Raw genomic sequence first — 288358 nt, 5'->3', positions numbered from 1 at the left:
TCTGGGTTTTGGTGACATTATATGCTGGCTTGAAAAATGGGTGTCTGATTATTTCTGGCTTGGTACTCTGCTGACATAATCTAATGTTTTGCTTTCGTTGTAAAGCCTTTTTGAAATTGGACAGTGTGGTTAGATTAACGAGAGTCTTGTCTTTAAATAGCTGTAAAATAGGATTTTTAAGGTTTTGATAAATCGCGCCACAGGCTTAACCTGATTCTCGCCACGCCACCTGGTAGGAGCGACCTGTCAGGTAGGACGCAATCCAAGCGTGGGCCGCGCCGGAGATGCCCAACTCGGAGAGGGTGAAGAGGAGGATCTGATGGTTCACAGTATCAAAGGCAGCAGATAGGTCTAGAAGGATGAGAGCAGAGGAGAGAGAGTTAGCTTTAGCAGTGCGGAGAGCCTCCGTGACACAGAGAAGAGCAGTCTCAGTTGAATGCCCAGTCTTGAAACCTGACTGATTAGGATCAAGAAGGTAATTCTGAGAGAGATAGCAGGAGAGCTGGCCAAGGACGGCACGTTCAAGAGTTTTGGAGAGAAAAGAAAGAAGGGATACTGGTCTGTAGTTGTTGACATCGGAGGGATCGAGTGTATGTCTTCAGTTTAATGGTACCCCAAAGACACGACAGGGGATACCTGCATACTGTGCAAGTACATGTTGGTGACCGTAGATGCAGAACGGTTAAAGTATAACTTAGTCAATACAAATCCAAAAACGTCCCGAGGCTGGAGTCCTGGGGAGGACTTGACCCTAAGTCGCTTGGAGCACCTGGCTGTTATGCACACACCTTACTTTGTACTGTTCTTTTTGGACCTTGTGCGCAACAAACGCTACCTGTTCCATGACACCGCTATTGCTAGACACAGTATCGCTACCTATGTGTTCAATCACCTCAAAGAAGAAACGAGTACCATGGTCTTCGAACAAGATGCCGATTCATTCAGGTTTTTGAAGCTATGGTGGAGATTTCAAGACAGACGAAGTACCAGGAAACGTAATATGTCTATCCCTTCGTATCTGGAGTTGCACACAGGGATGTCTACATGGAACCCAAAGATAGACCCTGTTCTAAACAGAAAACCTGAACCTCTATACACATTCCTGGCAAAGCACTGTCTATGCCACGAGATCTTGGAGAGATACACGGTCGCTTCATCCAACACTTTAGATCTGTCACCCAGAACAAATACACTGACTGAGGGACAGGTGTCTACGCACTGTTTGAGTCTTCCAATCCCCAGGTTGCACATTGAAGACATTCTAAGTTCGGCTGTAAGGGTGTGCATCGCAAAGCAGTCTGTGCTTAATAACTTCTTAAATCTAGATGTTCCGCTAGCGGAACACCTGCTCCAATATCCAATGATAGGCGTGGCACGAATTACAAATTCCTCAAAAATACAAAAACTTCCATTTTTCAAACATATGACTATTTCACAGCATTTTAAAGACAAAACTCTCCTTTATCTAACCACACTGTCCGATTTCAAAAAGGCTTTACAGCGAAAGCAAAACATTAGATTATGTCAGCAGAGTACCAAGCCAGAAATAATCAGACACCCATTTTTCAAGCTAGCATATAATGTCACAAAACCCCAGAAGACAGCTAAATGCAGCACTAACCTTTGATGATCTTCATCAGATGACAACCCTAGGACATTATGTAAGAATAAGCGTTCTAACAGCAGGGTTATATCTGGCCTTGCACAAAAGATGCCTCATATTGATGACTCAGATAGTGGTGTAAAACACATACCACTGCTAAGCAGAGAGGTTATCCGGGAACCTGCTGGCTCCTCAAGGTCCTCCGCTCTTCCAGCATCTGCCAAAGAGACAAAAGCCATGTACCTCGACGCCTACAATGTGAGACAGTCCGATTGTGATATAGAGAAGGATTCTCTGCCAGAAATCTCGACAGACCTACACTTGACCGCAGACACTAGAAGCGAGAATGTGTACTACGAGCAACTGATCCAAGGAGAAGCGTCTACACCACTGTGGACAAGTGATGACATCGGGGCATTCCTTGTGGAACACCCTCACAGCTTTGCTTCTGAGAGGTTCATCAGTTCAAGGGTACAGTCTGACACGGGCTCCCGTTATAGCAACAGGAACCACTTCTATAACAGCACCAAGCCTGATTACAGGTCCAGTGATTCAGAAAATTCTACCTTGCTGTTTGATTGTTTCAGAGGACAGTATAGTTCTAATCCTCAGACACTCAAGATGACTATACATAACGGATTACGGGCTGCGACCATAGACAATGCTAGTGAACTGACTCTGTCACAGTATCAGCAGCAAACCCCACAGATTCCGTGTGATGAGAAAGTAGCCCTTGTGTCTGAAACACCTGCTCCAGCAGGTATGGTACGTGTATACCAAGAACCTGCGGTGCCCCAGATGAATCAGCAGATGACCCATCAGGGGGGACAGTATATATACTCTGCCAAACCTGGCCCGTCTCGGCTAAAGAAACCTATGGTGGTGGGAGATAATCTGCAAATGAATGTTGACAGAGGGCTAACCGATAAAGATAATGTGCCTCCAGACATGGACACAGGTTTTGAATCGGTAGGTGGCCAACTAGATGACTTCATGAAATTTAACTTGCGGTGGAAATCGATTGGGTTTAACAAAGCCACCCTGGTGAATATCGGAATTCAACAATATCAGCAGATGGTCTATGTCACATGTGTCGGTATGGCCGAAGCAAGGTTGAAAGATAGAATGATTAACCAGGCCCCGAAGCATGTCAGCCCCATAACTAATCCTTGTTTAGATCTGACACATCCACCACTGCGCTGTTGTTGGTTGACACCGAAAGATCTGCCCCCGGTGGTAGGACTGTTACGCAGTGATCCCATGTGTCATAAAGTAAACTGGAAGCTTGGTGTTGAATCCATTAAACCACGCTATAGTAACCTGAGCTATCCTGTCAACATGAGTTACAGGAGCAGGATTCCCCGTAGTACACTGAGCTGTGAGACTCACATTCAAACGTACCACGCGGTGAATGTAGCGACCCCTCCGAATAAGGGATTTAAACATGTCGAGCTGATTATCAGCGACTACCCAACTCTGACTAGGAGTGATTACGCCAAACTACTGGTGGTTAGAAGTTCAGACACCTTGTACCTGGGACCAGTCTGTACCATCCAAAACGTAACCGGCCTGTTGGTACACAGGGTGTTTTCCGAGGGGAAACTTCTACAAGATATCTTGGATATGCACACCTCTCTCCAGGTGCACCCCTTTGTGAGCAGGACCTTCGCCCTGCATATGATGACAGTCCCCTTTAGCGATCACTCAGGGGTAGGGGTGTTTGTTGGCCAGGCAGTCGGAGAGTGGAACCTAGGGTGTGTGAATGGAATGGCCATTATGACCGAGACGGAAAAGTTAATCCTTGCTTACTATGTACTACAATGCCTCCTACGAGTACAGATCCTAACTCTCCGGGTTCTGGGCTTCACTATGAAGTCTATACAACCTGCGAGGATATGGCGAGTGAGTACTGGATTCAGAGTGGACTTCATTGGGTGCATAGTCGACACTATATACATGTGGCAAAATCGGGATCCAATGGGGGGAGATACCGAAGGGTTAGCTACCATTCACAGGACAATGGACCAGCTGGGATTGCTTCACTTTCTACCAGGTAATGTGAAGATGATTTTGGTTGAAAGCTACACAAGTCTCTTTAATACAGAAGGCAGGCAAAAGGGGAAAAGACGGGACATGCCTATTCCGGTCCAGAGGCAGTTTAACTCTGATACTGACAACCTACTGTATACTGTCTACAACCTGTGTGCATTCACACCCGAACTGATATCCGTAGCTAGTACTTGGGATACTATACTAGGCTCTGGCGAGTACGAAGATGTGACCCTGCACACCGTGGGCTCAAACGTTCAACCCTACGGGCCGTTCTACATACAGATTCACAACCAGTGTTTCAAATGGAACAAGGTTACCATAGTGGAGCCCGTTCTCGAAAGGCTTCCAGCACTGGCTGAGGTATCACATGTGTTTAAGGGTAACACTCACGTGCCAGAAGGGCGCATAGCTAAAGCTCTGCAGACCAAGAAAATGTTAACCGAGGCTTGCCTACGTGGCCCGAACCAAGCTTCTGCAGTCTCTCAAGGAACACTGCCTGGAGTCCCACAAGGACCACTGCCTGGAGTCTCACAAGGACCACTGCCTGGAGTCTCACAAGGACCACTGCCTGGAGTCTCACAAGGACCACTGCCTGCAGTCCCACAAGGACCACTGCCTGGAGTCCCACAAGGACCACTGCCTGGAGTCTCACAAGGACCACTGCCTGTTGCTGTGAGTGTACCTCATAAGGACAACCATGTTGAAAAGGGAAGCAGTCCTAGACTAGTGTTAGAAGACCACAGCTTGTATTATAATGTATACTGAGATGTATATAGAGTAGCTTATGGTTTCAATATGTGTTCCTGGTGTTTATTTCAAACTGTCTGTGCGTTATGATACTTCAATTGTAGTCCCGTGTTTATGATATGTACATTAACCTCTCTGGGGTCGGTGGGACGAAATCGTCCCACCTACGTAACAGCCAGTGGAATCCTGTGGCGCGTTATTCAAATACCTTAGAAATGTTATTACTTCAATTTCTCAAACATATGACTATTTTACACCATTTTAAAGACAAGACTCTCGTTAATCTAACCACACTGTCCGATTTCAAAAAGGCTTTACAACGAAAACAAAACATTCGATTATGTCAGCAGAGTACCCAGCCAGAAATAATTAGACACCCATTTTTCAAGCTAGCATATAATGTTACATAAACCCAAACCACAGCTAAATGCAGCACTAACCTTTGATGATCTTCATCAGATGACACTTCTAGGACATTATGTTATACAATACATGCATGTTTTGTTCAATCAAGTTCATATTTATATCAAAAACCAGCTTTTTACATTAGCATGTGATGTTCAGAACTAGCATACCCCCCGCAAACCCCCGGTGAATTTACTAAATTACTCACGATAAACGTTCACAAAAAACATAACAATTATTTTAAGAATTATAGATACAGAACTCCTTTATGCACTCGCTATGTCCGATAGCCCGGCATCACAGGGCTAGCTATTTACACACCCACCAAGTTTAGCCCTCACCAAGTTTAGCCCTCACCAAAGTCAGATTTACTATAAGAAAAATGTTATTACCTTTGCTGTTCTTCATCAGAATGCACTCCCAGGACTTCTACTTCAATAACAAATGTTGGTTTGGTCCCAAATAATCCATAGTTATATCCAAATAGCGGCATTTTGTTAGTGCGTTCAAGACACTATCCGAAAGGGTAAATAAGGGTTACGCGCCCGACGCGTTTCGTGACAAAAAATTCTAAATATTCCATTACCGTACTTCGAAGCATGTCAACCGCTGTTTAAAATCAATTTTTATGCAATTTTTCTCGTAAAAAAGCGATAATATTCCGACCGGGAATCTGTGTTTTAGTACAAAGAGAGAGAAAATAAAAACATGGTGTCGACTCGTGCACGCGCCTCAGCTCATTGTCCTCTGATAGACCACTTAACCAAAGGCGCTAAAGTTTTTCAGCCAGCGGCTGGAATTACATCATTCAGCTTTTTCCCGGGTTCTGAGAGCCTATGGGAGCCGTAGGAAGTGTCACGTTACAGCAAAGATCCTAAATGTTCAATAAACAGAGCCAAGAAGCCCAAGGAATGGTCAGAGAGGGTACTTCCTGTACAGAATCTTCTCAGTTTTTTGCCTGCCATATGAGTTCTGTTATACTCACAGACACCATTCAAACAGTTTTAGAAACTTTAGGGTGTTTTCTATCCAAAGCCAATAATTATATGCATATTCTAGTTTCTGGGCAGTAGTAATAACCAGATTAAATCGGGTACGTTTTTTATCCGGCCGTGTAAATACTGCCCCCTAGCCCTAACAGGTTAAAGATGGAATACCATAGTAGAGTGTGTCTCAATGGTTGTTTATTTTACATTGATCTCATATCATTCAAACACAATAGGTAGCAAGACATCATTATATATAACCTCTAGCATCTAATATAGATGTGAGGCTTAAACATGCACCACAGGTTCATAATGATAGCCTTTGATAAGGAAATGAGAACATCCTAGCTCATAGATAGGGTAGGAGTGCTCTGTAATCACGACTGGGATCCTTTCGTGTGCCATGAGCATGAAGGTAACTTCATCGATGCTCAACCACCTATCCTGCTTCATGAGAAGATCAGTCAGATCCTGGTGGCAAAGGACATCGCCTCGGCCCTGAAGACATTGTCGTATTTTGAGAAGATATCTTTAACCACTCTGGTCAACGTGTCTCTCAAGGGGAGAGAATGATCAAAGGTGTCAGCCCTCTTCCAGAGCGAAAGGGTTTCCTTCACGCTGGCCATTGCATTGATACAAGCGTGCCCGGTAGTGCTGTATACGACTCTATCCTTGCGATGAGGCCAAAAAAGTGTAGTGCGAGACCTCTTGTTCGTATGTGTGATAAGTACATCTTCTACATCTACACCTGTCTCAAATGGCGAAAGATCCGGCTCACGGAAGATGAACTCTCGTGCTTTTCGGCTCCCACAGTGATGTATTCGCCCAGTTAGATCCTAAATGGATATCTAGGTTCATGATGAGGTGCATGTTCTTGTACGAAGGGGAACTCAAGAGGTCTCTTGATATGTCACCCCTCAGTATATGCAATAACGTGTACAGGGTGCGGACCGGCCCGGGTACGTTCACAACCGCTGACAGCAGAGGACATATCGTCCAAATCGAGAATTACACAGACCTCAGTCTCCCCAGGAAACTGTCGTTTGGTGAGACTGCATTTGCTGTCTTTGAGGAGACCCTATCCGTGTTCTCAGACGTGGCGTTTAGGATACAAGGTGGCGGAGCGCCAGCCCTTCCTTCCCTGGTGATCTGTCGACGCTCAGACTCACAAGGTACCGCGGCAGGCTTGTGTTCAAACTGGCAGATGCGTTACACGGTCAAGGAGCGTGACATTCGAGGCCTGAAGGTGCTATCGGGCTACATCTACACGACAGACGGTGTATCTCTGTACAGCTTGGTCTCCTCGTTGAAGACTGATATATGTCTGATCTTTGACGAAGGCTGCCGAGAGGAGATAGTCCGCACACTGTGCGCTCTGGCTATAGGGGACAGCATGTTGGGCATCCAGTTCAGACTTAACCTGTTAGGGCTAGGGGGCAGTATTGACACGGCTGGATAAAAAACATACCCGATTTAATCTGGTTACCACTCCTACCCAGTAACTAGAATATGCATATACTTATTACATATGGATAGAAAACGCCCTAAAGTTTCTAAAACTGTTTGAATGGTGTCTGTGAGTATAACAGAAGTCAAATGGCAGGTCAAAACCTGAGAGATTCCTTTACAGGAAGTGGCCTGTCTGACCATTTCTTGAACTTCTTTTCCATCTCTATCTTTTACTAAGGATCTCTGCTCTAACGTGACACTTCCCACGTCTTCCATAGGCTCTCAGAGCCCGGGAAAAAACAGAATGTCGTCATTCCAGCCCCAGGCTGAAACACAATATCGCCTTTCTCAAGTGGCCGATCAAGGGACTCTGGGCTTATGCGCGTGACCCGACCGCCCCCGCCTTTGTGATTTTTTTCCTCTGTTTGCCGAAAAGGAGATTCCCTGTCGGAATATTATCGCTTTTCTACGAGAAAAATGGCGTAAAAATTGATTTTAAACAGCGGTTGACATGCGAAGTACGGTAATGGAATATTTAGAATTTTATTGTCACGAATTGCGCCATGCGCGCGACACTTCTTTACCATTTCGGATAGTGTCTGGAACGCACGAACAAAACGCCGCTATTCGGATATAACGATGGATTATTTTGGACCAAACCAACATTTGTTATTGAAGTAGCAGTCCTGGGAGTGCATTCTGACGAAGACAACAAAAGGTAATCAAACTTTTATAATAGTAAATATGATTATGGTGAGTGCTAAACTTGCCGGGTGTCTAAATAGCGAGCCCGTGATGCCTGGGCTATGTACTTAGAATATTGCAAAATGTGCTTTCACCAAAAAGCTATTTTAAAATCGGACATATCGAGTGCATACAGGAGGTCTGTATCTATAATTCTTAAAATAATTGTTATGCTTTTTGTGAACGTTTATCGTGAGTAATTTAGTAAAATGTTAGCGAATTCCCCGGAAGTTTGCGGGGGGTATGCTAGTTCTGAACGTCACATGCTAATGTAAAAAGCTGGTTTTTGATATAAATATGAACTTGATTGAACAAAACATGCATGTATTGTATAACATAATGTCCTAGGGTTGTCATCTGATGAAGATCATCAAAGGTGAGTGCTGCATTTAGCTGTCTTCTGGGTTTTTGTGACATTATATGCTGGCTTGAAAAATGGGTGTCTGATTATTTCTGGCTTGGTACTCTGCTGACATAATCTAATGTTTTGCTTTTGTTGTAAAGCCTTTTTGAAATCGGACAGTGTGGTTAGATTAACGAGAGTCTTGTCTTTAAATAGCTGTAAAATAGTCATATGTTTGAGAAATTGAAGTAATAGGATTTTTAAGGTTTTGAAAATCGCGCCACAGGCTTAAAGTGGCTGTTGAGTAGGTGGGACGCAAGCGTCCCACCTAGCCCATAGAGGTTAAATGTGTTCTGCCTGATCAAGGCAAATGCTTTGATATGAGAGACCTGGACCCTCTAGAGTCAGGCTCGGCTCTACCAGATATATGCATCCCCCGGGAGATTAAACCCGAGGCTCTCACAGATCGATACTCGAGCCCCCTTAGCCACTATAATCACGAGGGCTTAGCGTCTTTGAGAGACATGACCAGACTCCCCTCGGGGTTCTCTATTCTTGCAGAGAACCAGGACGTTGTGGTGTTGAGACACCTATTGAGAGACGCTGTGGTGATCGTACCCAAGACTATGGCTAGCATGACAAAGGGAGACCGAGGGACGGTTCAGTTAAGGACAAGTAAGATGTCGGCTCCGAGCGGCTATATAACGGAATGGTTCCCGTGTGATCGCTGTCTGTTTAGAGTTGAGAGGGGTATCCCGGGCATGCCTCCTGTCGTGATCCACTGCAACCTTTGCCGGGGTGAGGAAGACGGTCACCTGGGGAAAGAAGGTTTGAAAAGCGAGGTGCCGACGCTACACGTCACAAGACACTCGGCGTATGAAAGGGTCCTACCGAGAGGGTTTAGGTCAAGCAGTCACATCTTCAATCAATCGGTATGCCTGTTGCCTGAAACAATGGACATAGTTGCACCGAGGGTGTTACGTTTCGCGGGCTGTGTCGCCATCATGTACGCGTTCAATGTCTTCAGGCAACTAAGTGTCTCCCCATCAGAGCTCGCTAGCAGCCCTGTTCAGCTTTCGTTCATGGCCACCCTGAGTTTGAGAGAGGCTCAGACTCTGCTTTTGTCCTACCTGTGTCTGAAGGAATCATTCGTCGCCTCGGATAAGAGCTGTTTCAGGTTGACGGTGAAATCCCTTTCGATCTTGTCAGAACTCAGAAAGATCGTGTCTGCGAACCCAAGAGTCCACTCCGATCTTGTGGACTTGGAACTTTCGGGTGCTGAGGAGGTAATGTGCGAGGAGCTGGAAGGTGAGATATTGCAAATTCGAAACGGGTTAGCTAGCAAAGATAGCAAGGATGACAGCAACTGGGATAGCAACGGGGAGGAAAGTGAGCAAAGACAGGACAGCGATGACTCCAGCCAGGGAGACACCGAAGATTACAATTGGGAGGACAGTCAGGGAGATGAGGATGAGGAAAGCAAAGACACAGGTGAGGAGGAAAGTAACTACACCCGTGAGGAAGACAGCGAGTGCTGTAGCTCTGATGGTGAAGCCGAGGATGACACGGACGATGAAGATCGAGTCATAGCAAACATATCCACAGTCATCGGCACCGTTCCCAGGACCGGACAGAGAACGGGACATTTGGTCCTGTTTGGGCGCGGGCAAGGTTGCAAAGCAAGTTTCAAGTGGATCACGATCGGTATACGGACTCTGGGGCTGGTTAACCTGAGAATATTGAGGGCTTGCGGGGTCTTCAACTCCAAGCACGGACACAGCAGAGCCATGTTGAAGATCCCGAAAAACGAACGGAGTTGTACCCCAATCCAGCTGGGCAGGGGAACCTACATTGCTTACCGATGACTTCTGTGTCATTGTACCAGAGAAAAGACCCAGTTCCCTGCAAACGCGGTTACTCGATAACGACTGCTTCTTTCAACTCAATTACTCTCCCAAGACCGGCAGGGCCAAAGTCGACTCGGGTTCCTTTGCCGATGGGGGTATAGTCGTGGAGATGTCAAGGATCGAGCAGGCCGTATGTAGTGAGGACGCGAGAGGCTACGAGGAACATAAACTCTTTAGTCTCTTCAAGACCTGTCGCAGGAAGGTACAACAGTGCCTGTTCGACGTGGCCGTCGACGACCCCGATATTGCAGACCCTGGCTGTAAACGGCCTCTGTACAAAAGATCTTGGCTTAGGTTGCAAAGGCAGAAGCTCGGCTCCTCGGTGGCCCTGTCCACCATAGGAGATGGAGAGTTCTTCCCTTCTATCGAGATAGCGAAAGAAACCGATTTGGACGAGAGTGACGAAGACATGCTCTCCTACCCCGTCGGAATACAATCTCAACCTCACAGTCAAGTGTTACCCGAATCACTACTACATGGTTAGGGCAGACAGGGCTCCAGGCGAATGCGGCTCCGTTTACGAGGCGTGCTTAGACGAGGCAGTGCTACTGGGACACTGCGCCAGGGTCTCTGTCACACGGGGCGCCAAGAGGAACTTTGATGTGAGCGCCTGTCTGACCTGGTTCTACAGATCAGTTCACCCGTGCGTGCCGGACATGGCCGTAGGAGACGTGATGCTTGACTACGAGTTCACCGTGCACGGCAGGGGCGAGCTGTCTCCAGTCTACGCTCTCCTGAGCCATTTGGCGGAAAGCTGCAGGGTAAACTGCTTCCCCATGTTCAAGTTGATCACGCTCACTAGACACAGAGGATCATCGGTGTGGACGAGGGACGCGGACGAGTCTTCCACTCACAGAGGCAGAGGTAGAGTTCTTCCTGAGTAAGGCCAGGAGCAGTCTGGGTGATTGGTCGTTCATGCGGTTAGCGAGCAGGTCCTACGGTGTCAACCGATACACTGGCACCACGGTGGTAGACGGTTACACTGTAGCGTTCGCGTCCGAGGTCCCACTGTTTTACCTGTGGGACGAGGGGCCATTGGTGCAGAAGCTCGAGTCCGTGGCAATAGTCGTAGAGAGCAGCTCTCTGTACAGAACGGAAGTGTTGAAGAAAGAGGACCCAGAGTGGCCAGGTCCCGATACGATAGACTCCAGAGAACGCATCAAGTGTAAAAATAAGAGCTCCGTGATCAACGACATGTTCATGCACAGCGGAGGCCAGGACCCCTTAGAGGGGTACGAGGCGAACCAGAGGTCTTGGAAAAGACTGATAGCTACTCAGTGGACGTTCAACAAGGCCCCCGGTGAGGCGTCGCAGGATCAGGACTGGGAGCAGGAATACCCTCTTTCCAAGAACCTGAACACGATAGGGAGCCTGGGTTCTCACGTAGCTACTGTAAAGTGGCTGTGTGATGCTCCTCCTGCCAGTGTTCCTTTGCGGCTGACTAGTTCTCAAGGCAAACGGGTGATAGGAATGCTCCCGGTGCTCGGGCGTGTGGAGCTCGACTCTAGGACGGCTCGAATCCGAGACCCCGCTGCATGGAAAGGATTCGACGACCTGTGCTCCCGGGTGCTGACGTGCCCTAGCAAAAAGGTCTGGACGAGAAGTACTTCTAAGGTGGTGAACAAAGGACTCGCTAAGTTCAGACGTGATGCTCTGGTGCCCATCTCCAACCTAATCCTGATAGTCGAGCCCGGAGAGTGGTACGCGTCCCCATGTCACGGTTGCAATGGCCACGGCGATGGCACCAAGCGGGACAGTCCTGTTGACGTGAGTCTGATTTACCACAAAGAGGTATGCTCAGCTTCAGAGTTTGTAGAGGCCCTAGCGTGTAGAATGCTCTCGCGAGAGGTTCACGAAGAGCTCGAGATACAATGCCTAAGACGCGGGGTCTACAAGTACCTGCAGCGGGCACTGGCCTGGTTTGCGGGTGCAACGGGACCATTCAGATCTTGAACTGTGACTGTCTTCACGCCCGAAGCTGACTCCGGTACACAACGGTGGACTCACACGTTACCCCCAGGTTTAGACGTTCTGAAAACAAGTAGCACCGGATATCTCATCTCCTGTAAAAAGCCTTGCTGCAGTAGGGAGGACGTGACCGCTCTGCTCGCAAAGTCTAAAGGGGTTATTCGTGTCAACTCATCCGGGAACCTGGTGTTACATTCGAACCCAGGGACATTGAAAGTGTCAGCGATGCAAGGGGAAGCAGGCGTGCACGCTGTCATCAAGACACCCCTGGACAGCGTGAAATGTGGGGAGATTGACTGTTCGGAGGTACACGTTCGTTGCAACCATTCACTTAGTGAGTTCTGTAAGCTGCGCTGTCTACCAAAGGGAATTAGAGGCCCTGAAACCTGGAAGAAACCCTTACCGTGGTCAAAGAGGGACCCAGGTTTTTTGCACCAAGGTGTCCGAGTTAAAGTACAGATGGGAGTCTGGGCACACGGACTTCACGGAGGCACCCGCTCGAGACTGCGGGTCGCTTTTGGTATGGCAAGCAGCTGCGAGAATGGAAGAGGTGTTCTGATGGGAAACTGATACCTAGGCGAGAGAGGTTTTGGTACCTGATCGACTACAAGGAGTCCTTTGCTAGACGTAAGGAAGGTGAAGTCGTGAGCTACGATGAAAGCGAACCAGGGGTCTCCGACAGCAGCGGAGAGTCCTCGGATGGGGACTCTGAGAAGGAAAGCAGATCCGAGGGGGTTGATGATCACGAGGAGAGCGGGTCGGAAGAAAGTGTAGAAGATGAAGACGACAAAGACAATGCCCAAGCAGACGAGGAAAACGGATCCCGAGTGGTTGATGATCACGACGAGAGCGGATCTGAAGAAAGTGTAGAAGACGAAGACGTCAAAGGTCGTGACAACAAAAAAGACCAAGACGACGTAGCAGACGATGGGACCCCGGGGCGCATTATGGTGAACTGTGAGTGACGTGAGAGGGGAGTTTCATGTTTCATGATCCTCAATTCATGTCTGGAAATTGAGTTCATCCCCAGGCTCCCTGGTGACGGAGGACATGTGTTCTTCGAACCCGTCCACAACGAGGACTACAGGACCAGGGCGAAATTGGACAACAAGGGCAGGCTAGTGAAGTATTACAAACCTCACAAGTTCTTCTCCGTGATGTACGATGTTTACACCGTACTTGTTTACGGGTGTGGACTGAGACCCGTGTTTGTACACGGCCAGTCAGACGCCACTGGGTCTAATGTTCTTAACACGGTAATGGTAACACTTTGCCTAGCCGACAGAGTATCCCCGGCTGTATATCCTATAAAGCCAAGGATTGCCATCGTGGTACACGAGGGGTGAGAGGAAATTCTTAAACTAGCTCGGGAGGTCAGTCGCTGCATCGTCGTTACCACGGGCTGTAGGAAGAGAGCGGGCGCACTATCCTACGCGTTCAGGGAGTTACGGCCCAACCTAGAAAGAGAGGCCAGCTTGCGTTGGGCGGGACACGACAGGCCTACCTCTCACTACCCGTTGCCAGAGAAGTTAATTAAGAAATGTAAATGTAAATGTAATGTAAATGTAATGTAAATGTATGTTTATCTGTTACGCTGGAGTATCGGCATTTGCCCAACTAACGACACTTTGGCCCTGTGTTTCCAAGAGAAGCGACGTGAATCACCCAGCGTGCTCACGAGACCCCAGATGGATAGGACTCATGTTGTGTCTAGCGGAGTGGGAGGGGCAGAGACAGATCGTAGACACTGTAGCCCCGGGAGCGCTAGAGGCTCTGATCTCGAGCATCAGGAAGGGCAGAGAATGACAACGACAGTGATCGACCTGTACGACTTGGCGTGCAGAGCGAGGTTACTGGGAGAGATTGACTCACAACTGGAGCAATTCCTAGACTCATTTGAGGAGCCCAAGCGGTCATCATCGACACCGGAAGAACCTTGTGACAAACAGGTGAACGAGTACACAGTGTGGCTCACGTGCCGAGGCGTAGAGAAGGGAGAAACCATAGTCGGTACCCCAAATCAACCGCTTACACTGTCAGAGGCAGTCAGTGTGTACGCGAAGCTGGGCAGAGATGTCATGACGTGCTCTCACGAAGAGTCCCTCAACACCTTGGATTCGCTACAGGACTTCCTTTCGCTATTGCTCCGGTACCCCATGGTGCCGCAGCTGGCTATGGACACCAAGGAGTGTCCCGAGTGTTTATTTGAAACGGACATCACGGTCGATACCTGGGAAGAAGTGAGGAGGAAGATTATGTGCTACCACTTCACGCTCAGGCACGAGCAGTTCATGTTCGGACAGAAAGACATCCCCGTTGAAGCCGCGGACTCGTGTTAACCTGTTAGGGCTAGGGGGCAGTATTTGCACGGCTGGATAAAAAAAATGTACCCGATTTAATCTGGTTACTAATCCTACCCAGTAACTAGAATATGCATATACTTATTATATATGGATAGAAAACACTCTAAAGTTTCTAAAACTGTTTGAATGGTGTCTGTGAGTATAACAGAACTCATTTGGCAGGCAAAACCCTGAGACATTTTCTGACAGGAAGTGGATACCTGATGTGTTGTATTACCTTTAAACCTATGCCATTGAAAAACACAGGGGCTGAGGAATATTTTGGCACTTCCTATTGCTTCCACTAGATGTCACCAGCCTTTACAAAGTGTTTTGAGTCTTCTGGAGGGAGATCTGACCGAACAAGAGCCATGGAACGATGATGGCCCATTAGACACCTGGCGCGCGAGTTCATGTTGGGTACCCTCGTTCCAATACGTTATAAAAGAGTATGCATTCGTCCACCTTGAATATTATTCATGTTCTGGTTAAAAAAGGCCCTAATGATTTATGCTATACAACGTTTGACATGTTTGAACGAACGTAAATATATTTTTTCCCCTCGTTCATGAAGTGAAGTCCGGCGGGCTTAGATCATGTGCTAACAAGACGGAGATTTTTGGACATAAATGATGAGCTTTTTTGAACAAAACTACATTCGTTATGGACCTGTGATACCTGGAAGTGACATCTGATGAAGAGAATCAAAGGTAATGGATTATTTACATAGTATTTTCGATTTTAGATCTCCCCAACATGACGACTAGTCTGTATCGCAACGCGTATTTTTCTGGGCGCAGTGCTCAGATTATTGCAAAGTGTGATTTCCCAGTAAGGTTATTTTTAAATCTGGCAAGTTGATTGCGTTCAAGAGATGTAAATCTATAATTCTTTAAATGACAATATAATATTTTACCAATGTTTTCTAATTTTAATTATTTAATTTGTGATGCTGACTTGACTGCCGGTTATTGGAGGGAAACGATTTCCTCAACATCAATGCCATAGTAAAACGCTGTTTTTGGATATAAATATGAACTTGATAGAACTAAAAATGCATGCATTGTCTAACATAATGTCCTAGGAGTGTCATCTGATGGAGATTGTAAAAGGTTAGTGCATCATTTTAGCTGGTTTTATGGTTTTGGTGACCCTGTCTTTGAATTGACAAAACATTACACACAACTCTTGTAAATCTACTGTCCTAACATACTCTAAATTTATGCTTTCGCCGTAAAACCTTTTTGAAATCGTAAAACGTGGTTAGATTAAGGAGATGTTTATCTTTCAAAGGGTGTAAAATAGTTGTATGTTTGAAAAATTTGAATTTTGACATTTATTTGGTTTCAAATTTGCCGCTCTTGAAATGCACCTGCTGTTGATGGAGTGCACCACGGGGGGGACGCTAGCGTCCCACCTAGCCCATAGAGGTTAATTCCGGATCGATGACAGCGATGAAATGGTGCGAGCCGGACCTTGTGGCAGCGTTTTCCTAACCGATGCCACCAACGATGATCGATGCGCGGGTGAAAGTCTGAAACTCATCAAGTTCCTAGAGCAGTTGGAGTCCCTGAAGAGACGTGATGAGATAACCAAGCAGAAGACGTTGGGTAAAGACATATTCCACCAACTCTAATCGCATAGCCACACACTGGAGGAGCTAGAGACACCTAGATATCTGAGCTCCTATCCCCTGCGTTGCCTCTACCAATTTTACGGATCTCTGAATAGGAGTCGGGAGAGAGCCCAGTTCCTGTCTGGGCAGTACCCCGAAGCGGAGCTGGACAGCCTCAGGGCTCTGTTGAAAGTGGAAGATCTGAGAATGAACCTAATGTCAACAGCTTCCACAGGCACCAACGATAAGCTGCTCTCTTCCATGTGCATGGCGATGATAGGCCCAGTCCGTAGATACAACTTGAGATATAACTGCACGGCTGAGAGAGTGGTGTTATTCAAGCACTTGATAGCATCGGGCTTCCCTATACAGACTGCCTCAGGTCTGGTGAAGAACATAGCCGTGTCCAAGAGAGTCTCTACGATCGCTTTACCCTTGGACAAGGGGGTAGAGCTACAGTTGCACAAAACCGTACAACCTACCACTTATAACAGAAAGATAGCTTCTCTCATATGGTTATTCTCCCACATAACTGCCTACTGTACGCTTCGACAGCTGGATCATGTCTACGTACGAATGGGAGACTCCCCAAAGGACATGGCCTGTGAAGGCATCTACGTCTTTGACCAAGATCACGTTGGCTTCAGATTGTCCCGAGAGCCTGAGCTCACAGGTGCAACACATTCCGTGTGTCCAGGAGCGGCAGCCTTGGCATACATGCCCTTCTCACGAGTTTTGGAACTGCTTGCACTGCGGGATAGCGTTCAGGAGAGACTTCGCTGATAGAGTCATCAGATCCGGCCCTGAGCACTCGTACGACGCACTGGTGCAGTTCGGTGACGCTCCCATAACCAAAATTGTCAACTTACAGTGGAAACGCGAGGCACTGGAAAAGTACAACTCGGAGCGCTCAAGATGCTCTGCTGACAAATACGAAACATTACTCTGTGATTACACGGCAACGAGACAGAGTCGGCAGAGTCAGCAGGCTGTGCGCCCTAAGCAACAACCTAAGAGTAATGCTACAATTACTTGGAAAAGACCCGTCTGCATGCAAAAGAAGAAGAAGAAGAAAAGGTTTGCTAAATCACCAGGTGAAAGACAACCCGATGAATCACCTGTACCACTTTGACACTATGGACACCAGACTCACGTGAACCTGTGGTGTTTATATCTATGCAGCAATATCTGAATAAAGTACAATGACTGTACATGAATCAATGGCTTCCATTCATTTCCTTTACTAAGTACCCTCATATGAATTAAACAACCAAGGAGACGACATAGTGTAATGGGTTGTGAATACACTTTTATTATTGTATATGACATAGAATAACACATGCCTTGTGCACTAATGTGAACACAACAGCATTGACAACATATACACAGAGCAAAAGTGGCCTCGATTGCCACTGCTATTGCCACTTTAAACGCATCACCTTCCCATCCACTCTGCCCTCGTGTGTTTCGTAATATCCAGCCGAGCAAGGTGTCCTCCTTTTCCCCATGATTCGCTTAGGCTTGATTTCGTGTAGCGAGGAGACCTTTCCCGTCTCAGGCTCATTTGTAACCTCGCATTGTTCGAGTCGATCCCTGCGATCCCCGGGAGTCTGGATGTGAGCCATAGCACTGTCTCTGTCAGAGTAGCTAGCTTCCGCAATGTACTTGGTCAAGGTTACAGTAACCACGATCGGCAGCCCCCGGTCGAGACGGCTGGTGGACAGCACCCTGTTTACAAACTCAGGCTGGTTGACGTGCAGGTGGACGTGAGTCGAGAGTGTAGACCACTGGTTGTGTCTGGTACGAGTCTTGTGGAAGCACATAATCACCAAGGTCCTGTTGTTAAATAGGTCACACAGTACACGATGCTTTAAATATGGGAAGAAACATAACGCCAACATTACCACCATGGTATAAAAGTCCACTCTCTTTGCGTGTTTGTCGTTGTACCTGCACGTTACTCTCTTCATGAACCGCTTGATCATGTCTCTACGCGAGTTGAACAGGGTAGATATGGACACGGCGGTCTTCAACGCGGCCTCCTTTACAACCAAAGATATCTCTAGTGAGCAAGGCAGCTCGGGCTTGGTCTTAAGCTATATCACCTCAGCCAGCTCGAATATCTTTGCCATCCTTGGCAAGGACGGGGTACCTGTCGAAGTGTTCACACCCTGACTCTGGTCGATTATATCATATTGAGTACGGAATCCTTCGGACAGCGCTGTTGAGAACAATGCCACTATGACAGACAGGCTGGCTTTGATTATTATATGGTCACCGTCCCCATCCGAGCAGCACACCCCCTTCGCTGGTTGATATTCTTTCGCACCATAACCCATTTCGACAGGATCCCCTTTGTCGGGTATGTAGTACGGACCTCTGAACTCCAACTCAGGTTTGTGAAACACGAGCAGAGCCGCAACGGGACAGGAAGAGCCAAAGGACCCAGTCTGATACCGGGTTCGAGTTACCATGGTTTGTATCAAGGAGCAACTGGAACCTGAGCACACGTGTCTGCTGCAGTGTGTTCTGCACACATGCCCCTGAATGTGATCTCTGAAAGAGCATTCATTCTCAACACAGTAGGAAACCCATTGGGGATCCTCTATTAACTCTATGTGTGAATGGTTCATCCCGGGTCCGCTAACTATCGGGCTCCGCTGCTTTCCTTTTCTTCTTGCTATTCTTCTCCTTCTTCTGTCTATTCACTTCCTCCAATAGCACCTTCCTCTCCACTCTCTTTCTTGACAATATGAACCGTACCGTACAATCACCGGTGTTATTATCTTGAATGAATGGCATGACAACAGTATTGCGTAACCACTCACATCTCTCCATGTGTTGTCTCTTCCCAGGCTAGCAGAGGACAGAGCGCCGATCTCATTCTGGTGGACGAAGTGAGCTTTGTTAATTCTAAGGTGCTACTGGCTGTGCTGCCGAACATTGCATTCAGAGGGCGAAAGCAAGTGCACATCACAAGTCATGTCAACAACACTCCGTGGCTGAACAAAGTGGCGGATATCCGCGGGGACGACGGGGAGCCCACGTACCACGTTGTGTCGCAGAGCTTCAAGTGTAGGTATCACGAAAGGGAACCGGGACCGACCTGCTTCTGCCTCGGAGTGTACTGTCCACAACATATATCCGTAGACAACCATCTGAAGGAGCTAATGAACATGGTCACGCCGAAAGGATTCGAGAGCGAAGTCACGGGTAGCAGCAGCACGTCATCCACGGATACCAAGACGGACAACAGCACTCCCTTCGAGGCCTCGGTCATAAACAAGTTCCTGTCGAATAACAGTGTCACCCTGGAATACATGAGTCGGAAGTCTGTGGTCAGAGCGTACCTGTGTCTCGACCCAACATTCGGAGGAGGCTCTAAATCCTGTGCCGGCGTGTGCTGTGCTGTGGAGTTGACAAGCGGAAAGCTAGTGGTGAGTTGTCACGTCATCAGCCGAATCAAAGACCGATACCAGAAGGTCTCTAAACATGTATCCGTAATCTAAGTTCTTGTGTTCCCGGCCACGAGACGATGAGTTTGGAGGCGGACTCAGGTCTAACAGGGTGCTCTTATACGAGTAAGCTCTTATACGAGCCTCGTCCTGGATCGTCAGCGTTGTCTCGGTGTCTGGTACGAAGCACGAGATCAGTTCCACGGCCTGACCCCAGGTGCCGCATGTGCATTTGGAGTCTGAGAGTTTCACCATCCACCCGGTAACCGCTAGAGATATGATGGTGTGAAGAGATCCTCTTTCCCTTAGGCTCTCTTTGATAACGACCAAGTACTTAACCTGTTAGGGCTAGGGGGCAGTATTGACACAGCCAGATAAAAAACGTACCCGATTTAATCTGGTTACTACTCCTGCCCAGTAACTAGAATATGCATATAATTATTGGCTTTGGATAAAAATCACCCTAAAGTTTCTAAAACTGTTTAAATGGTGTCTGTGAGTATAACAGAACTCCTATGGCAGGCCAAAACCTGAGAAGATTTCAAGCAGGAAGTGGCCTGTCTGAGAAGTAGTGTTTCATCTTGGCTCTTTTTATTGAAGACTCAGGATCTGTGCAATAACGTGACACTTCCTACGGCTTCCATAGGGTCTCAGAGCCCGGGAAAAAGTTGAACGATATCGAGGCAGGCTCTGGCTGAAACACTTTATCGCTTTTGGCAAGTGGCCACTCAGAGTACTATGGGCTTAGGCGCGTGCCCGCTTCGACCGAATGCTTTATTTTCCTTTGTCTGTTTATCTAAACGCAGATTCCCGGTCGGAATATTATCGCTTTTTTATGAGAAAAATTGCATAAAAATTGATTTTAAACAGCGGTTGACATGCTTCGAAGTACGGTAATGGAATATTTAGAATTCTTTTGTCACGAATTGCGCCATGCTCGCCACCCTTATTTACCCTTTAGGATAGTGTCTAGAACGCACGAACAAAACGTCGCTGTTTGGATATAACGATGGATTATTTTGGACCAAACCAACATTTCTTATTGAAGTAGAAGTCCTGGGAGTGCATTCTGACGAAGACAACAAAGGTAATAACAATTTTCTTATATTAAATCTGACTTTGATGAGTGCTAAACTTGCTGGGTGTCTAAATAGCTAGCCCTGTGATGCCGGGCTATCTACTGAGAATATTGAAAAATGTGCTTTCACCGAAAAGCTATTTTAAAATCGGACATATCGAGTGCATAGAGGAGTTCTGTATCTATAATTCTTAAAATAATTGTTATGCTTTTTGTGAACGTTTATCGTGAGTAATTTAGTAAATTCACCGGCAGTGTTCGGTGGGAATGCTAGTCACATGCTAGTCACATGCTAATGTAAAAAGCTGGTTTTTGATATAAATATGAACTTGATTGAACAAAACATGCATGTATTGTATAACATAATGTCCTAGGGTTGTCATCTGATGAAGATCATCAAAGGTTAGTGCTACATTTAGCTGTGGTTTGGGTTTATGTGACATTATATGCTAGCTTGAAAAATGGGTGTCTGATTATTTCTGGCTGGGTACTCTGCTGACATAATCTAATGTTTTGCTTTCGTTGTAAAGCCTTTTTGAAATCGGACAGTGTGGTTAGATTAACCTCTCTAGGCTAGGCGGGACGAATTCGTCCCACCTACGTAACAGCCACTGCTATCCTGTGGCGCGATTTTCAAAACCTTAAAAATCCTATTACTTCAATTTCTCAAACATATGACTATTTTACAGCCATTTAAAGACAAGACTCTCGTTAATCTAACCACACTGTCCGATTTCAAAAAGGCTTTACAACGAAAGCAAAACATTAGATTATGTCAGCAGAGTACCACGCCAGAAATAATCAGACACCCATTTTTCAAGCCAGCATATAATGTCACCAAAACCCAGAAGACAGCTAAATGCAGCACTCACCTTTGATGATCTTCATCAGATGACAACCCTAGGACATTATGTTATACAATACATGCATGTTTTGTTCAATCAAGTTCATATTTATATCAAAAACCAGCTTTTTACATTAGCATGTGACGTTCAGAACTAGCATACCCCCCGCAAACTTCCGGGGAATTCGCTAACATTTTACTAAATTACTCACGATAAACGTTCACAAAAAGCATAACAATTATTTTAAGAATTATAGATACAGACCTCCTCTATGCACTCGATATGTCCGATTTTAAAATAGCTTTTTGGTGAAAGCACATTTTGCAATATTCTAAGTACATAGCCCAGGCATCACAGGCTCGCTATTTAGACACCCGGCAAGTTTAGCACTCACCATAATCATATTTACTATTATAAAAGTTTCATTACCTTTTGTTGTCTTCGTCAGAATACACACCCAGGACTGCTACTTCAATAACAAATGTTGGTTTGGTCCAAAATAATCCATCGTTATATCCGAATAGCGGCGTTTTGTTCGTGCGTTCCAGACACTATCCGAAATAGTAAAGAAGTGTCACGCGCATGGCGCAATTCGTGACAATAAAATTCTAAGTATTCCATTACCGTACTTCGAAGCATGTCAACCGCTGTTTAAAATCTATTTTTACGACATTTTTCTCGTAGAAAAGCGATAATATTCCGACAGGGAATCTCCTTTTCGGCAAACAGAGGAAAAAATCCCAAAGGCGGGGGCGGTCGGGGTCACGCGCATAAGCTAGTGTCTCTTGATCGGCCACTTGAGAAAGGCGATAATGTGTTTCAGCCTGGGGCTGGAATGACGACATTCTGTTTTTTCCCGGGCTCTGAGCGCCTATGGACGACGTGGGAAGTGTCACGTTAGAGCAGAGATCCTTAGTAAATGATAGAGATGGAAAAGAAGTTCAACAAATGGTCAGACAGGCCACTTCCTGTAAAGGAATCTCTCAGGTTTTGACCTGCCATTTGAGTTCTGTTATACTCACAGACACCATTCAAACAGTTTTAGAAAATTTAGGGTGTTTTCTATCCATATGTAATAAGTATATGCATATTCTAGTTACTGGGTAGAAGTGGTAACCAGATTAAATCGGGTATGTTTTTTATCCAGCCGTGTCAATGCTGCCCCCTAGCCCTAACAGGTTAACGAGAGTCTTATCTTTAAAATGGTGTAAAATAGTCATATTTTTGAAAAATTGAAGTAATATCATATCTAAGGTATTTGAATAACGCGCCACAGGATTCAACTGGCTGTTGAGTAGGTGGGACGCAAGCGTCCCACCTAGCCCATAGAGGTTAAGGGGTCTGCTGCGAATCGATTCAGCTGAAGCGAACGCCGCAAGCACCATATCGCCGTACCCCTTCCAGTGACAGCTTGAGATGCACTCGTGTATGAACTGCTCCGGGACCTGGTTGCCTATGGCAAGTGTTATCGTCCTCGCCAACTCACAGGGCACATCAAACGAATCACAGTGTAGGTGATTACCGAGTCGGCCTTTGGTGTAAACTGAGATTAAGGCGTCGACCATGAGTATCCTAGCAGGTGAGAAAGATATGATCTGCCTATATAAGGTTTTCAGCTGGCCGTGATCCATGTTAGAGTAGAAGATAATGTTGCGCTGGAAGGAGGCGAACACTATTATGAACTCGTACTGTGAAAGGAGGTACTCCCATGGAGCCGTCATCAATGCTGCCACGGACTCACGAGCAGCTGTGCAAGCTGGACACAACATAGTGGCTAGAGTCGTTCTTGTGCTCTCTTCAGCAATAGCTCTATCAATAGCAATGTGTTTATAACTGATATGTCTAATGTACTATCTCTATCCTTTTCTCTCAGGTTATGGCCCTGGAGGAACTGGAGATACGCGATTTGGATCAGGTTACTCGTGTGAACGCCGCTCTTCTAAGTGCTCACATCAGACTACTGAAAGTTGTGATGCCCAGAGTAATGTGGAAGGAAGTGCCTGTTATCGTGGTATTTGAACAAAACACCTACGTCAACGCACTGGTCGATGTCAAACATCTAATCGAGAACACCGTAGTGCGCTCGGGGTTCAAGGTCCTGTTCTACAGCAAGTGGTCACATATCAACAACAAGTACATGCTAGGAAAGCACGTTGGTGCCAAGACAAACTCGCAATGGTTCTCAGTACGGTGTTTGCGATCAATAGAGAAACCCTTTATTACTGTGACACAGTAATGTCCCTGGGATGGGCAGTGTTATCCGAGGCCACTAAAAACACTAGGATGCTCGAGTCGACCATGGGAACCTCCAAGGGTGCTGGCTCCAGCAACAAGATGGGCTCCAACATGGACGTGTTCATGTATAGGCGCTCACAAAAAGGAGTTAACCTGTTAGGGCTAGGGGGCAGTATTGACACGGCTGGATAAAAAACGTACCCGATTTAATCTGGTTACTACTCCTGCCCAGTAACTAGAATATGCATATAATTATTGGCTTTGGATAGAAAACACCCTAAAGTTTCTAAAACTGTTTGAATGGTGTCTGTGAGTATAACAGAACTCATATGGCAGGCCAAAACCTGAGAAGATTCCATGCAGGAAGTGGCCTGTCTGACAATTTCTTGCCCTTCTTGATTATCTCTATCCATTACAGAGGATCTCTGCTGTTACGTGACACTTCCTACGGCTCCCATGGGCTCTCAGAAGGTGGCAAAAAGCTGAATCATGGCTTTGCAGGCTCTGGCTGAAAAAAAGTAGCGCGTTTGGGTAGTGGCTGGTTACAGTACTGTGAGACTCAGGCGCGTGCCCGCGTCGACCCCATGCCTTGTTTTCTTTCGTCTGTTTACCTAAACGCAGATTCCCTGTCGGAATATTATCGCTTTTTTTACGAGAAAAATGGCATAAAAATTGATTTTAAACAGTGGTTGACATGCTTCGAAGTACGGTAATGGAATATTTGGATTTTTTTTGTCACGAATTGCGCCATGCTCGTGACCCTTATTTACACTTCGGATAGTGTCTTGAACGCACGAACAAAACGCCGCTATTTGGATATAACGATGGATTATTTTGGACCAAACCAACATTTGTTATTGAAGTAGCAGTCCTGGGAGTGCATTCTGACGAAGAACATCAAAGGTAATCAAACTTTTGTAATAGTAAATCGGAGTTTGGTCAGGGCTAAACTTGGTGGGTGTCTAAATAGCTAGCCGTGATTGCTGGGCTATGGACTCAGAATATTGCTTTCACCGAAAAGCTATTTTAAAATCGGACACCTCGATTGCACAAAGGAGTTCTGTATCTATAATTCTTAAAATAATTGTTATGTTTTTTGTGAATGTTTATCGTGAGTAATTTAGTAAATTCACCGGAGGTTTGCGGGGGATATGCTAGTTCTGAACGTCACATGCTAATGTAAAAAGCTGTTTTTTGATATAAATATGAACTTGATTGAACAAAACATGCATGTATTGTATAACATAATGTCCTAGGTGTGTCATCTGATGAAGATCATCAAAGGTTAGTGCTGCATTTAGCTGTCTTCTGGGTTTTTGTGACATTATATGCTAGCTTGAAAAATGGGTGTCTGATTATTTCTGGCTGGGTACTCTGCTGACATAATCTAATGTTTTGCTTTCGTTGTAAAGCCTTTTTGAAATCGGACAGTGTGGTTAGATTAACGAGAGTCTTGTCTATAAAATGGTGTAAAATAGTCATATGTTTGAGAAATTGAAGTAATAGCATTTCTAAGGTATTTGAAAATCGCGCCACGGGATTACACTGGCTGTTGCCTAGCCCAGAGAGGTTAATGTCGCCACAGATATAATGGCTGGTGTGTTGGAGACACGTGACATCATAGCCCTACCTGTGGATCGGCTCACTGACAAGGCTCACGCCGAGCAGGGGAAAATGCTACTGGGGAAATTGAGAGAAGAAATGTCAATGGTAACCATCTCATAGTCAGCGAAGGGTAGCATCGTGACAACCGGTGGCAAGAAGTCTGTACAGGGAGAGTACACCAGAGACGATATGCTTTCAGCGTTCTTACTTCTATGCCACACCAGAGACGAGATATACAGCCGTGAGACGTCTATCAGCCTAGGTGGTGAGGTTTAATACAAGTAGCAAATATCAATAACAATCAACAGGCACAGTGATTCAATAAACAATTCCCAATGTGTACAAATTATATGGAGAGTGTCTTTATTATTAGCAATCTGAGGGCACAGTGATTCAATAAACAATTCCCAATGTGTACAAATGATATGGAGAGTGACTTTATTATTAGCAATCTGAGGGCACAGAGATTCAATAAACAATTCCCAATGTGTACAAATCATATGGAGAGTGTCTTTATTATTAGCAATCTGAGGGCACAGTGATTCAATAAACAATTCCCAATGTGTACAAATCATATGGAGAGTGTCTTTATTATTAGCAATCTGAGGTTATAATATATAAGCACAAGGGTTTGCAAACAATGGTGCTATTCATCTTCAAACACAACTCCTGTCGCTCTTCCTTCAATCTTGATGTATCCATCAGGGTTATACCAAACCCCACCGTCACCTTGGTCGTAGAAGTCTAGGCCATTACTACGTCGGTACGCAACCTCATCCTCGTGAAAGCTTCTGAGAGCGGGATCAATGTCTGGGTCTGACCAATAACACTCTTCCTCTTCTTCCATGAAGGGACCCTCATCCCTAGTGTCAGTTTCGTGCTCGTACGACTCCTCGGAATCAGTGTCATCCTCGTCAGTATCCCGGTCACCTTTGGTGTAGATTCGAAGCTGTTCATCCTCATACTCGATGTCGATGATGTACTTTAGGAACGGGTTGCAATGGCCTGGGTTCTCACACAACTGTAAAGGGTGGTGTCTAGTCGTGGTCGTGCTGTGACTTGGTATAGTGAGAGGGGTATACCTCTTTTCAGTTCGTGACAAGGTAAGGGTAGTAGTGCTCCCAGTGGTGGAGCAGCTGGTCGGGGTGTGGGTTAGAGCTGAGACTGGGGCTGTGGTATAATTCATTACAGCTGCAGCTAGCGGAGTCCTGTATCAGGCACGGCTGGTGTGAGCAACCCAGATGCAGCACCTGTTGAGTGGCTTTCACTCTGCACAGATAAACGGGTTGACTGAAGGGTGCGCCTTAACCAAATGATTAGGATGTTGTGTGTTATGAGTTGAGTCTGCTCTTAACCTCTTACATCTAGACGTTCTGCTAGCGGAACACCTGCTCCAATATCCAATGATAGGCGTGGCGCGAATTACAAATTCCTCAAATACAAAAACTTCAATTTTTCAAACATATGACTATTTCACAGCATTTTAAAGACAAGACTCTCCTTTATCTAACCACACTGTCCGATTTCAAAAAGGTTTTACAGCGAAAGCAAAACATTAGATTATGTCAGCAGAGTACCAAGCCAGAAATAATCAGACACCCATTTTTCAAGCTAGCATATAATGTCACAAAAACCCAGAAGACAGCTAAATGCAGCACTAACCTTTGATGATCTTCATCAGATGACACACCTAGGACATTATGTTATACAATACATGCATGTTTTGTTCAATCAAGTTCATATTTATATCAAAAAACAGCTTTTTACATTAGCATGTGACGTTCAGAACTAGCATACCCCCCGCAAACTTCCGGGGAATTTGCTAACAATTTACTAAATTACTCACGATAAACGTTCACAAAAAGCATAACAATTATTTTAAGAATTATAGATACAGAACTCCTCTATGCACTCGATATGTCCGATTTTAAAATAGCTTTTTGGTGAAAGCACATTTTGCAATATTCTAAGTACATAGCCCAGCCATCACGGGCTAGCTATTTAGACACCCGGCAAGTTTAGCCTTCACCAAAATCAGATTTACTATTATAAAAGTTTGATTACCTTTTGTTGTCTTCGTCAGAATGCACTCCCAGGATTACTACTTCAATAACAAATGTTGGTTTGGTCCAAAATAATCCATCGTTATATCCGAATAGCGGAGTTTTGTTCGTGCGTCCCAGACACTATCCAAAATGGTAAATCAGGGTCGTGCGCATGGCGCAATTCGTGACAAACAATTTATAAATACAGTGTGGTTAGATAAACGAGAGTCTTGTCTTTAAAATGGTGTAAAATAGTCATATGTTTGAGAAATTGAAGTAATAGCATTTCTAAGGTATTTGAATAACGCGCCACAGGATTCCACTGGCTGTTACGTAGGTGGGACGATTTCGTCCCGCCGACCCAAGAGAGGTTAAATATGATATAGACCAAAGGAGACTGTTCAGTACAGGTCTGCTTCCCAACCCAACTGCCTTTTATCTAAACCTTTTCGGTGAGACATCCATCCTTTTCTCAAATGCTACCCATGGTTGGAGGAATGAGCACTCTGTTCAGAGTAAGCCTGTCTCTTCTCATATGCATGATTGCGATGATGTTGGTTCAATATTTTCACCTGGTGCTACTCTAACCCCCAATGATCCGCATCGGACCTCATCTGGCCCATGCCCTTTCTGACAGCAGACCTGGGCTGGTTCATGTCCTTTGTAACATCAGACCTCAGCCGCATATCCCTTCTACATTCTGAGCTCAGCTGCTGTTTGCTTTGAGATGGTTCAGCGCAACTCGCTTCGGGACAATGATCCCGTACATGGTTAGCTCCCACAGAGTGTCCGCAGCAATTGTCCCCGAGCTTTTGCTGATAAGTGGCACATACCGTATCAGCTGGCACAGCTGGAGTGCGATAAGCAAAATCAGGGCTGGTGGAGCATGCGGTGGCACGATTGTGCTCCTGCATCCATGGTCTAGCTTTCCGCTCTCCTCTTTGTTGCTGCTGTACTTGCTCTACCTGCTCATCTTGCTGCATCTGCACATGTGGGCCCAGCCACTTCTGGGTGACATTTTGTACAAGTTGTTTATGGTCACATATGAACTTCTCAGTGACACCCATGGCACGTAGAGCGTTCACCGGCAAAGCTGTAAACACTAGAAGCTTCATCCCCAGGAACTTGGAACTGTCATTCGTGTGACCGTGCCTATCTAGGAACGCTTTTACACGGGTGTCAATCTTCTCCATATCGAGTCCTTCCCTTGTGTGATCTATAACAGAGAGTTTTACTGGTCCTTATAGGTTTGCTTGTAGTTGAACCCCAGCACCAAGGTCGCCAGGCTACTAGAAGCTAAGCTCACTGGTGTGTTCTGCTATGACTAGCATGGCCTCCTTTCAACCCCTCTTGAAGCCTTATCTCAGTGATGTAGTCTGTGAGATCATCGTCCACGTCAAACTCCTCTGCGTACAATCTATCCTGGTCATCATAGTCATACCCAGTAGCACCGTGTTGGTCCACGTCGCTGTTGTATCGGTCGTGTCCGAGTGGACTGTGGAGTCTAGTCTCCCCGACTCCGTACCCGAGTCGACTGGTGTGTCTAGTGTCCCTGACTCCAGACAAGGCGTGTATGATATTGACAGAGCCAGTATAGCTAATGAGAATCCTCCTGATCATTTCGCTGTGCTTTGTAGCGAACTCAACACCAAAGGCATTAGTTTCCCGTGATGACATGAGCAGAAACTCTTCAAATGACATGTCCAGGTTAGCAGGAGTGTGCCCTATCCAAGCTTGAAACAGTCGTTTCACGTTGACATCCCTTATTGACCCAGCATGTTGCCCGGTGCCTTGTTCACCTACACTGTTAACCCTGCTCGCCATTACTGTTCCCAACTACTCTTTTTGTCTAGACCTTAGAGGTACATTTGGGAGCATATATTAGTTAATACCTGAGTCCTACTGAGAGTCACCGAACCCGTTAGAATCTTTCGAACCGTGTGAATCAATGTCTTCCATCTAACAATGGCAGGGAAGAGCTGCCTACTTTTTAGTTTTTGCAGAATGACAGACCGACCGTAGTTGGTAGAGGAAAGCTAAGGGAAGAGTCACATAACACATAACAGAGGACCAGAGCTGGCTGGCTGGATGAAATGAGTAAGTATTCTTGGGATAAACTAGTAGTGTTAGGATAAACAGGCTGATGTAGAGAACAGCGCTGGGCACGTCCTCACCTTCAACATTCACTAACAGACCTACCTTTGTATCGGTTGTCCGATTCGGAGCTATGGTGACATTACAATAACTGTTATTAAACAAATGCACAGGTCGGACTTGTGATGCTACAGTTACCATGACCAGACTATTGATATTCATTGCTGTGGTTGTACAGGCTACCTTGGTATCAATGTACCCTTTGACAGTGTGCCCTGACGATACAAGGGTCAAGGTGTTTGTTGATGACGCTCTATTAGAAGATATAGATCGTAACCTGAAAGATATTCTCAAGACTATGGAGACCATCCTAGAAGAACCCCATGCGAACATGAATCCCAAGGACAAGGCAGACATGTACGATTATATATTACAGCAAGATGATAACAGGCTGATGATCCTAGCTGAAGAGGCCGTTAAAGCCTTGGACTCTCTGAGTGAAGAGGCTCTAGCCTCATACAATGATAATGATGTCCATCATGCTGAGAAGGACCACCACACTACTGCGAACATGCAACCCAAGGACAAGGCAGAAGTACGATTATATATTACAGCAAGATGATAACAAGCTGATGCTCCTAGCTGAAGAGGCCGTTAACCTCTCTGGGCTAGGCGGGACGAAATCGTCCCACCTACGCAACAGCCAGTGTAATCCCGTGGCGCGATTTTCAAATACCTTAGAAATGCTATTACTTCAATTTCTCAAACATATGACTATTTTACAGCATTTTAAAGACAAGACTCTCGTTAATCTAACCACACTGTCCGATTTCAAAAAGGCTTTACAACGAAAGCAAAACATTAGATTATGTCAGCAGAGTACCCAGCCAGAAATAATCAGACACCCATTTTTCAAGCTAGCATATAATGTCACAAAAACCCAGAAGACAGCTAAATGCAGCACTAACCTTTGATGATCTTCATCAGATGACACACCTAGGACATTATGTTATACAATACATGCATGTTTTGTTCAATCAAGTTCATATTTATATCAAAAACCAGCTTTTTACATTAGCATGTGACGTTCAGAACTAGCAAACTTCCGGGGAATTTACTAACAATTTACTAAATTACTCACGATAAACGTTCACAAAAAGCATAACAATTATTTTAAGAATTATAGATACAGAACTCCTCTATGCACTCGATATGTCCGATTTTAAAATAGCTTTTTGGTGAAAGCACATTTTGCAATATTCTAAGTACATAGCCCAGCCATCACGGGCTAGCTATTTAGACACCCGGCAAGTTTAGCCTTCACCAAAATCAGATTTACTATTATAAAAGTTTGATTACCTTTTGTTGTCTTCATCAGAATGCACTCACAGGACTGCTACTTCAATAACAAATGTTGGTTTGGTCCAAAATAATCCATCATTATATCCGAATAGCGGCGTTTTGTTCGTGCGTCCCAGACACTATCCAAAATGGTAAATCAGGGTCGTGCGCATGGTGCAATTCGTGACAAAAAAATTCTAAATATTCCATTACCGTACTTCGAAGCATGTCAACCGCTGTTTAAAATCAATTTTTATGCAATTTATCTCGTAAAAAAGCGATAATATTCCGACCAGGAATCTCCTTTTCGGCAAACAGAGGAAAAATCACAAAGACGGGGGCGGCCAGGGCACGCGCCTAAGCCCACAGTCCCTTGCTCGGCCACTTGAGAAAGGCGATAATGTGTTTCAGCCTGGGGCTGGGATGACGACATTCAGGTTTTTCCCGGGCTCTGAGCGCTCATGGAAGACGTAGGAAGTGTCACGTTAGAGCAGAGATCCTTTGTAAAAGTTCGAGATGGCAAAGAAGTTCAAGAAATGGTCAGACAGGCCACTTCCTGTAAAGGAATCTCTCAGGTTTTGACCTGCCATTTGAGTTCTGTTATACTCACAGACACCATTCAAACAGTTTTAGAAACTTTGGAGTGTTTTCTATCCAAAGCCAATAATTATATGCATATTCTAGTTACTGGGCAGGAGTAGTAACCAGATTAAATCGGGTACGTTTTTTATCCAGCCGTGAAAATACTGCCCCCTAGCCATAACAGGTTAAAACGCACTTCATACAGCAAGGGCTCACCTTTCCCACCGAGGACCATACATCCAAACAGGGCTCATGTATCCAACCAAATGTATCCAACCAAGGGTACTTCTACGAGAGAACATTCATACAACCATGGGTGATGTATCATGCCACGATTCAGACTTTACCATATATATATATTTATATATATAGAGACATGCAGCTCAACACAGTTCCATTATTAACAACCTCTGGTCTGTAAAATGAATTGCCAGTTATTGAACAGTTACAAGGAGGACATAGCCGAGAGGCATCGGGGCTTCAGAAGTATCTCCGATCAGGTCCTGACAAAAGACCCCGAGGGTGAGAATCTACTCGGGTCTTTTCACAGTAAGAGCAATACAGTTACGATGATGCATAAGGTCATTGAACACTGCCTCAAGACCGAGGAAAGAGCCGAGAGATTCCTCAAGGTGTTATGTGAAACACATCCCTGCTTATACTATGACCTGCAAAACCACGGGCCACAGGGAAGTTTCGGTGGGTATAAACACATGTACAGTGAGCGTAAGGGTTGTAATGGTAAGGGCTGTAATGGATCGACACTTGCTCTTACACTAAATCACGTTCTGTGTATTTGTTTCAGTGAGGAAAGATCCTCCCGTCGTGACATTGACAGACAAGGTGCGCATGGCACTCGGTGATAAGGTCCACGATCTATGGTTGATGACTATGATACCCTTCTACAACCAGAGGATCACGTCTATCATGCCAACGCTAGACGTAATGTACGTTTATGACCAACTGCTTCCCAAAGAATATGCAGAGTTCCGGGTAAACAGCAACGATTGCAAAGCTATGATTGTGCAACTGGAAGAGATGTGCTGGGACACTACCATCCCCGAGCCGTCCCGCAACTTCATCTCCTTGGTAGTGTCTTCATTTAACATGCATGTGTTTGACATTCCGAACATTATGTCAATGGAAGATGTCGTTCTGTTTGCATAGTACAACTGGGCCCTGTAACAACCCATGATGTGTATCCTTGTATTACAAACGAAATAAACAAGTTGAAGTGACACCACATGTTGCTATTGTTCCGTTATTTATGAATATGTTATTTATTATAAAGTGGGAGCACCAATGTTCCACTATTCACTAGATATAAATTCACTAGATACAACCTCCACTTTCTGTATAATGAATTGCCAGTTGTTGAAGAGTTACAAGGATGACATAGCCGAGAGGCATTGTTACATCAGACCTATCGTGGATGAGGTCCTGACAAACAACCCTGATGATGCGAATCTACTCAGTTATTTTCACAGTAAGGGTAATCAGGTTAAGATGATGCATGAGCTCATTGACCACTGCCTCCAGACCGAGGAACTAGCGGCGAAATTCCTCAAGATGTTAAATAAAACGGATCGTTTTTTATATGATGACCTGCAAAAAAACAAACCACTGGGAAAGTTCGGTGAGTACAACCACATATAGTGAAAAGAGGGCCTGGATGAATGGATCATCACCATCTCTATAACTAAACTACGCTCCTGTGTCTGTGTTTCAGTCAGGAAAGATCCTCCCGTTGTGAAATTGACAGACAAGGTGTGCACTGCACTCGGTGACAAGGTCCACGATATATGGTCCATGATTATGATACCCGCTTGCAGCCGGAGGATCACGGTTATCATGTCCGTGCTAGACGTACTAGTGCCTCACGACCAACTGCTTCCAGAAGAACGTGCAGACTTCTGGTTAAACCGCAACAATGACAATGCTATGATTAAGCAACTGGAAGACATGATCAGGGACACTACCATCCCTGAACCGAACCGAAAGTTCATCGCCTTGGTAGTGTCTTCCTTTAACATGCATGTGTTTGATATTCCGAACATTTTAACCATGCAAATGAACGATGTCTTTGTGTATGTATAGTACAGTGAGTGAGTCCTGTACCAACCCATGTTGTTCATCTGTGTATTACAAAGGAAATAAACACTGGTGAAAATAAATGTTTTGATGTTTCCCTTTATTGCCATAGGAGTCCTTTACTTATTTGTATAAAGGTCCATAGGATGATAGGCACCCTAAAATGTCCTGACCTTTACAAAAAATAAGGTGTGCATTACACATATGTCCCTGGTTGATTATCCTATTGTCTAGTGGAGTCAATGAGCATGATGGATATACCACAAACAATCACACATACACTATGTTATTTTATTCCAAGTATAATAAGTTGTTCAAAAGATAAACATTGGTACAGGGCCCTAGTTGAGCACTGACGACATGGAACAAGGACCCTTGTGAGGTCCTAAGACGGGATGAAAACATAACCCTTATAACTCAGCCTATAACTCATAGAGTTGAAATGAATATTGGTGGAACACATGTCACAAAGAGTATGGCATAGAAAACACTCTCACAGACAGTCCAGGTGATATAGTTTATAATTGTACACAACACAGACTTGTATTACAGATCACATTCTTCTCCTTAGTGCCCGTGCATTCTGCCTTCTTTATCATTAAGATCCCACATCAAGATCCCATTTTGTCACCGCGAGGTACATTTCACAATGCTTCGTCTACTGTGAGTGAGTCGTTGTCGCAGTCGAATCGGACTACACCGTCGCACAAAGAGAAGCCGTACTCGGATCCGGGTCTCGGTTTCTTCAGGGTCCACAGTTCGCAGACGTATTTCATTGTCTTAGCCATTAATTGGTAATTCACCACGGTCCAGTACTTAGCCCGAATCGTTGCTGGGACCTTTGTGAACCCGGCCAGCTTCATACCCATTTTGTAATAGTCGCAGTCCTGAGAAGAAGCGCCCCCGAAGCTCCAGAGTAGACTCTTCAGCTCTCGGCACCAAGAGGAAAAGGCCTTGTAGTTGGTCACCACTCCGGTCATCAATCTCTTAATTCCCAGTCCCATCGGAACTATGTTGTAGTCGGTCCCACACAGCGCCATGAAAAAGAGCTTTTCCCTTCGCTCTGTCTAGTCTCGGATTACATCTCCTTTGATACATAGGAAAAAGTGCCTGCCTGCTCGGTTCACCCTCAAGAAACGGCCGTAACTGCCCCTCGGTACCATCCCATTCACGTAGGCATTACTCAACAGCTTGAGGCCGTTCATGACATGTTTCTGGTCTTTGCTCATGACCATCCTATATTGCGAGCTGTCGTCTAGGTATGGCCCCGGGACCTCGTCCTCCTGCTGACACAAGATCATCCTTTTCTCACCGGTACACGGTGGGGTATCCGATTCTGAGCCGGATAGCGGACTCTGGTCAGATGCCGGGCATAGCGTTTCGAAGATGTAACACACCGTATTTGTACTGACACAGCCCTTGTCTACAATGAGCCCCAACTGATCCAATCTGTCCCGGGCGTTCGACTCGAAAAACCTAGACAGGAAGGTGCGGTAGAGAGATCCCCTGATTCCGACTAGGTACAGGTACATAGTGTCGTGTCTTTGGCTATGCCGGATTAAGTTATATGACATGCTAACCTATAAAATCCATTCTCTGTAATTAATATTACCTGATTAAGCTAATCATGTAAATGTAATTAACTAGAAAGTCGGGGCACCACGGAAGAACGTTTATAGAGCCGTTATCTTCCGAATAAACTTGGATACGTGGTGGTATCTTCGTCTGTCTGTTAGACTGGATCCGTCGTCCGTCCTTTCCTAGCCCCCGTCTACAGCGGCCGCTGCTAACTCAACGGCTAGGAAGTATCACTTCTGTAGTGAATAAGCTCAAAGTTCATACCATTCGCCACCAAAGCTCACGCCAAGGTTGGCTTAGTTCTGTACTTGACGTGTGTCCTTCTAACGTAGAGGTTGCAGACCTCACGTACTGGAACAATGGTTACCTTTTCGTCAAAGGCTTATATAGTGGAGAGGGGGAAGGATGTGTTTCATCGTTTATAACCCCTGTCTCTTCACAGGCTGGGCCACTGATCAAGCAGGGCACTTTCCTTATGAAAACCCAATTCTCTCATTTGGAAGCTAAAATTACATTTAATCTCCTAACAAACAATTTCAATATCAAACATTTCAATTGCATAACAATTCCATGTTACTCTGATAACTAGAGGGTGTATACTTTCTCAGGTACAGTTTATGTCGTCCTGTCATCAGTCATAATGTCTCAGATGACAACCGAACTGACATACATACTCATTACGTTCCCAAGCATATTTCCAACTGGTTTTATTACCAAAATATGGTTCCTTTTCACCATTTGTTTGATGTTCCCAGACTCTCTATATTTAACACAAGCTATTCACGTCCTTCAGTAGATTCAGAGAGGGGAAGAGAGAAAGGTATTTATGGGGGGGTCATAAACCTTACCCACAGGCCAACGTCATGACAATAGCTACTGTTGTCTTAAAGTTGATGTTACAGTGCTTGTCCAGAATGACCTCGAATGAGTCGTGTTCCCTTCGAAGCAGGTATTCGTCCTCAGCGCCGATGTCGCAGAGCACTCGGAACCTATCGTCACTTGAAGCCAAGTCCCTAAACTGAAGCTTGGGTGTGCGGTTGTCAGGAATGTCAAAAAGCAGCTCCCCGAAGATCGACATGTGCATGTCACGCTCCTCCCGGTAGCTCTTGTTGTCTAGCCTCATAGTAATGCCCTCGCGGCCACAAGCCGTCAGCACGGCCACCAGGTCCGAGTCTCCTGTGCACACGGTCACACTACCTTTCAGAACGTTTGCCAACTCCACGAGCAGCGTGTTGGCCTCTGTGCTCGTACACGCGAGACAGGCGTCTCTCAGTGTAGACAATTGTATAGTCTCAGGGTCCGCGAAGGTTGCCACAAAGACACCCTCGTGTCCCTCAGGCCTGTCTATCGAGCCGTCGGCATAACTGGCATCTAGGTCTGACAGTTCACCCTCAGGGGAGTTCAGATCTTCGAGCGTGTTGCCGAATAGACAGTCGTCCTGGTACTCCTGGTAGTCCAGGTACTTCTGGTGGAAAGACACCAGGTTATCGACCGAGGTTCCCTCTAGGAGCTGATCGCCAGAGGAGTCTCCCTTGGCGCCGGTCACTAGAAACAACTTGTTTTTCATACCCATGTCGGCCAAAAGCTTCATCATGGTGTATTCCATGGCGCACAGATTGCGCTTACAGAAGTCAATGTGAGGTACGGGGGGACGGTTTAGTCTCATCTCCCTCACTGCCGGCTTCGGAGCTTTCGCTCTGTCCTTTACAAGGACTACACACTGACTGCCTGTCCTTTCCCAGATGTAATAACTCGCCAGGGTTCTGGCCATGCTAACTATGGACGTCTGAGGATCATTCCAGATATAGTCAGTGTCCTTCACTTTGTGGATTACCATGAGATGGTCTATCAGAGTCCAATCCTGTTTTTGCCACGGTCTGTCGATCAATTCAAACGGCGCCAAATGAGGGTTTGCGAACATCGCGTGAATGGCCTTGTGTTTCAACCCCATGTCGGTCAATGCGTTATTCAGTTGAGCGGGAGCGGGACTGAGTAGGTGTGAAGTCTGTCTAGAGGGACAGTGTAGCCGGGCAATATGTAGCCCTGGGTCACCCTTGGTTGGAGTTTTCGTGCACCTTGGTGGGTAAATGCTGTACGGTTGGAGCCCTCGGTGGCCAATGAGCCCTGCTACAACGAAGTGCTCTAGTGCTGGTGACGCGAGCCCTGTTTGGATGGGTTGCAATGGTGCTATTGTGTTGCTAGCATGGACGCAACATGTACGATTATTCCTCTTCACCCTGGTCGATTCCAAACAGGCAAGACTGCGTCGGCGTCTCAGGTGATTATCACCGGTACACTGTTCCTGGTGTTCACTTTCGCTTGGTTGAAAAGTATGTTCCTGTAACACAGATCGGTAGGCTCTAATCGAGAGGACTCTCCCCTTGCATTTGACGCTCTGCTGGTCTCGATTCTCTCGACTCTCATGTTCACACACGTAGGAGCCAGAGAGTTGAGCACCTGGGAGCAGAAACAGGTCAGCCACGGGAACTTGCGTCGCATAGTCTTAGAGATCGTTGGCCTTAAACAACTCCGTATGGTAACCTGGTTGGTGCCTGGCCTGACTATCACCAGATACGCGGCAGACCTCTCTGCCATGCTGGGGTACGTGAGTGAGAACATCAGCCACATAAGCCACAGTTGCGTGTTGTATCGCCACAACGTGGCCTGGTCAAGAATGTCTTTGTTCCTGGTCTTAAGCTCCAGCAGTGCTACGTTTCCGGTTACGGTGTCGTGTGCCACTAGGTCCACCTCGGTGTAGAAGCCCCATGTGCAGCGGATGGACTTGCAGCCTGGCGTACAGCCGTTGTGGTACGTGTAGGATCCGGATTTAAGGAGCCTGTCGGGCGTTGGCACCCCGGCAACCTTGAGGCCTGCGCAAATGGGAGCGAGACGCAGAGCCTTGAGCTGTGTGAGAATGAGGCGGGACACGGGTCCTACGTCACACAGTCTCTTTTTTCCGTTAAACACGCCCTTGCACTGCGAGTCTACCGCAACGCCTATGCCTGTGGACATACGGCTCCTGTCCCACAGATGTCTGCAGGCGTCTGGAGTCAGGGCTCTACACCTGAACAGTTGCAGCAGCGCTTCCTTGAATGCAGACCCCTTGGAATCGGGAGCGTTAAGGCTTCTTAGGTACTCAGGCAGCCACTCGAGCGAGCTCTCGGGGTTGGCGTTCAGGTCCTTCACAACCCTGGTGAACAGATCCATGCTTATCATATTGTGCCCGTCTGAGCGCTTCCTGCAGCACATGATAGAAGTTAGGGTTCTGGTGATACCCTTGACCTTGTACCAACGGTGGTCAGCTGTCGACTTTGCACACAGCTCACCACCGGAGCCCTGGAACTCGATCACGGGGTCCTGGAGCTTCATTGTATTAAATGTTATATGAGCGGTAGGTTGCTGTGATAACCGTATCCCTTTGTGAGAAACAGAAAGTGGCACGGCTAAAGTTACCCGTAGTATTGCACCGTCAGTAAGTAAAGAAGTACAAAGCAGAAGCTGGGAACAAGGATCGAGAGATCCCCCGTTAGAGATTAGAGATATGAATCGCAAGAAACCAATCATGGGAGGCGTCGAGTCTCTGATATCCGCGAGCAAGGAGCTGTTTAACAGCAGAAAGTTAGGGATTCCAAACGGCAACATACTGAGCGCTGCCCGTTTCAGGGGCAAGCTGGGAGCCTCCATCGCTGTCATCACATCTCTCACCATGGGGTTTCTTACCATCCCCAACAACATTCTCTACTTCATCAACAACAAGCATGGTACAAGGACCACATGCAGGCAGGACTCAGACTCGAGTACGACTCCCTCTTCCCAAGGCAGACCTGACTACGAGTACGCGTACATCCACTCGGGGATTGCCCTCATCACGCTTGGCTGTCTTGCCATGGTGGTGAGCATAGTACTCAGCTACTTCGCCTCCAAGAGCAAGCGCAAAATGGACGACTCCGAAGGCCCCTACAAGAATCCAGAGGCCGTCAGGAGCACCAGGACCGTGATTGCGTGCCTCGTCATGATGAACATTGAGCTGTTCATGGCTGTGATCGCGGGTTGCATGGAGCTGCTTTACCAACCTATGATCAGCGACGCACAAAGGTTGCATAACATGCAGTGCGCCATCGCAGTGTTCAACATCATAATCTACATCATGTATGTGGTGACCATGGTGCTGACGTCAACCGTGCTAAAGGGGAAGCACGAAGTGGCCACGGTTGATGATCCGCGAGACATCCCCGAGGCCGTGCCCATCCCCTCCACAGCTCGTGACTACTTCAGCAGAAGCATCAACTCTTACAATTCACAGTCGAGTTTCATTTAAGGACCTCCAGCCTCTCCCCCCAAAAGTCTCAGCCCATGCAGCCGAGGGGCAAAGGGGAGCTCGGGGCTGTACCGCAGTTCGACCACGCAGGCAGTCACCAACCCCTCAGGGCTCCCCTGAGATCATTGGGAAACCTTTACTTAATAGGTCTGGCTATTATTATATTTTACAAGGAACCCTAAATGTTTCTTACATTGTGGTTACACTCTCCATTTTGTCAGGAGCTACATCAGCAATAGAGATTAGCAGATGGTCTGCACTGGGGCCTTCGGAAGACAGTCCCTCAAGAATAGACCCTACGTGCCATTCTAAACACTTGTTATATAACACATGGTCTGTTTTATATTTAGTTCCTTTCTATGTATGTGAATAAATGACAAGGGAACAATGTACTGAGAGTCTGGTGAGTTTTTATTGACACATGTTCAAAGAAAGTCATACATTGTAACAATTCACAGTTGAGTTTCATTTAACCTCTATGGGCTAGGTGGGACGCAAGCGTCCCACCTGTGGTGCACTCTATCAACAGCAGGTGCATTTCAAGAGCGGCAAATTTGAATCCAAATAAATGTCAAAATTCAAATTTTTCAAACATACAACTATTTTACACCCTTTGAAAGATAAACATCTCCTTAATCTAACCACGTTTTACGATTTCAAAAAGGTTTTACGGCGAAAGCATAAATTTAGAGTATGTTAGGACAGTACATTTACAAGAGTTGTGTGTAATGTTGTGCCAATTCAAAGACAGGCGTCACCAAAACCATAAATCAGCTAAAATGATGCACTAACCTTTTACAATCTCCAACAGATGACACTCCTAGGACATCGTGTTAGACAATGCATGCATTTTTAGTTCTATCAAGTTCATATTTATATCCAAAAACAGCGTTTTACTGTGGCGTTGATGTTCAGGAAATCGTTTCCCTTCAATAACCGGCAGTCAAGTCAGCACCACAAATTAAATAATTAAAATTAGAAAACATTGGTAAAATATTATATTGTCATTAAAAGAATTATAGATTTACATCTCTTGAACGCAATCAACTTGCCAGATTTAAAAATAACCTTACTGGGAAATCACACTTTGCAATAATCTGAGCACTGCGCCCAGAAAAATACGCGTTGCGATACAGACTAGCCGCCATGTTGGGGAGATCTAAAATCGAAAATACTATGTAAATAATCCATTACCTTTGATTCTCTTCATCAGATGTCACTTCCAGGTATCACAGGTCCATAACGAATGTAGTTTTGTTCAAAAAAGCTAATCATTTATGTCAAAAAATCTCCGTCTTGTTAGCACATGATCTAAGCCCGCCGGACTTCACTTCATGAACGAGGGGAAAAAATATATTTACGTTCGTTCAAACATGTCAAACGTTGTATAGCATAAATCATTAGGGCCTTTTTTAACCAGAACATGAATAATATTCAAGGTGGACGAATGCATTCTCTTTTATAACGTATTGGAACGAGGGTACCCAACATGAACTCGCGCGCCAGGTGTCTAATGGGCCATCATCGTTCCATGGCTCTTGTTCGGTCAGATCTCCCTCCAGAAGACTCAAAACACTTTGTAAAGGCTGGTGACATCTAGTGGAAGCAATAGGAAGTGCCAAAATATTCCTCAGCCCCTGTGTTTTTCAATGGCATAGGTTTAAAGGTAATGCAACACATCAGGTATCCACTTCCTGTCAGAAAATGTCTCAGGGTTTTGCCTGCCAAATGAGTTCTGTTATACTCACAGACACCATTCAAACAGTTTTAGAAACTTTAGGGTGTTTTCTATCCATATATAATAAGTATATGCATATTCTAGTTACTGGGTAGGATTAGTAACCAGATTAAATCGGGTACATTTTTTTATCCAGCCGTGCAAATACTGCCCCCTAGCCCCAACAGGTTAAGGACCTCCAGCCTCGGTGTGCGTGTGTGTGTGTGTCATAGTTCTTGTGATTCAGATATGGTAGATATGGTGTGTATACAGTGATTACACTTTTGATTGTGTGTATGACTTGTTGGTAATGCGGTTATGTCTCTTTCTCTCAAGTATATGGCTGATTATGAGGATGGAGATTATGAGGATGGAGACGGTGAGGATGGAAATGGTGAGGATGGAGATGGAGATGATGAAGATGGACATGACTAGGTTGCAATGTGTTGGGACCTGACTACACGGAACCCATTTATTCCTTTTTGAGCTACCACTATGTCCTAGTTTTGGTATGGATGTATTTAAATGTAATATACTCTGTAAATAAATGTGACCTGGTATTCTTGCTCAGAATATTATTGTCTTTATTCACATAAGGATCTGAACATTGAATAATACACCACAAGCACTTTGTAATGGCATATTTACCAAGCTATATGACAGTGATTACATATGCTCTCCACCTATATATTTCCTTCTCTAGATAGTGTTTCTGGCATCTGTCACACCTGGGTGACGTTCCAGGTCTTCGTCGTTCTTTGGTCGGGCTACAAAGGTTGCATCTTCAAGGCGGCAGATGCGGGAAAGTACAGATGTGATATCTGGAAAGCGTGCACCTGTCCCAATCGTAAACCCCAAGTTATCAAACGTCACCTTGAATCTCTTTCCCTTGGCAGTTACAATATCAAACAGGTATCCCAAACTGTCCTCATTCATATAATGGATTGCGGCAGCTGGGTTGGTGTACATGTCTGTCCTCATTTGTAGAAGCTCTATCACTTTACCATGTGGTGGGGACAATTCCAAACTGAGGAATGTAGCTTCCCACCATGAGTCTTTCATCAGCTTTACAACATAGCACAGCTCGTCCACTATTTGTGTCATAGCAAAGTATTTGGGGTTATGAGCCATCCACCTGGGTCTACGTAGCAAGTGTCCTTCTCCCAGTTTACGCACCAGAACTTTCATAATGTCAATAGGAGTTGAAAATAGACCTTGTGCCATATCGGTACAGATGTACCTGCCTCGACTAATAACAACAGTAAAGGTCATGACTGAATCCTGTGTCTTCACCATAATAGAACACACTCCTCCTTGCATGCCCCCGAAGTGTGCTGCGACGACAATGTCCCCTTTGCGACTGTTAGCTGTATCCATGAATGTGATAATCTGCTCTTTAGAGAGTGATCCCCACCAGCGCTCCCCCAGCCATTCTAGGAAGGAATGCCATGATGTGTTCAGTATAGACCAATTAAGCATGCTTTCCATCTGATGTTGCTTTCCCGAATCTTGCACAGCTCGAATCGAGTCGCCACCCTCTTCACAGTAAACCTGTCTCTCGCCACCCTCTTCATCGTATCCTTCGTTGCTGTCCACCACTTTGTCATCGTAAACCTCTTCGTCGTACACCGCATCACCACAGTCCACCACTTCGTCATCATAGACTTGTTCACATTCCACGACAGCGCCGGTGTCAACCTCTTCACCATAGACCTCTTCGCAGTATACCACATCTTCGTCGTCAACCTGTTCACAGTAGAGCTGTTCACTATCGACGTCTTGGGTGTGGACCTCGTAGTCTGACTCCTCGGAGTCGAAAATATCGTAGTCCACAAGACTATCGGTTGAACGATCATGGGGACTAGTTTCAGCCTCCTGGTCTCTGGTATCCTCTGTGTCAGCATCGGGTGTATCTCGGTCATGGGTATAGTCCTCTTGACAATAGTCCTGATAATCATCACACATCCAATCCTCGTAGTCACCTGCCATGGCCGAGTTCCAACTGTTTTCGGAATCGGATGATTTGGAGCCTGAGGACCTAACTGCTTGTGGTATACCGCTGTTCTCAATCTCATAAACCTGGCAGTAACCGTAACAAGACTGAGACTGAGGCCTCTTGACACAAACAACTGTCTCATAATGGTTCCAACTATTCTCTAAATATATGCCCTGCTTAGACACCTCTAAACCATTAGATCTGTATTCAATCCAACGGTTGGTATAGTATGTATATATGCTTACACCCAACATGTCTGCAGCGGCTTGAAATCTCCACTTCGGTCGCGCAACTACCTACACAATTCATTTTGGACTCCGTAATGTACTCTGACACTGAACGGTAACACATTCTCAGGATGGTCCTATACCTATGTTGTTTGCTCTGTAGCTGCTGCACCACCACATGTCTAATCGGTTCATGGTACTCCTCTGTACCACATAGTGCTTCACTGACCGCTCTGAAGAAACAATTTCCGTCAGCTTTTATTTTCACATTCTTACAAGGAGCACCTAACACACCAGACGCAGTATGACTGAGAGACCTCTTCTTACACTGCACCTTCAGCCTAGTGCACAGCAACTGGACATCTTCAACTGTAACAGGGTTGAACTGCAGCTCTCTGCATGTGCTGTCACTGACAAAGTCAATGTCTGAGTCGTCACTACTGTCATTTTCCTTTGCTGTATTACCACATCTGAGTGCATAGAAAGACTGTGATTTCCCATGTGCCATTATACAATCTGTTCTGCTTCTTGAGAGACATCAGTATAGTCATTAATATATCGATTTGGCCCCTATTGTCAAAGACACACAGTTCTGCTCACTTGAGTCATGATAGTGCGGGCCTAAAGGAAAGCGTCATCAATCACACAGAGCTTGACAGAAGCCACAGGAGCCCATAAGGTTTCCAGGCTTGCTCACTGAGTCATGATAGTGCGGGCCTAAAGGAATCCGTCATCAATCACACAGAGCTTGACAGAAGCCACAGGAGCCCATAAGGTTTCCAGGCTTGCTCACTGAGTCATGATAGTGCGGGCCTAAAGGGATGCGTCATCAATCACACAGAGCTTGACAGAAGCCACAGGAGCCCATAAGGTTTCCAGGCTTGCTCACTGAGTCATGATAGTGCGGGCCTAAAGGAATGCATCATCAATCACACAGAGCTTGACAGAAGCCACAGGAGCCCATAAGGTTTCCAGGCTTGCTCACTGAGAGGGCTTGGGTATGAGGCTATTATGGACATGTTATTAACCACTATGCTTTAGGTAATGACATGGAAAGTGAAATGTACAGCTACACTTGTAAATAGCACCATTATACTAACATTATAGCCATGTTATAGTTTATAATACTGTTGAATGCAAGTACAAATAAAGTATGCTCAGACAAGCAACTGTCAAGTACTTTATTGATAAAAGAGGTCCATATTACCAAATGAATACAATATAACATTTCAACTGTTAGGATAATTACATCTCCCCCATACTTTCACGGAGCAGTGTCAGATTCAGTGAGACCGATGCTGGGTCCATCATCCTCACACCTTCAGTCTTCAGTACACTGAGACCCAGGGAATGTAGTCTGGCGCCAGTGTTCACATTGTATCCGGTACAGTCCACAGGACAGGCTGCGTAGTAAGGCCGATCTACCACGGCTGTTCCGGGGCCATCCATGTCTCTTCCAGATGCACAGTTCACCAAGAGCTGTGCACCTGCCTTGTATTGTGATACACTGGGTAATAGAGACTGAGTAGACGTTGTCTTCCAGTTAAACACCACAGAGAACACTGAGACGTCAGGCTTTCCTTTTCCGTAGTAGTGCACTAGAGTGATAGGCAGACATTTACCATCAAGTTTATACACTTGGTATGGTTTCATCAATGTCACCCGGTAAGTTACGTTCCAGGTGTCAAATTGCCTACAAATGTTCCTGTAGCAATAACCTTTCTCTACCCCAATGAGGTCAGGCATAGAGTGGTCATTCGAACCACCTTGGATAGAGCGGGACACTCTAGATCTCCCTTGTAATCGGGGTCTGTCAAACTCAGGGCCTCGGTTCACAACCCCGTCTTCTCCGTCAAACTCAGGTCCCCCATCCATACCATGATGTTCTCCGTCAAGGTCAAGTCCCCCATCCACACCCAGGTAGTCTTCTTCAAGTACAGGTCCATCACTGATGACACTGGGCTTTCCGTACAGATGCACACATAGAGACAAGTACATTGTTGCAACAAAGATGAACAGGTTACCCATAATAGTCATGCTGGATATAGCTGTAGCTGATACCTCTTCCCCAGTGTTGTTGATAAATGTAAACTCTTCTAACAACCCAAATTGACATATAAGTACTTCCCTGTATTATTACGTTGGGTAGAACATCAAATGTTGAATAACTGATACGTGGGTTGCTACACTACTGATAGCTGGATCCACTCTCACACGCGCCACATTCCGACCAAGGGCCCTGTTCGCGAACAGCCAGGTGGCCCCCCCGTACTGCCCTTGGGCCCCCGTGTGAGTTTGGGTATGGATTCTAAAAACGCCCCCATTCCTACACTACCTTCCCTTTGATGTGGATATTGTGTGTGTTTGTTGTTGTATAACCCTCCCGTTGTCCTCCCATTCTGCCTACTCCCCGTGTCCCCAGGCGGGTCACCCTGTCCCGTCTCGGCTAAAGGCCCAGAGGGCACAAGTGTGACAGTAGGCGTGCGAACAGCCTTTGCAGATGTATTTCTTACGCCTGCAGCACGCCGTGTGTGTCTTGGTGTCCTTCTTGGGCGGGCAGAGCTGACACCTCTTCCTCTTACTCGCCACTAGCGGGGCGGCGGCCGGGCCAGCGGCGTCCGGGCCAGCGGCGTGCTCCCGGGCTGGCGGAGGAGCCGCGTCGCGGTCGGCACTCTGCAGGACTTTGACAAGCGCGGACGCGGCTTCGGTGCGGGGGAGACGCTGCCTTCTTTGTATCAAGGGCTTGACAAGCGCCTTTCCCAGCTGCTCCAGGAACACCCTCCTCTTGTTCCGCTTCCGAGGCATCCAGTCGGGCTTGATCTCTCGCCATATGACAAAGGCGTTGTAGGAGGACACGTCGAGGATGTTGTGGAAGATGACCAGGGGCCAGCGGGCAGTCATCCGTCTGCAGCTGTAGGTGCCGACCACCTTGTCTAGGTTGTCCACGCCGCCCTTGTTGCGGTTGTAGTCTACGATGAGGGCCGGCTTCCGGTCGCGGCGATCGCTAACGTCGGCCTCCGTGTGCAGCGTGCTCAGGAGTAGCACGTTCTTATTTCTCTTTGCCAGGTAGGACACCAGAGTGGCGGTGGGCGTGAAGGCGAACCTGGAGGACGAGACCTGTCTGCCCTTTGACTGGAGCAGCGCGGGAGGGAGCTCGGGCTTGTTCTTTCGCACCGTGCCGACTATGGTGAGGTTCCTAAAAACTAGTTAATCATAGTGGGTCCCCTCCTCTCCTGTAAAACTAGTGAATCACAGTGGGTCCCGTCCTCTCCTGTAAAACTAGTGAATCACAGTGGGTCCCCTCCTCTCCTGTAAAACTAGTTCATCACAGTGGGTCCCCTCCTCTCCTGTAAAATAGTTAATCACAGTGGGTCCCTTCCTCTCCTGTAAAACTAGTTAATCACAGTGGGTCCCCTCCTCTCCTGTAAAACTAGTTAATCACAGTGGGTCCCCTCCTCTCCTGTAAAACTAGTTAATCACAGTGTGTCCCCTCCTCTCCTGTAAAACTAGTGAATCACAGTGGGTCCCCTCCTCTCCTGTAAAACTAGTTAATCACAGTGGGTCCCCTCCTCTCCTGTAAAACTAGTTAATCACAGTGGGTCCCCTCCTCTCCTGTAAAACGAGTTAATCACAGTGGGTCTCCTCTCCTGTAAACCTGTGAATCACAGTGGGTTTCCTCCTCTCCTGTAAAACTAGTTAATCACAGTCGGCCCACCTACGTCCCACCTACGCAACAGCCAGTGTAATCCCGTGGCGCGATTTTCAAATACCTTAGAAATGCTATTACTTCAATTTCTCAAACATATGACTATTTTACACCATTGTAAAGACAACACTCTCGTTAATCTTACCACACTGTCCGATTTCAAAAAGGCTTTACAACGAAAGCAAAACATTAGATTATGTCAGCAGATTACCCAGCCAGAAATAATCAGACACCCATTTTTCAAGCTAGCATATAATGTCACAAAAACCTAGAAGACAGCTAAATGCAGCACTAACCTTTGATGATCTTCATCAGATGACACACCTAGGACATTATGTTATACAATACATGCATGTTTTGTTCAATCAAGTTCATTTTTATATCAAAAAACAGCTTTTTACATTAGCATGTGACGTTCAGAACTAGCATACCCCCCGCAAACCTCCGGTGAATTTACTAAATTACTCACGATAAACGTTCACAAAAAACATAACAATTATTTAAAGAATTATAGATACAGAACTCCTTTGTGCAATCGAGGTGTCCGATTTTAAAATAGCTTTTCGGTGAAAGCACATTTTGCAATATTCTGAGTACATAGCCCAGCCATCACGGCTAGCTATTTAGACACCCACCAAGTTTAGCCCTGACCAAACTCCGATTTACTATTAGAAAAGTTTGATTACCTTTGGTGTTCTTCGTCAGAATGCACTCCCAGGACTGCTACTTCAATAACAAATGTTGGTTTGGTCCAAAATAATCCATTGTTATATCCAAATAGCGGCGTTTTGTTCGTGCGTTCAAGACACTATCCGAAGTGTAAAGAAGGGTCACGAGCATGGCGCAATTCGTGACAAAAAAATTCTAAATATTCCATTACCGTACTTCGAAGCATGTCAACCGCTGTTTAAAATCCATTTATTATGCCATTTTTCTCGTAAAAAAGCGATAATATTCCGACAGGGAATCTGCGGTTAGGTAAACAGACGAAAGAAAACAAAGCATGAGGTCGACTCGGGCACGCGCCTGAGTCTCACAGTACTGTAACCAGCCACTACCCAAACGCGCTACTTTTTTTCAGCCAGAGCCTGCAAAGCCACGATTCAGCTTTTTGCCGCCTTCTGAGAGCCAATGGGAGCCGTAGGAAGTGTCATGTAACAGCAGAGATCCTCTGTAATGGATAGAGATAATCAAGAAGGGCAAGAAATTGTCAGACAGGGCACTTCCTGCATGGAATCTTCTCAGGTTTTGGCCTGCCATATGAGTTCTGTTATACTCACAGACACCATTCAAACAGTTTTAGAAACTTTAGGGTGTTTCCTATCCAAAGCCAATAATTATATGCATATTCTAGTTACTGGGCAGGAGTAGTAACCAGATTAAATTGGGTACGTATTTTATCCAGCCGTGTCAATACTGCCCCCTAGCCCTAACAGGTTAACCACAGTGGGTCCCCTCCTCTCCTGTAAAACTAGTTAACCACAGTGGGTCCCCTCCTCTCCTGTAAAACTAGTGAATCACAGTGGGTCCCCTCCTCTCCTGTAAAACTTGTTAATCACAGTGGGTCCCCTCCTCTCCTGTAAAACTAGCTAATCACAGTGGGTCTCCTCCTCCCCTGTAAAACTAGTTAATCACAGTGGGTCCCCTCCTCTCCTGTAAAACTAGTTAATCACAGCGGGTCCCCTTCTCTTCTGTAAAATTAGTTAATCACAGTGGGTCCCCTCCTCTCCTGTAAAACTAGTTAATCACAGCGGGTCCCCTCCTCTCCTGTAAAACTAGTTAATCACAATGGGCCCCCTCCTCTCCTGTAAAACTAGTTAATCACAATGGGTCCCCTCCTCTCCTGTAAAACTAGTGAATCACAGTGTGTCCCCTCCTCTCCTGTAAAACTAGTTAATCACAATGGGCCCCCTCCTCTTCTGTAAAACTAGTGAATCACAGTGGCTCCCCTCCTCTCCTGTAAAACTAGTTCATCACAGTGGGTCCCCTCCTCTCCTGTAAAACTAGTTAATCACAGTGCGTCCCCACCTCTCCTGTAAAACTAGTTAATTACAGTGGGTCCCCTCCTCTCCTGTAAAACTAGTGAATCACAGTGGGTCCCCTCCTCTCCTGTAAAACGAGTTAATCACAGTCAGTCTCCTCCTCTCCTGTAAAACAATTTTGTCTGAGGTAATAAACGTTATTATAATAAAGAATTGAAAAAAATCCATAAACTGATTAAACTTTCTTAAACTTTTTATGTAATTATTATTTTTTTAAGTACAGTGTACCAAATCCTGAGGGAATAAACTCTAATATTTATTTGAATAAACAGGGTAAACTGTGCTATCATGTGATCCATGTTTTAAGTGTTAGAAGTATTATATATAATCATGTTTTAAGTGTTATAAGTATTATAAATAATCATGTCCCTGGGTGGGATCGAACCATTTCTCAAAATGGCAGAAAAGGTCATCAAAATGGTGCTACGGCTATACACGACTGGCCACCGCGTGTTAGTCTAATGTGATAACCACTACACTACAGAAACTGCTGCTTAAAGCAGGAGTAGAGGAGTAGAGGTTACAAAAATAAACAGAAAACATTCACCCACAAAACCCAAAGGAAAAACAGGCTGCCTAAGTATGACTCCCAATCAGCAACAACCATGAACAGCTGTTCCTGATTGGGAGCCATACCAGGCCGAAACAAAGCAATCCCAAACATAGAAAAACAGACATAGAATGCCCACCCAAAATCACACCCTGATCAAACCTAAATAGAGACATATAAAGGATCTCTCAGGTCAGGGTGTGACACTAACAATGTTCTCTCCTCTCTGTATCTCTGTCTCTCTTTCCCTCTCATCACCCCCACCCACCCTCTCTGTCTCAATCTTTCTGCCTCTCTCTCACTCTCTCTGACTGTCTCACTCTCTCCCACCATCTCTCTGTCTGTCTGTCTTCTTAACCCTTCCCCTTTTGTTATTAGTCAACCAGTCTGTGTGTTTGAGGAACTAAAAGAGCTGAATAATCACTTTCAGACTATCAAAATGAATAATTAGGAAACATTGAAGAAACACCAAAGAGAAAGGGTTAAAATATGATTATACAGTGAGGGAAAAAAGTATTTGATCCCCTGCTGATTTTGTACGTTTGCCCACTGACAAAGAAATAATCAGTCTATCATTTTAATGGTAGGTTTATTTGAACAGTGAGAGACAGAATAACAACAAAAAAATCCAGAAAAACGCATGTCAAAAATGTTATAAATTGATTTGCATTTTAATGGAGGGTAGAGAGGGGGAGGAGAGAAGAGAGAGGGGAGAGTGTTGAGAGGTTGGAGTGGGAGGAGAGAAGAGAGAGGGGGAGGGAAGAGAGAGGAGGATGAGGAGGAGGGAAGAGAGAGGAGGAGGAGGAGGGAAGAGAAAGGGGGAGTGTTGAGGTGAGATTGGAGTGGAAGGAGAGAAGAGAAGAGAGAGGTGAGGAGAAAAGAGAGAGGGGGGAGTGTTGAGGTGAGGTTGGAGTGGGAGGAGAGAAAAGAGAGGAGAGAGGGGAGGAGAGAAGAGAGAGGGGAGAGGGGAGGAGAGGAGGGAGTGCTGAGAGGTTGGAGTGGGAGGAGAGAAAAGAGAGGGGGAGGAGGGTAGAGAGAGGGGGGAGGGTAGAGAGAGGGGGAGGAGGGAAGAGAGAGGAGGGTAGAGAGAGGGGGGAGGGGAGGAGAGAAGAGAGAGGAGGGAGTGTTGAGAGGTTGGAGCGGGAGGAGAGAAAAGAGAGGGGGAGGAGGGTAGAGAGAGGGGGAGGAGGGAAGAGGGAGGAGAGAAGAGAGAGGGGGTAGAGAGAGGGGGAGGATGGTAGAGAGAGGAGGCTGGCAGCTTGTTCTAATAAAGAGCCTGTTGATAGATAGAGGTGCAGCGTAAGGGTGGAGGAGAGAGCAGTGTGTGTTAAAGAGAGCGAGGTAGGGAAGGAGGGGAGAGAAAGAGAGGAGAAGAGAGAGAGGAGAGAGGAAAGGAAGGAAGAAAGAAAGAGAGCAAAGAGAGCCGTTTGTGTCAGAGAGAAGAGGGGAGAGAGAGGGAGGGGGGAAGGTTATAGAGAGCAAGAGGGGAGAGGGAGAGAGAATAGAAAGACTATTATATCACTGCTAAGCGATACAGACCATGGCTGAACAGAGAGGTAGGATTACAGCTCTGCCTGACACACACACACACACCACTTCCTTTGGTGTGACATTACCGTGACAACGTTACAATTGATGCAGTAAAGGTCAATGGAACGCAGGACACTGTTCTAAATAGTCCCTGAATGTTCTAAATGGTCCCTGAATATTCTAAATAGTGTCTGAATGTTCTAAATGGTCCCTGAATGTTCTAAATAGTGTCTGAATGTTCTAAATACAGTCTGAATATTCTAAATAGTGTCTGAATGTTCTAAATAGTGTCTGACTGTTCTAAATAGTGTCTGAATGTTCTAAATAGTGTCTCAATGTTCTAAATAGTGTCTGAATGTTCTGAATGGTCCCTGAATGTTCTAAATAGTGTCTGAATGTTGTAAATAGTATCTGAATGTTCTAAATAGTGTCTGAATGTTCTAAATACAGTCGGAATATTCTAAATAGTGTCTGAATGTTCTAAATCATTGCAGAATGTTCTAAATAGTGTCTGAGTGTTCTACAGCAGGTGCCTGAGGGTTCTAATGAATGTAGAGTTAGGTTCAGTGTCTGGTTTTGTGTTAGGGTTAGGTGTTCTAAGGGGCTTCAGAGATTTGAGGATCGTTTTAGGTTAGTATGTGTGGTATGATGTCTGTCCTCCAAGCTCCCATAATGCTTTGCTTTCTCAAAGAGGAAGCCAACTTCCTGTTGCTGAGTCATGTCAGTCAGAGTGTCCTGTTTTAACAGGAAGTGACTAGATGAGAGACCATCTGTGAGGGTTGAGGTTAGTTTCTTTAGGTTCAGCATTCTTTTAATGTGGAGACTATATACAGGGGTACCGGTACAGAGTCAATGTGGAAGCTATATACAGAGGGTACCGGTACAGAGTCAATGTGGAGGCTATATACAGGGGGTACCGGTACAGAGTCAATGTGGAGGCTATATGCAGGAGGTACCGGTACAGAGTTAATGTGGAGACTATATACAGGGGGTACCGACCGACACAGAGTCAATGTGGAGGCTATATAAAGGGGGTACCGGTACAGAGTTAATGTGGAGACTATATACAGTGGGTACCGGTACAGAGTCAATGTGGAGGCTATATACAGGGGGTACTGGTACAGAGTCAATGTGGAGAATATATACAGGGGGAAACCGGTACAGAGTCAATGTGGAGGCTATATACAGGGGGTACCAGTACAGAGTCAATGTGGAGGCTATATACAGGGGGTACTGGTACTGAGTCAGTGTGGAGGCTATATACAGGGGGTACCGGTACAAAGTCAATGTGGAGGCTATATACAGGGGGTACCGGTACAGAGTTAATGTGGAGGCTATATACCGGGTATTACGGTACAGAGTCAATGTGGCGGCTATATGCAGGGTATTACGGTACAGAGTCAATGTGGAGGCTATATACAGGGGTACCGGTACAGAGTCAATGTGGAGGCTATATACCGGGTATTACGGTACAGAGTCAATGTGGAGGCTATATACAGGGTATTACGGTACAGAGTCAATTGGAGGCTATATACCGGGTATTACAGTACAGAGTCAATGTGGAGGCTATATACAGGGTATTACGGTACAGAGTCAATGTGGAGGCTATATACAGGGTGTTACGGTACAGAGTCATTGTGGCGGCTATATACCGGGGGGAACCGGTACAGAGTTAATGTGGAGGCTATATACAGGGTATTACGGTACAGAGTCAATGTGGAGGCTATATACAGGGTGTTACGGTACAGAGTGAATGTGGAGGCTATATATCGGGGGGGGGGGGGGGGGGGGTTATTGATACACCATCCACAGTGTATTTAATAACTTTATAGTCAATGTCTGCTTTTGATGATCATTCATAATTGGCATTGACATTTTCCCAATTTTATACCACCACATGCATTGTTGTTGTTGTCGGCTCTTAGCATGTATTTCGGCTAATTGAAAAGCTCCATCTTTGTTCGACTGAAGGACCTTACAGATAATTGTATGTTGTTGCACACCGAGTGAGTCCATGCAACTTATTACAGTAAGTGACTTGTTAAGCAAATGTTTATCCTGGACTTATTTAGGCTTGCCATAATGGAAGAGTTGAATACTTATTGACTAAAGACATTTCAGGTTTTCATTTTTAATTAATTTGAAGAAAATAATTAGAATTCTCCTTTGACATTATTAGTTTTTTTGTGTAGGTCAGTGACTAAATATATGAATCTAATCCATTTTAAATGCAGGCTGTAAAACAACAAAATGTGGAAAAAGTCAAGGGGTGTGAATACTTTCTGAAGGTACCCTAAAACATGCTAACTTCTCACCATTAGCATAACAGGGGAGGTTAGCATTTTATAGCATACCCCTAAAACATGCTAACCTCTCACCATTACCATAACAGGGGAGGTTAGCATTTTAAATCATACCCCCAAGACATGCTAACCTCTCACCATTAAAATAACAGGTGAGGTTAGCATTTTATATCATACCCTTAAAACATGCTAACCTCTCACCATGACAATAACAGGGTAGGTTAGCATTTTATATCAAACCCCTAAAACATGCTAACTTCTCACCATTACCATAACAGGGGATGTTAGCATTTAAAATCATACCCCTAAAACATGCTAACTTCTCATCATTACAATAACAGGGGAGGTTAGAATTTTATATCATACCCCTAAAACATGCTAACTTCTATCAGAACTACAGCAGGAAGACAGGCTAACCCACATGGGGTCCAAGGCTGACAGAACTACAGCAGGAAGACAGGCTAACCCACATGGGATCTAAGGCTGACAGAACTACAGCAGGAAGACAGGCTAACCCACATGGGGTCTAAGGCTGACAGAACTACAGCAGGAAGACAGGCTAACCCACATGGGATCTAAGGCTGACAGAACTACAGCAGGAAGACAAGCTAACCCACATGGGGTCTAAGGCTGATATACTGCAGGAAGACAGGCTAACCCACATGGGGTCTAAGGCTGATATACTGCAGGAAGACTGGCTAACCCACATGAGGTCTAAGGCTGATATACTGCAGGAAGACAGGCTAACCCACATGGGGTCTAAGGCTGATATACTGCAGGAAGACTGGCTAACCCACATGAGGTCTAAGGCTGATATACTGCAGGAAGACAGGCTAACCCACATGGGATCTAAGGCTGACAGAACTACAGCAGGAAGACAGGCTAACCCACATGGGGTCTAAGGCTGACAGAACTACAGCAGGAAGACAGGCTAACCCACATGGGGTCTAAGGCTGATATACTGCAGGAAGACAGGCTAACCCACATGGGGACTAAGGCTGACAGAAGTACAGCAGGAAGACAGGCTAACCCACATGGGGTATAAGGCTGATATACTGCAGGCAGACTGGCTAACCCACAGGAGGTCTAAGGCTGATATACTGCAGGAAGACAGGCTAACCCACATGGGGTCTAAGGCTGACAGAACTACAGCAGGAAGACAGGCTAACCCACATGGGGTCTAAGGCTGATATACTGCAGGAAGACAGGCTAACCCACATGGGGACTAAGGCTGACAGAAGTACAGCAGGAAGACAGGCTAACCCACATGGGGTATAAGGCTGATATACTGCAGGCAGACTGGCTAACCCACAGGAGGTCTAAGGCTGATATACTGCAGGAAGACAGGCTAACCCACATGGGATCTAAGGCACACAGAACTACAGCAGGAAGACAGGCTAACCCACATGGGGTCTAAGGCTGACAGAACTACAGCAGGAAGACAGGCTAACCCACATGGGATCTAAGGCTGACAGAACTACAGCAGGAAGACAGTCTAACCCACATGGGGTCTAAGGCTGATATAATGCAGGAAGACAGGCTAACCCACATGGGGTCTAAGGCTGATATACTGCAGGAAGACTGGCTAACCCACATGAGGTCTAAGGCTGATATACTGCAGGAAGACAGGCTAACCCACATGGGATCTAAGGCTGACAGAACTACAGCAGGAAGACAGGCTAACCCACATGGGGTCTAAGGCTGACAGAACTACAGCAGGAAGACAGGCTAACCCACATGGGGTCTAAGGCTGATATACTGCAGGAAGACAGGCTAACCCACATGGGGTCTAAGGCTGACAGAACTACAGCAGGAAGACAGGCTAACCCACATGGGGTCTAAGGCTGATATACTGCAGGAAGACAGGCTAACCCACATGGGGTCTAAGGCTGATATACTGCAGGAAGACAGGCTAACCCACATGGGGTCTAAGGCTGATATACTGCAGGAAGACAGGCTAACCCACATGGGGTCTAAGGCTGACAGAACTACAGCAGGAAGACAGGCTAACCCACATGGGATCTAAGGCTGATATACTGCAGGAAGACAGGCTAACCCACATGGGGTCTAAGGCTGACAGAACTACAGCAGGAAGACAGGCTAACCCACATGGGATCTAAGGCTGATATACTGCAGGAAGACAGGCTAAACCTCATGGGATCTAAGGCTGACAGATCTACAGCAGGAAGACAGGCTAACCCACATGGGGTCTAAGGCTGATATACTGCAGGAAGACAGGCTAACCCACATGGGGTTTAAGGCTGATATACTGCAGGAAGACTGGCTAACCCACATGAGGTCTAAGGCTGATATACTGCAGGAAGACAGGCTAACCCACATGGGATCTAAGGCTGACAGAACTACAGCAGGAAGACAGGCTAACCAACATGGGGTCTAAGGCTGACAGAACTACAGCAGGAAGACAGGCTAACCCACATGGGGTCTAAGGCTGACAGAACTACAGCAGGAAGACAGGCTAACCCACATGGGGTCTAAGGCTGACAGAACTACAGCAGGAAGACAGGCTAACCCACATGGGATCTAAGGCTGATATACTGCAGGAAGACTGGCTAACCCACATGGGGTCTAAGGCTGATATACTGCAGGAAGACAGGCTAACCCACATGGGGTCTAAGGCTGATATACTGCAGGAAGACTGGCTAACCCACATGAGGTCTAAGGCTGATATACTGCAGGAAGACAGGCTAACCCACATGGGATCTAAGGCTGACAGAACTTCAGCAGGAAGACAGGCTAACCCACATGGGGTCTAAGGCTGACAGAACTACAGCAGGAAGACAGGCTAACCCACATGGGGTCTAAGGCTGATATACTGCAGGAAGACAGGCTAACCCACATGGGGACTAAGGCTGACAGAAGTACAGCAGGAAGACAGGCTAACCCACATGGGGTATAAGGCTGATATACTGCAGGCAGACTAGCTAACCCACAGGAGGTCTAAGGCTGATATACTGCAGGAAGACAGGCTAACCCACATGGGGTCTAAGGCTGACAGAACTACAGCAGGAAGACAGGCTAACCCACATGGGATCTAAGGCTGACAGAACTACAGCAGGAAGACAGGCTAACCCACATGAGGTCTAAGGCTGACAGAACTACAGCAGGAAGACAGGCTAACCCACATGGGATCTAAGGCTGACAGAACTACAGCAGGAAGACAGTCTAACCCACATGGGGTCTAAGGCTGATATAATGCAGGAAGACAGGCTAACCCACATGGGGTCTAAGGCTGATATACTGCAGGAAGACTGGCTAACCCACATGAGGTCTACGGCTGATATACTGCAGGAAGACAGGCTAACCCACATGGGATCTAAGGCTGACAGAACTACAGCAGGAAGACAGGCTAACCCACATGGAGTCTAAGGCTGATGTACTGCAGATAGACAGGCTAACCCACATGGGGTCTAAGGCTGACATAACTACAGCAGGAAGACAGGCTAACCCACATGGGGTCTAAGGCTGATATACTGCAGGAAGACAGGCTAACCCACATGGGATCTAAGGCTGACAGAACTACAGCAGGAAGACAGGCTAACCCACATGGGGTCTAAGGCTGACAGAACTACAGCAGGAAGACAGGCTAACCCACATGGGGTCTAAGGCTGATATACTGCAGGAAGACAGGCTAACCCACATGGGGTCTAAGGCTGACAGAACTACAGCAGGAAGACAGGCTAACCCACATGGGGTCTAAGGCTGATATACTGCAAGAAGACTGGCTAACCCACAGGAGGTCTAAGGCTGATATACTGCAGGAAGACAGGCTAACCCACATGGGGTCTAAGGCTGATATACTGCAGGAAGACAGGCTAACCCACATGGGGTCTAACGCTGATATACTGCAGGGAGACAGGCTAACCCACATGGGGTCTAAGGCTGATATACTGCAGGAAGACAGGCTAACCCACATGGGGTCTAAGGCTGACAGAACTACAGCAGGAAGACAGGCTAACCCACATGGGATCTAAGGCTGATATACTGCAGGAAGACAGGCTAACCCACATGGGGTTTAAGGCTGATATACTGCAGGAAGACTGGCTAACCCACATGAGGTCTAAGGCTGATATACTGCAGGAAGACAGGCTAACCCACATGGGATCTAAGGCTGACAGAACTACAGCAGGAAGACAGGCTAACCCACATGGGGTCTAAGGCTGACAGAACTACAGCAGGAAGACAGGCTAACCCACATGGGGTCTAAGGCTGATATACTGCAGGAAGACAGGCTAACTCACATGGGGTCTAAGGCTGACAGAACTACAGCAGGAAGACAGGCTAACCCACATGGGGTCTAAGGCTGATATACTGCAAGAAGACTGGCTAACCCACAGGAGGTCTAAGGCTGATATACTGCAGGAAGACAGGCTAACCCACATGGGGTCTAAGGCTGATATACTGCAGGAAGACAGGCTAACCCACATGGGGTCTAAGGCTGATATACTGCAGGAAGACAGGCTAACCCACATGGGGTCTAAGGCTGACAGAACTACAGCAGGAAGACAGGCTAACCCACATGGGATCTAAGGCTGACATACTGCAGGAAGACAGGCTAACCCACATGGGATCTAAGGCTGACATACTGCACGAAGACAGGCTAACCCACATGGGGTCTAAGGCTGACAGAACTACAGCAGGAAGACAGGCTAACCCACATGGGATCTAAGGCTGATATACTGCAGGAAGACAGGCTAACCCTCATGGGATCTAAGGCTGACAGATCTACAGCAGGAAGACAGGCTAACCCACATGGGGTCTAAGGCTGACAGAACTACAGCAGGAAGACAGGCTAACCCACATGGGATCTAAGGCTGATATACTGCAGGAAGACAGGCTAACCCACATGGGGACTAAGGCTGACAGAATTACAGCAGGAAGACAGGCTAACCCACATGGGGTCTAAGGCTGACAGAACTACAGCAGGAAGACAGGCTAACCCACATGGGATCTAAGGCTGACAGAACTACAGCAGGAAGACAGGCTAACCCACATGGGGTCTAAGGCTGACAGAACTACAGCAGGAAGACAGGCTAACCCACATGGGGTCTAAGGCTGATATACTGCAGGAAGACAGGCTAACCCACATGGGGTCTAAGGCTGACAGAACTACAGCAGGAAGACAGGCTAACCCACATGGGGTCTAAGGCTGATATACTGCAAGAAGACTGGCTAACCCACAGGAGGTCTAAGGCTGATATACTGCAGGAAGACAGGCTAACCCACATGGGGTCTAAGGCTGATATACTGCAGGAAGACAGGCTAACCCACATGGGGTCTAAGGCTGATATACTGCAGGAAGACAGGCTAACCCACATGGGGTCTAAGGCTGATATACTGCAGGAAGACAGGCTAACCCACATGGGGTCTAAGGCTGACAGAACTACAGCAGGAAGACAGGCTAACCCACATGGGATCTAAGGCTGATATACTGCAGGAAGACAGGCTAACCCACATGGGGTCTAAGGCTGACAGAACTACAGCAGGAAGACAGGCTAACCCACATGGGATCTAAGGCTGATATACTGCAGGAAGACAGGCTAACCCTCATGGGATCTAAGGCTGACAGATCTACAGCAGGAAGACAGGCTAACCCACATGGGGTCTAAGGCTGATATACTGCAGGAAGACAGGCTAACCCACATGGGGTTTAAGGCTGATATACTGCAGGAAGACTGGCTAACCCACATGAGGTCTAAGGCTGATATACTGCAGGAAGACAGGCTAACCCACATGGGATCTAAGGCTGACAGAACTACAGCAGGAAGACAGGCTAACCCACATGGGGTCTAAGGCTGACAGAACTACACCAGGAAGACAGGCTAATCCACATGGGGTCTAAGGCTGACAGAACTACAGCAGGAAGACAGGCTAACCCACATGGGATCTAAGGCTGACAGAACTACAGCAGGAAGACAGGCTAACCCACATGGGGTCTAAGGCTGATATACTGCAGGAAGACAGGCTAACCCACATGGGGTCTAAGGCTGATATACTGCAGGAAGACTGGCTAACCCACATGAGGTCTAAGGCTGATATACTGCAGGAAGACAGGCTAACCCACATGGGATCTAAGGCTGACAGAACTACAGCAGGAAGACAGGCTAACCCACATGGGGTCTAAGGCTGACAGAACTACAGCAGGAAGACAGGCTAACCCACATGGGGTCTAAGGCTGATATACTGCAGGAAGACAGGCTAACCCACATGGGGACTAAGGCTGACAGAAGTACAGCAGGAAGACAGGCTAACCCACATGGGGTATAAGGCTGATATACTGCAGGCAGACTAGCTAACCCACAGGAGGTCTAAGGCTGATATACTGCAGGAAGACAGGCTAACCCACATGGGGTCTAAGGCTGACAGAACTACAGCAGGAAGACAGGCTAACCCACATGGGATCTAAGGCTGACAGAACTACAGCAGGAAGACAGGCTAACCCACATGAGGTCTAAGGCTGACAGAACTACAGCAGGAAGACAGGCTAACCCACATGGGATCTAAGGCTGACAGAACTACAGCAGGAAGACAGGCTAACCCACATGGGGTCTAAGGCTGACAGAACTACAGCAGGAAGACAGGCTAACCCACATGGGATCTAAGGCTGATATACTGCAGGAAGACAGGCTAACCCTCATGGGATCTAAGGCTGACAGATCTACAGCAGGAAGACAGGCTAACCCACATGGGGTCTAAGGCTGACAGAACTACAGCAGGAAGACAGGCTAACCCACATGGGATCTAAGGCTGATATACTGCAGGAAGACAGGCTAACCCACATGGGGACTAAGGCTGACAGAATTACAGCAGGAAGACAGGCTAACCCACATGGGGTCTAAGGCTGACAGAACTACAGCAGGAATACAGGCTAACCCACATGGGATCTAAGGCTGACAGAACTACAGCAGGAAGACAGGCTAACCCACATGGGGTCTAAGGCTGACAGAACTACAGCAGGAAGACAGGCTAACCCACATGGGGTCTAAGGCTGATATACTGCAGGAAGACAGGCTAACCCACATGGGGTCTAAGGCTGACAGAACTACAGCAGGAAGACATGCTAACCCACATGGGGTCTAAGGCTGATATACTGCAAGAAGACTGGCTAACCCACAGGAGGTCTAAGGCTGATATACTGCAGGAAGACAGGCTAACCCACATGGGGTCTAAGGCTGATATACTGCAGGAAGACAGGCTAACCCACATGGGGTCTAAGGCTGATATACTGCAGGAAGACAGGCTAACCCACATGGGGTCTAAGGCTGACAGAACTACAGCAGGAAGACAGGCTAACCCACATGGGGTCTAAGGCTGACAGAACTACAGCAGGAAGACAGGCTAACCCACATGGGGTCTAAGGCTGATATACTGCAGGAAGACAGGCTAACCCACATGGGGTCTAAGGCTGACAGAACTACAGCAGGAAGACAGGCTAACCCACATGGGGTCTAAGGCTGATATACTGCAAGAAGACTGGCTAACCCACAGGAGGTCTAAGGCTGATATACTGCAGGAAGACAGGCTAACCCACATGGGGTCTAAGGCTGATATACTGCAGGAAGACAGGCTAACCCACATTGGGTCTAAGGCTGACAGAACTACAGCAGGAAGACAGGCTAACCCACATGGGATCTAAGGCTGATATACTGCAGGAAGACAGGCTAACCCACATGGGGTTTAAGGCTGATATACTGCAGGAAGACTGGCTAACCCACATGAGGTCTAAGGCTGATATACTGCAGGAAGACAGGCTAACCCACATGGGATCTAAGGCTGACAGAACTACAGCAGGAAGACAGGCTAACCCACATGGGGTCTAAGGCTGACAGAACTACAGCAGGAAGACAGGCTAACCCACATGGGGTCTAAGGCTGATATACTGCAGGAAGACAGGCTAACTCACATGGGGTCTAAGGCTGACAGAACTACAGCAGGAAGACAGGCTAACCCACATGGGGTCTAAGGCTGATATACTGCAAGAAGACTGGCTAACCCACAGGAGGTCTAAGGCTGATATACTGCAGGAAGACAGGCTAACCCACATGGGGTCTAAGGCTGATATACTGCAGGAAGACAGGCTAACCCACATGGGGTCTAAGGCTGATATACTGCAGGAAGACAGGCTAACCCACATGGGGTCTAAGGCTGATATACTGCAGGAAGACAGGCTAACCCACATGGGGTCTAAGGCTGACAGAACTACAGCAGGAAGACAGGCTAACCCACATGGGGTCTAAGGCTGATATACTGCAAGAAGACTGGCTAACCCACAGGAGGTCTAAGGCTGATATACTGCAGGAAGACAGGCTAACCCACATGGGGTCTAAGGCTGATATACTGCAGGAAGACAGGCTAACCCACATGGGGTCTAAGGCTGATATACTGCAGGAAGACAGGCTAACCCACATGGGGTCTAAGGCTGATATACTGCAGGAAGACAGGCTAACCCACATGGGGTCTAAGGCTGACAGAACTACAGCAGGAAGACAGGCTAACCCACATGGGATCTAAGGCTGATATACTGCAGGAAGACAGGCTAACCCACATGGGGTCTAAGGCTGACAGAACTACAGCAGGAAGACAGGCTAACCCACATGGGATCTAAGGCTGACAGAACTACAGCAGGAAGAAAGGCTAACCCACATGGGGTCTAAGGCTGACATAACTACAGCAGGAAGACAGGCTAACCCACATGGGGTCTAATGCTGATATACTGCAGGAAGACAGGCTAACCCACATGGGATCTAAGGCTGACAGAACTACAGCAGGAAGACAGACTAACCCACATGGGGTCTAAGGCTGACAGAACTACAGCAGGAAGACAGGCTAACCCACATGGGGTCTAAGGCTGATATACTGCAGGAAGACAGGCTAACCCACATGGGGGCTAAGGCTGACAGAACTACAGCAGGAAGACAGGCTAACCCACATGGGGTCTAAGGCTGATATACTGCAAGAAGACTGGCTAACCCACAGGAGGTCTAAGGCTGATATACTGCAGGAAGACAGGCTAACCCACATGGGGTCTAAGGCTGATATACTGCAGGAAGACAGGCTAACCCACATGGGGTCTAAGGCTGATATACTGCAGGAAGACAGGCTAACCCACATGGGGTCTAAGGCTGATATACTGCAGGAAGACAGGCTAACCCACATGGGGTCTAAGGCTGACAGAACTACAGCAGGAAGACAGGCTAACCCACATGGGATCTAAGGCTGACATACTGCAGGAAGACAGGCTAACCCACATGGGGTCTAAGGCTGACAGAACTACAGCAGGAAGACAGGCTAACCCACATGGGATCTAAGGCTGATATACTGCAGGAAGACAGGCTAACCCTCATGGGATCTAAGGCTGACAGATCTACAGCAGGAAGACAGGCTAACCCACATGGGGTCTAAGGCTGACAGAACTACAGCAGGAAGACAGGCTAACCCACATGGGATCTAAGGCTGATATACTGCAGGAAGACAGGCTAACCCACATGGGGACTAAGGCTGACAGAATTACAGCAGGAAGACAGGCTAACCCACATGGGGTCTAAGGCTGACAGAACTACAGCAGGAAGACAGGCTAACCCACATGGGATCTAAGGCTGACAGAACTACAGCAGGAAGACAGGCTAACCCACATGGGGTCTAAGGCTGATATACTGCAGGAAGACAGGCTAACCCACATGGGGTCTAAGGCTGACAGAACTACAGCAGGAAGACAGGCTAACCCACATGGGGTCTAAGGCTGACAGAACTACAGCAGGAAGACAGGCTAACCCACATGGGGTCTAAGGCTGATATACTGCAGGAAGACAGGCTAACCCACATGGGGTCTAAGGCTGACATAACTACAGCAGGAAGACAGGCTAACCCACATGGGGTCTAAGGCTGATATACTGCAGGAAGACAGGCTAACCCACATGGGGTCTAAGGCTGACATAACTACAGCAGGAAGACAGGCTAACCCACATGGGGTCTAAGGCTGATATACTGCAGGAAGACAGGCTAACCCACATGGGGTCTAAGGCTGATATACTGCAGGAAGACAGGCTAACCCACATGGGGTCTAAGGCTGACAGAACTACAGCAGGAAGACAGGCTAACCCACATGGGATCTAAGGCTGATATACTGCAGGAAGACAGGCTAACCCACATGGGGTCTAAGGCTGACAGAACTACAGCAGGAAGACAGGCTAACCCACATGGGATCTAAGGCTGACAGAACTACAGCAGGAAGAAAGGCTAACCCACATGGGGTCTAAGGCTGACATAACTACAGCAGGAAGACAGGCTAACCCACATGGGGTCTAAGGCTGATATACTGCAGGAAGACAGGCTAACCCACATGGGATCTAAGGCTGACAGAACTACAGCAGGAAGACAGACTAACCCACATGGGGTCTAAGGCTGACAGAACTACAGCAGGAAGACAGGCTAACCCACATGGGGTCTAAGGCTGATATACTGCAGGAAGACAGGCTAACCCACATGGGGGCTAAGGCTGACAGAACTACAGCAGGAAGACAGGCTAACCCACATGGGGTCTAAGGCTGATATACTGCAAGAAGACTGGCTAACCCACAGGAGGTCTAAGGCTGATATACTGCAGGAAGACAGGCTAACCCACATGGGGTCTAAGGCTGATATACTGCAGGAAGACAGGCTAACCCACATGGGGTCTAAGGCTGATATACTGCAGGAAGACAGGCTAACCCACATGGGGTCTAAGGCTGATATACTGCAGGAAGACAGGCTAACCCACATGGGGTCTAAGGCTGACAGAACTACAGCAGGAAGACAGGCTAACCCACATGGGATCTAAGGCTGACATACTGCAGGAAGACAGGCTAACCCACATGGGGTCTAAGGCTGACAGAACTACAGCAGGAAGACAGGCTAACCCACATGGGATCTAAGGCTGATATACTGCAGGAAGACAGGCTAACCCTCATGGGATCTAAGGCTGACAGATCTACAGCAGGAAGACAGGCTAACCCACATGGGGTCTAAGGCTGACAGAACTACAGCAGGAAGACAGGCTAACCCACATGGGATCTAAGGCTGATATACTGCAGGAAGACAGGCTAACCCACATGGGGACTAAGGCTGACAGAATTACAGCAGGAAGACAGGCTAACCCACATGGGGTCTAAGGCTGACAGAACTACAGCAGGAAGACAGGCTAACCCACATGGGATCTAAGGCTGACAGAACTACAGCAGGAAGACAGGCTAACCCACATGGGGTCTAAGGCTGATATACTGCAGGAAGACAGGCTAACCCACATGGGGTCTAAGGCTGACAGAACTACAGCAGGAAGACAGGCTAACCCACATGGGGTCTAAGGCTGACAGAACTACAGCAGGAAGACAGGCTAACCCACATGGGGTCTAAGGCTGATATACTGCAGGAAGACAGGCTAACCCACATGGGGTCTAAGGCTGACATAACTACAGCAGGAAGACAGGCTAACCCACATGGGGTCTAAGGCTGATATACTGCAGGAAGACAGGCTAACCCACATGGGGTCTAAGGCTGACATAACTACAGCAGGAAGACAGGCTAACCCACATGGGGTCTAAGGCTGATATACTGCAGGAAGACAGGCTAACCCACATGGGATCTAAGGCTGACAGAACTACAGCAGGAAGACAGGCTAACCCACGTGGGGTCTAAGGCTGACAGAACTACAGCAGGAAGACAGGCTAACCCACATGGGGTCTAAGGCTGATATACTGCAGGAAGACAGGCTAACCCACATGGGGTCTAAGGCTGACAGAACTACAGCAGGAAGACAGGCTAACCCACATGGGGTCTAAGGCTGATATACTGCAAGAAGACTGGCTAACCCACAGGAGGTCTAAGGCTGATATACTGCAGGAAGACAGGCTAACCCACATGGGGTCTAAGGCTGATATACTGCAGGAAGACAGGCTAACCCACATGGGGTCTAAGGCTGATATACTGCAGGGAGACAGGCTAACCCACATGGGGTCTAAGGCTGATATACTGCAGGAAGACAGGCTAACCCACATGGGGTCTAAGGCTGACAGAACTACAGCAGGAAGACAGGCTAACCCACATGGGATCTAAGACTGATATACTGCAGGAAGACAGGCTAACCCACATGGGGTTTAAGGCTGATATACTGCAGGAAGACTGGCTAACCCACATGAGGTCTAAGGCTGATATACTGCAGGAAGACAGGCTAACCCACATGGGATCTAAGGCTGACAGAACTACAGCAGGAAGACAGGCTAACCCACATGGGGTCTAAGGCTGACAGAACTACAGCAGGAAGACAGGCTAACCCACATGGGGTCTAAGGCTGATATACTGCAGGAAGACAGGCTAACTCACATGGGGTCTAAGGCTGACAGAACTACAGCAGGAAGACAGGCTAACCCACATGGGGTCTAAGGCTGATATACTGCAGGAAGACAGGCTAATCCTCATGGGATCTAAGGCTGACAGAACTACAGCAGGAAGACAGGCTAACCCACATGGGGTCTAAGGCTGACAGAACTACAGCAGGAAGACAGGCTAACCCACATGGGATCTAAGGCTGATATACTGCAGGAAGACAGGCTAACCCACATGGGGTCTAAGGCTGATATACTGCAGGAAGACAGGCTAACCCACATGGGGTCTAAGGCTGACAGAACTACAGCAGGAAGACAGGCTAACCCACATGGGGTCTAAGGCTGACAGAACTACAGCAGGAAGACAGGCTAACCCACATGGGGTCTAAGGCTGATATACTGCAGGAAGACAGGCTAACCCACATGGGGTCTAAGGCTGACATAACTACAGCAGGAAGACAGGCTAACCCACATGGGGTCTAAGGCTGATATACTGCAGGAAGACAGGCTAACCCACATGGGATCTAAGGCTGACAGAACTACAGCAGGAAGACAGACTAACCCACATGGGGTCTAAGGCTGACAGAACTACAGCAGGAAGACAGGCTAACCCACATGGGGTCTAAGGCTGACATACTGCAGGAAGACAGGCTAACCCACATGGGGGCTAAGGCTGACAGAACTACAGCAGGAAGACAGGCTAACCCACATGGGGTCTAAGGCTGATATACTGCAAGAAGACTGGCTAACCCACAGGAGGTCTAAGGCTGATATACTGCAGGAAGACAGGCTAACCCACATGGGGTCTAAGGCTGATATACTGCAGGAAGACAGGCTAACCCACATGGGGTCTAAGGCTGATATACTGCGGGAAGACAGGCTAACCCACATGGGGTCTAAGGCTGATATACTGCAGGAAGACAGGCTAACCCACATGGGGTCTAAGGCTGACAGAACTACAGCAGGAAGACAGGCTAACCCACATGGGATCTAAGGCTGACATACTGCAGGAAGACAGGCTAACCCACATGGGGTCTAAGGCTGACAGAACTACAGCAGGAAGACAGGCTAACCCACATGGGATCTAAGGCTGATATACTGCAGGAAGACAGGCTAACCCTCATGGGATCTAAGGCTGACAGATCTACAGCAGGAAGACAGGCTAACCCACATGGGGTCTAAGGCTGACAGAACTACAGCAGGAAGACAGGCTAACCCACATGGGATCTAAGGCTGATATACTGCAGGAAGACAGGCTAACCCACATGGGGACTAAGGCTGACAGAATTACAGCAGGAAGACAGGCTAACCCACATGGGGTCTAAGGCTGACAGAACTACAGCAGGAAGACAGGCTAACCCACATGGGATCTAAGGCTGACAGAACTACAGCAGGAAGACAGGCTAACCCACATGGGGTCTAAGGCTGATATACTGCAGGAAGACAGGCTAACCCACATGGGGTCTAAGGCTGACAGAACTACAGCAGGAAGACAGGCTAACCCACATGGGGTCTAAGGCTGACAGAACTACAGCAGGAAGACAGGCTAACCCACATGGGGTCTAAGGCTGATATACTGCAGGAAGACAGGCTAACCCACATGGGGTCTAAGGCTGACATAACTACAGCAGGAAGACAGGCTAACCCACATGGGGTCTAAGGCTGATATACTGCAGGAAGACAGGCTAACCCACATGGGGTCTAAGGCTGACATAACTACAGCAGGAAGACAGGCTAACCCACATGGGGTCTAAGGCTGATATACTGCAGGAAGACAGGCTAACCCACATGGGATCTAAGGCTGACAGAACTACAGCAGGAAGACAGGCTAACCCACGTGGGGTCTAAGGCTGACAGAACTACAGCAGGAAGACAGGCTAACCCACATGGGGTCTAAGGCTGATATACTGCAGGAAGACAGGCTAACCCACATGGGGTCTAAGGCTGACAGAACTACAGCAGGAAGACAGGCTAACCCACATGGGGTCTAAGGCTGATATACTGCAAGAAGACTGGCTAACCCACAGGAGGTCTAAGGCTGATATACTGCAGGAAGACAGGCTAACCCACATGGGGTCTAAGGCTGATATACTGCAGGAAGACAGGCTAACCCACATGGGGTCTAAGGCTGATATACTGCAGGGAGACAGGCTAACCCACATGGGGTCTAAGGCTGATATACTGCAGGAAGACAGGCTAACCCACATGGGGTCTAAGGCTGACAGAACTACAGCAGGAAGACAGGCTAACCCACATGGGATCTAAGACTGATATACTGCAGGAAGACAGGCTAACCCACATGGGGTTTAAGGCTGATATACTGCAGGAAGACTGGCTAACCCACATGAGGTCTAAGGCTGATATACTGCAGGAAGACAGGCTAACCCACATGGGATCTAAGGCTGACAGAACTACAGCAGGAAGACAGGCTAACCCACATGGGGTCTAAGGCTGACAGAACTACAGCAGGAAGACAGGCTAACCCACATGGGGTCTAAGGCTGATATACTGCAGGAAGACAGGCTAACTCACATGGGGTCTAAGGCTGACAGAACTACAGCAGGAAGACAGGCTAACCCACATGGGGTCTAAGGCTGATATACTGCAGGAAGACAGGCTAACCCTCATGGGATCTAAGGCTGACAGAACTACAGCAGGAAGACAGGCTAACCCACATGGGGTCTAAGGCTGACAGAACTACAGCAGGAAGACAGGCTAACCCACATGGGATCTAAGGCTGATATACTGCAGGAAGACAGGCTAACCGACATGGGCACTAAGGCTGACAGAATTACAGCAGGAAGACAGGCTAACCCACATGGGGTCTAAGGCTGACAGAACTACAGCAGGAAGACAGGCTAACCCACATGGGATCTAAGGCTGACAGAACTACAGCAGGAAGACAGGCTAACCCACATGGGGTCTAAGGCTGATATACTGCAGGAAGACAGGCTAACCCACATGGGGTCTAAGGCTGACAGAACTACAGCAGGAAGACAGGCTAACCCACATGGGGTCTAAGGCTGACAGAACTACAGCAGGAAGACAGGCTAACCCACATGGGGTCTAAGGCTGATATACTGCAGGAAGACAGGCTAACCCACATGGGGTCTAAGGCTGACATAACTACAGCAGGAAGACAGGCTAACCCACATGGGGTCTAAGGCTGATATACTGCAGGAAGACAGGCTAACCCACATGGGATCTAAGGCTGACAGAACTACAGCAGGAAGACAGACTAACCCACATGGGGTCTAAGGCTGACAGAACTACAGCAGGAAGACAGGCTAACCCACATGGGGTCTAAGGCTGATATACTGCAGGAAGACAGGCTAACCCACATGGGGTCTAAGGCTGACAGAACTACAGCAGGAAGACAGGCTAACCCACATGGGGTCTAAGGCTGATATTCTGCAAGAAGACTGGCTAACCCACAGGAGGTCTAAGGCTGATATACTGCAGGAAGACAGGCTAACCCACATGGGGTCTAAGGCTGATATACTGCAGGAAGACAGGCTAACCCACATGGGGTCTAAGGCTGATATACTGCAGGAAGACAGGCTAACCCACATGGGGTCTAAGGCTGATATACTGCAGGAAGACAGGCTAACCCACATGGGGTCTAAGGCTGATATACTGCAGGAAGACAGGCTAACCCACATGGGGTCTAAGGCTGACAGAACTACAGCAGGAAGACAGGCTAACCCACATGGGGTCTAAGGCTGATATACTGCAAGAAGACTGGCTAACCCACAGGAGGTCTAAGGCTGATATACTGCAGGAAGACAGGCTAACCCACATGGGGTCTAAGGCTGATATACTGCAGGAAGACAGTCTAACCCACATGGGGTCTAAGGCTGATATACTGCAGGAAGACAGGCTAACCCACATGGGGTCTAAGGCTGATATACTGCAGGAAGACAGGCTAACCCACATGGGGTCTAAGGCTGACAGAACTACAGCAGGAAGACAGGCTAACCCACATGGGATCTAAGGCTGACATACTGCAGGAACACAGGCTAACCCACATGGGGTCTAAGGCTGACAGAACTACAGCAGGAAGACAGGCTAACCCACATGGGATCTAAGGCTGATATACTGCAGGAAGACAGGCTAACCCTCATGGGATCTAAGGCTGACAGATCTACAGCAGGAAGACAGGCTAACCCACATGGGGTCTAAGGCTGACAGAACTACAGCAGGAAGACAGGCTAACCCACATGGGATCTAAGGCTGATATACTGCAGGAAGACAGGCTAACCCACATGGGGACTAAGGCTGACAGAATTACAGCAGGAAGACAGGCTAACCCACATGGGGTCTAAGGCTGACAGAACTACAGCAGGAAGACAGGCTAACCCACATGGGATCTAAGGCTGACAGAACTACAGCAGGAAGACAGGCTAACCCACATGGGGTCTAAGGCTGATATACTGCAGGAAGACAGGCTAACCCACATGGGGTCTAAGGCTGACAGAACTACAGCAGGAAGACAGGCTAACCCACATGGGATCTAAGGCTGACAGAACTACAGCAGGAAGACAGGCTAACCCACATGGGGTCTAAGGCTGATATACTGCAGGAAGACAGGCTAACCCACATGGGGTCTAAGGCTGACAGAACTACAGCAGGAAGACAGGCTAACCCACATGGGGTCTAAGGCTGACAGAACTACAGCAGGAAGACAGGCTAACCCACATGGGGTCTAAGGCTGATATACTGCAGGAAGACAGGCTAACCCACATGGGGTCTAAGGCTGACATAACTACAGCAGGAAGACAGGCTAACCCACATGGGGTCTAAGGCTGATATACTGCAGGAAGACAGGCTAACCCACATGGGATCTAAGGCTGACAGAACTACAGCAGGAAGACAGACTAACCCACATGGGGTCTAAGGCTGACAGAACTACAGCAGGAAGACAGGCTAACCCACATGGGGTCTAAGGCTGATATACTGCAGGAAGACAGGCTAACCCACATGGGGTCTAAGGCTGACAGAACTACAGCAGGAAGACAGGCTAACCCACATGGGGTCTAAGGCTGATATTCTGCAAGAAGACTGGCTAACCCACAGGAGGTCTAAGGCTGATATACTGCAGGAAGACAGGCTAACCCACATGGGGTCTAAGGCTGATATACTGCAGGAAGACAGGCTAACCCACATGGGGTCTAAGGCTGATATACTGCAGGAAGACAGGCTAACCCACATGGGGTCTAAGGCTGATATACTGCAGGAAGACAGGCTAACCCACATGGGGTCTAAGGCTGATATACTGCAGGAAGACAGGCTAACCCACATGGGGTCTAAGGCTGACAGAACTACAGCAGGAAGACAGGCTAACCCACATGGGGTCTAAGGCTGATATACTGCAAGAAGACTGGCTAACCCACAGGAGGTCTAAGGCTGATATACTGCAGGAAGACAGGCTAACCCACATGGGGTCTAAGGCTGATATACTGCAGGAAGACAGTCTAACCCACATGGGGTCTAAGGCTGATATACTGCAGGAAGACAGGCTAACCCACATGGGGTCTAAGGCTGATATACTGCAGGAAGACAGGCTAACCCACATGGGGTCTAAGGCTGACAGAACTACAGCAGGAAGACAGGCTAACCCACATGGGATCTAAGGCTGACATACTGCAGGAACACAGGCTAACCCACATGGGGTCTAAGGCTGACAGAACTACAGCAGGAAGACAGGCTAACCCACATGGGATCTAAGGCTGATATACTGCAGGAAGACAGGCTAACCCTCATGGGATCTAAGGCTGACAGATCTACAGCAGGAAGACAGGCTAACCCACATGGGGTCTAAGGCTGACAGAACTACAGCAGGAAGACAGGCTAACCCACATGGGATCTAAGGCTGATATACTGCAGGAAGACAGGCTAACCCACATGGGGACTAAGGCTGACAGAATTACAGCAGGAAGACAGGCTAACCCACATGGGGTCTAAGGCTGACAGAACTACAGCAGGAAGACAGGCTAACCCACATGGGATCTAAGGCTGACAGAACTACAGCAGGAAGACAGGCTAACCCACATGGGGTCTAAGGCTGATATACTGCAGGAAGACAGGCTAACCCACATGGGGTCTAAGGCTGACAGAACTACAGCAGGAAGACAGGCTAACCCACATGGGGTCTAAGGCTGATATACTGCAAGAAGACTGGCTAACCCACAGGAGGTCTAAGGCTGATATACTGCAGGAAGACAGGCTAACCCACATGGGGTAAAAGGCTGATATACTGCAGGAAGACAGGCTAACCCACATGGGGTCTAAGGCTGATATACTGCAGGGAGACAGGCTAACCCACATGGGGTCTAAGGCTGATATACTGCAGGAAGACAGGCTAACCCACATGGGGTCTAAGGCTGACAGAACTACAGCAGGAAGACAGGCTAACCCACATGGGATCTAAGGCTGATATACTGCAGGAAGACAGGCTAACCCACATGGGGTTTAAGGCTGATATACTGCAGGAAGACTGGCTAACCCACATGAGGTCTAAGGCTGATATACTGCAGGAAGACAGGCTAACCCACATGGGATCTAAGGCTGACAGAACTACAGCAGGAAGACAGGCTAACCCACATGGGGTCTAAGGCTGACAGAACTACAGCAGGAAGACAGGCTAACCCACATGGGGTCTAAGGCTGATATACTGCAGGAAGACAGGCTAACTCACATGGGGTCTAAGGCTGACAGAACTACAGCAGGAAGACAGGCTAACCCACATGGGGTCTAAGGCTGATATACTGCAGGAAGACAGGCTAACCCTCATGGGATCTAAGGCTGACAGATCTACAGCAGGAAGACAGGCTAACCCACATGGGGTCTAAGGCTGACAGAACTACAGCAGGAAGACAGGCTAACCCACATGGGATCTAAGGCTGATATACTGCAGGAAGACAGGCTAACCCACATGGGGACTAAGGCTGACAGAATTACAGCAGGAAGACAGGCTAACCCACATGGGGTCTAAGGCTGACAGAACTACAGCAGGAAGACAGGCTAACCCACATGGGGTCTAAGGCTGACAGAACTACAGCAGGAAGACAGGCTAACCCACATGGGGTCTAAGGCTGATATACTGCAGGAAGACAGGCTAACCCACATGGGGTCTAAGGCTGACATAACTACAGCAGGAAGACAGGCTAACCCACATGGGGTCTAAGGCTGATATACTGCAGGAAGACAGGCTAACCCACATGGGATCTAAGGCTGACAGAACTACAGCAGGAAGACAGGCTAACCCACGTGGGGTCTAAGGCTGACAGAACTACAGCAGGAAGACAGGCTAACCCACATGGGGTCTAAGGCTGATATACTGCAGGAAGACAGGCTAACCCACATGGGGTCTAAGGCTGACAGAACTACAGCAGGAAGACAGGCTAACCCACATGGGGTCTAAGGCTGATATACTGCAAGAAGACTGGCTAACCCACAGGAGGTCTAAGGCTGATATACTGCAGGAAGACAGGCTAACCCACATGGGGTCTAAGGCTGATATACTGCAGGAAGACAGGCTAACCCACATGGGGTCTAAGGCTGATATACTGCAGGGAGACAGGCTAACCCACATGGGGTCTAAGGCTGATATACTGCAGGAAGACAGGCTAACCCACATGGGGTCTAAGGCTGACAGAACTACAGCAGGAAGACAGGCTAACCCACATGGGATCTAAGGCTGATATACTGCAGGAAGACAGGCTAACCCACATGGGGTTTAAGGCTGATATACTGCAGGAAGACTGGCTAACCCACATGAGGTCTAAGGCTGATATACTGCAGGAAGACAGGCTAACCCACATGGGATCTAAGGCTGACAGAACTACAGCAGGAAGACAGGCTAACCCACATGGGGTCTAAGGCTGACAGAACTACAGCAGGAAGACAGGCTAACCCACATGGGATCTAAGGCTGACAGAACTACAGCAGGAAGACAGGCTAACCCACATGGGGTCTAAGGCTGACAGAACTACAGCAGGAAGACAGGCTAACCCACATGGGGTCTAAGGCTGATATACTGCAGGAAGACAGGCTAACTCACATGGGGTCTAAGGCTGACAGAACTACAGCAGGAAGACAGGCTAACCCACATGGGGTCTAAGGCTGATATACTGCAGGAAGACAGGCTAACCCTCATGGGATCTAAGGCTGACAGATCTACAGCAGGAAGACAGGCTAACCCACATGGGGTCTAAGGCTGACAGAACTACAGCAGGAAGACAGGCTAACCCACATGGGATCTAAGGCTGATATACTGCAGGAAGACAGGCTAACCCACATGGGGACTAAGGCTGACAGAATTACAGCAGGAAGACAGGCTAACCCACATGGGGTCTAAGGCTGACAGAACTACAGCAGGAAGACAGGCTAACCCACATGGGGTCTAAGGCTGACAGAACTACAGCAGGAAGACAGGCTAACCCACATGGGGTCTAAGGCTGATATACTGCAGGAAGACAGGCTAACCCACATGGGGTCTAAGGCTGACATAACTACAGCAGGAAGACAGGCTAACCCACATGGGGTCTAAGGCTGATATACTGCAGGAAGACAGGCTAACCCACATGGGATCTAAGGCTGACAGAACTACAGCAGGAAGACAGGCTAACCCACGTGGGGTCTAAGGCTGACAGAACTACAGCAGGAAGACAGGCTAACCCACATGGGGTCTAAGGCTGATATACTGCAGGAAGACAGGCTAACCCACATGGGGTCTAAGGCTGACAGAACTACAGCAGGAAGACAGGCTAACCCACATGGGGTCTAAGGCTGATATACTGCAAGAAGACTGGCTAACCCACAGGAGGTCTAAGGCTGATATACTGCAGGAAGACAGGCTAACCCACATGGGGTCTAAGGCTGATATACTGCAGGAAGACAGGCTAACCCACATGGGGTCTAAGGCTGATATACTGCAGGGAGACAGGCTAACCCACATGGGGTCTAAGGCTGATATACTGCAGGAAGACAGGCTAACCCACATGGGGTCTAAGGCTGACAGAACTACAGCAGGAAGACAGGCTAACCCACATGGGATCTAAGGCTGATATACTGCAGGAAGACAGGCTAACCCACATGGGGTTTAAGGCTGATATACTGCAGGAAGACTGGCTAACCCACATGAGGTCTAAGGCTGATATACTGCAGGAAGACAGGCTAACCCACATGGGATCTAAGGCTGACAGAACTACAGCAGGAAGACAGGCTAACCCACATGGGGTCTAAGGCTGACAGAACTACAGCAGGAAGACAGGCTAACCCACATGGGATCTAAGGCTGATATACTGCAGGAAGACAGGCTAACCCACATGGGGTTTAAGGCTGATATACTGCAGGAAGACTGGCTAACCCACATGAGGTCTAAGGCTGATATACTGCAGGAAGACAGGCTAACCCACATGGGATCTAAGGCTGACAGAACTACAGCAGGAAGACAGGCTAACCCACATGGGGTCTAAGGCTGACAGAACTACAGCAGGAAGACAGGCTAACCCACATGGGGTCTAAGGCTGATATACTGCAGGAAGACAGGCTAACTCACATGGGGTCAAAAGCTGACAGAACTACAGCAGGAAGACAGGCTAACCCACATGGGGTCTAAGGCTGATATACTGCAGGAAGACAGGCTAACCCTCATGGGATCTAAGGCTGACAGATCTACAGCAGGAAGACAGGCTAACCCACATGGGGTCTAAGGCTGACAGAACTACAGCAGGAAGACAGGCTAACCCACATGGGATCTAAGGCTGATATACTGGAGGAAGACAGGCTAACCCACATGGGAACTAAGGCTGACAGAATTACAGCAGGAAGACAGGCTAACCCACATGGGATCTAAGGCTGACAGAACTACAGCAGGAAGACAGGCTAACCCACATGGGGTCTAAGGCTAATATACTGCAGGAAGACAGGCTAACCCACATGGGGTCTAAGGCTGACAGAACTACAGCAGGAAGACAGGCTAACCCACATGGGATCTAAGGCTGATATACTGGAGGAAGACAGGCTAACCCACATGGGAACTAAGGCTGACAGAATTACAGCAGGAAGACAGGCTAACCCACATGGGATCTAAGGCTGACAGAACTACAGCAGGAAGACAGGCTAACCCACATGGGGTCTAAGGCTAATATACTGCAGGAAGACAGGCTAACCCACATGGGGTCTAAGGCTGACAGAACTACAGCAGGAAGACAGGCTAACCCACATGGGGTCTAAGGCTGACAGAACTACAGCAGGAAGACAGGCTAACCCACATGGGGTCTAAGGCTGATATACTGCAGGAAGATAGGCTAACCCACATGGGGTCTAAGGCTGACATAACTACAGCAGGAAGACAGGCTAACCCACATGGGGTCTAAGGCTGATATACTGCAGGAAGACAGGCTAACCCACATGGGGTTTAAGGCTGATATACTGCAGGAAGACTGGCTAACCCACATGAGGTCTAAGGCTGATATACTGCAGGAAGACAGGCTAACCCACATGGGATCTAAGGCTGACAGAACTACAGCAGGAAGACAGGCTAACCCACATGGGGTCTAAGGCTGACAGAACTACAGCAGGAAGACAGGCTAACCCACATGGGGTCTAAGGCTGATATACTGCAGGAAGACAGGCTAACTCACATGGGGTCTAAGGCTGACAGAACTACAGCAGGAAGACAGGCTAACCCACATGGGGTCTAAGGCTGATATACTGCAGGAAGACAGGCTAACCCTCATGGGATCTAAGGCTGACAGATCTACAGCAGGAAGACAGGCTAACCCACATGGGGTCTAAGGCTGACAGAACTACAGCAGGAAGACAGGCTAACCCACATGGGATCTAAGGCTGATATACTGCAGGAAGACAGGCTAACCCACATGGGGACTAAGGCTGACAGAATTACAGCAGGAAGACAGGCTAACCCACATGGGGTCTAAGGCTGACAGAACTACAGCAGGAAGACAGGCTAACCCACATGGGATCTAAGGCTGACAGAACTACAGCAGGAAGACAGGCTAACCCACATGGGGTCTAAGGCTGATATACTGCAGGAAGACAGGCTAACCCACATGGGGTCTAAGGCTGACAGAACTACAGCAGGAAGACAGGCTAACCCACATGGGGTCTAAGGCTGACAGAACTACAGCAGGAAGACAGGCTAACCCACATGGGGTCTAAGGCTGATATACTGCAGGAAGATAGGCTAACCCACATGGGGTCTAAGGCTGACATAACTACAGCAGGAAGACAGGCTAACCCACATGGGGTCTAAGGCTGATATACTGCAGGAAGACAGGCTAACCCACATGGGATCTAAGGCTGACAGAACTACTGCAGGAAGACAGACTAACCCACATGGGGTCTACGGCTGACAGAACTACAGCAGGAAGACAGGCTAACCCACATGGGGTCTAAGGCTGATATACTGCAGGAAGACAGGCTAACCCACATGGGGTCTAAGGCTGACAGAACTACAGCAGGAAGACAGGCTAACCCACATGGGGTCTAAGGCTGATATACTGTAAGAAGACTGGCTAACCCACAGGAGGTCTAAGGCTGATATACTGCAGGAAGACAGGCTAACCCACATGGGGTCTAAGGCTGATATACTGCAGGAAGACAGGCTAACCCACATGGGGTCTAAGTCTGATATACTGCAGGAAGACAGGCTAACCCACATGGGGTCTAAGGCTGATATACTGCAGGAAGACAGGCTAACCCACATGGGGTCTAAGGCTGACAGAACTACAGCAGGAAGACAGGCTAACCCACATGGGATCTAAGGCTGACATTCTGCAGGAAGACAGGCTAACCCACATGGGGTCTAAGGCTGACAGAACTACAGCAGGAAGACAGGCTAACCCACATGGGATCTAAGGCTGATATACTGCAGGAAGACAGGCTAACCCTCATGGGATCTAAGGCTGACAGATCTACAGCAGGAAGACAGGCTAACCCACATGGGGTCTAAGGCTGAAAGAACTACAGCAGGAAGACAGGCTAACCCACATGGGATCTAAGGCTGATATACTGCAGGAAGACAGGCTAACCCACATGGGGACTAAGGCTGACAGAATTACAGCAGGAAGACAGGCTAACCCACATGGGATCTAAGGCTGACAGAACTACAGCAGGAAGACAGGCTAACCCACATGGGGTCTAAGGCTGATATACTGCAGGAAGACAGGCTAACCCACATGGGGTCTAAGGCTGACAGAACTACAGCAGGAAGACAGGCTAACCCACATGGGGTCTAAGGCTGACAGAACTACAGCAGGAAGACAGGCTAACCCACATGGGGTCTAAGGCTGATATACTGCAGGAAGACAGGCTAACCCACATGGGGTCTAAGGCTGACATAACTACAGCAGGAAGACAGGCTAACCCACATGGGGTCTAAGGCTGACATAACTACAGCAGGAAGACAGGCTAACCCACATGGGGTCTAAGGCTGATATACTGCAGGAAGACAGGCTAACCCACATGGGATCTAAGGCTGACAGAACTACAGCAGGAAGACAGGCTAACCCACGTGGGGTCTAAGGCTGACAGAACTACAGCAGGAAGACAGGCTAACCCACATGGGGTCTAAGGCTGATATACTGCAGGAAGACAGGCTAACCCACATGGGGTCTAAGGCTGACAGAACTACAGCAGGAAGACAGGCTAACCCACATGGGGTCTAAGGCTGATATACTGCAAGAAGACTGCCTAACCCACAGGAGGTCTAAGGCTGATATACTGCAGGAAGACAGGCTAACCCACATGGGGTCTAAGGCTGATATACTGCAGGAAGACAGGCTAACCCACATGGGGTCTAAGGCTGATATACTGCAGGGAGACAGGCTAACCCACATGGGGTCTACGGCTGACAGAACTACAGCAGGAAGACAGGCTAACCCACATGGGGTCTAAGGCTGATATACTGCAAGAAGACTGGCTAACCCACAGGAGGTCTAAGGCTGATATACTGCAGGAAGACAGGCTAACCCACATGGGGTCTAAGGCTGATATACTGCAGGAAGACAGGCTAACCCACATGGGGTCTAAGTCTGATATACTGCAGGAAGACAGGCTAACCCACATGGGGTCTAAGGCTGATATACTGCAGGAAGACAGGCTAACCCACATGGGGTCTAAGGCTGACAGAACTACAGCAGGAAGACAGGCTAACCCACATGGGATCTAAGGCTGACATACTGCAGGAAGACAGGCTAACCCACATGGGGTCTAAGGCTGACAGAACTACAGCAGGAAGACAGGCTAACCCACATGGGATCAAAGGCTGATATACTGCAGGAAGACAGGCTAACCCTCATGGGATCTAAGGCTGACAGATCTACAGCAGGAAGACAGGCTAACCCACATGGGGTCTAAGGCTGACAGAACTACAGCAGGAAGACAGGCTAACCCACATGGGATCAAAGGCTGATATACTGCAGGAAGACAGGCTAACCCTCATGGGATCTAAGGCTGACAGATCTACAGCAGGAAGACAGGCTAACCCACATGGGGTCTAAGGCTGACAGAACTACAGCAGGAAGACAGGCTAACCCACATGGGATCTAAGGCTGATATACTGCAAGAAGACTGGCTAACCCACAGGAGGTCTAAGGCTGATATACTGCAGGAAGACAGGCTAACCCACATGGGGTCTAAGGCTGATATACTGCAGGAAGACAGGCTAACCCACATGGGGTCTAAGGCTGATATACTGCAGGGAGACAGGCTAACCCACATGGGGTCTAAGGCTGATATACTGCAGGAAGACAGGCTAACCCACATGGGGTTTAAGGCTGATATACTGCAGGAAGACTGGCTAACCCACATGAGGTCTAAGGCTGATATACTGCAGGAAGACAGGCTAACCCACATGGGATCTAAGGCTGACAGAACTACAGCAGGAAGACAGGCTAACCCACATGGGGTCTAAGGCTGACAGAACTACAGCAGGAAGACAGGCTAACCCACATGGGGTCTAAGGCTGATATACTGCAGGAAGACAGGCTAACTCACATGGGGTCTAAGGCTGACAGAACTACAGCAGGAAGACAGGCTAACCCACATGGGGTCTAAGGCTGATATACTGCAAGAAGACTGGCTAACCCACAGGAGGTCTAAGGCTGATATACTGCAGGAAGACAGGCTAACCCACATGGGTTCTAAGGCTGATATACTGCAGGAAGACAGGCTAACCCACATGGGGTCTAAGGCTGATATACTGCAGGAAGACAGGCTAACCCACATGGGGTCTAATGCTGATATACTGCAGTAAGACAGGCTAACCCACATGGGGTCTAAGGCTGATATACTGCAGGAAGACAGGCTAACCCACATGGGGTCTAAGGCTGACAGAACTACAGCAGGAAGACAGGCTAACCCACATGGGATCTAAGGCTGACATACTGCAGGAAGACAGGCTAACCCACATGGGGTCTAAGGCTGACAGAACTACAGCAGGAAGACAGGCTAACCCACATGGGATCTAAGGCTGATATACTGCAGGAAGACAGGCTAACCCTCATGGGATCTAAGGCTGACAGATCTACAGCAGGAAGACAGGCTAACCCACATGGGGTCTAAGGCTGACAGAACTACAGCAGGAAGACAGGCTAACCCACATGGGGTCTAAGGCTGATATACTGCAGGAAGACAGGCTAACCCACATGGGGACTAAGGCTGACAGAATTACAGCAGGAAGACAGGCTAACCCACATGGGGTCTACGGCTGACAGAACTACAGCAGGAAGACAGGCTAACCCACATGGGATCTAAGGCTGACAGAACTACAGCAGGAAGACAGGCTAACCCACATGGGGTCTAAGGCTGATATACTGCAGGAAGACAGGCTAACCCACATGGGGTCTAAGGCTGACAGAACTACAGCAGGAAGACAGGCTAACCCACATGGGGTCTAAGGCTGACAGAACTACAGCAGGAAGACAGGCTAACCCACATGGGGTCTAAGGCTGACAGAACTACAGCAGGAAGACAGGCTAACCCACATGGGGTCTAAGGCTGATATAAGCAGGAAGACTGGCTAACCCACATGAGATCTAAGGCTGATATACTGCAGGAAGACATGCTAACCCACATGGGGTCTAAGGCTGATATCCTGCATGAAGACAGGCTAACCCACATGGGGTCTAAGGCTGATATACTGCAGGAAGACAGGCTAACCCACATGGGGTCTAAGGCTGACAGAACTACAACAGGAAGACAGGCTAACCCACATGGGATCTAAGGCTGATATTCTGCAGGAAGACAGGCTAACCGACATGGGGTCTAAGGCTGACAGAACTACAGTAGGAAGACAGGCTAACCCACATGGGGTCTAAGGCTGATATACTGCTGGAAGACAGGCTAGAAACTTATAGAGAATGGAACACTAAGATATTGTGTGTGTGTGTGTGTGTGTGTGTGTGTGTGTGTGTGTGTGTGTGTGTGTGTGTGTGTGTGTGTGTGTGTGTGTGTGTGTGTGTGTGTGTGTGTGTGTGTGAGCTTACTACACACACAGACACACACACACACACACACACACACACACACAGGGAATTCCAATCGGTAACAATGATGATTTCTCAAACTGCCTGACCAATCACACTCCAACATAAACAAACAACTAACGAATGGAGTCCCAACTTCCTCTTCCTCAAACACAAACACAAACACACATGTTGCTTAGAGCCAGACATTGGTTCCCCCTAATTAGCCCCTTTCAGGGTTTAACACACAGACACACACACACTTCAGCTGGTTTCCATGCCGACAGCCTGCAGTGCCCGGGCTTGGAGAGGAAATGCCAAACTCTGTATATCAGCGCCTCTTCCTCTGAAATGCACAAACACACACACAGGGCTGCAACTCTGTTCTTTTTAGATGGACCAACCTCCTGGTTCTAGAAAAGATCAATCATATCACAGTTAACTGTTAGCTCTCTCTCTCCCTCTCACACAGTTAACTATTAGCTCCCTCTCTCCCTCGCTCTCTCTCTCTCTCCCTCTCTCCCCCACACAGTTAACTGTTAGCTCTCTCTCTCCCTCTCACACAGTTAACTGTTAACTCTCTCTCTCCCTCTCTCTCTCACACAGTTAACTGTTAGCTTTCTCTCCCTCTCTCCCTCTCTCCCCCACATAGTTAACTGTTAGCTCTCTCTCTCCCTCTCCCCCACATAGTTAACTGTTAGCTCCCTCTCTCTCCCTCTCCCCCACATAGTTAACTGTTAGCTCTCTCTCCCCCTCTCTCCCTTTCTCCCCCTCATAGTTAACTGTTAGCTCTCTCTCTCCCTCTCTCCCGCACATAGTTAACTGTTAGCTCTCTCCCTCCCTCTCTCCCCCACATAGTTAACTGTTAGCTCTCTCTCTCCCTCTCTCCCCCATAGTTAACTGTTAGCTCTCTCTCTCCCTCTCTCCCCCACATAGTTAACTGTTAGCTCTCTCTCTCTCTCTCTCTCTCTCTCTCTTCTCTCTCTCTCTCTCTCTCTCTCTCTCTCTCTCTCTCTCTCTCTCTCTCTCTCCTCTCTCTCTCTCTCTCTCTCTCTCTCTCTCTCTCTCTCTCTCTCTCTCTCTCTCTCTCTCTCTCTCTCTCTCTCTCTCTCTCTTGCTCCCTTTCCCTTTCTCTCTCCCTCTCACCCTCTTTCTCCCTCTCCCTCTCTCCCTCCCTTTCTCTCTCCCTCTCTCCCTTTCTCACCCTCTCTCTCCCTCTTACCCTCTTTCTCCTTCTCCCCCTCTCTCTCCCTCTCTCCCTCCCTTTCTCTCTCCCTCTCACCCGTTCTCTCTCTCTCTCTCCCTCTCACCCTCTTTCTCCCTCTCCCCCTCTCTCTCCCTCTCTCTCCCTCCCTTTCTCTATTTCTCTCCCTCTCTCTTCTTTCCCTTTCTTTCTATCCCTCTCTCTATTCCTCTCTATCCTCTCTTTATACCTCTATCTATATCTCTCTCTATACCTCTCTCTCTCTATCCCTCTCTCTATCCTTCCTCTATCCCTCTCTCTATTCCTCTCTCGATCCCTCTCTCTATCCCTCTCTCTATTCCTCTCTCTCTCTATACCTCTCTCTATTCCTCTCTCTATCACTCTCTCTATTCCTCTCTCTCTCTATTCCTCTCTCTATTCATCTCTCTATCCCCTCCCTCTATCCCTCTCTCTCCCTCTCTCTATTCCTCTCTCTATCCCTCTCTCTAGCCCTCTCTCTATTCCTCTCTCTCTCTATACCTCTCTCTATACCTCTCTCTATCCCTCTCTCTACCTCTCTATTCCTCTCTCTATCCTCCTCCCTCTATTCCTCTCTCTATTCCTCTCTCTATCCCTCTCTCTATACCTCTCTCAATCCCTCTCTCTCTCTATACCTCTCTCTATACCTCTCTCTATCCTCCTCCCTCTATTCCTCTCTCTATTCCTCTCTCTATCCCTCTCTCTATCATCCTCCCTCTATTTCTCTCTCTATTCCTCTCTTCCTCTATCCTCCCTCTCTCTATCCTCTCTCTATCTTCTCTTTCTCTATCCTCCCTCTCTCTATTCCTCTCATTCTGCTCATGTTCTGGACATACTGCCAAATTGGCTTGAAAAATGGGTGTCTGATTATTTCTGGCTTGGTACTCTGCTGACATAATCTAATGTTTTGCTTTCGTTGTAAAGCCTTTTTGAAATCGGACAGTGTGGTTAGATTAACGAGAGTCTTGTCTTTAAATAGCTGTAAAATAGTCATATGTTTGAGAAATTGAAGTAATAGGATTTTTAAGATTTTGAAAATCGCGCCACAGGCTGCAAGTGGCTGTTACGTAGGTGGGACGCCAGCGTCCCACCTAGCCCATTGAGGTTAATCTAACCACACTGTCCGATTTCAAAAAGGCTTTACAACGAAAGCCAAACATTAGATTATGTCAGCAGAGTACCCAGCCAGAAATAATCAGACACCCATTTTTCAAGCTAGCATATAATGTCACAAAAACCAAAACCGCAGCTAAATGCAGCACTAACCTTTGATGATCTTCATCAGATGACACTCCAAGGACATTATGTTATACAATACATGCATGTTTTGTTCAATCAAGTTCATATTTATATCAAAAACCAGCTTTTTACATTAGCATGTGACGTTCAGAACTAGCATACCCACCGCAAACTTCCGGTGAATTTACTAAATTACTCACGATAAACGTACACAAAAAACATAACAATTATTTTAAGAATTATAGATACAGAACTCCTTTATGCAATCGCTATGTCTGATTTTGTTTGCGGTGGGTATGCTAGTTCTGAACGCAATTCAGAATTCCACTTCCTGTTACGATTGGTCTCGGGGTTTTGACTGCCATATGAGTTCTGTTATACTCACAGACACCATTCAAACAGTTGTAGAAACTTTAGGGTGTTTTCTATCCACAAGTATTAATTATATGCATATCCTAGCTTCTGAGTTTGAGTAGGAGGCCGTTTAAAATGGGCACACATTTTTTTCAAAAATCGCTGTAGCGCCCCCTATCCTAGGCGAACGACAAGAGGTTAAATTGACTTACTGAAATTCAGTCGCCTTGTCCCTCAATTGTTGTCGAATTATGTGTCTCGTCCTGTGCAGCTTAGAGTAAGGGTCTGGTCTGGGTGGGTCCTTGTCATCTTTCGGTCAGATGGGAATTTCCCTCACACTTCATAAAACGCGCTATTGGTATCCCTCGCAGACCCTCACTGGAATGCTATGCAGGCAGAATCAATCATCTAGTTGGTACTGCCAAATTGTCGTGGCAAATACCAGCAGGGACATCTGAAGTCAATCTTAAAAATGAATAATTCTTCATTACGAGCAAGCTGGGGAGGTTCCAACAAACTCAATGCACCATTGTACATGTCGGTCGGGAGCTCTGCCCGGGCATTCCCTTTAGTTAGGGTTAGGGTTAGGGTTGGGGTTAGGGTTGTGGTTGGGGTTAGGGTTAGGGTTAACCCTCAATGCACCATAGTACATGTCGGCCCGGGAGCTCCGCCTGGGCATTCCCTTTAGTTCTCTTAAATACTTCTTTCACAGACAAGTTATATTTGCATGATTTACATTATTCATAATTAATTCATCATTAACTTTTGGTTCATGCTTGTGACCGACCAATACCTGTGACATCCCTTTCGGTTCTCAAAACAATGTTCTAGGCGTACAGCCAAATAGCTTCTACGGGTAGTGAGGATTCCACCCAGACATGATCAACCAGTCACTTACATGAACCCAGTCTAAGTGGTTATTAGAAAAGCACAAACATAAAATTATCCTTCACAATAGGTTGCACCACAGTCAAATACCACCCTCAGCTTATGCTTTTAGGGAAGATATACTCCATGGTGTGGAATATACCAAACTTTCTTGCTGCTGTCATTCTGTGAGTCTCTTGGCACTGCAAAGCCTTTGTCCGGAATGTCTGCTATGAACTTGGTGTAGTCCTCACAGAACTGAGGATTCTTGTCAAGCTTCTTTTTCAGGTTGAGAGCATGCTGTACTGCCACAAGGTGGTCGTTAGGAAATTCAATATCCTCATTCCTAAGCAGTAGGCATATACAGTGGGCTCCAAAATTACTGCCACCCCTTACTGGCAATGCACAAACAATACTTTAAAAAAATAAACAATCTAATAAGAGAGATAAAATCAAAATACTGTACTTTATTAATGTTTTAATGGAACCCACCAAAATAATTTATTGATTGAATAAAAAATCAATGTCCTCCAAATCAAGATTTTACAATTAATGGCACCCTTAAAGATTATTGTAAATAACATCAACCAAAATTAAACCAGGAATTAAATTCCACTTATTTAAGTTTACCTAAGTCTTAAGGAACTATATTGAGCCATTACATCACTTCCTGTTTCACTAGGGTATAAAAATGATGTAACACACATGCAATATCCCTTTGTCATCCAACACCATGAAGAAAACAAAAGAACTGTCAGTTCAAGAGAGACCAATGGTCTTGTAGGGATTCAGAATCTTCAACCCTGATTGGTGGCCAGCTTAGAGCCTTGTCAATGTGAGCTGTGGTGATTCTATAGTCATCTCCAAAGTGTTTTTTTTCAGAAGCCTTTTGACCTCTGCATAACCTCTGTTAGCCTCCATATCTTGGCAACTTCAGACTAGATCTCTCGTGAATTGCTCCTAACCCTAACCCTAAACACAGGTGCACTAAGAGGTGGTAATGAGGACAACCGTTGCTGCTTTACCAGCATTTCAGTGAAAGCATTTTGGTGTAGCAGAATGTTGACAACAGTGCCGATGTTGTCGGCTCCACCCTGATCTGGGTTGATAGGCCTTCTTCTCCTAGTTGGATGTTGCAGCTGCTCATCTTTTGGTCTTACAACAGGCTCCGCCTGTGTGTTAGTTGACGTACGATGAACAGAGCTGTATGTGGTGGTAGCACTTTCTTGCAACATACTACTTTGACCCTGGCCCTGTGTGGTATGCACAGACGTGCTGAAAAAAGGGATACATTCAGCTTAGCACTTTTAGACCATATTTCAGCTTCAAGCTCTAATTCTTCCATTTATGATTTGAGTTGAGGCTCTTGTTTCTCCAATAGTTGTTTCCTTTTCAATGTTTCAACTTTAACCAATAAGGCTGCCTTTTCAGCCTCCAAATTGAGCCTGATATAAGATGTGGTGGATTGTCCTGAGCGCCTGCTGTGTTGTGATTCATTTCCACATTTTGATTAGATATTTGCGATACTGTCCCTTGGCTGGACCTCCGCATCAGTTTTGTTAACAGCTGAGCATTGATGTGCTTCTTCCATCCATGTGTCCAATGTGGATGCAAAATAAACCTGATCCTTTTCTGCCTCCTCGGCTGGTAATAAACCTGATCCTTTTCTGCCTCCTCGGCTGGTAATAAACCTGAGCCTTTTCTGCCTCCTCAGCTGGTAATAAACCTTATCCTTTTCTGCCTCCTCGGCTGGTAATAAATCTGATCCTTTTCTGCCTCCTCGGCTGGTAATAAACCTGATCGTTTTTTGCCTCCTTGGCTGGTAATAAACCTGATCCTTTTCTGCCTCCTCGGCTGGTAATAAACCTGATCCTTTTCTGCCTCCTCGGCTGGTAATAAACCTGATCCTTTTCTGCCTCCTCTGTTGGTAATAAACCTGATCCTTTTCTGCCTCCTCGGCTGGTAATAAACCTGATCCTTTTCTGCCTCCTCGGCTGGTAATAAACCTGATCCTTTTCTGCCTCCTCGGCTGGTAAACCAATTCCACATTTCTATCATCAACCATAAACTGTGATCTCATTTATATTTTTAGTAAGTGCACCCAATTTAGCACTTCTAGATCATTACAATGTTTTAAGAATTTCCATTCTATCCATTGTAAAAGCGCGTAACAGTGAACCATTAGCACAGTATGAACCCATTTTAGCACAGATTAATGAATGAGCCCAACACATGACGTCATCACAAGACACAACAGCCAATCATCAAAGAGTACGATTTTCTCTCCGCTACAAAAAAAAAGAAAAAAGCAAATAGTCTGGGTAGCCATTTGATTAGATGTTCAGGACTCTTATGGCTTGGGGGTAGAAGCTGTTAAGAAGCCTTTTGGACCTAGACTTGGCACTCCGGTACCACTTGCCGTGCGGTAGCAGAGACAACAGTCTATGACTAGGGTGGCTGGAGTCAGTGACAATTTTTAGGGCCTTCCTCTGACACCACCTGGTGTAGAGGTCCTGGATGGCAGGCAGCTTAGCCCCAGTGATGTACTGGGCCGTACGCACTACCCTCTGTAGTGCCTTGCGGTCAGAGACTGAGCAGTTGCCATACCAGGCAGTGATGCAATCAGTCAGGATGCTCTCTATGTTGCAGCAGTAGCTAAGATTGGGAGAAGTCTGTCCATAATAAAGCGCTGCTCTACCTTCTTAACAGCACTATCAACAAGGCAGGTCCTAGAGGCCCTAGTTTTGTATCACCTGGAATACTGTTCAGTCGTGTGGTCAGGTGCCACAAAGAGGGACTTAGGACAATTATAATTGGCTCAGATCAGAGCAGCACGGCTGGCCCTTGGATGCACACAGAGAGCAAACATTAACAATATGCATGTCAATCTCTCCTGTCTCATGTCTTCCCCTACCCTCCTGCCTCTATCCCTCTCTCCCTCTCTCCTCCCACCCTCTCTCCCTCTATCCCCCTCTTCCCCTACCCTCCTCTATCCCTCTCTCCCCTATCCTCCTGCCTCTATCCCTCTCTCCCTCTCTCCCCTATCCTCCTGCCTCTATCCCTCTCTCCCTCTCTCCCTCTCTCCTCCTACCATCCTGCCTCTATCCCTCTATCCCCCTCTCCCTCTCTCCTCCCACCCTCCTCCCTCTCTCCCTCTCTCCCTCTCTCCCTCTCTCCTCCCACCCTCTTCCTTCTCTCCCCCTCTACCCCTACCCTTCTCTATCCCTCTCTCCCTCTCTCCTCCCACCCTCTTCCTTCTCTCCCCCTCTTCCCCTACCCTCCTCTATCCCTCTCTCCCTCTCTCCTCCCACCCTCTTCCTTCTCTCCCCCTCTACCCCTACCCTCCTCTATCCCTCTCTCCCTCTCTCTCTCTCTCTCCTCCCACCCTCTTCCTTCTCTCCCCCTCCCCCCTACCCTCCTCTATCCCTCTCTCCCCTATTCTCCTCCATCTCTCCCCCTACCCTCCTCCCTCTCTCTCTTTCTTCCCCCACCCTCCTGTATCCCTCCTCCCTCTCTCCCCCTACCCCCCACCCTCTCTTCCCCCACCCTCCTCTATCCCTCTCTCCCTCTCTTCCCCCACCCTCCTCTATCCCTCTCTCCCTCTCTTCCCAGACCTTCCTCCCTCTCTTTCCCTACCCTCCTCCTTCTCTTCCCCACCCTTCACCCTCTCTACCTCTCTTCCCCCACCCTCCTCCCTCTCTTCCCTACCCTCCTCTATCCCTCTCTCCCTCTCTTCCCCTACCCTCCTCCCTCTCTTCCCCAACCTTCACCCTCTCTACCTCAACACATTTAGAACTAGTCCCTAGTTACACAACAACAACTGCAACAACAACAGTATCAACAATAACACTCATAACCCTCCTGTCATCAATAATACAGATGTGACATCATCAGCAGCTGGTTGGAAAATGCTAACTCTCCTCAACTTCCCCTCTCTCTTTCTACCTCTCTCCTTCTCTCCCTCCCTCTCTCTCTCCCTCCTCTCTTCTCCTCCCTCTCTCCTCCCTCTCACCCTCTCTCCCCATCTCTCCTCCTCTCCCTCTCTTCCTACCTCTCTCCCTCCCTCTCTCTCTCCCTCCTCTCTTCTCTTCCATCTCTCCTCCTTCTCTCCCCATCTCTCCTCCTCTCCCTCTCTCTCTCCCTCCTCTCTTCTCTCCCCATCTCTCCTCCTCTCCCTCTCTCTCTCCCTCCTCTCTTCTCTTCCCTCTCTCCTCCCTCTCTCCCTCCCTCTCTCTCTCCCTCCTCTCTTCTCTTCCGTCTCTCCTCCCTCTCTCCCTCTCTCCCTCCCTCTCTCTCTCTCCCTCCCTTCTCTCTTCTCTTCCCTCTCTTCTCCCTCTCTCCCCATCTCTCCTCCTCTCCCTCTTCCACAGAGACGAAAGGAAAGAACGCCTGGCATAAGGCTGTGATCATCATCCCTGTGCTTGGTATCACAGCGATAGTTGCCCTGGTGACAACAGCAGTATTGCAGAACAAGCCTCTCCTACAGAAGTACAAGGTACCATATGTGGTTGTTATGGCAACGAGGTACAATAAATGTTTGCGATAGCTTTTTCAGATTCTGTGGCTGCGATGGAAAAATCCATAATATTGTAGACTATATTATGCATTGGTTGAAGCTCAATGTTGAATTTAAATCTCCCTACCATCATATCTAAGCCAATATGACACCAATGTTTATGAAAAGGTACACAGCACATTCCCCACCTCTCGTCATGAGCTGTCCGTTACCAAGAACCACATACCGGATATCTCAACAGGGCCGTTGACAATTGAGTTTTCAGAGTATTTTCTGCGCCTATCTAGCTCACATTTTAGACGTCGGATTAAAACGAGACTGTAGCATCCATAAAGTGACCATAGGATTTAAAAAATGTCTGATGGCGTAATGATGGGGAGCAGGTGTGCGTAATGATTGTGCCAGGGCTAGTAGTTAGTAGACTGGTGACGTCGAGCTCTGGAGAGGGGCAGTGAGAGTAGGCGTGACTGTACCCCCCCGTCGTGCGGCCCTAGCCACAGAACCACACCAACCAGGAGTATGGTCCCGAGGGTGAGGAGCGGGCCGGTCTAGACGGCGTAGATGAAAATCACGGACGATATTGGGGTCCAGGATGTCGGCCACCGGGACCCAACAGTGCACCTCTGGAACGTAGCCCTCCCAGTCCACCAGGTACTGAAGCTGACCCCCACAACCACCACAACGTCCAGTAGGGACGTCGGGAGTCCAGGAGGGACCTGACGGCATAGGCAGGGGTCCCATCGATGTCCAGGGGAGGCGGAGGAGTGTCGCGGGGGACGGCATCAGCCAGGGGACCAGGAACCACCGGCCTGAAGAGGGAAACATGAAAAGAGGGTGAGATCAGTGACAAAGTCTATGGACAGATGAGACCAAGACCACTGAGGCATGGGAAGGAGATTCTGGAGTGTACCGGGAAATGCTGTTTGGACGTAGAGGGTGATGTCCTGCGCCAAGGTGGGCCACCAGTACTTAGCGGAGATGGATTGAATTGGCTGGTGCGGGTGATATCTGGGTGTACAGCGACGAGGGATGTGTGCACACAGGTCAACAGCCTAGCCCTTACCCCTGTGGGAAAGTAGATGCACTCAGCTGGGCAGGTAGCAGGCGTGGGTTCCTTCTCCAGAGCCTGGTGGATGTCCACATCTACATCCCAAAACATGGGGCCAAGTAAAAAGATAGTAAAAAGCTTTGGGGCTCCTTAAATTACATTTTGGGGAAAAAGCCAACTCGGCTCCATCATTCATTGAATCAGACGGATCATTCATCACTAAACCCACTGATATTACCAACTACTTGAATTACTTTTTCATTGGCAAGATAAACAAACTTAGGGATGACATGCCAGCAACAAACGCTGACACTACACATCCAAGTATATCGGACCAAATTATGAAAGACAAGAATTGTACTTTTGAATTCTGAAAAGTCAGTGTGAAAGAGGTGAAAAAAGTATTATTGTCTATCAACAATGATAAGCCACCGGGGTCTGACAATCTGTATGGAAAATGACTGAGGATAAGAGCAGACGATATTGCCACTCCTATTTGCCACATCTTCAATTTAAGCCTACTAGAAAGTGTGTGCCCTCAGGCCTGGAGGGAAGCAAAAGTCATTTCGCTACCCAAGAATAGTAAATCCCCCTTAACTGGCTCAAATAGCCGATCAATCAGCCTGTTACCACCCCTTAGTAAACGTTTGGAAAAATTGTGTTTTAGTAAACGTTTGGAAAAATGATATTTTACAGTAAACAAATTGACAACAGACTTTCAACGCACTTATAGGGAAGGACATTCAACAAGCACAGCACTTACACAAATGACTGATGATTGGCTGAGAGAAATTGACGATAAAAAATTGTGGGGGCTGTTTTGTTAGACTTCTGTGCGGCTTTTGACATTCTCGATCCCAGTCTGTTGTTGGAAAAACATATGTGTTATGGCTTTACACACCCTACTATGTTGTGGATAAGGAGTTGCCTGTCGAACAGAACACAGAGGGTGTTCTTTAACCTCTATGGGCAAGGCGGGACGAATTCGTCCCACCTACGTAACAGCCACCTGAATTCAGTGGCGCGATTTTTGAATCGTTTGAAATACTATTACTTCAATTTCTCAAATATATGACTATTTTACAGCTATTTAAAGACAAGACTCTCCTTAATCTAACCACACTGTCCGATTTCAAAAAGGCTTTACAACGAAAGCAAAACATTAGATTATGTCAGGAGAGTGCCCAGCCAGAAATAATCAGACACCCATTTTTCAAGCTAGCATATAATGTCACAAAAACCCAAACCACAGCTAAATGCAGCACTAACCTTTTATGATCTTCATCAGATGACACACCTAGGACATTATGTTATACAATACATGCATGTCTGTTCAATCAAGTTAATATTTATATCAAAAAACAGTTTTTTACATTAGCATGTGACGTTCAGAAAAAGCATACCCCCCGCAAACTTCCGGGGAATTTACTAACATTTTGCTAAATTACTCACGATAAACGTTCACAAAAAGCATAACAATTATTTTAAGAATTATAGATACATTACTCCTCTATGCACTCGATATGTCCGATTTTAAAATAGCTTTTCGGATGAAGCACATTTTGCAATATTCTAAGTACATAGCCCGGCTAGCTATTTAGACACCCGGCAAGATTAGCCTTCACCAAAATCCTATTTCCTAAAAGAAAAATGTTCTTACCTTTCCTGTTCTTCGTCAGAATGCACTCCCAGGACTTCTACTTCAATAACAAATGTAGATTTGGTCCCAAATAATCCATCGTTATATCCAAATATCCTCTGTTTTGTTTGTGCGTTCTAGACACTATACGAATGGTAAATAACGGTCGTGCGCATGGCGCATGGCGTGTCAAAAAATGTCGAAATATTCCATTACCGTACTTCGAAGCATGTCAACCGCTGTTTAAAACCAATTTTTATGCCATTTATCTCGTAGAAAAGCGATAATATTCCGACCGGGAATCTGCAATAAGCTAAACAGCCGAATGAAATTTCTCCACGGGGGCGAATCGTGCACGCGCCTCATTCAATGGTCCTCTGATCGGCCACTTGGATAAGGCGATAATCTGTTTCAGGCAGAGGCTGCCTCGTCATCGTTCAGGTTTTTCCCGGGTTCTGAGAGCCTATTGGAGCCCTGGGAATTGTCACGTTACAGCTAAGATCCTTACTCTTCAATAAACAGATGCAAGACGCACGACTCCTTGTCAGACAGGCCACTTCCTGCATGAAACCGTGTCAGGTTTTTGCCTGCCATAGGAGTTCTGTTATACTCACAGACACCATTCAAACAGTTTTAGAAACTTTAGGGTGTTTTCTATCCAAACCTGAACAATAATATGCATATTCTAGCTTCTGAGTTGGTGTAGGAGGCAGTTAAAAATGGGCACATATTTTTTCAAAAATGCTCAATACTGCCCCCTAGCCCAAACAGGTTAATGGGAGCCTCTCCAACAAAATCCAGTTACATTTACATTTACATTTACGTCATTTAGCAGACGCTCTTATCCAGAGCGACTTACAAATTGGTGCATTCACCTTATGATATCCAGTGGAACAACCACTTTACAATAGTACATCTATATCTTTTGGGGGGGGGGGGGGGGGGTTAGAAGGATTACTATATCCTATCCCAGGTATTCCTTAAAGAGGTGGGGTTTCAGGTGTCTACGGAAGGTGGGGATTGACTCCGCTGTCCTGGCGTCGTGAGGGAGCTTGTTCCACCATTGGGGTGCCAGAGCAACGAACAGTTTTGACTGGGCTGAGCGGGAACTGTGCTTCCGCAGAGGTAGGGAGGCGAGCAGGCCAGAGGTGGATGAATGCAGTGCCCTTCTTTGGTGTAGGGACTGATCAGAGCCTGAAGGTACGGAGGTGCTGTTCCCCTCACAGCTCCGTAGATAAGCACCATGGTCTTGTAGCAGATGCGAGCTTCAACTGGAAGCCAGTGGAGTGTGCGTAGGAGCGGGGTGACGTGAGAGAACTTGGGAAGGTTGAACACCAGACGGGCTGCGGTGTTCTGGATGAGTTGTAGGGGTTTAATGGCACAGGCAGGGAGCCCCGCCAACAGCGAGTTGCAGTAATCCAGACGGGAGATGACAAGTGCCTGGATTAGGACCTGCGCCACTTCCTGTGTGAGGCAGGGTCGTACTCTGCGAATGTTGTAGAGCATGAACCTACAGGATCGGGTCACCGTCACTTGTCCAGGGTCACGCCAAGGCTCTTAGCACTCTGGGAGGAGGACACAATGGAGTTGTCAACCGTAATGGCGAGATCATGGAACGGGCAGTCCTTCCCCAGGAGGAAGAGCAGCTCCGTCTTGCCGAGGTTCAGCTTGAGGTGGTGATCCGTCATCCACACTGATATGTTTTCCAGACATGCAGAGATGCGATTCGCCACCTGGTTATCAGAAGGGGGAAAGGAGAAGATTAATTGTGTGTAGTCTGAGTAGCAATGATAGGAGAGACCATGTGAGGATATGACAGAGCCAAGTGACTTGGTGTATAGCGAGAATAGGAGAGGGCCTAGAACTGAGCCCTGGGGGACACCAGTGGTGAGAGCACGTGGTGCGGAGACGGATTCTCGCCACACCACCTGGTAGGAGCGACCTGTCAGGTAGGACGCAATCCAAGAGTGAGCCGCGCCGGAGATGCCCAACTCGGAGAGGGTGGAGAGGAGTATCTGATGGTTCACAGTATCAAAGGCAGCAGATAGGTCTAGAAGGATGAGAGCAGAGGAGAGAGAGTTCGCTTTAGCAGTGCGGAGAGCCTCCGTGACACAGAGAAGAGCAGTCTCAGTTGAATGACCTGTCTTGAAACCTGACTGATTTGGATCAAGAAGGTCATTCTGAGAGAGATAGCAAGAGAGCTGGCCGAGGACGGCACGCTCAAGAGTTTTGGAGAGGAAAGAAAGAAGGGATACTGGTCTGTAGTTGTTGACATCGGAGGAATCGAGTGTAGGTTTTTTGAGAAGGGGTGCAACACTCGCTCTCTTGAAGACGGAAGGGACGTAGCCAGCGGTCAATGATGAGTTGATGAGCCAGGTGAGGTAAGGGAGAAGGTCTCCGGAAATGGTCTGGAGAAGAGAGGAGGGGATAGGGTCAAGCAGGCAGGTTGTTGGGCGGCCGGCCGTCACAAGTTGCAAGATTTCATCTGGAGAGAGAGGGGAGAAAGAGGTCAAAGCATAGGGTAGGGCAATGTGAGCAGGACCAGCGGTGTCGTTTGACTTAACCTGTTGGGGCTAGGTGGCAGTATTTTCACGGCTGGATAAAAAAACGTACCCGATTTAATCTGGTTACTAATCCTACCCAGTAACTAGAATATGCATATACTTATTATATATGGATAGAAAACACCCTTAAGTTTCTAAAACTGTTTGAATGGTGTCTGTGAGTATAACAGAACTCATTTGGCAGGCAAAACCCTGAGACAGATTCTGACAGGAAGTGGATACCTGATGTGTTGAATTACCTTTAAGCCTATGCCATTGAAACACACAGGGGTTTATTAATCTTTTGGCACTTCCTATTGCTTCCACTAGATGTCACCAGCTTTTACAAAGTGTTTTGAGTCTTCTACTGTGAGATCTGACCGAACAAGAGCCTTGGAACGGTGATGGCCGATTAGACTCTGGCGCGCGAGGTCATGTTGGGTACCCTCGTTCCAATACGTTTTAAAAGAGAATGCATTCGTCCACCTTGAATATTATTCATGTTCTGGTTAAAAAAGGCACTAATGATTTATGCTATACAACGTTTGACATGTTTGAACGAACGTAAATATATTTTTTCCCCTCGTTCATGAAGTGAAGTCCGGCGGGCTTAGATCATGTGCTAACAACATGGAGCTTTTTGGACATAAATTATGAGCTTTTTTGAACAAAACTACATTCGTTATGGACCTGGGATTCCTGGAAGTGACATCTGATGAAGAGAATCAAAGGTAATGGATTATTTACATAGTATTTTTGATTTTAGATCTCTCCAACATTGCGGTTAGTCTGTATCGCAAAGCGTATCTTTCTGGGCGCATTGCTCAGATTATTGCAAAGTGTGATTTCCCAGTAAGGTTATTTTTAAATCTGGCAAGTCGATTGCGTTCAAGAGATGTAAATCTATAATTCTTTAAATGACAATATAATATTTTACCAATGTTTTCTAATATTAATTATTTAATTTGTTGTGCTGACTTGACTGCCGGTTATTGGAGGGAAACGATTTCCTGAACATCAACACCATAGTAAAACACTGTTTTTGGATATAAATATGAACTTGATAGAACAAAAAATTCATGTATTGTCTAACATAATGTCCTAGGAGTGTCATCTGATGGAGATTGTCAAAGGTTAGTGCGTCATTTTAGCTGATTTTATGGTTTTGGTGACGCCTGTCTTTGAATTGACAAAACATTACACACAGCTATTGTCAATGTACTCTCCTAACATAATCTAACTTTATGCTTTCGCCGTAAAACCTTTTTGAAATCGGACAACGTGGTTAGATTAAGGAGATGTTTATCTTTCAAAGAGTGTAAGATAGTTGTATGTTTGAAAAATTTGAATTTTGACATTTATTTGGTTTCAAATTTGCCGCTCTTGAAATGCACCTGCTGTTGATAGGGTGCACAACGGGTGGCACGCTAGCGTCCCACATAGCCCCAAGAAGTTAACAAACGAGGATCGGATGTCGTCAACCTTCTTTTCAAAATGGTTGACAAAGTCATCCGCAGAGAGGGAGGAGGGGGAGGGGGAGGAGGATTCAGGAGGGAGAAGAAGGTGGCAAAGAGCTTCCTGGAGTTAGAGGCAGATGCTTGGAATTTAGAGTGGTAGAAAGTGGCTTTAGCAGCAGAAACAGAGGAAGAAAATGTGGAGAGGAGGGAGTGAAAAGATGCCAGGTCCGCAGGGAGGCTAGTTTTCCTCTATTTCCGCTCGGCTGCCCGGAGCCCTGTTCTGTGAGCTCGCAATGAGTCATCAAGCCACGGAGCAGGAGGGGAGGACCGAGCCGGCCGGGAGGATAGGGGACATAGAGAGTCAAAGGATGCAGAAAGAGAGGAGAGGAGGGTTGAGGAGGCAGAATTAGGAGATTGGTTGGAGAAGGTTTGAGCAGAGGGAAGAGATGATAGGATGGAAGAGGAGAGAGTAGCAGGAGAGAGAGAGCGAAGGTTGCGACGGCGCAATACCATCTGAGTAGTGGCAGAGTGAGTAGTGTTGGAGGAGAGCGAGAGGGAAAAGGATGCAAGGTAGTGGTCGGAGACTTGGAGGGGAGTTGCAGTGTGATTAGTAGAAGAACAGCATCTAGTAAAGATGAGGTCAAGCGTATTGCCTGCCTTGTGAGTAGGGGGGGACGGTGAGAGGGTGAGGCCAAAAGAGGAGAGGAGTGGAAAGAAGGAGGCAGAGAGAAATGAGTCAAAGGTAGACATAGGGAGGTTAAAGTCACCCAGAATTGTGAGGGGTGAGCCACCCTCAGGAAAGGAACTTATCAAGGCGTCAAGCTCATTGATGAACTCTCCAAGGGAACCTGGAGGGCGATGAATTATAAGGATGTTAAGCTTGAATGGGCTAGAGACTGTGACAGCATGGAATTCAAAGGAGGAGATAGACAGATGGGTCAGGGGAGAAAGAGAGAATGTCCACTTGGGAGAGATGAGGATTCCAGTCCCACCATCCCGCTGACCAGATGCTCTCGGGGTATGCGAGAACACGTGGTCAGACGAGGAGAGAGCAATAGGAGTAGCAGTGTTTTCTGTGGTAATCCATGTTTCCGTCAGCGCCAAGAAGTCGAGGGACTGGAGGGTAGCATAGGCTGAGATGAACTCTGCTTTGTTGGCCGCAGACCGGCAGTTCCAGAGGCTGCCGGAGACCTGGAACTCCCCGTGGGTCGTGCGCGCTGGGACCACCAGGTTAGAGTGGCAGCGGCCATGCGGTGTGAAGCGTTTGTGTGGCCTGTGCAGAGAGGATAAACAGGGATAGACAGACACATAGTTGACAGGCTACAGGAGAGGATACGCTAATGCAAAGGAGATTGGAATGAAAATTAACTAAACAAATGGGGAAGCGAGAGAGCAGGGCCTCCCTCACTAACCATTCACTGAAACACTCAAATATAACTATTCCAACTTCCACCTAGAAATTATAATTGCTGTAAACTACAGTGGTTCAATGTTTCCAGGAATAGGCTCAAACTTAGTTTATTTAGCTAGATAACTTGGTACAGTATTCTTCCGTGAAACTCACCCAGTGCACCGTATCCTATGACGCCGTAGCTAACTAGCATGCTAGCATCCAATAACACATGGTTAGCACCAATACTTGGTTACAACAAACTATCAATGGATCATTTGTGTCCGTGTCTAGTTCCTTTCATAACACAGAAGTAATTAACTTGTTATGGATAGGGGGCAGTATTTTCACGGCCGTATAAAAAACGTACCCGATTTAATCTGGTTATTACTCCTGCCCAGAAACTAGAATATGCATATAATGATTAGCTTTGGATAGAAAACACTCTAAAGTTTCTAAAACTGTTTGAATGGTGTCTGTGAGTATAACAGAACTCATATGGCAGGCCAAAACCTGAGAAGATTCCATGCAGGAAGTGGAAATCTGATTTGTGGAATCACCTTCAACACTTTGCCTATGAAACACACCATGAGTTAGGATTCATTTAGCACTTCCTAAGGCTTCCACTAGATGTCAACAGTGTTTACAAAGTGGTTTGAGTCTTCTCCGGTAAAAACTGACCGAACGAGAGGCCTGGAAAGTTGGTCATAGGGGAGGGCCATTACTACTATGACGCGGGCGCCCATGGGTACCCTTTTGTTCCGAAACGTTTAGTAAGACAATGCAATCGTCCGCCTTGAATATTATTGAAGCTCTGATTGAAAAAGGCCCTAAAGATTTATGTTATACAACGTTTGACATGTTTGAACGAACGTAAATATATATTTTTTGCACATTCGTGATGACAAGTCCGGCGCGCCTCGTACATTATGAGTAGCCTTCGGAACGCGCTAACAAGAAGGAGCTATTGGGACATAAATTATTAACTTTTTCGAACAAAACTACATTTGTTGTGGACCTGGGAATTCCTGGAAGTGCCTTCTGATGAAGACAATCAAAGGTAAGGGAATATTTACAATAGTATATTTGATTTTAGATGGTTCCAAGATGGCGCTAACCTGTATCGCCTAGCCTATTTTTCTGAGCATAGCACCTCGTTTATTGCAAAGTGTGATTTCCCAGTAAAGTTATTTTTAAATCTGGCAATGCGGTTGCATTCACGAGATGTTAATCTATAATTCTTTGAATGACAATATTACATTTTTAAAATGTTTTCGAATAGTATTTTTGTCCATGTCCCAGAGAAGCAGATGCCATTTGGTGATAACCTGAACGAGTTTGCCAAGTTGATATCAGGAACACGCCAGTCTCTTTCTCCAGAGGTTGACTCACTGTTTGATGCTGAACAGGACATGTCCATCACTGACTACCTGAAGTGCAGGTAGCAAGACTCTTCTCTATTAGCCTTTTTTTAGTAGGGTCTACATGATTAAACGTTGGCTAGCTAACACAAAGTCAGTCCTGCTAACTACACAAGTGGACTACACAACTCGAAAGCTTACGTTGCAAAAATCTTATTGACTAAAAATGATACAGTACTGCTAGCTGGTAGCGTTGGCTAGCTAGCAGTGGCTGCGTTTACCTTTATCTTTGATACAAAGACAACTATGTAGCTAGCTAATGTTACACTAATCAAATCGTTCCGTTGTAATGTATTTAGTTTCTACAGTACTGCTAGTTGGTAAAGTTGACTAGCTAGCAGTGGCTGTGGTGTTGTGATGTTGACGCCGTTTGGGAAAACGGCGCGAACGAACGAATACAGCTGGCTAGCTGGCTAGCTAACCTTGTTAGTTTCTCAAAGTTAGTTTCTCAAAGCTACACCTACACCTAGTAGCTACACATTTATCCTTGATGCAAAGACAACTATGTAGCTAGCTAGCTAACATTACACTAATCAGATCGTTCCGTTGTAATGTAATGAAATGAAATGTGATATTACCCGCGGAACGAAGAACAGCACGACTTCTCACTCCAGCATCCGGAAATCAGATTTCCCCAGGACAGCATTCTAGGCCCCTTACTTTTTTCAATCTTTACTAATGACATGCCACTGGCTTTGAGTAAAGACAGTGTGTCTATGTATGCGGATGACTCAATACTAAACACGTCAGCTACCACAGTGACTGAAATGACAGCAACAAAGGAGCTGCAGATAGTTTCTGAATGGGTGGCAAAGGATATGTCACGTCCTGACCAGTAAAGGGGTTATTTGTTAATGTAGTTTGGTCAGGAAGTGGCAGGGTGTGTTTGTTTTATGTGGTTTGGGGTTTGTTGGGATATGTGTTTATGTAGAGGAGTGTTTGTTTAGAGTATTCTGGGGTTTTTGGTTATGTTCTATGTTTTGTATTTCTATGCTTTGTCTATGTTGTGTATTTCTTTGTGTTGGCCTGGTATGGCTCTCAATCAGGAACAGCTGTACATCGTTGTTGCTGATTGGGAGTCATACTTAGGTAGCCCTGTTTTCACCTGTCCCTTTGTGGGAAGTTGTTTTTGCACTGCTAGGGTTAGCCTGCAAAACTGTTTAGCTGTCGTTCGTTTAGTTATTTTTTGTTAAGTGTTCTAGTTTATTAAAATAAAACGTTAAAATGAGCACTCAACCCGCTGCGCCTTGGTCTACTTCATACGACGGCAGTTACAGAATAAGTTAGTCCTATATAAAATATAAAAAAATAAAAGCATTGTATTTGGGCGAAATCATTAGCCTCTATGGGCTAGGTGGGACGCTTGCGTCCCACCTACTCAACAGCCAGTTGAATCCAGTAGCGCGTTATTCAAATACCTTAGAAATGCTATTACTTCAATTTAAAAAAAATCGGACTATTTTACACCATTTTAAAGATAAGACTCTCGTTAGTCTAACCACACTGTCCGATTTCAAAAAGGCTTTACAACGAAAGCAAAACATTAGATTATGTCAGCAGAGTACCCAGCCAGAAATAATCAGACACCCATTTTTCAAGCTAGCATATAATGTCACATAAACCCAAACCACAGCTAAATGTAGCACTAACCTTTGATGATCTTCATCAGATGACAACCCTAGGACATTATGTTATACAATACAAGCATGTTTTGTTCAATCAAGTTCATATTTATATCAAAAACCAGCTTTTTACATTAGCATGTGACTAGCATGTGACTAGCATTCCCACCGAACACTGCCGGTGAATTTACTAAATTATTCACGATAAACGTTCACAAAAAGCATAACAATTATTTTAAGAATTATAGATACAGAACTCCTCTATGCACTCGATATGTCCGATTTTAAAATAGCTTTTCGGTGAAAGCACATTTTGCAATATTCTCAGTAGATAGCCCGGCATCACAGGGCTAGCTATTTAGACACCCAGCAAGTTTAGCACTCATCAAAGTCAGATTTACTATAAGAAAAATGTTATTACCTTTGTTGTCTTCGTCAGAATGCACTCCCAGGACTTCTACTTCAATAACACATGTTGGTTTGGTCCAAAATAATCCATCGTTATATCCAAATAGCGGCATTTTGTTCATGCGTTCAAGACACTATCCTAAAGGGTAAATAAGGGTGGCGAGCATGGCGCAATTCGTGACAAAAAATTCTAAATATTCCATTACCGTACTTCGAAGCATGTCAACCGCTGTTAAAAAAGCGATAATATTCCGACCGGGAATCTGCGTTTAGGTAAACATACAAAGGAAAAGAAAGCATTCGGTCGACGCGGGCACGCGCCTAAGCCCATAGTACTCTGGGTGGCCACTTGCCAAAAGCGATAAAGTGTTTCAGCCAGAGCCTGCCTCGATATCGTTCAGCTTTTTCCCGGGCTCTGATAGCCTATGGAAGCCGTAGGAAGTGTCACGTTATTGCACAGATCCTGAGTCTTCAATAAAAAGAGCCAAGATGAAACACTACTTCTCAGACAGGCCACTTCCTGCTTGAAATCTTCTCAGGTTTTGGCCTGCCATATGAGTTCTGTTATACTCACAGACACCATTCAAACAGTTTTAGAAACTTTAGGGTGTTTTCTATCCATAGCCAATAATTATATGCATATTCTAGTTACTGGGCAGGAGTAGTAACCAGATTAAATCGGGTACGTTTTTTATCTGGCTGTGTCAATACTGCCCCCTAGCCCTAACAGGTTAAGTAAACCCTAAACCTCAACCAAATCTTGAAATTAATTATGTGGAAATTGAGCAAGTTGAGGAGACTAAACCTCTTGAAGTAACCCTGGATTGTAAACTGTCATGGTAAAAACATATTGATACAACAGTAGCTAAGATGGGGAGAAGTCTGTCTAAAAAAAAGTGCTGCTCTGCCTTCTTAACAGCACTATCAACAAGGCAGGTCCTACAGGCCCTAGCTTTGTCGTACCTGGACTAGTGTTCAGTCGTGTGTTACAGGTGCCACAAATAGGGACAGGAAAATTGCAATTGGCTCAGAACAGGGCAGCACTGCTGGCCCTTAAATATACACAGAGAGCTAACATTAATAATATGCATGTAAATCTCTCCTGGTTCAAAGTGGAGGAGAGATTGACTTCATCGCTAGTTGTATTTGTGAGAGGTATTGACATGTTGAATCCACTCCTTTGTAAAGGACAGCAACAGTATGGTCTCAGAACAGCTCCCCTCCTAAAGGACACCAGCAGTATGCACTCAGAACAGCTCCCCTCCTAAAGGACACCAGCAGTATGATCTCAGAACAGCTCCCCACCTAAAGGACACCAGCAGTATGATCTCAGAACAGCTCAACTAATAAAGGACACCAGCAGTATGATCTCAGAACAGCTCCCCTCCTAAAGGACACCAGCATTATGACCTCAGAACAGCTCCCCTCCTAAAGGACACCAGCAGTATGGTCTCAGAACAGTTCCCCTCCTAAAGGACACCAGCAGTATGATCTCAGAACAGCTCCCCTCTTTTGTAAACGACAACAGCAGTATGGTCTCAGAACAGCTCCACTCCTAAAGGACACCAGCAGTATGATCACAGAACAGCTCCCCTCTTTTGTAAACGACACCAGCAGTATGATCACAGAACAGCTCCCCTCTTTTGTAAATGACACCAGCAGTATGATCACAAAACAGCTCCCCTCATAAAGGACACCAGCAGTATGATCTCAGAACAGCTACCCTCCTAAAGGACACCAGCAGTATGGTCTCAGAACAGCTCCCCTCCAAAAGGACACCAGCAGTATGATCTCAGAACAGCTCCCCTCCAAAAGGACACCAGCAGTATGGTCTCAGAACAGCTCCCCTCCTAAAGGACACCAGCAGTATGATCTCAGAACAGCTCCCCTCCTAAAGGACACCAGCAGTATGGTCTCAGAACAGTTCCCCTCCTAAAGGACACCAGCAGTATGGTCTCAGAACAGTTCCCCTCCTAAAGGACACCAGCAGTATGGTCTCAGAACAGCTCCCCTCCTAAAGGACACCAGCAGTATGATCTCAGAACAGCTCCCCTCCTAAAGGACCCTAGCAGTATGATCAAAGAACAGCTCCCCTCCTAAAGGACACCAGCAGTATGATCTCAGAACAGCTCCCCTCCTAAAGGACACCAGCAGTATGATCTCAGAACAGCTCCCCTCCTAAAGGACACCAGCAGTATGATCTCAGAACAGCTCCCCTCCTAAAGGACACCAGCAGTATGGTCTCGGAACAGCTCCCCTCCAAAAGGACACCAGCAGTATGATCTCAGAACAGCTCCCCTCCTAAAGGACACCAGCAGTATGGTCTCAGAACAGCTCCCCTCCTAAAGGACACCAGCAGTATGATCTCAGAACAGCTCCCCTCCTTTGTAAAGGACACCAACAGTGTAATCTCAGAACAGCTCCCGTCCTAAAGGACACCAGCAGTATGGTCTCAGAACAGCTCCCCTCCTAAAGGACACCAGCAGTATGGTCTCAGAACAGCTCCCCTCCTAAAGGACACCAGCATTATGGTCTCAGAACATTTCCCTTCCTAAAGGACACCAGCAGTATGATCTCAGAACAGCTCCCCTCCTAAAGGACACGAGCAGTATGGTCTCAGAACAGCTCCCCTCCTAAAGGACACCAGCAGTATGGTCTCAGAACAGCTCCCCTCCTAAAGGACACCAGCAGTATGATCTCAGAACAGCTCCCCTCCTAAAGGACACCAGCAGTATGGTCTCAGAACAGCTCCCCTCCTAAAGGACACCAGCAGTATGATCTCAGAACAGCTCCCCTCTTTTGTAAATGACAACAGCAGTATGGTCTCAGAACAGCTCCACTCCTAAAGGACACCAGCAGTATGATCACAGAACAGCTCCCCTCTTTTGTAAACGACACCAGCAGTATGATCACAGAACCGCTCCCCTCTTTTGTAAATGACACCAGCAGTATGATCACAAAACAGCTCCCCTCCTAAAGGACACCAGCATTATGATCTCAGAACAGCTCCCCTCCTAAAGGACACCAGCAGTATGGTCTCAGAACAGCTCCCCTCCAAAAGGACACCAGCAGTATGATCTCAGAACAGCTCCCCTCCAAAAGGACACCAGCAGTATGGTCTCAGAACAGCTCCCCTCCTAAAGGACACCAGCAGTATGATCTCAGAACAGCTCCCCTCCTAAAGGACACCAGCAGTATGGTCTCAGAACAGTTCCCCTCCTAAAGGACACCAGCAGTATGGTCTCAGAACAGTTCCCCTCCTAAAGGACACCAGCAGTATGGTCTCAGAACAGCTCCCCTCCTAAAGGACACCAGCAGTATGATCTCAGAACAGCTCCCCTCCTAAAGGACCCTAGCAGTATGATCAAAGAAAAGCTCCCCTCCTAAAGGACACCAGCAGTATGATCTCAGAACATCTCCCCTCCTAAAGGACACCAGCAGTATGATCTCAGAACAGCTCCCCTCCTAAAGGACACCAGCAGTATGATCTCAGAACAGCTCCCCTCCTAAAGGACACCAGCAGTATGGTCTCGGAACAGCTCCCCTCCAAAAGGACACCAGCAGTATGATCTCAGAACAGCTCCCCTCCTAAAGGACACCAGCAGTATGGTCTCAGAACAGCTCCCCTCCTAAAGGACACCAGCAGTATGATCTCAGAACAGCTCCCCTCCTTTGTAAAGGACACCAGCAGTGTAATCTCAGAACAGCTCCCGTCCTAAAGGACACCAGCAGTATGGTCTCAGAACAGCTCCCCTCCTAAAGGACACCAGCAGTATGGTCTCAGAACAGCTCCCCTCCTAAAGGACACCAGCATTATGGTCTCAGAACATTTCCCTTCCTAAAGGACACCAGCAGTATGATCTCAGAACAGCTCCCCTCCTAAAGGACACGAGCAGTATGGTCTCAGAACAGCTCCCCTCCTAAAGGACACCAGCAGTATGATCTCAGAACAGCTCCCCTCCTAAAGGAACCTAGCAGTATGATCAAAGAACAGCTCCCCTCCTAAAGGACACCAGCAGTATGATCTCAGAACAGCTCCCCTCCTAAAGGACACCAGCAGTATGATCTCAGAACAGCTCCCCTCCTAAAGGACACCAGCAGTATGATCTCAGAACAGCTCCCCTCCTAAAGGACACCAGCAATATGGTCTCAGAACAGCTCCCCTCCAAAAGGACACCAGCAGTATGATCTCAGAACAGCTCCCGTCCTAAAGGACACCAGCAGTATGGTCTCAGAACAGCTCCCCTCCTAAAGGACACCAGCAGTATGATCTCAGAACAGCTCCCCTCCTTTGTAAAGGACACCAGCAGTGTAATCTCAGAACAGCTCCCGTCCTAAAGGACACCAGCAGTATGGTCTCAGAACAGCTCCCCTCCTAAAGGACACCAGCAGTATGGTCTCAGAACAGCTCCCCTCCTAAAGGACACCAGCATTATGGTCTCAGAACATTTCCCTTCCTAAAGGACACCAGCAGTATGATCTCAGAACAGCTCCCCTCCTAAAGGACACCAGCAGTATGGTCTCAGAACAGCTCCCCTCCTAAAGGACACCAGCAGTATGGTCTCAGAACAGCTCCCCTCCTAAAGGACACCAGCAGTATGATCTCAGAACAGCTCCCCTCCTAAAGGACACCAGCAGTATGGTCTCAGAACAGCTCCCCTCCTAAAGGACACCAGCAGTATGATCTTAGAACAGCTCCCCTCCTATTGGACACCAGCAGTATGGTCTCAGAAAAACTCCCCTCCTCCTAAAGGACACCAGCAACATGATCTCAGAACAGCTCCCCTCCTAAAGGACACCAGCAGTATGGTCTCAGAACAGCTCCCCTCCTAAAGGACTCCAGCAGTATGGTCTCAGAACAGCTCCCCTCCTAAAGGACACCAGCAGTATGGTCTCAGAACAGCTCCCCTCCTAAAGGACACCAGCAGTATGGTCTCAGAACAGCTCCCCTCCTAAAGGACACCAGCAGTATGGTCTCAGAACAGCTCCCCTCCTAAAGGACACCAGCAGTATGGTCTCAGAACAGCTCCCCTCCAAAAGGACACCAGCAGTATGATCTCAGAACAGCTCCCCTCCTAAAGGACACCAGCAGTATGGTTTCAGAACAGCTCCCCTCCTAAAGGACACCAGCAGTATGATCTCAGAACAGCTCCCCTCATAAAGGACACCAGCAGTATGAAATCAGAACAGCTCCCCTCCTAAAGGACACCAGCATTATGATCTCAGAACAGCTCCCCTCCTAAAGGACACCAGCAGTATGATCTCAGAACAGCTCCCCTCCTAAAGGACACCAGCAGTATGGTCTCAGAACAGCTCCCCTCCTAAAGGACACCAGCAGTATGATCTCAGAACAGCTCCCCTCCTTTGTAAAGGACACCAGCAGTGTAATCTCAGAACAGCTCCCGTCCTAAAGGACACCAGCAGTATGGTCTCAGAACAGCTCCCCTCCTAAAGGACACCAGCAGTATGGTCTCAGAACAGCTCCCCTCCTAAAGGACACCAGCATTATGGTCTCAGAACATTTCCCTTCCTAAAGGACACCAGCAGTATGATCTCAGAACAGCTCCCCTCCTAAAGGACACCAGCAGTATGGTCTCAGAACAGCTCCCCTCCTAAAGGACACCAGCAGTATGGTCTCAGAACAGCTCCCCTCCTAAAGGACACCAGCAGTATGATCTCAGAACAGCTCCCCTCCTAAAGGACACCAGCAGTATGGTCTCAGAACAGCTCCCCTCCTAAAGGACACCAGCAGTATGATCTTAGAACAGCTCCCCTCCTATTGGACACCAGCAGTATGGTCTCAGAAAAACTCCCCTCCTCCTAAAGGACACCAGCAACATGATCTCAGAACAGCTCCCCTCCTAAAGGACACCAGCAGTATGGTCTCCGAACAGCTCCCCTCCTAAAGGACTCCAGCAGTATGGTCTCAGAACAGCTCCCCTCCTAAAGGACACCAGCAGTATGGTCTCAGAACAGCTCCCCTCCTAAAGGACACCAGCAGTATGGTCTCAGAACAGCTCCCCTCCTAAAGGACACCAGCAGTATGGTCTCAGAACAGCTCCCCTCCTAAAGGACACCAGCAGTATGGTCTCAGAACAGCTCCCCTCCAAAAGGACACCAGCAGTATGATCTCAGAACAGCTCCCCTCCTAAAGGACACCAGCAGTATGGTTTCAGAACAGCTCCCCTCCTAAAGGACACCAGCAGTATGATCTCAGAACAGCTCCCCTCATAAAGGACACCAGCAGTATGAAATCAGAACAGCTCCCCTCCTAAAGGACACCAGCATTATGATCTCAGAACAGCTCCCCTCCTAAAGGACACCAGCAGTATGATCTCAGAACAGCTCCCCTCCTAAAGGACACCAGCAGTATGGTCTCAGAACAGCTCCCCTCCTAAAGGACACCAGCAGTATGATCTCAGAACAGCTCCCCTAATAATGGACACCAGTAGGTATTAGGGGACACTAGCATTATGATCTCAGAACAGCTCCCCTCCTAAAGGACACCAGCAGTATGATCTCAGAACAGCTCCCCTCCTAAAGGACACCAGCAGTATGGTCTCAGAACAGCTCCCCTCATAAAGGACACCAGCAGTATGGTCTCAGAACAGCTCCCCTCCTAAAGGACACCAGCAGTATTATCTCAGAACAGCTCCCCTCCTAAAGGACTCCAGCAGTATGATCTCAGAACAGCTCACCTCCTAAAGGACACCAGCAGTATGGTCTCAGAACAGCTCCCCTCCAAACGGACACCAGCAGTATGATCTCAGAACAGCTCCCCTCCTAAAGGACACCAGCAGTATGGTCTCAGAACTGCTCCCCTCCTAAAGGACACCAGCAGTATGGTCTCAGAACAGCTCCCCTCCTAAAGGACACCAGCAGTATGATCTCAGAACAGCTCCCCTCCAAAAGGAGACCAGCAGTATGGTCTCAGAACAGCTCCCCTCCTAAAGGACACCAGCAGTATGGTCTCAGAACAGCTCCCCTCCTAAAGGACACCAGCAGTATGGTCTCAGAACAGCTCCCCTCCTCCTAAAGGACACCAGCAGCATGATCTCAGAACAGCTCCCCTCCTAAAGGACACAAGCAGTATGGTCTCAGAACAGCTCCCCTCCTAAAAGACTCCAGCAGTATGGTCTCAGAACAGCTCCCCTCCTAAAGGACACCAGCAGTATGGTCTCAGAACAGCTCCCCTCCTAAAGGTGACCAGCAGTATGGTCTCAGAACAGTTCCCCTCCTAAAGGACACCAGCAGTATGGTCTCAGAACAGCTCCCCTCCAAAAGGACACCAGCAGTATGATCTCAGAACAGCTCCCCTCCTAAAGGACACCAGCAGTATGATCTCAGAACAGCTCCCCTCATAAAGGACACCAGCAGTATGATCTCAGAACAGCTCCCCTCCTAAAGGACACCAGCAGTATGGTCTCAGAACAGCTCCCCTCCTACAGGACACCAGCAGTATGATCTCAGAACAGCTCCCCTAATAAAGGACACCAGTAGTTATTAGGGGACACCAGCATTATGATCTCAGAACAGCTCCCCTCCTAAAGGACACCAGCATAATGGTCTAAGATCAGTTCCCCTCCTAAAGGAGACCAGCAGTATGGTCTCAGAACAGTTCCCCTCCTAAAGGACACCAGCAGTATGGTCTCAGAACAGCTCCCCTCATAAAGGACACCAGCAGTATGGTCTCAGAACAGCTCCCCTCCTAAAGGACACCAGCAGTATTACCTCAGAACAGCTCCCCTCCTAATGGACACCAGCAGTAGGATCTCAGAACAGCTCACCTCCTAAAGGACACCAGCAGTATGGTCTCAGAACAGCTCCCCTCCAAACGGACACCAGCAGTATGATGTCAGAACAGCTCCCCTCCTAAAGGACACCAGCAGTATGGTCTCAGAACAGCTCCCCTCCTAAAGGACACCAGCAGTATGATCTCAGAACAGCTCACCTCCTAAAGGACACCAGCAGTATGATCTCAGAACAGCTCCCCTCCTAAAGGACACCAGCAGTATGATCTCAGAACAGCTCCCCTCCTAAAGGACACCAGCAGTATGGTCTCAGAAAAGCTCCCCTCCTAAAGGACACCAGCAGTATGATCTCAGAACAGCTCCCCTAATAAAGGACACCAGTAGTTTTTAGGGGACACCAGCATTATGATCTCAGAACAGCTCCCCTCCTAAAGGACACCAGCAGTATGATCTCAGAACAGCTCCCCTCCTAAAGGACACCAGCAGTATGGTCTCAGAACAGCTCCCCTCATAAAGGACACCAGCAGTATGGTCTCAGAACAGCTCCCCTCCTAAAGGACACCAGCAGTATGATCTCAGAACAGCTCACCTCCGAAAGGACACCAGCAGTATGGTCTCAGAACAGCTCCCCTCCAAAAGGACACCAGCAGTATGGTCTCAGAACAGCTCCCCTCCTAAATGACACCAGCAGTATGGTCTCAGAACAGCTCCCCTCCTAAAGGACACCAGCAGTATGGTCTCAGAACAGCTCCCCTCCTAAAGGTGACCAGCAGTATGGTCTCAGAACAGTTCCCCTCCTAAAGGACACCAGCAGTATGGTCTCAGAACAGCTCCCCTCCAAAAGGACACCAGCAGTATGATCTCAGAACAGCTCCCCTCCTAAAGGACACCAGCAGTATGATCTCAGAACAGCTCCCCTCCTAAAGGACACCAGCAGTATGATCTCATAACAGCTCCCCTCCTAAAGGACACCAGCAGTATGGTCTCAGAACAGCTCCCCTCCAAAAGGACACCAGCAGTATGATCTCAGAACAGCTCCCCTCCTAAAGGACACCAGCAGTATGGTTTCAGAACAGCTCCCCTCCTAAAGGACACCAGCAGTATGATCTCAGAACAGCTCCCCTCCTAAAGGACACCAGCAGTATGAAATCAGAACAGCTCGCCTCCTAAAGGACACCAGCAGTATGATCTCAGAACAGCTCCCCTCCTAAAGGACACCAGCAGTATGGTCTCAGAACAGCTCCCCTCCTAAAGGACACCAGCAGTATGATCTCAGAACAGCTCCCCTAATAATGGACACCAGTAGGTATTAGGGGACACTAGCATTATGATCTCAGAACAGCTCCCCTCCTAAAGGACACCAGCAGTATGATCTCAGAACAGCTCCCCTCCTAAAGGAAACCAGCAGTATGGTCTCAGAACAGCTCCCCTCATAAAGGACACCAGCAGTATTATCTCAGAACAGCTCCCCTCCTAAAGGACTCCAGCAGTATGATCTCAGAACAGCTCACCTCCTAAAGGACACCAGCAGTATGGTCTCAGAACAGCTCCCCTCCTAAAGGACACCAGCAGTATTATCTCAGAACAGCTCCCCTCCTAAAGGACTCCAGCAGTATGATCTCAGAACAGCTCACCTCCTAAAGGACACCAGCAGTATGGTCTCAGAACAGCTCCCCTCCAAACGGACACCAGCAGTATGATCTCAGAACAGCTCCCCTCCTAAAGGACACCAGCAGTATGGTCTCAGAACTGCTCCCCTCCTAAAGGACACCAGCAGTATGGTCTCAGAACAGCTCCCCTCCTAAAGGACACCAGCAGTATGATCTCAGAACAGCTCCCCTCCAAAAGGAGACCAGCAGTATGGTCTCAGAACAGCTCCCCTCCTAAAGGACACCAGCAGTATGGTCTCAGAACAGCTCCCCTCCTAAAGGACACCAGCAGTATGGTCTCAGAACAGGTCCCCTCCTCCTAAAGGACACCAGCAGCATGATCTCAGAACAGCTCCCCTCCTAAAGGACACAAGCAGTATGGTCTCAGAACAGCTCCCCTCCTAAAAGACTCCAGCAGTATGGTCTCAGAACAGCTCCCCTCCTAAAGGACACCAGCAGTATGGTCTCAGAACAGCTCCCCTCCTAAAGGTGACCAGCAGTATGGTCTCAGAACAGTTCCCCTCCTAAAGGACACCAGCAGTATGGTCTCAGAACAGCTCCCCTCCAAAAGGACACCAGCAGTATGATCTCAGAACAGCTCCCCTCCTAAAGGACACCAGCAGTATGATCTCAGAACAGCTCCCCTCATAAAGGACACCAGCAGTATGATCTCAGAACAGCTCCCCTCCTAAAGGACACCAGCAGTATGGTCTCAGAACAGCTCCCCTCCTACAGGACACCAGCAGTATGATCTCAGAACAGCTCCCCTAATAAAGGACACCAGTAGTTATTAGGGGACACCAGCATTATGATCTCAGAACAGCTCCCCTCCTAAAGGACACCAGCATAATGGTCTAAGATCAGTTCCCCTCCTAAAGGAGACCAGCAGTATGGTCTCAGAACAGTTCCCCTCCTAAAGGACACCAGCAGTATGGTCTCAGAACAGCTCCCCTCATAAAGGACACCAGCAGTATGGTCTCAGAACAGCTCCCCTCCTAAAGGACACCAGCAGTATTATCTCAGAACAGCTCCCCTCCTAATGGACACCAGCAGTATGATCTCAGAACAGCTCCCCTCCTAAAGGACACCAGCAGTATGGTCTCAGAACAGCTCCCCTCCTAAAGGACACCAGCAGTATGATCTCAGAACAGCTCACCTCCTAAAGGACACCAGCAGTATGATCTCAGAACAGCTCCCCTCCTAAAGGACACCAGCAGTATGATCTCAGAACAGCTCCCCTCCTAAAGGACACCAGCAGTATGGTCTCAGAAAAGCTCCCCTCCTAAAGGACACCAGCAGTATGATCTCAGAACAGCTCCCCTAATAAAGGACACCAGTAGTTTTTAGGGGACACCAGCATTATGATCTCAGAACAGCTCCCCTCCTAAAGGACACCAGCAGTATGATCTCAGAACAGCTCCCCTCCTAAAGGACACCAGCAGTATGGTCTCAGAACAGCTCCCCTCATAAAGGACACCAGCAGTATGGTCTCAGAACAGCTCCCCTCCTAAAGGACACCAGCAGTATGATCTCAGAACAGCTCACCTCCGAAAGGACACCAGCAGTATGGTCTCAGAACAGCTCCCCTCCAAAAGGACACCAGCAGTATGGTCTCAGAACAGCTCCCCTCCTAAATGACACCAGCAGTATGGTCTCAGAACAGCTCCCCTCCTAAAGGACACCAGCAGTATGGTCTCAGAACAGCTCCCCTCCTAAAGGTGACCAGCAGTATGGTCTCAGAACAGTTCCCCTCCTAAAGGACACCAACAGTATGGTCTCAGAACAGCTCCCCTCCAAAAGGACACCAGCAGTATGATCTCAGAACAGCTCCCCTCCTAAAGGACACCAGCAGTATGATCTCAGAACAGCTCCCCTCCTAAAGGACACCAGCAGTATGATCTCATAACAGCTCCCCTCCTAAAGGACACCAGCAGTATGGTCTCAGAACAGCTCCCCTCCTACAGGACACCAGCAGTATGATCTCAGAACAGCTCCCCTAATAAAGGACACCAGTAGTTATTAGGGGACACCAGCATTATGATCTCAGAACAGCTCCCCTCCTAAAGGACACCAGCATAATGGTCTAAGATCAGTTCCCCTCCTAAAGGAGACCAGCAGTATGGTCTCAGAACAGCTCCCCTCATAAAGGACACCAGCAGTATGGTCTCAGAACAGCTCCCCTCCTAAAGGACACCAGCAGTATTATCTCAGAACAGCTCCCCTCCTAATGGACACCAGCAGTAGGATCTCAGAACAGCTCACCTCCTAAAGGACACCAGCAGTATGGTCTCAGAACAGCTCCCCTCCAAACGGACACCAGCAGTATGATCTCAGAACAGCTCCCCTCCTAAAGGACACCAGCAGTATGGTCTCAGAACAGCTCCCCTCCTAAAGGACACCAGCAGTATGATCTCAGAACAGCTCCCCTCCTAAAGGACACCAGCAGTATGGTCTCAGAAAAGCTCCCCTCCTAAAGGACACCAGCAGTATGATCTCAGAACAGCTCCCCTAATAAAGGACACCAGTAGTTTTTAGGGGACACCAGCATTATGATCTCAGAACAGCTCCCCTCCTAAAAGACACCAGCAGTATGGTCTAAGATCAGTTCCCCTCCTAAAGGAGACCAGCAGTATGGTCTCAGAACAGTTCCCCTCCTAAAGGACACCAGCAGTATGGTCTCAGAACAGCTCCCCTCATAAAGGACACCAGCAGTATGGTCTCAGAACAGCTCCCCTCCTAAAGGACACCAGCAGTATTATCTCAGAACAGCTCCCCTCCTAATGGACACCAGCAGTAGGATCTCAGAACAGCTCACCTCCTAAAGGACACCAGCAGTATGGTCTCAGAACAGCTCCCCTCCAAACGGACACCAGCAGTATGATCTCAGAACAGCTCCCCTCCTAAAGGACACCAGCAGTATGATCTCAGAACAGCTCACCTCCGAAAGGACACCAGCAGTATGGTCTCAGAACAGCTCCCCTCCAAAAGGACACCAGCAGTATGGTCTCAGAACAGCTCCCCTCCTAAATGACACCAGCAGTATGGTCTCAGAACAGCTCCCCTCCTAAAGGACACCAGCAGTATGGTCTCAGAACACCTCCCCTCCTAAAGGTGACCAGCAGTATGGTCTCAGAACAGTTCCCCTCCTAAAGGACACCAGCAGTATGGTCTCAGAACAGCTCCCCTCCAAAAGGACACCAGCAGTATGATCTCAGAACAGCTCCCTTCCTAAAGGACACCAGCAGTATGATCTCAGAACAGCTCCCCTCCTAAAGGACACCAGCAGTATGATCTCATAACAGCTCCCCTCCTAAAGGACACCAGCAGTATGGTCTCAGAACAGCTCCCCTCCTACAGGACACCAGCAGTATGATCTCAGAACAGCTCCCCTAATAAAGGACACCAGTAGTTATTAGGGGACACCAGCATTATGATCTCAGAACAGCTCCCCTCCTAAAGGACACCAGCATAATGGTCTAAGATCAGTTCCCCTCCTAAAGGAGACCAGCAGTATGGTCTCAGAACAGCTCCCCTCATAAAGGACACCAGCAGTATGGTCTCAGAACAGCTCCCCTCCTAAAGGACACCAGCAGTATTATCTCAGAACAGCTCCCCTCCTAATGGACACCAGCAGTAGGATCTCAGAACAGCTCACCTCCTAAAGGACACCAGCAGTATGGTCTCAGAACAGCTCCCCTCCAAACGGACACCAGCAGTATGATCTCAGAACAGCTCCCCTCCTAAAGGACACCAGCAGTATGGTCTCAGAACAGCTCCCCTCCTAAAGGACACCAGCAGTATGATCTCAGAACAGCTCCCCTCCTAAAGGACACCAGCAGTATGGTCTCAGAAAAGCTCCCCTCCTAAAGGACACCAGCAGTATGATCTCAGAACAGCTCCCCTAATATAGGACACCAGTAGTTTTTAGGGGACACCAGCATTATGATCTCAGAACAGCTCCCCTCCTAAAAGACACCAGCAGTATGGTCTAAGATCAGTTCCCCTCCTAAAGGAGACCAGCAGTATGGTCTCAGAACAGTTCCCCTCCTAAAGGACACCAGCAGTATGGTCTCAGAACAGCTCCCCTCCAAACGGACACCAGCAGTATGATCTCAGAACAGCTCCCCTCCTAAAGGACACCAGCAGTATGGTCTCAGAACAGCTCCCCTCCTAAAGGACACCAGCAGTATGATCTCAGAACAGCTCACCTCCTAAAGGACACCAGCGGTATGATCTCAGAACAGCTCCCCTCCTAAAGGACACCAGCAGTATGATCTCAGAACAGCTCCCCTCCTAAAGGACACCAGCAGTATGGTCTCAGAAAAGCTCCCCTCCCAAAGGACACCAGCAGTATGATCTCAGAACAGCTCCCCTAATAAAGGACACCAGTAGTTTTTAGGGGACACCAGCATTATGATCTCAGAACAGCTCCCCTCCTAAAGGACACCAGCAGTATGATCTCAGAACAGCTCCCCTCCTAATGGACACCAGCAGTAGGATCTCAGAACAGCTCACCTCCTAAAGGAAACCAGCAGTATGGTCTCAGAACAGCTCCCCTCCAAACGGACACCAGCAGTATGATCTCAGAACAGCTCCCCTCCTAAAGGACACCAGCAGTATGATCTCAGAACAGCTCACCTCCGAAAGGACACCAGCAGTATGGTCTCAGAACAGCTCCCCTCCAAAAGGACACCAGCAGTATGGTCTCAGAACAGCTCCCCTCCTAAATGACACCAGCAGTATGGTCTCAGAACAGCTCCCCTCCTAAAGGACACCAGCAGTATGGTCTCAGAACAGCTCCCCTCCTAAAGGTGACCAGCAGTATGGTCTCAGAACAGTTCCCCTCCTAAAGGACACCAGCAGTATGGTCTCAGAACAGCTCCCCTCCAAAAGGACACCAGCAGTATGATCTCAGAACAGCTCCCTTCCTAAAGGACACCAGCAGTATGATCTCAGAACAGCTCCCCTCCTAAAGGACACCAGCAGTATGATCTCATAACAGCTCCCCTCCTAAAGGACACCAGCAGTATGGTCTCAGAACAGCTCCCCTCCTACAGGACACCAGCAGTATGATCTCAGAACAGCTCCCCTAATAAAGGACACCAGTAGTTATTAGGGGACACCAGCATTATGATCTCAGAACAGCTCCCCTCCTAAAGGACACCAGCATAATGGTCTAAGATCAGTTCCCCTCCTAAAGGAGACCAGCAGTATGGTCTCAGAACAGCTCCCCTCATAAAGGACACCAGCAGTATGGTCTCAGAACAGCTCCCCTCCTAAAGGACACCAGCAGTATTATCTCAGAACAGCTCCCCTCCTAATGGACACCAGCAGTAGGATCTCAGAACAGCTCACCTCCTAAAGGACACCAGCAGTATGGTCTCAGAACAGCTCCCCTCCAAACGGACACCAGCAGTATGATCTCAGAACAGCTCCCCTCCTAAAGGACACCAGCAGTATGGTCTCAGAACAGCTCCCCTCCTAAAGGACACCAGCAGTATGATCTCAGAACAGCTCCCCTCCTAAAGGACACCAGCAGTATGGTCTCAGAAAAGCTCCCCTCCTAAAGGACACCAGCAGTATGATCTCAGAACAGCTCCCCTAATAAAGGACACCAGTAGTTTTTAGGGGACACCAGCATTATGATCTCAGAACAGCTCCCCTCCTAAAAGACACCAGCAGTATGGTCTAAGATCAGTTCCCCTCCTAAAGGAGACCAGCAGTATGGTCTCAGAACAGTTCCCCTCCTAAAGGACACCAGCAGTATGGTCTCAGAACAGCTCCCCTCCTAAAGGACACCAGCAGTATGGTCTCAGAACAGCTCCCCTCCTAAAGGACACCAGCAGTATGATCTCAGAACAGCTCACCTCCTAAAGGACACCAGCGGTATGATCTCAGAACAGCTCCCCTCCTAAAGGACACCAGCAGTATGATCTCAGAACAGCTCCCCTCCTAAAGGACACCAGCAGTACGGTCTCAGAAAAGCTCCCCTCCCAAAGGACACCAGCAGTATGATCTCAGAACAGCTCCCCTAGTAAAGGACACCAGTAGTTTTTAGGGGACACCAGCATTATGATCTCAGAACAGCTCCCCTCCTAAAGGACACCAGCAGTATGATCTCAGAACAGCTCCCCTCCTAAAGGACACCAGCAGTATGGTCTCAGAACAGCTCCCCTCATAAAGGACACCAGCAGTATGGTCTCAGAACAGCTCCCCTCCTAAAGGACACTAGCAGTATGATCTCAGAACAGCTCACCTCCGAAAGGACACCAGCAGTATGGTCTCAGAACAGCTCCCCTCCAAAAGGACACCAGCAGTATGGTCTCAGAACAGCTCCCCTCCTAAATGACACCAGCAGTATGGTCTCAGAACAGCTCCCCTCCTAAAGGACACCAGCTGTATGATCTCAGAACAGCTCACCTCCGAAAGGACACCAGCAGTATGGTCTCAGAACAGCTCCCCTCCAAAAGGACACCAGCAGTATGGTCTCAGAACAGCTCCCCTCCTAAATGACACCAGCAGTATGGTCTCAGAACAGCTCCCCTCCTAAAGGACACCAGCAGTATGATTTCAGAACAGCTCCCCTCCTAAAGGACACCAGCAGTATGATCTCAGAACAGCTCCCCTCATAAAGGACACCAGCAGTATGATCTCAGAACAGCTCCCCTCCTAAAGGACACCAGCAGTATGGTCTCAGAACAGCTCCCCTCCTACAGGACACCAGCAGTATGATCTCAGAACAGCTCCCCTAATAAAGGACACCAGTAGTTATTAGGGGACACCAGCATTATGATCTCAGAACAGCTCCCCTCCTAAAGGACACCAGCATAATGGTCTAAGATCAGTTCCCCTCCTAAAGGAGACCAGCAGTATGGTCTCAGAACAGTTCCCCTCCTAAAGGACACCAGCAGTATGGTCTCAGAACAGCTCCCCTCATAAAGGACACCAGCAGTATGGTCTCAGAACAGCTCCCCTCCTAAAGGACACCAGCAGTATTATCTCAGAACAGCTCCCCTCCTAATGGACACCAGCAGTATGATCTCAGAACAGCTCCCCTCCTAAAGGACACCAGCAGTATGGTCTCAGAACAGCTCCCCTCCTAAAGGACACCAGCAGTATGATCTCAGAACAGCTCACCTCCTAAAGGACACCAGCAGTATGATCTCAGAACAGCTCCCCTCCTAAAGGACACCAGCAGTATGATCTCAGAACAGCTCCCCTCCTAAAGGACACCAGCAGTATGGTCTCAGAAAAGCTCCCCTCCTAAAGGACACCAGCAGTATGATCTCAGAACAGCTCCCCTAATAAAGGACACCAGTAGTTTTTAGGGGACACCAGCATTATGATCTCAGAACAGCTCCCCTCCTAAAGGACACCAGCAGTATGATCTCAGAACAGCTCCCCTCCTAAAGGACACCAGCAGTATGGTCTCAGAACAGCTCCCCTCATAAAGGACACCAGCAGTATGGTCTCAGAACAGCTCCCCTCCTAAAGGACACCAGCAGTATGATCTCAGAACAGCTCACCTCCGAAAGGACACCAGCAGTATGGTCTCAGAACAGCTCCCCTCCAAAAGGACACCAGCAGTATGGTCTCAGAACAGCTCCCCTCCTAAATGACACCAGCAGTATGGTCTCAGAACAGCTCCCCTCCTAAAGGACACCAGCAGTATGGTCTCAGAACAGCTCCCCTCCTAAAGGTGACCAGCAGTATGGTCTCAGAACAGTTCCCCTCCTAAAGGACACCAGCAGTATGGTCTCAGAACAGCTCCCCTCCAAAAGGACACCAGCAGTATGATCTCAGAACAGCTCCCCTCCTAAAGGACACCAGCAGTATGATCTCAGAACAGCTCCCCTCCTAAAGGACACCAGCAGTATGATCTCATAACAGCTCCCCTCCTAAAGGACACCAGCAGTATGGTCTCAGAACAGCTCCCCTCCTACAGGACACCAGCAGTATGATCTCAGAACAGCTCCCCTAATAAAGGACACCAGTAGTTATTAGGGGACACCAGCATTATGATCTCAGAACAGCTCCCCTCCTAAAGGACACCAGCATAATGGTCTAAGATCAGTTCCCCTCCTAAAGGAGACCAGCAGTATGGTCTCAGAACAGCTCCCCTCATAAAGGACACCAGCAGTATGGTCTCAGAACAGCTCCCCTCCTAAAGGACACCAGCAGTATGATCTCAGAACAGCTCCCCTCCTAAAGGACACCAGCAGTATGGTCTCAGAACAGCTCCCCTCCTAAAGGACACCAGCAGTATGATCTCAGAACAGCTCCCCTCCTTTGTAAAGGACACCAGCAGTGTAATCTCAGAACAGCTCCCCTCCTAAAGGACACCAGCAGTATGGTCTCAGAACAGCTCCCCTCCTAAAGGACACCAGCAGTATGATCTCAGAACAGCTCCCCTCCTTTGTAAAGGACACCAGCAGTATGATCTCAGAACAGCTCCCCTCCTAAAGGACACCAGCAGTATGGTCTCAGAACAGCTCCCCTCCTAAAGGACACCAGCAGTATGATCTCAGAACAGCTCCCCTCCTTTGTAAAGGACACCAGCAGTGTAATCTCAGAACAGCTCCCCTCCTAAAGGACACCAGCAGTATGGTCTCAGAACAGCTCCCCTCCTAAAGGACACCAGCAGTATGATCTCAGAACAGCTCCCCTCCTTTGTAAAGGACACCAGCAGTGTAATCTCAGAACAGCTCCCGTCCTAAAGGACACCAGCAGTATGGTCTCAGAACAGCTCCCCTCCTAAAGGACACCAGCAGTATGATCTCAGAACAGCTCCCCTCCTAAAGGACACCAGCAGTATGGTCTCAGAACAGCTCCCCTCCTACAGGACACCAGCAGTATGATCTCAGAACAGCTCCCCTAATAAAGGACACCAGTAGTTATTAGGGGACACCAGCATTATGATCTCAGAACAGCTCCCCTCCTAAAGGACACCAGCATAATGGTCTAAGATCAGTTCCCCTCCTAAAGGAGACCAGCAGTATGGTCTCAGAACAGCTCCCCTCATAAAGGACACCAGCAGTATGGTCTCAGAACAGCTCCCCTCCTAAAGGACACCAGCAGTATTATCTCAGAACAGCTCCCCTCCTAATGGACACCAGCAGTAGGATCTCAGAACAGCTCACCTCCTAAAGGACACCAGCAGTATGGTCTCAGAACAGCTCCCCTCCAAACGGACACCAGCAGTATGATCTCAGAACAGCTCCCCTCCTAAAGGACACCAGCAGTATGGTCTCAGAACAGCTCCCCTCCTAAAGGACACCAGCAGTATGATCTCAGAACAGCTCCCCTCCTAAAGGACACCAGCAGTATGGTCTCAGAAAAGCTCCCCTCCTAAAGGACACCAGCAGTATGATCTCAGAACAGCTCCCCTAATAAAGGACACCAGTAGTTTTTAGGGGACACCAGCATTATGATCTCAGAACAGCTCCCCTCCTAAAAGACACCAGCAGTATGGTCTAAGATCAGTTCCCCTCCTAAAGGAGACCAGCAGTATGGTCTCAGAACAGTTCCCCTCCTAAAGGACACCAGCAGTATGGTCTCAGAACAGCTCCCCTCCTAAAGGACACCAGCAGTATGGTCTCAGAACAGCTCCCCTCCTAAAGGACACCAGCAGTATGATCTCAGAACAGCTCACCTCCTAAAGGACACCAGCGGTATGATCTCAGAACAGCTCCCCTCCTAAAGGACACCAGCAGTATGATCTCAGAACAGCTCCCCTCCTAAAGGACACCAGCAGTATGGTCTCAGAAAAGCTCCCCTCCCAAAGGACACCAGCAGTATGATCTCAGAACAGCTCCCCTAATAAAGGACACCAGTAGTTTTTAGGGGACACCAGCATTATGATCTCAGAACAGCTCCCCTCCTAAAGGACACCAGCAGTATGATCTCAGAACAGCTCCCCTCCTAAAGGACACCAGCAGTATGGTCTCAGAACAGCTCCCCTCATAAAGGACACCAGCAGTATGGTCTCAGAACAGCTCCCCTCCTAAAGGACACTAGCAGTATGATCTCAGAACAGCTCACCTCCGAAAGGACACCAGCAGTATGGTCTCAGAACAGCTCCCCTCCAAAAGGACACCAGCAGTATGGTCTCAGAACAGCTCCCCTCCTAAATGACACCAGCAGTATGGTCTCAGAACAGCTCCCCTCCTAAAGGACACCAGCTGTATGATCTCAGAACAGCTCACCTCCGAAAGGACACCAGCAGTATGGTCTCAGAACAGCTCCCCTCCAAAAGGACACCAGCAGTATGGTCTCAGAACAGCTCCCCTCCTAAATGACACCAGCAGTATGGTCTCAGAACAGCTCCCCTCCTAAAGGACACCCGCAGTATGATCTCAGAACAGCTCCCCTCCTAAATGACACCAGCAGTATGGTCTCAGAACAGCTCCCCTCCTAAAGGACACCCGCAGTATGATCTCAGAACAGCTCCCCTCCTAAAGGACACCAGCAGTATGGTCTCAGAACAGCTCCCCTCCTAAAGGACACCAGCAGTATGATCTCAGAACAGCTCCCCTCCTAAAGGACACCAGCAGTATCTTCTCAGAACAGCTCCCCTCCTCCTAAAGGACACCAGCAGCATGATCTCAGAACAGCTCCCCTCCTAAAGGACACAAGCAGTATGGTCTCAGAACAGCTCCCCTCCTAAAAGACTCCAGCAGTATGGTCTCAGAACAACTCCCCTCCTAAAGGACACCAGCAGTATGGTCTCAGAACAGCTCCCCTCCTAAAGGTGACCAGCAGTATGGTCTCAGAACAGTTCCCCTCCTAAAGGACACCAGCAGTATGGTCTCAGAACAGCTCCCCTCCAAAAGGACACCAGCAGTATGATCTCAGAACAGCTCCCCTCCTAAAGGACACCAGCAGTATGATCTCAGAACAGCTCCCCTCCTAAAGGACACCAGCAGTATGATCTCAGAACAGCTCCCCTCCTAAAGGACACCAGCAGTATGGTCTCAGAACAGCTCCCCTCCTACAGGACACCAGCAGTATGATCTCAGAACAGCTCCCCTAATAAAGGACACCAGTAGTTATTAGGGGACACCAGCATTATGATCTCAGAACAGCTCCCCTCCTAAAGGACACCAGCATAATGGTCTAAGATCAGTTCCCCTCCTAAAGGAGACCAGCAGTATGGTCTCAGAACAGTTCCCCTCCTAAAGGACACCAGCAGTATGGTCTCAGAACAGCTCCCCTCATAAAGGACACCAGCAGTATGGTCTCAGAACAGCTCCCCTCCTAAAGGACACCAGCAGTATTATCTCAGAACAGCTCCCCTCCTAATGGACACCAGCAGTAGGATCTCAGAACAGCTCACCTCCTAAAGGACACCAGCAGTATGGTCTCAGAACAGCTCCCCTCCAAACGGACACCAGCAGTATGATCTCAGAACAGCTCCCCTCCTAAAGGACACCAGCAGTATGGTCTCAGAACAGCTCCCCTCCTAAAGGACACCAGCAGTATGATCTCAGAACAGCTCACCTCCTAAAGGACACCAGCAGTATGATCTCAGAACAGCTCCACTCCTAAAGGACACCAGCAGTATGATCTCAGAACAGCTCCCCTCTTAAAGGACACCAGCAGTATGGTCTCAGAAAAGCTCCCCTCCTAAAGGACACCAGCAGTATGATCTCAGAACAGCTCCCCTAATAAAGGACACCAGTAGTTTTTAGGGGACACCAGCATTATGATCTCAGAACAGCTCCCCTCCTAAAGGACACCAGCAGTATGATCTCAGAACAGCTCCCCTCCTAAAGGACACCAGCATTATGGTCTCAGAACAGCTCCCCTCATAAAGGACACCAGCAGTATGGTCTCAGAACAGCTCCCCTCCTAAAGGACACCAGCAGTATGATCTCAGAACAGCTCACCTCCGAAAGGACACCAGCAGTATGGTCTCAGAACAGCTCCCCTCCAAAAGGACACCAGCAGTATGGTCTCAGAACAGCTCCCCTCCTAAATGACACCAGCAGTATGGTCTCAGAACAGCTCCCCTCCTGAAGGACACCAGCAGTATGATCTCAGAACAGCTCACCTCCGAAAGGACACCAGCAGTATGGTCTCAGAACAGCTCCCCTCCAAAAGGACACCAGCAGTATGGTCTCAGAACAGCTCCCCTCCTAAATGACACCAGCAGTATGGTCTCAGAACAGCTCCCCTCCTAAAGGACACCCGCAGTATGATCTCAGAACAGCTCCCCTCCTAAATGACACCAGCAGTATGGTCTCAGAACAGCTCCCCTCCTAAAGGACACCCGCAGTATGATCTCAGAACAGCTCCCCTCCTAAAGGACACCAGCAGTATGGTCTCAGAACAGCTCCCCTCCTAAAGGACACCAGCAGTATGATCTCAGAACAGCTCCCCTCCTAAAGGACACCAGCAGTATGTTCTCAGAACAGCTCCCCTCCTCCTAAAGGACACCAGCAGCATGATCTCAGAACAGCTCCCCTCCTAAAGGACACCAGCAGTATGGTCTCAGAACAGCTCCCCTCCTAAAGGACACCAGCAGTATGGTCTCAGATCAGCTCCCGTCCTCCTAAAGGACACCAGCAGCATGATCTCAGAACAGCTCCCCTATTAAATAACACAAGCAGTATGGTCTCAGAACAGCTCCCCTCCTAATGGACACCAGCATTATGGTCTCAGAACATTTCCCTTCCTAAAGGACACCAGCAGTATGGTCTCAGTACAGCTCCCCTCCTAAAGGACACCAGCAGTATGATCTCAGGACAGCTCCCCTAATAAAGGACACCAGTAGTTTTTAGGGGACACCAGCATTATGATCTCAGAACAGCTCCCCTCCTAAAGGACACCAGCAGTATGATCTCAGAACAGCTCCCCTCCTAAAGGACACCAGCAGTATGGTCTCAGAACAGCTCCCCTCATAAAGGACACCAGCAGTATGGTCTCAGAACAGCTCCCCTCCTAAAGGACACCAGCAGTATGATCTCAGAACAGCTCACCTCCTAAAGGACACCAGCAGTATGGTCTCAGAACAGCTCCCCTCCAAACGGACACCAGCAGTATGGTCTCAGAACAGCTCCCCTCCTAAAGGACACCAGCAGTATGATCTCAGAACAGCTCCCCTCCTAAAGGACACCAGCAGTATGGTCTCAGAACAGCTCCCCTCCTAAATGACACCAGCAGTATGATCTCAGAACAGCTCCCCTCCTAAATGACACCAGCAGTATGATCTCAGCACAGCTCCCCTCCTAAAGGACACCAGCAGTATGATCTCAGAACAGCTCACCTCTGAAAGGACACCAGCAGTATGGTCTCAGAACAGCTCCCCTCCAAAAGGACACCAGCAGTATGATCTCAGAACAGCTCCCCTCCTAAAGGACACAAGCAGTATGGTTTCAGAACAGCTCCCCTCCTAAAGGACACCAGCAGTATGATCTCAGAACAGCTCACCTCCTAAAGGACACCAGCAGTATGGTCTCAGAACAGTTCCCCTCCTAAAGGACACCAGCAGTATGGTCTCAGAACAGCTCCCCTCCTAAAGGACACCAGCAGTATGGTCTCAGAACAGCTCCCCTCCTAAAGGCCACCAGCAGTATGATCTCAGAACAGCTCCCCTCCTAAAGGACACCAGCAGTATGGTCTCAGAACAGCTCCCCTCCTAAAGGACACCAGCAGTATGGTCTCAGAACAGCTCCCCTCCAAAAGGACACCAGCAGTATGATCTCAGAACAGCTCCCCTCCTAAAGGACACCAGCAGTATGGTTTCAGAACAGCTCCCCTCCTAAAGGACACCAGCAGTATGATCTCAGAACAGCTCCCCTCCTAAAGGACACCAGCAGTATGAAATCAGAACAGCTCCCCTCCTAAAGGACACCAGCATTATGATCTCAGAACAGCTCCCCTCCTAAAGGACACCAGCAGTATGATCTCAGAACAGCTCCCCTCCTAAAGGACACCAGCAGTATGGTCTCAGAACAGCTCCCCTCCTAAAGGACACCAGCAGTATGATCTCAGAACAGCTCCCCTAATAAAGGACACCAGTAGGTATTAGGGGACACTAGCATTATGATCTCAGAACAGCTCCCCTCCTAAAGGACACCAGCAGTATGATCTCAGAACAGCTCCCCTCCTAAAGGACACCAGCAGTATGGTCTCAGAACAGCTCCCCTCATAAAGGACACCAGCAGTATGGTCTCAGAACAGCTCCCCTCCTAAAGGACACCAGCAGTATTATCTCAGAACAGCTCCCCTCCTAAAGGACTCCAGCAGTATGATCTCAGAACAGCTCACCTCCTAAAGGACACCAGCAGTATGGTCTCAGAACAGCTCCCCTCCAAATGGACACCAGCAGTATGATCTCAGAACAGCTCCCCTCCTAAAGGACACCAGCAGTATGGTCTCAGAACAGCTCCCCTCCTAAAGGACACCAGCAGTATGGTCTCAGAACAGCTCCCCTCCAAAAGGACACCAGCAGTATGGTCTCAGAACAGCTCCCCTCCTAAAGGACACCAGCAGTATGGTCTCAGAACAGCTCCCCTCCTAAAGGACACCAGCAGTATGGTCTCAGAACAGCTCCCCTCCTCCTAAAGGACACCAGCAGCATGATCTCAGAACAGCTCCCCTCCTAAAGGACACAAGCAGTATGGTCTCAGAACAGCTCCCCTCCTAAAAGACTCCAGCAGTATGGTCTCAGAACAGCTCCCCTCCTAAAGGACACCAGCAGTATGGTCTCAGAACAGCTCCCCTCCTAAAGGTGACCAGCAGTATGGTCTCAGAACAGTTCCCCTCCTAAAGGACACCAGCAGTATGGTCTCAGAACAGCTCCCCTCCAAAAGGACACCAGCAGTATGATCTCAGAACAGCTCCCCTCCTAAAGGACACCAGCAGTATGATCTCAGAACAGCTCCCCTCCTAAAGGACACCAGCAGTATGATCTCAGAACAGCTCCCCTCCTAAAGGACACCAGCAGTATGGTCTCAGAACAGCTCCCCTCCTAAAGGACACCAGCAGTATGATCTCAGAACAGCTCCCCTAATAAAGGACACCAGTAGTTATTAGGGGACACCAGCATTATGATCTCAGAACAGCTCCCCTCCTAAAGGACACCAGCAGTATGATCTCAGAACAGCTCCCCTCCTAAAGGACACCAGCAGTATGGTCTCAGAACAGCTCCCCTCATAAAGGACACCAGCAGTATGGTCTCAGAACAGCTCCCCTCCTAAAGGACACCAGCAGTATTATGTCAGAACAGCTCCCCTCCTAAAGGACACCAGCATTATGATCTCAGAACAGCTCCCCTCCTAAAGGACACAAGCAGTATGATCTCAGAACAGCTCCCCTCCTAAAGGACTCCAGCAGTATGGTCTCAGAACAGCTCCCCTCCTAAAGGACACCAGCAGTATGGTCTCAGAACAGCTCCCCTAATATAGGACACCAGCAGTATGGTCTCAGAACAGCTCCCCTCCTAAAGGACACCAGCAGTATGATCTCAGAACAGCTCCCCTCCTAAAGGACACCAGCATAATGGTCTAAGATTAGTTCCCCTCCTAAAGGAGACCAGCAGTATGGTCTCAGAACAGTTCCCCTCCTAAAGGACACCAGCAGTATGGTCTCAGAACAGCTCCCCTCCAAAAGGACACCAGCAGTATGATCTCAGAACAGCTCCCCTCCTAAAGGACACCAGCAGTATGATCTCAGAACAGCTCCCCTCCTAAAGGACACCAGCAGTATGATCTCAGAACAGCTCCCCTCCTAAAGGACACCAGCAGTATGATCTCAGAACAGCTCCCCTCCTAAAGGACACCAGCAGTATGGTCTCAGAACAGCTCCCCTCCTAAAGGACACCAGCAGTATGATCTCAGAACAGCTCCCCTAATAAAGGACACCAGTAGTTATTAAGGGACACCAGCATTATGATCTCAGAACAGCTCCCCTCCTAAAGGACACCAGCAGTATGATCTCAGAACAGCTCCCCTCCTAAAGGACACCAGCAGTATGGTCTCAGAACAGCTCCCCTCATAAAGGACACCAGCAGTATGGTCTCAGAACAGCTCCCCTCCTAAAGGACACCAGCAGTATTATCTCAGAACAGCTCCCCTCCTAATGGACACCAGCAGTAGGATCTCAGAACAGCTCACCTCCTAAAGGACACCAGCAGTATGGTCTCAGAACAGCTCCCCTCCAAACGGACACCAGCAGTATGATCTCAGAACAGCTCCCCTCCTAAAGGACACCAGCAGTATGGTCTCAGAACAGCTCCCCTCCTAAAGGACACCAGCAGTATGATCTCAGAACAGCTCACCTCCTAAAGGACACCAGCAGTATGATCTCAGAACAGCTCCCCTCCTAAAGGACACCAGCAGTATGATCTCAGAACAGCTCCCCTCCTAAAGGACACCAGCAGTATGGTCTCAGAACAGCTCCCTTCCTAAAGGACACCAGCAGTATGATCTCAGAACAGCTCCCCTAATAAAGGACACCAGTAGTTTTTAGGGGACACCAGCATTATGATCTCAGAACAGCTCCCCTCCTAAAGGACACCAGCAGTATGATCTCAGAACAGCTCCCCTCCTAAAGGACACCAGCAGTATGGTCTCAGAACAGCTCCCCTCATAAAGGACACCAGCAGTATGGTCTCAGAACAGCTCCCCTCCTAAAGGACACCAGCAGTATGATCTCAGAACAGCTCCCCTAATAAAGGACACCAGTAGTTATTAGGGGACACCAGCATTATGATCTCAGAACAGCTCCCCTCCTAACGGACACCAGCAGTATGATCGCAGAACAGCTCCCCTCCTAAAGGACACCAGCAGTATGGTCTCAGAACAGCTCCCCTCATAAAGGACACCAGCAGTATGGTCTCAGAACAGCTCCCCTCCTAAAGGACACCAGCAGTATTATCTCAGAACAGCTCCCCTCCTAATGGACACCTGCAGTATGATCTCAGAACAGCTCACATCCTAAAGGACACCAGCAGTATGGTCTCAGAACAGCTCCCATCCAAACGGACACCAGCAGTATGATCTCAGAACAGCTCCCCTCCTAAAGGACACCAGCAGTATGGTCTCAGAACAGCTCCCCTCCTAAAGGACACCAGCAGTATGATCTCAGAACAGCTCAGCTCCTAAAGGACACCAGCAGTATGGTCTCAGAACAGTTCCCCTCCTAAAGGACACCAGCAGTATGGTCTCAGAACAGTTCCCCTCCTAAAGGACACCAGCACTATGGTCTCAGAACAGCTCACCTCCTAAAGGACACCAGCAGTATGGTCTCAGAACAGTTCCCCTCCTAAAGGACACCAGCAGTATGGTCTCAGAACAGTTCCCCTCCTAAAGGACACCAGCACTATGGTCTCAGAACAGCTCCCCTCCTAAAGGACACCAGCAGTATGATCTCAGAACAGCTCCCCTCCTAAAGGACACCAGCAGTATGATCTCAGAACAGCTCCCCTCCTAAAGGACACCAGCAGTATGATCTCAGAACAGCTCCCCTCCTAAAGGACACCAGCAGTATGGTCTTAGAACAGCTCCCCTCCTAAAGGACACCAGCAGTATGATCTCAGAACAGCTCCCCTCCTAAAGGACACCAGCAGTATGATCTCAGAACAGCTCCCTCCTAAAGGACACCAGCAGTATGATCTCAGAACAGCTCCCCTCCTAAAGGACACCAGCAGTATGATCTCAGAACAGCTCCCCTCCTTTGTAAAGGACACCAGCAGTGTAATCTCAGAACAGCTCCCGTCCTAAAGGACACCAGCAGTATGGTCTCAGAACAGCTCCGCTCCTAAAGAACACCAGCAGTATGGTCTCAGAACAGCTCCCCTCCTAAAGGACACCAGCATTATGGTCTCAGAACATTTCCCTTCCTAAAGGACACCAGCAGTATGATCTCAGAACAGCTCCCCTCCTAAAGGACACCAGCAGTATGGTCTCAGAGCAGCTCCCCTCCTAAAGGACACCAGCAGTATGGTCTCAGAACAGCTCCTTTCCTAAAGGACACCAGCAGTATGATCTCAGAACAGCTCCCCTCCTAAAGCACACCAGCAGTATGATCTCAGAACAGCTCCCCTCCTAAAGGACACCAGCAGTATGGTCTCAGAACAGCTCCCCTCCTAAAGGACACCAGCAGTATGATCTCAGAACAGCTCCCCTAATAAAGGACACCAGTAGTTATTAGGGGACACCCGCATTATGATCTCAGAACAGCTCCCCTCCTAAAGGACACCAGCAGTATGATCTCAGAACAGCTCCCCTCCTAAAGGACACCAGCAGTATGGTCTCAGAACAGCTCCCCTCATAAAGGACACCAGCAGTATGGTCTCAGAACAGCTCCCCTCCTAAAGGACACCAGCAGTATTATGTCAGAACAGCTCCCCTCCTAAAGGACACCAGCAGTATGATCTCAGAACAGCTCACCTCCTAAAGGACCCCAGCAGTATGGTCTCAGAACAGCTCCCCTCCAAACGGACACCAGCAGTATGATCTCAGAACAGCTCCCCTCCTAAAGGACACCAGCAGTATGGTCTCAGAACAGCTCCCCTCCTAAAGGACACCAGCAGTATGGTCTCAGAACAGCTCCCCTCCTCCTAAAGGACACCAGCAGCATGATCTCAGAACAGCTCCCCTCCTAAAGGACACAAGCAGTATGGTCTCAGAACAGCTCCCCTCCTAAAGGACTCCAGCAGTATGGTCTCAGAACAGCTCCCCTCCTAAAGGACACCAGCAGTATGGTCTCAGAACAGCTCCCCTCCTAAAGGACACCAGCAGTATGGTCTCAGAACAGCTCCCCTCCTAAAGGACACCAGCAGTATGGTCTCAGAACAGCTCCCCTCCTAAAGGACACCAGCAGTATGGTCTCAGAACAGCTCCCCTCCTAAAGGACACCAGCATAATGGTCTAAGATCAGTTCCCCTCCTAAAGGACACAAGCAGTATGGTCTCAGAACAGCTCCCCTCCTAAAGGACACCAGCAGTATGGTCTCAGAACAGTTCCCCTCCTAAAGGACACCAGCACTATGGTCTCAGAACAGCTCCCCTCCTAAAGGACACCAGCAGTATGATCTCAGAACAGCTCCCCTCCTAAAGGACACCAGCAGTATGATCTCAGAACAGCTCCCCTCCTAAAGGACACCAGCAGTATGATCTCAGAACAGCTCCCCTCCTAAAGGACACCAGCAGTATGGTCTTAGAACAGCTCCCCTCCTAAAGGACACCAGCAGTATGATCTCAGAACAGCTCCCCTCCTAAAGGACACCAGCAGTATGATCTCAGAACAGCTCCCTCCTAAAGGACACCAGCAGTATGATCTCAGAACAGCTCCCCTCCTAAAGGACACCAGCAGTATGATCTCAGAACAGCTCCCCTCCTTTGTAAAGGACACCAGCAGTGTAATCTCAGAACAGCTCCCGTCCTAAAGTACACCAGCAGTATGGTCTCAGAACAGCTCCGCTCCTAAAGAACACCAGCAGTATGGTCTCAGAACAGCTCCCCTCCTAAAGGACACCAGCATTATGGTCTCAGAACATTTCCCTTCCTAAAGGACACCAGCAGTATGATCTCAGAACAGCTCCCCTCCTAAAGGACACCAGCAGTATGGTCTCAGAGCAGCTCCCCTCCTAAAGGACACCAGCAGTATGGTCTCAGAACAGCTCCTTTCCTAAAGGACACCAGCAGTATGATCTCAGAACAGCTCCCCTCCTAAAGCACACCAGCAGTATGATCTCAGAACAGCTCCCCTCCTAAAGGACACCAGCAGTATGGTCTCAGAACAGCTCCCCTCCTAAAGGACACCAGCAGTATGATCTCAGAACAGCTCCCCTAATAAAGGACACCAGTAGTTATTAGGGGACACCAGCATTATGATCTCAGAACAGCTCCCCTCCTAAAGGACACCAGCAGTATGGTCTCAGAACAGCTCCCCTCATAAAGGACACCAGCAGTATGGTCTCAGAACAGCTCCCCTCCTAAAGGACACCAGCAGTATTATGTCAGAACAGCTCCCCTCCTAAAGGACACCAGCAGTATGATCTCAGAACAGCTCACCTCCTAAAGGACCCCAGCAGTATGGTCTCAGAACAGCTCCCCTCCAAACGGACACCAGCAGTATGATCTCAGAACAGCTCCCCTCCTAAAGGACACCAGCAGTATGGTCTCAGAACAGCTCCCCTCCTAAAGGACACCAGCAGTATGGTCTCAGAACAGCTCCCCTCATAAAGGACACCAGCAGTATGGTCTCAGAACAGCTCCCCTCCTAAAGGACACCAGCAGTATTATGTCAGAACAGCTCCCCTCCTAAAGGACACCAGCAGTATGATCTCAGAACAGCTCACCTCCTAAAGGACCCCAGCAGTATGGTCTCAGAACAGCTCCCCTCCAAACGGACACCAGCAGTATGATCTCAGAACAGCTCCCCTCCTAAAGGACACCAGCAGTATGGTCTCAGAACAGCTCCCCTCCTAAAGGACACCAGCAGTATGGTCTCAGAACAGCTCCCCTACTCCTAAAGGACACCAGCAGCATGATCTCAGAACAGCTCCCCTCCTAAAGGACACAAGCAGTATGGTCTCAGAACAGCTCCCCTCCTAAAGGACTCCAGCAGTATGGTCTCAGAACAGCTCCCCTCCTAAAGGACACCAGCAGTATGGTCTCAGAACAGCTCCCCTCCTAAAGGACACCAGCAGTATGGTCTCAGAACAGCTCCCCTCCTAAAGGACACCAGCAGTATGGTCTCAGAACAGCTCCCCTCCTAAAGGACACCAGCAGTATGGTCTCAGAACAGCTCCCCTCCTAAAGGACACCAGCATAATGGTCTAAGATCAGTTCCCCTCCTAAAGGACACAAGCAGTATGGTCTCAGAACAGTTCCCCTCCTAAAGGACACCAGCACTTTGGTCTCAGAACAGCTCCCCTCCTAAAGGACACCAGCAGTATGATCTCAGAACAGCTCCCCTCCTAAAGGACACCAGCAGTATGGTCTTAGAACAGCTCCCCTCCTAAAGGACACCAGCAGTATGATCTCAGAACAGCTCCCCTCCTAAAGGACACCAGCAGTATGATCTCAGAACAGCTCCCTCCTAAAGGACACCAGCAGTATGATCTCAGAACAGCTCCCCTCCTAAAGGACACCAGCAGTATGATCTCAGAACAGCTCCCCTCCTTTGTAAAGGACACCAGCAGTGTAATCTCAGAACAGCTCCCGTCCTAAAGTACACCAGCAGTATGGTCTCAGAACAGCTCCGCTCCTAAAGAACACCAGCAGTATGGTCTCAGAACAGCTCCCCTCCTAAAGGACACCAGCATTATGGTCTCAGAACATTTCCCTTCCTAAAGGACACCAGCAGTATGATCTCAGAACAGCTCCCCTCCTAAAGGACACCAGCAGTATGGTCTCAGAGCAGCTCCCCTCCTAAAGGACACCAGCAGTATGGTCTCAGAACAGCTCCTTTCCTAAAGGACACCAGCAGTATGATCTCAGAACAGCTCCCCTCCTAAAGCACACCAGCAGTATGATCTCAGAACAGCTCCCCTCCTAAAGGACACCAGCAGTATGGTCTCAGAACAGCTCCCCTCCTAAAGGACACCAGCAGTATGATCTCAGAACAGCTCCCCTAATAAAGGACACCAGTAGTTATTAGGGGACACCAGCATTATGATCTCAGAACAGCTCCCCTCCTAAAGGACACCAGCAGTATGGTCTCAGAACAGCTCCCCTCATAAAGGACACCAGCAGTATGGTCTCAGAACAGCTCCCCTCCTAAAGGACACCAGCAGTATTATGTCAGAACAGCTCCCCTCCTAAAGGACACCAGCAGTATGATCTCAGAACAGCTCACCTCCTAAAGGACCCCAGCAGTATGGTCTCAGAACAGCTCCCCTCCAAACGGACACCAGCAGTATGATCTCAGAACAGCTCCCCTCCTAAAGGACACCAGCAGTATGGTCTCAGAACAGCTCCCCTCCTAAAGGACACCAGCAGTATGGTCTCAGAACAGCTCCCCTCCTCCTAAAGGACACCAGCAGCATGATCTCAGAACAGCTCCCCTCCTAAAGGACACAAGCAGTATGGTCTCAGAACAGCTCCCCTCCTAAAGGACTCCAGCAGTATGGTCTCAGAACAGCTCCCCTCCTAAAGGACACCAGCAGTATGGTCTCAGAACAGCTCCCCTCCTAAAGGACACCAGCAGTATGGTCTCAGAACAGCTCCCCTCCTAAAGGACACCAGCAGTATGGTCTCAGAACAGCTCCCCTCCTAAAGGACACCAGCATAATGGTCTAAGATCAGTTCCCCTCCTAAAGGACACAAGCAGTATGGTCTCAGAACAGCTCCCCTCCTAAAGGACACCAGCAGTATGATCTCAGAACAGCTCCCCTAATAAAGGACACCAATAGTTATTAGGGGACACCAGCATTATGATCTCAGAACAGCTCCCCTCCTAAAGGACACCAGCAGTATGATCTCAGAACAGCTCCCCTCCTAAAGGACACCAGCAGGATGGTCTCAGAACAGCTCCCCTCATAAAGGACACCAGCAGTATGGTCTCAGAACAGCTCCCCTCCTAAAGGACACCAGCAGTATGATCTCAGAACAGCTCCCCTAATAAAGGACACCAATAGTTATTAGGGGACACCAGCATTATGATCTCAGAACAGCTCCCCTCCTAAAGGACACCAGCAGTATGATCTCAGAACAGCTCCCCTCCTAAAGGACACCAGCAGGATGGTCTCAGAACAGCTCCCCTCATAAAGGACACCAGCAGTATGGTCTCAGAACAGCTCCCCTCCTAAAGGACACCAGCAGTATGATCTCAGAACAGCTCCCCTAATAAAGGACACCAGTAGTTATTAGGGGACACCAGCATTATGATCTCAGAACAGCTCCCCTCCTAAAGGACACAAGCAGTATGGTCTCAGAACAGCTCCCCTCCTAAAGGACACCAGCAGTATGATCTCAGAACAGCTCCCCTAATAAAGGACACCAATAGTTATTAGGGGACACCAGCATTATGATCTCAGAACAGCTCCCCTCCTAAAGGACACCAGCAGTATGATCTCAGAACAGCTCCCCTCCTAAAGGACACCAGCAGGATGGTCTCAGAACAGCTCCCCTCATAAAGGACACCAGCAGTATGGTCTCAGAACAGCTCCCCTCCTAAAGGACACCAGCAGTATGATCTCAGAACAGCTCCCCTAATAAAGGACACCAGTAGTTATTAGGGGACACCAGCATTATGATCTCAGAACAGCTCCCCTCCTAAAGGACACCAGCAGTATGATCTCAGAACAGCTCCCCTCCAAACGGACACCAGCAGTATGATCTCAGAACAGCTCACCTCCTAAAGGACCCCAGCAGTATGGTCTCAGAACAGCTCCCCTCCAAACGGACACCAGCAGTATGATCTCAGAACAGCTCCCCTCCTAAAGGACACCAGCAGTATGGTCTCAGAACAGCTCCCCTCCTAAAGGACACCAGCAGTATGGTCTCAGAACAGCTCCCCTCCTCCTAAAGGACACCAGCAGCATGATCTCAGAACAGCTCCCCTCCTAAAGGACACAAGCAGTATGGTCTCAGAACAGCTCCCCTCCTAAAGGACTCCAGCAGTATGGTCTCAGAACAGCTCCCCTCCTAAAGGACACCAGCAGTATGGTCTCAGAACAGCTCCCCTCCTAAAGGACACCAGCAGTATGGTCTCAGAACAGCTCCCCTCCTAAAGGACACCAGCAGTATGGTCTCAGAACAGCTCCCCTCCTAAAGGACACCAGCAGTATGGTCTCAGAACAGCTCCCCTCCTAAAGGACACCAGCATAATGGTCTAAGATCAGTTCCCCTCCTAAAGGACACAAGCAGTATGGTCTCAGAACAGCTCCCCTCCTAAAGGACACCAGCAGTATGATCTCAGAACAGCTCCCCTAATAAAGGACACCAATAGTTATTAGGGGACACCAGCATTATGATCTCAGAACAGCTCCCCTCCTAAAGGACACCAGCAGTATGATCTCAGAACAGCTCCCCTCCTAAAGGACACCAGCAGGATGGTCTCAGAACAGCTCCCCTCATAAAGGACACCAGCAGTATGGTCTCAGAACAGCTCCCCTCCTAAAGGACACCAGCAGTATGATCTCAGAACAGCTCCCCTAATAAAGGACACCAGTAGTTATTAGGGGACACCAGCATTATGATCTCAGAACAGCTCCCCTCCTAAAGGACACCAGCAGTATGATCTCAGAACAGCTCCCCTCCAAACGGACACCAGCAGTATGATCTCAGAACAGCTCACCTCCTAAAGGACACCAGCAGTATGGTCTCAGAACAGTTCCCCTCCTAATGGACACCAGCAGTATGGTCTCAGAACAGCTCCCCTCCTAAAGGACACCAGCAGTATGGTCTCAGAACAGTTCCCCTCCTAAAGGACACCAGCACTATGGTCTCAGAACAGCTCCCCTCCTAAAGGACACCAGCAGTATGATCTCAGAACATCTCCCCTCCTAAAGGACACCAGTAGTATGATCTCAGAACAGCTCCCCTCCTAAAGGACACCAGCAGTATGATCTCAGAACAGCTCCCCTCCTAAAGGACACCAGCAGTATGGTCTCAGAACAGCTCCCCTCCTAAAGGACACCAGCAGTATGATCTCAGAACAGCTCCCCTCCTAAAGGACACCAGCAGTATGATCTCAGAACAGCTCCCTCCTAAAGGACACCAGCAGTATGATCTCAGAACAGCTCCCCTCCTAAAGGACACCAGCAGTATGATGTCAGAACAGCTCCCCTCCTTTGTAAAGGACACCAGCAGTGTAATCTCAGAACAGCTCCCATCCTAAAGGACACCAGCAGTATGGTCTCAGAACAGCTCCGCTCCTAAAGAACACCAGCAGTATGGTCTCAGAACAGCTCCCCTCCTAAAGGACACCAGCATTATGGTCTCAGAACATTTCCCTTCCTAAAGGACACCAGCAGTATGATCTCAGAACAGCTCCCCTCCTAAAGGACACCAGCAGTATGGTCTCAGAGCAGCTCCCCTCCTAAAGGACACCAGCAGTATGGTCTCAGAACAGCTCCCCTCCTAAAGGACACCAGCAGTATGATCTCAGAACAGCTCCCCTCCTAAAGGACACCAGCAGTATGATCTCAGAACAGCTCCCCTCCTAAAGGACACCAGCAGTATGGTCTCAGAACAGTTCCCCTCCTAAAGGACACCAGCAGTATGGTCTCAGAACAGATCCCATCCTAAAGGACACCAGCAGTATGATCTCAGAACAGCTCCCCTCCTAAAGGACACCAGCAGTATGATCTCAGAACAGCTCCCCTCCTAAAGGACACCAGCAGTATGATCTCAGAACAGCTCCCCTCCTTTGTAAAGGACACCAGCAGTGTAATCTCAGAACAGCTCCCGTCCTAAAGGACACCAGCAGTATGGTCTCAGAACAGCTCCCCTCCTAAAGGACACTAGCAGTATGGTCTCAGAACAGCTCCCCTCCTAAAGGACACCAGCATTATGGTCTCAGAGCAGCTCCCCTCCTAAAGGACACCAGCAGTATGGTCTCAGAACAGATCCCCTCCTAAAGGACACCAGAAGTATGGTCTCAGAGCAGCTCCCCTCCTAAAGGACACCAGCAGTATGGTCTCAGAACAGCTCCCCTCCTAAAGGACTCCAGCAGTATGATCTCAGAACAGCTCCCCTCCTAAAGGACATCAGCAGTATGGTCTCAGAACAGCTCCCCTACTAAAGGACACCAGCAGTATGATCTCAGAACAGCTCCCCTCCTAAAGGACACCAGCAGCATGATCTCAGAACAGCTCCCCTATTAAATAACACCAGCAGTATGATCTCAGAACAGCTCCCCTCCTAAAGGACACCAGCAGCATGATCTCAGAACAGCTCCCCTATTAAATAACACCAGCAGTATGATCTCAGAACAGCTCCCCTCCTAAAGGACACCAGCAGTATGATCTCAGAACAGCTCCCCTCCTTTGTAAAGGACACCAGCAGTGTAATCTCAGAACAGCTCCCGTCCTAAAGGACACCAGCAGTATGGTCTCAGAACAGATCCCCTCCTAAAGAACACCAGCAGTATTGTCTCAGAACAGCTCGCCTCATAAAGGACACCAGCATTATGGTCTCAGAACATCTCCCCTCCTAAAGGACACCAGCAGTATGGTCTCAGAACAGTTCCCCTCCTAATGGACACCAGCAGTATGGTCTCAGAACAGCTCCCCTCCTAAAGGACACCAGCAGTATGGTCTCAGAACAGTTCCCCTCCTAAAGGACACCAGCACTATGGTCTCAGAACAGCTCCCCTCCTAAAGGACACCAGCAGTATGATCTCAGAACATCTCCCCTCCTAAAGGACACCAGCAGTATGATCTCAGAACAGCTCCCCTCCTAAAGGACACCAGCAGTATGGTCTCAGAACAGCTCCCCTCCTAAAGGACACCAGCAGTATGATCTCAGAACAGCTCCCCTCCTAAAGGACACCAGCAGTATGATCTCAGAACAGCTCCCCTCCTTTGTAAAGGACACCAGCAGTGTAATCTCAGAACAGCTCCCATCCTAAAGGACACCAGCAGTATGGTCTCAGAACAGTTCCCCTCCTAAAGGACACCAGCACTATGGTCTCAGAACAGTTCCCCTCCTAATGGACACCAGCAGTATGGTCTCAGAACAGCTCCCCTCCTAAAGGACACCAGCAGTATGATCTCAGAACAGCTCCCCTCCTAAAGGACACCAGCAGTATGATCTCAGAACAGCTCCCCTCCTAAAGGACACCAGCAGTATGGTCTCAGAACAGCTCCCGTCCTCCTAAAGGACACCAGCAGTATGGTCTCAGAACAGTTCCCCTCCTAAAGGACACCAGCAGTATGGTCTCAGAACAGCTCCCATCCTAAAGGACACCAGCAGTATGATCTCAGAACAGCTCCCCTCCTAAAGGACACCAGCAGTATGATCTCAGAACAGCTCCCCTCCTAAAGGACACCAGCAGTATGATCTCAGAACAGCTCCCCTCCTTTGTAAAGGACACCAGCAGTGTAATCTCAGAACAGCTCCCGTCCTAAAGGACACCAGCAGTATGGTCTCAGAACAGCTCCCCTCCTAAAGAACACCAGCAGTATGGTCTCAGAACAGCTCCCCTCCTAAAGGACACCAGCATTATGGTCTCAGAGCAGCTCCCCTCCTAAAGGACACCAGCAGTATGGTCTCAGAACAGCTCACCTCCTAAAGGACACCAGAAGTATGGTCTCAGAGCAGCTCCCCTCCTAAAGGACACCAGCAGTATGGTCTCAGAACAGCTCCCCTCCTAAAGGACTCCAGCAGTATGATCTCAGAACAGCTCCCCTCCTAAAGGACATCAGCAGTATGGTCTCAGAACAGCTCCCCTACTAAAGGACACCAGCAGTATGATCTCAGAACAGCTCCCCTCCTAAAGGACACCAGCAGTATGGTCTCAGAACAGTTCCCGTCAACCTAAAGGACACCAGCAGCATGATCTCAGAACAGCTCCCCTATTAAATAACACCAGCAGTATGATCTCAGAACAGCTCCCCTCCTACAGGACACCAGCAGTATGATCTCAGAACAGCTCCCCTCCTAAAGGACACCAGCAGTATGATCTCAGAACAGCTCCCCTCCTTTGTAAAGGACACCAGCAGTGTAATCTCAGAACAGCTCCCGTCCTAAAGGACACCAGCAGTATGGTCTCAGAACAGCTCCCCTCCTAAAGAACACCAGCAGTATTGTCTCAGAACAGCTCGCCTCATAAAGGACACCAGCATTATGGTCTCAGAACATCTCCCCTCCTAAAGGACACCAGCAGTATGATCTCAGCACAGCTCCCCTCCTAAAGGACACCAGCAGTATGATCTCAGAACAGCTCACCTCCGAAAGGACACCAGCTGTATGGTCTCAGAACAGCTCCCATCCAAAAGGACACCAGCAGTATGATCTCAGAACAGCTCCCCTCCTAAAGGACACCAGCAGTATGGTCTCAGAACAGTTCCCCTCCTAATGGACACCAGCAGTATGGTCTCAGAACAGCTCCCCTCCTAAAGGACACCAGCAGTATGGTCTCAGAACAGTTCCCCTCCTAAAGGACACCAGCACTATGGTCTCAGAACAGCTCCCCTCCTAAAGGACACCAGCAGTATGATCTCAGAACATCTCCCCTCCTAAAGGACACCAGCAGTATGATCTCAGAACAGCTCCCCTCCTTTGTAAAGGACACCAGCAGTGTAATCTCAGAACAGCTCCCGTCCTAAAGGACACCAGCAGTATGGTCTCAGAACAGCTCCCCTCCTAAAGAACACCAGCAGTATTGTCTCAGAACAGCTCGCCTCATAAAGGACACCAGCATTATGGTCTCAGAACATCTCCCCTCCTAAAGGACACCAGCAGTATGGTCTCAGAACAGTTCCCCTCCTAATGGACACCAGCAGTATGGTCTCAGAACAGCTCCCCTCCTAAAGGACACCAGCAGTATGGTCTCAGAACAGTTCCCCTCCTAAAGGACACCAGCACTATGGTCTCAGAACAGCTCCCCTCCTAAAGGACACCAGCAGTATGATCTCAGAACATCTCCCCTCCTAAAGGACACCAGCAGTATGATCTCAGAACAGCTCCCCTCCTAAAGGACACCAGCAGTATGATCTCAGAACAGCTCCCCTCCTAAAGGACACCAGCAGTATGGTCTCAGAACAGCTCCCCTCCTAAAGGACACCAGCAGTATGATCTCAGAACAGCTCCCCTCCTAAAGGACACCAGCAGTATGATCTCAGTACAGCTCCCTCCTAAAGGACACCAGCAGTATGATCTCAGAACAGCTCCCCTCCTAAAGGACACCAGCAGTATGATCTCAGAACAGCTCCCCTCCTTTGTAAAGGACACCAGCAGTGTAATCTCAGAACAGCTCCCATCCTAAAGGACACCAGCAGTATGGTCTCAGAACAGTTCCCCTCCTAAAGGACACCAGCACTATGGTCTCAGAACAGTTCCCCTCCTAATGGACACCAGCAGTATGGTCTCAGAACAGCTCCCCTCCTAAAGGACACCAGCAGTATGGTCTCAGAACAGTTCCCCTCCTAAAAGACACCAGCACTATGGTCTCAGAACAGCTCCCCTCCTAAAGGACACCAGCAGTATGATCTCAGAACATCTCCCCTCCTAAAGGACACCAGCAGTATGATCTCAGAACAGCTCCCCTCCTAAAGGACACCAGCAGTATGATCTCAGAACAGCTCCCCTCCTAAAGGACACCAGCAGTATGGTCTCAGAACAGCTCCCCTCCTAAAGGACACCAGCAGTATGATCTCAGAACAGCTCCCCTCCTAAAGGACACCAGCAGTATGATCTCAGAACAGCTCCCTCCTAAAGGACACCAGCAGTATGATCTCAGAACAGCTCCCCTCCTAAAGGACACCAGCAGTATGATCTCAGAACAGCTCCCCTCCTTTGTAAAGGACACCAGCAGTGTAATCTCAGAACAGCTCCCATCCTAAAGGACACCAGCAGTATGGTCTCAGAACAGCTCCGCTCCTAAAGAACACCAGCAGTATGGTCTCAGAACAGCTCCCCTCCTAAAGGACACCAGCATTATGGTCTCAGAACATTTCCCTTCCTAAAGGACACCAGCAGTATGATCTCAGAACAGCTCCCCTCCTAAAGGACACCAGCAGTATGGTCTCAGAGCAGCTCCCCTCCTAAAGGACACCAGCAGTATGGTCTCAGAACAGCTCCCCTCCTAAAGGACACCAGCAGTATGATCTCAGAACAGCTCCCCTCCTAAAGGACACCAGCAGTATGATCTCAGAACAGCTCCCCTCCTAAAGGACACCAGCAGTATGGTCTCAGAACAGCTCCCGTCCTCCTAAAGGACACCAGCAGTATGGTCTCAGAACAGTTCCCCTCCTAAAGGACACCAGCAGTATGGTCTCAGAACAGCTCCCATCCTAAAGGACACCAGCAGTATGATCTCAGAACAGCTCCCCTCCTAAAGGACACCAGCAGTATGATCTCAGAACAGCTCCCCTCCTAAAGGACACCAGCAGTATGATCTCAGAACAGCTCCCCTCCTTTGTAAAGGACACCAGCAGTGTAATCTCAGAACAGCTCCCGTCCTAAAGGACACCAGCAGTATGGTCTCAGAACAGCTCCCCTCCTAAAGAACACCAGCAGTATGGTCTCAGAACAGCTCCCCTCCTAAAGGACACCAGCATTATGGTCTCAGAGCAGCTCCCCTCCTAAAGGACACCAGCAGTATGGTCTCAGAACAGCTCCCCTCCTAAAGGACACCAGAAGTATGGTCTCAGAGCAGCTCCCCTCCTAAAGGACACCAGCAGTATGGTCCCAGAACAGCTCCCCTCCTAAAGGACTCCAGCAGTATGATCTCAGAACAGCTCCCCTCCTAAAGGACATCAGCAGTATGGTCTCAGAACAGCTCCCCTACTAAAGGACACCAGCAGTATGATCTCAGAACAGCTCCCCTCCTAAAGGACACCAGCAGTATGGTCTCAGAACAGTTCCCGTCAACCTAAAGGACACCAGCAGCATGATCTCAGAACAGCTCCCCTATTAAATAACACCAGCAGTATGATCTCAGAACAGCTCCCCTCCTACAGGACACCAGCAGTATGATCTCAGAACAGCTCCCCTCCTAAAGGACACCAGCAGTATGATCTCAGAACAGCTCCCCTCCTTTGTAAAGGACACCAGCAGTGTAATCTCAGAACAGCTCCCGTCCTAAAGGACACCAGCAGTATGGTCTCAGAACAGCTCCCCTCCTAAAGAACACCAGCAGTATTGTCTCAGAACAGCTCGCCTCATAAAGGACACCAGCATTATGGTCTCAGAACATCTCCCCTCCTAAAGGACACCAGCAGTATGATCTCAGCACAGCTCCCCTCCTAAAGGACACCAGCAGTATGATCTCAGAACAGCTCACCTCCGAAAGGACACCAGCTGTATGGTCTCAGAACAGCTCCCATCCAAAAGGACACCAGCAGTATGATCTCAGAACAGCTCCCCTCCTAAAGGACACCAGCAGTATGGTCTCAGAACAGTTCCCCTCCTAATGGACACCAGCAGTATGGTCTCAGAACAGCTCCCCTCCTAAAGGACACCAGCAGTATGGTCTCAGAACAGTTCCCCTCCTAAAGGACACCAGCACTATGGTCTCAGAACAGCTCCCCTCCTAAAGGACACCAGCAGTATGATCTCAGAACATCTCCCCTCCTAAAGGACACCAGCAGTATGATCTCAGAACAGCTCCCCTCCTAAAGGACACCAGCAGTATGATCTCAGAACAGCTCCCCTCCTAAAGGACACCAGCAGTATGGTCTCAGAACAGCTCCCCTCCTAAAGGACACCAGCAGTATGATCTCAGAACAGCTCCCCTCCTAAAGGACACCAGCAGTATGATCTCAGTACAGCTCCCTCCTAAAGGACACCAGCAGTATGATCTCAGAACAGCTCCCCTCCTAAAGGACACCAGCAGTATGATCTCAGAACAGCTCCCCTCTTTTGTAAAGGACACCAGCAGTGTAATCTCAGAACAGCTCCCATCCTAAAGGACACCAGCAGTATGGTCTCAGAACAGCTCCGCTCCTAAAGAACACCAGCAGTATGGTCTCAGAACAGCTCCCCTCCTAAAGGACACCAGCATTATGGTCTCAGAACATTTCCCTTCCTAAAGGACACCAGCAGTATGATCTCAGAACAGCTCCCCTCCTAAAGGACACCAGCAGTATGGTCTCAGAGCAGCTCCCCTCCTAAAGGACACCAGCAGTATGGTCTCAGAAAAGCTCCCCTCCTAAAGGACACCAGCAGTATGATCTCAGAACAGCTCCCCTCCTAAAGGACACCAGCAGTATGATCTCAGAGCAGCTCCCCTCCTAAAGGACACCAGCAGTATGGTCTCAGAACAGCTCCCCTCCTAAAGGACACCAGAAGTATGGTCTCAGAGCAGCTCCCCTCCTAAAGGACACCAGCAGTATGGTCTCAGAACAGCTCCCCTCCTAAAGGACTCCAGCAGTATGATCTCAGAACAGCTCCCCTCCTAAAGGACATCAGCAGTATGGTCTCAGAACAGCTCCCCTCCTAAAGGACACCAGCAGTATGGTCTCAGAACAGTTCCCGTCAACCTAAAGGACACCAGCAGCATGATCTCAGAACAGCTCCCCTATTAAATAACACCAGCAGTATGATCTCAGAACAGCTCCCCTCCTACAGGACACCAGCAGTATGATCTCAGAACAGCTCCCCTCCTAAAGGACACCAGCAGTATGATCTCAGAACAGCTCCCCTCCTTTGTAAAGGACACCAGCAGTGTAATCTCAGAACAGCTCCCGTCCTAAAGGACACCAGCAGTATGGTCTCAGAACAGCTCCCCTCCTAAAGAACACCAGCAGTATTGTCTCAGAACAGCTCGCCTCATAAAGGACACCAGCATTATGGTCTCAGAACATCTCCCCTCCTAAAGGACACCAGCAGTATGATCTCAGCACAGCTCCCCTCCTAAAGGACACCAGCAGTATGATCTCAGAACAGCTCACCTCCGAAAGGACACCAGCTGTATGGTCTCAGAACAGCTCCCATCCAAAAGGACACCAGCAGTATGATCTCAGAACAGCTCCCCTCCTAAAGGACACCAGCAGTATGGTCTCAGAACAGTTCCCCTCCTAATGGACACCAGCAGTATGGTCTCAGAACAGCTCCCCTCCTAAAGGACACCAGCAGTATGGTCTCAGAACAGTTCCCCTCCTAAAGGACACCAGCACTATGGTCTCAGAACAGCTCCCCTCCTAAAGGACACCAGCAGTATGATCTCAGAACATCTCCCCTCCTAAAGGACACCAGCAGTATGATCTCAGAACAGCTCCCCTCCTTTGTAAAGGACACCAGCAGTGTAATCTCAGAACAGCTCCCGTCCTAAAGGACACCAGCAGTATGGTCTCAGAACAGCTCCCCTCCTAAAGAACACCAGCAGTATTGTCTCAGAACAGCTCGCCTCATAAAGGACACCAGCATTATGGTCTCAGAACATCTCCCCTCCTAAAGGACACCAGCAGTATGGTCTCAGAACAGTTCCCCTCCTAATGGACACCAGCAGTATGGTCTCAGAACAGCTCCCCTCCTAAAGGACACCAGCAGTATGGTCTCAGAACAGTTCCCCTCCTAAAGGACACCAGCACTATGGTCTCAGAACAGCTCCCCTCCTAAAGGACACCAGCAGTATGATCTCAGAACATCTCCCCTCCTAAAGGACACCAGCAGTATGATCTCAGAACAGCTCCCCTCCTAAAGGACACCAGCAGTATGATCTCAGAACAGCTCCCCTCCTAAAGGACACCAGCAGTATGGTCTCAGAACAGCTCCCCTCCTAAAGGACACCAGCAGTATGATCTCAGAACAGCTCCCCTCCTAAAGGACACCAGCAGTATGATCTCACTACAGCTCCCTCCTAAAGGACACCAGCAGTATGATCTCAGAACAGCTCCCCTCCTAAAGGACACCAGCAGTATGATCTCAGAACAGCTCCCCTCCTTTGTAAAGGACACCAGCAGTGTAATCTCAGAACAGCTCCCATCCTAAAGGACACCAGCAGTATGGTCTCAGAACAGTTCCCCTCCTAAAGGACACCAGCACTATGGTCTCAGAACAGTTCCCCTCCTAATGGACACCAGCAGTATGGTCTCAGAACAGCTCCCCTCCTAAAGGACACCAGCAGTATGGTCTCAGAACAGTTCCCCTCCTAAAAGACACCAGCACTATGGTCTCAGAACAGCTCCCCTCCTAAAGGACACCAGCAGTATGATCTCAGAACATCTCCCCTCCTAAAGGACACCAGCAGTATGATCTCAGAACAGCTCCCCTCCTAAAGGACACCAGCAGTATGATCTCAGAACAGCTCCCCTCCTAAAGGACACCAGCAGTATGGTCTCAGAACAGCTCCCCTCCTAAAGGACACCAGCAGTATGATCTCAGAACAGCTCCCCTCCTAAAGGACACCAGCAGTATGATCTCAGAACAGCTCCCTCCTAAAGGACACCAGCAGTATGATCTCAGAACAGCTCCCCTCCTAAAGGACACCAGCAGTATGATCTCAGAACAGCTCCCCTCCTAAAGGACACCAGCAGTATGGTCTCAGAACAGCTCCCGTCCTCCTAAAGGACACCAGCAGTATGGTCTCAGAACAGTTCCCCTCCTAAAGGACACCAGCAGTATGGTCTCAGAACAGCTCCCATCCTAAAGGACACCAGCAGTATGATCTCAGAACAGCTCCCCTCCTAAAGGACACCAGCAGTATGATCTCAGAACAGCTCCCCTCCTAAAGGACACCAGCAGTATGATCTCAGAACAGCTCCCCTCCTTTGTAAAGGACACCAGCAGTGTAATCTCAGAACAGCTCCCGTCCTAAAGGACACCAGCAGTATGGTCTCAGAACAGCTCCCCTCCTAAAGAACACCAGCAGTATGGTCTCAGAACAGCTCCCCTCCTAAAGGACACCAGCATTATGGTCTCAGAGCAGCTCCCCTCCTAAAGGACACCAGCAGTATGGTCTCAGAACAGCTCCCCTCCTAAAGGACACCAGAAGTATGGTCTCAGAGCAGCTCCCCTCCTAAAGGACACCAGCAGTATGGTCCCAGAACAGCTCCCCTCCTAAAGGACTCCAGCAGTATGATCTCAGAACAGCTCCCCTCCTAAAGGACATCAGCAGTATGGTCTCAGAACAGCTCCCCTACTAAAGGACACCAGCAGTATGATCTCAGAACAGCTCCCCTCCTAAAGGACACCAGCAGTATGGTCTCAGAACAGTTCCCGTCAACCTAAAGGACACCAGCAGCATGATCTCAGAACAGCTCCCCTATTAAATAACACCAGCAGTATGATCTCAGAACAGCTCCCCTCCTACAGGACACCAGCAGTATGATCTCAGAACAGCTCCCCTCCTAAAGGACACCAGCAGTATGATCTCAGAACAGCTCCCCTCCTTTGTAAAGGACACCAGCAGTGTAATCTCAGAACAGCTCCCGTCCTAAAGGACACCAGCAGTATGGTCTCAGAACAGCTCCCCTCCTAAAGAACACCAGCAGTATTGTCTCAGAACAGCTCGCCTCATAAAGGACACCAGCATTATGGTCTCAGAACATCTCCCCTCCTAAAGGACACCAGCAGTATGATCTCAGCACAGCTCCCCTCCTAAAGGACACCAGCAGTATGATCTCAGAACAGCTCCCCTCCTAAAGGACACCAGCAGTATGATCTCAGAACATCTCCCCTCCTAAAGGACACCAGCAGTATGATCTCAGAACAGCTCCCCTCCTAAAGGACACCAGCAGTATGATCTCAGAACAGCTCCCCTCCTAAAGGACACCAGCAGTATGGTCTCAGAACAGCTCCCCTCCTAAAGGACACCAGCAGTATGATCTCAGAACAGCTCCCCTCCTAAAGGACACCAGCAGTATGATCTCAGTACAGCTCCCTCCTAAAGGACACCAGCAGTATGATCTCAGAACAGCTCCCCTCCTAAAGGACACCAGCAGTATGATCTCAGAACAGCTCCCCTCTTTTGTAAAGGACACCAGCAGTGTAATCTCAGAACAGCTCCCATCCTAAAGGACACCAGCAGTATGGTCTCAGAACAGCTCCGCTCCTAAAGAACACCAGCAGTATGGTCTCAGAACAGCTCCCCTCCTAAAGGACACCAGCATTATGGTCTCAGAACATTTCCCTTCCTAAAGGACACCAGCAGTATGATCTCAGAACAGCTCCCCTCCTAAAGGACACCAGCAGTATGATCTCAGAACAGCTCCCCTCCTAAAGGACACCAGCAGTATGGTCTCAGAACAGCTCCCGTCCTCCTAAAGGACACCAGCAGTATGGTCTCAGAACAGTTCCCCTCCTAAAGGACACCAGCAGTATGGTCTCAGAACAGCTCCCATCTTAAAGGACACCAGCAGTATGATCTCAGAACAGCTCCCCTCCTAAAGGACACCAGCAGTATGATCTCAGAACAGCTCCCCTCCTAAAGGACACCAGCAGTATGATCTCAGAACAGCTCCCCTCCTTTGTAAAGGACACCAGCAGTGTAATCTCAGAACAGCTCCCGTCCTAAAGGACACCAGCAGTATGGTCTCAGAACAGCTCCCCTCCTAAAGAACACCAGCAGTATGGTCTCAGAACAGCTCCCCTCCTAAAGGACACCAGCATTATGGTCTCAGAGCAGCTCCCCTCCTAAAGGACACCAGCAGTATGGTCTCAGAACAGCTCCCCTCCTAAAGGACACCAGAAGTATGGTCTCAGAGCAGCTCCCCTCCTAAAGGACACCAGCAGTATGGTCTCAGAACAGCTCCCCTCCTAAAGGACTCCAGCAGTATGATCTCAGAACAGCTCCCCTCCTAAAGGACATCAGCAGTATGGTCTCAGAACAGCTCCCCTACTAAAGGACACCAGCAGTATGATCTCAGAACAGCTCCCCTCCTAAAGGACACCAGCAGTATGGTCTCAGAACAGTTCCCGTCAACCTAAAGGACACCAGCAGCATGATCTCAGAACAGCTCCCCTATTAAATAACACCAGCAGTATGATCTCAGAACAGCTCCCCTCCTAAAGGACACCAGCAGTATGATCTCAGAACAGCTCCCCTCCTAAAGGACACCAGCAGTATGATCTCAGAACAGCTCCCCTCCTTTGTAAAGGACACCAGCAGTGTAATCTCAGAACAGCTCCCGTCCTAAAGGACACCAGCAGTATGGTCTCAGAACAGCTCCCCTCCTAAAGAACACCAGCAGTATTGTCTCAGAACAGCTCGCCTCATAAAGGACACCAGCATTATGGTCTCAGAACATCTCCCCTCCTAAAGGACACCAGCAGTATGATCTCAGCACAGCTCCCCTCCTAAAGGACACCAGCAGTATGATCTCAGAACAGCTCACCTCCGAAAGGACACCAGCTGTATGGTCTCAGAACAGCTCCCATCCAAAAGGACACCAGCAGTATGATCTCAGAACAGCTCCCCTCCTAAAGGACACCAGCAGTATGGTCTCAGAACAGTTCCCGTCAACCTAAAGGACACCAGCAGCATGATCTCAGAACAGCTCCCCTATTAAATAACACCAGCAGTATGGTCTCAGAACAGCTCCCCTCCTAAAGGACACCAGCAGTATGATCTCAGAACAGCTCCCCTCCTAAAGGACACAAGCAGTATGATCTCAGAACAGCTCCCCTCCTAAAGGACACCAGCAGTATGATCTCAGAACAGCTCCCCTCCTAAAGAACACCAGCAGTATTGTCTCAGAACAGCTCGCCTCATAAAGGACACCAGCATTATGGTCTCAGAACATCTCCCCTCCTAAAGGACACCAGCAGTATGATCTCAGCACAGCTCCCCTCCTAAAGGACACCAGCAGTATGATCTCAGAACAGCTCACCTCCGAAAGGACACCAGCTGTATGGTCTCAGAACAGCTCCCATCCTAAAGGACACCAGCAGTATGATCTCAGAACAGCTCCCCTCCTAAAGGACAACAGCAGTATGGTCTCAGAACAGCTCCCCTCCTAAAGGACACCAGCAGTATGATCTCAGAACAGCTCACCTCCTAAAGGACACCAGCAGTATGGTCTCAGAACAGTTCCACTCCTAAAGGACACCAGCAGTATGATCTCAGAACAGCTCCCCTCCTAAAGGACACCAGCAGTATGATCTCAGAAAAGCTCCCCTCCTAAAGGACACCAGCAGTATGATCTCAGAACAGCTCCCCTCCTAAAGGACAACAACAGTATGATCTCAGAACAGCTCCCCTCCTTTGTAAAGGACACCAGCAGTGTAATCTCAGAACAGCTCCCGTCCTAAAGGACACCAGCAGTATGGTCTCAGAACAGCTCCCCTCCTAAAGGACACCAGCAGTATGGTCTCAGAACAGCTCCCCTCCTAAAGGACACCAGCATTATGGTCTCGGAACATCTCCCCTCCTAAAGGACACCAGCAGTATGATCTCAGAACAGCTCCCCTCCTAAAGGACACCATCAGTATGATCTCAGAACAGCTCCCCTCCTAAAGGACACCAGCAGTATGGTCTCAGAACAGCTCCCCTCACAAAGGACACCAGCAGTATGGTCTCAGAACAGCTCCCCTCCTAAAGGACACCAGCAGTATGATCTCAGAACAGCTCCCCTCCTAAAGGACACCAGTAGTTATTAGGGGACACCAGCATTATGATCTCAGAACAGCTCCCCTCCTAAAGGACACCAGCAGTATGATCTCAGAACAGCTCCCCTCCTAAAGGACACCAGCAGTATGGTCTCAGAACAGCTCCCGTCATAAAGGACACCAGCAGTATGGTCTCAGAACAACTCCCCTCCTAAAGGACACCAGCAGTATTATCTCAGACCAGCTCCCCTCCTAATGGACACCTGCAGTATGATCTCAGAACAGCTCACCTCCTAAAGGACACCAGCAGTATGATCTCAGAACAGCTCCCCTCCAAACGGACACCAGCAGTATGATCTCAGAACAGCTCACCTCCTAAAGGACACCAGCAGTATGGTCTCAGAACAGTTCCCCTCCTAATGGAAACCAGCAGTATGGTCTCAGAACAGCTCCCCTCCTAAAGGACACCAGCAGTATGGTCTCAGAACAGTTCCCGTCAACCTAAAGGACACCAGCAGCATGATCTCAGAACAGCTCCCCTATTAAATAACACCAGCAGTATGGTCTCAGAACAGCTCCCCTCCTAAAGGACACCAGCAGTATGATCTCAGAACAGCTCCCCTCCTAAAGGACACAAGCAGTATGATCTCAGAACAGCTCCCCTCCTAAAGGACACCAGCATTATGGTCTCAGAGCAGCTCCCCTCCTAAAGGACACCAGCAGTATGGTCTCAGAACAGCTCCCCTCCTAAAGGACACAAGAAGTATGGTCTCAGAGCAGCTCCCCTCCTAAAGGACACCAGCAGTATGGTCTCAGAACAGCTCCCCTCCTAAAGGACTCCAGCAGTATGATCTCAGAACAGCTCCCCTCCTAAAGGACATCAGCAGTATGGTCTCAGAACAGCTCCCCTACTAAAGGACACCAGCAGTATGATCTCAGAACAGCTCCCCTCCTAAAGGACACCAGCAGTATGGTCTCAGAACAGTTCCCGTCAACCTAAAGGACACCAGCAGCATGATCTCAGAACAGCTCCCCTATTAAATAACACCAGCAGTATGATCTCAGAACAGCTCCCCTCCTAAAGGACACCAGCAGTATGATCTCAGAACAGCTCCCCTCCTAAAGGACACCAGCAGTATGATCTCAGAACAGCTCCCCTCCTTTGTAAAGGACACCAGCAGTGTAATCTCAGAACAGCTCCCGTCCTAAAGGACACCAGCAGTATGGTCTCAGAACAGCTCCCCTCCTAAAGAACACCAGCAGTATTGTCTCAGAACAGCTCGCCTCATAAAGGACACCAGCATTATGGTCTCAGAACATCTCCCCTCCTAAAGGAAACCAGCAGTATGATCTCAGCACAGCTCCCCTCCTAAAGGACACCAGCAGTATGATCTCAGAACAGCTCACCTCCGAAAGGACACCAGCTGTATGGTCTCAGAACAGCTCCCATCCAAAAGGACACCAGCAGTATGATCTCAGAACAGCTCCCCTCCTAAAGGACACCAGCAGTATGGTCTCAGAACAGTTCCCGTCAACCTAAAGGACACCAGCAGCATGATCTCAGAACAGCTCCCCTATTAAATAACACCAGCAGTATGGTCTCAGAACAGCTCCCCTCCTAAAGGACACCAGCAGTATGATCTCAGAACAGCTCCCCTCCTAAAGGACACAAGCAGTATGATCTCAGAACAGCTCCCCTCCTAAAGGACACCAGCAGTATGATCTCAGAACAGCTCCCCTCCTAAAGAACACCAGCAGTATTGTCTCAGAACAGCTCGCCTCATAAAGGACACCAGCATTATGGTCTCAGAACATCTCCCCTCCTAAAGGACACCAGCAGTATGATCTCAGCACAGCTCCCCTCCTAAAGGACACCAGCAGTATGATCTCAGAACAGCTCACCTCCGAAAGGACACCAGCTGTATGGTCTCAGAACAGCTCCCATCCTAAAGGACACCAGCAGTATGATCTCAGAACAGCTCCCCTCCTAAAGGACAACAGCAGTATGGTCTCAGAACAGCTCCCCTCCTAAAGGACACCAGCAGTATGATCTCAGAACAGCTCACCTCCTAAAGGACACCAGCAGTATGGTCTCAGAACAGTTCCACTCCTAAAGGACACCAGCAGTATGATCTCAGAACAGCTCCCCTCCTAAAGGACACCAGCAGTATGATCTCAGAAAAGCTCCCCTCCTAAAGGACACCAGCAGTATGATCTCAGAACAGCTCCCCTCCTAAAGGACAACAACAGTATGATCTCAGAACAGCTCCCCTCCTTTGTAAAGGACACCAGCAGTGTAATCTCAGAACAGCTCCCGTCCTAAAGGACACCAGCAGTATGGTCTCAGAACAGCTCCCCTCCTAAAGGACACCAGCAGTATGGTCTCAGAACAGCTCCCCTCCTAAAGGACACCAGCATTATGGTCTCGGAACATCTCCCCTCCTAAAGGACACCAGCAGTATGATCTCAGAACAGCTCCCCTCCTAAAGGACACCATCAGTATGATCTCAGAACAGCTCCCCTCCTAAAGGACACCAGCAGTATGGTCTCAGAACAGCTCCCCTCACAAAGGACACCAGCAGTATGGTCTCAGAACAGCTCCCCTCCTAAAGGACACCAGCAGTATGATCTCAGAACAGCTCCCCTCCTAAAGGACACCAGTAGTTATTAGGGGACACCAGCATTATGATCTCAGAACAGCTCCCCTCCTAAAGGACACCAGCAGTATGATCTCAGAACAGCTCCCCTCCTAAAGGACACCAGCAGTATGGTCTCAGAACAGCTCCCGTCATAAAGGACACCAGCAGTATGGTCTCAGAACAACTCCCCTCCTAAAGGACACCAGCAGTATTATCTCAGACCAGCTCCCCTCCTAATGGACACCTGCAGTATGATCTCAGAACAGCTCACCTCCTAAAGGACACCAGCAGTATGATCTCAGAACAGCTCCCCTCCAAACGGACACCAGCAGTATGATCTCAGAACAGCTCACCTCCTAAAAGACACCAGCAGTATGGTCTCAGAACAGTTCCCCTCCTAATGGAAACCAGCAGTATGGTCTCAGAACAGCTCCCCTCCTAAAGGACACCAGCAGTATGGTCTCAGAACAGTTCCCCTCCTAAAGGACACCAGCACTATGGTCTCAGAACAGCTCCCCTCCTAAAGGACACCAGCAGTATGATCTCAGAACATCTCCCCTCCTAAAGGACACCAGCAGTATGATCTCAGAACAGCTCCCCTCCTAAAGGACACCAGCAGTATGATCTCAGAACAGCTCCCCTCCTAAAGGACACCAGCAGTATGGTCTCAGAACAGCTCCCCTCCTAAAGGACACCAGCAGTATGATCTCAGAACAGCTCCCCTCCTAAAGGACACCAGCAGTATGATCTCAGAACAGCTCCCTCCTAAAGGACACCAGCAGTATGATCTCAGAACAGCTCCCCTCCTAAAGGACACCAGCAGTATGATCTCAGAACAGCTCCCCTCCTAAAGGACACCAGCAGTATGATCTCAGAACAGCTCCCCTCCTTTGTAAAGGACACCAGCAGTGTAATCTCAGAACAGCTCCCGTCCTATAGGACACCAGCAGTATGGTCTCAGAACAGCTCCCCTCCTAAAGGACACCATCAGTATGATCTCAGAACAGCTCCCCTCCTAAAGGACACCAGCAGTATGGTCTCAGAACAGCTCCCCTCACAAAGGACACCAGCAGTATGGTCTCAGAACAGCTCCCCTCCTAAAGGACACCAGCAGTATGATCTCAGAACAGCTCCCCTCCTAAAGGACACCAGTAGTTATTAGGGGACACCAGCATTATGATCTCAGAGCAGCTCCCCTCCTAAAGGACACCAGCAGTATGATCTCAGAACAGCTCCCCTCCTAAAGGACACCAGCAGTATGGTCTCAGAACAGCTCCCGTCATAAAGGACACCAGCAGTATGGTCTCAGAACAACTCCCCTCCTAAAGGACACCAGCAGTATTATCTCAGACCAGCTCCCCTCCTAATGGACACCTGCAGTATGATCTCAGAACAGCTCACCTCCTAAAGGACACCAGCAGTATGATCTCAGAACAGCTCCCCTCCAAACGGACACCAGCAGTATGATCTCAGAACAGCTCACCTCCTAAAGGACACCAGCAGTATGGTCTCAGAACAGTTCCCCTCCTAATGGAAACCAGCAGTATGGTCTCAGAACAGCTCCCCTCCTAAAGGACACCAGCAGTATGGTCTCAGAACAGTTCCCCTCCTAAAGGACACCAGCACTATGGTCTCAGAACAGCTCCCCTCCTAAAGGACACCAGCAGTATGATCTCAGAACATCTCCCCTCCTAAAGGACACCAGCAGTATGATCTCAGAACAGCTCCCCTCCTAAAGGACACCAGCAGTATGATCTCAGAACAGCTCCCCTCCTAAAGGACACCAGCAGTATGGTCTCAGAACAGCTCCCCTCCTAAAGGACACCAGCAGTATGATCTCAGAACAGCTCCCCTCCTAAAGGACACCAGCAGTATGATCTCAGAACAGCTCCCTCCTAAAGGACACCAGCAGTATGATCTCAGAACAGCTCCCCTCCTAAAGGACACCAGCAGTATGATCTCAGAACAGCTCCCCTCCTAAAGGACACCAGCAGTATGATCTCAGAACAGCTCCCCTCCTTTGTAAAGGACACCAGCAGTGTAATCTCAGAACAGCTCCCGTCCTATAGGACACCAGCAGTATGGTCTCAGAACAGCTCCGCTCCTAAAGAACACCAGCAGTATGGTCTCAGAACAGCTCCCCTCCTAAAGGACACCAGCATTATGGTCTCAGAGCAGCTCCCCTCCTAAAGGACACCAGCAGTATGGTCTCAGAACAGCTCCCCTCCTAAAGGACACCAGAAGTATGGTCTCAGAGCAGCTCCCCTCCTAAAGGACACCAGCAGTATGGTCTCAGAACAGCTCCCCTCCTAAAGGACTCCAGCAGTATGATCTCAGAACAGCTCCCCTCCTAAAGGACATCAGCAGTATGGTCTCAGAACACCTCCCCTACTAAAGGACACCAGCAGTATGATCTCAGAACAGCTCCCCTCCTAAAGGACACCAGCAGTATGGTCTCAGAACAGTTCCCGTCAACCTAAAGGACACCAGCAGCATGATCTCAGAACAGCTCCCCTATTAAATAACACCAGCATTATGGTCTCAGAGCAGCTCCCCTCCTAAAGGACACCAGCAGTATGGTCTCAGAACAGCTCCCCTCCTAAAGGACACCAGAAGTATGGTCTCAGAGCAGCTCCCCTCCTAAAGGACACCAGCAGTATGGTCTCAGAACAGCTCCCCTCCTAAAGGACTCCAGCAGTATGATCTCAGAACAGCTCCCCTCCTAAAGGACATCAGCAGTATGGTCTCAGAACAGCTCCCCTACTAAAGGACACCAGCAGTATGATCTCAGAACAGCTCCCCTCCTAAAGGACACCAGCAGTATGGTCTCAGAACAGTTCCCGTCAACCTAAAGGACACCAGCAGCATGATCTCAGAACAGCTCCCCTATTAAATAACACCAGCATTATGGTCTCAGAACAGCTCCCCTCCTAAAGGACACCAGCAGTATGATCTCAGAAAAGCTCCCCTCCTAAATGACACCAGCAGTATGGTCTCAGAACAGCTCCCCTCCTTTGTAAAGGACACCAGCAGTGTAATCTCAGAACAGCTCCCGTCCTAAAGGACACCAGCAGTATGGTCTCAGAACAGCTCCCCTCCTAAAGAACACCAGCAGTATTGTCTCAGAACAGCTCGCCTCATAAAGGACACCAGCATTATGGTCTCAGAACATCTCCCCTCCTAAAGGACACCAGCAGTATGATCTCAGCACAGCTCCCCTCCTAAAGGACACCAGCAGTATGATCTCAGAACAGCTCACCTCCGAAAGGACACCAGCTGTATGGTCTCAGAACAGCTCCCATCCTAAATGACACCAGCAGTATGATCTCAGAACAGCTCCCCTCCTAAAGGACACCAGCAGTATGGTCTCAGAACAGTTCCCGTCAACCTAAAGGACACCAGCAGCATGATCTCAGAACAGCTCCCCTATTAAATAACACCAGCAGTATGGTCTCAGAACAGCTCCCCTCCTAAAGGACACCAGCAGTATGATCTCAGAACAGCTCCCCTCCTAAAGGACACCAGCAGTATGATCTCAGAACAGCTCCCCTCCTTTGTAAAGGATACCAGCAGTGTAATCTCAGAACAGCTCCCGTCCTAAAGGACACCAGCAGTATGGTCTCAGAACAGCTCCCCTCCTAAAGAACACCAGCAGTATTGTCTCAGAACAGTTCCCCTCCTAAAGGACACCAGCAGTATGGTCTCAGAACAGTTCCCCTCCTAAAGGACACCAGCAGTATGGTCTCAGAACAGCTCCCATCCTAAAGGACACCAGCAGTATGGTCTCAGAACAGCTCCCATCCTAAAGGACACCAGCAGTATGATCTCAGAACAGCTCCCCTCCTAAAGGACACCAGCAGTATGATCTCAGAACAGCTCCCCTCCTAAAGGACACCAGCAGTATGATCTCAGAACAGCTCCCCTCCTTTGTAAAGGACACCAGCAGTGTAATCTCAGAACAGCTCCCGTCCTAAAGGACACCAGCAGTATGGTCTCAGAACAGCTCCCCTCCTAAAGAACACCAGCAGTATGGTCTCAGAACAGCTCCCCTCCTAAAGGACACCAGCAGTATGATCTCAGAACATCTCCCCTCCTAAAGGACACCAGCAGTATGATCTCAGAACAGCTCCCCTCCTAAAGGACACCAGCAGTATGATCTCAGAACAGCTCCCCTCCTAAAGGACACCAGCAGTATGGTCTCAGAACAGCTCCCCTCCTAAAGGACACCAGCAGTATGATCTCAGAACAGCTCCCCTCCTAAAGGACACCAGCAGTATGATCTCAGAACAGCTCCCTCCTAAAGGACACCAGCAGTATGATCTCAGAACAGCTCCCCTCCTAAAGGACACCAGCAGTATGATCTCAGAACAGCTCCCCTCCTAAAGGACACCAGCAGTATGATCTCAGAACAGCTCCCCTCCTTTGTAAAGGACACCAGCAGTGTAATCTCAGAACAGCTCCCGTCCTATAGGACACCAGCAGTATGGTCTCAGAACAGCTCCGCTCCTAAAGAACACCAGCAGTATGGTCTCAGAACAGCTCCCCTCCTAAAGGACACCAGCATTATGGTCTCAGAGCAGCTCCCCTCCTAAAGGACACCAGCAGTATGGTCTCAGAACAGCTCCCCTCCTAAAGGACACCAGAAGTATGGTCTCAGAGCAGCTCCCCTCCTAAAGGACACCAGCAGTATGGTCTCAGAACAGCTCCCCTCCTAAAGGACTCCAGCAGTATGATCTCAGAACAGCTCCCCTCCTAAAGGACATCAGCAGTATGGTCTCAGAACACCTCCCCTACTAAAGGACACCAGCAGTATGATCTCAGAACAGCTCCCCTCCTAAAGGACACCAGCAGTATGGTCTCAGAACAGTTCCCGTCAACCTAAAGGACACCAGCAGCATGATCTCAGAACAGCTCCCCTATTAAATAACACCAGCATTATGGTCTCAGAGCAGCTCCCCTCCTAAAGGACACCAGCAGTATGGTCTCAGAACAGCTCCCCTCCTAAAGGACACCAGAAGTATGGTCTCAGAGCAGCTCCCCTCCTAAAGGACACCAGCAGTATGGTCTCAGAACAGCTCCCCTCCTAAAGGACTCCAGCAGTATGATCTCAGAACAGCTCCCCTCCTAAAGGACATCAGCAGTATGGTCTCAGAACAGCTCCCCTACTAAAGGACACCAGCAGTATGATCTCAGAACAGCTCCCCTCCTAAAGGACACCAGCAGTATGGTCTCAGAACAGTTCCCGTCAACCTAAAGGACACCAGCAGCATGATCTCAGAACAGCTCCCCTATTAAATAACACCAGCATTATGGTCTCAGAACAGCTCCCCTCCTAAAGGACACCAGCAGTATGATCTCAGAAAAGCTCCCCTCCTAAATGACACCAGCAGTATGGTCTCAGAACAGCTCCCCTCCTTTGTAAAGGACACCAGCAGTGTAATCTCAGAACAGCTCCCGTCCTAAAGGACACCAGCAGTATGGTCTCAGAACAGCTCCCCTCCTAAAGAACACCAGCAGTATTGTCTCAGAACAGCTCGCCTCATAAAGGACACCAGCATTATGGTCTCAGAACATCTCCCCTCCTAAAGGACACCAGCAGTATGATCTCAGCACAGCTCCCCTCCTAAAGGACACCAGCAGTATGATCTCAGAACAGCTCACCTCCGAAAGGACACCAGCTGTATGGTCTCAGAACAGCTCCCATCCTAAATGACACCAGCAGTATGATCTCAGAACAGCTCCCCTCCTAAAGGACACCAGCAGTATGGTCTCAGAACAGTTCCCGTCAACCTAAAGGACACCAGCAGCATGATCTCAGAACAGCTCCCCTATTAAATAACACCAGCAGTATGGTCTCAGAACAGCTCCCCTCCTAAAGGACACCAGCAGTATGATCTCAGAACAGCTCCCCTCCTAAAGGACACCAGCAGTATGATCTCAGAACAGCTCCCCTCCTTTGTAAAGGATACCAGCAGTGTAATCTCAGAACAGCTCCCGTCCTAAAGGACACCAGCAGTATGGTCTCAGAACAGCTCCCCTCCTAAAGAACACCAGCAGTATTGTCTCAGAACAGTTCCCCTCCTAAAGGACACCAGCAGTATGGTCTCAGAACAGTTCCCCTCCTAAAGGACACCAGCAGTATGGTCTCAGAACAGCTCCCATCCTAAAGGACACCAGCAGTATGGTCTCAGAACAGCTCCCATCCTAAAGGACACCAGCAGTATGATCTCAGAACAGCTCCCCTCCTAAAGGACACCAGCAGTATGATCTCAGAACAGCTCCCCTCCTAAAGGACACCAGCAGTATGATCTCAGAACAGCTCCCCTCCTTTGTAAAGGACACCAGCAGTGTAATCTCAGAACAGCTCCCGTCCTAAAGGACACCAGCAGTATGGTCTCAGAACAGCTCCCCTCCTAAAGAACACCAGCAGTATGGTCTCAGAACAGCTCCCCTCCTAAAGGACACCAGCAGTATGATCTCAGAACATCTCCCCTCCTAAAGGACACCAGCAGTATGATCTCAGAACAGCTCCCCTCCTAAAGGACACCAGCAGTATGATCTCAGAACAGCTCCCCTCCTAAAGGACACCAGCAGTATGGTCTCAGAACAGCTCCCCTCCTAAAGGACACCAGCAGTATGATCTCAGAACAGCTCCCCTCCTAAAGGACACCAGCAGTATGATCTCAGAACAGCTCCCTCCTAAAGGACACCAGCAGTATGATCTCAGAACAGCTCCCCTCCTAAAGGACACCAGCAGTATGATCTCAGAACAGCTCCCCTCCTAAAGGACACCAGCAGTATGATCTCAGAACAGCTCCCCTCCTTTGTAAAGGACACCAGCAGTGTAATCTCAGAACAGCTCCCGTCCTATAGGACACCAGCAGTATGGTCTCAGAACAGCTCCGCTCCTAAAGAACACCAGCAGTATGGTCTCAGAACAGCTCCCCTCCTAAAGGACACCAGCATTATGGTCTCAGAGCAGCTCCCCTCCTAAAGGACACCAGCAGTATGGTCTCAGAACAGCTCCCCTCCTAAAGGACACCAGAAGTATGGTCTCAGAGCAGCTCCCCTCCTAAAGGACACCAGCAGTATGGTCTCAGAACAGCTCCCCTCCTAAAGGACTCCAGCAGTATGATCTCAGAACAGCTCCCCTCCTAAAGGACATCAGCAGTATGGTCTCAGAACACCTCCCCTACTAAAGGACACCAGCAGTATGATCTCAGAACAGCTCCCCTCCTAAAGGACACCAGCAGTATGGTCTCAGAACAGTTCCCGTCAACCTAAAGGACACCAGCAGCATGATCTCAGAACAGCTCCCCTATTAAATAACACCAGCATTATGGTCTCAGAGCAGCTCCCCTCCTAAAGGACACCAGCAGTATGGTCTCAGAACAGCTCCCCTCCTAAAGGACACCAGAAGTATGGTCTCAGAGCAGCTCCCCTCCTAAAGGACACCAGCAGTATGGTCTCAGAACAGCTCCCCTCCTAAAGGACTCCAGCAGTATGATCTCAGAACAGCTCCCCTCCTAAAGGACATCAGCAGTATGGTCTCAGAACAGCTCCCCTACTAAAGGACACCAGCAGTATGATCTCAGAACAGCTCCCCTCCTAAAGGACACCAGCAGTATGGTCTCAGAACAGTTCCCGTCAACCTAAAGGACACCAGCAGCATGATCTCAGAACAGCTCCCCTATTAAATAACACCAGCATTATGGTCTCAGAACAGCTCCCCTCCTAAAGGACACCAGCAGTATGATCTCAGAAAAGCTCCCCTCCTAAATGACACCAGCAGTATGGTCTCAGAACAGCTCCCCTCCTTTGTAAAGGACACCAGCAGTGTAATCTCAGAACAGCTCCCGTCCTAAAGGACACCAGCAGTATGGTCTCAGAACAGCTCCCCTCCTAAAGAACACCAGCAGTATTGTCTCAGAACAGCTCGCCTCATAAAGGACACCAGCATTATGGTCTCAGAACATCTCCCCTCCTAAAGGACACCAGCAGTATGATCTCAGCACAGCTCCCCTCCTAAAGGACACCAGCAGTATGATCTCAGAACAGCTCACCTCCGAAAGGACACCAGCTGTATGGTCTCAGAACAGCTCCCATCCTAAATGACACCAGCAGTATGATCTCAGAACAGCTCCCCTCCTAAAGGACACCAGCAGTATGGTCTCAGAACAGTTCCCGTCAACCTAAAGGACACCAGCAGCATGATCTCAGAACAGCTCCCCTATTAAATAACACCAGCAGTATGGTCTCAGAACAGCTCCCCTCCTAAAGGACACCAGCAGTATGATCTCAGAACAGCTCCCCTCCTAAAGGACACCAGCAGTATGATCTCAGAACAGCTCCCCTCCTTTGTAAAGGATACCAGCAGTGTAATCTCAGAACAGCTCCCGTCCTAAAGGACACCAGCAGTATGGTCTCAGAACAGCTCCCCTCCTAAAGAACACCAGCAGTATTGTCTCAGAACAGTTCCCCTCCTAAAGGACACCAGCAGTATGGTCTCAGAACAGTTCCCCTCCTAAAGGACACCAGCAGTATGGTCTCAGAACAGCTCCCCTCCTTTGTAAAGGACACCAGCAGTGTAATCTCAGAACAGCTCCCGTCCTAAAGGACACCAGCAGTATGGTCTCAGAACAGCTCCCCTCCTAAAGAACACCAGCAGTATTGTCTCAGAACAGCTCGCCTCATAAAGGACACCAGCATTATGGTCTCAGAACATCTCCCCTCCTAAAGGACACCAGCAGTATGATCTCAGCACAGCTCCCCTCCTAAAGGACACCAGCAGTATGATCTCAGAACAGCTCACCTCCGAAAGGACACCAGCTGTATGGTCTCAGAACAGCTCCCATCCTAAATGACACCAGCAGTATGATCTCAGAACAGCTCCCCTCCTAAAGGACACCAGCAGTATGGTCTCAGAACAGTTCCCGTCAACCTAAAGGACACCAGCAGCATGATCTCAGAACAGCTCCCCTATTAAATAACACCAGCAGTATGGTCTCAGAACAGCTCCCCTCCTAAAGGACACCAGCAGTATGATCTCAGAACAGCTCCCCTCCTAAAGGACACCAGCAGTATGATCTCAGAACAGCTCCCCTCCTTTGTAAAGGATACCAGCAGTGTAATCTCAGAACAGCTCCCGTCCTAAAGGACACCAGCAGTATGGTCTCAGAACAGCTCCCCTCCTAAAGAACACCAGCAGTATTGTCTCAGAACAGTTCCCCTCCTAAAGGACACCAGCAGTATGGTCTCAGAACAGTTCCCCTCCTAAAGGACACCAGCAGTATGGTCTCAGAACAGCTCCCATCCTAAAGGACACCAGCAGTATGGTCTCAGAACAGCTCCCATCCTAAAGGACACCAGCAGTATGATCTCAGAACAGCTCCCCTCCTAAAGGACACCAGCAGTATGATCTCAGAACAGCTCCCCTCCTAAAGGACACCAGCAGTATGATCTCAGAACAGCTCCCCTCCTTTGTAAAGGACACCAGCAGTGTAATCTCAGAACAGCTCCCGTCCTAAAGGACACCAGCAGTATGGTCTCAGAACAGCTCCCCTCCTAAAGAACACCAGCAGTATGGTCTCAGAACAGCTCCCCTCCTAAAGGACACCAGCATTATGGTCTCAGAGCAGCTCCCCTCCATAAGGACACCAGCAGTATGGTCTCAGAACAGCTCCCCTCCTAAAGGACACCAGCAGTATGGTCTCAGAACAGCTCCCCTCCTAAAGGACACCAGCATTATGGTCTCAGAACAGCTCCCCTCCTAAAGGACACCAGCAGTATGGTCTCAGAGCAGCTCCCCTCCTAAAGGACACCAGCAGTATGGTCTCAGAACAGCTCCCGTCAACCTAAAGGACACCAGCAGTGTAATCTCAGAACAGCTCCCGTCCTAAAGGACACCAGCAGTATGGTCTCAGAACAGCTCCGCTCCTAAAGAACACCAGCTGTATGGTCTCAGAACAGCTCCCCTCCAAAAGGACACCAGCAGTATGATCTCAGAACAGCTCCCCTCCTAAAGGACACCAGCAGTATGGTCTCAGAACAGCTCCCCTCCTAAAGGACACCAGCAGTATGATCTCAGAACAGCTCACCTCCTAAAGGACACCAGCAGTATGGTCTCAGAACAGTTCCCCTCCTAAAGGACACCAGCAGTATGGTTTCAGAACAGCTCCCCTCTAAAGGACACCAGCAGTATGATCTCAGAACAGCTCCCCTCCTAAAGAACACCAGCAGTATGATCTCAGAACAGCTCCCCTCCTAAAGGACACGAGCAGTATGATCTCAGAACAGCTCCCCTCCTAATGGTCACCAGCAGTATGATCTCAGAACAGCTCCCCTCCTAAAGGACACCAGCAGTATGGTCTCAGAACAGTTCCACTCCTAAACGACACCAGCAGTATGGTCTCAGAAAAGCTCCAATCCTAATGGACACCAGCAGTATGATCTCAGAACAGCTCCCCTCCTAAAGGACACCAGCAGTATGATCTCAGAACAGCTCCCCTCCTAAAGGACACCAGCAGTATGATCTCAGAAAAGCTCCCCTCCTAAAGGACACCAGCAGTATGATCTCAGAACAGCTCCCCTCCTAAAGAACAACAACAGTATGATCTCAGAACAGCTCCCCTCCTTTGTAAAGGACACCAGCAGTGTAATCTCAGAACAGCTCCCGTCCTAAAGGACACCAGCAGTATGGTCTCAGAACAGCTCCCCTCCTAAAGAACACCAGCAGTATGGTCTCAGAACAGCTCCCCTCCTTTGTAAAGGACACCAGCAGTGTAATCTCAGAACAGTTCCCGTCCTAAAGGACACCAGCAGTATGGTCTCAGAACAGCTCCCATCCTAAAGGACACCAGCAGTATGATCTCAGAACAGCTCCCCTCCTAAAGGACACCAGCAGTATGATCTCAGAACAGCTCCCCTCCTAAAGGACACCAGCAGTATGATCTCAGAACAGCTCCCCTCCTTTGTAAAGGACACCAGCAGTGTAATCTCAGAACAGCTCCCGTCCTAAAGGACACCAGCAGTATGGTCTCAGAACAGCTCCCCTCCTAAAGAACACCAGCAGTATGGTCTCAGAACAGCTCCCCTCCTAAAGGACACCAGCATTATGGTCTCAGAGCAGCTCCCCTCCATAAGGACACCAGCAGTATGGTCTCAGAACAGCTCCCCTCCTAAAGGACACCAGCAGTATGGTCTCAGAACAGCTCCCCTCCTAAAGGACACCAGCATTATGGTCTCAGAACAGCTCCCCTCCTAAAGGACACCAGCAGTATGGTCTCAGAGCAGCTCCCCTCCTAAAGGACACCAGCAGTATGGTCTCAGAACAGCTCCCGTCAACCTAAAGGACACCAGCAGTGTAATCTCAGAACAGCTCCCGTCCTAAAGGACACCAGCAGTATGGTCTCAGAACAGCTCCGCTCCTAAAGAACACCAGCTGTATGGTCTCAGAACAGCTCCCCTCCAAAAGGACACCAGCAGTATGATCTCAGAACAGCTCCCCTCCTAAAGGACACCAGCAGTATGGTCTCAGAACAGCTCCCCTCCTAAAGGACACCAGCAGTATGATCTCAGAACAGCTCACCTCCTAAAGGACACCAGCAGTATGGTCTCAGAACAGTTCCCCTCCTAAAGGACACCAGCAGTATGGTTTCAGAACAGCTCCCCTCTAAAGGACACCAGCAGTATGATCTCAGAACAGCTCCCCTCCTAAAGAACACCAGCAGTATGATCTCAGAACAGCTCCCCTCCTAAAGGACACGAGCAGTATGATCTCAGAACAGCTCCCCTCCTAATGGTCACCAGCAGTATGATCTCAGAACAGCTCCCCTCCTAAAGGACACCAGCAGTATGGTCTCAGAACAGTTCCACTCCTAAACGACACCAGCAGTATGGTCTCAGAAAAGCTCCAATCCTAATGGACACCAGCAGTATGATCTCAGAACAGCTCCACTCCTAAAGGACACCAGCAGTATGATCTCAGAACAGCTCCCGTCCTAAAGGACACCAGCAGTATGGTCTCAGAACAGCTCCCCTCCTAAAGAACACCAGCAGTATGGTCTCAGAACAGCTCCCCTCCTTTGTAAAGGACACCAGCAGTGTAATCTCAGAACAGTTCCCGTCCTAAAGGACACCAGCAGTATGGTCTCAGAACAGCTCCCATCCTAAAGGACACCAGCAGTATGATCTCAGAACAGCTCCCCTCCTAAAGGACACCAGCAGTATGATCTCAGAACAGCTCCCCTCCTAAAGGACACCAGCAGTATGATCTCAGAACAGCTCCCCTCCTTTGTAAAGGACACCAGCAGTGTAATCTCAGAACAGCTCCCGTCCTAAAGGACACCAGCAGTATGGTCTCAGAACAGCTCCCCTCCTAAAGAACACCAGCAGTATGGTCTCAGAACAGCTCCCCTCCTAAAGGACACCAGCATTATGGTCTCAGAGCAGCTCCCCTCCATAAGGACACCAGCAGTATGGTCTCAGAACAGCTCCCCTCCTAAAGGACACCAGCAGTATGGTCTCAGAACAGCTCCCCTCCTAAAGGACACCAGCATTATGGTCTCAGAACAGCTCCCCTCCTAAAGGACACCAGCAGTATGGTCTCAGAGCAGCTCCCCTCCTAAAGGACACCAGCAGTATGGTCTCAGAACAGCTCCCGTCAACCTAAAGGACACCAGCAGTGTAATCTCAGAACAGCTCCCGTCCTAAAGGACACCAGCAGTATGGTCTCAGAACAGCTCCGCTCCTAAAGAACACCAGCTGTATGGTCTCAGAACAGCTCCCCTCCAAAAGGACACCAGCAGTATGATCTCAGAACAGCTCCCCTCCTAAAGGACACCAGCAGTATGGTCTCAGAACAGCTCCCCTCCTAAAGGACACCAGCAGTATGATCTCAGAACAGCTCACCTCCTAAAGGACACCAGCAGTATGGTCTCAGAACAGTTCCCCTCCTAAAGGACACCAGCAGTATGGTTTCAGAACAGCTCCCCTCTAAAGGACACCAGCAGTATGATCTCAGAACAGCTCCCCTCCTAAAGAACACCAGCAGTATGATCTCAGAACAGCTCCCCTCCTAAAGGACACGAGCAGTATGATCTCAGAACAGCTCCCCTCCTAATGGTCACCAGCAGTATGATCTCAGAACAGCTCCCCTCCTAAAGGACACCAGCAGTATGGTCTCAGAACAGTTCCACTCCTAAACGACACCAGCAGTATGGTCTCAGAAAAGCTCCAATCCTAATGGACACCAGCAGTATGATCTCAGAACAGCTCCACTCCTAAAGGACACCAGCAGTATGATCTCAGAACAGCTCCCCTCCTAAAGGACACCAGCAGTATGATCTCAGAAAAGCTCCCCTCCTAAAGGACACCAGCAGTATGATCTCAGAACAGCTCCCCTCCTAAAGAACAACAACAGTATGATCTCAGAACAGCTCCCCTCCTTTGTAAAGGACACCAGCAGTGTAATCTCAGAACAGCTCCCGTCCTAAAGGACACCAGCAGTATGGTCTCAGAACAGCTCCCCTCCTAAAGAACACCAGCAGTATGGTCTCAGAACAGCTCCCCTCCTTTGTAAAGGACACCAGCAGTGTAATCTCAGAACAGTTCCCGTCCTAAAGGACACCAGCAGTATGGTATCAGAACAGCTCCCCTCCTAAAGAACACCAGCAGTATGGTCTCAGAACAGTACCCCTCCTAAAGTACACCAGCATTATGGTCTCAGAACATCTCCCCTCCTAAAGGACACCAGCAGTATGATCTCAGAACTGCTCCCCTCCTTTGTAAAGGACACCAGCAGTGTAATCTCAGAACAGCTCCCGTCCTAAAGGACACCAGCAGTATGGTCTCAGAACAGCTCCCCTCCTAAAGAACATCAGCAGTATGGTCTCAGAACAGCTCCCCTCCTAAAGGACACCAGCATTATGGTCTCGGAACATCTCCCCTCCTAAAGGACACCAGCAGTATGATCTCAGAACAGCTCCCCTCCTAAAGGACACCAGCAGTATGATCGCAGAATAGCTCCCCTCCTAAAGGACACCAGCAGTATGGTCTCAGAACAGCTCCCCTCCTAAAGGACACCAGCAGTATGATCTCAGAACAGCTCCCCTCCTAAAGGACACCAGCAGTATGGTCTCAGAACAGCTCCCTTCATAAAGGACACCAGCATTATGGTCTCAGAACATCTCCCCTCCTAAAGGACACCAGCAGTATGATCTCAGAACAGCTCCCGTCCTAAAGGACACCAGCAGTATGGTCTCAGAACAGCTCCCCTCCTAAAGAACACCAGCAGTATTGTCTCAGAACAGTTCCCCTCCTAAAGGACACCAGCAGTATGGTCTCAGAACAGTTCCCCTCCTAAAGGACACCAGCAGTATGGTCTCAGAACAGCTCCCATCCTAAAGGACACCAGCAGTATGGTCTCAGAACAGCTCCCATCCTAAAGGACACCAGCAGTATGATCTCAGAACAGCTCCCCTCCTAAAGGACACCAGCAGTATGATCTCAGAACAGCTCCCCTCCTAAAGGACACCAGCAGTATGATCTCAGAACAGCTCCCCTCCTTTGTAAAGGACACCAGCAGTGTAATCTCAGAACAGCTCCCGTCCTAAAGGACACCAGCAGTATGGTATCAGAACAGCTCCCCTAATAAAGAACAACAGCAGTATGGTCTCAGAACAGTACCCCTCCTAAAGTACACCAGCATTATGGTCTCAGAACATCTCCCCTCCTAAAGGACACCAGCAGTATGATCTCAGAACTGCTCCCCTCCTTTGTAAAGGACACCAGCAGTGTAATCTCAGAACAGCTCCCGTCCTAAAGGACACCAGCAGTATGGTCTCAGAACAGCTCCCCTCCTAAAGAACATCAGCAGTATGGTCTCAGAACAGCTCCCCTCCTAAAGGACACCAGCATTATGGTCTCGGAACATCTCCCCTCCTAAAGGACACCAGCAGTATGATCTCAGAACAGCTCCCCTCCTAAAGGACACCAGCAGTATGATCGCAGAATAGCTCCCCTCCTAAAGGACACCAGCAGTATGGTCTCAGAACAGCTCCCCTCCTAAAGGACACCAGCAGTATGATCTCAGAACAGCTCCCCTCCTAAAGGACACCAGCAGTATGGTCTCAGAACAGCTCCCTTCATAAAGGACACCAGCATTATGGTCTCAGAACATCTCCCCTCCTAAAGGACACCAGCAGTATGATCTCAGCACAGCTCCCCTCCTAAAAGACACCAGCAGTATGGTCTAAGAACAGCTCCCCTCCAAAAGGACACCAGCAGTATGATCTCAGAACAGCTCTCCTCCTAAAGGACACCAGCAGTATGGTCTCAGAACAGCTCCCCTCCTAAAGGACACCAGCAGTATGATCTCAGAACAGCTCCCCTCCTAAAGGACACCAGCAGTATGATCTCAGAACAGCTCCCCTCCTAAAGGACACCAGCAGTATGGTCTCAGAACAGTTCCCCTCCTAAAGGACACCAGCAGTATGGTCTCAGAACAGCTCCCCTCTAAAGGACACCAGCAGTATGATCTCAGAACAGCCCCCCTCCTAAAGAACTCCAGCAGTATGATCTCAGAACAGCTCCCCTCTTAAAGGACACCAGCAGTATGATCTCAGAACAGCTCCCCTCCTAAAGGTCACCAGCAGTATGATCTCAGAACAGCTCCCCTCCTTTGTAAAGGACACCAGCAGTGTAATCTCAGAACAGTTCCCGTCCTAAAGTACACCAGCAGTATGGTATCAGAACAGCTCCCCTCCTAAAGAACACCAGCAGTATGGTCTCAGAACAGTTCCCCTCCTAAAGGACACCAGCATTATGGTCTCAGAACATCTCCCCTCCTAAAGGACACCAGCAGTATGATCTCAGAACAGCTCCCCTCCTAAAGGACACCAGCAGTATGGTCTCAGAGCAGCTCCCCTCCTAAAGGACACCAGCAGTATGGTCTCGGAACATCTCCACTCCTAAAGGACACCAGCATTATGGTCTCGGAACATCTCCCCTCCTAAAGGACACCAGCAGTATGATCTCAGAACAGCTTCCCTCCTAAAGGACACCAGCAGTATGATCTCAGAACAGCTCCCCTCCTAAAGGACACCAGCAGTATGGTCTCAGAACAGTTCCCCTCCTAATGGACACCAGCAGTATGGTCTCAGAACAGCTCCCCTCTAAAGGACACCAGCAGTATGATCTCAGAACAGCTCCCCTCCTAAAGAACACCAGCAGTATGATCTCAGAACAGCTCGCCTCCTAAAGGACACCAGCAGTATGATCTCAGAACAGCTCCCCTCCTAAAGGTCACCAGCAGTATGATCTCAGAACAGCTCCCCTCCTTTGTAAAGGACACCAGCAGTATGGTCTCAGAACAGTTCCCCTCCTAAAGGACACCAGCAGTATGGTCTCAGAACAGCTCCCCTCTAAAGGACACCAGCAGTATGATCTCAGAACAGCCCCCCTCCTAAAGAACTCCAGCAGTATGATCTCAGAACAGCTCCCCTCCTAAAGGACACCAGCAGTATGATCTCAGAACAGCTCCCCTCCTAAAGGTCACCAGCAGTATGATCTCAGAACAGCTCCCCTCCTTTGTAAAGGACACCAGCAGTGTAATCTCAGAACAGTTCCCGTCCTAAAGTACACCAGCAGTATGGTATCAGAACAGCTCCCCTCCTAAAGAACACCAGCAGTATGGTCTCAGAACAGTTCCCCTCCTAAAGGACACCAGCATTATGGTCTCAGAACATCACCCCTCCTAAAGGACACCAGCAGTATGATCTCAGAACAGCTCCCCTCCTAAAGGACACCAGCAGTATGGTCTCAGAGCAGCTCCCCTCCTAAAGGACACCAGCAGTATGGTCTCGGAACATCTCCACTCCTAATGGACACCAGCAGTATGGTCTCAGAACAGCTCCCCTCTAAAGGACACCAGCAGTATGATCTCAGAACAGCTCCCCTCCTAAAGAACACCAGCAGTATGATCTCAGAACAGCTCCCCTCCTAAAGGACACCAGCAGTATGATCTCAGAACAGCTCCCCTCCTAAAGGTCACCAGCAGTATGATCTCAGAACAGCTCCCCTCCTTTGTAAAGGACACCAGCAGTGTAATCTCAGAACAGTTCCCGTCCTAAAGGACACCAGCAGTATGGTATCAGAACAGCTCCCCTCCTAAAGAACACCAGCAGTATGGTCTCAGAACAGTTCCCCTCCTAAAGGACACCAGCATTATGGTCTCAGAACATCTCCCCTCCTAAAGGACACCAGCAGTATGATCTCAGAACTGCTCCCCTCCTTTGTAAAGGAAACCAGCAGTGTAATCTCAGAACAGCTCCCGTCCTAAAGGACACCAGCAGTATGGTCTCAGAACAGCTCCCCTCCTAAAGGACACCAGCATTATGCTCTCGGAACATCTCCCCTCCTAAAGGACACCAGCAGTATGATCTCAGAACAGCTCCCCTCCTAAAGGACACCAGCAGTATGATCTCAGAACAGCTCCACTCCTAAAGGACACCAGCAGTATGGTCTCAGAACAGCTCCCCTCCTAAAGGACACCAGCAGTATGATCTCAGAACAGCTCCCCTCCTAAAGGACACCAGCAGTATGGTCTCAGAACAGCTCCCTTCATAAAGGACACCAGCATTATGGTCTCAGAACATCTCCCCTCCTAAAGGACACCAGCAGTATGATCTCAGCACAGCTCCCCTCCTAAAAGACACCAGCAGTATGGTCTCAGAACAGCTCCCCTCCTAAAGGACACCAGCAGTATGGTCTCAGAGCAGCTCCCCTCCTAAAGGACACCAGCAGTATGGTCTCAGAACAGCTCCCCTCCTAAAGGACACCAGCAGTATGATCTCAGAACAGCTCCCCTCCTAAAGGACATCAGCAGTATGGTCTCAGAACAGCTCCCCTCCTAAAGGACACCAGCAGTATGATCTCAGAACAGCTCCCCTCCTAAAGGACACCAGCAGTATGGTCTCAGAACAGTTCCCGTCAACCTAAAGGACACCAGCAGTGTAATCTCAGAACAGCTCCCGTCCTAAAGGACACCAGCAGTATGGTCTCAGAACAGCTCCGTTCCTAAAGAACACCAGCTGTATGGTCTCAGAACAGCTCCCCTCCAAAAGGACACCAGCAGTATGATCTCAGAACAGCTCCCCTCCTAAAGGACAACAGCAGTATGGTCTCAGAACAGCTCCCCTCCTAAAGGACACCAGCAGTATGATCTCAGAACAGCTCACCTCCTAAAGGACACCAGCAGTATGGTCTCAGAACAGTTCCACTCCTAAACGACACCAGCAGTATGGTCTCAGAAAAGCTCCAATCCTAAAGGACACCAGCAGTATGATCTCAGAACAGCTCCCCTCCTAAAGGACACCAGCAGTATGATCTCAGAACAGCTCCCCTCCTAAAGGACACCAGCAGTATGATCTCAGAAAAGCTCCCCTCCTAAAAGACACCAGCAGTATGATCTCAAGACAGGTCCCCTCCTAAAGGACAACAACAGTATGATCTCAGAACAGCTCCCCTCCTTTGTAAAGGACACCAGCAGTGTAATCTCAGAACAGCTCCCGTCCTAAAGGACACCAGCAGTATGGTCTCAGAACAGCTCCCCTCCTAAAGAACACCAGCAGTATGGTCTCAGAACAGCTCCCCTCCTAAAGGACACCAGCAGTATGATCTCAGAACAGCTCCCCTCCAAAAGGACACCAGCAGTATGATCTCAGAACTGCTCTCCTCCTAAAGGACACCAGCAGTATGGTCTCAGAACAGCTCCCCTCCTAAAGGACACCAGCAGTATGATCTCAGAACAGCTTCCCTCCTAAAGGACACCAGCAGTATGATCTCAGAACAGCTCCCCTCCTAAAGGACACCAGCAGTATGGTCTCAGAACAGTTCCCCTCCTAAAGGACACCAGCAGTATGGTCTCAGAACAGCTCCCCTCTAAAGGACACCAGCAGTATGATCTCAGAACAGCTCCCCTCCTAAAGAACACCAGCAGTATGATCTCAGAACAGCTCCCCTCCTAAAGGACACCAGCAGTATGATCTCAGAACAGCTCCCCTCCTAAAGGTCACCAGCAGTATGATCTCAGAACAGCTCCCCTCCTTTGTAAAGGACACCAGCAGTGTAATCTCAGAACAGTTCCCGTCCTAAAGGACACCAGCAGTATGGTATCAGAACAGCTCCCCTCCTAAAGAACACCAGCAGTATGGTCTCAGAACAGTTCCCCTCCTAAAGGACACCAGCATTATGGTCTCAGAACATCTCCCCTCCTAAAGGACACCAGCAGTATGATCTCAGAACTGCTCCCCTCCTTTGTAAAGGACACCAGCAGTGTAATCTCAGAACAGCTCCCGTCCTAAAGGACACCAGCAGTATGGTCTCAGAACAGTTCCCCTCCTAAAGAACACCAGCAGTATGGTCTCAGAACAGCTCCCCTCCTAAAGGACACCAGCATTATGGTCTCGGAACATCTCCCCTCCTAAAGGACACCAGCAGTATGATCTCAGAACATCTCCCCTCCTAAAGGACACCAGCAGTATGATCTCAGAACAGCTCCCCTCCTAAAGGACACCAGCAGTATGGTCTCAGAACAGCTCCCCTCCTAAAGGACACCAGCAGTATGATCTCAGAACAGCTCCCCTCCTAAAGGACACCAGCAGTATGGTCTCAGAACAGCTCCCTTCATAAAGGACACCAGCATTATGGTCTCAGAACATCTCCCCTCCTAAAGGACACCAGCAGTATGATCTCAGCACAGCTCCCCTCCTAAAAGACACCAGCAGTATGGTCTAAGAACAGCTCCCCTCCAAAAGGACACCAGCAGTATGATCTCAGAAAAGCTCTCCTCCTAAAGGACACCAGCAGTATGGTCTCAGAACAGCTCCCCTCCTAAAGGACACCAGCAGTATGATCTCAGAACAGCTCCCCTCCTAAAGGACACCAGCAGTATGATCTCAGAACAGCTCCCCTCCTAAAGGACACCAGCAGTATGGTCTCAGAACAGTTCCCCTCCTAAAGGACACCAGCAGTATGGTCTCAGAACAGCTCCCCTCTAAAGGACACCAGCAGTATGATCTCAGAACAGCCCCCCTCCTAAAGAACTCCAGCAGTATGATCTCAGAACAGCTCCCCTCCTAATGGACACCAGCAGTATGATCTCAGAACAGCTCCCCTCCTAAAGGTCACCAGCAGTATGATCTCAGAACAGCTCCCCTCCTTTGTAAAGGACACCAGCAGTGTAATCTCAGAACAGTTCCCGTCCTAAAGTACACCAGCAGTATGGTATCAGAACAGCTCCCCTCCTAAAGAACACCAGCAGTATGGTCTCAGAACAGTTCCCCTCCTAAAGGACACCAGCATTATGGTCTCAGAACATCTCCCCTCCTAAAGGACACCAGCAGTATGATCTCAGAACAGCTCCCCTCCTAAAGGACACCAGCAGTATGGTCTCAGAGCAGCTCCCCTCCTAAAGGACACCAGCAGTATGGTCTCGGAACATCTCCCCTCCTAAAGGACACCAGCATTATGGTCTCGGAACATCTCCCCTCCTAAAGGACACCAGCAGTATGATCTCAGAACAGCTTCCCTCCTAAAGGACACCAGCATTATGATCTCAGAACAGCTCCACTCCTAAAGGACACCAGCAGTATGGTCTCAGAACTGCTCTCCTCCTAAAGGACACCAGCAGTATGGTCTCAGAACAGCTCCCCTCCTAAAGGACACCAGCAGTATGATCTCAGAACAGCTTCCCTCCTAAAGGACACCAGCAGTATGATCTCAGAACAGTTCCCCTCCTAAAGGACACCAGCAGTATGGTCTCAGAACAGCTCCCCTCTAAAGGACACCAGCAGTATGATCTCAGAACAGCTCCCCTCCTAAAGAACACCAGCAGTATGATCTCAGAACAGCTCCCCTCCTAAAGGACACCAGCAGTATGATCTCAGAACAGCTCCCCTCCTAAAGGTCACCAGCAGTATGATCTCAGAACAGCTCCCCTCCTTTGTAAAGGACACCAGCAGTGTAATCTCAGAACAGTTCCCGTCCTAAAGGACACCAGCAGTATGGTATCAGAACAGCTCCCCTCCTAAAGAACACCAGCAGTATGGTCTCAGAACAGTTCCCCTCCTAAAGGACACCAGCATTATGGTCTCAGAACATCTCCCCTCCTAAAGGACACCAGCAGTATGATCTCAGAACTGCTCCCCTCCTTTGTAAAGGACACCAGCAGTGTAATCTCAGAACAGCTCCCGTCCTAAAGGACACCAGCAGTATGGTCTCAGAACAGCTCCCCTCCTAAAGAACACCAGCAGTATGGTCTCAGAACAGCTCCCCTCCTAAAGGACACCAGCATTATGGTCTCGGAACATCTCCCCTCCTAAAGGACACCAGCAGTATGATCTCAGAACAGCTCCCCTCCTAAAGGACACCAGCAGTATGATCTCAGAACAGCTCCCCTCCTAAAGGACACCAGCAGTATGGTCTCAGAACAGCTCCCCTCCTAAAGGACACCAGCAGTATGATCTCAGAACAGCTCCCCTCCTAAAGGACACCAGCAGTATGGTCTCAGAACAGCTCCCTTCATAAAGGACACCAGCATTATGGTCTCAGAACATCTCCCCTCCTAAAGGACACCAGCAGTATGATCTCAGCACAGCTCCCCTCCTAAAAGACACCAGCAGTATGGTCTCAGAACAGCTCCCCTCCTAAAGGACACCAGCAGTATGATCTCAGAACAGCTCCCCTCCTAAAGGACACCAGCAGTATGGTCTCAGAACAGTTCCCCTCCTAAAGGACACCAGCAGTATGGTCTCAGAACAGCTCCCCTCTAAAGGACACCAGCAGTATGATCTCAGAACAGCCCCCCTCCTAAAGAACTCCAGCAGTATGATCTCAGAACAGCTCCCCTCCTAAAGGACACCAGCAGTATGATCTCAGAACAGCTCCCCTCCTAAAGGTCACCAGCAGTATGATCTCAGAACAGCTCCCTCCTTTGTAAAGGACACCAGCAGTGTAATCTCAGAACAGTTCCCGTCCTAAAGTACACCAGCAGTATGGTATCAGAACAGCTCCCCTCCTAAAGAACACCAGCAGTATGGTCTCAGAACAGTTCCCCTCCTAAAGGACACCAGCATTATGGTCTCAGAACATCTCCCCTCCTAAAGGACACCAGCAGTATGATCTCAGAACAGCTCCCCTCCTAAAGGACACCAGCAGTATGGTCTCAGAGCAGCTCCCCTCCTAAAGGACACCAGCAGTATGGTCTCGGAACATCTCCCCTCCTAAAGGACACCAGCATTATGGTCTCGGAACATCTCCCCTCCTAAAGGACACCAGCAGTATGATCTCAGAACAGCTTCCCTACTAAAGGACACCAGCAGTATGATCTCAGAACAGCTCCCCTCCTAAAGGACACCAGCAGTATGGTCTCAGAACAGCTCCCCTCTAAAGGACACCAGCAGTATGATCTCAGAACAGCTCCCCTCCTAAAGAACACCAGCAGTATGATCTCAGAACAGCTCCCCTCCTAAAGGACACCAGCAGTATTATCTCAGAACAGCTCCCCTCCTAAAGGTCACCAGCAGTATGATCTCAGAACAGCTCCCCTCCTTTGTAAAGGACACCAGCAGTGTAATCTCAGAACAGTTCCCGTCCTAAAGGACACCAGCAGTATGGTATCAGAACAGCTCCCCTCCTAAAGAACACCAGCAGTATGGTCTCAGAACAGTTCCCCTCCTAAAGGACACCAGCATTATGGTCTCAGAACATCTCCCCTCCTAAAGGACACCAGCAGTATGATCTCAGAACTGCTCCCCTCCTTTGTAAAGGACACCAGCAGTGTAATCTCAGAACAGCTCCCGTCCTAAAGGACACCAGCAGTATGGTCTCAGAACAGCTCCCCTCCTAAAGAACACCAGCAGTATGGTCTCAGAACAGCTCCCCTCCTAAAGGACACCAGCATTATGGTCTCGGAACATCTCCCCTCCTAAAGGACACCAGCAGTATGATCTCAGAACAGCTCCCCTCCTAAAGGACACCAGAAGTATGATCTCAGAACAGCTCCCCTCCTAAAGGACACCAGCAGTATGGTCTCAGAACAGCTCCCCTCCTAAAGGACACCAGCAGTATGATCTCAGAACAGCTCCCCTCCTAAAGGACACCAGCAGTATGGTCTCAGAACAGCTCCCTTCATAAAGGACACCAGCATTATGGTCTCAGAACATCTCCCCTCCTAAAGGACACCAGCAGTATGATCTCAGCACAGCTCCCCTCCTAAAAGACACCAGCAGTATGGTCTAAGAACAGCTCCCCTCCAAAAGGACACCAGCAGTATGATCTCAGAACAGCTCTCCTCCTAAAGGACACCAGCAGTATGGTCTCAGAACAGCTCCCCTCCTAAAGGACACCAGCAGTATGATCTCAGAACAGCTCCCCTCCTAAAGGACACCAGCAGTATGATCTCAGAACAGCTCCCCTCCTAAAGGACACCAGCAGTATGGTCTCAGAACAGTTCCCCTCCTAAAGGACACCAGCAGTATGGTCTCAGAACAGCTCCCCTCTAAAGGACACCAGCAGTATGATCTCAGAACAGCCCCCCTCCTAAAGAACTCCAGCAGTATGATCTCAGAACAGCTCCCCTCCTAAAGGACACCAGCAGTATGATCTCAGACAGCTCCCCTCCTAAAGGTCACCAGCAGTATGATCTCAGAACAGCTCCCCTCCTTTGTAAAGGACACCAGCAGTGTAATCTCAGAACAGTTCCCGTCCTAAAGTACACCAGCAGTATGGTATCAGAACAGCTCCCCTCCTAAAGAACACCAGCAGTATGGTCTCAGAACAGTTCCCCTCCTAAAGGACACCAGCATTATGGTCTCAGAACATCTCCCCTCCTAAAGGACACCAGCAGTATGATCTCAGAACAGCTCCCCTCCTAAAGGACACCAGCAGTATGGTCTCAGAGCAGCTCCCCTCCTAAAGGACACCAGCAGTATGGTCTCGGAACATCTCCCCTCCTAAAGGACACCAGCATTATGGTCTCGGAACATCTCCCCTCCTAAAGGACACCAGCAGTATGATCTCAGAACAGCTCCCCTCCTAAAGGACACCATCAGTATGATCTCAGAACAGCTCCCCTCCTAAAGGACACCAGCAGTATGATCTCAGAACAGCTCCCTTCCTAAAGGACACCAGCAGTATGATCTCAGAACAGCTCCCCTCCTAAAGGACACCAGCAGTATGGTCTCAGAACAGCTCCCTTCATAAAGGACACCAGCATTATGGTCTCAGAACATCTCCCCTCATAAAGGACACCAGCAGTATGATCTCAGCACAGCTCCCCTCCTAAAAGAAACCAGCAGTATGGTCTAAGAACAGCTCCCCTCCAAAAGGACACCAGCAGTATGATCTCAGAACAGCTCTCCTCCTAAAGGACACCAGCAGTATGGTCTCAGAACAGCTCCCCTCCTAAAGGACACCAGCAGTATGATCTCAGAACAGCTCCCCTCCTAAAGGACACCAGCAGTATGATCTCAGAACAGCTCCCGTCCTAAAGGACACCAGCATTATGGTCTCAGAACAGTTCCCCTCCTAAAGGACACCAGCAGTATGGTCTCAGAACAGCTCCCCTCTAAAGGACACCAGCAGTATGATCTCAGAACAGCTCCCCTCCTAAAGAACACCAGCAGTATGATCTCAGAACAGCTCCCCTCCTAAAGGACACCAGCAGTATGATCTCAGAACAGCTCCCCTCCTAATGGTCACCAGCAGTATTATCTCAGAACAGCTCCCCTCCTTTGTAAAGGATACCAGCAGTGTAATCTCAGAACAGCTCCCGTCCTAAAGGACACCAGCAGTATGGTCTCAGAACAGCTCCCCTCCTAAAGAACACCAGCAGTATTGTCTCAGAACAGTTCCCCTCCTAAAGGACACCAGCAGTATGGTCTCAGAACAGTTCCCCTCCTAAAGGACACCAGCAGTATGGTCTCAGAACAGCTCCCATCCTAAAGGACACCAGCAGTATGATCTCAGAACAGCTCCACTCCTAAAGGACACCAGCAGTATGATCTCAGAACAGCTCCCCTCCTAAAGGACACCAGCAGTATGATCTCAGAACAGCTCCCCTCCTAAAGGACACCAGCAGTATGATCTCAGAACAGCTCCCCTCCTTTGTAAAGGACACCAGCAGTGTAATCTCAGAACAGCTCCCGTCCTAAAGGACACCAGCAGTATGGTCTCAGAACAGCTCCCCTCCTAAAGAACACCAGCAGTATGGTCTCAGAACAGCTCCCCTCCTAAAGGACACCAGCATTATGGTCTCGGAACATCTCCCCTCCTAAAGGACACCAGCAGTATGATCTCAGAACAGCTCCCCTCCTAAAGGACACCAGCAGTATGATCTCAGAACAGCTCCCCTCCAAAAGGACACCAGCAGTATGATCTCAGAACAGCTCTCCTCCTAAAGGACACCAGCAGTATGGTCTCAGAACAGCTCCCCTCTAAAGGACACCAGCAGTATGATCTCAGAACAGCTCCCCTCCTAAAGAACACCAGCAGTATGATCTCAGAACAGCTCCCCTCCTAAAGGACACCAGCAGTATGATCTCAGAACAGCTCCCCTCCTAATGGTCACCAGCAGTATTATCTCAGAACAGCTCCCCTCCTTTGTAAAGGATACCAGCAGTGTAATCTCAGAACAGCTCCCGTCCTAAAGGACACCAGCAGTATGGTCTCAGAACAGCTCCCCTCCTAAAGAACACCAGCAGTATTGTCTCAGAACAGTTCCCCTCCTAAAGGACACCAGCAGTATGGTCTCAGAACAGTTCCCCTCCTAAAGGACACCAGCAGTATGGTCTCAGAACAGCTCCCATCCTAAAGGACACCAGCAGTATGATCTCAGAACAGCTCCACTCCTAAAGGACACCAGCAGTATGATCTCAGAACAGCTCCCCTCCTAAAGGACACCAGCAGTATGATCTCAGAACAGCTCCCCTCCTAAAGGACACCAGCAGTATGATCTCAGAACAGCTCCCCTCCTTTGTAAAGGACACCAGCAGTGTAATCTCAGAACAGCTCCCGTCCTAAAGGACACCAGCAGTATGGTCTCAGAACAGCTCCCCTCCTAAAGAACACCAGCAGTATGGTCTCAGAACAGCTCCCCTCCTAAAGGACACCAGCATTATGGTCTCGGAACATCTCCCCTCCTAAAGGACACCAGCAGTATGATCTCAGAACACTCCCCTCCTAAAGGACACCAGCAGTATGATCTCAGAACAGCTCCCCTCCAAAAGGACACCAGCAGTATGATCTCAGAACAGCTCTCCTCCTAAAGGACACCAGCAGTATGGTCTCAGAACAGCTCCCCTCCTAAAGGACACCAGCAGTATGATCTCAGAACAGCTTCCCTCCTAAAGGACACCAGCAGTATGATCTCAGAACAGCTCCCCTCCTAAAGGACACAAGCAGTATGGTCTCAGAACAGTTCCCCTCCTAAAGGACACCAGCAGTATGGTCTCAGAACAGCTCCCCTCTAAAGGACACCAGCAGTATGATCTCAGAACAGCTCCCCTCCTAAAGAACACCAGCAGTATGATCTCAGAACAGCTCCCCTCCTAAAGGACACCAGCAGTATGATCTCAGAACAGCTCCCCTCCTAAAGGTCACCAGCAGTATGATCTCAGAACAGCTCCCCTCCTTTGTAAAGGACACCAGCAGTGTAATCTCAGAACAGTTCCCGTCCTAAAGGACACCAGCAGTATGGTATCAGAACAGCTCCCCTCCTAAAGAACACCAGCAGTATGGTCTCAGAACAGTTCCCCTCCTAAAGGACACCAGCATTATGGTCTCAGAACATCTCCCCTCCTAAAGGACACCAGCAGTATGATCTCAGAACTGCTCCCCTCCTTTGTAAAGGACACCAGCAGTGTAATCTCAGAACAGCTCCCGTCCTAAAGGACACCAGCAGTATGGTCTCAGAACAGCTCCCCTCCTAAAGAACACCAGCAGTATGGTCTCAGAACAGCTCCCCTCCTAAAGGACACCAGCATTATGGTCTCGGAACATCTCCCCTCCTAAAGGACACCAGCAGTATGATCTCAGAACAGCTCCCCTCCTAAAGGACACCAGCAGTATGATCTCAGAACAGCTCCCCTCCTAAAGGACACCAGCAGTATGGTCTCAGAACAGCTCCCCTCCTAAAGGACACCAGCAGTATGATCTCAGAACAGCTCCCCTCCTAAAGGACACCAGCAGTATGGTCTCAGAACAGCTCCCTTCATAAAGGACACCAGCATTATGGTCTCAGAACATCTCCCCTCCTAAAGGACACCAGCAGTATGATCTCAGCACAGCTCCCCTCCTAAAAGACACCAGCAGTATGGTCTAAGAACAGCTCCCCTCCAAAAGGACACCAGCAGTATGATCTCAGAACAGCTCTCCTCCTAAAGGACACCAGCAGTATGGTCTCAGAACAGCTCCCCTCCTAAAGGACACCAGCAGTATGATCTCAGAACAGCTCCCCTCCTAAAAGGACACCAGCAGTATGGTCTCGGAACATCTCCCCTCCTAAAGGACACCAGCATTATGGTCTCGGAACATCTCCCCTCCTAAAGGACACCAGCAGTATGATCTCAGAACAGCTCCCCTCCTAAAGGACACCAGCAGTATGATCTCAGAACAGCTCCCCTCCTAAAGGACACCAGCAGTATGATCTCAGAACAGCTCCCCTCCTAAAGGACACCAGCAGTATGGTCTCAGAACAGTTCCCCTCCTAAAGGACACCAGCAGTATGGTCTCAGAACAGCTCCCCTCTAAAGGACACCAGCAGTATGATCTCAGAACAGCTCCCCTCCTAAAGAACACCAGCAGTATGATCTCAGAACAGCTCCCCTCCTAAAGGACACCAGCAGTATGATCTCAGAACAGCTCCCCTCCTAATGGTCACCAGCAGTATGATCTCAGAACAGCTCCTCCCTTTGTAAAGGATACCAGCAGTGTAATCTCAGAACAGCTCCCGTCCTAAAGGACACCAGCAGTATGGTCTCAGAACAGCTCCCCTCCTAAAGAACACCAGCAGTATTGTCTCAGAACAGTTCCCCTCCTAAAGGACACCAGCAGTATGGTCTCAGAACAGTTCCCCTCCTAAAGGACACCAGCAGTATGGTCTCAGAACAGCTCCCATCCTAAAGGACACCAGCAGTATGATCTCAGAACAGCTCCACTCCTAAAGGACACCAGCAGTATGATCTCAGAACAGCTCCCCTCCTAAAGGACACCAGCAGTATGATCTCAGAACAGCTCCCCTCCTAAAGGACACCAGCAGTATGATCTCAGAACAGCTCCCCTCCTTTGTAAAGGACACCAGCAGTGTAATCTCAGAACAGCTCCCATCCTAAAGGACACCAGCAGTATGGTCTCAGAACAGCTCCCCTCCTAAAGAACACCAGCAGTATGGTCTCAGAACAGCTCCCCTCCTAAAGGACACCAGCATTATGGTCTCGGAAGATCTCCCCTCCTAAAGGACACCAGCAGTATGATCTCAGAACAGCTCCCCTCCTAAAGGACACCAGCAGTATGATCTCAGAACAGCTCCCCTCCAAAAGGACACCAGCAGTATGATCTCAGAACAGCTCTCCTCCTAAAGGACACCAGCAGTATGGTCTCAGAACAGCTCCCCTCCTAAAGGACACCAGCAGTATGATCTCAGAACAGCTTCCCTCCTAAAGGACACAAGCAGTATGATCTCAGAACAGCTCCCCTCCTAAAGGACACCAGCAGTATGGTCTCAGAACAGTTCCCCTCCTAAAGGACACCAGCAGTATGGTCTCAGAACAGCTCCCCTCTAAAGGACACCAGCAGTATGATCTCAGAACATCTCCCCTCCTAAAGAACACCAGCAGTATGATCTCAGAACAGCTCCCCTCCTAAAGGACACCAGCAGTATGATCTCAGAACAGCTCCCCTCCTAAAGGTCACCAGCAGTATGATCTCAGAACAGCTCCCCTCCTTTGTAAAGGACACCAGCAGTGTAATCTCAGAACAGTTCCCGTCCTAAAGGACACAAGCAGTATGGTATCAGAACAGCTCCCCTCCTAAAGAACAACAGCAGTATGGTCTCAGAACAGTTCCCCTCCTAAAGGACACCAGCATTATGGTCTCAGAACATCTCCCCTCCTAAAGGACACCAGCAGTATGATCTCAGAACTGCTCCCCTCCTTTGTAAAGGACACCAGCAGTGTAATCTCAGAACAGCTCCCGTCCTAAAGGACACCAGCAGTATGGTCTCAGAACAGCTCCCCTCCTAAAGAACACCAGCAGTATGGTCTCAGAACAGCTCCCCTCCTAAAGGACACCAGCATTATGGTCTCGGAACATCTCCCCTCCTAAAGGACACCAGCAGTATGATCTCAGAACAGCTCCCCTCCTAAAGGACACCAGCAGTATGATCTCAGAACAGCTCCCCTCCTAAAGGACACCAGCAGTATGATCTCAGAACAGCTCCCCTCCTAAAGGACACCAGCAGTATGATCTCAGAACAGCTCCCCTCCTAAAGGACACCAGCAGTATGATCTCAGAACAGCTCCCCTCCTAAAGGACACCAGCAGTATGGTCTCAGAACAGTTCCCCTCCTAAAGGACACCAGCAGTATGGTCTCAGAACAGCTCCCCTCTAAAGGACACCAGCAGTATGATCTCAGAACAGCTCCCCTCCTAAAGAACACCAGCAGTATGATCTCAGAACAGCTCCCCTCCTAAAGGACACCAGCAGTATGATCTCAGAACAGCTCCCCTCCTAATGGTCACCAGCAGTATGATCTCAGAACAGCTCCTCCCTTTGTAAAGGATACCAGCAGTGTAATCTCAGAACAGCTCCCGTCCTAAAGGACACCAGCAGTATGGTCTCAGAACAGCTCCCCTCCTAAAGAACACCAGCAGTATTGTCTCAGAACAGTTCCCCTCCTAAAGGACACCAGCAGTATGGTCTCAGAACAGTTCCCCTCCTAAAGGACACCAGCAGTATGGTCTCAGAACAGCTCCCATCCTAAAGGACACCAGCAGTATGATCTCAGAACAGCTCCACTCCTAAAGGACACCAGCAGTATGATCTCAGAACAGCTCCCCTCCTAAAGGACACCAGCAGTATGATCTCAGAACAGCTCCCCTCCTAAAGGACACCAGCAGTATGATCTCAGAACAGCTCCCCTCCTTTGTAAAGGACACCAGCAGTGTAATCTCAGAACAGCTCCCATCCTAAAGGACACCAGCATTATGGTCTCGGAACATCTCCCCTCCTAAAGGACACCAGCAGTATGATCTCAGAACAGCTCCCCTCCTAAAGGACACCAGCAGTATGATCTCAGAACAGCTCCCCTCCAAAAGGACACCAGCAGTATGATCTCAGAACAGCTCTCCTCCTAAAGGACACCAGCAGTATGGTCTCAGAACAGCTCCCCTCCTAAAGGACACCAGCAGTATGATCTCAGAACAGCTTCCCTCCTAAAGGACACAAGCAGTATGATCTCAGAACAGCTCCCCTCCTAAAGGACACCAGCAGTATGGTCTCAGAACAGTTCCCCTCCTAAAGGACACCAGCAGTATGGTCTCAGAACAGCTCCCCTCTAAAGGACACCAGCAGTATGATCTCAGAACATCTCCCCTCCTAAAGAACACCAGCAGTATGATCTCAGAACAGCTCCCCTCCTAAAGGACACCAGCAGTATGATCTCAGAACAGCTCCCCTCCTAAAGGTCACCAGCAGTATGATCTCAGAACAGCTCCCCTCCTTTGTAAAGGACACCAGCAGTGTAATCTCAGAACAGTTCCCGTCCTAAAGGACACAAGCAGTATGGTATCAGAACAGCTCCCCTCCTAAAGAACAACAGCAGTATGGTCTCAGAACAGTTCCCCTCCTAAAGGACACCAGCATTATGGTCTCAGAACATCTCCCCTCCTAAAGGACACCAGCAGTATGATCTCAGAACTGCTCCCCTCCTTTGTAAAGGACACCAGCAGTGTAATCTCAGAACAGCTCCCGTCCTAAAGGACACCAGCAGTATGGTCTCAGAACAGCTCCCCTCCTAAAGAACACCAGCAGTATGGTCTCAGAACAGCTCCCCTCCTAAAGGACACCAGCATTATGGTCTCGGAACATCTCCCCTCCTAAAGGACACCAGCAGTATGATCTCAGAACAGCTCCCCTCCTAAAGGACACCAGCAGTATGATCTCAGAACAGCTCCCCTCCTAAAGGACACCAGCAGTATGATCTCAGAACAGCTCCCCTCCTTTGTAAAGGATACCAGCATTGTAATCTCAGAACAGCTCCCGTCCTAAAGGACACCAGCAGTATGGTCTCAGAACAGCTCCCCTCCTAAAGAACACCAGCAGTATTGTCTCAGAACAGTTCCCCTCCTAAAGGACACCAGCAGTATGGTCTCAGAACAGTTCCCCTCCTAAAGGACACCAGCAGTATGGTCTCAGAACAGCTCCCATCCTAAAGGACACCAGCAGTATGATCTCAGAACAGCTCCACTCCTAAAGGACACCAGCAGTATGATCTCAGAACAGCTCCCCTCCTAAAGGACACCAGCAGTATGATCTCAGAACAGCTCCCCTCCTAAAGGACACCAGCAGTATGATCTCAGAACAGCTCCCCTCCTTTGTAAAGGACACCAGCAGTGTAATCTCAGAACAGCTCCCGTCCTAAAGGACACCAGCAGTATGGTCTCAGAACAGCTCCCCTCCTAAAGAACACCAGCAGTATGGTCTCAGAACAGCTCCCCTCCTAAAGGACACCAGCATTATGGTCTCGGAACATCTCCCCTCCTAAAGGACACCAGCAGTATGATCTCAGAACAGCTCCCCTCCTAAAGGACACCAGCAGTATGATCTCAGAACAGCTCCCCTCCAAAAGGACACCAGCAGTATGATCTCAGAACAGCTCTCCTCCTAAAGGACACCAGCAGTATGGTCTCAGAACAGCTCCCCTCTAAAGGACACCAGCAGTATGATCTCAGAACAGCTCCCCTCCTAAAGAACACCAGCAGTATGATCTCAGAACAGCTCCCCTCCTAAAGGACACCAGCAGTATGATCTCAGAACAGCTCCCCTCCTAATGGTCACCAGCAGTATTATCTCAGAACAGCTCCCCTCCTTTGTAAAGGATACCAGCAGTGTAATCTCAGAACAGCTCCCGTCCTAAAGGACACCAGCAGTATGGTCTCAGAACAGCTCCCCTCCTAAAGAACACCAGCAGTATTGTCTCAGAACAGTTCCCCTCCTAAAGGACACCAGCAGTATGGTCTCAGAACAGTTCCCCTCCTAAAGGACACCAGCAGTATGGTCTCAGAACAGCTCCCATCCTAAAGGACACCAGCAGTATGATCTCAGAACAGCTCCACTCCTAAAGGACACCAGCAGTATGATCTCAGAACAGCTCCCCTCCTAAAGAACACCAGCAGTATTGTCTCAGAACAGTTCCCCTCCTAAAGGACACCAGCAGTATGGTCTCAGAACAGTTCCCCTCCTAAAGGACACCAGCAGTATGGTCTCAGAACAGCTCCCATCCTAAAGGACACCAGCAGTATGATCTCAGAACAGCTCCACTCCTAAAGGACACCAGCAGTATGATCTCAGAACAGCTCCCCTCCTAAAGGACACCAGCAGTATGATCTCAGAACAGCTCCCCTCCTAAAGGACACCAGCAGTATGATCTCAGAACAGCTCCCCTCCTTTGTAAAGGACACCAGCAGTGTAATCTCAGAACAGTTCCCGTCCTAAAGGACACAAGCAGTATGGTATCAGAACAGCTCCCCTCCTAAAGAACAACAGCAGTATGGTCTCAGAACAGTTCCCCTCCTAAAGGACACCAGCATTATGGTCTCAGAACATCTCCCCTCCTAAAGGACACCAGCAGTATGATCTCAGAACTGCTCCCCTCCTTTGTAAAGGACACCAGCAGTGTAATCTCAGAACAGCTCCCGTCCTAAAGGACACCAGCAGTATGGTCTCAGAACAGCTCCCCTCCTAAAGAACACCAGCAGTATGGTCTCAGAACAGCTCCCCTCCTAAAGGACACCAGCATTATGGTCTCGGAACATCTCCCCTCCTAAAGGACACCAGCAGTATGATCTCAGAACAGCTCCCCTCCTAAAGGACACCAGCAGTATGATCTCAGAACAGCTCCCCTCCTAAAGGACACCAGCAGTATGGTCTCAGAACAGCTCCCCTCCTAAAGGACACCAGCAGTATGATCTCAGAACAGCTCCACTCCTAAAGGACACCAGCAGTATGGTCTCAGAACAGCTCCCTTCAAAAAGGACACCAGCATTATGGTCTCAGAACATCTCCCCTCCTAAAGGACACCAGCAGTATGATCTCAGCACAGCTCCCCTCCTAAAAGACACCAGCAGTATGGTCTAAGAACAGCTCCCCTCCAAAAGGACACCAGCAGTATGATCTCAGAACAGCTCTCCTCCTAAAGGACACCAGCAGTATGGTCTCAGAACAGCTCCCCTCCTAAAGGACACCAGCAGTATGATCTCAGAACAGCTCCCCTCCTAAAGGACACCAGCAGTATGATCTCAGAACAGCTCCCCTCCTAAAGGACACCAGCAGTATGGTCTCAGAACAGTTCCCCTCCTAAAGGACACCAGCAGTATGGTCTCAGAACAGCTCCCCTCTAAAGGACACCAGCAGTATGATCTCAGAACAGCTCCCCTCCTAAAGAACTCCAGCAGTATGATCTCAGAACAGCTCCCCTCCTAAAGGACACCAGCAGTATGATCTCAGAACAGCTCCCCTCCTAAAGGTCACCAGCAGTATGATCTCAGAACAGCTCCCCTCCTTTGTAAAGGACACCAGCAGTGTAATCTCAGAACAGTTCCCGTCCTAAAGTACACCAGCAGTATGGTATCAGAACAGCTCCCCTCCTAAAGAACACCAGCAGTATGGTCTCAGAACAGTTCCCCTCCTAAAGGACACCAGCATTATGGTCTCAGAACATCTCCCCTCCTAAAGGACACCAGCAGTATGATCTCAGAACAGCTCCCCTCCTAAAGGACACCAGCAGTATGGTCTCAGAGCAGCTCCCCTCCTAAAGGACACCAGCAGTATGGTCTCAGAACAGCTCCCCTCCTAAAGGACACCAGCAGTATGATCTCAGAACAGCTCCCCTCCTAAAGGACACCAGCAGTATGGTCTCAGAACAGCTCCCCTCCTAAAGGACACCAGCAGTATGATCTCAGAACAGCTCCCCTCCTAAAGGACACCAGCAGTATGGTCTCAGAACAGCTCCCTTCAAAAAGGACACCAGCATTATGGTCTCAGAACATCTCCCCTCCTAAAGGACACCAGCAGTATGATCTCAGCACAGCTCCCCTCCTAAAAGACACCAGCAGTATGGTCTAAGAACAGCTCCCCTCCAAAAGGACACCAGCAGTATGATCTCAGAACAGCTCTCCTCCTAAAGGACACCAGCAGTATGGTCTCAGAACAGCTCCCCTCCTAAAGGACACCAGCAGTATGATCTCAGAACAGCTCCCCTCCTAAAGGACACCAGCAGTATGATCTCAGAACAGCTCCCCTCCTAAAGGACACCAGCAGTATGGTCTCAGAACAGTTCCCCTCCTAAAGGACACCAGCAGTATGGTCTCAGAACAGCTCCCCTCTAAAGGACACCAGCAGTATGATCTCAGAACAGCTCCCCTCCTAAAGAACTCCAGCAGTATGATCTCAGAACAGCTCCCCTCCTAAAGGACACCAGCAGTATGATCTCAGAACAGCTCCCCTCCTAAAGGTCACCAGCAGTATGATCTCAGAACAGCTCCCCTCCTTTGTAAAGGACACCAGCAGTGTAATCTCAGAACAGTTCCCGTCCTAAAGTACACCAGCAGTATGGTATCAGAACAGCTCGCCTCCTAAAGAACACCAGCAGTATGGTCTCAGAACAGTTCCCCTCCTAAAGGACACCAGCATTATGGTCTCAGAACATCTCCCCTCCTAAAGGACACCAGCAGTATGATCTCAGAACAGCTCCCCTCCTAAAGGACACCAGCAGTATGGTCTCAGAGCAGCTCCCCTCCTAAAGGACACCAGCAGTATGGTCTCGGAACATCTCCCCTCCTAAAGGACACCAGCATTATGGTCTCGGAACATCTCCCCTCCTAAAGGACACCAGCAGTATGATCTCAGAACAGCTCCCATCCTAAAGGACACCAGCAGTATGATCTCAGAACAGCTCCCCTCCTAAAGGACACCAGCAGTATGATCTCAGAACAGCTCCCCTCCTAAAGGACACCAGCAGTATGATCTCAGAACAGCTCCCCTCCTAAAGGACACCAGCAGTATGGTCTCAGAACAGCTCCCTTCATAAAGGACACCAGCATTATGGTCTCAGAACATCTCCCCTCATAAAGGACACCAGCAGTATGATCTCAGCACAGCTCCCCTCCTAAAAGACACCAGCAGTATGGTCTAAGAACAGCTCCCCTCCAAAAGGACACCAGCAGTATGATCTCAGAACAGCTCTCCTCCTAAAGGACACCAGCAGTATGGTCTCAGAACAGCTCCCCTCCTAAAGGACACCAGCAGTATGATCTCAGAACAGCTCCCCTCCTAAAGGACACCAGCAGTATGATCTCAGAACAGCTCCCCTCCTAAAGGACACCAGCAGTATGGTCTCAGAACAGTTCCCCTCCTAAAGGACACCAGCAGTATGGTCTCAGAACAGCTCCCCTCTAAAGGACACCAGCAGTATGATCTCAGAACAGCTCCCCTCCTAAAGAACACCAGCAGTATGATCTCAGAACAGCTCCCCTCCTAAAGGACACCAGCAGTATGATCTCAGAACAGCTCCCCTCCTAATGGTCACCAGCAGTATGATCTCAGAACAGCTCCCCTCCTTTGTAAAGGATACCAGCAGTGTAATCTCAGAACAGCTCCCGTCATAAAGGACACCAGCAGTATGGTCTCAGAACAGCTCCCCTCCTAAAGAACACCAGCAGTATTGTCTCAGAACAGCTCCCCTCCTAAAGGACACCAGCAGTATGGTCTCAGAGCAGCTCCCCTCCTAAAGGACACCAGCAGTATGGTCTCAGAACAGCTCCCCTCCTAAAGGACACCAGCAGTATGATCTCAGAACAGCTCCCCTCCTAAAGGACATCAGCAGTATGGTCTCAGAACAGCTCCCCTCCTAAAGGACACCAGCAGTATGATCTCAGAACAGCTCCCCTCCTAAAGGACACCAGCAGTATGGTCTCAGAACAGTTCCCGTCAACCTAAAGGACACCAGCAGTGTAATCTCAGAACAGCTCCCGTCCTAAAGGACACCAGCAGTATGGTCTCAGAACAGCTCCGCTCCTAAAGAACACCAGCTGTATGGTCTCAGAACAGCTCCCCTCCAAAAGGACACCAGCAGTATGATCTCAGAACAGCTCCTCTCCTAAAGGACAACAGCAGTATGGTCTCAGAACAGCTCCCCTCCTAAAGGACACCAGCAGTATGGTCTCAGAACAGTTCCACTCCTAAACGACACCAGCAGTATGGTCTCAGAAAAGCTCCAATCCTAAAGGACACCAGCAGTATGATCTCAGAACAGCTCCCCTCCTAAAGGACACCAGCAGTATGATCTCAGAACAGCTCCCCTCCTAAAGGACACCAGCAGTATGATCTCAGAAAAGCTCCCCTCCTAAAGGACACCAGCAGTATGATCTCAGAACAGCTCCCCTCCTAAAGGACAACAACAGTATGATCTCAGAACAGCTCCCCTCCTTTGTAAAGGACACCATCAGTGTAATCTCAGAACAGCTCCCGTCCTAAAGGACACCAGCAGTATGGTCTCAGAACAGCTCCCCTCCTAAAGAACACCAGCAGTATGGTCTCAGAACAGCTCCCCTCCTAAAGGACACCAACAGTATGATCTCAGAACAGCTCCCCTCCTAAAGGACACCAGCAGTATGATCTCAGAACAGCTCCCCTCCAAAAGGACACCAGCAGTATGATCTCAGAACAGCTCTCCTCCTAAAGGACACCAGCAGTATGGTCTCAGAACAGCTCCCCTCCTAAAGGACACCAGCAGTATGATCTCAGAACAGCTTCCCTCCTAAAGGACACCAGCAGTATGATCTCAGAACAGCTCCCCTCCTAAAGGACACCAGCAGTATGGTCTCAGAACAGTTCCCCTCCTAAAGGACACCAGCAGTATGGTCTCAGAACAGCTCCCCTCTAAAGGACACCAGCAGTATGATCTCAGAACAGCTCCCCTCCTAAAGAACACCAGCAGTATGATCTCAGAACAGCTCCCCTCCTAAAGGACACCAGCAGTATGATCTCAGAACAGCTCCCCTCCTAAAGGTCACCAGCAGTATGATCTCAGAACAGCTCCCCTCCTTTGTAAAGGACACCAGCAGTGTAATCTCAGAACAGTTCCCGTCCTAAAGGACACCAGCAGTATGATATCAGAACAGCTCCCCTCCTAAAGAACACCAGCAGTATGGTCTCAGAACAGTTCCCCTCCTAAAGGACACCAGCATTATGGTCTCAGAACATCTCCCGTCCTAAAGGACACCAGCAGTATGATCTCAGAACTGCTCCCCTCCTTTGTAAAGGACACCAGCAGTGTAATCTCAGAACAGCTCCCGTCCTAAAGGACACCAGCAGTATGGTCTCAGAACAGCTCCCCTCCTAAAGGACACCAGCAGTATGGTCTCAGAACTGCTCCCCTCCTAAAGGACACCAGCAGTATGGTCTCAGAACAGCTCCCCTCCTAAAGGACACCAGCAGTATGATCTCAGAACAGCTCCCCTCCTAAAGGACACCAGCATTATGGTCTCAGAACAGTTCCCCTCCTAAAGGACACAAGCAGTATGGTCTCAGAACAGTTCCCCTCCTAAAGGACACCAGCAGTATGGTCTCAGAACAGCTCCCCTCCTAAAGGACACCAGCAGTATGATCTCAGAACAGCTCCCCTCCTTTGTAAAGGACACCAGCAGTGTAATCTCAGAACAGCTCCCGTCCTAAAGGACACCAGCAGTATGGTCTCAGAACAGCTCCCCTCCTAAAGGACACCAGCAGTATGGTCTCAGAACTGCTCCCCTCCTAAAGGACACCAGCAGTATGGTCTCAGAACAGCTCCCCTCCTAAAGGACACCAGCAGTATGATCTCAGAACAGCTCCCCTCCTAAAGGACACCAGCATTATGGTCTCAGAACAGTTCCCCTCCTAAAGGACACAAGCAGTATGGTCTCAGAACAGTTCCCCTCCTAAAGGACACCAGCAGTATGGTCTCAGAACAGCTCCCCTCCTAAAGGACACCAGCAGTATGATCTCAGAACAGCTCCCCTCCTTTGTAAAGGACACCAGCAGTGTAATCTCAGAACAGCTCCCGTCCTAAAGGACAGCAGCAGTATGGTCTCAGAACAGTTCCCCTCCTAAAGGACACCAGCATTATGGTCTCAGAACATCTCCCCTCCTAAAGGACACCAGCAGTATGATCTCAGAACAGCTCCCCTCCTAAAGGACACCAGCAGTATGGTCTCAGAGCAGCTCCCCTCCTAAAGGACACCAGCAGTATGGTCTCAGAACAGCTCCCCTCCTAAAGGACACCAGCAGTATGGTCTCAGAACAGCTCCCCTCCTAAAGGACACCAGCAGTATGATCTCAGAACAGCTCCCCTCCTAAAGGACACCAGCAGTATGGTCTCAGAACAGCTCCCCTCCTCCTAAAGGACACCAGCAGCATGATCTCAGAACAGCTCCCCTCCTAAATGACACCAGCAGTATGGTCTCAGAACAGCTCCCTTCCTAAAGAACACCAGCAGTATGGTCTCAGAACAGCTCCCCTCCTAAAGGACACCAGCAGTATGGTCTCAGAAAAGCTCCCCTCCTAAAGGACACCAGCAGTATGGTCTCAGAACAGCTCCCCTCCTAAAGGACACCAGCAGTATGATCTCAGAACAGCTCCCCTCCTAAAGGACACCAGCAATATAGTCTCAGAACAGCTCCCCTCCTAAAGGACACCAGCAGTGTGATCTCTGAACAGCCTCCCTCCTTAAAGACACCAGCAGTATGATCTCAGAACAGCTCCCCTCCTAAAGGACATCAGCAGTATGATCTCAGAACAGCTCCCCTCCTAAAGGACACCAGTAGTATGATCTCAGAACAGCTCCCCTCCTTTGTAAAGGAAACCAGCAGTGTAATCTCAGAACATCTCCCGTCCTAAAGGACACCAGCAGTATGGTCAAAGTACAGCTCCCCTCCTGAAGGAAATCAGCAGTATGGTCTCAGAACAGCTCCCCTCCTAAAGGACACCAGCAGTATGATCTCAGAACAGCTCCCCTCCTAAAGGACACCAGCATTATGGTCTCAGAACAGTTCCCCTCCTAAAGGACACCAGCAGTATGGTCTCAGAACAGTTCCCCTACTAAAGGACACCAGCAGTATGGTCTCAGAAAACCTCCCCTCCTAAAGGACACCAGCAGTATGATCTCAGAACAGCTCCCGTCCTAAAGGACACCAGCAGTATGATCTCAGAACAGCTCCCCTCCTAAAGGACACCAGCAGTATGATCTCAGAACAGCTCCCCTCCTAAAGGACACCAGCAGTATGGTCTCAGAACAGCTCCCCTCCTTTGTAAAGGACACCAGCAGTGTAATCTCAGAACAGCTCCCGTCCTAAAGGACAGCAGCAGTATGGTCTCAGAACAGTTCCCCTCCTAAAGGACACCAGCATTATGGTCTCAGAACATCTCCCCTCCTAAAGGACACCAGCAGTATGATCTCAGAACAGCTCCCCTCCTAAAGGACACCAGCAGTATGGTCTCAGAGCAGCTCCCCTCCTAAAGGACACCAGCAGTATGGTCTCAGAACAGCTCCCCTCCTAAAGGACACCAGCAGTATGGTCTCAGAACAGCTCCCCTCCTAAAGGACACCAGCAGTATGATCTCAGAACAGCTCCCCTCCTAAAGGACACCAGCAGTATGGTCTCAGAACAGCTCCCCTCCTCCTAAAGGACACCAGCAGCATGATCTCAGAACAGCTCCCCTCCTAAATGACACCAGCAGTATGGTCTCAGAACAGCTCCCTTCCTAAAGGACACCAGCAGTATGGTCTCAGAACAGCTCCCCTCCTAAAGGACACCAGCAGTATGGTCTCAGAACAGCTCCCCTCCTAAAGGACACCAGCAGTATGGTCTCAGAACAGCTCCCCTCCTAAAGGACACCAGCAGTATGATCTCAGAACAGCTCCCCTCCTAAAGGACACCAGCAATATAGTCTCAGAACAGCTCCCCTCCTAAAGGACACCAGCAGTGTGATCTCTGAACAGCCTCCCTCCTTAAAGACACCAGCAGTATGATCTCAGAACAGCTCCCCTCCTAAAGGACACCAGCAGTATGATCTCAGAACAGCTCCCCTCCTAAAGGACACCAGTAGTATGATCTCAGAACAGCTCCCCTCCTTTGTAAAGGAAACCAGCAGTGTAATCTCAGAACAGCTCCCGTCCTAAAGGACACCAGCAGTATGGTCAAAGAACAGCTCCCCTCCTGAAGGAAATCAGCAGTATGGTCTCAGAACAGCTCCCCTCCTAAAGGACACCAGCAGTATGATCTCAGAACAGCTCCCCTCCTAAAGGACACCAGCATTATGGTCTCAGAACAGTTCCCCTTCTAAAGGACACCAGCAGTATGGTCTCAGAACAGCTCCCCTCCTAAAGGACACCAGCAGTATGGTCTCAGAACAGCTCCCCTCCTAAAGGACACCAGCAGTATGGTCTCAGAACAGCTCCCCTCCTAAAGGACACCAGCAGTATGATCTCAGAACAGCTCCCCTCCTGAAGGAAATCAGCAGTATGGTCTCAGAACAGCTCCCCTCCTAAAGGACACCAGCAGTATGATCTCAGAACAGCTCCCGTCCTAAAGGACACCAGCAGTATGGTCTCAGAACAGCTCCCCTCCTAAAGAACACCAGCAGTATGGTCTCAGAACAGCTCCCCTCCTAAAGGACACCAGCATTATGGTCTCGGAACATCTCCCCTCCTAAAGGACACCAGCAGTATGATCTCAGAACAGCTCCCCTCCTAAAGGACACCAGCAGTATGATCTCAGAACAGCTCCCCTCCTAAAGGACACCAGCAGTATGGTCTCAGAACAGCTCCCCTCCTAAAGGACACCAGCAGTATGGTCTCAGAACAGCTCCCCTCCTAAAGGACACCAGCAGTATGATCTCAGAACAGCTCCCCTCCTAAAGGACACCAGCATTATGGTCTCAGAACAGTTCCCCTCCTAAAGGACACAAGCAGTATGGTCTCAGAACAGTTCCCCTCCTAAAGGACACCAGCAGTATGGTCTCAGAACAGCTCCCCTCCTAAAGGACACCAGCAGTATGATCTCAGAACAGCTCCCCTCCTTTGTAAAGGACACCAGCAGTGTAATCTCAGAACAGCTCCCGTCCTAAAGGACAGCAGCAGTATGGTCTCAGAACAGTTCCCCTCCTAAAGGACACCAGCATTATGGTCTCAGAACATCTCCCCTCCTAAAGGACACCAGCAGTATGATCTCAGAACAGCTCCCCTCCTAAAGGACACCAGCAGTATGGTCTCAGAGCAGCTCCCCTCCTAAAGGACACCAGCAGTATGGTCTCAGAACAGCTCCCCTCCTAAAGGACACCAGCAGTATGGTCTCAGAACAGCTCCCCTCCTAAAGGACACCAGCAGTATGATCTCAGAACAGCTCCCCTCCTAAAGGACACCAGCAGTATGGTCTCAGAACAGCTCCCCTCCTCCTAAAGGACACCAGCAGCATGATCTCAGAACAGCTCCCCTCCTAAATGACACCAGCAGTATGGTCTCAGAACAGCTCCCTTCCTAAAGGACACCAGCAGTATGGTCTCAGAACAGCTCCCCTCCTAAAGGACACCAGCAGTATGGTCTCAGAAAAGCTCCCCTCCTAAAGGACACCAGCAGTATGGTCTCAGAACAGCTCCCCTCCTAAAGGACACCAGCAGTATGATCTCAGAACAGCTCCCCTCCTAAAGGACACCAGCAATATAGTCTCAGAACAGCTCCCCTCCTAAAGGACACCAGCAGTGTGATCTCTGAACAGCCTCCCTCCTTAAAGACACCAGCAGTATGATCTCAGAACAGCTCCCCTCCTAAAGGACATCAGCAGTATGATCTCAGAACAGCTCCCCTCCTAAAGGACACCAGTAGTATGATCTCAGAACAGCTCCCCTCCTTTGTAAAGGAAACCAGCAGTGTAATCTCAGAACATCTCCCGTCCTAAAGGACACCAGCAGTATGGTCAAAGTACAGCTACCCTCCTGAAGGAAATCAGCAGTATGGTCTCAGAACAGCTCCCCTCCTAAAGGACACCAGCAGTATGATCTCAGAACAGCTCCCCTCCTAAAGGACACCAGCATTATGGTCTCAGAACAGTTCCCCTCCTAAAGGACACCAGCAGTATGGTCTCAGAACAGTTCCCCTACTAAAGGACACCAGCAGTATGGTCTCAGAAAACCTCCCCTCCTAAAGGACACCAGCAGTATGATCTCAGAACAGCTCCCGTCCTAAAGGACACCAGCAGTATGATCTCAGAACAGCTCCCCTCCTAAAGGACACCAGCAGTATGATCTCAGAACAGCTCCCCTCCTAAAGGACACCAGCAGTATGGTCTCAGAACAGCTCCCCTCCTCCTAAAGGACACCAGCAGCATGATCTCAGAACAGCTCCCCTCCTAAATGACACCAGCAGTATGGTCTCAGAACAGCTCCCTTCCTAAAGGACACCAGCAGTATGGTCTCAGAACAGCTCCCCTCCTAAAGGACACCAGCAGTATGGTCTCAGAACAGCTCCCCTCCTAAAGGACACCAGCAGTATGGTCTCAGAACAGCTCCCCTCCTAAAGGACACCAGCAGTATGATCTCAGAACAGCTCCCCTCCTAAAGGACACCAGCAATATAGTCTCAGAACAGCTCCCCTCCTAAAGGACACCAGCAGTGTGATCTCTGAACAGCCTCCCTCCTTAAAGACACCAGCAGTATGATCTCAGAACAGCTCCCCTCCTAAAGGACACCAGCAGTATGATCTCAGAACAGCTCCCCTCCTAAAGGACACCAGTAGTATGATCTCAGAACAGCTCCCCTCCTTTGTAAAGGAAACCAGCAGTGTAATCTCAGAACAGCTCCCGTCCTAAAGGACACCAGCAGTATGGTCAAAGAACAGCTCCCCTCCTGAAGGAAATCAGCAGTATGGTCTCAGAACAGCTCCCCTCCTAAAGGACACCAGCAGTATGATCTCAGAACAGCTCCCCTCCTAAAGGACACCAGCATTATGGTCTCAGAACAGTTCCCCTTCTAAAGGACACCAGCAGTATGGTCTCAGAACAGTTCCCCTACTAAAGGACACCAGCAGTATGGTCTCAGAAAACCTCCCCTCCTAAAGGACACCAGCAGTATGATCTCAGAACAGCTCCCGTCCTAAAGGACACCAGCAGTATGATCTCAGAACAGCTCCCCTCCTAAAGGACACCAGCAGTATGTTCTCAGAACAGCTCCCCTCCTAAAGGACACCAGCAGTATGATCTCAGAACAGCTCCCCTCCTAAAGGACACCAGCAGTATGATCTCAGAACAGCTCTCTTCCTAAAGGACACCAGCAGTATGATCTCAGAACAGCTCCCCTCCTTTGTAAAGGACACCAGCAGTGTAATCTCAGAACAGCTCCCGTCCTAAAGGACACCAGCAGTATGGTCTCAGAAAAGCTCTCCTCCTAAAGGACACCAGCAGTATGTTCTCAGAACAGCTCCCCTCCTAAAGGACACCAGCATTATGGTCTCAGAACATCTCCCGTCCTAAAGGACACCAGCAGTACGATCTCAGAACAGCTCCACTCCTAAAGGACAACAGCAGTATGGTCTCAGAGCAGCTGCCTTCCTAAAGGACACCAGCAGGATGATCTCAGAACAGCTCCCCTCCTAAAGGACACCAGCAGTATGATCTCAGAACAGCTCCCCTCCTCCTAAAGGACACAAGCAGCATGATCTCAGAACAGCTCCCCTCCTAAAGGACACCAGCAGTATGATCTCAGAACAGCTCCCCTCCTAACGGACACCAGCAGTATGGTCTCAGAACAGCTCCCCTCCTAAAGGACACCAGCAGTATGGTCTCAGAACAGCTCCCCTCCTAAAGGACACCAGCAGTATGATCTCAGAACAGCTCCCCTCCTAAAGGACACCAGCAATATAGTCTCAGAACAGCTCCCCTCCTAAAGGACACCAGCAGTGTGATCTCTGAACAGCCTCCCTCCTTAAAGACACCAGCAGTATGATCTCAGAACAGCTCCCCTCTTTTGTAAACGACAACAGCAGTATGGTCTCAGAACAGCTCCACTCCTAAAGGACACCAGCAGTATGATCTCAGAACAGCTCCCCTCCTAAAGGACACCAGCAGTATGGTCTCAGAACAGCTCCCCTCCTCGTAAAGGACACAAGCAGCATGATCTCAGAAAAGCTCCCCTCCTAAAGACACCAGCAGTATGATAACAGAACAGCTCCACTCTTTTGTAAACGACAACAGCAGTATGGTCTCAGAACAGCTCCACTCCTAAAGGACACCAGCAGTATGATCACAGAACAGCTCCCCTCTTTTGTAAACGACACCAGCAGTATGATCTCAGAACAGCTCCCCTCTTTTGTAAACGACACCAGCAGTATGATCTCAGAACAGCTCCCCTCCTAAAGGACACCAGCAGTATGATCTCAGAACAGCTCCCCTCCTAAAGGACACCAGCAGTATGATCTCAGAACAGCTCCCCTCCTAAAGGACACCAGCAGTATGATCTCAGAACAGCTCCCCTCTTAAAGGACACCAGCAGTATGATCTCAGAACAGCTCCCCTCCTAAAGGACACCAGCAGTATGATCTCAGAACAGCTCCCTTCCTAAAGGACACCAACAGTATGATCTCAGAACAGCTCCACTCCTTTGTAAAGGACACCAGCAGTGTAATCTCAGAACAGCTCCTGTCCTATAGGACACCAGCAGTATGGTCTCAGAACAGCTCCCCTCCTAAAGGACACCAGCAGTATGGTCTCAGAACAGCTCCCCTCCTAAAGGACACCAGCATTATGGTCTCAGAAAATCTCCCCTCCTAAAGGACACCAGCAGTATGATCTCAGAACAGCTCCCCTCCTAAAGGACACCAGCAGTATGGTCTCAGAGCAGCTCCCCTCCTAAAGGACACCAGCAGTATGATCTCAGAACAGCTCCCCTCGTAAAGGACACCAGCAGTATGGTCTCAGAACAGCTCCCCTCCTCCTAAAGGACACAAGCAGCATGATCTCAGAACAGCTCCCCTCCTAAATTGACACCAGCAGTATGATCTCAGAACAGCTCCCCTCCTAAAGGACACCAGCAGTATGGTCTCAGAACAGCTCCCCTAATAAAGGACACCAGCAGTATGATCTCAGAACAGCTCCCCTAATTAATGACACCAGTAGTATGATCTCAGAACAGCTCCCCTCCTAAAGGTCACCAGCAGTATGATCTCAGAACAGCTCCCCTCTTTTGTAAATGACAACAGCAGTATGGTCTCAATACAGCTCCCCTCCTAAAGGACACCAGCAGTATGGTCTCAGAACAGTTCCCCTCCTAAAGGACACCAGCATTATGGTCTCACAACATCTCCCCTCCTAAAGGACACCAGCAGTATGATCTCAGAACAGCTCCCCTCCTAAAGGACACCAGCAGTATGGTCTCAGAGCAGCTCACCTCCTAAAGGACACCAGCAGTATGGTCTCAGAACAGCTCCCCTCCTAAAGGACACCAGCAGTATGGTCTCAGAACAGCTCCCCTCCTAAAGGACACCAGCAGTATGGTCTCAGAACAGCTCCCCTCCTAAAGGACACCAGCAGTATGGTCTCAGAACAGCTCCCCTCCTAAAGGACACCAGCAGTATGATCTCAGAACAGCTCCCCTCCTTTGTAAAGGACACCAGCAGTGTAATCTCAGAACAGCTCCCGTCCTAAAGGACACCAGCAGTATGGTCTCAGAACAGCTCCCCTCCTAAAGGACACCAGCAGTATGGTCTCAGAACAGCTCCCCTCCTAAAGGACACCAGCAGTATGGTCTCAGAACAGCTCCCCTCCTAAAGGACACCAGCAGTATGATCTCAGAACAGCTCCCCTCCTAAAGGACACCAGCAATATAGTCTCAGAAGAGCTCCCCTCCTAAAGGACACCAGCAGTGTTATCTCTGAACAGCCTCCCTCCTTAAAGACACCAGCAGTATGATCTCAGAACAGCTCCCCTCCTAAAGGACACCAGCAGTATGATCTCAGAACAGCACCCCTCCTAAAGTACACCAGCAATATAGTCTCAGAACAGCTCCCCTCCTAAAGGACACCAGCAGTGTTATCTCTGAACAGCCTCCCTCCTTAAAGACACCAGCAGTATGATCTCAGAACAGCTCCCCTCCTAAAGGACACCAGCAGTATGATCTCAGAACAGCTCCCCTCCTAAAGAACACCAGCAGTATGGTCTCAGAAAAGCTCCCTTCCGAAAGGACACCAGCATTATGGTCTCAGAACATCTCCCCTCCTAAAGGACACCAGCAGTATGATCTCAGAACAGCTCCCCTCCTAAAGGACACCAGCAGTATGGTCTCAGAGCAGCTCCCCTCCTAAAGGACACCAGCAGTATGGTCTCAGAACAGCTCCCCTCCTAAAGGACACCAGCAGTATGATCTCAGAACAGCTCCCCTCCTAAAGCACACCAGCAGTATGGTCTCAGAACAGCTCCCCTCCTAAAGGACACCAGCATTATGATCTCAGAACAGCTCCCCTCCTAAAGGACACCAGCAGTATGGTCTCAGAACAGCTCCCCTCCTCCTAACGGACACTAGCAGCATGATCTCAGAACAGCTCCCCTCCTAAAGGACACCAGCAGTATGGTCTCAGAACAGCTACCCTCCTAAAGGACACCAGCAGTATGGTCTCAGAACAGCTCCCCTCCTAAAGGACACCAGCAGTATGGTCTCAGAACAGCTCCCCTCCTAAAGGACACCAGCAGTATGGTCTCAGAACAGCTCCCCTCCTAAAGGACACCAGCAGTATGGTCTCAGAACAGCTCCCCTCCTAAAGGACACCAGCAGTATGATCTCAGAACAGCTCCCCTCCTTTGTAAAGGACACCAGCAGTGTAATCTCAGAACAGCTCCCGTCCTAAAGGACACCAGCAGTATGGTATCAGAACAGCTCCCCTCCTAAAGGACACCAGCAGTATGGTCTCAGAACAGCTCCCCTCCTAAAGGACACCAGCAGTATGGTCTCAGAACAGCTCCCCTCCTAAAGGACACCAGCAGTATGATCTCAGAACAGCTCCCCTCCTAAAGGACACCAGCAATATAGTCTCAGAACAGCTCCCCTCCTAAAGGACACCAGCAGTGTGATCTCTGAACAGCCTCCCTCCTTAAAGACACCAGCAGTATGATCTCAGAACAGCTCCACTCCTAAAGGACACCAGCAGTATGATCTCAGAACAGCTCCCCTCCTTTGTAAAGGACACCAGCAGTGTAATCTCAGAACAGCTCCCCTCCTAAAGGACACCAGCAGTATGGTCAAAGAACAGCTCCCCTCCTAAAGAACACCAGCAGTATGGTCTCAGAAAAGCTCCCTTCCGAAAGGACACCAGCATTATGGTCTCAGAACATCTCCCCTCCTAAAGGACACCAGCAGTATGATCTCAGAACAGCTCCCCTCCTAAAGGACACCAGCAGTATGATCTCAGAACAGCTCCCCTCCTAAAGGACACCAGCAGTATGGTCTCAGAACAGCTCCCCTCCTAAAGGACACCAGCAGTATGATCTCAGAACAGCTCCCCTCCTAAAGGACACCAGCAGTATGGTCTCAGAACAGCTCCCCTCCTCCTAAAGGACACTAGCAGCATGATCTCAGAACAGCTCCCCTCCTAAAGGACACCAGCAGTATGGTCTCAGAACAGCTACCCTCCTAAAGGACACCAGCAGTATGGTCTCAGAACAGCTCCCCTCCTAAAGGACACCAGCAGTATGGTCTCAGAACAGCTCCCCTCCTAAAGGACACCAGCAGTATGGTCTCAGAACAGCTCCCCTCCAAAAGGACACCAGCAGTATGATCTCAGAACAGCTCCCCTCCTAAAGGACACCAGCATTATGGTCTCAGAACAATTCCCCTCCTAAAGGACACCAGCAGTATGGTCTCAGAACAGTTCCCCTCCTAAAGGACACCAGCAGTATGGTCTCAGAACAGCTCCCCTCCTAAAGGACACCAGCAATATTGTCTCAGAACAACTCCCCTCCTAAAGGACACCAGCAGTATGATCTCAGAACAGCTCCCCTCTTTTGTAAACGACAACAGCAGTATGGTCTCAATACAGCTCCACTCCTAAAGGACACCAGCAGTATGATCTCAGAACAGCTCCCCTCCTAAAGGACACCAGCAGTATGGTCTCAGAACAGCTCCCCTCCTAAAGGACACCAGCAGTATGATCTCAGAACAGCTCCCCTCCTGAAGGAAATCAGCAGTATGGTCTCAGAACAGCTCCCCTCCTAAAGGACACCAGCAGTATGATCTCAGAACAGCTCCCCTCCTAAAGGACACCAGCATTATGGTCTCAGAACAGTTCCCCTCCTAAAGGACACCAGCAGTATGGTCTCAGAACAGTTCCCCTACTAAAGGACACCAGCAGTATGGTCTCAGAAAAGCTCCCCTCCTAAAGGACACTAGCAGTATGATCTCAGAACAGCTCCCGTCCTAAAGGACACCAGCAGTATGATCTCAGAACAGCTCCCCTCCTAAAGGACAACAGCAGTATGATCTCAGAACAGCTCCCCTCCTAAAGGACACCAGCAGTATGATCTCAGAACAGCTCCCCTCCTAAAGGACACCAGCAGTATGATCTCAGAACAGCTCCCCTCTTTTGTAAACGACAACAGCAGTATGGTCTCAGAACAGCTCCACTCCTAAAGGACACCAGCAGTATGATCTCAGAACAGCTCCCGTCCTAAAGGACACCAGCAGTATGGTCTCAGAAAAGCTCCCCTCCTAAAGGACACCAGCAGTATGGTCTCAGAACAGCTCCCCTCCTAAAGGACACCAGCAGTATGGTCTCAGAACAGCACCCCTCCTCCTAAAGGACACAAGCAGCATGATCTCAGAACAGCTCCCCTCCTAAAGGACACCAGCAGTATGATCTCAGAACAGCTCCACTCCTAACGGACACCAGCAATATGGTCTCATAACAGCTCCCCTCCTAAAGGACACCAGCAGTATGATCTCAGAACAGCTCCACTCCTAAAGGACACCAGCAGTATGATCTCAGAACAGCTCCCCTCCTTTGTAAAGGACACCAGCAGTGTAATCTCAGAACAGCTCCCCTCCTAAAGGACACCAGCAGTATGGTCAAAGAACAGCTCCCCTCCTAAAGAACACCAGCAGTATGGTCTCAGAAAAGCTCCCTTCCGAAAGGACACCAGCATTATGGTCTCAGAACATCTCCCCTCCTAAAGGACACCAGCAGTATGATCTCAGAACAGCTCCCCTCCTAAAGGACACCAGCAGTATGATCTCAGAACAGCTCCCCTCCTAAAGGACACCAGCAGTATGGTCTCAGAACAGCTCCCCTCCTAAAGGACACCAGCAGTATGATCTCAGAACAGCTCCCCTCCTAAAGGACACCAGCAGTATGGTCTCAGAACAGCTCCCCTCCTCCTAAAGGACACTAGCAGCATGATCTCAGAACAGCTCCCCTCCTAAAGGACACCAGCAGTATGGTCTCAGAACAGCTACCCTCCTAAAGGACACCAGCAGTATGGTCTCAGAACAGCTCCCCTCCTAAAGGACACCAGCAGTATGGTCTCAGAACAGCTCCCCTCCAAAAGGACACCAGCAGTATGATCTCAGAACAGCTCCCCTCCTAAAGGACACCAGCATTATGGTCTCAGAACAATTCCCCTCCTAAAGGACACCAGCAGTATGGTCTCAGAACAGTTCCCCTCCTAAAGGACACCAGCAGTATGGTCTCAGAACAGCTCCCCTCCTAAAGGACACCAGCAATATTGTCTCAGAACAACTCCCCTCCTAAAGGACACCAGCAGTATGATCTCAGAACAGCTCCCGTCTTTTGTAAACGACAACAGCAGTATGGTCTCAATACAGCTCCACTCCTAAAGGACACCAGCAGTATGATCTCAGAACAGCTCCCCTCCTAAAGGACACCAGCAGTATGGTCTCAGAACAGCTCCCCTCCTAAAGGACACCAGCAGTATGATCTCAGAACAGCTCCCCTCCTGAAGGAAATCAGCAGTATGGTCTCAGAACAGCTCCCCTCCTAAAGGACACCAGCAGTATAATCTCAGAACAGCTCCCCTCCTAAAGGACACCAGCATTATGGTCTCAGAACAGTTCCCCTCCTAAAGGACACCAGCAGTATGGTCTCAGAACAGTTCCCCTACTAAAGGACACCAGCAGTATGGTCTCAGAAAAGCTCCCCTCCAGAAAGGACACCAGCAGTATGATCTCAGAACAGCTTCCGTCCTAAAGGACACCAGCAGTATGATCTCAGAACAGCTCCCCTCCTAAAGGACAACAGCAGTATGATCTCAGAACAGCTCCCCTCCTAAAGGACACCAGCAGTATGATCTCAGAACAGCTCCCCTCCTTTGTAAAGGACACCAGCAGTGTAATCTCAGAACAGCTCCCGTCCTAAAGGACACCAGCAATATAGTCTCAGAACAGCTCCCCTCCTAAAGGACACCAGCAGTATGATCTCAGAACAGCTCCCCTCCAAAAGGACACCAGCAGTATGATCTCAGAACAGCTCCCCTCCTAAAGGACACCAGCAGTATGATCTCAGAACAGCTCCCCTCCTAAAGGACACCAGCAGTATGATCTCAGAACAGCTCCCCTCCTAAAGGACACCAGCAGTATGGTCTCAGAGCAGCTCCCCTCCTAAAGGACACCAGCAGTACGATCACAGAACAGCTCCCCTCCTAAAGGACACCAGCAGTATGGTCTCAGAACAGTTCCCCTCCAAAAGGACACCAGCAGTATGGTCTCAGAGCAGCTCCCCTCCTAAAGGACACCAGCAGTATGGTCTCAGAACACCTCCCCTCCTAAAGGACACCAGCAGTATGATCTCAGAACTGCTCCCCTCCTAAAGGACACCAGCAGTATGGTCTCAGAACAGCTCCCCTTCTAAAGGACACCAGCAGTATGATCTCAGAACAGCTCCCCTCCTAAAGGACACCAGCAGTATGATCTCAGAACAGCTCCACTCCTAAAGGACACCAGCAGTATGATCTCAGAACAGCTCCCCTCCTAAAGGACACCAGCAGTATGGTCTCAGAACAGCTCCCCTCCTAAAGGACACCAGCATTATGGTCTCAGAACAGCTCCCCTCCTAAAGGACACCAGCAATATAGTCTCAGAACAGCTCCCCTCCTAAAGGACACCAGCAGTATGATCTCAGAACAGCTCCCCTCCAAAAGGACACCAGCAGTATGATCTCAGAACAGCTCCCCTCCTAAAGGACACCAGCAGTATGATCTCAGAACAGCTCCCCTCCTAAAGGACACCAGCAGTATGATCTCAGAACAGCTCCCCTAATAAAGGACTCCAGTAGTATGATCTCAGAACAGCTCCCCTCCTAAATGACACCAGCATTATGATCTCAGAACAGCTCCCCTCCTAAAGGGCACCAGCAGTATGATCTCAGAACAGCTCCCCTCCTAAAGGACACCAGCAGTATCGTCTCCGAACAGCTCCACTCCTCCTAAAGGACACCAGCAGCATTATCTCAGAACAGCTCCCCTCCTAAAGGACACCAGCAGTATGGTCTCAGAACAGCTCCCCTCCTAAAGGACACCAGCAGTATGATCTCAGAACAGCTCCCCTCCTTTGTAAAGGACACCAGCAGTGTAATCTCAGAACAGCTTCCGTCCTAAAGGACACCAGCAGTATGGTCTCAGAACAGCTCCCCTCCTAAAGGACACCAGCAGTATGATCTCAGAACTGCTCCCCTCCTAAAGGACACCAGCAGTATGGTCTCAGAACAGCTCCCCTTCTAAAGGACACCAGCAGTATGATCTCAGAACAGCTCCCCTCCTAAAGGACACCAGCAGTATGATCTCAGAACAGCTCCACTCCTAAAGGACACCAGCAGTATGATCTCAGAACAGCTCCCCTCCTAAAGGACACCAGCAGTATGATCTCAGAACAGCTCCCTTCCTAAAGGACACCAGCAGTATGATCTCAGAACAGCTCCCCTCCTTTGTAAAGGACACCAGCAGTGTAATCTCAGAACAGCTCCCGTCCTAAAGGACACCAGCAATATAGTCTCAGAACAGCTCCCCTCCTAAAGGACACCAGCAGTATGATCTCAGAACAGCTCCCCTCCAAAAGGACACCAGCAGTATGATCTCAGAACAGCTCCCCTCCTAAAGGACACCAGCAGTATGATCTCAGAACAGCTCCCCTCCTAAAGGACACCAGCAGTATGATCTCAGAACAGCTCCCCTCCTAAAGGACACCAGCAGTATGATCTCAGAACAGCTCCCCTCCTAAAGGACACCAGCAGTATGGTCTCAGAGCAGCTCCCCTCCTAAAGGACACCAGCAGTACGATCACAGAACAGCTCCCCTCCTAAAGGACACCAGCAGTATGGTCTCAGAACAGTTCCCCTCCAAAAGGACACCAGCAGTATGGTCTCAGAGCAGCTCCCCTCCTAAAGGACACCAGCAGTATGGTCTCAGAACACCTCCCCTCCTAAAGGACACCAGCAGTATGATCTCAGAACTGCTCCCCTCCTAAAGGACACCAGCAGTATGGTCTCAGAACAGCTCCCCTTCTAAAGGACACCAGCAGTATGATCTCAGAACAGCTCCCCTCCTAAAGGACACCAGCAGTATGATCTCAGAACAGCTCCACTCCTAAAGGACACCAGCAGTATGATCTCAGAACAGCTCCCCTCCTAAAGGACACCAGCAGTATGGTCTCAGAACAGCTCCCCTCCTAAAGGACACCAGCATTATGGTCTCAGAACAGCTCCCCTCCTAAAGGACACCAGCAATATAGTCTCAGAACAGCTCCCCTCCTAAAGGACACCAGCAGTATGATCTCAGAACAGCTCCCCTCCAAAAGGACACCAGCAGTATGATCTCAGAACAGCTCCCCTCCTAAAGGACACCAGCAGTATGATCTCAGAACAGCTCCCCTCCTAAAGGACACCAGCAGTATGATCTCAGAACAGCTCCCCTCCTAAAGGACACCAGCAGTATGGTCTCAGAACAGCTCCCCTCCTAAAGGACACCAGCAGTATGATCTCAGAACAGCTCCCCTAATAAAGGACTCCAGTAGTATGATCTCAGAACAGCTCCCCTCCTAAATGACACCAGCATTATGATCTCAGAACAGCTCCCCTCCTAAAGGGCACCAGCAGTATGATCTCAGAACAGCTCCCCTCCTAAAGGACACCAGCAGTATGATCTCAGAACAGCTCCCCTCCTTTGTAAAGGACACCAGCAGTGTAATCTCAGAACAGCTCCCGTCCTAAAGGACACCAGCAATATAGTCTCAGAACAGCTCCCCTCCTAAAGGACACCAGCAGTATGATCTCAGAACAGCTCCCCTCCAAAAGGACACCAGCAGTATGATCTTAGAACAGCTCCCCACCTAAAGGACACCAGCAGTATGATCTCAGAACAGCTCCCCTCCTAAAGGACACCAGCAGTATGATCTCAGAACAGCTCCCCTCCTAAAGGACACCAGCAGTATGATCACAGAACAGCTCCCCTCTTTTGTAAACGACAACAGCAGTATGGTCTCAGAACAGCTCCACTCCTAAAGGACACCAGCAGTATGATCACAGCACAGCTCCCCTCTTTTGTAAACGACAACAGCAGTATGATCTCAGAACAGCTCCCCTCCTAAAGGACACCAGCAGTATGATCTCAGAACAGCTCCCCTCCTAAAGGACACCAGCAGTATGGTCTCAGAACAGCTCCCCTCCAAAAGGACACCAGCAGTATGATCTCAGAACAGCTCCCCTCCTAAAGGACACCAGCAGTATGGTCTCAGAACAGCTCCCCTCCTAAAGGACACCAGCAGTATGATCGCAGAACAGCTCCCCTCCTAAAGGACACCAGCATTATGGTCTCAGAACAGTTCCCCTCCTAAAGGACACCAGCAGTATGATATCAGAACAGCTCCCTTCCTAAAGGACACCAGCAGTATGATCTCAGAACAGCTCCCCTCCTAAAGGACACCAGCAGTATCGTCTCCGAACAGCTCCACTCCTCCTAAAGGACACCAGCAGCATTATCTCAGAACTGCTCCCCTCCTAAATTACACCAGCAGTATGGTCTCAGAACAGCTCCCCTCCTAAAGGACACCAGCAGTATGATCTCAGAACAGCTCCCCTCCTTTGTAAAGGACACCAGCAGTGTAATCTCAGAACAGCTTCCGTCCTAAAGGACACCAGCAGTATGGTCTCAGAACAGCTCCCCTCCTAAAGGACACCAGCAGTATGGTCTCAGAACAGCTCCCCTCCTAAAGGACACCAGCATTATGGTCTCAGAACATCTCCCCTCCTAAAGGACACCAGCAGTATGATCTCAGAACAGCTCCCCTCCTAAAGGACACCAGCAGTATGGTCTCAGAGCAGCTCCCCTCCTAAAGGACACCAGCAGTATGGTCTCAGAACAGCTCCCCTCCTAAAGGACACCAGCAGTATGATCTCAGAACTGCTCCCCTCCAAAAGGACACCAGCAGTATGGTCTCAGAACAGCTCCCCTCCTAAAGGACACCAGCAGTATGATCTCAGAACAGCTCCCCTCCTAAAGGACACCAGCAGTATGGTCTCAGAACAGCTCCCCTCCTCCTAAAGGACACCAGCAGCATGATCTCAGAACAGCTCCCCTCCTAAAGGACACCAGCAGTATGGTCTCAGAACAGCTCCCCTCCTAAAGGACACCAGCAGTATGGTCTCAGAACTGCTCCCCTCCTAAAGGACACCAGCAGTATGGTCTCAGAACAGCTCCCCTCCTAAAGGACACCAGCAGTATGATCTCAGAACAGCTCCCCTCCTAAAGGACACCAGCATTATGGTCTCAGAACAGTTCCCCTCCTAAAGGACACCAGCAGTATGATATCAGAACAGCTCCCTTCCTAAAGGACACCAGCAGTATGATCTCAGAACAGCTCCCCTCCTAAAGGACACCAGCAGTATCGTCTCCGAACAGCTCCACTCCTCCTAAAGGACACCAGCAGCATTATCTCAGAACTGCTCCCCTCCTAAAGGACACCAGCAGTATGGTCTCAGAACAGCTCCCCTCCTAAAGGACACCAGCAGTATGATCTCAGAACAGCTCCCCTCCTTTGTAAAGGACACCAGCAGTGTAATCTCAGAACAGCTTCCGTCCTAAAGGACACCAGCAGTATGGTCTCAGAACAGCTCCCCTCCTAAAGGACACCAGCAGTATGGTCTCAGAACAGCTCCCCTCCTAAAGGACACCAGCATTATGGTCTCAGAACATCTCCCCTCCTAAAGGACACCAGCAGTATGATCTCAGAACAGCTCCCCTCCTAAAGGACACCAGCAGTATGGTCTCAGAGCAGCTCCCCTCCTAAAGGACACCAGCAGTATGGTCTCAGAACAGCTCCCCTCCTAAAGGACACCAGCAGTATGATCTCAGAACTGCTCCCCTCCTAAAGGACACCAGCAGTATGGTCTCAGAACAGCTCCCCTCCTAAAGGACACCAGCAGTATGATCTCAGAACAGCTCCCCTCCTAAAGGACACCAGCAGTATGGTCTCAGAACAGCTCCCCTCCTCCTAAAGGACACCAGCAGCATGATCTCAGAACAGCTCCCCTCCTAAAGGACACCAGCAGTATGGTCTCAGAACAGCTCCCCTCCTAAAGGACACCAGCAGTATGGTCTCAGAACTGCTCCCCTCCTAAAGGACACCAGCAGTATGATCTCAGAACAGCTCCCCTCCTAAAGGACACCAGCATTATGGTCTCAGAACAGCTCCCCTCCTAAAGGACACCAGCAGTATGGTCTCAGAACAGCTCCCCTCCTAAAGGACACCAGCAGTATGATCTCAGAACAGCTCCCCTCCTTTGTAAAGGACACCAGCAGTGTAATCTCAGAACAGCTTCCGTCCTAAAGGACACCAGCAGTATGGTCTCAGAACAGCTCCCCTCCTAAAGGACACCAGCAGTATGGTCTCAGAACAGCTCCCCTCCTAAAGGACACCAGCATTATGGTCTCAGAACATCTCCCCTCCTAAAGGACACCAGCAGTATGATCTCAGAACAGCTCCCCTCCTAAAGGACACCAGCAGTATGGTCTCAGAGCAGCTCCCCTCCTAAAGGACACCAGCAGTATGGTCTCAGAACAGCTCCCCTCCTAAAGGACACCAGCAGTATGATCTCAGAACTGCTCCCCTCCTAAAGGACACCAGCAGTATGGTCTCAGAACAGCTCCCCTCCTAAAGGACACCAGCAGTATGATCTCAGAACAGCTCCCCTCCTAAAGGACACCAGCAGTATGGTCTCAGAACAGCTCCCCTCCTCCTAAAGGACACCAGCAGCATGATCTCAGAACAGCTCCCCTCCTAAAGGACCCCAGCAGTATGGTCTCAGAACAGCTCCCCTCCTAAAGGACACCAGCAGTATGGTCTCAGAACTGCTCCCCTCCTAAAGGACACCAGCAGTATGATCTCAGAACAGCTCCCCTCCTAAAGGACACCAGCATTATGGTCTCAGAACAGCTCCCCTCCTAAAGGACACCAGCAGTATGGTCTCAGAACAGCTCCCCTCCTAAAGGACACCAGCAGTATGGTCTCAGAACAGCTCCCCTCCTAAAGGACACCAGCAGTATGGTCTCAGAACAGCTCCCCTCCTAAAGGACACCAGCAGTATGGTCTCGGAACAGCTCCCCTCCTAAAGGACACCAACAGTATGATCTCAGAACAGCTCCCCTCCTAAAGGACACCAGCAGTATCGTCTCCGAACAGCTCCACTCATCCTAAATGACACCAGCAGCATTATCTCAGAACAGCTCCCCTCCTAAACGACAACAGCAGTATGGTCTCAGAACAGCTCCACTCCTAAAGGACACCAGCAGTATGATCACAGCACAGCTCCCCTCTTTTGTAAACGACAACAGCAGTATGATCTCAGAACAGCTCCCCTCCTAAAGGACACCAGCAGTATGATCTCAGAACAGCTCCCCTCCTAAAGGACACCAGCAGTATGGTCTCAGAACAGCTCCCCTCCAAAAGGACACCAGCAGTATGATCTCAGAACAGCTACCCTCCTAAAGGACACCAGCAGTATGGTCTCAGAACAGCTCCCCTCCTAAAGGACACCAGCAGTATGATCACAGCACAGCTCCCCTCTTTTGTAAACGACAACAGCAGTATGGTCTCAGAACAGCTCCACTCCTAAAGGACACCAGCAGTATGATCACAGCACAGCTCCCCTCTTTTGTAAACGACAACAGCAGTATGATCTCAGAACAGCTCCCCTCCTAAAGGACACCAGCAGTATGATCTCAGAACAGCTCCCCTCCTAAAGGACACCAGCAGTATGGTCTCAGAACAGCTCCCCTCCAAAAGGACACCAGCAGTATGATCTCAGAACAGCTCCCCTCCTAAAGGACACCAGCAGTATGGTCTCAGAACAGCTCCCCTCCTAAAGGACACCAGCAGTATGATCTCAGAACAGCTCCCCTCCTAAAGGACACCAGCATTATGGTCTCAGAACAGTTCCCCTCCTAAAGGACACCAGCAGTATGATATCAGAACAGCTCCCTTCCTAAAGGACACCAGCAGTATGATCTCAGAACAGCTCCCCTCCTAAAGGACACCAGCAGTATCGTCTCCGAACAGCTCCACTCCTCCTAAAGGACACCAGCAGCATTATCTCAGAACTGCTCCCCTCCTAAATTACACCAGCAGTATGGTCTCAGAACAGCTCCCCTCCTAAAGGACACCAGCAGTATGATCTCAGAACAGCTCCCCTCCTTTGTAAAGGACACCAGCAGTGTAATCTCAGAACAGATTCCGTCCTAAAGGACACCAGCAGTATGGTCTCAGAACAGCTCCCCTCCTAAAGGACACCAGCAGTATGGTCTCAGAACAGCTCCCCTCCTAAAGGACACCAGCATTATGGTCTCAGAACATCTCCCCTCCTAAAGGACACCAGCAGTATGATCTCAGAACAGCTCCCCTCCTAAAGGACACCAGCAGTATGGTCTCAGAGCAGCTCCCCTCCTAAAGGACACCAGCAGTATGGTCTCAGAACAGCTCCCCTCCTAAAGGACACCAGCAGTATGATCTCAGAACTGCTCCCCTCCAAAAGGACACCAGCAGTATGGTCTCAGAACAGCTCCCCTCCTAAAGGACACCAGCAGTATGATCTCAGAACAGCTCCCCTCCTAAAGGACACCAGCAGTATGGTCTCAGAACAGCTCCCCTCCTCCTAAAGGACACCAGCAGCATGATCTCAGAACAGCTCCCCTCCTAAAGGACACCAGCAGTATGGTCTCAGAACAGCTCCCCTCCTAAAGGACACCAGCAGTATGGTCTCAGAACTGCTCCCCTCCTAAAGGACACCAGCAGTATGGTCTCAGAACAGCTCCCCTCCTAAAGGACACCAGCAGTATGATCTCAGAACAGCTCCCCTCCTAAAGGACACCAGCATTATGGTCTCAGAACAGTTCCCCTCCTAAAGGACACCAGCAGTATGATATCAGAACAGCTCCCTTCCTAAAGGACACCAGCAGTATGATCTCAGAACAGCTCCCCTCCTAAAGGACACCAGCAGTATCGTCTCCGAACAGCTCCACTCCTCCTAAAGGACACCAGCAGCATTATCTCAGAACTGCTCCCCTCCTAAAGGACACCAGCAGTATGGTCTCAGAACAGCTCCCCTCCTAAAGGACACCAGCAGTATGATCTCAGAACAGCTCCCCTCCTTTGTAAAGGACACCAGCAGTGTAATCTCAGAACAGCTTCCGTCCTAAAGGACACCAGCAGTATGGTCTCAGAACAGCTCCCCTCCTAAAGGACACCAGCAGTATGGTCTCAGAGCAGCTCCCCTCCTAAAGGACACCAGCAGTATGGTCTCAGAACAGCTCCCCTCCTAAAGGACACCAGCAGTATGATCTCAGAACTGCTCCCCTCCTAAAGGACACCAGCAGTATGGTCTCAGAACAGCTCCCCTCCTAAAGGACACCAGCAGTATGATCTCAGAACAGCTCCCCTCCTAAAGGACACCAGCAGTATGGTCTCAGAACAGCTCCCCTCCTCCTAAAGGACACCAGCAGCATGATCTCAGAACAGCTCCCCTCCTAAAGGACACCAGCAGTATGGTCTCAGAACAGCTCCCCTCCTAAAGGACACCAGCAGTATGGTCTCAGAACTGCTCCCCTCCTAAAGGACAAAAGCAGTATGATCTCAGAACAGCTCCCCTCCTAAAGGACACCAGCATTATGGTCTCAGAACAGCTCCCCTCCTAAAGGACACCAGCAGTATGGTCTCAGAACAGCTCCCCTCCTAAAGGACACCAGCAGTATGGTCTCAGAACAGCTCCCCTCCTAAAGGACACCAGCAGTATGGTCTCAGAACAGCTCCCCTCCTAAAGGACACCAGCAGTATGGTCTCGGAACAGCTCCCCTCCTAAAGGACACCAACAGTATGATCTCAGAACAGCTCCCCTCCTAAAGTACACCAGCAGTATCGTCTCCGAACAGCTCCACTCATCCTAAATGACACCAGCAGCATTATCTCAGAACAGCTCCCCTCCTAAAGGACACCAGCAGTATGGTCTCAGAACAGCTCCCCTCCTAAAGGACACCAGCAGTATGATCTCAGAACAGCTCCCCTCCTTTGTAAAGGACACCAGCAGTGTAATCTCAGAACAGCTTCCGTCCTAAAGGACACCAGCAGTATGGTCTCAGAACAGCTCCCCTTCTAAAGGACACCAGCAGTATGATCTCAGAACAGCTCCCCTCCTAAAGGACACCAGCAGTATGATCTCAGAACAGCTCCACTCCTAAAGGACACCAGCAGTATGATCTCAGAACAGCTCCCCTCCTAAAGGACACCAGCAGTATGATCTCAGAACTGCTCCCCTCCTAAAGGACACCAGCAGTATGGTCTCAGAACAGCTCCCCTTCTAAAGGACACCAGCAGTATGATCTCAGAACAGCTCCCCTCCTAAAGGACACCAGCAGTATGATCTCAGAACAGCTCCACTCCTAAAGGACACCAGCAGTATGATCTCAGAACAGCTCCCCTCCTAAAGGACACCAGCAGTATGATCTCAGAACAGCTCCCTTCCTAAAGGACACCAGCAGTATGATCTCAGAACAGCTCCCCTCCTTTGTAAAGGACACCAGCAGTGTAATCTCAGAACAGCTCCCATCCTAAAGGACACCAGCAGTATGGTCTCAGAACAGCTCCCCTCCTAAAGGACACCAGCAGTATGATCTCAGAACAGCTCCCTTCCTAAAGGACACCAGCAGTATGATCTCAGAACAGCTCCCCTCCTTTGTAAAGGACACCAGCAGTGTAATCTCAGAACAGCTCCCGTCCTAAAGGACACCAGCAATATAGTCTCAGAACAGCTCCCCTCCTAAAGGACACCAGCAGTATGATCTCAGAACAGCTCCCCTCCAAAAGGACACCAGCAGTATGATCTCAGAACAGCTCCCCTCCTAAAGGACACCAGCAGTATGATCTCAGAACAGCTCCCCTCCTAAAGGACACCAGCAGTATGATCTCAGAACAGCTCCCCTCCTAAAGGACACCAGCAGTATGATCTCAGAACAGCTCCACTCCTAAAGGACACCAGCAGTATGATCTCAGAACAGCTCCCCTCCTAAAGGACACCAGCAGTATGATCTCAGAACTGCTCCCCTCCTAAAGGACACCAGCAGTATGGTCTCAGAACAGCTCCCCTTCTAAAGGACACCAGCAGTATGATCTCAGAACAGCTCCCCTCCTAAAGGACACCAGCAGTATGATCTCAGAACAGCTCCACTCCTAAAGGACACCAGCAGTATGATCTCAGAACAGCTCCCCTCCTAAAGGACACCAGCAGTATGATCTCAGAACTGCTCCCCTCCTAAAGGACACCAGCAGTATGGTCTCAGAACAGCTCCCCTTCTAAAGGACACCAGCAGTATGATCTCAGAACAGCTCCCCTCCTAAAGGACACCAGCAGTATGATCTCAGAACAGCTCCACTCCTAAAGGACACCAGCAGTATGATCTCAGAACAGCTCCCCTCCTAAAGGACACCAGCAGTATGATCTCAGAACAGCTCCCTTCCTAAAGGACACCAGCAGTATGATCTCAGAACAGCTCCCCTCCTTTGTAAAGGACACCAGCAGTGTAATCTCAGAACAGCTCCCATCCTAAAGGACACCAGCAGTATGGTCTCAGAACAGCTCCCCTCCTAAAGGACACCAGCAGTATGATCTCAGAACAGCTCCCTTCCTAAAGGACACCAGCAGTATGATCTCAGAACAGCTCCCCTCCTTTGTAAAGGACACCAGCAGTGTAATCTCAGAACAGCTCCCGTCCTAAAGGACACCAGCAATATAGTCTCAGAACAGCTCCCCTCCTAAAGGACACCAGCAGTATGATCTCAGAACAGCTCCCCTCCAAAAGGACACCAGCAGTATGATCTCAGAACAGCTCCCCTCCTAAAGGACACCAGCAGTATGATCTCGAAACAGCTCCCCTCCTAAAGGACACCAGCAGTATGATCTCAGAACAGCTCCCCTCCTAAAGGACACCAGCAGTATGATCTCAGAACAGCTCCCCTCCTAAAGGACACCAGCAGTATGGTCTCAGAGCAGCTCCCCTCCTAAAGGACACCAGCAGTACGATCACAGAACAGCTCCCCTCCTAAAGGACACCAGCAGTATGGTCTCAGAACAGTTCCCCTCCAAAAGGACACCAGCAGTATGGTCTCAGAGCAGCTCCCCTCCTAAAGGACACCAGCAGTATGGTCTCAGAACACCTCCCCTCCTAAAGGACACCAGCAGTATGATCTCAGAACTGCTCCCCTCCTAAAGGACACCAGCAGTATGGTCTCAGAACAGCTCCCCTTCTAAAGGACACCAGCAGTATGATCTCAGAACAGCTCCCCTCCTAAAGGACACCAGCAGTATGATCTCAGAACAGCTCCACTCCTAAAGGACACCAGCAGTATGATCTCAGAACAGCTCCCCTCCTAAAGGACACCAGCAGTATGGTCTCAGAACAGCTCCCCTCCTAAAGGACACCAGCATTATGGTCTCAGAACAGCTCCCCTCCTAAAGGACACCAGCAATATAGTCTCAGAACAGCTCCCCTCCTAAAGGACACCAGCAGTATGATCTCAGAACAGCTCCCCTCCTAAAGGACACCAGCAGTATGATCTCAGAACAGCTCACCTCCTAAAGGACACCAGCAGTATGATCTCAGAACAGCTCCCCTCCTAAAGGACACCAGCAGTATGGTCTCAGAACAGCTCCCCTCCTAAAGGACACCAGCAGTATGATCTCAGAACAGCTCCCCTAATAAAGGACTCCAGTAGTATGATCTCAGAACAGCTCTCCACCTAAATGACACCAGCATTATGATCTCAGAACAGCTCCCCTCCTAAAGGACACCAGCAGTATGATCTCAGAACAGCTCCCCTCCTAAAGGACACCAGCAGTATGATCTCAGAACTGCTCCCCTCCTAAAGGACACCAGCTGTATGGTCTCAGAACAGCTCCCCTTCTAAAGGACACCAGCAGTATGATCTCAGAACAGCTCCCCTCCTAAAGGACACCAGCAGTATGATCTCAGAACAGCTCCACTCCTAAAGGACACCAGCAGTATGATCTCAGAACAGCTCCCCTCCTAAAGGACACCAGCAGTATGATCTCAGAACAGCTCCCTTCCTAAAGGACACCAGCAGTATGATCTCAGAACAGCTCCCCTCCTTTGTAAAGGACACCAGCAGTGTAATCTCAGAACAGCTCCCATCCTAAAGGACACCAGCAGTATGGTCTCAGAACAGCTCCCCTCCTAAAGGACACCAGCAGTATGGTCTCAGAACAGCTCCCCTCCTAAAGGACACCAGCATTATGGTCTCAGAACAGCTCCCCTCCTAAAGGACACCAGCAATATTGTCTCAGAACAGCTCCCCTCCTAAAGGACACCAGCAGTATGATCTCAGAACAGCTCCCCTCCAAAAGGACACCAGCAGTATGATCTCAGAACAGCTCCCCTCCTAAAGGACACCAGCAGTATGATCTCAGAACAGCTCCCCTCCTAAAGGACACCAGCAGTATGATCTCAGAACAGCTCCCCTCCTAAAGGACACCAGCAGTATGGTCTCAGAACAGCTCCCCTCCTAAAGGACACCAGCAGTATGATCTCAGAACAGCTCCCCTAATAAAGGACTCCAGTAGTATGATCTCAGAACAGCTCCCCTCCTAAATGACACCAGCATTATGATCTCAGAACAGCTCCCCTCCTAAAGGGCACCAGCAGTATGATCTCAGAACAGCTCCCCTCCTAAAGGACACCAGCAGTATGGTCTCAGAACAGCTCCCCTCCTAAAGGACACCAGCAGTATGATCACAGAACAGCTCCCCTCTTTTGTAAACGACAACAGCAGTATGGTCTCAGAACAGCTCCACTCCTAAAGGACACCAGCAGTATGATCACAGCACAGCTCCCCTCTTTTGTAAACGACAACAGCAGTATGATCTCAGAACAGCTCCCCTCCTAAAGGACACCAGCAGTATGATCTCAGAACAGCTCCCCTCCTAAAGGACACCAGCAGTATCGTCTCCGAACAGCTCCACTCCTCCTAAAGGACACCAGCAGCATTATCTCAGAACAGCTCCCCTCCTAAAGGACACCAGCAGTATGGTCTCAGAACAGCTCCCCTCCTAAAGGACACCAGCAGTATGATCTCAGAACAGCTCCCCTCCTAAAGGACACCAGCAGTATGATCTCAGAACAGCTCCCCTCCTAAAGGACACCAGCAGTATGATCTCAGAACAGCTCCCCTCCTAAAGGACACCAGCAGTATGGTCTCAGAACAGCTCCCCTCCTAAAGGACACCAGCAGTATGATCTCAGAACAGCTCCCCTAATAAAGGACTCCAGTAGTATGATCTCAGAACAGCTCCCCTCCTAAATGACACCAGCATTATGATCTCAGAACAGCTCCCCTCCTAAAGGGCACCAGCAGTATGATCTCAGAACAGCTCCCCTCCTAAAGGACACCAGCAGTATGATCACAAAACAGCTCCCCTCTTTTGTAAACGACAACAGCAGTATGGTCTCAGAACAGCTCCACTCCTAAAGGACACCAGCAGTATGGTCTCAGAACAGCTCCCCTCCTAAAGGACACCAGCAGTATGGTCTCAGAACAGCTCCCCTCCTAAAGGACACCAGCAGTATGGTCTCAGAACAGCTCCCCTCCTAAAGGACACCAGCAGTATGGTCTCGGAACAGCTCCCCTCCTAAAGGACACCAACAGTATGATCTCAGAACAGCTCCCCTCCTAAAGGACACCAGCAGTATCGTCTCCGAACAGCTCCACTCCTCCTAAATGACACCAGCAGCATTATCTCAGAACAGCTCCCCTCCTAAAGGACACCAGCAGTATGGTCTCCGAACAGCTCCCCTCCTAAAGGACACCAGCAGTATGATCTCAGAACAGCTCCCCTCCTTTGTAAAGGACACCAGCAGTGTAATCTCAGAACAGCTTCCGTCCTAAAGGACACCAGCAGTATGGTCTCAGAACAGCTCCCCTTCTAAAGGACACCAGCAGTATGATCTCAGAACAGCTCCCCTCCTAAAGGACACCAGCAGTATGATCTCAGAACAGCTCCACTCCTAAAGGACACCAGCAGTATGATCTCAGAACAGCTCCCCTCCTAAAGGACACCAGCAGTATGATCTCAGAACAGCTCCCCTCCTAAAGGACACCAGCAGTATGATCTCAGAACAGCTCCCCTAATAAAGGACTCCAGTAGTATGATCTCAGAACAGCTCTCCACCTAAATGACACCAGCATTATGATCTCAGAACAGCTCCCCTCCTAAAGGACACCAGCAGTATGATCTCAGAACAGCTCCCCTCCTAAAGGACACCAGCAGTATGATCTCAGAACTGCTCCCCTCCTAAAGGACACCAGCAGTATGATCTCAGAACAGCTCCCCTCCTAAAGGACACCAGCAGTATGATCTCAGAACAGCTCCACTCCTAAAGGACACCAGCAGTATGATCTCAGAACAGCTCCCCTCCTAAAGGACACCAGCAGTATGATCTCAGAACAGCTCCCTTCCTAAAGGACACCAGCAGTATGATCTCAGAACAGCTCCCCTCCTTTGTAAAGGACACCAGCAGTGTAATCTCAGAACAGCTCCCATCCTAAAGGACACCAGCAGTATGATCTCAGAACTGCTCCCCTCCTAAAGGACACCAGCAGTATGATCTCAGAACAGCTCCCCTCCTAAAGGACACCAGCAGTATGATCTCAGAACAGCTCCACTCCTAAAGGACACCAGCAGTATGATCTCAGAACAGCTCCCCTCCTAAAGGACACCAGCAGTATGATCTCAGAACAGCTCCCTTCCTAAAGGACACCAGCAGTATGATCTCAGAACAGCTCCCCTCCTTTGTAAAGGACACCAGCAGTGTAATCTCAGAACAGCTCCCATCCTAAAGGACACCAGCAGTATGGTCTCAGAACAGCTCCCCTCCTAAAGGACACCAGCAGTATGGTCTCAGAACAGCTCCCCTCCTAAAGGACACCAGCATTATGGTCTCAGAACAGCTCCCCTCCTAAAGGACACCAGCAATATAGTCTCAGAACAGCTCCCCTCCTAAAGGACACCAGCAGTATGATCTCAGAACAGCTCCCCTCCAAAAGGACACCAGCAGTATGATCTCAGAACAGCTCCCCTCCTAAAGGACACCAGCAGTATGATCTCAGAACAGCTCCCCTCCTAAAGGACACCAGCAGTATGATCTCAGAACAGCTCCCCTCCTAAAGGACACCAGCAGTATGGTCTCAGAACAGCTCCCCTCCTAAAGGACACCAGCAGTATGATCTCAGAACAGCTCCCCTAATAAAGGACTCCAGTAGTATGATCTCAGAACAGCTCCCCTCCTAAATGACACCAGCATTATGATCTCAGAACAGCTCCCCTCCTAAAGGGCACCAGCAGTATGATCTCAGAACAGCTCCCCTCTTTTGTAAACGACAACAGCAGTATGGTCTCAGAACAGCTCCACTCCTAAAGGACACCAGCAGTATGATCACAGCACAGCTCCCCTCTTTTGTAAACGACAACAGCAGTATGATCTCAGAACAGCTCCCCTCCTAAAGGACACCAGCAGTATGATCTCAGAACAGCTCCCCTCCTAAAGGACACCAGCAGTATGGTCTCAGAACAGCTCCCCTCCAAAAGGACACCAGCAGTATGATCTCAGAACAGCTCCCCTCCTAAAGGACACCAGCAGTATGGTCTCAGAACAGCTCCCCTCCTAAAGGACACCAGCAGTATGATCTCAGAACAGCTCCCCTCCTAAAGGACACCAGCATTATGGTCTCAGAACAGTTCCCCTCCTAAAGGACACCAGCAGTATGATATCAGAACAGCTCCCTTCCTAAAGGACACCAGCAGTATGATCTCAGAACAGCTCCCCTCCTTTGTAAAGGACACCAGCAGTGTAATCTCAGAACAGCTTCCGTCCTAAAGGACACCAGCAGTATGATCTCAGAACAGCTCCCCTCCTAAAGGACACCAGCAGTATCGTCTCCGAACAGCTCCACTCCTCCTAAAGGACACCAGCAGCATTATCTCAGAACAGCTCCCCTCCTAAAGGACACCAGCAGTATGGTCTCAGAACAGCTCCCCTCCTAAAGGACACCAGCAGTATGATCTCAGAACAGCTCCCTTCCTAAAGGACACCAGCAGTATGATCTCAGAACAGCTCCCCTCCTAAAGGACACCAGCAGTATGATCTCAGAACAGCTCCCCTCCTAAAGGACACCAGCAGTATGGTCTCAGAACAGCTCCCCTCCTAAAGGACACCAGCAGTATGATCTCAGAACAGCTCCCCTCCTAAAGGACACCAGCAGTATGATCTCAGAACAGCTCCCCTCCTAAAGGACACCAGCAGTATGATCTCAGAACAGCTCCCCTCCTAAAGGACACCAGCAGTATGGTCTCAGAACAGCTCCCCTCCTAAAGGACACCAGCAGGACAATCTCAGAACAGCTCCCATAATAAAGGACTCCAGTAGTATGATCTCAGAACAGCTCCCCTCCTAAATGACACCAGCATTATGATCTCAGAACAGCTCCCCTCCTAAAGGGCACCAGCAGTATGATCTCAGAACAGCTCCCCTCTTTTGTAAACGACAACAGCAGTATGGTCTCAGAACAGCTCCACTCCTAAAGGACACCAGCAGTATGATCACAGCACAGCTCCCCTCTTTTGTAAACGACAACAGCAGTATGATCTCAGAACAGCTCCCCTCCTAAAGGACACCAGCAGTATGATCTCAGAACAGCTCCCCTCCTAAAGGACACCAGCAGTATGGTCTCAGAACAGCTCCCCTCCAAAAGGACACCAGCAGTATGATCTCAGAACAGCTCCCCTCCTAAAGGACACCAGCAGTATGGTCTCAGAACAGCTCCCCTCCTAAAGGACACCAGCAGTATGATCTCAGAACAGCTCCCCTCCTAAAGGACACCAGCAGTATGATCTCAGAACAGCTCCCCTAATAAAGGACTCCAGTAGTATGATCTCAGAACAGCTCTCCACCTAAATGACACCAGCATTATGATCTCAGAACAGCTCCCCTCCTAAAGGACACCAGCAGTATGATCTCAGAACAGCTCCCCTCCTAAAGGACACCAGCAGTATGATCTCAGAACTGCTCCCCTCCTAAAGGACACCAGCAGTATGATCTCAGAACAGCTCCCCTCCTAAAGGACACCAGCAGTATGATCTCAGAACAGCTCCACTCCTAAAGGACACCAGCAGTATGATCTCAGAACAGCTCCCCTCCTAAAGGACACCAGCAGTATGATCTCAGAACAGCTCCCTTCCTAAAGGACACCAGCAGTATGATCTCAGAACAGCTCCCCTCCTTTGTAAAGGACACCAGCAGTGTAATCTCAGAACAGCTCCCATCCTAAAGGACACCAGCAGTATGGTCTCAGAACAGCTCCCCTCCTAAAGGACACCAGCAGTATGGTCTCAGAACAGCTCCCCTCCTAAAGGACACCAGCATTATGGTCTCAGAACAGCTCCCCTCCTAAAGGACACCAGCAATATAGTCTCAGAACAGCTCCCCTCCTAAAGGACACCAGCAGTATGATCTCAGAACAGCTCCCCTCCAAAAGGACACCAGCAGTATGATCTCAGAACAGCTCCCCTCCTAAAGGACACCAGCAGTATGATCTCAGAACAGCTCCCCTCCTAAAGGACACCAGCAGTATGATCTCAGAACAGCTCCCCTCCTAAAGGACACCAGCAGTATGGTCTCAGAACAGCTCCCCTCCTAAAGGACACCAGCAGTATGATCTCAGAACAGCTCCCCTAATAAAGGACTCCAGTAGTATGATCTCAGAACAGCTCCCCTCCTAAATGACACCAGCATTATGATCTCAGAACAGCTCCCCTCCTAAAGGGCACCAGCAGTATGATCTCAGAACAGCTCCCCTCTTTTGTAAACGACAACAGCAGTATGGTCTCAGAACAGCTCCACTCCTAAAGGACACCAGCAGTATGATCACAGCACAGCTCCCCTCTTTTGTAAACGACAACAGCAGTATGATCTCAGAACAGCTCCCCTCCTAAAGGACACCAGCAGTATGATCTCAGAACAGCTCCCCTCCTAAAGGACACCAGCAGTATGGTCTCAGAACAGCTCCCCTCCAAAAGGACACCAGCAGTATGATCTCAGAACAGCTCCCCTCCTAAAGGACACCAGCAGTATGGTCTCAGAACAGCTCCCCTCCTAAAGGACACCAGCAGTATGATCTCAGAACAGCTCCCCTCCTAAAGGACACCAGCATTATGGTCTCAGAACAGTTCCCCTCCTAAAGGACACCAGCAGTATGATATCAGAACAGCTCCCTTCCTAAAGGACACCAGCAGTATGATCTCAGAACAGCTCCCCTCCTTTGTAAAGGACACCAGCAGTGTAATCTCAGAACAGCTTCCGTCCTAAAGGACACCAGCAGTATGATCTCAGAACAGCTCCCCTCCTAAAGGACACCAGCAGTATCGTCTCCGAACAGCTCCACTCCTCCTAAAGGACACCAGCAGCATTATCTCAGAACAGCTCCCCTCCTAAAGGACACCAGCAGTATGGTCTCAGAACAGCTCCCCTCCTAAAGGACACCAGCAGTATGATCTCAGAACAGCTCCCTTCCTAAAGGACACCAGCAGTATGATCTCAGAACAGCTCCCCTCCTAAAGGACACCAGCAGTATGATCTCAGAACAGCTCCCCTCCTAAAGGACACCAGCAGTATGGTCTCAGAACAGCTCCCCTCCAAAAGGACACCAGCAGTATGATCTCAGAACAGCTCCCCTCCTAAAGGACACCAGCAGTATGGTCTCAGAACAGCTCCCCTCCTAAAGGACACCAGCAGTATGATCTCAGAACAGCTCCCCTCCTAAAGGACACCAGCATTATGGTCTCAGAACAGTTCCCCTCCTAAAGGACACCAGCAGTATGATATCAGAACAGCTCCCTTCCTAAAGGACACCAGCAGTATGATCTCAGAACAGCTCCCCTCCTTTGTAAAGGACACCAGCAGTGTAATCTCAGAACAGCTTCCGTCCTAAAGGACACCAGCAGTATGATCTCAGAACAGCTCCCCTCCTAAAGGACACCAGCAGTATCGTCTCCGAACAGCTCCACTCCTCCTAAAGGACACCAGCAGCATTATCTCAGAACAGCTCCCCTCCTAAAGGACACCAGCAGTATGGTCTCAGAACAGCTCCCCTCCTAAAGGACACCAGCAGTATGATCTCAGAACAGCTCCCTTCCTAAAGGACACCAGCAGTATGATCTCAGAACAGCTCCCCTCCTAAAGGACACCAGCAGTATGATCTCAGAACAGCTCCCCTCCTAAAGGACACCAGCAGTATGGTCTCAGAACAGCTCCCCTCCTAAAGGACACCAGCAGTATGATCTCAGAACAGCTCCCCTCCTAAAGGACACCAGCAGTATGATCTCAGAACAGCTCCCCTCCTAAAGGACACCAGCAGTATGATCTCAGAACAGCTCCCCTCCTAAAGGACACCAGCAGTATGGTCTCAGAACAGCTCCCCTCCTAAAGGACACCAGCAGGACAATCTCAGAACAGCTCCCATAATAAAGGACTCCAGTAGTATGATCTCAGAACAGCTCCCCTCCTAAATGACACCAGCATTATGATCTCAGAACAGCTCCCCTCCTAAAGGGCACCAGCAGTATGATCTCAGAACAGCTCCCCTCTTTTGTAAACGACAACAGCAGTATGGTCTCAGAACAGCTCCACTCCTAAAGGACACCAGCAGTATGATCACAGCACAGCTCCCCTCTTTTGTAAACGACAACAGCAGTATGATCTCAGAACAGCTCCCCTCCTAAAGGACACCAGCAGTATGATCTCAGAACAGCTCCCCTCCTAAAGGACACCAGCAGTATGGTCTCAGAACAGCTCCCCTCCAAAAGGACACCAGCAGTATGATCTCAGAACAGCTCCCCTCCTAAAGGACACCAGCAGTATGGTCTCAGAACAGCTCCCCTCCTAAAGGACACCAGCAGTATGATCTCAGAACAGCTCCCCTCCTAAAGGACACCAGCATTATGGTCTCAGAACAGTTCCCCTCCTAAAGGACACCAGCAGTATGATATCAGAACAGCTCCCTTCCTAAAGGACACCAGCAGTATGATCTCAGAACAGCTCCCCTCCTTTGTAAAGGACACCAGCAGTGTAATCTCAGAACAGCTTCCGTCCTAAAGGACACCAGCAGTATGATCTCAGAACAGCTCCCCTCCTAAAGGACACCAGCAGTATCGTCTCCGAACAGCTCCACTCCCCCTAAAGGACACCAGCAGCATTATCTCAGAACAGCTCCCCTCCTAAAGGACACCAGCAGTATGGTCTCAGAACAGCTCCCCTCCTAAAGGACACCAGCAGTATGATCTCAGAACAGCTCCCTTCCTAAAGGACACCAGCAGTATGATCTCAGAACAGCTCCCCTCCTAAAGGACACCAGCAGTATGATCTCAGAACAGCTCCCCTCCTAAAGGACACCAGCAGTATGGTCTCAGAACAGCTCCCCTCCTAAAGGACACCAGCAGTATGATCTCAGAACAGCTCCCCTAATAAAGGACTCCAGTAGTATGATCTCAGAACAGCTCCCCTCCTAAAGGACACCAGCAGTATGGTCTCAGAACAGCTCCCCTCCTAAAGGACACCAGCAGTATGATCACAGAACAGCTCCCCTCTTTTGTAAACGACAACAGCAGTATGGTCTCAGAACAGCTCCACTCCTAAAGGACACCAGCAGTATGATCACAGCACAGCTCCCCTCTTTTGTAAACGACAACAGCAGTATGATCTCAGAACAGCTCCCCTCCTAAAGGACACCAGCAGTATGATCTCAGAACAGCTCCCCTCCTAAAGGACACCAGCAGTATGGTCTCAGAACAGCTCCCCTCCAAAAGGACACCAGCAGTATGATCTCAGAACAGCTCCCCTCCTAAAGGACACCAGCAGTATGGTCTCAGAACAGCTCCCCTCCTAAAGGACACCAGCAGTATGATCTCAGAACAGCTCCCCTCCAAAAGGACACCAGCATTATGGTCTCAGAACAGTTCCCCTCCTAAAGGACACCAGCAGTATGACATCAGAACAGCTCCCTTCCTAAAGGACACCAGCAGTATGATCTCAGAACAGCTCCCCTCCTTTGTAAAGGACACCAGCAGTGTAATCTCAGAACAGCTTCCGTCCTAAAGGACACCAGCAGTATGATCTCAGAACAGCTCCCCTCCTAAAGGACACCAGCAGTATCGTCTCCGAACAGCTCCACTCCTCCTAAAGGACACCAGCAGCATTATCTCAGAACAGCTCCCCTCGTAAAGGACACCAGCAGTATGGTCTCAGAACAGCTCCCCTCCTAAAGGACACCAGCAGTATGATCTCAGAACAGCTCCCCTCCTTTGTAAAGGACACCAGCAGTATGGTCTCAGAACAGCTCCCCTCCTAAAGGACACCAGCAGTATGATCTCAGAACAGCTCCCCTAATAAAGGACTCCAGTAGTATGATCTCAGAACAGCTCCCCTCCTAAATGACACCAGCATTATGATCTCAGAACAGCTCCCCTCCTAAAGGACACCAGCAGTATGATCTCAGAACAGCTCCCCTCCTAAAGGACACCAGCAGTATGATCTCAGAACTGCTCCCCTCCTAAAGGACACCAGCAGTATGGTCTCAGAACTGCTCCCCTTCTAAAGGACACCAGCAGTATGATCTCAGAACAGCTCCCCTCCTAAAGGACACCAGCAGTATGATCTCAGAACAGCTCCCCTCCTTTGTAAAGGACACCAGCAGTGTAATCTCAGAACAGCTCCCATCCTAAAGGACACCAGCAGTATGGTCTCAGAACAGCTCCCCTCCTAAAGGACACCAGCAGTATGGTCTCAGAACAGCTCCCCTCCTAAAGGACACCAGCATTATGGTCTCAGAACAGCTCCCCTCCTAAAGGACACCAGCAATATAGTCTCAGAACAGCTCCCCTCCTAAAGGACACCAGCAGTATGATCTCAGAACAGCTCCCCTCCAAAAGGACACCAGCAGTATGATCTCAGAACAGCTCCCCTCCTAAAGGACACCAGCAGTATGATCACAGAACAGCTCCCCTCTTTTGTAAACGACAACAGCAGTATGGTCTCAGAACAGCTCCACTCCTAAAGGACACCAGCAGTATGATCACAGCACAGCTCCCCTCTTTTGTAAACGACAACAGCAGTATGATCTCAGAACAGCTCCCCTCCTAAAGGACACCAGCAGTATGGTCTCAGAACAGCTCCCCTCCTAAAGGACACCAGCAGTATGGTCTCAGAACAGCTCCCCTCCTAAAGGACACCAGCATTATGGTCTCAGAACAGCTCCCCTCCTAAAGGACACCAGCAATATAGTCTCAGAACAGCTCCCCTCCTAAAGGACACCAGCAGTATGATCTCAGAACAGCTCCCCTCCAAAAGGACACCAGCAGTATGATCTCAGAACAGCTCCCCTCCTAAAGGACACCAGCAGTATGATCACAGAACAGCTCCCCTCTTTTGTAAACGACAACAGCAGTATGGTCTCAGAACAGCTCCACTCCTAAAGGACACCAGCAGTATGATCTCAGAACAGCTCCCCTCCTAAAGGACACCAGCAGTATGGTCTCAGAACAGCTCCCCTCCAAAAGGACACCAGCAGTATGATCTCAGAACAGCTCCCCTCCTAAAGGACACCAGCAGTATGATATCAGAACAGCTCCCTTCCTAAAGGACACCAGCAGTATGATCTCAGAACAGCTCCCCTCCTAAAGGACACCAGCAGTATCGTCTCCGAAATGCTCCACTCCTCCTAAAGGACACCAGCAGCATTATCTCAGAACAGCTCCCCTCCTAAAGGACACCAGCAGTATGGTCTCAGAACAGCTCCCCTCCTAAAGGACACCAGCAGTATGATCTCAGAACAGCTCCCCTCCTAAAGGACACCAGCAGTATGATCTCAGAACAGCTCCCCTCCTAAAGGACACCAGCAGTATGGTCTCAGAACAGCTCCCCTCCTAAAGGACACCAGCAGTATGATCTCAGAACAGCTCCCCTAATAAAGGATTCCAGTAGTATGATCTCAGAACAGCTCCCCTCCTAAATGACACCAGCATTATGATCTCAGAACAGCTCCCCTCCTAAAGGGCACCAGCAGTATGATCTCAGAACAGCTCCCCTCCTAAAGGACACCAGCAGTATGGTCTCAGAACAGCTCCCCTCCTAAAGGACACCAGCAGTATGATCACAGAACAGCTCCCCTCTTTTGTAAACGACAACAGCAGTATGGTCTCAGAACAGCTCCACTCCTAAAGGACACCAGCAGTATGATCACAGCACAGCTCCCCTCTTTTGTAAACGACAACAGCAGTATGATCTCAGAACAGCTCCCCTCCTAAAGGACACCAGCAGTATGATCTCAGAACAGCTCCCCTCCTAAAGGACACCAGCAGTATGGTCTCAGAACAGCTCTTCTCCAAAAGGACACCAGCAGTATGATCTCAGAACAGCTCCCCTCCTAAAGGACACCAGCAGTATGGTCTCAGAACAGCTCCCCTCCTAAAGGACACCAGCAGTATGATCTCAGAACTGCTCCCCTCCTAAAGGACACCAGCAGTATGGTCTCAGAACAGCTCCCCTCCTAAAGGACACCAGCAGTATGATCTCAGAACAGCTCCCCTCCAAAAGGACACCAGCATTATGGTCTCAGAACAGTTCCCCTCCTAAAGGACACCAGCAGTATGATCTCAGAACAGCTCCCCTCCTTTGTAAAGGACACCAGCAGTGTAATCTCAGAACAGCTTCCGTCCTAAAGGACACCAGCAGTATGATCTCAGAACAGCTCCCCTCCTAAAGGACACCAGCAGTATCGTCTCCGAACAGCTCCACTCCTCCTAAAGGACACCAGCAGCATTATCTCAGAACAGCTCCCCTCCTAAAGGACACCAGCAGTATGGTCTCAGAACAGCTCCCCTCCTAAAGGACACCAGCAGTATGATCTCAGAACAGCTCCCCTCCTTTGTAAAGGACACCAGCAGTGTAATCTCAGAACAGCTTCCGTCCTAAAGGACACCAGCAGTATGGTCTCAGAACAGCTCCCCTCCTAAAGGACACCAGCAGTATGGTCTCAGAACAGCTCCCCTCCTAAAGGACACCAGCATTATGGTCTCAGAACATCTCCCCTCCTAAAGGACACCAGCAGTATGATCTCAGAACAGCTCCCCTCCTAAAGGACACCAGCAGTATGGTCTCAGAGCAGCTCCCCTCCTAAAGGACACCAGCAGTATGGTCTCAGAACAGCTCCCCTCCTAAAGGACACCAGCAGTATGATCTCAGAACTGCTCCCCTCCTAAAGGACACCAGCAGTATGGTCTCAGAACAGCTCCCCTCCTAAAGGACACCAGCAGTATGATCTCAGAACAGCTCCCCTCCTAAAGGACACCAGCAGTATGGTCTCAGAACAGCTCCCCTCCTCCTAAAGGACACCAGCAGCATGATCTCAGAACAGCTCCCCTCCTAAAGGACACCAGCAGTATGGTCTCAGAACAGCTCCCCTCCTAAAGGACACCAGCAGTATGGTCTCAGAACTGCTCCCCTCCTAAAGGACACCAGCAGTATGATCTCAGAACAGCTCCCCTCCTAAAGGACACCAGCAGTATGGTCTCAGAACAGCTCCCCTCCTAAAGGACACCAGCAGTATGGTCTCAGAACAGCTCCCCTCCTAAAGGACACCAGCAGTATGGTCTCAGAACAGCTCACCTCCTAAAGGACACCAGCAGTATGATCTCAGAACAGCTCCCCTCCTAAAGGACACCAGCATTATGGTCTCAGATCAGTTCCCCTCCTAAAGGACACCAGCAGTATGGTCTCAGAACAGTTCCCCTCCTAATGGACACCAGCAGTATGGTCTCAGAACAGCTCCCCTCCTAAAGGACACCAGCAATATAGTCTCAGAATAGCTCCCCTCCTAAAGGACAACAGCAGTATGATCTCAGAACATCTCCCCTCGTAAAGGACACCAGCAGTATGATCTCAGAACAGCTCCCCTCCTAAAGGACACCAGCAGTATGATCTCAGAACAGCCCACCTCCTAAAGGACACCAGCAGTATAATCTCAGAACAGCTCCCCTCCTAAAGGACACCAGCAGTCTGATCTCAGAACAGCTCCCCTCCTTTGTAAAGGACACCAGCAGTATGATCTCAGAACAGCTCCCGTCCTAAAGGACACCAGCAGTATGGTCTCAGAACAGCTCCACATCTAAAGGACACCAGCAGTATGATCTCAGAACAGCTCCCCTCCTAAAGGACACCAGCAGTATGATCTCAGAACAGCTCCCCTCCTAAAGGACACCAACAGTATGATCTCAGAACAGCTCCCCTCCTAAAGGACACCAGCAGTATCGTCTCCGAACAGCTCCACTCCTCCTAAAGGACACCAGCAGCATTATCTCAGAACAGCTCCCCTCCTAAAGGACACCAGCAGTATGGTCTCAGAACAGCTCCCCTCCTAAAGGACACCAGCAGTATGATCTCAGAACAGCTCCCCTCCTAAAGGACACCAGCAGTATGATCTCAGAACAGCCCCCCTCCTAAAGGACACCAGCAGTATGATCTCAGAACAGCTCCCCTACTAAAGGACACCAGCAGTCTGATCTCAGAACAGCTCCCCTCCTTTGTAAAGGACACCAGCAGTATGATCTCAGAACAGCTCCCGTCCTAAAGGACACCAGCAGTATGGTCTCAGAACAGCTCCACATCTAAAGGACACCAGCAGTATGATCTCAGAACAGCTCCCCTCCTAAAGGACACCAGCAGTATGATCTCAGAACAGCTCCCCTCCTAAAGGACACCAACAGTATGATCTCAGAACAGCTCCCCTCCTAAAGGACACCAGCAGTATCGTCTCCGAACAGCTCCACTCCTCCTAAAGGACACCAGCAGCATTATCTCAGAACAGCTCCCCTCCTAAAAGACACCAGCAGTATGGTCTCAGAACAGCTCCCCTCCTAAAGGACACCAGCAGTATGGTCTCAGAACAGCTCCCCTCCTAAAGGACACCAGCAGTGTGATCTCTATTATTGAATCTCTTGATCGTCTCCCTGATAACACTTTGTTAGTTACTTCAGATGTTGAGTCTTTATACACTAATTTTCCACACGAGGGCGGTATTGAAGCTATGAAACATTTTCTTCTGCAACGTGTCCCTAGTGAACTACCTTCCAGTGCTGCATTATAACATTGGCTGAAATAGTACTCACACACAACTACTTCATGTTTCTAAATGATTTCTTTATTTCGAAGGGTACTGCTATGGGATTCCAAATGGCTCCTAACTATGCTAATTTGTATGTGGGTTACATGGAACAGTCAATTCTCAATCCTCTCATAAATGTTTTCTTGCCTAACAATATTATTTGGAAACGGTACATTGATGATATTTGTGTTCTATGGAGGAGTGATGCAAAACAGCTCAAGGTGTTCCATGCTTTTCTTAACTCCTGCTCCGAGCATCTGAGATATACTATGCAATCTGACACACATCAAATCAGCTTCCTTGATCTTCTGATTTTGTGTGAGGATAGTATTCTATACACTGATCTTTACAGGAAACCTACTGAGCATAACAGTGTGTTGAGGGCTGATAGCTGTAACCCGCTTCACAAAGGCAACCTGCCTAAATGACTACAGACCCGTAGCACTCACGTCCGTAGCCATGAAGTGCTTTGAAAGGTTGGTAATGGCTCACATCAACACCATTATCCCAGAAACCCTAGACCCACTCCAATTTGCATACCGCCCAAACAGATCCACAGATGATGCAATCTCTATTGCACTCCACACTGCCCTTTCCCACCTGGACAAAAGGAACACCTATGTGAGAATGCTGTTCATTGACTACAGCGCAGCGTTCAACACCATAGTGCCCTCAAAGCTCATCACTAAGCTAAGGACCCTGGGACTAAACACCTCCCTCTGCAACTGGATCCTGGACTTCCTGACGGGCCGCCCCCAGGTGGTGAGGGTAGGTAGCAACACATCTGCCACGCTAATCCTCAACACTGGAGCTCCCCAGGGGTGTGTGCTCAGTCCCCTCCTGTACTCCCTGTTCACCCACGACTGCATGGCCAGGCACGACTCCAACACCATCATTAAGTTTGCAGACAACACAACAGCCTATAGGGAGGAGGTCAGAGACCTGGCCGGGTGGTGCCAGAATAACAACCTATCCCTCAACGTGACCAAGACTAAGGAGATGATTGTGGACTACAGCTGCAACATCGAGATCATCCTGACTGGTTGCATCACTGCCTGGTATGGCAACTGCTCGGCCTCCGACCGTAAGGCACTACAGAGGGTAGTGCGTTCGGCCCAGTACATCACTGGGGCCAAGCTGCCTGCCATCCAGGACCTCTACACCAGGCGGTGTCAGAGGAAGGCCCTAAAAATTGTCAATGACCCCAGCCACCCCAGTCACAGACTGTTCTCTCTACTGCCGCATGGCAAGCGGTACCGGAGAGCCAAGTCTAGGACAAAAAGGCTTCTCAACAGTTTTTACCCCCAAGCCATAAGACTCCTGAACAGGTAATCAAATGGCTACCCGGACTATCTACATTGTGTGCCCCCCCAACCCCTCTTTTATGCTGCTGCTACTCTCTGTTCATCATATATGCATAGTCACTTTAACCATATCTACATGTACATACTACCTCAATCAGCCTGACTAACCGGTGCCTGTATGTAGCCTCTCTACTGTATATAGCCTCGCTACTGTATGTAGCCCCTCTACTGTATATAGCCTCTCTACTGTATATAGCCTCTCTACTGTATATAGCCTCTCTACTGTATATAGCCCCTCTACTGTATATAGCCTCCCTACTGTATATAGCCTCACTACTGTATATAGCCTCTCTACTGTATATAGCCTCACTACTGTATATAGCCTCGCTACTGTATATAGCCTCACTACTGTATATAGCCTCTCTACTGTATATAGCCTCACTACTGTATATAGCCTCGCTACTGTATATAGCCTCTCTACTGTATATAGCATCTCTACTGTTTTTTTCACTGTCTTTTTACTGTTGTTTTATTTCTTTACTTACCTATTTTTCACCTAATACCTTTTAGCACTATTCGTTAGAGCCTGTAAGTATGCATTTCACTGTAAGGTCTACACCTGTTGTATTCGCCGCACGTGACAAATAAACTTGGATTTACTTACAATCCCTTAACCAACAATGTCGTTTATTTAAAAAACTAAAAAAAAACTAAAAAGAATAAGAAATAAAAGTAACAAATAGTTAAAGAGCAGCAGTAAAATAACAACAGTGAGACTATATACAGGGGGGTACTGGTACAGAGTCAATGTGGAGGCTATATACAGGGGGTACCGGTACAGAGTTAATGTGGAGGCTATATACAGGGGGTACCGGTACAGAGTCAATGTGGAGGCTATATACAGGGGGTACCGGTACAGAGTCAATGTGGAGGCTATATACAGGGGGTACCGGTACAGAGTTAATGTGGAGGCTATATACAGGGGGTACCGGTACAGAGTCAATGTGGAGGTTATATACAGGGGGTACCGGTACAGAGTCAATGTGGAGGCTATATACAGGGGGTACCGGTGCAGAGTCAATGTGGAGGCTATATACAGGGGGTACCGGTACAGAGTCAATGTGGAGGCTATATACAGGGGGTACCGGTACAGAGTCAATGTAGAGGCTATATACAGGGGTACCGGTACAGAGTCAATGTGGAGGCTATATACAGGGGGTACTGGTACAGAGTCAATGTGCGGGGTCACCGGTTAGTCGAGGTAATTGAGGTAACATGTACATGTAGGTAGAGTTATTAAAGTGACTATGCATAGATAATAACAGAGAGTAGCAGCAGCAGCGTAGAAGAGGAGGGGCAATGCAAATAGTCTGGGTAGCCATTTGATTAGATGTTCAGGAGTCTTATGCCTTGGAGGTAGAAGCTGTTTAGAAGCCTCTTGGACCTAGACTTGGGAAAGGAATCGATCACAAACATTGGCACATTCTAAGATCCGATGACAGTATCGGTGATGTGTTTTCGGACCCTCCCTTGGTCGTATTCTCATGGAGCAGAAATCTCAGATCAATTGGTACACTCTGAATTACCACCCCAAGATATCCCTGAACAACGTCTATTTACGCCTCTACTGGATGTAAACTACTAGTGTAATGGCTGTACTCAATGCAATGGCACTTACAAATGTAGATCCTTCAAACACCCACAAACAGGGAAACAGATCCCAATCAAAGGTGTTTCCACATTCTCCACTAAGGCAGTTATTTATCTTATAACGTGTCCTTGTCCTAAATATTATGTGGGTAAAACAAAGCACAAATTAAAAGTACGAATCTTGGAGCATCGTAGCACCATTAGGTGCAAAAACACAACTTTATTTAACTAGGTAAGTCAGTTAAGAACAAATTCTTATTTTCAATGACGGCCTAGGAACAGTGGGTTAACTGCCTTGTTCAGGGGCAGAACGACAGATTTGTACCTTGTCAGCTCGGGGATTTGAACTTGCAACCTTTCGGTTACAGGCCCAACGCTCTAACCACAAGGCTACCATGCCACCCCAGACTACCCCAGGTGCAGTCCACGTTTTGGAAGCGAACCACTAGATTTCAACACTACGTTATATTGGCATCGAACATGTCACCCTCCCTAGGAGAGGGAGTGACCTCAACAATTTATTGTTAAAACAAGAGGCTGCCTGGATCTTTCATTTTAAAGAACCTTGCTCCCTTCGGTCTCAACGTAGACTTTGATCTGAAGCCATTTTTGTGATTACTGTGATTTTGCTATTCTTTGTAAATATTTGTAGGCCTATGTAGCCAAATTGTATCTATGATCGTATGCTATCAATTTATGTTTTTGTATGTTATTCGTGTGTCTGAGAATGAACCAATGATATCAGGCCACACCCGGCCATGATTACAGACACCTGTGTGTGTTCTTTGCCACTTTATAAACTAGTGACCTGCAGTGTTTGTCATTATACCCTGATGAACAAACATTGGTTATTCAGTTATTAAATTATTTCATCTGAGCTCCTAGTGGCTCTCCTTTTCTTTCTCAATCAGCGAATGGGGATCTTGAATAAATACACTTGTCATGGTTGAAGATGTGTGCTACGGCTTGGTAGTCATTTAGACAGGTTTCATTCTTAGGTACAGGGACTAGGGTGGTTTGCTTGAAACATGTAGGTATTACAGACTGGGTCAGAGAGGTTGAAAATGTCTCTCTCTCCATCTCACAGTATGGGATCGTCCTGGATGCTGGCTCCTCACATACAGCAGTGTATATCTACGAGTGGCCGGCAGAGAAGGATAATGACACTGGAAGAGTGCAGCAGACACACGCCTGCAAAGTCAAAGGTAGACACACACACACACACACTATACAAACCTAGCAAGCGGGGACCGAGAGACTGAAAAACAGCTTCTATCCCAAGGCCATCAGACTGTTAAACAGCCATCACTAGCAGAGTGGCTGCTGCCAACATACAGACTCAAATCTCTGGCCACTTTAATACATTTAATAAATGGATTTAAATGTATCACTAGTTACTTTAAATAACGGCACTTTAATTATGTCTACATACCCTACATTACTCATCTCATATGTATATACTGTATTCTATACCATCTACTGCATCTTGCCTATGGCACATGGCCATCGCTCATCCATATATTTATATGTACATATTCTTATTCATCCCTTTACACTTGTGTGTATAAGGTAGTTGTGAAATTGTTAGGTTATATTACTTGTTAGATATTGCTGCACTGTCAGAACTAGAAGCACAAGCATTTCGCTACACTCGCATTAACATCTGCTAACCATGTGTATGTGACCACTAAAATATTATTTGTTATCTAGTTAAAATGTGTGTTTCGTGTGTGTGTGTGTGTTTCATGTCCAGGTGCTGGTATCTCCAGCTACTCTGTGTTTCCAGGGCAGGCAGGGGCGTCTCTGAAGAGCTGTATGAAGGAAGCAGAGCGCCTCATCCCCATAAGCAGGCACCACGAGACGCCCCTCTACCTGGGTGCCACCGCTGGAATGAGGCTGCTCAGGTACCCCTGACCCCTGGACGCAAAATGTTGTTTCGTAGGATAGCAGGAAGTATTATCCGTCGGATGATTGGCTGAGCCTTCTTGGGGGCGTGACCACTCCGAGCCCTTAACGAAACACCAAATCTGGCAGACAATTTCTCTCGTCTCAGATCTGAAAGATTTCCACCAGATAGTACAGTCACAAAGTCAAAATTGGCTATATTGTAAAAATGTGTGAAAACTCTGCAGCCTATCAGTGTTACTGGGTAGCAGCCAGCTAAACAGACGGCTCTGCAGCCTATCAGTGTTGTTGGGTAACAGCAAGCTAAACAGACGGCTCTGCTGCCAGCTAAACAGACGGCTCTGCAGCCTATCAGTGTTATTGGGTAGCAGCCAGCTAAACATACGGCTCTGCAGCCTGCTCAACAGACGGCTCTGCAGCCTATCAGTGTTATTGGTTAGCAGCCAGCTAAACAGACGGCTCTGCAGCCTATCAGTGTTATTTGGTATTTCATTAGGATCCACATTAGCTGTTGCAAAAGCAGCAGCTACTCATCCTGGGGTCCACATGCCCAAGAAGGCTCAACCAATTTTAATTTAATTAATTTTTTATTTCACCTTTATTTAACCAGGTAGGCTAGTTGAGAACAAGTTCTCAATTACAACTGCAACCTGGCCAAGATGAAGCAAAGCAGTGCGACACAAACAACAACACAGAGTTAAACGTGGAATAAACAAACATACAGTCAATAATGCAGTAGAAAAAGTCTTGATACAGTGAGTGTAAATGAGGTAAGTTAAGGCAATAAATAGGCCATTGTGGCGAAGTAATTACAATATAGCAATTAAACACTGGAATGGTAGATGTGCAGAAGATGAATGTGCAAGTAGAGATACTGGGGTGCAAAGGAGCAAGATAAATAAATAAATACAGTATGGGGATGAGGTAGTCGGATGGGCTATTTACAGATGGGCTATGTACAGGTGCAGTGATCTGTGAGCTGCTCTGACAGCTGGTGCTTAAAGTTAGTGAGGGAGAGATGAGTCTCCAGCTTCAGTGATTTTTGCAGTTCGTTCCAGTCATTGGCAGCATTAGACACTAACCAGGAATTTCTGAAAACGCTGGACAGTAATGAGGAAGTTAATTTGACAACACTTGACAATAACTAGGAAGTTTTTACAAAAACACTAGACACTAACCAGGAAGTTAACATGAAAACACTGGACGACAACAAGGAAGTTACTGGACAATAACCAGGAAGTTAATATAAAAACACTGGACAATAACTAGGAGGTTTTTATGAAAACACTGGACACTACCCAGGAAGTTCATGTGAACACACTGGACACTAACCAGGAAGTTAATATGAAAACACTGATTAATAACTAGGAAGTTATTATGAAAAGAATAGACACTAACCAGGAAGTTATTATGAAAACACTGATTAATAACTAGGAAGTTATTATGAAAAGAATAGACACTAACCAGGCAGTTATTATAAAAACACTGGACACTAACCAGAAAGTTTTTATGAACACATTAGACACTAACCAAGAAGTTCAAATGAAAAACCTGGACACTAACCAGGAAGTTAATTAAAAACACTGGACACTAACTTGGATATTAATATTAAAACATTGGACACTGAGTAGAAAGTTGATAGCAAAATACTAGACACTAATCAGGAAGTTATTATGGAAACACTGGGTACTAACTCGGAAGTAAAAATGAAAACATAGGACTAACCAGGAAATTATTATGAAAATACTGGACACTAACCAGGAAGTAAATATGAAAACACTGGACTAACCAAAAAAGGTTACGTGTGTGCGTGTGCGTGCGTGTGTGTTTAGGATGGAGAACCAGAGTTTGTCTGATCAGGTGCTGTGGTCGGTAGAGGAGGTATTGCAGTCCTCTCCGTTCTCCTATCAGGGCGCTCGCATCATCACAGGCCAGGAGGAGGGAGCCTTCGGCTGGGTCACTGTTAACTACCTGAGTGACCGACTGAAACAGGTGAGAACCTTCTCTTTTGTGTTGAAACACTGCTCATCCATAATGTTTGCACCCCGGTGACGAATGGGGGATACGGCAAGGGAAACATACCTCATTATCCCATTATCCCATACCAGGGATGGAAGATGTAACAGTACTCTAAATTATCCCATACTAGGGATGGAAGATGGAACAGTATACATTATCCCATTATCCCATACCAGGGATGGAAGATGGAACAGTACTCTAAATTATCCCATTATCCCATACCAGGGATGGAAGATGGAACAGTATAAATTATCCCATTATCCCATACCAGGGATGGAAGATGTAACAGTATAAATTATCCCATACCAGGGATGGAAGATGTAACAGTACTCCACATTATCCCATTATCCCACACCAGGGATGGAAGATGGAACAGTACTCCACATTATCCCATTATCCCATACCAGGGATGGAAGATGGAACAGTACTCCACATTATCCCATTATCCCATACCAGGGATGGAAGATGGAACAGTATAAATTATCCCATTATCCCATACCAGGGATGGAAGATGGAACAGTACTCCTGTAACAGCTGTCTTCAAAAATGGACCAAGGCGCAGCGGGTATGTGGATACTAATTTTTTAATTCCAAAAAGGAGTAATGCATCCACCGGACAAAAACAATATACAAGACAGGAACAGTCTTGCAGGCACACAAAACGCAATGCAAGAACAACTACCCACAACCCCAAAGAAAAACACACACTCCTATATAGGACTCCCAATCAAAGGCAACTCAACACACCTGCCTTCAATTGGGAGTCCTAATCACCAACACAACACTTAACACACAAAAAACCTGCCACGTCCTGACCAAAACTAATACAATACCTCCCTCTGCTGGTCAGGACGTGACAACTCCACATTACCCCATTATCCCATACCAGGGATGGAAGATGGAACATTACTCTAAATTATCCCATTATCCCATACCAGGGATGGAAGATGGAACAGTATAAATTATCCCATTATCACATACCAGGGATGGAAGATGGAACAGTATAAATTATCCCATTATCCCATACCAGGGATGGAAGATGGAACATTACTCTAAATTATCCCATTATCCCATACCAGGGATGGAAGATGGAACAGTACTCTAAATTATCCCAAATGACTAATCAAAATAAATGCTAGTTTTAAATTAAATCACTTTTTTCATCTTTATGATAGATGAATATTAAAACAGCCCATGTAAATAATAAAATACTGTCAAGGTGTGTAAACAAAACTCCTTAAAAACGTGGCAAGATAAGAAGTTTGGGTTATGGGGGAGACAAAATACTGATACCTACATATAAAACATTTTGGTTTACCCAAATGGGAACAGTACATTGGACTTTTCTTGGTCAAAATCTTGGAATATGTAAGAATTGTTCATAGAAACAAAACTAAACTGCCACCTATTAAAAGGAATGGAATGGTTTGCCATATTTCATCTGTGTTAACTGTGTTAGGGGCTGGCCAAGAAAAAAGGTCATCTCGGAATGTTGCTTGTGGAAAAAGGGAAAGGGTCATTCCAAAATGACCTGTATCTTACCCGAGAAGAGCATTAGAGTGAATGAAACTGCCTCTCTGTCTCTGTAGGCCAGCTATCTGATGCTGTCTGGTCATAAAGAGTATGACATTGTTGCCGCCCATAGCATTGAATGCAAGGGAACACAGCTTGGATTTGACGTCGCCACTATCAAATCGCATTGAGAGCATTGACAGAAACAACTTGAATTGTTGCATCTCGTTGTGTTGTTGTCCTGTGGTGGCTGGGTAGCTAGCTAGCTAAAATTGTCCCTTTCCTAAATTAGCCATGGATGGAGATAGGGATTTGGACTTGTGGTTTTACTTAATTCTCCCTACTGGCCAATGATAATAACTGCAACTCTGATCCAACCATTAACTCATACATTGTGGTGCCCCTGGACTGAGAGGATGGAAGTTCAATATGTAGCTAGATGGAGAAGGTGAATGTTAACTAGCTAACGTTGGCCATGAAAGGAAGTTAGGCCAGCGAGCAGGTATTATAGCCAGGTAGCCAAGGACAACAACACATAGAGGTGATGTAATAAAGCAGAGGTGATTTAATGAGGAAATGTTGAAGTTGAAATGGTGCTGGATTAATGGAGGCAGCTCCTGGTGCTGGAATAGTGGAGGCAGCTCCTGTTGTTGAAGTGGTGCTGGAATAGTGGAGGCAGCTCCTGGTGTTGAAGTGGTGCTGGAATAGTGGAGCCAGCTCCTGGTGTTGAAGTGGTGCTGGAATAGTGGAGGCAGCTCCTGGTGTTGAAATGGTGCTGGAATAGTGGAGGCAGGTCCCGGTGTTGAAATGGTGCTGGAGTAGTGGAGGCAGCTCCTGTTGTTGACATGGTGCTGGAATAGTGGAGGCAGCTCCTGTTGTTGACGTGGTGCTGGAATAGTGGAGGCAGCTCCTGGTGTTGAAGTGGTGCTGGAATAGTGGAGGCAGCTCCTGGTGTTGACATGGTGCTGGAATAGTGGACGCAGCTCCTGGTGTTGAAATGGTGCTGGAATAGTGGAGGCAGCTCCTGGTGTTGACATGGTGCTGGAATAGTGGAGGCAGCTCCTGGTGTTGAAGTGGTGCTGGAATAGTGGAGGCAGCTCCAGGTGTTGACATGGTGCTGGAATAGTGGAGGCAGCTCCTGGTGTTGAAGTGCTGCTGTAATAGTGGAGGCAGCTCCTGGTGTTAAAGTGGTGCTGGAATAGTGGTGGCAGCTCCTGGTGTTGAAGTGGTGCTGGAATAGTGGAGGCAGCTCCTGGTGTTGACGTGGTGCTGGAATAGTGGAGGCAGCTCCTGGTGTTGACGTGGTGCTGGAATAGTGGAGGCAGCTCCTGGTGTTGAAGTGGTGCTGGAATAGTGGATGCAGCTCCTGGTGATGACATGGTGCTGGAATAGTGGAGGCAGCTCCTGGTGTTGACATGGTGCTGGAATAGTGGAGGCAGCTCCTGGTGTTGAACTGGTGCTGGAATAGTAGAGGCAGCTCCTGGTGTTGAACTGGTGCTGGAATAGTAGAGGCAGCTCCTGGTGTTGAAGTGGTGCTGGAATAGTAGAGGCAGCTCCTGGTGTTGAAGTGGTGCTGGAATAGTGGAGGCAGCTCCTGGTGTTGAAGTGGTGCTGGAATATTGGAGGCAGCCCCTGGTGTTGAAGTGGTGCTGGAATAGTGGAGGCAGCTCCTGGTGTTGAAGTGGTGCTGGAATATTGGAGGCAGCCCCTGGTGTTGAAGTGGTGCTGGAATAGTGGAGGCAGCTCCTGGTGTTGAAGTGGTGCTGGAATAGTGGAGGCAGCTCCTGGTGTTGAAGTGGTGCTGGAATAGTGGAGCTCCTGGTTTCTTTGCGACTTGCAGTAACTCTCCTTGGATCGAAATCAATAGTTGTTTAGTGGTCTGAAAATGTGGGAAACATGAACTTCCTTGACCCCTGCTGGAGGTCATGTAACTGTCTGTTTCCTGCATTATGCTTTGAGGACTTCAGCAGACAGATGTTGTTCTCCGGTTTTGTGATGAAACGAAGGTGTGGTGTAATTTACTCTGCCACTGTGTTGTCTTGTTGTCTGGGCCTTTAGGCCTGTATAACACGGCCACAAGGCATGTGAACTAACAGGTTACAGAGTAAACAATGCCAATTACCACAACACATAGGTTGGAATATGGCATTTTTTTCTGGGTTCCCCTGTGATTTTACCCACGCACCGCTACTGCTGAGTGATATACTGAAACAGGTGTGTGTGTGTGTGTGTGTGTGTGTGTGCGCGCTGCAGGGCTCAGGGACCACCGGAGCTCTTGACCTGGGCGGAGCCTCCACTCAGATCAGCTTTGTAGCCAATCAGGATGTGGCGGAAGAATCGGCGGAGAACGCTGTGACCTTCCGTCTGTATGGAAATGACTACTTCCTCTACACACACAGCTTCCTGTGCTACGGGAAAGACCAGGCGCTCAAACTGGCGCTTGCTCAGCAGACTCAGGTAATCTTGACCCTTGACCTCTAATCCTGATGTTTTACCTTTGATCCCTGTCTCATAACTCTGTGTGTGTCTGTGTGTCTGTGTGTTTGTCAGTCTGGGGACAGCTCAGTGCTGGACCCGTGTTTCCCTGGCTCATAACTCTGTGTGTGTCTGTGTGTCTCTTAGTCTGGGGACAGCTCTGTGCTGGACCCGTGTTTCCCTGGCTCATAACTCTGTGTGTGTCTGTGTGTCTGTCAGTCTGGGGACAGCTCAGTGCTGGACCCGTGTTTCCCTGGCTCATAACTCTGTGTGTGTCTGTGTGTCTGTCAGTCTGGGGACAGCTCAGTGCTGGACCCGTGTTTCCTGGCTCATAACTCTGTGTGTGTCTGTGTGTCTGTCAGTCTGGGGACAGCTCAGTGCTGGACCCGTGTTTCCACCCAGGTTATAGTGTTGATCGAAGCTACTTTAGCGTGTACTCCAGCCCCTGCGTCATGGCTGGGAAACCCCTCATCTCCAGGGACAGTTTCACTCACATAGGAGCAGGAAACACATCATTGTGCCAGGAAGTAGTCAGAAGAATCTTCAACTTCAGTAGCTGCAGCTTCAGTCGCTGTTCTTTCAACAGGGTCTACCAGCCACCACTACAGGGGCCGTTTGGGGTGAGCTTAACTTTTACCCTAACCCTACATTCTTAGAAAAAAGGATTCCACAAGGGTTCTTCAGCTGTCCCTATAGGATAACCCTTTTTGGTTTCAGGTAGAACCCTTTTGGGTTCCATGTAGAACACTCTGTGGAAAGGGTTATACCTGAAACCAAAAGGGTTCTACCAGGAACCAAAAAGGGTTCTTCAAAGGGCACCTTCAACGGGGTCTTGTAAACCCTTGGTAACCCCTTCTGGGATTGAATGCAGAAAACTTCTTAGTGATGAGAAAGAAAAGTTGTGAGAAAATGCTCAGAATCATCTGTCTTTTTAATTTAACTGTCTCTCTTTCTGTCTCTCTCGGTCTGTCTCTTCCCTCTCCCTCTCTGTCTGTCTCTCTCTGTCTGTCTCTTCTTTCTGTCTCTTCTTTCTGTCTCTCTTCTCTCTCCTTCTCACTCTCTCTTTCTCTCTCTCTCTCTCGTCTCTCGTCTCTCTTCTCTCCTCTCTCTTCTCTCTCTGTCTCTCTCCTCTCTCTCCTCTCTCTCCTCTCTCTCTCCTCTCTCTCCTCTCTCTCTCCTCTCTCTTCTCTCTCTCCTCTCTCTCCTCTCTCTCTTCTCTCTCTCCTCTCTCTTCTCTCTCTCCTCTCTCTTCTCTCTCTCCTCTCTCTTCTCTCCTCTCTCTTCTCTCCTCTCTCTCCCTTCTCTCCTCTCTGTCTCATCTCTCGTCTCTCGTCTCTCTCTCCTCTCTCCTCTCTCTTCTCTCTCTCAGGCATTCTCAGCGTTCTACTTTGTGATGAACTTTCTGAACTTGACATCAGGCTCTATGGAAAGCAGCAGGGAGAAGCTGGCGCTCTACTGTTCTACACCCTGGACCCAGGTATACACACACACACACACACACACACACACACACACACACACACACACACACACACACACACACACACACACACACACACACACACACACACACACACACACACACACACACACGATAAGACACACACTCTACAGACAGATGGGTTTGTGTTGTAGATATGTGGTAGTAGAGTAGTGGCCTGAGGGAACACAGTGTATTGTAGATATGTGGTAGTAGAGTAGTGGCCTGAGGGAACACAGTGTATTGTAGATATGTGGTAGTAGAGTAGTGGCCTGAGGGAACACAGTGTATTGTAGATATGTGGTAGTAGAGTAGTGGCCTGAGGGAACACAGTGTATTGTAGATATGTGGTAGTAGAGTAGTGGCCTGAGGGAACACAGTGTGTTGTAGATATGGGGTAGTAGAGTAGGGGCCTGAGGGAACACAGTGTGTTGTAGATATGTGGTAGTAGAGTAGTGGCCTGAGGGAACACAGTGTATTGTAGATATGGGGTAGTAGAGTAGTGGCCTGAGGGAACACAGTGTATTGTAGATATGTGATAGTAGAGTAGTGGCCTGAGGGAACACAGTGTGTTGTAGATATGGGGTAGTAGAGTAGGGGCCTGAGGGAACACAGTGTATTGTAGATATGTGGTAGTAGAGTAGGGGCCTGAGGGAACACAGTGTATTGTAGATATGGGGTAGTAGAGTAGTGGCCTGAGGGAACACAGTGTGTTGTAGATATGTGGTAGTAGAGTAGTGGCCTGAGGGAACACAGTGTGTTGTAGATATGTGGTAGTAGAGTAGTGGCCTGAGGGAACACAGTGTGTTGTAGATATGTGATAGTAGAGTAGTGGCCTGAGGGAACACAGTGTGTTGTAGATATGGGGTAGTAGAGTAGGGGCCTGAGGGAACACAGTGTATTGTAGATATGTGGTAGTAGAGTAGGGGCCTGAGGGAACACAGTGTATTGTAGATATGGGGTAGTAGAGTAGTGGCCTGAGGGAACACAGTGTGTTGTAGATATGTGGTAGTAGAGTAGTGGCCTGAGGGAACACAGTGTGTTGTAGATATGTGGTAGTAGAGTAGTGGCCTGAGGGAACACAGTGTGTTGTAGATATGGGGTAGTAGAGTAGTGGCCTGAGGGAACACAGTGTGTTGTAGATATGGGGTAGTAGAGTAGTGGCCTGAGGGAACACAGTGTGATGTAGATATGTGGTAGTAGAGTGGGGGCCTGAGGGAACACAGTGTGTTGTAGATATGTGGTAGTAGTGTAGGGGCCTGAGGGAACACAGTGTATTGTAGATATGTGATAGTAGAGTAGTGGCCTGAGGGAACACACTTAATGTGTTGGAAAATTTGTATGAAATGTAATGTTATGTAATATTTTAAATTGTATATGACTGCTGGTATTGTTGCTGGACCCCAGGAAGAGTAGCTGTTGCCTTGGCAGGAACTAATGGGGATCCATAGTAAACTCCAGGAAGAGTAGCTGCTGCCTTGGCAGGAACTAAACGGGGGTCCATAATAAACCCCAGGAAGAGTAGCTGCTGCCTTGACAGGAACTAATGGGGATCCATAATAAACCCCAGGAAGCGTAGCTGCTGCCTTGACAGGAACTAATGGGGAACCATAATAAACCCCAGGAAGAGTAGCCGCTGCCTTGGCAGGAACTAATGGGGAACCATAATAAACCCCAGGAAGAGTAGCCGCTGCCTTGGCAGGAACTAATGGGGATCCATAATAAACCCCAGGAAGAGTAGCTGCTGCCTTGGCAGGAACTAATGGGGATCCATAATAAACCCCAGGAAGAGTAGCTGCTGCCTTGGCAGGAACTAATGGGGATCCATAATTAATACATACACAGACACACATAAGCACACATGCAGTTTCTCCCAGTCACAGTCCTCACTGCCCTCGGTGTGTAATGTGCGTGTGCAGATCCAGCAGCAGCACCCTGATGTGAAGGAGAAGTATCTGGCAGAGTACTGTTTCTCTGGGAGCTACATCCTGTCTCTACTGACTGACGGTTACAACTTCACCTCAGACACATGGACAGACATCACGTTCATCAAGAAGGTCAGACACACACACACACACACCTGGCAATATAAACAGGCCTGTATGAACATGTTATCTGATAGCTGATGACTGTTAAGAGTTGGTATGTTGTTAGTAGTTAAAAATGCATTTATGTCATGCTATCAGCCTTCAAGTTTCACGGTTTTATTGTCACGTGCACAATGAAGTACAATGAAATGCCTTTTTTTGCTGTTTTCCCATCAATGCAGTAATAATATCAGTCCAGTACCACACAATATACTAAAGTAGAACAAAACACAGTAGAAATAGGAAGAACATGATAAAGAAACCAGACTATATACAGGGTCAGTAGATACACTATGTATAAGGACCAGGGGACTATATAGAGGGTCAGTAGATACAGTATGTATAGGGGTCAGGGGACTATATACAGGGTCAGTAGATACAGTATGTATAGGGACCAGGGGACTATATACAGGGTCAGTAGATACAGTATGTATAGGGACCAGGAGACTATACACAGGGTCAGTAGATACAGTCTGTATAGGGGTCAGGGGACTAAATACAGGGTCAGGAGATACAGTATGTATAGGGACCAGGGGACTATATACAGGGTCAGTAGATACAGTATGTATAGGGACCAGGGGACTATATACAGGGTCAGTAGATACAGTATGTATAGGGACCAGGGGACTATATACAGGGTCAGTAGATACAGTATGTATAGGGGTCAGGGGACTATATACTGGGTCAGGAGATACAGTATGTATAGGGACCAGGGGACTATATACAGGGTCAGTAGATACAGTATGTATAGGGACCAGGGGACTATATACATTGTCAGTAGATACAGTATATATAGGGACCTGGGGACTATATACAGGGTCAGTAGATACAGTATGAATAGGGGTCAGGGGACTATATACAGGGTCAGTAGATACAGTACGCATAGGGACCAGGGGACAATATACAGGGTCAGGAGATACAGTATGTATAGGAACCAGGGGACTATATACAGGGTCGGGAGATGCAGTATGTATAGGGACCAGGGGACTATATACAGGGTCTTTAGATTCAGTATGTATAGGGACCAGGGGACTATATACAGGGTCAGTAGATACAGTATGTATAGGGGCCAGGGGACTCTATACAGGGTCAGAAGATACAGTATGTATAGGGGTCAGGGGACTATATACAGGGTCAGGAGATACAGTATGTATAGGGACCAGGGGACTTTATACAGGGTCAGTAGATACAAAATGTATAGGAGTCAGGGGACTATATACAGGGTCAGTAGATACAGTATGTATAGGGACCAGGGGACTATATACAGGGTCAGTAGATACAGTATGTATAGGGACCAGGGGACTATATACAGGGTCAGTAGATACAGTATGTATAGGGGTCAGGGGACTATATACAGGGTCAGTAGATACAGTATGTATAGGGACCAGGGGACTATATACAGGGTCAGGAGATACAGTATGTATAGGGGTCTGGGTACTATATACAGGGTCAGTAGATACAGTATGTATAGGGACCAGGGGTCTATATACAGGGTCAGTAGATACAGTATGTATAGGGACCAGGGGACTATATACAGTGTCGTGTCTTTGGGGTACCATTAAACTGAAGACATGTTTATCAATTAACTCCCTGTAATTATTATCACGCGATTAAACTGATTAATCGTTTAATTGTAATTAACTAGGAGATCGGGGCACCAAGGAAAATATTCAGATTACAAAGCTATAATTTTCCTAATATAACTTTCCTATATTATAACATTATATATTATATTCTGTTATAGTATAGGCCGATTATCTTCTGGTTTAAATGGTGTATTTTACCTCGCGTCCAGTCTCATTCCAAACGTCGTAAATTGTTGTATCTGCACGAACCCAGTCTTTACTAAGAGTCATCCATACATCAATTGTCTTAAAATCATTTATTTACTAAACTAAGTAATTTACATAAAGTATACAAACAGTAATTATCATCACAAAGAATTGGTAGAGTAATGTGCACTAGTGGGCTAAAACAGGCATGGCTGGTGTCTTGTTAACAAAGGGTCATAAACGGTCAGCTGAGGACACACAAAGTTCATTAATATTAACAATTGACATGCTAATCCTTTGCACATGAACGCTCACTCATTTGAGAACAATTGCAATCAATATATATTTACGCTCAGTGTGTCGTCGGGATCCTTGTTAGAGCGTCGTTCCGTTGGAGAGTTCTCTCTCTCTCTCTCTCTCTCTCTCTCTCTCTCTCTCTCCGTTAGAATGGATCTTTTAAAGCGACATTCATTAATGTCGTCATAGAATGGATGTTTCGTTGGTCTTCGCGTTCAATGATATAATTTACTTAGCTGCAGACTAATAATTAATATCAAAGACTTGTTCTTATTCTGTCGCTATCAATAGTCTAAAAGTTAACCACGTGGTATAGTTCACTTTCAGTAGAGTACTTGGATGGTCAAACCTATTGGCCAACTCGCAATGGAGTGGAGGCCGGGTCTGAAGAAAGTAGATCAGGCTATGGTTTTATAGTGAACATGTCACATGACACCTGGTCCTGTCTGTGTCCCTGGGGGCGTGCCGATGACTGAGTTAAGCTTGGTACAGAAATATAATTCTATAATATTAACATCATTTCATAGCATCTCAATGTATTACAAATAGCTTTATCCTTATTAATACATTCTATACAACCATGTGGATGCAAGTCTCAAGGCTGAAGGTATTATATAAACCGTTTTATGGTAATATGGCTATATTGTCTCTTCTGAGTATCACAAAATTGTACCAAGCGGACCAGTTCGTAGCTGGATTCTTCACCAATCTTCCATACCTTCTCCAGAACACAAATGTCGCTTGGCTCCCCAATTCTGTGAGTTGGAAGAATTTCCTGTGTCTCTCTATGGGCCATGTGGCAAGAGATTCTCCTCTTAGTTTTTACAACCCTTTCACACAGGGCCTGGGTGGGGGAAGGTAGGTTGGGGGATGGTGCAAGGCGGGAGGGGGTCAACTGTCCTCCCTGTACTCAAAGAGGCCAACGTCATGACATACCCCCCCTGGTGGTTTGGATCTTGTTTATCCTGCAAGTTACAAATCAACATAAAATCATGACCATTGATGTCCCGTTGGTAGATCATCGTTGCATTCCCCTCTGGTGGTTGAACTGTTATAGGCTCTCTGGAAGCTGAGCAGTCCACCACAAGGATGGGCAGTTGATGTCCGGTTGGTGATCGCCGTTGCGGTCTCCTCTAGTGGTGTACCTTGGTAGGTTCCCTGGAAGCTGCAAAGTACCCCAGGAAGGGCCAGGGGATGTCCTGGTTGGTGATCGCCGTTGCGGTCCCCCCCTCTGGTGGTTTACCTTGGTAGGCTCTCTGACAGCGGGCATGCCGCCACAAGGATAGGCTGTGGGTGTCCGGATTTGGGGTCGCCGTTCTGGACCCGTCGTCCAGACTGGAAGATCTGCGCAGTAACTTAGGCATATGTTAACAACGCACACACACTCATGAAATATATATAATTACATTCATTCCCCAATGAGCGGCGTTGTGGCACTAAGTGATGGTTGTATGGGGACTTTGTTTATGGCTCTATCACTTCCTAAGTGTCAAAGGAACTGAACCGAAAAGGAATGAAAGCATAAACAAAACAAAAAATATACAAAATATAGTTCTCACAAAAAAAATCATCTAATTGGACTGCATTCTATATACGTCCAATGTTCTGGCAAAATTATTATCAGGGCATTGTCTCTAATGCCATATCTAGGGTTTTTCCTACCTAGTGTGTTGCTTAGGCGCTATCCTAAGTTGATAACTATATGATAAGTCTACAGCTGTAATGCACTAGTTTTGGGCAGTCTACAGGGATGACCTATGGACTTCTGGGAAGAAAACTGGTGAGTGCTGTAGAGTCAAAGGCCTAGAAGTAAATGTTCAACTTTACTAAGGCTGGTATATTGCTTGGGCCCTTAAGTGGTCCTAGCATAAATCCTAATTGGATGTTCCGTTGTGCATGTGCGCTTATGCTTACACAAGCGCGCATGTCAAAGGAAGAAAACCAAGTATCCGGGCAGATTACAACTTGTTCAGAATGAGTCTGACGTAGTCAGGTAATTTTCAGGTCAATGCCTGGAGGTCAGTCAGAATTGGTGTCAAGGGAGTCTGTAGTAGTTTTTCTACAAGTCACTGTGTCTTCAGCTATTGTAGTGGCGATAGGTATGAAGTCTATTTCATAGCTATGTTATCCACGGAGGAGTTAACCTCACGACGGAAGTACTCTTTAAGTATTGGACCAGTCATACGTGGTGTGATCATGGTTCATGACTTCTAATAATTTTCCTCCTGAATGGAGGGTCCTATTTATTAGTGACATGTGTGTTAACCATTGGAAGAGTGGCTGGAGATTCCCCTCCACGTGTTGCACTCTGAGTGACTCCTATGTCGCTGTTGTCAATGGTAATTTGATTGGTTAAATCTCTAACCTTCTTACTGACTGTAGCTGGACTGACTGTTGCTAGTATTGGTACTGGTACTCAAGGGGACCAGTTATCCTACCGATTTATTCTGAAATATTATCTACCGGAACACATGATTGGAGCATTTTACTAGTTGTATTATAGTTGAACCTACACATGGCAAGGAATGACTATTGATGCCATTTGTTTTGGAGGTGGACAAGTCCACTGGACTTCCTTTACGACCAGTGTGGTACACCTCAGTACTATCTTAGATGTGTTCTAAGATAATCCCCGTCTAGGGGCCTGTCTGCTCCTCACTGTTCTCATAGCTGAGTTTACAACTAGATTTGATTTATGCTCTGGCGGCCTCGTACGGTGTTGTCCGTAGTCTTGACCCCCCCACCGGCCTCGATGAGGCTCATCATGGGTCTGGGCTACTATTCCCCCACTTTATGTCTCGGGACCCCCCCACCAGCGGGTGGTGTTGGTGTCTGATGCGCAAACGAGAAGATCGGACCCTATGTACGAGTTGTCAGCGGCCGCGTTGTTATGAGAATGGCTGTAACCTTCCAACCAAATCTCCTGGTGTTTGTGCTTCAAAACGCTCAGTGGCTGTCGAGGCATGTCAGTCACCACCGCGTCCACGTATGGCAACCTCTTCATTACCTGCGAACTGAGACGAGGATATTGGTCTGTGATATCGCAAAGTGTTTCACCAGTGGGAGTCATCGGGTCAGTTGCTGGACTGACGCCATTAGTGTCATTGTAAGGGGTGACAGTCCCCAACAAAGCAGAAGGTGTATCATCGGAAACAGAGTATACTCTGCACCTCAATGTTTTTCTTACTGAGACGGCCGCAGTGCTTGCGGAAGTGTCCAAAGGGCAAGAGTTCATCTCAACTATCGTATTGCACGACTGCAAGGAGGAGGGAAGTTGCTTATTCACAGAGACAGCTGGCTCGAAATCATGAAAAGAATGGTCAATCAGGTTGGCTGATGTAATGTGTCGAGATATCGTACTATCTCCGTGGATCGGATTCTGTACCAAGAGGTTTCTAAACATCTTTTTCCCAAGGGGTGCTTTCGACAGATACCCCTCGTGAATGACTGCATTGCAGCTAGCGTTAGGGGGAGACGGTGTGGTCAGTGGAGAAGGCACTGTGGCCTGTGACCATACCTGGTTGGTTTTCCAATCCATCAATGGGAGTAACCGATCCATCAAGTCTGCTCCAAGTAGCAGGGTTACAGTTTCGAGGCTGGTAACATACACAGGGTGAACGAGCGATACGTCCTGGAAGTGTAGTTTCAGCATGACTCTCAATGTGAGAGGCGAGGTAGTCTGAGTGACCCCTCGAAGTTTAGTGTCGCATCGTTCCACTTTTAACCAACGTTTAGTTGGCTTCAAAGCCCTTTTGAGATCATCAAACAATGTTTGAGAGATGAGTGATATTGTCGCACCCGACTCCATTAGAGCATGACAAGTTAAGCAGTCCTCCAGGACTGTTTCCAGGTATGGCCGTTTAGATTCGTGGTTAGTGGACATATTCCCCACAAAGTGGAGTGGTCGTTCGCAACGACGTGATGTGCCATTTCTGTTCAAGGTGGAAGCAGATTGACTTTTCCGATTTTGAGTGGGCTTGGCTTTAACCTGTTAGGGCTAGGGGGCAGTATTGACACGGCTGGATAAAAAACATACCCGATTTAATCTGGTTACCACTCCTACCCAGTAACTAGAATATGCATGTACTTATTACATATGGATAGAAAACACCCTAAAGTTTCTAAAACTGTTTGAATGGTGTCTGTAAGTATAACAGAACTCAAATGGCAGGTCAAAACCTGAGAGATTCCTTTACAGGAAGTGGCCTGTCTGACCATTTCTGGAACTTCTTTGCCATCTCTATCGTTTACTAAGGATCTCTGCTCTAACGTGACACTTCCTACGTCGTCCATAGGCGCTCAGAGCCCGGGAAAAACCTGAATGTCGTCATCCCAGCCCCAGGCTGAAACACATTATCGCCTTTCTCAAGTGGCCGATCAAGGGACTCTGGGCTTAGGCGCGTGACCTGACCGCCCCCGTCTTTGTGATTTTTTTCCTCTGTTTGCCGAAAAGGAGATTCCCTGTCGGAATATTATCGCTTTTCTATGAGAAAAATGGCATAAAAATTGATTTTAACCTGTTAGGGCTAGGGGGCAGCATTGACACGGCTGGATAAAAAACATACCCGATTTAATCTGGTTACCACTCCTACCCAGTAACTAGAATATGCATATACTTATTACATATGGATAGAAAACACCCTAAATTTTCTAAAACTGTTTGAATGGTGTCTGTGAGTATAACAGAACTCAAATGGCAGGTCAAAACCTGAGAGATTCCTTTACAGGAAGTGGCCTGTCTGACCATTTGTTGAACTTCTTTTCCATCTCTATCATTTACTAAGGATCTCTGCTCTAACGTGACACTTCCCACGTCGTCCATAGGCTCTCAGAGCCCGGGAAAAAACAGAATGTCGTCATTCCAGCCCCAGGCTGAAACACATTATCGCCTTTCTCAAGTGGCCGATCAAGAGACACTGGCTTATGCGCGTGACCCCGACCGCCCCCGCCTTTGGGATTTTTTCCTCTGTTTGCCGAAAAGGAGATTCCCTGTCGGAATATTATCGCTTTTCTAATAGAAAAGTGTCGTAAAAATTGATTTTAAACAGCGGTTGACATGCTTCGAAGTACGGTAATGGAATACTTAGAATTTTATTGTCACGAATTGCGCCAAGCGCGTGACACTTCTTTACTATTTCGGATAGTGTCTGGAACGCACGAACAAAACGCCGCTATTCGGATATAACGATGGATTATTTTGGACCAAACCAACATTTGTTATTGAAGTAGCAGTCCTGGCTGTGTATTCTGACGAAGACAACAAAAGGTAATGAAACTTTAATAATAGTAAATATGATTATGGTGAGTGCTAAACTTGCCGGGTGTCTAAATAGCGAGCCCGTGATGCCTGGGCTATGTACTTAGAATATTGCAAAATGTGCTTTCACCAAAAAGCTATTTTAAAATCGGACATATCGAGTGCATAGAGGAGGTCTGTATCTATAATTCTTAAAATAATTGTTATGCTTTTTGTGAACGTTTATCGTGAGTAATTTAGTAAAATGTTAGCGAATTCCCCAGAAGTTTGCGGGGGGTATGCTAGTTCTGAACGTCACATGCTAATGTAAAAAGCTGTTTTTTTATATAAATATGAACTTGATTGAACAAAACATGCATGTATTGTATAACATAATGTCCTAGGGTTGTCATCTGATGAAGATCATCAAAGGTGAGTGCTGCATTTAGCTGTCTTCTGGGTTTTGGTGACATTATATGCTGGCTTGAAAAATGGGTGTCTGATTATTTCTGGCTTGGTACTCTGCTGACATAATCTAATGTTTTGCTTTCGTTGTAAAGCCTTTTTGAAATCGGACAGTGTGGTTAGATTAACGAGAGTCTTGTCTTTAAATGGCTGTAAAATAGTCATATGTTTGAGAAATTGAAGTAATAGGATTTTTAAGGTTTTGAAAATCGCGCCACAGGATAGCAGTTGCTGTTACGTAGGTGGGACGAATTCGTCCCGCCTAGCCTAGAGAGGTTAAACAGCGGTTGACATGCTTCGAAGTACGGTAATGGAATATTTAGAATTTTTTTGTCACGAATTGCGCCATGCGCACGACCCTTTACCATTTCGGATAGTGTCTGGAACGCACGAACAAAACGCCGCTATTCGGTTATAACGATGGATTATTTTGGACCAAACCAACATTTGTTATTGAAGTAGCAGTCCTGGTAGTGCATTCTGACGAAGACAACAAAAGGTAATCAAACTTTTATAATAGTAAATATGATTATGGTGAGTGCTAAACTTGCCGGGTGTCTAAATAGCTAGCCCGTGATGCCTGGGCTATGTACTTAGAATATTGCAAAATGTGCTTTCACCAAAAAGCTATTTTAAAATCGGACATATCGAGTGCATAGAGGAGGTCTGTATCTATAATTCTTAAAATAATTGTTATGCTTTTTGTGAACGTTTATCGTGAGTAATTTAGTAAAATTTTAGCGAATTCCCCGGAAGTTTGCTAGTTTGCTAGTTTGCTAGTATGCTAGTTCTGAACGTCACATGCTAATGTAAAAAGCTGGTTTTTGATATAAATATGAACTTGATTGAACAAAACATGCATGTATTGTATAACATAATGTCCTAGGGTTGTCATCTGATGAAGATCATCAAAGGTTAGTGCTGCATTTAGCTGTCTTCTGGGTTTTTGTGACATTATATGCTAGCTTGAAAAATGGGTGTCTGATTATTTCTGGCTTGGTACTCTGCTGACATAATCTAATGTTTTGTTTTCGTTGTAAAGCCTTTTTGAAATCGGACAGTGTGGTTAGATTAACGAGAGTCTTGTCTTTAAATAGCTGTAAAATAGTCATATGTTTGAGAAATTGAAGTAATTGGATTTTTAAGGTTTTGAAAATCGCGCCACAGGCTTCAAGTGGCTGTTACGTAGGTGGGACGAATTCGTCCCGCCTAGCCCAGAGAGGTTAACGAAGCGTTTGACCTTTATCTTCGCAACTTTTGTATCAGAGTCTATAGACAGAGCCCGGGGGCTTGTTTCTTGATCAAGCCGGCCCTGGATAGGGTCTTGAATGAGAGCGGGAGAAATTTGAACTTTAACATCCATGCTATGGGTGTTAATTCCTGCGGACCTAGTGTCCGGTAATTCCCTGTCTAGTCCTTGTGACTTATCTTTTACCCTTTTCTCAAATTGTTCTCGCTTAAGTTCTTCCCGTAGTGGGACTTCTGGAGAACATTGGTCTACGTTTTGATCGTCCTTCAACCCTTTGTTACCCTTGTGCTCTGACACTGTTTGTGGGTTGGGTGCAGGAACGTAGCGAACGGGTCGATTGTAGCGGTAGTCATGTTGATGGCTACGTACTTTACAGTTATTTCGACCGCAGAGGTTATTGGAATCATGGTTTCGTGGTAGAAACTGTTGTTGTGCGTCATCTCTCGACGCTCCAATACCTGATAATGCACCCTCTAACTGGAGTGAGTGCTCCTGGTTAAACTTCAAAACCGAGTGGTCAGGGCTCTTAGCGTTGTGAACTTTTGATGCCTCAAAAGCTGTGCTTGCAAGCTCTCTGAGTTGTAAGATAGGCAAGCCAACGTGGGCGGCAGGGCCCAAGTAGGTAATGAAGGTGGGATACATGTTCGACGGAAACATTTCTTTGAATGGTAACAGCTCTTCCATTCCTGTTTCAGTGAGTAGGCCAAAGTAAGCTGAACGAAGCCTATGATAGTAAGCTTGTAGGTGTTCGTTCCGAGCTTGTTTGACGGTGTTAGCCAGTGAGCTATCGTGTTTGCCAGTCGCAGAACCACTGAATTCTAATTTCAAAGCTGTGGCAAGTTTAGCGTAGTCATTTAGCACGTGTTGCTGTTGTAGGCGAATGAACCTCGTCACGTGTCTATTCGACGTTCGCTTCAACAGGTAAACCCTGTCAGAACCCGTAGCGTTCGGGTAGCTATCTAACGCATCCTCTATGTCAGCTAGGAACGTCTCAGTATCGTTTGGCTGACCTGGAACGGGGTCAAAGGTGGGGACATTCTTGACGAGTTTGTCAAGGTATTCCGCGCCAAGCGGGCGGAGAGGGTTGGCTTCATCCTGTGGAGAAATTGGGGCCGAAAGGCCAAGAGAAGAAGCCAAGCCTTGTTGTTTTTGACCAAGAGGCGCCATATTACTCAGTGCCGAAGGGCCAAGAGGAGAAGACTGAGGGACACATGAGGGAGGCAAGGTCTGAAACCTATTGTCTTCACTCCTGTGAGTACAGGGCTCCGGTTGCTTGGATGGGTAGTCGCGCTGTAGAGCGTGACCATTCTGGATTTCCTCCAGATGGTACCTAAGGGTGGAATTCTGCTGCATTGCAGAGTCCTCTTGAGCGCTTAGAGTACTGATTTTGGACACGTGAGTGTCTCACCTGCTCCTTTCGGTCTCAAACTTATCTGTCATGGTTTGCAGATAGAGGTCTTGAGTACGGAGCGAGAGATTCAGTGATGAGATTTCCTCTGCTTGCTTAGAAATCAATATTTCCATCCTCATCACCTGAATTCTCTCATCATTCATTTGGTCAGCGACTTCAATAAGTTCTGCTGATTTATCATCCAACTTTGTCACTGTGTTCATTAACTGATCGTCTTTGGTCTGCAGTGCTTTGAGGAGAACCGTGTTATTTTGAGTAACATTCAACAAAACAGCATGCATGTTGTCAAGTTGAGCGCTCCTGTTTGTAGATAACTCTTCAAATTTATCTAGTTTGGCGTGGACATCATCGTATTTAGTTTTGGCTAAATCGAGTTGTTCCTGTAGCATATGATTTTGTTCCTGTAGAAAACGATTTTGTTGAAGAGCTTGTGCTTGTTCATCGTCATACGTTTTTGCAATTACATTTAATTGTTCAGTTTTCGAACGCAGTTCCATAGCTAGCAGAATTTTTCCCTTGTCTGCATTGGTCATTGGTTTCCCGGTTCTCTCCACCTGTCCCTTTATGTCTACCATTACCTGCTCGTGCTTCAGCTGTGCACTGCGGTATTGGACAGATGGCAATCTCGGATGGCAAGACATCAGAGCTAGACTGGAGAGAACCTTTATGAGGCCTGCGCACGATGGTTGATTTTGGAAAACATTGTTGTCTGCTTTTCCACTAATGGCATAATTAGGGTTGTTATCGCTGCTGAGGTCAGAGATCAATCCATTTACGGGTGGAGGTTCACTAATTAGCGGGCGAGTGGGGACCACCCCCTCTGATAGCTTGCACATTATTAGAACATTTGAAAGGAAAAAATGTTTTTCCTAATTTTCCAAAATTTGGTTTTGGAATGTGGGGAGCTGCAAAGACGATTTTAATCTATTTATAGACGTTAATGAACCATCAGTACTGTACAGTATTGTGGAAGTTGGACGTGAATGAATTTGCAAAAGCAAATTGAATTAATCAATGCCAATGATTAGTCCTACCTGGGTAGGCTATCTGGGTATTAAACTTGAATTACCTGAGAGGTTGCTTCATCCAGGTTAATATGCAAAGTTTAAGTTGTCTCATTTAATTGGAAGAACCTAGAAAGGTATGTTGGACAATTTAACTTATTAAATTGAATGAGACGATAATCCATACAATCTCCATTGATTGGATATCATAAGTGTAAACCGTAGGTCAAAGGTTGGGACCCTTCACCACTAGGGTACGCTCCTCCCTGGGGCTGAAGCCACATGGGATTCACTCCTGTCAGAAATGGGTTTTACTGAATGTGCTTTAGTAAAGCAGATTTTACTGATTAATCTATTTATGATATATCAAACCTGTATAGGCTATCTGGGAATTAACTTTCAATTAACCTGAGAGCATTGCTTCATCTAAGTTAAGTTTAGAAAAAGTTAATCATGTCTCATTGTAGACACCCAATCAATTTTGGATATTATTTAAAAGATCCACTTGAAAAGGTAAATCTGGCAATTTCACTTGTTAGTTAAATTGAGTGAGACGTCATATCCAGTCAATTGTGATTGGCTGGATATTTTACCGTGCTCCACGTTTGGATTTCCCCTAGAGATGTACTGGCAATTCTTCACCACCTGGTGAAGTACAAAGGTCGGGACTTCCGTCGCGCCAGGCGGAGAGATTAAAACGTGGCACAGGGAGAAGAAATGTTCCCTCTCTGTTAGCTTGCCCGTAATGCTAAGCTATTGCTACTTGGTTCAGGAGTATCCTTCCAAGCACCAAAATAGGGTCCTTTCACTATGGAAAGGGTGGGTTTTCTAGTGACGTCTCACCTTAACCCCATTCAGCATATTCTGCTAGCGTTTATGCTGACCGGAGCGACACGGTACTTAAATACAGATACGCATACGGTCTGCCCATACTGTCTTAGTGCGGTAGGCAAATTATTCGGCTCAGTTACCGGACAGTTAACTTCTAATTTCTAACCTTACTCTAGAAGATAATATTGACCGACAGAAATAGTACCGTTTGGCCTAACGGACTAAATCTGGAATTTATCCCTCACTGCTATCGACATAAGACCGGAGCCACTCTAAATAGCTTCACCCAATGGAAAATACACAATCACTTTGTTTAGATAGCAGGCTGTTTGTACAATTCTGTTTGCACAATTGATATATAGAATTTCACAGCAAAGTCCAATTCTATCTTAGATTCCTCGCACGGGGGCTCCATATATGTCGTGTCTTTGGGGTACCATTAAACTGAAAACATGTTTATCAATTAACTCCCTGTAATTGCTTTGTATCATGACAAGGTGTAGTACTGAAACTACCGAGGTTACCTAGCCAGCTACACGTTCAAAGTCAACAACGCAGCCACTGCTAGCTAGCCTACTCCACCAGCCAGCAGTACTGTATCATTTTAGTCAATAAGATTTTTGCAACGTAAGCTTAACTTCCTGAACATTCGAGACGTGTAGTCCACTTGTCATTCCAATCTCCTTTGCATTAGCGTAGCCTCTTCTGTAGCTTGTCTACTATGTGTCTGTCTATCCCTGTTCTCTCTCCTCTGCACAGGCCATACAAACGCTCCACACCGCGTGGCCGCTGCCACTCTAACCTGGTGGTCCCAGCGCGCACGACCCACGTGGAGTTCCAGGTCTCCGGCAGCCTCTGGAACTGCCGGTCTGCGGCCAACAAGGCTGAGTTCATCTCAGCCTATGCTACCCTCCAGTCCCTAGACTTTCTGGCGCTGACGGAAACATGGATTACCACAGATAACACTGCTACTCCTACTGCTCTCTCCTCATCTGACTACGTGTTCTCGCATACCCCTAGAGCATCGAGCCAGCGGGGTGGTGGCACTGGAATCCTCATCTCTCCCAAGTGGACATTCTCTCTTTCTCCCCTGACCCATCTGTCTATCTCCTCATTTGAATTCCATGCTGTCACAGTTACCAGCCCTTTCAAGCTTAACATCCTTATCATTTATCGCCCTCCAGGTTCCCTTGGAGAGTTCATCAATGAGCTTGACGCCTTGATAAGTTCCTTTCCTGAGGATGGCTCACCTCTCACAGTTCTGGGTGACTTTAACCTCCCCACGTCTACCTTCGACTCATTCCTCTCTGCCTCCTTCTTTCCATTCCTCTCCTCTTTCGACCTCACCCTCTCACCTTCCCCCCCTACTCACAAGGCAGGCAATACGCTTGACCTCATCTTTACTAGATGCTGTTCTTCCACTAATCTCATTGCAACTCCCCTCCAAGTCTCCGACCACTACCTTGTATCCTTTTCCCTCTCGCTCTCATCCAACACTTCTCACTCTGCCCCTACTCGGATGGTATTGCGCCGTCCCAACCTTCGCTCTCTCTCTCCCGCTACTCTCTCCTCTTCCATCCTATCATCTCTTCCCTCTGCTCAAACCTTCTCCAACCTATCTCCTGATTCTGCCTCCTCAACCCTCCTCTCCTCCCTCTCTGCATCCTTTGATTTACTCTGTCCCCTATCCTCCAGGCCGGCTCGGTCCTCCCCTCCTGCTCCGTGGCTCGACGACTCACTGCGAGCTCACAGAACAGGGCTCCGGGCAGCCGAGCGGAAATGGAGGAAAACTCGCCTCCCTGCGGACCTGGCATCCTTTCACTCCCTCCTCTCTACATTTTCCTCTTCTGTCTCTGCTGCTAAAGCCACTTTCTACCACTCTAAACTCCAAGCATCTGCCTCTAACCCTAGGAAGCTCTTTGCTACCTTCTCCTCCCTCCTGAAACCTCCTCCCCCTCCCCCCCCCCCCCTCCTCCCTCTCTGCGGATGACTTCGTCAACCATTTTGAAAAGAAGGTTGACGACATCCGATCCTCGTTTGCTAAGTCAAACGACACTGCTGGTCCTGCTCACACTGCCCTACCCTGTGCTTTGACCTCTTTCTCCCCTCTCTCTCCAGATGAAATCTCGCGTCTTGTGACGGCCGGCCGCCCAACAACCTGCCCACTTGACCCTATCCCCTCCTCTCTTCTCCAGACCATTTCCGGAGACCTTCTCCCCTACCTCACCTCGCTCATCAACTCATCCTTGACCGCTGGCTACGTCCCTTCCGTCTTCAAGAGAGCGAGAGTTGCACCCCTTCTGAAAAAACCTACACTCGATCCCTCCGATGTCAACAACTACAGACCAGTATCCCTTCTTTCCTTTCTCTCCAAAACTCTTGAACGCGCCGTCCTTGGCCAGCTCTCTTGCTATCTCTCTCAGAATGACCTTCTTGATCCTAATCAGTCAGGTTTCAAGACTGGGCATTCAACTGAGACTGCTCTTCTCTGTGTCACGGAGGCTCTCCGCACTGCTAAAGCTAACTCTCTCTTCTCTGCTCTCATCCTTCTAGACCTATCTGCTGCCTTTGATACCGTGAACCATCAGATCCTCCTCTCCACCCTCTCCGAGCTGGGCATCTCCGGCGCCGCCCACGCCTGTCCTACCTGACAGGTCGCTCCTACCAGGTGGCGTGGCGAGAATCTGTCTCCGCACCACATGCTCTCACCACTGGTGTCCCCCAGGGCTCTGTTCTTGGCCCACTCCTATTCTCGCTATACACCAAGTCACTTGGCTCTGTCATATCCTCACATGGTCTCTCATATCATTGCTATGCAGATGACACACAATTAATCTTCTCCTTTCCCCCTTCTGACAACCAGGTGGCGAATCGCATCTCTGCATGTCTGGCAGACATATCAGTGTGGATGACGGATCACCACCTCAAGCTGAACCTCGGCAAGACGGAGCTGCTCTTCCTCCCGGGGAAGGACTGCCCGTTCCATGATCTCGCCATCATGGTTGACAACTCCCTTGTGTCCTCCTCCCAGAGTGCTAAGAGCCTTGGCGTGACCCTGGACAACACCCTGTCGTTCTCCACCAACATCAAGGCGGTGACCCGATCCTGTAGGTTCATGCTCTACAACATTCACAGAGTATGACCCTGCCTCACACAGGAAGCGGCGCAGGTCCTAATCCAGGCACTTGTCATCTCCCGTCTGGATTATTGCAACTCGCTGTTGGCTGGGCTCCCTGCCTGTGCCATTAAACCCCTACAACTCATCCAGAACGCCGCAGCCCGTCTGGTGTTCAACCTTCCCAAGTTCTCTCACGTCACCCCGCTCCTCCGCTCTCTCCACTGGCTTCCAGTCGAAGCTCGCATCCGCTACAAGACCATGGTGCTTGCCTACAGAGCTGTGAGGGGAACGGCACCTCCGTACCTTCAGGCTCTGATCAGGCCCTACACCCAAACAAGGGCACTCCGTTCATCCACCTCTGGCCTGCTCGCCTCCCTACCTCTGAGGAAGCACAGTTCCCGCTCAGCCCAGTCAAAACTGTTCGCTGCTCTGGCACCCCAATGGTGGAACAAGCTCCCTCACGACGCCAGGACAGCGGAGTCAATCACCACCTTCCGGAGACACCTGAAACCCCACCTCTTCAAGGAATACCTGGGATAGGATAAAGTAATCCTTCTAACCCCCCCTTAAAAGATTTAGATGCACTATTGTAAAGTGGTTGTTCCACTGGATATTATAAGGTGAATGCACCAATTTGTAAGTCGCTCTGGATAAGAGCGTCTGCTAAATGACTTAACCTCTATGGGCTAGGTGGTACGCTTGCGTCCCACCTACATAACAGCGACTGGCAGCCTGTGGCGCGATTTTCAAAACGTTAAAAATCCTATTACTTCAATTTCTCAAACATATGACTTTTTTACAGCTATTTAAAGACAAGACTCTCGTTAATCTAACCACACTGTCCGATTTCAAAAAGGCTTTACAACGAAAACAAAACATTAGATTATGTCAGCAGAGTACCAAGCCAGAAATAATCAGACACCCATTTTTCAAGCCAGCATATAATGTCACCAAAACCCAGAAGACAGCTAAATGCAGCACTCACCTTTGATGATCTTCATCAGATGACAACCCTAGGACATTATGTTATACAATACATGCATGTTTTGTTCAATCAAGTTCATATTTATATCAAAAACCAGCTTTTTACATTAGCATGTGACGTTCAGAACTAGATTAACCCCGCAAACTTCCGGGGAATTCGCTAACATTTTACTAAATTACTCACGATAAACGTTCACAAAAAGCATAACAATTATTTTAAGAATTATAGATACAGACCTCCTCTATGCACTCGATATGTCCGATTTTAAAATAGCTTTTTGGTGAAAGCACATTTTGCAATATTCTAAGTACATAGCCCAGGCATCACGGGCTCGCTATTTAGACACCCGGCAAGTTTAGCACTCACCATAATCATATTTACTATTATAAAAGTTTGATTACCTTTTGTTGTCTTCATCAGAATGCACACCCAGGACTGCTACTTCAATAACAAATGTTGGTTTGGTCCAAAATAATCCATCGTTATATCCAAATAGCGGCGTTTTGTTCGTGCGTTCCAGACACTATCCGAAATAGTAAAGAAGTGTCGCGCGCATGGCGCAATTCGTGACAATAAAATTCTAAATATTCCATTACCGTACTTCGAAGCATGTCAACCGCTGTTTAAAATCAATTTTTACGAAATTTTTCTCGTAGAAAAGCGATAATATTCCGACAGGGAATCTCCTTTTCGGCAAACAGAGGAAAAAATCCCAAAGGCGGGGGCGGTCGGGTCACGAGCATAAGCCCAGTGTCCCTTGATCGGCCACTTGAGAAAGGCGATAATGTGTTTTAGCCTGGGGCTGGAATGACGACATTCTGTTTTTTCCCGGGCTCTGAGCGCCTATGGACGACGTGGGAAGTGTCACGTTAGAGCAGAGATCCTTAGTAAATGATAAAGATGGAAAATAAGTTCAAGAAATGGTCAGACAGGCCACTTCCTGTAAAGGAATCTCTCAGGTTTTGACCTGCCATTTGAGTTCTGTTATACTCACAGACACCATTCAAACAGTTTTAGAAAATTTAGGGTGTTTTCTATCCATATGTAATAAGTATATGCATATTCTAGTTACTGGGTAGGAGTGGTAACCAGATTAAATCGGGTATGTTTTTTATCCAGCCGTGTCAATACTGCCCCCTAGCCCTAACAGGTTAACAAAGGGTCATAAACGGTCAGCTGAGGACACACAAAGTTCATTAATATTAACAATTGACATGCTAATCCTTAGCACATGAACGCTCACTCATTTGAGAACAATTGCAATCAATATATATTTACGCTCAGTGTGTCGTCGAGATCCTTGTTGGAGCGTCGTTCCGTTGGAGAGTTCTCTATCTCTCTCTCTCTCTCGGTTAGAATGGATCTTTCAAAGCGTCATTCATTAATGTCGTCATAGAATGGATGTTTCGTTGGTCTTCGCGTTCAATGATATAATTTACTTAGCTGCAGACTAATAATTAATATCAAAGACTTGTTCTTATTCTGTCGGTATCGATAGTCTAAAAGTTAACCACGTGGTATAGTTCACTTTCAGTAGAGTACTTGGATGGTCAAACCTATTGGCCAACTCGCAATGGAGTGGAGGCCGGGTCTGAAGAAAGTAGATCAGGCTATGGTTTTATAGTGAACATGTCACATGACACCTGGTCCTGTCTGTGTCCATGGGGGCGTGCCGATGACTGAGTTAAGCTTGGTACAGAAATATAATTCTATCATATTAACATCAGTACATAGTATCTCAATGTATTACAAATAGCTTTATCCTTATTAATACATTCTATACAACCATGTGGATGCAAGTCTCAAGGCTGAGGCTATTATATAAACCGTTTTATGGTAATATGGCTATATTGTCTCTTCTGAGTATCACAAAATTGTACCAAGCGGACCAGTTCGTAGCTGGATTCTTCACCAATCTTTCATACCTTCTCCAGAACACAAATGTCGCTTGGCTCCCCAATTCTGTAAGTTGGAAGAATTTCCTGTGTCTCTCTATGGGCCATGTGGCAAGAGATTCTCCTCTTAGAGTTTTTACAACCCTTTCACACAGGGCCTGGGTGGGGGAAGGTATAGTTGGGGGATGGTGCAAGGCGAGAGGGGGTCAACTGTCCTCCCTGTACTCAAAGTGGCCAACGTCATGACAGGGGTCAGGGGACTATATACAGGGTCAGTAGATACAGTATGTAAAGGGACCGGGGGACTATATACTGGGTCAGTAGATGCAGTATGTATAGGGGCCAGGGGACTATATACAGGGTCAGAAGATACAGTATGTATAGGGACCAGGGGACTATATACAGGGTCAGTAGATACAGTATGTATAGGGGTCAGGGGACTATATACAGGGTCAGTAGATATAGTATGTATAGGGACCAGGGGACTTTATACAGGGTCAGTAGATACAAAATGTATAGGGGTCAGGGGACTATATACAGGGTCAGTAGATACAGTATGTATAGGGACCAGGGGACTATATACAGGATCACTAGATACAGTATGTATAGGGACCAGGGGACTATATACAGGGTCAGTAGATACAGTATGTATAGTGGTCAGGGGACTATATACAGGGTCAGTAGATACAGTATGTATAGGGACCAGGGGAAAATATACTGGGTCAGGAGATACAGTATGTATAGGGTCAGGGGACTATATACAGGGTCAGTAGATACAGTATGTATAGGGGTCAGGGGACTATATACAGGGTCAGTAGATACAGTATGTATAGGGCTCAGGGGACTATATACAGGGTCAGAAGATACAGTATGTATTGGGACCAGGGGACTATATACAGGGTCAGTAGATACAGTATGTATAGGGACCAGGTGACTATATACAGGGTCAGTAGATACAGTATGTATAGGGACCAGGGGACTATATACAGGGTCAGGAGATACAGTATGTACAGGGGGAAGGGGACTAGGCATCAGGATGTATGATCAACAGAGTAGGTGCATTGTACACTGCTCAAAAAAATAAAGGGAACACTAAAATAACACATCCTAGATCTGAATGAATGAAATAATCTCATAAAATACTTTTTTCTTTACATAGTTGAATGTGCTGAAAACAAAATCACACAAAAATAATCAATGGAAATCCAATTTATCAACCCATGGAGGTCTGGATTTGGAGTCACACTCAAAATTAAAGTGGAAAACCACACTACAGGCTGATCCAACTTTGATGTAATGTCCTTAAAACAAGTCAAAATGAGGCTCAGTAGTGTGTGTGGCCTCCACGTGCCTGTATGACCTCCCTACAACGCCTGGGCATGCTCCTGATGAGGTGGCGTCTGTGGTGGACAGTCTGTGGTGCAACGTGGCGTTGGTGGATGGAGCGAGACATGATGTCCCAGATGTGCTCAATTGGATTCAGGTCTGGGGAACGGGCGGGCCAGTCCATAGCATCAATGCCTTCCTCTTGCAGGAACTGTTGACACACTCCAGCCACATGAGGTCTAGCATTGTCTTGCATTAGGAGGAACCCAGGGCCAACGGCACCAGCATATGGTCTCACAAGGGGTCTGAGGATCTCATCTCAGTACCTAATGGCAGTCAGGCTACCTCTGGCGAGCACATGGAGGGCTGTGCAGCCCCCCAAAGAAATGCCACCCCACACCATGACTCACCCACCGCCAAACCAGTCATGCTGGAGGATGTTGCAGGCAGCAGAACGTTCTCCACGGCGTCTCCAGACTCTGTCACGTCTGTCACATGTGCTCAGTGTGAACCTGCTTTCATCTGTGAAGAGCACAGGGCGCCAGTGGCGAATTTGCCAATCTTGGTGTTCTCTGGCAAATGCCAAACGTCCTGCACGGTGTTGGGCTGTAAGCACAACCCCCACCTGTGGACGTCGGGCCCTCATACCACCCTCATGGAGTCTGTTTCTGACCGTTTCAGCAGACACATGCACATTTGTGGCCTGCTGGAGGTCATTTTGCAGGGCTCTGGCAGTGCTCCTCCTGCTCCTCCTTGCACAAAGGCGGAGGTAGCGGTCCTGCTGCTGGGTTGTTGCCCTCCTACGGCCTCCTCCACGTCTCCTGATGTACTGGCCTGTCTCCTGGTAGCGCCTCCATGCTCTGGACACTACGCTGACAGACACAGCAAACCTTCTTGCCACAGCTCGCATTGATGTGCCATCCTGGATGAGCTGCACTACCTGAGCCACTTGTGTGGGTTGTAGACTCCGTCTCATGCTACCACTAGAGTGAAAGCACCGCCAGCATTCAAAAGTGACCAAAACATCAGCCAGGAAGCATAGGAACTGAGAAGTGGTCTGTGGTCACCACCTGCATAACCACTCCTTTATTGGGGGTGTCTTGCTAATTGCCAATAATTTCCACCTGTTGTCTATTCCATTTGCACAACTGCATGTGAAATGTATTGTCAATCAGTGTTGCTTCCTAAGTGGACAGTTTGATTTCACAGAAGTGTGATTGACTTGGAGTTACATTGTGTTGTTTAAGTGTTCCCTTTATTTTTTGGAGCAGTGTATATGAAGTGTGTGTGTGGGTGTGGGTGTGTGTGTGTGTGTGTGCAAAGAGTCCAGTGAGTGTTCATAGAGTCAGTGAAATAAAAATAAATACAGTGAAGACAGATAGTCCTGTATCCATTCTGTTATCTGTTTATCAGTCTAATGGCTTGGGGATAGGAGATAGGCCTGTATCCATTCTGTTATCTGTTTATCAGTGTAATGGTTTGGGGATAGAAGCTGTTCAGGAGCCTGTTAGTGTGAGACTTGATGCTCCGGAAGCAGAGAGAAAAGTCAATGGCTTGGGTGGCTGGAGTCTAACAATTTTCCAGGCCTTCTTTTGACACCGCCTGTTATAGAGGTTCTTGATGGCAGGGAGCCCCAGGGATGTACTGGGCCATACTCACCACCCTCTGTAGAGGTCCTGGATGGCAGGGAGCCCCAGTGATGTACTGGGCCGTACTCACCACCCTCTGTAGAGGTCCTGGATGGCAGGGAGCCCCAGGGATGTACTGGGCCGTACTCACCACCCTCTGTAGAGGTCCTGGATGGCAGAGAGCCCCAGGGATGTACTGGGCCGTACTCACCACCCTCTGTAGAGGTCCTGGATGGCAAGGAGCCCCAGGGATGTACTGGGCTGTACTCACCACCCTCTGTAGAGGTCCTGGATGGCAGGGAGCCCCAGGGATGTACTGGGCCGTACTCACCACCCTCTGTAGAGGTCCTGGATGGCAGGGAGCCCCAGGGATGTACTGGGCTTTACTCACCACCTTCTTTTGTGAGACTTGATGCATGTTTCATTTATATTTCTGTTCAGCATATATCCTGAATCTGGTAATGAATGGTGTGGCTGTTGAACAAGTTGAGGAGGCTAAATATCTTGGCGTTACCTTAGATTGTAAACTGTCATGGTCAAAGGATTCAACGGTTGTAAAGATGGGGAGAGGTCTGTCCGTAAAAAAGAGATGCTCTGATTTTTTTGACACCACACTCCAAAAAGCAAGTCCTGCAGGCTCTAGTTTTGTCTTATCTTGATTATTGTCCCATCATATGTTCAAGTGCTGCAAAGAAACACCTAGTTAAGCTGCAGCTGGTCCAGAACAAAGGCATGTCTTGCTCTTCATTGTAATCAGAGGGCTGATATTAATACAATGCTGCCAGTCTCTCTTGGCTAAGAGTTGAGGAGAGACTGACTGCATCACTTATTCTTTTTATAAGAAACGTTCATGTGTTGAAAATCCCAAATTGTTTGCATAGTCAGCTTACACTGTCACGTCCTGACCAGTAATAGGGGTTATTGTAGTTGGGTCAGGACGTGGCAGAGGGTATTTGTTTTATGTGGTTCAGGGTGGTGGTTTTGTAATAGGGTATTTGATTTATGTATTCCGGGGTTTTTGGGCACTGTTCTATGCTAATGTATTTCTATGTTTAGTCTAGTTAGTTGTATTTCTATGTTTAGGTTAATGGGGGATTGGACTCTCAATTGGAGGCAGGTGCTTTCTCGTTGCCTCTGATTGAGAGTCCTATATATGGGTAATTGTTTGGTTTAGTGTTTGTGGGAGATTGTTTCTTGTTTTGCCTGTGTGAGCCTTACAAGACTGTTTTGTTGTTTGTGCGTTCTTTGTTTTGTTGTTTTTGGTGTTCTCTTTATTTTAAATAAATGATAAGATGAGCATCCACATTCCTGCTGCGTTTTGGTCCTCCATTCCCGACGACAACCGTGACATACACACAGCTCTGACGCACACACTTACCCCACCAGAGGTCTTTTCACAGTCCTCTAATCCAGAACAAATTCCATAAAGCATACAGTAATATATAGAGCCATAATTGCATCTCATATTGTGTAGGCTGTGTGTGGATGTGTAGGCTGTGTGGATGTATGGATGTGTAGGCTGTGTGTGTATGTGTAGGCTGTGTGGATGTATTGATGTGTAGGCTGTGTGGATGTGTAGGCTGTGTGGATGTATTGATGTGTGGATGTGTAGGCTGTGTGGATGTATGGATGTGTAGGCTGTGTGGATGTATTGATGTGTAGGCTGTGTGGATGTGTAGGCTGTGTGGATGTATTGGTGTGTAGGCTGTGTGGATGTATTGGTGTGTAGGCTGTGTGGATGTATTGGTGTGTAGGCTGTGTGGATGTATGGATGTGTAGGCTGTGTGGATGTATGGATGTGTAGGCTGTGTGCATGTGTAGGCTGTGTGGATGTATGGATGTGTAGGCTGTATGGATGTGTAGGCTGTGTGGATGTATGGATATGTAGGCTGTGTGGATGTATGGATATGTAGGCTGTGTGGATGTATGGATGTGTAGGCTGTGTGGATGTATGGATGTGTAGGCTGTGTGGATGTATTGATGTGTAGGCTGTATGGATGTGTAGGCTGTGTGGATGTATGGATGTGTGGATGTATGGATGTGTAGGCTGTGTGGATGTATTGATGTGTAGGCTGTGTGGATGTGTAGGCTGTGTGGATGTGTAGGCTGTATGGATGTATAGGCTGTGTGGATGTATTGATGTGTAGGCTGTGTGGATGTATGGCTGTGTGGATGTGTAGGCTGTGTGGATGTATGGATGTGTAGGCTGTGTGGATGTATGGATGTGTAGGCTGTGTGGATGTGTAGGCTGTGTGGATGTATGGATGTGTGGATGTATGGATGTGTAGGCTGTGTGGATGTATTGATGTGTAGGCTGTGTGGATGTGTAGGCTGTGTGGATGTGTAGGCTGTATGGATGTATAGGCTGTGTGGATGTATTGATGTGTAGGCTGTGTGGATGTATGGCTGTGTGGATGTGTAGGCTGTGTGGATGTATGGATGTGTAGGCTGTGTGGATGTATGGATGTGTAGGCTGTGTGGATGTATTGATGTGTAGGCTGTGTGGATGTATTGACGTGTAGGCTGTGTGGATGTATTGATGTGTAGGCTGTGTGGATGTATGGATGTGTAGGCTGTGTGGATGTATTGATGTGTAGGCTGTGTGGATGTATGGATGTGTAGGCTGTGTGGATGTATTGATGTGTAGGCTGTGTGGATGTGTAGGCTGTGTGGATGTGTCGGCTGTGTGGATGTATTGATGTGTAGGCTGTGTGGATGTATTGATGTGTAGGCTGTGTGGATGTATTGATGTGTAGGCTGTGTGGATGTGTAGGCTGTGTGGATGTATGGATGTAGTTCTGTCCATGTAGTTCATGTTCTGTGTGGACCCCAGGAAGAGTAGCTGCTGCTTTTGCAACAGCTAATGGGGATCCAAATAAAATACCAAAAATACCAATCGTTTAGATTCTATATCCTGACCTTTCTGAAATATGTCTTCAACACTGACTGTGGTGTGTGTGTGTGTGTGTGTGTGTGTGTGTGTGTGTGTGTGTGTGTGTGTGTGTGTGTGTGTGTGTGTGTGTGTGTGTGTGTGTGTGTGTATAGATTTCAGGTAGTGATGCAGGCTGGACGTTGGGCTACATGCTGAATCTGACCAATATGATTCCAGCCGAGGCTCCAGACACTCCTCCTCTTCCTCACGCTGGCTACGTCACCCTCCTGTTCTTCATCTCTCTCTTCCTCTTCCTCCTCTTCCTCCTCTTCCTCTGTCTCCGATTCCTGTGGCCGCGTTGCGACTCCCAGACACAGATGATATAGACACACTGGACACCATATGGACACGTGTGTGTGTGTGTGTGTGTGAACATGATGTTTATAAAAATGTATCTCATGTTGTCATGCTTGTTATTCTCCAGTAAAGTTCAGATATATAAAACAAACTGACCTTACTGGCTGTCATTTACTGTCCCTCTGAAAGAATGTTCAAATGAAATACTCACCTGACATATTCAAATGATGTAAAAATTACAGATTGACTATATGAACAGGTGTATAACAGGTTTATAAAAGGTGTATAACAGGTTTATAGCACGATTGTATTGACTATATGAACAGGTTCTTAAAACCTGTTAGGGCTAGGGGGCAGCATTGACACGGCTGGATAAAAAACATACCCGATTTAATCTGGTTACCACTCCTACTCAGTAACTAGAATATGCATATACTTATTACATATGGATAGAAAACACCCTAAAGTTTCTAAAACTGTTTGAATGGTGTCTGTGAGTATAACAGAACTCAAATGGCAGGTCAAAACCTGAGAGATTCCTTTACAGGAAGTGGCCTGTCTGACCATTTGTTGAACTTCTTTTCCATCTCTATCATTTACTAAGGATCTCTGCTCTAACGTGACACTTCCCACGTCGTCCATAGGCGCTCAGAGCCCGGGAAAAAACAGAATGTCGTCATTCCAGCCCCAGGCTGAAACACATTATCGCCTTTCTCAAGTGGCCGATCAAGAGACACTAGCTTATGCGCGTGACCCCGACCGCCCCCGCCTTTGGGATTTTTTCCTCTGTTTGCCGAAAAGGAGATTCCCTGTCGGAATATTATCGCTTTTCTACGAGAAAAATGTCGTAAAAATTGATTTTAAACAGCGGTTGACATGCTTCGAAGTACGGTAATGGAATACTTAGAATTTTATTGTCACGAATTGCGCCAAGCGCGTGACACTTCTTTACTATTTCGGATAGTGTCTGGAACGCACGAACAAAACGCCGCTATTCGGATATAACGATGGATTATTTTTGACCAAACCAACATTTGTTATTGAAGTAGCAGTCCTGGGTGTGTATTCTGACGAAGACAACAAAAGATAATGAAATTTTTATAATAGTAAATATGATTATGGTGAGTGCTAAACTTGCCGGGTGTCTAAATAGCGAGCCCGTGATGCCTGGGCTATGTACTTAGAATATTGCAAAATGTGCTTTCACCAAAAAGCTATTTTAAAATCGGACATATCGAGTGCATAGAGGAGGTCTGTATCTATAATTCTTAAAATAATTGTTATGCTTTTTGTGAACGTTTATCGTGAGTAATTTAGTAAAATGTTAGCGAATTCCCCGGAAGTTTGCGGGGGGTATGCTAGTTCTGAACGTCACATGCTAATGTAAAAAGCTGGTTTTTGATATAAATATGAACTTGATTGAACAAAACATGCATGTATTGTATAACATAATGTCCTAGGGTTGTCATCTGATGAAGATCATCAAAGGTGAGTGCTGCATTTAGCTGTCTTCTGGGTTTTGGTGACATTATATGCTGGCTCGAAAAATGGGTGTCTGATTATTTCTGGCTTGGTACTCTGCTGACATAATCTAATGTTTTGCTTTCGTTGTAAAGCCTTTTTGAAATCGGACAGTGTGGTTAGATTAACGAGAGTCTTATCTTTAAATGGCTGTAAAATAGTCATATGTTTGACTGGACATACACAAAGAGATTAGATGCCAAAGTTCAGAGGTTAATTAGATACCTGATGAAGCCAGTGTTGGGTAGGTGGATGAGGCTAGGAGTTACTGTTGGGTTAGAGTTACTGTTGGGGTTAGAGTTACTGTTGGGGTTAGAGTTACTGTTGGGGTTAGAGGTTAAAGTTAGAGTTACTGTTGCGGTTAGAGTTACTGTTGGGGTTAGATTTACTGTTGGGGTTAGAGGTTAAATTTAGAGTTACTGTTGGGGTTAGAGTTACTGTTGAAGTTAGAGTTAGAGGTTAGGGGTTAGAGGTTAGAAGTTAGAGGTTAGAGTTAGGGGTTAGAGTTAGAGGTTAGGGGTTAGGGTTAGGGGTTAGAGTTAGGGGTTAGAGTTAGGGGTTAGGGGTTAGGGTTAGGGGTTAGAGTTAGGGGTTAGGGTTAGGGGTTAGGGTTAGGGGTTAGGGGTTAGGGTTAGGGGTTAGAGTTAGGGGTTAGAGTTAGGGGTTAGAGTTAGGGGTTAGAGTTAGGGGTTAGGGGTTAGGGTTAGGGGTTAGGGTTAGGGGTTAGAGTTAGGGGTTAGGGGTTAGAGGTTAGCCTCTTGGGGCTAGGTGGGACGCTAGCGTGCCACCTGTGGTGCACTCCATCAACCGCAGGTGCATTTCAAGAGCGGCAAATTTGAATCCAAATAAATGTCAAAATTCAAATTTTTCAAAAATACAACTATGTTACACCATTTGAAAGATAAACATCTCCTTAATCTAACCACGTTTTACGATTTCAAAAAGGTTTTACGGCGAAAGCATAAATTTAGAGTATGTTAGGACAGTACATTTACAAGAGTTGTGTGTAATGTTTTGTCAAGTCAAAGACAGGGTCACCAAAACCATAAAACCAGCTAAAATGATGCACTAACCTTTTACAATCTCCATCAGATGACACTCCTAGGACATTATGTTAGACAATGCATGCATTTTTAGTTCTATCAAGTTCATATTTATATCCAAAAACAGCGTTTTACTATGGCATTGATGTTGAGGAAATCGTTTCCCTCCAATAACCGGCAGTCAAGTCAGCGTCAGAAATTAAATAATTAAAATTAGAAAACATTGGTAAAATATTATATTGTCATTTAAAGAATTATAGATTTACATCTCTTGAACGCAATCAACTTGCCAGATTTAAAAATAACCTTACTGGGAAATCACACTTTGCAATAATCTGAGCACTGCGCCCAGAAAAATACGCGTTGCGATACAGACTAGACGTCATGTTGGGGAGATCTAAAATCGAAAATACTATGTAAATAATCCATTACCTTTGATTCTCTTCATCAGATGTCACTTCCAGGTATCACAGGTCCATAACGAATGTAGTTTTGTTCAAAAAAGCTCATCATTTATGTCCAAAAATCTCCGTCTCGTTAGCACATGATGTAAGCCAGCCGGACTTCTCGTCATGAACGAGGGGAAAAAATATATTTCCGTTCGTTCAAACATGTCAAACGTTGTATAGCATAAATCATTAGGGCCTTTTTTAACCAGAACATGAATAATATTCAAGGTGGACGAATGCTTACTCTTTTATAACGTATTGGAACGAGGGTACCCAAGATGAACTCGCGCGCAAGGTGTCTAATGGGCCATCATCGTTCCATGGCTCTTGTTCGGTCAGATCTCCCTCCAGAAGACTCAAAACACTTTGTAAAGGCTGGTGACATCTAGTGGAAGCAATAGGAAGTGCCAAAATATTCCTAAACCCCTGTGTTTTTCAATGGGATAGGTTTAAAGTCAATACAACACATCAGGTATCCACTTCCTGTCAGAAAATGTCTCAGGGTTTTGCCTGCCAAATGAGTTCTGTTATACTCACAGACACCATTCAAACAGTTTTGGAAACTTTAGAGTGTTTTCTATCCATATATAATAAGTATATGCATATTCTAGTTACTGGGTAGGATTAGTAACCAGATTAAATCGGGTACATTTTTTTTATCCAGACGTGCAAATGCTGCCCCCTAGACCCAACAGGTTAAAGGTTAGGGGTTAGGGGTTAGAGGTTAGGGGTTAGGGGTTAGGGTTAGCATTAGAGTTAGAGGTTAGGGTTAGGGGTTAGGGTTAGGGTTAGGGTTAGGGGTTAGGGGTTAGAGTTAGGGGTTAGGGTTAGGGGTTAGGGTTAGGGTTAGAGGTTAGGGGTTAGAGGTTAGAGGTTAGGGTTAGGGTTAGGGTTAGGGATTAGGGGTTAGAGTTAGGGGTTAGGGTTAGGGGTTAGGGTTAGGGGTTAGAGTTAGGGTTAGGGTTAGGGTTAGGGTTAGGGGTTAGAGGTTAGGGGTTAGGGGTTAGGGTTAGCATTAGAGTTAGAGGTTAGGGTTAGGGGTTAGGGTTAGGGTTAGCATTAGAGTTAGAGGTTAGGGTTAGGGGTTAGGGGTTAGAGTTAGGGGTTAGGGTTAGGGGTTAGGGTTAGGGTTAGAGGTTAGGGGTTAGAGGTTAGAGGTTAGGGTTAGGGTTAGGGTTAGGGATTAGGGGTTAGAGTTAGGGGTTAGGGTTAGGGGTTAGAGTTAGAGGTTAGAGTTAGGGGTTAGAGTTAGAGGTTAGAGTTAGGGGTTAGAGTTAGGGGTTAGAGTTAGGGGTTAGGGATTAGGGGTTAGAGTTAGGGGTTAGAGTTAGGGTTAGGGATTAGGGGTTAGAGTTAGGGGTTAGAGTTAGGGGTTAGGGTTAGATGTTAGGGGTTAGAGATGGGGGTTAGGGTTAGGGTTAGGGTTAGGGGTTAGGGGTTAGGGGTTAGGGGTTAAGGGTTAGAGTTAGGGGTTAGAGTTAGAGTTATGGGTTTGGAGTTAAGTACCTTATGAAACCGGTCTTGGGTCGGTGGATGAGGTGCCAGCGGTAGGCAGTGTAGTCCTTCCAGCCCATGTTGTTGGGGTCGTGCCACAGTGTGCGAACCTAAGGACCCACACACAGGGATTTACTATAGGGTTAGAGGTGTGTGTGTGTGTTTCCTGTGTGTACCTGCTGTATGGTGTTTCCTGTGTGTACCTGCTGTATGGTGTTTCCTGTGTGTACCTGCTGTGTGGTGTTTCCTGTGTGTACCTGTTGTGTGGTGTTTCCTGTGTGTACCTGCCCTGCTGTATGGTGTTTCCTGTGTGTACCTGCTGTATGGTGTTTCCTGTGTGTACCTGCTGTATGGTGTTTCCTGTGTGTACCTGCTGTGTGGTGTTTCCTGTGTGTACCTGTTGTGTGGTGTTTCCTGTGTGTACCTGCCCTGCTGTATGGTGTTTCCTGTGTGTACCTGCTGTATGGTGTTTCCTGTGTGTACCTGCTGTATGGTGTTTCCTGTGTGTACCTGCTGTGTGGTGTTTCCTGTGTGTACCTGTTGTGTGGTGTTTCCTGTGTGTACCTGCCCTGCTGTATGGTGTTTCCTGTGTGTACCTGCTGTATGGTGTTTCCTGTGTGTACCTGCAGTGTGGTGTTTCCTGTGTGTACCTGCTGTGTGGTGTTTCCTGTGTGTACCTGCTGTGTGCTGTTTCCTGTGTGTACCTGCTGTATGGTGTTTCCTGTGTGTACCTGCTGTATGGTGTTTCCTGTGTGTACCTGCTGTGTGCTGTTTCCTGTGTGTACCTGCTGTATGGTGTTTCCTGTGTGTACCTGCTGTGTGCTGTTTCCTGTGTGTACCTGTTGTGTGGTGTTTCCTGTGTGTACCTGCCCTGCTGTAAGGTGTTTCCTGTGTGTACCTGCTGTATGGTGTTTCCTGTGTGTACCTGCAGTGTGGTGTTTCCTGTGTGTACCTGCTGTGTGGTGTTTCCTGTGTGTACCTGCTGTGTGCTGTTTCCTGTGTGTACCTGCTGTATGGTGTTTCCTGTGTGTACCTGCTGTATGGTGTTTCCTGTGTGTACCTGCTGTGTGCTGTTTCCTGTGTGTACCTGCTGTGTGGTGTTTCCTGTGTGTACCTGCTGTGTGGTGTTTCCTGTGTACCTGCTGTATGGTGTTTCCTGTGTGCCACAGGGCATTGCGGAGGGCCTCCCCAGGGCCTGAGGTTGAGTTGACCACTTTGAGAGAGACACCAGCGTTCCCAAACGCCCTGGAAGGACTATTCTCCCAGTAAGCCTGGCTGACCTGGCAGGGTTTGAAGTTACAGGTTTGAGGTAAGAGGTCAGGACTGGCTGACCGGGCAGGGTTTGAGGTCAGTGTGTGTGTGTGTGTGTGTACCCCTGACTGACCTGTTTCCACATGACAACGTAGAACCGTCTGCTGGACTGGAAGGAGAACACAAACCCTACATAGTCATCATCACGGTCTGTGTTCACGTAGAATGTCCCACTGAAGTCTACCGCACGGAACTCATCAAAACCTGAGAACACACACACATGCACACAAACGCAGGCACGCACACACGCACAAACACAGGCACGCACACACGCACAAACGCAGGCACGCACACACGCACAAACGCAGGCACACACACGCGCACAAACACACGCACACACACGAGCACAAATGCAGGCACGCACACGCACACAAACACAGGCACGCACACGCGCACAAACACAGGCACGCACATGCGCACAAACACAGGCACGCACACGCACATGAAAACCACACAACACCCAGATCAGCGTTAATGCGGTCTTAGGTTAGAGTTTAGGGGTCGTACCCAAGGCGATGCCAGGGTCAGAGTTTGCAGTCTGTAGCAGTTCGGTTCCGTGTCCTCGGACCACCCACAGAGGGTCAGACTGAGTGGTCCCCCGAGGGTCCAACAGAACCGTCTGAAACTTCCTGAAGTCTGTAACTCCAATACCACTGTTCTCTGAGCAAACATCTAGTGCATCTGGTATACTGTCATTATCAAAGTCATCCTTACAAGCATCACCACGACCATCATCAAGAGACAGGAGAGAGAGAGGTAATATCATTATCAAAGTCATCTTTACAGAGACTGAAAACGGTACACACACACTGATAATGTGGTGTGTATATATGTGTTTGTGTGTGTGCCAGAATCACTATTATTTGAGTCACAAGCAAGTCTCAAGTCACAAGGTACGAGTCTCAAGTCGAGTCCCAAGTAGAACGGGTCGAGTCTCGAGTCCAGGCCAAGTCATGCATTCTAAGAGCAAGTCGAGTCACACATTTTTTCAAGTCAAGTAAAAAAAAATATATACATGCAATGACTTGTTCAACTACAAATGGAGACCTTGGGACTAGAAGGTTCTATCTACAAATGGAGACCTTGGGACTAGAAGTTTCTATCTACAAACTGAGACTTTGGGACTAGAAGGTTCTATCTACTGTTGTGTCTTTGGCTATGCCGGATTAAGTAATATAACATGCTATTCTATAAAATAATTTCCCTGTAATTAATATTACCTGATTAAGCTAATCAGGTAGATAATTAACTAGAAAGTCGGGGCACCACGAAATAATGTTTATAGAGCTGTTATCTTCCGAATAAACTCTTAAAGACCTGATAATCTTTTACATCAATAGCAGTCAATACCTAGTCATCACCTTGTTTAGTCTCACCTGAAAGTGGTAAATTCTTGGTTATCTTCACGAACTCTGGCTAACAAGTTCAATCAGCAATACAACATTGGGTTTAATCATTTATTTACTTAATACCTAACTAATCACACAGAATCACATATACCGAATGGATCATACATTGATTACAAATTGTCATAAAGAAAACGTCCCTGGTGGACGGAACAGATATGACGGCTGGTTACACAAAGAGAGGGGGTAGGGTTTGAGTGAAAGAGCGTGAATACTCGAGTAACAAAGGGAGAAGCTATGCTATCGTAAATACAGTATCTTATGCATTCTAAATTACGGCCCATTTGGAAAAGGAAAATGCTATAAATATTTACTCTGAGCTGCGCTTCAATAGGTTGGGTGTAGATGGAAGGCCGTGTTGCCCAACAGAGATCTTCCTTGTCCTTTGAAGAGTGTCTCTGGTGGTAAACTGGATATGTTGTAGTAACGTTGTTGTGTGGTAGACGGGATAGGTCTTCCGTCCTTTCCTAGCCCACATTTACAGTGGCCGCTGCTAACTCAACGGCTAGGAGGTATCACTTCTGGAGTGAATAAGAGTTCAAAGTTCACACCAAGTTGCCATGCTATATGCTCATTCTATATTCTGGCTGGTATAGTCGAAATTCATCCTTCCGGCATGGAGGTCGTCACCTTCACATTGAAATTCGATGGTAATTTCGTTAGGTTCTTGCTGAGGTTGGCTTAGTTCTGTAGGTGGTCTTTGTCCTTCTAACGTAGGGCTCTCGCCCTAATGTACCCAGAACAGCTTATTATCTGAACACTTTCAACATAGGACTGTCGCCATAATATAATCGGAACAGAAAGTTATGTTTTCGTCAAGGGCTTATAAGGTGGAGGGAGAGAAGGGTGTGTTTCATAGTTTACAACCCATGTCTGTTCACATGGGCGGGCCACTGAGTGAGCAGAGTTTTAACCTTATAAAAACCCAATTCTCTCATTTGGAAGCTAAAATTACATTGAATCTTTTCACAAATAGTTTCATATTTAAATTGCACAACAATTCCATGTGAATCTGATAACTAGAATGTGTACACTTTCCCAGGTACAGTTTATGTCGTCCTGTCATCAGTCATAATGTCTCAGATGACAACCGAACTGACATCATATTCATTAAGTACCAACGCATATTTACAACTGGTTGGATTACCGAAATATGGTTCCTTTCCCCCCACCTTTTGATGTTCCCCGACTCTCTATGTTTAACAAAGGCTATTCAGGAGTCCTTCTGTAGAGTCAAGAGAGAGAGGGAAGGGAGAAATGTATTTATGGGGGGGTCATAAACCTACCCACAGGCCAACGTCATGACACTACAAGTGGAGACCTTGGGAGTAGAAGGTTCTATCTACAAACGGAGACCTTGGGACTAGAAGGTTCTATATACAAACGGAGACCTTGGGACTAGAAGGTTCTATCTACAAACGGAGACCTTGGGACTAGAAGGTTCTATCTACAAGTGGAGACCTTGGGACTAGAAGGTTCTATCTACAAGTGGAGACCTTGGTGCTATATAACCCATTTGAACTTGGTTATATCTGCATTAACCCATTTGAACTTGGTTATATCTGCATTAACCCATTTGAACTTGGTGCAATATGATTATATCTGCAATCCAATTACTGGCCTGAACAAATACAGATGGACCAATCAGAACACGTCTTTGCCATCTTCCTCTAAGTATGGTGTAGGCTAATCTAGCCAGCAATAATGGTATGCAAGCAGCAAAAACACTACACTGTCAGAAATGTTAAAGTAAATGCTATTGTCACATTGTCAGTCCCAAGGTAACACAATATCTCAGAACTATGCAGATAGAACTGTATAGTCAGTCCCAAGGTAACAAAAGCTTTCTATTTTTTGAGGCTACCAGACAGCCCTTTTCATTATCTTGAGTATAACACATTTTGATTATGTAATCATTTAATTTAACAGTTTCCAAATGAAAGCTTCACAAGTAAAGTATCGATTTCAAGCAATTTTGACATGGGATGAAGGAAAAAAAGGAAACCGCACACTGTTCTTGATAGTATCACTGATATATAATAAGCTTACGTATCGGCCTAACGGCCTTCGTCAGAGCTTTGACATACCAAAAGAGCAGTAGGCCTATGCAAGCTCACTGCTGGTGAGCTTGCAAAGCAAACTATCCAAATTATTGTTCACCAAACAATTTTTGGAGCTGCATATTTATTTATGGCAATCCTCTCTCCCTACAATTTGACATTTGCACAGCACCTGATCCTATAGCTGTACAGCAAATCAGCAATCTGTTCGGTAGCTCGGTGATTACCAAACCTTTTGACCTGTGACCCCCAAAAAGGAGTGGTTCAAAGCTTGCGACCCCCGCACATGCACGCACAGGGAGAAGAAGCACAATCGCTGCTCAAATGTAGCCTGTCATTACAGCCATAAATGCTGTTGCATTTTCAAAACGTAACATACAGAAATAAATAGCGTTTTGAACCAACATTTTGAGCTGAAAGTCATTCATGTTAGCAGTCAATATCAACTAGGGATATCATGTCACATTGTCAGTTCACTGGAGTCCAAAGCAAGCAGGATCATAGGCCTACCCGAATGCAGCAGGATCATAGGCCTACCTGTATGCAGCAGGATCATAGGCCTACCTTTATGCAGCAGGATCATAAGCCTACCTGTATGCAGCAGGATCATAGGCCTACCTGTATGCAGCAGGATCATAGGCCTACCTGTATGCAGCAGGATCATAGGCCTAAATGTATGCAACAGGATCATAGGCCTACCTGTATGCAACAGGATCATAGGCCTAACGATATGCAGCAGGATCATAGGCCTACCTGTATGCAACAGGATCATAGGCCTACCTGTATGCAGCAGGATCATATGCCTACCTGTATGCAGCAGAGGTTTTAGGATCATATTGAAAGCAGTCTGTCTGTAACCTTTTCCTTCCTCACTAATATCAGCATTAATTCACCCGAATATGTTACATCTTCATCCCATAAGGAGATGTTCCAGCCATCTTTAGACATGTAGCCAGTCCCACCACTGAGGTATAGCGTTATAACCCAGCCATCTTTAGACTTGTAGCCAGTCCCACCACTGAGGTATAGCGTTATAACCCAGCCATCTATAGACATGTAGCCAGTCCCACCACTGAGGTATAGAGTTATAACCCACCCATATTTAGACATGTAGCCAGTCCCACCACTGAGGTGTAGAGTTATAACCCAGCCATCTTTAGACATGTAGCCAGTCCCACCACTGAGGTAGAGAGTTATAACCCAACCATCTATAGACATGTAGCCAGTCCCACCACTGAGGTATAGAGTTATAACCCAACCATATTTAGACATGTAGCCAGTCCCACCACTGAGGTATAGAGTTATAACCCACCAATCTATTGACATGTAGCCAGTCCCACTACTGAGGTGTAGAGTTATAACCCACCCATCTATAGACATGTAGCCAGTCCCACTACTGAGGTGTAGAGTTATAACCCACCCATCTATAGACATGTAGCCAGTCCCACCACTGAGGTGTAGAGTTATAACCCAGCCATCTTTAGACATTTAGCCAGTCCCACCACTGAGGTACAGAGTTATAACCCAGCCATCTTTAGACATGTAGCCAGTCCCACCACTGAGGTATAGAGTTATAACCCAGCCATCTTTAGACTTGTAGCCAGTCCCACCATTGAGGTATAGAGTTATAACCCCCCATCTTTAGACATGTAGCCAGTCCCACCACTGAGGTATAGAGTTATAACCCACCCATATTTAGACATGTAGCCAGTCCCACCACTGAGGTGTAGAGTTATAACCCAGCCATCTTTAGACATGTAGCCAGTCCCACCACTGAGGTATAGAGTTATAACCCCCCATCTATAGACATGTAGCCAGTCCCACCACTGAGGTATAGATTTATAACCCAGTCATCTTTAGACATGTAGCCAGTCCCACCACTGAGGTATAGAGTTATAACCCAGCCATCTTTAGACATGTAGCCAGTCCCACCACTGAGGTAGAGAGTTACAACCCACCCATCTATAGACATGTAGCCAGTCCCACCACTGAGGTATAGAGTTATAACCCACACATATTTAGACATGTAGCCAGTCCCACTACTGAGGTGTAGAGTTATAACCTAACCATCTTTAGACATGTAGCCAGTCCCACCACTGAGGTATAGAGTTATAACCCACCAATCTATTGACATGTAGCCAGTCCCACCACTGAGGTATAGATTTATAACACCCCATCTTTAGACATGTAGCCAGTCCCACCACTGAGGTATAGAGTTATAAACCAGCCATCTTTAGACATGTAGCCAGTCCCACCACTGAGGTATAGAGTTATAACCGACCCATCTATAGAAATGTAGCCAGTCCCACCACTGAGGTATAGAGTTATAACCCACCCATATTTAGACATGTAGCCAGTCCCACCACTGAGGTGTAGAGTTATAACCCAGCCATCTTTAGACATGTAGCCAGTCCCACCACTGAGGTATAGAGTTATAACCCCCCATCTATAGACATGTAGCCAGTCCCACCACTGAGGTATAGATTTATAACCCAGTCATCTTTAGACATGTAGCCAGTCCCACCACTGAGGTATAGAGTTATAACCCAGCCATCTTTAGACCTGTAGCCAGTCCCACCATTGAGGTATAGAGTTATAACCCCCCATCTTTAGACATGTAGCCAGTCCCACCACTGAGGTGTAGAGTTATAACCCAGCCATCTTTAGACTTGTAGCCAGTCCCACCACTGAGGTATAGAGTTATAACCCACCCATCTATAGACATGTAGCCAGTCCCACCACTGAGGTATAGAGTTATAACCCCCCATCTTTAGACATGTAGCCAGTCCCACCACTGAGGTATAGAGTTATAACCCAGCCATCTTTAGACATGTAGCCAGTCCCACCACTGAGGTAGAGAGTTACAACCCACCCATCTATAGACATGTAGCCAGTCCCACCACTGAGGTATAGAGTTATAACCCACACATATTTAGACATGTAGCCAGTCCCACTACTGAGGTGTAGAGTTATAACCTAACCATCTTTAGACATGTAGCCAGTCCCACCACTGAGGTATAGAGTTATAACCCACCAATCTATTGACATGTAGCCAGTCCCACCACTGAGGTATAGATTTATAACACCCCATCTTTAGACATGTAGCCAGTCCCACCACTGAGGTATAGAGTTATAACCCAGCCATCTTTAGACATGTAGCCAGTCCCACCACTGAGGTAGAGAGTTACAACCCACCCATCTATAGACATGTAGCCAGTCCCACCACTGAGGTATAGAGTTATAACCCACACATATTTAGACATGTAGCCAGTCCCACTACTGAGGTGTAGAGTTATAACCCACCCATCATTACACATGTAGCCAGTCCCAACACTGAGGAATAGATTTATAACCGACCCATCTATAGACATGTTGCCAGTCCCACCACTGAGGAATAGAGTTATAACCCAGCCATCTTTAGACATGTAGCCAGTCCCACCACTGAGGTATAGAGTTATAACCCAGCCATCTTTAGACATGTTTCCAGTCCCACCACTGAGGTACAGAGTTATAACCCAGCCATCTTTAGACATTTAGCCAGTCCCACCACTGAGGTATAGAGTTATAACCCCCCATCTTTAGACATGTAGCCAGTCCCACCACTGAGGTATAGAGTTATAACCCACCCATCATTAGACATGTAGGCAGTCCCACCACTGAGGTATAGAGTTATAACACCCTCATCTTTAGACATTTAGCCAGTCCCACCACTGAGGTATAGAGTTATAACCCACCCATATTTAGACATGTAGCCAGTCCCACCACTGAGGTGTAGAGTTATAACCCAGCCATCTTTAGACATGTAGCCAGTCCCACCACTGAGGTATAGAGTTATAACCCAGTCATCTTTAGACATGTAGCCAATCCCATCACTGAGGTATAGAGTTATAACCCACCCATCTTTAGACATGTAGGCAGTCCCACCACTGAGGTATAGAGTTATAACACCCTCATCTTTAGACATTTAGCCAGTCCCACCACTGAGGTATAGAGTTATAACCCACCCATATTTAGACATGTAGCCAGTCCCACCACTGAGGTGTAGAGTTATAACCCAGCCATCTTTAGACATGTAGGCAGTCCCACCACTGAGGTATAGAGTTATAACACCCTCATCTTTAGACATTTAGCCAGTCCCACCACTGAGGTATAGAGTTATAACCCACCCATATTTAGACATGTAGCCAGTCCCACCACTGAGGTGTAGAGTTATAACCCAGCCATCTTTAGACATGTAGCCAGTCCCACCACTGAGGTATAGAGTTATAACCCCCCATCTATAGACATGTAGCCAGTCCCACCACTGAGGTATAGATTTATAACCCAGTCATCTTTAGACATGTAGCCAATCCCATCACTGAGGTATAGAGTTATAACCCACCCATCTTTAGACATGTAGGCAGTCCCACCACTGAGGTATAGAGTTATAACACCCTCATCTTTAGACATTTAGCCAGTCCCACCACTGAGGTATAGAGTTATAACCCACCCATATTTAGACATGTAGCCAGTCCCACCACTGAGGTGTAGAGTTATAACCCAGCCATCTTTAGACATGTAGCCAGTCCCACCACTGAGGTATAGAGTTATAACCCCCCATCTATAGACATGTAGCCAGTCCCACCACTGAGGTATAGATTTATAACCCAGTCATCTTTAGACATGTAGCCAGTCCCACTACTGAGGTGTAGAGTTATAACCCACCCATCTATACACATGTAGCCAGTCCCACCACTGAGGTATAGAGTTATAATCCCCCATCTTTAGACATGTAGCCAGTCCCACCACTGAGGTATAGAGTTATAACCCACCCATCATTAGACATGTAGCCAGTCCCACCACTGAGGTATAGAGTTATAACACCCCCATCTTTAGACATGTAGCCAGTCCCACCACTGAGGTATAGAGTTATAACCCAGCCATCTTTAGACATGTAGCCAGTCCCACCACTGAGGTAGAGAGTTATAACCCAACCATCTATAGACATGTAGCCAGTCCCACCACTGAGGTATAGAGTTATAACCCAACCATATTTAGACATGTAGCCAGTCCCACTACTGAGGTGTAGAGTTATAACCTAGCCATCTTTAGACATGTAGCCAGTCCCACCACTGAGGTATAGAGTTATAACCCACCAATCTATTGACATGTAGCCAGTCCCACCACTGAGGTATAGATTTATAACCCCCCATCTTTAGACATGTAGCCAGTCCCACCACTGAGGTATAGAGTTATAACCCAGCCATCTTTAGACATGTAGCCAGTCCCACCACTGAGGTATAGAGTTATAACCTCCCATCTTTAGACATGTAGCCAGTCCCACCACTGAGGTATAGAGTTATAACCCAGCCATCTTTAGACATGTAGCCAGTCCCACCACTGAGGTATAGAGATATAACCCAGCCATCTTTAGACATGTTGCCAGTCCCACCACTGAGGTATAGAGTTATAACCCACCCATATTTAGACATGTAGCCAGTCCCACCACTGAGGTGTAGAGTTATAACCCAGCCATCTTTAGACATGTAGCCAGTCCCACCACTGAGGTATAGAGTTATAACCCAGTCATCTTTAGACATGTAGCCAATCCCATCACTGAGGTATAGAGTTATAACCCACCCATCTTTAGACATGTAGGCAGTCCCACCACTGAGGTATAGAGTTATAACACCCTCATCTTTAGACATTTAGCCAGTCCCACCACTGAGGTATAGAGTTATAACCCACCCATATTTAGACATGTAGCCAGTCCCACCACTGAGGTGTAGAGTTATAACCCAGCCATCTTTAGACATGTAGGCAGTCCCACCACTGAGGTATAGAGTTATAACACCCTCATCTTTAGACATTTAGCCAGTCCCACCACTGAGGTATAGAGTTATAACCCACCCATATTTAGACATGTAGCCAGTCCCACCACTGAGGTGTAGAGTTATAACCCAGCCATCTTTAGACATGTAGCCAGTCCCACCACTGAGGTATAGAGTTATAACCCCCCATCTATAGACATGTAGCCAGTCCCACCACTGAGGTATAGATTTATAACCCAGTCATCTTTAGACATGTAGCCAATCCCATCACTGAGGTATAGAGTTATAACCCACCCATCTTTAGACATGTAGGCAGTCCCACCACTGAGGTATAGAGTTATAACACCCTCATCTTTAGACATTTAGCCAGTCCCACCACTGAGGTATAGAGTTATAACCCACCCATATTTAGACATGTAGCCAGTCCCACCACTGAGGTGTAGAGTTATAACCCAGCCATCTTTAGACATGTAGCCAGTCCCACCACTGAGGTATAGAGTTATAACCCCCCATCTATAGACATGTAGCCAGTCCCACCACTGAGGTATAGATTTATAACCCAGTCATCTTTAGACATGTAGCCAGTCCCACTACTGAGGTGTAGAGTTATAACCCACCCATCTATACACATGTAGCCAGTCCCACCACTGAGGTATAGAGTTATAATCCCCCATCTTTAGACATGTAGCCAGTCCCACCACTGAGGTATAGAGTTATAACCCACCCATCATTAGACATGTAGCCAGTCCCACCACTGAGGTATAGAGTTATAACACCCCCATCTTTAGACATGTAGCCAGTCCCACCACTGAGGTATAGAGTTATAACCCAGCCATCTTTAGACATGTAGCCAGTCCCACCACTGAGGTAGAGAGTTATAACCCAACCATCTATAGACATGTAGCCAGTCCCACCACTGAGGTATAGAGTTATAACCCAACCATATTTAGACATGTAGCCAGTCCCACTACTGAGGTGTAGAGTTATAACCTAGCCATCTTTAGACATGTAGCCAGTCCCACCACTGAGGTATAGAGTTATAACCCACCAATCTATTGACATGTAGCCAGTCCCACCACTGAGGTATAGATTTATAACCCCCCATCTTTAGACATGTAGCCAGTCCCACCACTGAGGTATAGAGTTATAACCCAGCCATCTTTAGACATGTAGCCAGTCCCACCACTGAGGTATAGAGTTATAACCTCCCATCTTTAGACATGTAGCCAGTCCCACCACTGGGGTATAGAGTTAAAACCCACCCATCTTTAGACATGTAGCTAGACCCACCAATGAGGTATAGAGTTATAACCCACCCATCTATAGACATGTAGCCAGTCCCACCACTGAGGTATAGAGTTATAACCCAGCCATCTTTAGACATGTAGCCAGTCCCACCACTGAGGTATAGAGTTATAACCTCCCATCTTTAGACATGTAGCCAGTCCCACCACTGGGGTATAGAGTTAAAACCCACCCATCTTTAGACATGTAGCTAGACCCACCAATGAGGTATAGAGTTATAACCCACCCATCTATAGACATGTAGCCAGTCCCACCACTGAGGTATAGAGTTATAACCCACCAATCTTTAGACATGTAGCCAGTCCCACCACTGAGGTATAGAGTTATAACCCACCCATCATTACACATGTAGCCAGTCCCACCACTGAGGAATAGATTTATAACCCACCCATCTATAGACATGTTGCCAGTCCCACCACTGAGGTATAGAGTTATAACCCAGCCATCTTTAGACATGTAGCCAGTCCCACCACTGAGGTATAGAGATATAACCCAGCCATCTTTAGACATGTTGCCAGTCCCACCACTGAGGTATAGAGTTATAACCCACCCATCATTAGACATGTAGCCAGTCCCACCACTGAGGTATAGAGTTATAACCAAGCCATCTTTAGACATGTAGCCAATCCCATCACTGAGGTATAGAGTTATAACCCACCCATCATTAGACATGTAGGCAGTCCCACCACTGAGATATAGAGTTATAACACCCTCATCTTTAGACATGTATCCAGTCCCACCACTGACGTATAGAGTTATAACCCACCCATTTATCGACATGTAGCCAGTCCCACCACTGAGGTATAGAGTTATAACCCAGCCATCTATAGACATGTAGCCAGTCCCACCACTGAGGTATAGAGTTATAACCCACCCATATTTAGACATGTAGCCAGTCCCACCACTGAGGTGTAGAGTTATAACCCAGCCATCTTTAGACATGTAGCCAGTCCCACCACTGAGGTATAGAGTTATAACCCCCCATCTATAGACATGTAGCCAGTCCCACCACTGAGGTATAGATTTATAACCCAGCCATCTTTAGACATGTTGCCAGTCCCACCACTGAGGTATAGAGTTATAACCCACCCATCATTAGACATGTAGCAAGTCCCACCACTGAGGTATAGAGTTATAAACCACCCATCTTTAGACATGTAGCCAGTCCAACCACTGAGGAATAGAGTTATAACCCCCCATCTATAGACATGTAGCCAGTCCCACCACTGAGGTATAGAGTTATAACCCACCCATATTTAGACATGTAGCCAGTCCCACCACTGAGGTGTAGAGTTATAACCCAGCCATCTTTAGACATGTAGCCAGTCCCACCACTGAGGTATAGAGTTATAACCCCCCATCTATAGACATGTAGCCAGTCCCACCACTGAGGTATAGAGTTATAACCCCCCATCTTTAGACATGTAGCCAGTCCCACCACTGAGGTGTAGAGTTATAACCCAGCCATCTTTAGACATTTAGCCAGTCCCACCACTGAGGTACAGAGTTATAACCCAGCCATCTTTAGACATGTAGCCAGTCCCACCACTGAGGTATAGAGTTATAACCCAGCCATCTTTAGACTTGTAGCCAGTCCCACCATTGAGGTATAGAGTTATAACCCCCCATCTTTAGACATGTAGCCAGTCCCACCACTGAGGTATAGAGTTATAACCCACCCATATTTAGACATGTAGCCAGTCCCACCACTGAGGTGTAGAGTTATAACCCAGCCATCTTTAGACATGTAGCCAGTCCCACCACTGAGGTATAGAGTTATAACCCCCCATCTATAGACATGTAGCCAGTCCCACCACTGAGGTATAGATTTATAACCCAGTCATCTTTAGACATGTAGCCAGTCCCACCACTGAGGTATAGAGTTATAACCCAGCCATCTTTAGACTTGTAGCCAGTCCCACCATTGAGGTATAGAGTTATAACCCCCCATCTTTAGACATGTAGCCAGTCCCACCACTGAGGTGTAGAGTTATAACCCAGCCATCTTTAGACTTGTAGCCAGTCCCACCACTGAGGTATAGAGTTATAACCCACCCATCTATAGACATGTAGCCAGTCCCACCACTGAGGTATAGAGTTATAACCCCCCATCTTTAGACATGTAGCCAGTCCCACCACTGAGGTATAGAGTTATAACCCAGCCATCTTTAGACATGTAGCCAGTCCCACCACTGAGGTAGAGAGTTACAACCCACCCATCTATAGACATGTAGCCAGTCCCACCACTGAGGTATAGAGTTATAACCCACACATATTTAGACATGTAGCCAGTCCCACTACTGAGGTGTAGAGTTATAACCTAACCATCTTTAGACATGTAGCCAGTCCCACCACTGAGGTATAGAGTTATAACCCACCAATCTATTGACATGTAGCCAGTCCCACCACTGAGGTATAGATTTATAACACCCCATCTTTAGACATGTAGCCAGTCCCACCACTGAGGTATAGAGTTATAAACCAGCCATCTTTAGACATGTAGCCAGTCCCACCACTGAGGTATAGAGTTATAACCGACCCATCTATAGAAATGTAGCCAGTCCCACCACTGAGGTATAGAGTTATAACCCACCCATATTTAGACATGTAGCCAGTCCCACCACTGAGGTGTAGAGTTATAACCCAGCCATCTTTAGACATGTAGCCAGTCCCACCACTGAGGTATAGAGTTATAACCCCCCATCTATAGACATGTAGCCAGTCCCACCACTGAGGTATAGATTTATAACCCAGTCATCTTTAGACATGTAGCCAGTCCCACCACTGAGGTATAGAGTTATAACCCAGCCATCTTTAGACTTGTAGCCAGTCCCACCATTGAGGTATAGAGTTATAACCCCCCATCTTTAGACATGTAGCCAGTCCCACCACTGAGGTGTAGAGTTATAACCCAGCCATCTTTAGACTTGTAGCCAGTCCCACCACTGAGGTATAGAGTTATAACCCACCCATCTATAGACATGTAGCCAGTCCCACCACTGAGGTATAGAGTTATAACCCCCCATCTTTAGACATGTAGCCAGTCCCACCACTGAGGTATAGAGTTATAACCCAGCCATCTTTAGACATGTAGCCAGTCCCACCACTGAGGTAGAGAGTTACAACCCACCCATCTATAGACATGTAGCCAGTCCCACCACTGAGGTATAGAGTTATAACCCACACATATTTAGACATGTAGCCAGTCCCACTACTGAGGTGTAGAGTTATAACCTAACCATCTTTAGACATGTAGCCAGTCCCACCACTGAGGTATAGAGTTATAACCCACCAATCTATTGACATGTAGCCAGTCCCACCACTGAGGTATAGATTTATAACACCCCATCTTTAGACATGTAGCCAGTCCCACCACTGAGGTATAGAGTTATAAACCAGCCATCTTTAGACATGTAGCCAGTCCCACCACTGAGGTATAGAGTTATAACCGACCCATCTATAGAAATGTAGCCAGTCCCACCACTGAGGTATAGAGTTATAACCCACCGATCTTTAGACATGTAGCCAGTCCCACCACTGAGGTATAGAGTTATAACCCACCCATCATTACACATGTAGCCAGTCCCAACACTGAGGAATAGATTTATAACCGACCCATCTATAGACATGTTGCCAGTCCCACCACTGAGGAATAGAGTTATAACCCAGCCATCTTTAGACATGTAGCCAGTCCCACCACTGAGGTATAGAGTTATAACCCAGCCATCTTTAGACATGTTTCCAGTCCCACCACTGAGGTACAGAGTTATAACCCAGCCATCTTTAGACATTTAGCCAGTCCCACCACTGAGGTATAGAGTTATAACCCCCCATCTTTAGACATGTAGCCAGTCCCACCACTGAGGTATAGAGTTATAACCCACCCATCATTAGACATGTAGGCAGTCCCACCACTGAGGTATAGAGTTATAACACCCTCATCTTTAGACATTTAGCCAGTCCCACCACTGAGGTATAGAGTTATAACCCACCCATATTTAGACATGTAGCCAGTCCCACCACTGAGGTGTAGAGTTATAACCCAGCCATCTTTAGACATGTAGGCAGTCCCACCACTGAGGTATAGAGTTATAACACCCTCATCTTTAGACATTTAGCCAGTCCCACCACTGAGGTATAGAGTTATAACCCACCCATATTTAGACATGTAGCCAGTCCCACCACTGAGGTGTAGAGTTATAACCCAGCCATCTTTAGACATGTAGCCAGTCCCACCACTGAGGTATAGAGTTATAACCCCCCATCTATAGACATGTAGCCAGTCCCACCACTGAGGTATAGATTTATAACCCAGTCATCTTTAGACATGTAGCCAATCCCATCACTGAGGTATAGAGTTATAACCCACCCATCTTTAGACATGTAGGCAGTCCCACCACTGAGGTATAGAGTTATAACACCCTCATCTTTAGACATTTAGCCAGTCCCACCACTGAGGTATAGAGTTATAACCCACCCATATTTAGACATGTAGCCAGTCCCACCACTGAGGTGTAGAGTTATAACCCAGCCATCTTTAGACATGTAGCCAGTCCCACCACTGAGGTATAGAGTTATAACCCAGTCATCTTTAGACATGTAGCCAATCCCATCACTGAGGTATAGAGTTATAACCCACCCATCATTAGACATGTAGGCAGTCCCACCACTGAGGTATAGAGTTATAACACCCTCATCTTTAGACATGTATCCAGTCCCACCACTGAG

General features: G+C 48.2%; 1 protein-coding gene across 1 annotated transcript; it reads left to right on the top strand.

The window, feature by feature from the left end:
* Positions 1 to 50993: 50993 nt before the first annotated feature.
* LOC106592522 (ectonucleoside triphosphate diphosphohydrolase 1) lies at positions 50994 to 267382 on the top strand. The gene is made up of 10 exons (XM_045687877.2): positions 50994 to 51222; positions 89420 to 89544; positions 232395 to 232512; positions 233061 to 233211; positions 235045 to 235204; positions 238997 to 239200; positions 239581 to 239838; positions 240588 to 240695; positions 242618 to 242755; positions 267048 to 267382. Exons 1-10 carry the CDS (start codon positions 51207 to 51209, stop codon positions 267258 to 267260), a joined length of 1491 nt encoding a protein of 496 aa, XP_045543833.2. The 5' UTR covers positions 50994 to 51206; the 3' UTR covers positions 267261 to 267382.
* Positions 267383 to 288358: the final 20976 nt, after the last annotated feature.

Source organism: Salmo salar, chromosome 01 (genome assembly GCF_965601325.2).
Source record: "Salmo salar chromosome 01, fSalSal1, whole genome shotgun sequence".
Classification (NCBI taxonomy): domain Eukaryota; kingdom Metazoa; phylum Chordata; class Actinopteri; order Salmoniformes; family Salmonidae; genus Salmo; species Salmo salar.
Note: the sequence above shows the minus strand (reverse complement) of the source record. Positions and strands in the feature narration are given on the sequence as shown.

Coding starts and splice junctions, on each gene's coding strand:
- LOC106592522 (XM_045687877.2), top strand. Junction 239,201..239,580: donor CGCTTGCTCAGCAGACTCAG/GTAATCTTGACC, acceptor TGTGTCTGTCAG/TCTGGGGACAGCTCAGTGCT. Junction 239,839..240,587: donor CACTACAGGGGCCGTTTGGG/GTGAGCTTAACT, acceptor TCTCTCTCTCAG/GCATTCTCAGCGTTCTACTT.